Source organism: Zosterops lateralis (genome assembly GCF_965231275.1).
Source record: "Zosterops lateralis genome assembly, chromosome: 8".
In the NCBI taxonomy this organism is placed as follows: Eukaryota; Metazoa; Chordata; class Aves; order Passeriformes; family Zosteropidae; genus Zosterops; species Zosterops lateralis.
Window position 1 is genome coordinate 23,032,731 of NC_139768.1, and position 288,358 is coordinate 23,321,088.

The window sequence follows — 288,358 nt, forward strand, 5'->3', positions numbered from 1 at the left end:
TCGGAAGCTAACTGTGCATTTGGATTAGCCAACACATAAACAAAAGTTCAAGAGAAGCAGTGCAAAAAATGGAAGAGTAAATAATGAGAGAGTGGGAAACAGCCAGGCTACAGCTGCGAAGCTTGTAAATAGAGCAAGTAGCTAATACACTTTCCCAGCTTAAAATGCAATTTACTAACACTGCAGTGAATTAATCAAAAAATATATGAACACATGAAAAACTCTAAGTCAAAATGTGCTTTTCAGTGCTGACACATTCCCGGGACAATATGGAATGCTCATTGGGAATTGCCTTTCTCTACCAACCTTTGATTGCACAGGGCAGAAATAAATTCCCCTTGCTCTCAAGCTGGATGGGAGAGTGGCTGAACCCCAAAACCAACTCCCTGTTCCCAGTGCAGCTCTCCAAAATCACAATTAGGAAACTCTGAAATATCTGAGTGGGGCAAAAAAAACCCCAGCAGGGTGATTTTAGCAGGGAAAAAATCGAGTAAAACAAAACCAGATTTGGTTTGTTGGTCCTTTGCCAAAGCTCTGTTGCTGCACAGAGCAGGATTGTTCAGGAGACCTGGGAGTGAGCAGATGCCTCCTGATAGCAGCATCTGATGTCACACTGGTGTGAGGGACAAAGCCAAGCTTTGCTGAGATCAGTGTGCCCTGAGAGGGATATTTAATTATGTGTTGTCACATTTCCTAATGGCAGTTAGGAGTTCTGCAGAGATTCTGTCTCTTTTAGAGCCTTTGTTCCCAAGGGAATAGAGGTTATCCCATCCTCTGAAGAAGGTGATTGTCTAATGCAAAAAAAACCCCAAAAACACGGGGGGGGAGGAAATTTAGGAGATACAAACATGAAAATCATGACTAGGGAAGTGTTTTGATTCAGCAATAAAGGCAAAGCAAAACAGACATCATCACTCTGAAAAAACAAAATCACACAGGAAGAGATTGGATTCTACTGAGCTTAACCCTGAAAGATGCTGTCCCTTTATGATTAAATTTGCTATGAATGACTCACCCACAAGCTAATGTGAAATGTACTCCTCAACTGCTTCTCCCAGCAGTTCAGGATGGAAAAGCTAGTCCCAAATAAAAATTACAAGGTAAAAATAAAAACCCAACCACGCTATCTCCCATTTCTCATCACCAAGATGCCTCACAAAAGAAAATACAAGGATTGAAAGCATTTTAACTTGTGAAATATGAAAGGCAATTCATGCAATGGAGGAATACCTCAGCCTTTTAGCTGGGAAACAGTCCTTCCACGGGTGCTTGGTTAATAGCTATCATGCAAAAACAATTAGTCATTCAAGCAATTAAGAAGGTAAGTATCTCCTAAAAAGGTTTTGAGCTTTCCAAGCCCTAAATACAATTGCTATAAACCTAGACTGTTCCTGAGTGTAATTTCCTTCTTGTATTGCCTCTCCTGAAGTGATCCATTGTGTCTCATGTGTTGTAAATTCTTGATGCTCTTTTAGCTGCAGTCTGAGCCTCTGGTGAGTTCTCCTCTTGCTCCTCACTCTTCTTATGGTTTAGGAATATGTCTGACTTCAGGAAGCGGCTGTAGCTGTCATATTTCATGAGATTGAATATCTGGGAAGAGGGGGAAAAGAGTACAAAGCAAATGACCTCAGTAAAATGAGATTTTAAATGAGAAGGATGCATTAATTCCAATGTACTTTTCCTCTGCTTGTACCAGAGCATTACTACAGAGCAGGACATTAAAAAAAAACCACTTCCAACTCTCCAAGGGGCAGCAGGTAGAAAACAGTGCTGTGGGTTCCATGGTGACTGCTTGGCAATAACATCCACATTAGTTTAAAAATCAAATTACAGCTTTCACAATAGCCAACTAAAGTTGAGAGGTGCCATGCCTTGGTCAGTGAGGAGGATGATCAAATCCTCCTGGCAGGGTGTCTGCAAGGCATTCAGGGGGACAGAGCAGAGCTTTGAAAAGAGGTACCTTTTCTGCACCTTTCTGACTCTTGAATGCTGCAAAGTAACTCATGCAGAACACTGGATAACTAAGGAAAGCCTCTGAATAATTTCTGAAATAAAATATAATTTACACAAATACTGAAACAACTGGTTTAGCCAATTAAACCTATGCCAATGCTCCCATCCTTTTTAGACCAAATGCCAAGACTGGTCTCAGGCCAGATGAGAAATGTTGCAGTAACCTGCCACAAAGAACTGACCTGGTACAGATGTGTTTTGCCAGTTAAAGTGTGGGTTTAAACTGCTGGTGGATTAAATTTATGTAATTACACTTTTCACTAGGCCAAGAGCTCCTCATAGCCAGTATGGAAACATGAAGTACAGCTTTTTTCTCCCAGGGCTTGAGTTCAGGCTCATCCTTCAGCATAACTGCTGCTCTTCTATTTATATCCACTGCAGACAAAAAAAAAAAAAATCCAAAAACTACAACTCTTTTGGAGTTTTCTGAAAACAAAGGGTTGGGAGAGGAGCCTGGAATCTGTTCAGGTGTCAAGGTCAGGACTATATTTTGCTTGTTCTTGAAACGGAGGGGAAGGGAAAAAAGTAAACTTCAAAACTATAATTGAGACAAAACCAAAGCCTCACCCTCAGTCTATTATTTCACTGGTGGAGCCTCTCTGAGTCATGTTTCAGGACTGATTCTTTTCTATGATACTCAGAGTAACTGAATTTCCAGGACAAATTTCTGGATTCTGATCTGCAGATGTGGCCACTCCTTGTGTGGATAACTCATCTCTACCTTTACAGGCCTCACTTCTAACTGATAGTACAGTCAGGTAATACAACTCTTTCCTAGGAGGAAAAAAAACAATCTCAAACTTCTTTTTCATTTCACATCCTCGAGGAACTTGGACAGATACAGGGCAAACACCCAAAACTTGACTGTTCTTGTCTGTGCATTTGCTGAAACAGCTCCCTTACAAGTAAATTACATGGTGGATTTTACTAACCACTATTTGTTTACATATTTAAATATTTAAGCTCTAAAACTGTGGAAACATTATTCTTTAAGCTACATATTGGAAAATGAAAAAAAAAAAAAAAAAAACCAACCCAAAACACCCACTCTGTGCAGAGCCTGATCTTCAGGGTCTGGACTCTTCCTGCATTAGGCAAAGTCAATTTACACCTCCTGGCACTGGCTAACTACAATATAATTAAATTTATCCAACCAGCTCAAGGGAAAAAAGTTGTAAGGGAGACACTTCCTGTTAAAACACCACGCCTGTGTTAAAAACTTAGACCCCTCTTGTTCCTGGTATCACTTAAAGCATCTCCCAGAGAGGAAGAGCACTGAAGATCAAAATCTTCTGCAGTCTGGTCAGCCAAATACACAGAGCAGAGTTCATAATCATGTGCCAAAGCAGAACCCTCTTTTCCCCTCCCTCTTTCCCTCCCCCCACTGCCTTTGAGGAGCAGGAACATTTACCCCACAAGTATTCTGAAGCACATGGAATTCTCTGAACCACTCTGACACTTCATTCAGCACAAACAAATGGCTGGGGGCAGTCAGGGCCACCCCATGAGCACCAGCCCACACCCCACTGGAGCATTTAAGCTCCAGTCAGAGCAGGAGCTCTCTGGAGAACTGAAGCTCTTGTTCCCAGCCCTGCTGTACACCAGTGGCCTTCCAGCTCTGCCTTTTTTTCCTTCAGACCCACAGAGCCAGCAGTGGTTAACACTGCTCTTCAGAGAACAAATTACACCACTCCTCATAACTTTATAAGGATTGAAAACTGGAGAAGACCATAACTCTTCTGAGCCATTATCTAACAGCAATAAACAGTAGCTTCAAGCACTGGAAACTTGCAATGACCCATAAATGCTCTGCATTTGTTTTTAAAAGCTCACAGAATTTCTCCCCACATTAGTGGGATTCCTCTACCACTGGTCCAGTGTGGTTCCAGTTCAGGTATTACTAATTCTTGGCTCTCCATGTGCATGTAATTTATAAAATAGCAAATATTTTAACTCCAGTATTGTCTCCAGCTTCACTCTTATAGTCACTCACCCTGAACTGCAGCGCTCAGATCTATCAGAACATTCCCTTCCCCCAAGTCAGAACTTTTTCCATTAAGAAGTCTGTTTCTTCACATGGAAATTAGATTCCAGTTTAGACATTTCTACTGTCTTGGAATCTGTGTGAAGAACACAGAGCCTTTGCTCCTCAGACCCCTCCAAGTGACCCAGCCAGTGCCCAGCCAATGTATTCAATACCTGATGGAAGTGGGCTGAAAACACTGTTTAAATCACTGCGCTGTTTCTCCACAAAAGGAAAGAGCCAAATGGAAAATACAGGTAGTCCTCAGGATGGTACAGGAATTAAAAATAGTACTGCAAGTGCTGGAAAGCTGCAGATAAGAATGACTCACTTCATAACTTATGCTTTGAAATCAGCTAAATATCAAGAAAATTTACCACCTAAAGACATGCCTGCAAAATTTCTAATTTCTACCAGATCTCCCAAGTTCCTGAGGGAAAGGCAAAGCAGAGACCAACTCTTCCAAGTCTTACATGTTGCAGAAGAGGAGGGTTTTCAGAAAATTGGGTTATATTCATATCAACATAAATACCAAAGCAAAGTAAAATGAAGAAATTTGAGCTCTCAAGGAAACCAGTGGCAACTACAGAAACAAACATCAGCAATGACTCAGAACAAGTGAATACACAGGAAGACAAAGGGACTGAGTTAATCAGGGAGATTCTCAAGCTACCCACGCAGGAACCCAGGAGAAAACTCCATCCAGTTTTCCAGGAAAGTCCTGAGCTGGAATTGGAATGATTGTATTGAGTCTCTCTTAATTAATTGGTTGTAGTGAGCTGGAATATCTCAGAGCAGCTGCATTAATATCCCCAACATGGAAGCAACCCAGCTCTGTGCTTACCTGTTCAATCCATGCCACGGCTAGAAAGTAGAGTTCACTAAAACCAGACAAAAATGAATGAAACTGTGTTAGTGAAGTAAATAACATTACCTGGTCCTGGAGTTTCTGAAACATGAGAGGGTGCGGTGTCTCCAGGATGGTCTCACTCAAACGGGACTGGCCTTCGACATTGACTTGGGAGGAAGCTTTACTGGACAGGAAGGTCATGTAAATCTCTTTAGCTTTTTCCTGCATCTGCAAAAGAATGAAAGATTCTTTAAAGGATTATTTGCTGTGGGAATGTTCTCTGTATCAGGTTTATCTCACTTGTGTATGCTCATTTGTACTGGAGGAGGAACACCCCTGCAGGCCAAAAGCTGCACTGATATCAGTGAAAGCTGCCAGAACTCAGCTCGTAGGCTACAGCAGGTTGGGATGATTGAATCTCAGCAGTCAAACTGGATTTTTGAGCAGTAAGCAGGTTACAATCTCAGCAGCCAGTGCGAAACTGCTCAGCAGCAGCATCATCTACACCTTGTCTTTGCTTTAGAGACAAATGTTTTTCCTAACACATCATCAGCATGGGCAAAACACCGGAGGAAGAAAAGCTGGGAACTGACTACAAGGGAAAATTCAGTGAAGTTAGTGTATAACCCATGCTACTGCCAGATAACACTGTCACACCACACACTTTGTCTTCACCATTACCTCAGAGCAGCTCACCTGCAACACCCACTCCATGATTAAAGAAAACACCAACAGCTTGGCTAACTGGCAAAGAGAAGACTCTCAACAGCCTCTGAGAGTTGATAAGTAAGTGAACTGCATGAAGCTGATTGTTGGTATTTGCCCAGAATTCAGAGCTCTTCCCTTGTCAAACCAGTAACAGCAGTAACATCTTGACCCCACCAGCATCTTTAAGCTTCAAAGCAGTGAGTGGCCACAACCCCCTGAAGTTCAGTGAAAAGCCCTTTAGCCAGATGGTTGGATAAGAGGAAACCAGAGAGGGAGAAGAGAACCAAGCCAGGCAAGAGCCAAGCCCCCTGCTGCAATCTGAATTCTGCATGCTGGAAACATCCCAGCAGCAGCTGCTCTGGGCCATCCCCAGCCCTGGGCACTCACCAGTGTCCCCAGGGCACCTCTAATGAGCCACCACAGCTCCAGAGCAGCACCAGCTAAAGGGCTGTGCCTTTGATGGGAACAGGGCTTGAAGAAGGAAACATTTAAACCCTGCCCATGAAGGAGTCTCAGAATTGCTTCCATGTTTTACATCTGAGCTACATTTACATTTGGGGGTAATTAGAAGAAAAGAGCTGCATGTGTTTGAGCATTCAGGAGGCCTAAAGAGTTGGGGCTCCCTCACTGCTGAAGGGGACACCTATTCTCTAGGATTCCTTTTTAAAACTCATTATTCATCTGGTGGGTAGAACATTACGTGTCAAGTGCATCAGGTCACAATGAACTGTTTTTAACAATTTCCAACGTGTTTCACAGCTCAGGGAGGACTGGGTCAGCCACTTCTGTTCTAAATGAACAATTAATCCAAGGGATCAAAGGTGTGACTGCTGTAAGTGGCAAAGTTAATGTCCTAATGCAGGCACAGTAAAAGGGCCTTCAGCTATTATTGCACGAGCAATTCTATTTCCAGTCCCACCTAAATGACTTTTAAACCCACTGTCCAATTTCAACCATACTTCAGAAAGGGGCAAAGAACTGAGAAAAAAAATTACCCTCCTGCTGAGTCAATGGAAAATCAGCAAAAGAAAGGGAGAGGAAAAGCAGCACATGCACCAAGGGAAAAGCTGCAGTAAGTGCTCAGAAGTTATCTGCTCTACTTGAACTGCCAGAATGTTCTTTCTGCTGGCTAATGAAGGCAAATGTAGCTCCTCAGCAGCCCCAGCATGAGGTGCTGCTTGCCCAAGGACACAGGAGCAAGCTGGGCACTGCAGAGAAAGAGCAGAGGGAGGCTTGAGAGGGAACACAAAACTAGAAGTAACTGTGAGGAAGTTTAAAGAGCATGGAGAGGAACAACAGGACTGTGTGGGAGGCTAGTGAAACAGGGAGGCTCTTTGGATTTTGTGAGGAAGAATAACAAAGAAAGGAAGTGAAAGAGCTGTGGCAGGGAGAGGAGGCCATTGCAGAGACACAGAGGACCTGGCTTTATAGCAGTGGGGAAACGTGGAAATGCACAGCTGAATGTTACAGGTTCTGCTGCAAATAGAACTGTTCTGCTAGGTCTATGCTTCAGTAGTACAGCAGCTGATTAACTACAGCCTATAATTTGCTTTAAAAAGAAAGAACAGTTAAAGCTGCCAGTGTGCTCATACACCCCCCAAATGTCACTCAGGCAGAGCCAGGTTCAGGTGGAGGAGGCAGAGATTGTCCCTGTTCAATCAGTGGCATTCTCTGCTCTGCATCAGCCTGAAACTAAAGGCTCAGCACAGGGGACTCTGGAACTGAAACAGCTCTTACACTGGGATCTTGTTCACAGGTGGTTATTAAAGGATTTCTGGCAGTCCCCAGTCCCATCTGTGTGCTGTCCCCAGTGTCTGTGCCAGATTCCCATTTGGAGTACAAAGTGCTGTCTGCAGCAACCCCCCTCGCTATTTCAAGTGGATACAATATTCTTTCCCACTTCCTTTCCTAAGGTCAAACTCAGCTCCCAAGCATGTGTGGCTCCCAAATGAGGTGAATGGGAGCCCCAGATGCTCATCAGACCAAGCTCCCAGCACTCAGCAGCTGTGCAGGATTACCCAGCCCTGCTAAACCCTTGCTACATTCCACATGGAGAAGAAACTCCTGAATGTACAAGACTTTGTTCTGGAATCATTCACTACAAAACTTCAATGTGGACATTTTGGTGGGTTTTAGCAATAGCTGAAAATATTCCCTGCTGTTAGAAGCATTTATGACAATCTGTAATTTATTTTTGAAGCTCAGCTGCAAGAAGAGAAACATTTAAAGCCCAGGAAGCAGCACGACTGACATGTTGTTTATTTCATTAACAGTCACAAATGCAACAACATATGACTAACTCCAACAAAATATTTAAAGTTAAATTTTATTCCCCTATCTCCACCACTCCCATTTCAGTAATTAAATACATGCCCTAACACAAGGGTCACATGGGTGGCAGCAGAGCTCACTGCCACGAGTGGACTTGACCCAATTGCTTTCTCAATCTTCACTAAACATCAAATTCATATTTTAACTTCAATTTTAAAGGAATATCCTTACTTTTGTTGTTGTTTTTGAGCTAGAAAGATGTGTCTTGAGCTGAGGGGGAAGTTTGTACCTTCCTTCTAGAAGAAGATGGGCCAGTCCATCCAAACGCTGCCTAGACCAGCAATGCAGCCTTGCCTGCTGCCTCACTCTGCAGCTGCCAAAAATCTCCCCTGTTCCCTGAATCACCCACTCTGATGGAACAGCAGCCTGTACAAAACCAAACACTGCCCCAGCTGGCAGAGAAAGGATAACAATAAATATCCCAGGCACAATGGATGCTTAACCCACTGCTCATGTGGTGACCTTCAGGCAACTTTAAACTGACCAAGCAGAACCCCATGCCAGCACTCTCACGTCAAGTAATGAAAAGTTTTTCTCATCCTTTAGAAAGAGAGGGGAAAAAAGTCCCATTCATATAATCCTGGAATGGTTTGGGTTTGAAATTACTTTAAAGCTCAGCTACTTCCAACCCCCTGCAGGGACAGGGGACATCTTCAACTAGATGAGATTGGTCAGAGCCCCATCCAGCCCAGCATTGAATATTTCCAAGGATGGGGCACTGATCATCTCTCTGGGTTCCAGTGTGTCACCATCCCCATAGAAAAGAATTTATTCCTTATACCTAATCTAAACTTGCCCTATGTCAGTTTGAAGCCATTTCCCTTGTCCTGTCACTCCATTCCCTTGTTCTAAGTCCCTCTTCAGATCTCTTTGAGCCCCTTTAGGCACTGGGAAGTCTCCCTGGAGCCTTCTCTTCCCCAGGCTGAACACCCCCAGCTCTCCCAGCCTGGCTCCAGAGCAGAGCTACTTCAGCCCTTGGAGCATCTCCGTGGCCTCCTCTGGACTCACTCCAATCTGGGTTAAATTCATATCAGCTCCATCTGACCAAGAGTCTCCGTGTCTATGAGCTAATCTGTGTGGGAAACCAGTTTTAAGGAGAAGCCAATTATAAAACAAGTAAAAAAAACTGTTTCTAGAAGACTGTGCATACAAGAGAGAGATGCAAAAGGATTTCTGCAAGAGTCACTTTCAGAAGAAAAATCCATGCTTCACACTACCATAAACACTGGAAAGATTTCTATTTTTAGTGCTTTTCCTAGCTTTGTAAATTATCTAAACAAAGCCACCCATAAGCAGTAGCTACAAAAATTTACTGTAAGTCTGTGTCATTCTAAAGCACATTTATTCAGCCAGTTACAATAATTTGGGCAACACCAGACTCCAGGCTGAGCATACTGTGGAATAACTGGTATTGAATAATTAACCTAAATAAAACCTAGTTAAGTCTCTGTCCATTCATTTGACAATTCACTGGAGGATTCACCAAGCTCCTATCCCTGTACATCACTTCAACATTTTCTGTACTGGCATCCTAAATTAGCAATCCTAAATCAGCTAAAAAATATGGAAATTATTTAGCAAGGGAAAATATGATTATTATCCCACTGCAAGCATGGGACTTTTCTGCAAAGTTGACTGACTGGTTGTTCTTTCCTCAAGACTTTTTGTATTCGTGGGCCTTAATGAGGGAGGGAAGCAGCTGAATACACAAAACTGGAATTACTAAATGTTACAAAGTTCACAGTCAAATTGAACTTGCAAAAAATAGTATTGTTGTATTTTATGCATTTATCAATACCCAAAAAATACACATAGCTAAACCCAGCAAATTGTTTTGAGGGGAATTTTTTTTTCAGTGCAAAATTTGGGATATTTACAGAAAACAGATTCCCCTACCCAAAATACATTGTTTGGAAAGGCAGGGAAAATTTTGTTGTTTTTGCTGAAAATCTGCTGGGAAACTCTTTTAGCTGACAATATTTGACTGACCTTAGGAGAGAAACTCTGCAGTCTGGACACAGCCCTCTTACACCTGCACTTCATAACACGTCTCCTAGCCCAATTCTCCCATCTGAATCCTACTCCTTGGCATTTCTGATGTTCCTCCAAGCACATATAATCCCACAGCACACCCCTGGAAAAGCTGGCAGCCCATGGCTTGGACAGGAGCACTCTTTGCTGGGTTAAGACCTGGCTGCATGGCCCAGGGAGTGGTGGTGGAGGTTCTGCATCCAGCTGGTGGCCAGGCACCAGTGGTGTTCCTCAGGAGTCTGTGTTGGGGCCAGATCTGTTCAGTATTTTCAGTGATGACACGGATGAGGGTATTGAATCTTTCATTAGTAAATTTGTAGATGACACTAAGCTGGGAGCATGTGTTGATGTACTGGAAGAGAGGAGGGCTCTGCAAAGAGACCTGGAATAATTGGATGGATGCACAGAGTCCAGTAAGATGAAGTTTGATAAGTCCAAGTGCTGGGTCCTGCATTTTGGCCACAATAACCCCTGCAGTGCTCTAGGCTGGGGACGGTGTGGCTGGACAGTGCCCACGCAGAAAAGGACCTGGGGGTGCTGTGACAGCAGCTGGACAGGAGCCAGCAGTGTGCCCAGGTGGCCAAGAGGGCCAATGGATACTGGCCTGGACAAGGAATGGTGTGGCCAGCAGGAGCAGGGAGGTCATTCTTCCCCTGGACTCAGCACTGATGAGGCCACACCTTGAGTGCTGTGTCCAGTTCTGTCCCCTCAGTTTAGGAAAGACATTGAGTGCTGTGTCCAGCTCTGGCCCCTCAGTTTAGGAAGGACATTGTGTCACTTGAGCACATCCAGAGGAGGCAATGAGGCTGGTGAGGGGCTTGGAACACAAACCCTGTGAGGAACAACTGAGGGAGCTGGGGTTGTTTAGCCTGGAGAAAAGCAGACTCAGAGGTGACCTTGTCACTCTCTACAACTCCCTGAAAGGTGGTTGTGCTCAGGTGGGGTTGGTCTCTCTCCAGGCAGCAACTGACAGAATGAGAGGACAGAGTCTCCAGGTGCACCAAGGGAAATACAGGTTGGATATTAGGGAAAAGTTTTTTTACAGAAAGAGTGATAAAGTACTGGAATTGTCTGCTTGGGGAAGTGGTGGAGTTACCACCCCTGGATGTGTTTGAGAAAAGACTGGATGTGGCACTCGGTGCCATGGTTTAGTTGAGGTGTCAGGGCATGGGTTGGACTTGATGATCTTGAAGGTCTCTTCCAACCCAGTGATTCTGGGATTCAGTTGGAAGAGGTTTAAGTGGTATTTTCCCACTCTTCATGGTGCCAAAATGTGCCCTTTGACAACAAGAGCTGCATTCAGGTAAAAAGCATAAATGTGGGATTTCAAAAAAAATGAACTTTAGGAGTCTGACTCTCAAGGACAGGGACATTCACTTGGAGTTTTGAAACTACTTCATTTCATACTCACAGAATGAACTCTAAAATAGCAGATAAATTTGAAATTTCTCAAGAAAACTAGAAAACAAATAATCAAACAAAAAAGCAGACACAAAAACTTTTTGAGAAACAAGCAAACAAAACATGGTACATATTTGAGGCCTGGCTCTATGGGCTTCAAAGTCTAAATGTGAAAGTGGATCCTGTGTTCCTGGTGGATCTAAATGTAAGCCAAGATCCAAGCAGTGGAAAAAAAAAACTTATTGGAGGTGCCTGGTTGAAAAATTTTCCAACAGAATATTTCCTACTGGAAAGATAGAGCTGTCATCAAAATGAAAAGGCTCTGCAGGTATGCATCAATTTGGATAAATATTTAAGCAAAAAAGTTTAAACAGACCCCTTTTGTTCTGTAACTTGTAATTTGATAAGGCCAAATGTTTCATTTTGGTGCTGTAAAATATTTTTCTTTGGGCCATTTGTTATTTTTATGTTTCACTAAGATATCACAGTGGTGTAAATTTCCATGTAATAGCTGCTGTGCTCTAAAAAAGTTCTGAATGAAATATCTTTATATTTGCAAACAAGATGATGCAACATCGCTGAATTAATAGAACTTCTGCTACTCCCTAGAAACTACAAAAAATTCAGTTTTCAAAACACGGGAAACTTGACAATTTCAGCACTTTGTTTTGATTTGAAATAGACCCAGCTTTGTTTCCAAACAATTCCACCGGGATGATTTTAGTGCAACTTCTTCAAATATATTTATTTGCATTCACGCGAAGCACATTTTGCAACAGAGATGTTTTACCTTCAGCTCTGCTAAGTAAACTTTGTTGACAAGTACAATTTATTTAGGAAACATACCTGCTTTTTTCCCTGTGTTTTCTTAAATTCTTCACATGCTAACCAGAACAAAACATTTTCTTCACTAAATTCTTTCTTTAAAAATTCCTAGGAAAGGGAAAAACAAACACACAAAGGTTAGGATCCAATTTCTCAGTTGTTTTTTACTCTTCCTACTACAGCTGTTAGAACTAGAAGCTGCCTAAAATTAACTTTACCGTGAGTTTACCCAACCCAATGTCACAGAACCACTGCATTTGTGCATCTGCAGAACTGATACTGAACACTCTGATTTTCTGCACTTTGAAAGCACATTCCAGGAGGAGGATGGGCTACATCTAATCTCAGACCATATCAGTAACTAACAGGAATTGTTTCTTCAGTCTCCCTTAAATAACTCCAGCACTTTTACAGCCACTGCTCAAAGGGAAATCCAAAAATACATGAATTCATTACCAGGTGAGTAAAATGAACTATTTTAATGAGAGTCACAAAGCACTTGGGATTCTCACGTAGCACCTTTCTGACTTTTGTAATGAGTAAAATCTCTACAAATGAAAGTGTTTCTAAACGTGGTTATCAGTGGCAATAAATTCACTTAAACAAACTGAGGCAGAAGATGTAGCTGTGTCCTCTATGCTGTTTAAACACAGCACATTCCTCCAAAAGTGAGGCATGCTTTAAAAGCGGAAAAATTAAATTTATTTATGAAATATAATGACTGAAACTTTTATAGCTCTGAGATCATCAGTTTTCTCCTTCAAGTGTTAGAAAACAGAGACTAAGTAATGCCAGGAATTAAACAGCACCAAAATAACTTTTTCTTTCTTTTCTTTTTTAATAATTAAAATCAGCATTTTGTAATTCTTGTTTTTCTCACTTTTCAAACCAGTCTGGCAGGAAACCATTTTATCCCCGTGCATTTTATCAGTGTGGTGTGGCAAAAGCACTTTCAAGAAGGCAGTTCCTATTCTTACATCTAATATGGCAAGAAGGCCTTGAAACACCAACTCACCACCCTCACCTAATTAAACTTCAAGCCATTTTGAGCTGCACCAGCCCACACTTTGTAGTAAACTGAAAGGGAATATTTTCAGCAGAGCTGCTAAACACAGAGCAAGAGCCACAGAATCATCAGATTGCTCCTGGTAACTCACGGCTTAAGGACAACGAGTGAGAATGAGAGCCCGGGATCTCAGTGATAAATAATGCTTGGCAGGAAGGATCAGCAGCTCAGGAACTGAATTTATCCAACAGCAACTTGTTAATCCTTGCAAGACAGGATAGATCTCATCAGGAAGGTGCAGCCCAAAGCCTTCCCTGTGCCTTTTGAGCACAGGCTGCAGTGGCAGGGGGCAAAAGGGGCCACCTCAGAAGCTCTGCCAGTGGCTCAGCTGCAGCTCTGCCCAGGGCACATATCTAGAGGGATGTGTGCCTCTGTTGACAGTGCTGGCACTGCTGCACCCTTCATGCTGAGGCTCATTCTGCTTTAAAACCTGGATTTTGCTCAGTGTAAATATCCATATTTAATATATCGACCCTAAAGCGTTTCACTCCTTCCGGGTCCTCCAGGAGGCTCTCCAGGGACGTGGCCCATTTCGAGGTTCCTTTCAAGGGTTGGTGGCTGCTGCTTGGGTGGCCCTCACCATCATTTATCTCTGGGGAAAGAAAAAAAAGGGAAAAAACAGCATCTTCTTTAGAAAAGACAAGTATCAGCCACATGGGTGTCTCCCCCATTTCCTCCTGCACTCTTGATTTCAGCTGCTCTCTTTAAAGGAAACACCATAAAACTGAAAATAAGCACACACACACATACACACACATACAGACACTTGAAATCTGCTTTGCCTGTAAGGAGACAAAAATTCCTTACAGCCACATAATTCATGAACATGTAAGGAGACACTGTTTGTTTTATAGGAGTTCAAGCACCTCCTTGTTTTATAGGAGTTCAAGCCTGGGGAACACAATGACCACTGTCCATATTTTGCTCTGGCACTGTCAACAATGTTGGCTTCTCTAAAGGAACTTCTGGTCAACCACACAGGTGAAATTTATTTTTAAGAAGAGAATCATCACTGAGAGCTGGATGCTCGGTAAAAGCAGAGAGAGAAAGAAAAAGAATGGTTTGATTAGCAGGAGAACCAGTCCAAGATATTAACCCAGTCCAATGGGAGGAGAGACACCCAGCAGAAGAGTCTCCAGCTCTCTCCAGCTGAGTCAACCTGGTTTTGGGCAAGAGGGTCATTTTACTGTTTGTTTCCAAGTCCTGAAATTCTCCTTTTATGAGGTGTACTGGACTGTGCCCACATCTAACCTGCCAGCCAGCCTTCTCACAGACAGCAAAGATGGAATACAATTTCTATTTTCTCTATCCCAGGAACAAGTGCATTTCATTTGAGGCTGGTGATGGCAAAAAAACCCCATTTGCTGGCTACCCTTCAGAAAACCTATTACTTGAAAAAACTCCAGGAATGCTATTGCTCATCTGAAAAACTCTAACACAGGCATAAAGTGCTCAGCCTCCTCTCCTCTTAACACACAAAATGCCCTGGGAACACAGGAGGGAAGTCAGAAGGATAAGAGCTGCACTTCAGGTCACTGTGCACTGGAGGGATGCACAAAACTCTGACTGTAATCAGTAGAGCTTCTATTTATATAACTCCTTCATTTCTCCCTACCAACTTACTGGAAATCTGGATCTGGATAACTTCTGCTTAAGCTCTGCTTTTAAAAACCCTAAAACCCCTTCTTTCACCATGAAATTAATCCTCACTAAGTATCTCAAAAAACTCTCTATGCAGAAATACACACACACACACATATATATACATATATAAAAATACACACTAGCAGATGCCCTTTCCAGTTGGTGACTGGAAATAATGCTGAGGTTAAAGCCCCATAGAATACTGGCATGACAGCAGAGGCTCCTGAGCTTTGGCTGGTAGGGACCTGTGAAGTCTGTTTCACCAACTGTTCTAAATGAATGAACATCTCTTCTGCCTTGATAGGAGAGAGGATTTTGTTTTAGAAACTCTCAGCAAGTTTAAAGGTCAGGAGCCAGAACCAAAGGATTGTCTCCAAACCACAGCTGCAGCCTTCACATTTGACAAATGCACTGCGAGTTAACATCGCCTCACTTTGCCCTCCTTCGTGCAAAAGGATGTGGTTCTTGATTAGCAGTTGAAAAATTTATTTTAGAAACCTGACTCAAAGTATTTGGGCATCTAATCTCAGTAAAATCTGTGAGATTTGAGTGGGAATGGCCAAGTGTGTTTCAGCAGAACACAAAACCCTCTGTGGAGCTCGAAGGTGCTGTTATACTCACACTCACCTTGGAGAGGAATGGGAGCTCTGTGTCTGCAGCTGCTCGTGGCCTGCAGAACCAGGCCATTCCCTCACTGAGCATATGACTTAGCACACAACAGAAGGGGGGAACATTTGATTCCCAGTGTTTCTTTTCCAGTCAAATCTAAGTGGGCACTAATGATTGCTTTGAAAAGCACATGCTTCAATTAGCCAATGTAGACCTAGGCCCTTGAAAACCTTAAAAAAACCCCAATTACTGGTGAGTAAATACCAGAATAAGTCCTTCCACAAACCCAGGATACATCAATTTGCTTCTCTTCTACTGCTTTCACTGATCTTCCATTTTACTGCTGGCCATTCTCAACCCTCCCTGATCACCATTTTCCCCATCTTCCTCTCACTTCCAGCCCACCCAGCACAGCCCAACTCTACCCCTCCATTTATGTTCTGCCCCCTCTCCTCTTTGTCAGCCTCCAAACCCTGCTCCCTCTACTCCTCTTTTCCCTGCATTCTCCTCCTACAGCCTTAATAGAACAGAATTTGGGGTTTTTTTAAGGGAGGACCTACATGACATCTTCCTAGGTCCATTCTGCTGAGCCTCACACAGGACACAGTCACTCAGTTTGTTTCCTCACTTAACCCGCTCCCCACAACCCAAAAAATACTGTGATACAGAGACAAGGGTTGTCTGTCCATTGCAACACTTCCATTTACCCCTTGCCTCATCTATTCTATCGATTCCATTTATCCCTTGCCTCATTTATGTCCCCAGAGCAGAGGCTGTGGGATATCTCAGGTGCTGGGCAGCTCCAGGCGCCACCAGAGGTACAATCCCAGCTCAGCCCAGCCCACAGCTCCCAGCACCGCCCAGCCCAAGGCTGGGGACACCAGGCTGGGGACACCAGCCTGGGCACCATTAATCCCCATGTCCAGTGTTCCTCTGCAACCACTGGAAAACACAAACATTCCCCTTCAGCACAAACATAAATAGGCTGCACATGACAGTAGGAAACACCTCGAAATTTTATGAGACTATTAAAACTGCTGGGTATTTTTATTACATCCCATTAAATATGCCATCACCAACATTTATTCTAATACAAAAGTGACCTGACATCCCCCCAGTCAGGATCGTAACTTCCCGCTCTGCGCGCTGGTTTCATGTAGCAGATTTAATATGTGATTTTCAGATTTTTTTTAAGAGTTTGAAAGACAGGAAAGAGGTTTCCCCACAAATTACTCCAAATCTATCTCTATTACTAAATTACCTTAAAAATGCTACTTTCCCTGAAGTGCAAATTAATGAGTTTGAAACAATTCATCTGAGGAGGCAATACAGCAGTGTAGTTACATGAATGATCCTCCTGACACCTATTTATCTCTGATATTTATAAAAAAATAACTTTCTCCTGTTAAAACCATCTACTTACAAAGTTAAATAATATAGCCTTGGAAACAACAAGCTTGATACCATTGTTTAACAACAACCAAAATGTACATGTACAATCATTTAAATGAGGAAGGCAGACATTTGCTGTTACTAAAAACTGGGAGATAATTTTGTGCATCACAAAGGGCATTACAAAATGGCAGTTCTCCCAATATTTCTGCAAGAGTAACACACAGAATATGCATCAGATGATAAATAGGTTAACCACATTTCTTACATTACAGTACATATATTACACTACGACACGCTAATTAAATTTCAGAGCAGAGCTCGCTGTCTTTAACACGGGTTAGAAAAAGAGGCAGAGAAAGGCAGCAAGGCACGCACAGCAGAGCACAGTTGTAAGAGTTTCTGCTGAAGCAAACTTTCCACTGAGTTGGAAATCCGCTTCAGAGACACAACCGCTCGCACGATGTGCAGGGAGCAGCCAGCTGCTCCTACCAACGCAGCGAGTGATTAAGTGCTTCTTTTAACAGCACCATTCTTCAGAGCACTCCATGCTAAGCCAGCCAACAGGCAGTTGCATTATCTGGAGCATTATTTTAGAGGAAAACCTCGCAGGAGCTGCCTTCCCATCACACAATGGCACTGCAGCAGCAGGCTGCGGATAAAGGCTCTTTGTGCGCGGCAGAGCGGTGAGTGCAGCACTAATAACGCCGTGGGTATCAGCTGAAGAGTGCTATCAAAAATGCCAAATATTTGCATCATCCAAACGGGAACTTGGACTGAAATCCCAGGGAGTATCAATACCATCAATACATACAACTTTGCATGTCAGAACTCACAGTCCTGGCCCTTGTTTTTGACAAGCACGGAGAGGAAAAACCTGCGGGAGCCCATCAAACGGAGCGGTTCAGACACGGCTAATTGAGTTAGACATGCTGCTCACTCTGCCTTCCAGGAGCACTGCACACCACAACGGCTTCCCAAGCTGCTGCCACTCTCCAGCTGTTGATACCGCGGCCTTTGAGGCACCATATCGGGCAGCACAGGGTCACAGCCTGCACAGAATCCTGCTGAACACATCCCTGCCCAGTGGCCTGCTCTGCACATCTCCTGCCCGCACACCCCTTCTGCACAGCCCCTAACAGACAAGTGCCACACAAACATTACAGTGACAAAAGCACCATGCAAACAGCACATTCCTTACTCTATGTTTAAGCATTGATGTACAACAAGAAAAGCCACTTCCACTTCTTTTTGAAGAACTTCTGACCACTCCTCCCCTCGTCCACCTTAATCATGAATCTGCAAGCCATGAGCCTTTATTATTGCTTGAAAAGCACTCTGAATACCTTGTCGTGTCCTACAGTCACCAGAATGCCTACCCAGCAACAATCGCCAGCCTGGAATTAATAAATCCAAGGTATGAAGCAGTGGGAAACATCATAAGCAAGCAGCTGAAAAGGGAAAATTCCCTTACTTTCCATGTATCCAAGCATCAGGGGTTGAATCCTCGCATAACAATTCTTTCCTAGCAGCAGCTGAGTTATAGACCCTTTTGCTACAGCAGAGCCGTCCCTCGCACGCGTGGGGTGTTCAGAGCATGAGCCTCAACATCCTCTTTTGACTGTCTCTAGCAACAGATGGCTACTGGATTCCACTTTTAACTATAAGGAAGGAAACTAAAGGGACGTTCCTCTTTTGTAGCATCTCTGGAAGTGCTCACCAGACATATAGCCTTTAAAAAACCCCCTCCCTGCCCCCCCCCCCCCCAAAAAAAAAAACACAACACCAACCCAAAAAACCCCAGAAAACCCAAACAACTCCAGACAAAGATCTCACTTGGCTTTTCTTAGAAAGATTGCAACTTCTTCCTGCACATCATAAAACACAGTGTTATTTTCTAGGATTTGGAGATTGCAACAGTTTCCCCAAATGTCTCGGCAGTGGCAGATATCGGCCATCACCCCTCGGAGCCGACAGAGCAGCACGCTCGGGGGTACACAGCACGTAACCGCGTTCCAGCGCCCGTCTGGACAGGGATGGATCCGCGCTGTCCTGCCTTACTCCTCCTTGGGGATCTCCGCTCCAGCCAGAAACGCTCCCGCCAAAGGCAAACTCCTCAAAGTCAATTCAGAGTTGGAACAGGCTCGCAGTGACGCGCGGGGCTGTCGCCCGGGCCCCGCTAACAGCGGCAGTTCCGACCGAAACCCGGCACGGCGGCACCGGCCCGGGCAGGAGCCAGTTCCCCTTCCGCGCTCACGGGAAGCGCCGCGCGGCTCCCCCGGCGCGCCCACACCGCGCATCCCCCGGGCTCGCCCCGCAGCCCCGGGCCCGGCCCCGAGCCCGGCGGGCCCCGGGGACCTCCGTGAGCCCCGCGCTTCCCCCTGCGGGCGGCGGGCAGCGCAGCCCGGCCCGAGCGGAGCGGAGCGCGGCGCAGCCCGGCCCGGCGCGTCCTGGGCGGGAGCGGCCGCGGGCTCGCCCGGGGGTCGCCGCCCCGGTCCCCGTTACCTGAGGGCGGCCGCTTCCTGCTGAGCCGGCTCACGGCCCGGTTGAACATCCCGGGCGCCGCTCGGCCCCGCTGCCGAGCCCGAGGGCGGCCGCGCTGCCCGCCCCGCCCCGCCCCGCCCCGGGGAGCAGAGCCAGCCCCGCACCTGCCCGGAGAGCCCGGAGAGCCCGCGGAGCCCGGGCACAGGCACCGCCCGCGGCTCTGCCGGGGCTGCACCCCTCGCATCCTTCCCCTCCTGAGCCTGAGCCCCGCTTCCACAGCCCTGACACCCCCCCGCGCCCGTCCCGCTCATCCATCCCTCCTCTAACTCTTCCCGGCTCCAGCCCCCTGCTCCTCAGCGTGCTCCTGTCATCGCGGACACGGGACAGCAGCGTCCCTGCTCCTACCCCGCCACCAGCCACCTCCTGCCTTTGCTTTAGCCACCTTGCAGCAGGTGCAAGGACCAAAAACACTTCCCCGAGACGGCACCTTCATGAAATTGTGTTCTGTCTTACCAAAACAGACACACCAAGCTTTTTGTGTTGGAGTGACTCCTTTGCTCTTCCAACGTTTCCAAAGACAATTATTTCTGAACAGAAAAGTGTAGTTACAATTTTAGCAAAGCTACTTTCACTTTCAGAAATAATGTTTTTACCAATATATTTGTTCAAAAATCCAGCATGTGAGAAGTTTGTGTAATTCTGACAAAGCTGCAAGCCATCAGACAATTACCTCAGCAAAACAGTAGTGGGAGGCAATGGGAGCACTGAAATCCCACTGGAAATATCACCAATACACAAAAAATCACAGAAACAACTGCTAGCAGACAAGTCAACAGTTGTTTTATTTCCATCTCAGCCAAATCTCATTGCGAACACACAGTAATACATTGCTAAGAAGCTCCGTTCACAGAGAGAACTTGGATGAGCTCCCCATCTCACTGAAAATTATGGATATTTTCCACTTATATGCACAAGGCCAAGATCTCATTCCTAGGAATTGGTGACACCAGAAGACTGAACACAAGAATCAATTGCATCTGTGCTTCCAAAATAAACAACAGCACAATACCTTCCAGCTGAAGGGATTTGGCCTGCACCTCCTGGACCTCTGCCTTTGGCACCAGGGCCAAAAGCTGTTAACGGGTAAAGATTTCTTGGCTTTTGGGGTAGATTAAAAAAATATGAAAGTTTGTTGCTCTGCTGAGGGAACTGCTCAGCAGCTGCACGTGGTGTTTCCAGGCAGATGTGTGAGACAGACACAACATTTGGGACACAACTGGAAATTCCGTGCAAGCACCAGAAGAGCAGGGTGTAACACCCCGGCAGCAGCAGGGCCCGGGGGGCAGCTGGGAGAGAGAAAGCACGTAGAGGGACAGGGGAGAGGAGCAGGGGGCAGGGTGGGAGAAGACAGCTTGGACATGCACTTCCCAAAGCTTTTTTCAGTCCTATCCACTAGTGCCAGGTATTCCAGGCAGAACATTTACACTGAAGCAGTAGACAGCACCAGATTTTATTTTGCTTTCAGAATCAGGTCACAAAGCCCAAAGTTTCTATTTTAAGTCTTAGGAACATACTCCTAGGACAGCTACATCATCTTTGAGACAGCGTACTGACAAGAAGTTACCAGATTAGCTTTAAGACCTAGTGTCCAGGATTTGGGGCTGAGGGAGTACATAAGAACTGTGAGAACGTTTGGAGGTCGGATTGTGCTCATGGTGCCTGTGCTGCTGTGTCCAACAGACCCGAGAACCCAGTTCCTTGTCCACTCACATAACGGGAAACCGACCTAGAGATCTGCCACAAACTGACCTCTAGGATCAAAGACATTTTCAGTTCCTTTCCCCCCTTTGATACATGTTTTCAAGATTTGTTTCTGCCTTTTTCCTTGAAAATACTCCTGTAGAGCCAGAATCCCAGGTGGGCACACCAGCGCCTGCCCTCTCAGCGTCGTGTTCCCAAAGCTGCTCTGTGTGTTCTGTCTTGTGTTCCAGACCCAGCGCTTCATCAGACAAAACTTCAGGGAATTTTCCTTCCAGGTGAACTCAGTGGAGATTTTCAGGCATGGTTCATTTGCTGGTGTTTTTATCTTCTTTTTCCACAAATAAGCTGCAACACCCATAATACATAGCAAATTATGACTTAATTCAAACAGTGCCAGTGTCCACATGCCATCTCTACGTTTTTACATTGATCTTTAGACCTTGCATCACTATTTTTACCAGCTTATTTCACAAGGCAAAATTTCCCTGAAAAATGAACCCACACACACGTGTTTCGTAACCTCTGGCTGCAGGCCATGCAATACAGAGAGGATGGTGTGCTCTGAGTATTTACCACTCACACCTAAGGAATTAAAACACCTACCATTAAAACTGAAATCTGCTCAAAGAGTCAAGTGCCCTAAAAAGTGACCTTGAAAGCTTTTGTGAACCTCCTCCTGCTCCAATCTGCCCATGCACAACATGTTAGCACATGGTGTGAGAGCAAGCCTTGGGCTGATCCTCATCCCAAACCAGGGCAGCTTTGAATTTGGATAAAGTTCAGCAAATTTCCCACTGACACTGGCAGGAACAGGTGTGAGTGTGTGTAGGGGGAAAGAGAATGTGCAAGACACCCAAAAAGGCAGACACACGCTTGATAATGTGATTTCAGACAAAGATGCTATTTTAAAATTTGACTTGTATTCTGAAGAGTAATTGTACTTAAATTTAAATAGCTGGATTTGAAAAGAAATGAAAGGAGTTGTGCTTAGCTGTTGCCATTGCAAAAACTATTCTGGAACATGCTGAGCTATGAATAACACCACAGAAAATTCATAAAATGCACAGCTCATTTCAATGCCAAATTGCAGTTGGAAGACTCAAAATTAATCAACAGACTATGAGAACCCCAACTCATGATTTAAACCTGATTTCATTTACATCAACATAATGCAACTGATTTCAGTAGAGGTGGAACTTACTTAGGTATAAGAACTTAAAATTAGAAACATTAACAATGAGGAGAGGAGGCCGTCAAAGTAGGAAACTCTCTTTTCTCTGCAAAAAATCCCAGCCCTTTAAAATCAGGTTTTAGACTTTAAAAGTTTAAGAGAAGAAAATAAGACTAGACACTGTACTGCAAACTAAATGCTGGCCAGAAAATGAGGCATTTTCAACAAGAATTCATGCACAAAAATCAGACTGTTCAGAGTATCACAGGTTCAATAAAAGCAGGTTTCAAACTCCATCAGTGTTCATCTTGACGTCTCGATGTTCATGATGGGCTGGCAAACACGGCTTGAAAGCTTTTCTTTCCACATCAGCCAAGGCTGAAATGCACAGAGTATCATGAACCTGCAGGGACTCAGATTTATGGGGTTTTTACCTAAATGCTTCAGCACAGACGTTTTCAGTTGCACCACGAAGCAATGAGTGACTGGCTGCTAGAACAAAGCACAGTGCGGTTAACCCTGGTCCTTTCAGAGGAAACAATGAGACTGGATGCTAAGATCTGGAGTGGTTTTTCACAGTTCAAAGCCAAATATCACTTAGGACTTTTATTAACCTTAAACCAACAAACCATTTTGAGTTCCAAACCAAGGTTTGTAAGTCTTAGCTAAACGCAGTTACTGCCTGAAGATTCACAGATACAAGAGTAAAAGAGCAGATAATAGAAGGTTTTAATCTTTCAGTAAGATACACACAGAGTAAATTTAAACATAGCCTTCCTGCAAAGTACACAGCATAAAACAGCCTTGAGGAGAATTCTAGGAGAAAATTATATTCTATTTCAGGCTTGCCTAAATAAATCAGGGGAATTTGTCCAGCACTCCTCACTTTGAACTCACAGAAAGCTCAGACTCACTCCTTTGTAATACTTTATAGTATAAGGAGGTTCACAGGGTCAACTTTTATCCCTAATCTTGTGGAACATTCCTCAGTACCTCCAACTCCAGCAGCTCTATGCATGCCAAAATACAGACTGCAAAACTTTGGCAGCGAATTCAAACATGAAGAAACTGAGTTACAGGCTGAGTAACTCCAGTAGTGCTTCCACCTTACATTACTTACACCTATATCTCTTCATAAATTGCACTCAGAAAAAAACAAGACCAAGTGTTTCAAAGCTTGAAATTTAAGTGTGATTGTGATTTTTAGTTTTGTGCTTTTTGCATCTCACAGGGAAAAAATTGTTTCATTAGATTAATATTAAATGCATTTGTGTTTGTATTTGTCTGATAACAACCTTATTGCTAAACCACTTTCACTTTTCTTCAACTTTGTTCTACAAAGAAAAAATAATTGTATTTTCCTTTTATATTGCCTTTAAATTTCAAAGGCAAATGCCATTTTTTTAACCTACAGAACTTAAACCCAGCTTTCAGAAAATAAAGCAGCACCATGAATTAAATCTTGAGATGAAGAAATATTGCTTTCAATAAGCAATTTCACAGCAATAAAAATCTTGACTTGGTAAAATATTCACATATTCAACTAGAAAACATATAAGAAAACATATAAGAAAACATCACCAAAATCTTAAAAGCATTCTAAGCCCTTCTGGACTACACATAGGTAGGAGTGAATAGGGGGGTGCAGTAAAGAAAGCCCAACTTTTGTGAAATGTTCAGTCTAGTATGAACCTGAAGGAAAAAAAAAAAAAAAAAAGACACTTAACACATACTTTCAATACCCATTTATAAATATTAAAACAGGTACAGACAACACAAATCAAAGACTTTTGCATTATAGGGGAATATTAAAAATGATACCTGAGGTCAGTGTGTTTCTGCTAAGAACCAGATGCAAATACAAGAGACTTGTTTCCTGCTGCATGAAAAGCAAGTACAGCTCTGTTGACTGGAAACATAATTAAAGTGAGAAATAGAGCAAAATGGGGTGTGGAAAATGAGCAGTGCATGGCCCTGACAATAACTGCATCAGAACTCACAATTCAAATATCCATAGGCATTTTCTACAGTGAAAGTAATTACAAAGGAATGCCCGTTTCTACAGCCTCAGTAAACTCAGACATACCTGGATCCCTCTAACAAGTATCCTGCATCTTTTACTCAGGAGCAACAGACAGGAGAGACTCCAGAAATACCTTTCAATAAGGTTTTGCTGTGGAAGCATTTCAAGGAAACATCAACTTGTAAGTCATGCAGCTTGTCACACACTTGGCACTAGACACTGTGATCTTGGAACATGAATTCAAAGAAAAATGTCACATACCTTGGCAAATTTCTATGCATACATCCTGTAGGACAGTTTCTGTGTTCTTCCATAAAACCCACAGAACAAAAAGGTGCTGGAAGACTCTTTCAGAAGTCAATGGGAACACAGCATCGCCTTGTGTATTGGCCTTGTTTTCAAAATGCAGCACACATTCAGCAATATCCATTGGTCCTCTGACCCCAGGTACTGAGCATTTCAACATGTATCAGCAATACATATGAAGAGCTGTTACACCTCTGGAACAAGATCTTGTTATATGCATAATGTAAGTTTATATAGATTTTTCCCTTATGAAAATATCAATTATAAGTAATTTGAGAGATGTTTTTGGACCTTCATGTCCTGTTCCATAGAACAACATAAATCCAAGTAGGAGGCAACATTCACCTAGGAATAGTATCCTAGAAACACATTTTATTTTTCTTAGTCTGAAATCAGCCATGTTTCTAGATAATGTCACAAACACAAATTCCTCCTACAAAACCAGAGCATGTACCTGTAAATGAAAGAAGCTCCAATTCACACCAAGATAGCAAGAGTTCAGAAAACGTTGCACCTCAGCTTTCTCTGTGTATTTGCAAATATACAGAACAGATTTATTCTGTACAGAACACAAGCTTTGTAATTTACCAAAGCAAGGAGCAAGGCATAAATATTTGTAGCCTTTGACTGTACAATGAGATCTGGTGCAGCAGCTGTAGGATCGAACAGCAGCTCGAAGCAGTTGAGTCCAAGGTGTATTGGTGTAGACTCCTTGTGCTTTCTGGTGCAAGTGAAACTCAAGTAGAAATGGTTCTACAAAGGTATATTGCAAGATTAAATAGTCCTTTTAATAACTAAGAGGGTAATTCTCCCCCCAGTCAGTACCTGAGTTGGAAGATTTGAAATAAGTAATAAATTATCAATGTAAAGTATCAATCAGTCTTTCCCATCGGGCTTGACAACCCAGCATTAAAGGAAATAAATCATTTGTGGAGTGAAAAAGATCTGCCCCATTGAAAGGAACAAAAGACCCATCAAGAGCATTTTTCATGGAACAACAGTCCAGAAATAATTCCTCATTTATTAAGGTCAAAGTACTAGCTATTCAAATGGAGGACAGCAGCTTTTCATCATCTCCTGTGATATTTATACTTCTACAGAGTTGGCTCTAGTAAGTCAATTTCCATCCAGGAAATGTGAGCATTATCCATCGTTTCATGTGGTAGACCTACAATTCTTCTTTTCAGTTCTTATCCATCCCTGTTCCAGAAGCTGTCAGGCATGGAAAGATGTTCAACAAGCAGCTGTGCATATCTGAAACTACTTCAATTATACAAATAAAAAGGTGAATATAGACACACAACAGAATGCCAAGCTAAGAGGTCTACATTAAGCAAAAATCTACAAATTCAGATGCTTAATGTGATTTGCTCCTTTATTTGTTTAGTCACCTTCAATGTTCTAGGTTGGCTGATTAATATGCACCTATTCTCTGAGGAACCAAAGAGCTTATGTAGTTTCTACTTTTAGAAGTTTAAAGCCATGTTATCTTAAGCAAGCAGATAAAGCAAGTTCATGTCTGCATGGTCACAACCCTTGAGGTACTGCTGCAGTGTCTGTGTATACCTGCTGTGATCCTAAACATGTTTGACAGTCTGCCTTGGCACTGCTGCTGCACCAGGCACACAGGGCTCCACCACCTCTTCTCACCATCTTTCCCCTTCCTCCTCCTCCTCCCTTCCATGCCCACAACTGGGAAAGACAGCTGCTGAGAATCTGGGATCTGAGAGAACCAGGTTCATGCAAGGAATGGTAACTGAGCCACTGTTTTACCAGTGAAACATTCAAACACCATCACCCATCAGTACAGAAAAGTCAGTTTACATTGAATTCCCTGACAACTTCATTAAGTGTTTTTCTTCTAAACAAAAAACAGTCTGTGCAACTCTGATGCCATACTGACAGCTTCAACACTTAGATAGAAGGCAAAGCCATGTTTTTTCCACAGTGTATCAAGAACACTAATAACCAGTAAGATTCAGATCAGCTTTAATCAAAGCATAGGGAGCTGTGTATTTAAGCAAGAATAACTTGCATTCAAATAATCATTACTGATGTCAAATTAACGTTTTGAGTCATTACCCTTTAAATGTCAGTGAGCAGAGCATGTCATTCACACATCCATGATCTACATCAGCACACAGATTCAGAAGGACAACACAATCAGTGTTCACTTGTCAACATGAAGTCCTGTTTCTTTTTCAAGTAAAACATTCGGTAAACACTTCAGCATTTTCTTTGATTTGAAATTATAGTACAGCAGGATGGGATTTTATCCATGTGATACTGAAAAGCACAACAACTTTTAAGGTTTTTTTTAAACAATCAACTGGATTCATAGAAGTCAGCTGAAATGAAACACGAAAAAGACCTTCCCAGAAGCAAATGCCTTGCAGTTGCTTTTTTATGAACAGAAGCTCCATTACATAGTGAAACCCTTAAATTTATCAATGTGGGACAGGCACCACATGTGATCAGAACAAATGAATTCTCACTCACTTTCAAGAGAACTTTTGCTCTTACAGCCACAATCCAGATCCCAGATTGTATCTATATATGAAAATTCAAGCTGGAACAAGGCAGTTCTTCACAAACTCCATCCATTTTTTGGAAGTATACTGAACAAAAGATTGCCTGTATCTTGCAATGTAAGAACAGTGCAACAAAATCTTTTATTGCTGACCAGGAAACAGTTTCATGTGATTAAAACAAACACTTGTGCCCTTGTTCAAAAACAGTCAGATAATTAAGAAGTATCAGACACTAATCATGTCCATACATTTTAAGTCTGCTTCCTTGTGTACAAACACAAGAAAAACAAATCACTATATTTCTGCAAAACTAAGCCTTATTCACTGTGAGACTTTTTTGAGTGAAATGACGGCAATGGTTCTGGTACAGTGAATTACTTCTCATGAAGTTATCTTAGTAAGAAGAAGGTTCTGCAGGAAGAGTATGTCTAAAAACTGTTAGCAAATATACACAAGGAGGCAGGACTGATGAGAAGCTACACGTAACCTTAGATTTACAGCCTTGCTACTGCAACTCTGCAAAATACAAAATGATTTTGTACGAAAAATTTTTAAATAAAACATCTTTTACATGATTGCAAGTGCATAGTTTACAAGTTCAGCCTTGTCTGCCTGTTGTCAGTTTTACAGCAAAGAGGGACAATGCTTTGACAGATGACAAATACAGGATAAGCCCTTTATCATGTTCCACTTTTATTGAACATTTTCTGCAAATGCAGATTACAACCTTGGTTTAGGTTGCACGCATCAACTTAAGCCATAATAAATCAGTGTTTCTGAAATCCAAATTCTAGTGGTAAGGGTTAGGTAGTGGTTGATTTCTGTAGTTAGAGAAATTACAACAGTGTAAGTGTCACTCAAAAAAGCAGTATGGTGCAAGAGGCTCTTTGGTGCCAAAAAATTGTCAGTGATGCATTTATGAATGCTACTAAGTAAAAAGCAATCTAATTTACAACTCTTCCTCGCAGTGCTAGAGAAACATTAAAGGACACTGGAGACCCCCACACCTTGAGCAGTCTGCGAAGAAATATCACCGTTACAGAAAAGCTGTATAAAAATCAATGACAAAAGACTCAAATCAGAAGGTATATCCTATCTTTCATCCTGAAATACAGGTCAGGTATGGCCCAGCTCTACAGCAGGCATATTAAATAATCAGATTTAAAGTGATCTACACATTGAGACCTGAAAGATCACTGCCTTAATCTCACACCCATTTATATGGGCATTTATGCGGCAATGTACTTGCATCATCTAAATCTTCAGTAGCGCCTAAAGAACAAACTGCCTCCACACCAGCATGCACCCAGAACAGCCATATGGCAAACACCTAGAAGGATGTAGAAACCCCAGATTTCAAGTGAAGTCTAAGAAGTCCTAAAGGAACTCACAATTCGTATCTCTACTGACTCGTGACTTTTTAATCTGGCTGAGTGTAACAAAAACACAGACTTACTTGTGAGGTTTTTCCAAACTACAATGTATAGGCCGATCCTCGCGTAGATATACACATATGTACAAAATGTATAGAAAAACAAGAGTCCTGTAGACAAGAGTCCTATCTTGAGTGGAAAGACACTACATATACTGTAAAGGAGAAAAGGAGATAAAGGGCCAATTCTGCCAGCACAAGCACTCCTGGTTCCACACTAACTTCAGTCATTATTGCATGCATTAGATGCCCAGAGCCACAAGTAGCTCCGGTGCAGCTGAGCCAACTGACTAAACTGCTCTTCCAGTACATCTCACTTTCAACCTGATCTAAAAGTCAAGGTACTACTTCACACGTCAATAAAAGAGGAGGAAAGAAAACCCTCATGTGATTTGCTACAGCATTAAGTGTAGTTATTTGCACAGCCTGGCTGGGTTTAACACAACTGCAAATCTCCATTTCAAAACAGACTATTCTACCTCGCAACACCTGCATGGTCAGAAACAGAAAAGAGAAAATACACAGCTTCTCAGACACTCACTTAGAACTACCACCTCTAAAAACCAAGCTTTCTGTTTCCTTTAAAATGCAAGTTTGCTTCACTGAACTACCACTGCAAATCCTACTCTTTCCCTTCCAGCTGTGCCTGCCTCAGCATTCCAGATTACAGCTGAGGCATTTGCACCCTCTAGCTGTCACAGGGAGGACACATTACTTATATCTAACTTACATTCATTTTCAACTTCAAATTTATTGAGGCAGTTTATATCAAGGTATCCATAAAATAATTCAGAAATAACCCAAGTATACCATTTAAACATCTTCATGATTTATCCATTTACACACTCAGTACACAAACAACCCAGCCTCTGTACAAGTTCATCACATGCAAACCACCCATAAAGACAAAAACTTTAATTAAAAATAAGTCACAACTCAGTGTACTGTTTCAACTGCATCTCCATTTACCAAATGGCACATTGAATATTCTCTAAAATAAGATGTTTTTAACAATCTTGTTAAAAAATTCTTGGGCAAAATATTTCTAGACTTAAAAAACATCAAGATTTTTCAAAACACTCAAGATACTATACAACTTAGAATAACCTTGAAATAGGTTTACAAGGTTGTTAACCAAGGTATTTACATACCAAATAATGTAAAGCAAAAAATTTGTATTTCTAATGACAAAAAAGTGATGCATTAAAGATTTATGAAATTAAAATTAAGGCTCTTTGTTATAGTTCTTTATGTAACTTTACATAATAGCCAACTTTGGAAATGTCAGTCTTGCACATTCTTGTCAATCTACTGCATTTAAAGCAGTAGCGTATATTAAGTATTATTTTGAATAATTACATTGCTACTTCTATGTTTGAGCATGCTTTTGAAACACTGTAATTATGAAATATTTACAATGTGTAGCCTTCAAACTTTATGTAAAAGCCCAAGTATGACTGTCTGATTTGAATACAAACAATATACTTGTAAAAATGCTTTTACTTTTCAAAATTAAATGTAAACTACTACAGTTTTAACAAGCAAACCAGCTCTGAAAAGTTTCAACGTGTGCCTGAACGTGGACAGTAAAAGTTGTGTGAAATTTGTCAGACAGTACTGTTCTTCATCTCAGACTGAACTATTCGTTGTTTCAGCTGTTTTCTGTAAGCATGTAGAAAAATTAAATATTTTTTTAAAAAAATTATTCCAAGACCTACATATACTTGGAGCTGTGTCCATAGGTTTCTTGAAAACTCAATACTGTCTTGCAGGTTGTAGTGATTGGTCCACAGTTTATTTCAGGATGTGTGTTCAACTATTAAAAGCAACTCGCTGTTTTCCAATGTCATTTCTCTTAAAAGCACAATGATATAAAACACTGAAGACAAAACAAAACAAAATAAACAAAAAAATAAACAAAAAAAAAGGAATGGTAACCTAAAGATCAAATCCATTAGCCATTTCTCCTACTATATCAAAATTTGTAGTCAGAATTGTCTTTATTGACTTTATTTTTAATTTTTGTACACAAAGAAAAACATGTTCATATCCATCATGAACAAAAACTTAAAAAGGCAGAACTAGAAGACATTTGTGTCCTTCACCAAAGCAAAGCTGTGCTAAAGGTTCCAAACATTTCCATTTTTAAAATAAATATTTTCTTTTTTTTTTCATTGTCTACATTCCAGTCTTCAGAATGTCACTGGAAATTGCAGCCTATCATGAAATACACACTTTTAAACAGAGTCCCAGCTCACTGCGTTTGGTAGCTTGCCATACCATATCCAGCTTGGTTAGGTATTACAGGAGCACCTTGTCCCTGGGCAGGTTGAGCACCAAATCCACCCATCCAGGCAGCAGACGGAGATTGGCTTAAAAAGAAACAGGATGGTTAAAAAAAGCAGGGAAATGCAACTTAAAACAAGCAAACAAACAAAAAAAATCATAAAAACGTACTTCCTACACAGCTACTTGTATCAAAATAGAACAATTTCTTCTTCTTTTTAATGAGTAATTCAGGTTAAACTCTTCAACACGTGACTCCTGCAAGTACCATGAGCTTTTTAAGAACAAAGGAGAAAAAAACCCCACAAACCTCGTGTATCAGTTGGATGTGGCACCTGTCTCCAAAGGCATGAACACATACAGGTGGCTGGAACTGAATCAGTGATGCAGAAATGCAAGAAATACCCAACACCTCATGGGCATGAATGCCAGTGATGGGTTTATCAGGGCTTAATATGTTTAACTGGCACCAGATAATGAAGAACTAGGCAAACAGCTTATTTCAAAATTATATTAAAACAAAGAGTTCTTGTGAAGACTTCAGTCTTCAAGAGATCAATTATTAAAAGCCCACCCAAAATCTGAAACTGCACAAGTTAAAGCGTCTGTGTGTAGTTCCTTCTCTCCCAGCAGGCAAATATCTGGGCTCCTGGCTGAGACTCACCACTTCAAGTCAGAATCCAGAAGGTATTTAGACACCAGTGAAGACCACCACCCAAACCTTTATATCACCCTGGGTGGTCTTTGTGCCTCCATCACATATGGTATGTGCCATCAGGTACAAGCCAGAGTGACTCACCCCACCCCATCTGCTCACGGCGAGCACTGAACATAAACTTTAAACACACAGGAGTCCCCCAAAGTTTGAAACCTTGTGCAATCCACGACTCAAATAAGCCTGAAACTTAAGATACAGCATTCTTGGAATATTCTAAAAAAATTAAATATAATTACTCACTCTACTCCAAAACCCTGTTGATTCCATGCTTGGCCATACATTCCATATGATGGTACTTGCCACCCGTTAGCCATATATTGCCCATACTGTTGTGGATTTCCATATACTTGGCTCCATTGTCCCCACTGACTGTAATCCACCTGCAGAAAGAATAATCCATTGTACTTCAGGTTCTAGAGATGGTGGATATTGCATTTGTGCTGCTGAAGGCAAAGTTTTGGCTATATCAATCAGAGCTAAAACAAGCAATAATGAGATCTGAAAAATAAGATGTCACTATGACTTAATTAGATCCTTGTACTGAAAAATCTATTTGTGTGTGCTTGAAACCCCAAAAGACTATTTGGTTGGACAGCCACCTAATCTGCAGTTAGCAAAACAGCAAGAATTAAAATTACCTCAAAGTTTCTCCCTATCTTGGATCATATCCAGAAGACAGTAACAGATATTCCATCAAAATCACTAGCCCAATTTGATGAACTGGAACATAACTGAGACAGAACATGGAATTTCATAAGAACTCCACCACAAAATTTAGCCATTATAACTGGGAAGTCATTACAGGTATAAACACATTTGCTTTTGTAATACAAAGGAAAGATTAAGTACAGTTACCTGTTGGAAATTTTTAGTCATATCAGGGGATTCTTTACCCCAATAGCATTTAACAACGTGTCCTTCAATTGTGGTTCCATTAACTGAAACAATAGCATGTGCTGCACTATCATGGGTTGAAAACCTAAAAAATGTAAAAACAAACTAATGTTATGCTTTACAGTACGTCCTCCTGATTACTTAAAAAACAGTGACTCCATACATACAGGAAATCCAGAGATAAACATCCGCTTTCACAAACATTCATCTTCTCAGGTAAAAACGTTGGTGGCCCTTTTTACAAGTTTCAAATTATTTTATGAATATATGGTGACAGCTTTTACTGTATCAGGACAAGGTCAATCAAGTGAAATTACAGAGAGATGAAGCATTACCACATGCACAGATCCAGAGATTTTTCTTTCTCTGTCCATACCTGACAAATGAGTAACCTTTCTCTGGAAACACCCTTATTTCCATAATCTGTCCAAAGGGTGAAAAAGTCTGTCTCATAAGTTGATCTACAACATAAAATGTTTTTCAATTAGCAACCATCCTGGTGTCCAAAAAGTTTCAATAGTAAAAAATAAGAGAACACTTCATACCTGTTAGGCCCGAGGCAATTCCTCCACAGTACACAGTACAATTTTTTGGACTTGACTGATTTACTACATCTTCAAATCTCAACTGTTTTGTATTATCTATAAAGAGAGAAGGCTGGTTTTCAGCAGTGGGCTGACAGTAACCCAGACACTTACCTTACACAAGCATGAATTTCACATTTAACAAACACAATATTTTATGACAGATCAGTAGTGCCACCACTATGCTGATACAACATACCAAAAACATCTAATCAAGGTCTGGAAGGCAAGCTAATATGTGATTTAAGTGACATGATTTTGGCTTATGTTTTATTCCCCCAGTGAACAGTGAAAAGACAGCAAACACAACACAGCATGACATGAAGCTCTTACTTTCTTGTGTACTTTTGGGGGCTGGTGGTTTCCTTGTTGCCCAGTTAGTTCTGATCTGGCGGCCTCCCAACCATTGGCCTCCCATGTGTACAATAGCATTTTCTGCATCCTGAAGAGATTAAAACAGAGATTGTAGCGCTTTCAAACAAAAAAACATGTACAAATCTATCCCCAAGACTTGGTTATCAGTTAATGCCACTGACAAAACCAGTAGCAGTACTAAGAGTATGAAATTCTGAACAACCATAGCAAGCAGACAAACATTAATTAACATGAAGGCAACTGGTTACAGAGAAGGCCCTCAGAAGTCATTTGGTAAAAACACTAAAATAAAACAACTATCATTAAATGTTTCTTTCGCTTCCGGGAGGCATGCAACAGATGCTTTGTAAGTTCTCTGCATGTTACAGTCATTCTAAGAGCACACAGGAGAATCCATGGCCCACTTTTCATCTTGATCATGAAACTGAAGACAATCTTTGTGTTCAGTGTAAGCAGAAACATCTGGTAAGCAAAGGTAAGTTTGCTAACAGCTGCAAGAAGCAATTTGTCTCCCAATTGCTTTGGAAGAAGGCAGGCAAAGCAAACAGTGCACATTTGAAATGCTTTTCCAAGGGCACAAAGCTTAAGGAAAAAAGCTGCCAAGCACAAGGGACAAAGAAAATGTGGACATGTTAAAAGTGAGCTGCTCCCAGCCAGAATTCTCTTCTCGAACTCAGGACCTTGATCCTTCTAGGTTTTAATTATATTGAGCACTCATTTTGAGAACACAAATACAAAAATGGAATTACAAAAGATGACCAATAAGAAAAGAAAAACCCAACCTAAAAGACAAAATCAAAGCACCAGACAACGAAACACCCCAATTGATTCAAGCACCCTTGGCTCCTAAAGCATGGTGAACACACAATAAACTGACTAGAAAAGAAAACACTCTGATGAATCTTGCTGTTATCCGGCTTGACTATCACAGCTGAGACAAACATGGAACAGAGCCCAAGCCATAACTGAACCAGTCCAATGCAGGAATTCCATTTTCTCTCCTAACTGTGTTATGCATTAAGACCTCAGGCTGGAGTACCTGAAGTCTAGGAACATATTCTACTTTCCTAAATCCAGCAGAATATATCATTCTGAAAATCAGGCCTTAAAGTATCAGCTCAGAACAGTCACACCATAACCCTAGAGGGTGCAGATGCTGTGAGAATGAACAGCAATCGGGACATAAAATTTAGAGTATTTTTAATACTATGTTTAGAATTCATCCATTAATTTTGCAGAACGAATACAAATTTCAAATTGGTATTTTAATGGCTCAGTCTGAAAAGAATCCAGTAACTTTAATTCCATGACTGTTACAGTTCCTCTCTGGTCATAGGAATCAAACACAACTGCATGATAAAGGAAGAAGGGTACAAGGAAATACAGCTATTCCTTCTTTTTCAGCTGTAACACAGAACAAAGAAAGTGTAACTGGAAAAATACTCTAAATCAAGGCATTCAGTTGCAGTATCTTATGGCATTGACAGATCTGAAGAAATTACAACTTTTTCTCTGATTATGACAGCGGCAGATAACTGTTATAGAACATCAAAAGAGATCTGACATGTTGAACTTCTGACCATGCAAACAGGCTTTTATGCCTAAAATCCTGGAACTGTGTGTTTTTCCTATGCCAAATATTTAAGGAAAATGATTCACAGTTTCCCCATGTTGTCCTAAACATACATATATAGCTCCTGTACATGTTTCCCTGGGTGGTCTAATAAACAGCAAATACAAAAACAGGCAAAACTAAAAATGGAAAACGGGAACTATTTTAAACCTGCATTGTGATTACTCACCAGTTTGTTATAAAAAGATACAAAACCATAGCCTTTTGACTTTCCAGTTGCCATATCTTTAACTACCCGTGCATCCCTGTGAAAAGAAGCACAGCTATATGAGGGTAGTATTGATAACCTGCAAAATAAAAACTAAAAGGAACCACACACACTGTATTGTGAGCATAATTTTTTCTTATAAATTCAGTTAGCCCTAAAACTACAGTCATTCCTGAACTCTCCCTATTGCTTCTTTACCTGTTAGAAAAAAGCAGTAGGACAAAAAAAATAACATGTAATAAACATGCAACCTATGCACATAACCTATACTGGCTATAACTAGAATGTTCAAATTTGAAGTATAAGAGAAACAAAGTTTCCTTTTCTAATATTCTATTGGCTAGGGTCCTCTAAGGTTTACTGTTCTATAAATTACTGTAACAATTCTATCTAATTTACCATGCATTTTCTAAATAGTTAAATGTCTTCTGCCTAGTGATACAAAATATATGAAATATTAAAAAAATCGAAAAAGAGGAAAAAATAGGAATTAAAAGGCATACATGGCCTGTTAACAGATTTCTTTATTTTTCTTGGTCAATTCTCTACCATCATTTTGGAGTTTGGGTAGCTGTAAATTTTGAAAAATTGACATTTTCAGAAATTTAAGAAAGGAGAATAAAACTAACAACAATGCTAAGCACACCAGTACGAAAACAACAAATTTACACAGAAATTTTAGTGAGTAAGTTAAAATGATTGGAAATATAGAACTGCACTGAATATAGAATGTTAAAATGTAAATACTAAAATATGTATATATAAATAATGTATAATAAGAATAAATAGAAATGAGAAAAAATCTACAACTGAGTTCCAGTGTGCACAGTTCCTTGCAGTTAGCCTTCAAGATCCTGTCCATTCTTATGAGCAATTCTGCAAAATAACCAGAATGCTATTACTTTTAATTGTGACTTGGACTTTAGAAAAACTGCAGGTCTCAGGTATAAATATAGATTGAGAAACAGAAACCTGAATTATTCTTTTTAAATTGATTTTTAAAACAGTACTACTTACCACATTAAGAGACAAAAAGCAAAGTAAACAAAACAGCAAAGGTAAGAAATAAGATTTATGATTCATTTAAAAATATGCGTACAGAACAAAAGAAAAATAAGAATTTTGTTCTTAGAAATATATTCCTGTAAAGTAGTACAAAAACGTTCATGTGCAACTTTGATTTTTATAAAGATAAACTGATAAAAGATTACCAGACTTTTTATTGTAGCAGTACTCTTTAGGACATATATACTTTAGCACTCTCAAGGATTTTGTAATGTTAAATAGGTTCCAATTAGAACACCAGGTGATTTAACATCACCTGAATTCTTCATGAGAAGTTTAAAGAAACATTCTCTTAACTGGCAGAAATGTGCACATATTGTAAAGTCACCATTCTTTCATTTAAGATATTATAATTGTAATTCATCCCATTATCATTCAAAAAAACAGATTTCATTCTCATAAGTATTAGCTTTTTTCAAAACATTCTCAAGTTATTAAATAGCTGCTTTATAGAATTATATTACAATTGCCCAATTTTTCACACTGCCAATGAAATGCAGCAAAAATGCACATAAAACACACCCAGGATACAATATATACCAGTTGTCAAGTCACTACTCTGTACACATTCTCAACATCAAAAAATCACACTTAGAGCAGTAATTATATTTTAATAAGAAGTTGAATGACATTAGCATATAAATTAGGTTAAAAGCACATTGCTTTCAGCAAACCAAAGCACAATAACATTACTGTATTTACACTGTGAAACACATTGAGATACAACCCCTCTTTACTACCCACCCACCCACCACAAGGAAATGAACAGCAGAAAAATTATCTCAATAGATAAATATCATTTCAACTTAGAAACACATTTTCACTATCACATTTTCTGACTGATAATGGAAATGTTTATAATGATACTTACGATATTTTACCAAAAGGAGCAAATGCTGACTTGATGTCTTCTGTTGTTATTTCTGGACTTAAATCCCCAACGAACACATGGAAGTGATCTGAAAATAAATAATTTACTAATCAAATATTTAACTGCTATCTAAAGTTTCAACTCCTGAGAAAGTGATGCTCTGCACACAGCACTGGGAACCAGGAACGCTCAGGATTCCATGTGAAGAGCAGCAGCAATTTAATCTGTCCACTCCGGTTTCCCCAGTTGTAAAGCAGAAACAGAAGAATTAGTTTGCACAGTTCTATTAAACACTAAATGGGAAGGAGAGAAGTTACGTTTAAATGCATTTATGATCAATTTTTACCACTTTGTGAAGGATTTGTGTAGAAGTGATACTGTGGCATTACATTACTTACTGGATGTATCTTTTTTCTGGCTACTTGGTGTTGTTGCCCAGTTTACTTTGACCTCCTGAAAACAAGTATAAGATTTAGTATAAATTCACAAAGATCTTACATTTTATAAGTTCATTTAAGGGTGGGTTACAACTGTCAATGTTTATAAATCATCATTTAATATAAACAACATCACAAACAGAACATCACAAATAATACATTTCCTAAACAAGACTTACTATTTTAATATCACTACTTTTAAAATATTATTCTATCAATATTTAATCGTGGCAAAATATCTTCAATGGTCTTATTAATATTTTCACACAAATCTATATTCTTTAAATCTAAGATTACCATGTGAGCAACTTACCTTTCCCAAAATTTTTCTCCCATTCATAGCAGCTAATGCAGCAGCTGCATCTCTGTGTTCATAAAATTCCACAAAGCAATAAGGGTCATTGCTTGTATGCTGCAAAACAGAAAATCCAACAGAAGAGTTGACCCTTCTGCTATCGGGTTGCTGAGAAGAAAATCCAGGAAAATATATTACTTACAGCTAGAAACTTTCAGAATGATTTGCATCAGATTTATGAAATAGCCTTTGACATTACACTTAAATGCAAGAACTATTAAGATGGATTTTTTAATCAAAGGTCTAGCAGTTCCTGAAGGATAGCTTGCTTTGAATGAGGACTGAAGTTTACTGAACTAAAAATAACTGATCAGAAAAGTGATCTGCAAACTGGATGGAAAGGGAGGGAAAAAGGGGAAGAATGGAGAGAAGAACAAAACTACCTCATGCATGTAACTCAGAGCTAGAAAGGTTTACTCCCCAGACACATTTTCACCAATTTTCTCTTGCCCTACTTAACAAGTGTTTCCTTTCATTTGACTGAAAACCACCAGCGGGCAGCAACCTGGAAGCTGCACTGTGTCAGTCTCAAGTGAAAAATGCCATAGCAAACAACTGGGAAATAATCTTTAAAAGAACTCCAGTTTGACTGAGGGAAAAGGATATTAATCAATTGACTGTTAACTCTGTTAAACCTTGAGTACAACCTGTTTTTGTAGGATGGCCTATCAAGCCACCTTTAAAAATACTCACTGACAGAGGTCACTGAAGTGATAAATATACCAGAGTATAAAGTGCAAAGAACAGAAGAGTTTTCTGAAAAGCTGATCAAGTGGAAAGGATGTTGAGAATGCCAACTTGAACACTGGATTTGATCTACCTCCAAGATGTAATGAGTACAGAAACTCTAACCAAACCATTTCCATTAACTATTCAGCACGTGCACAGACCAAAAGATGATAAACACTAATATTACCCCAAACAAGTTATTTCTCACATGGACAGGGAAGGGTCTAGCACAGAGGAACTGCTCTGGCGTCAGTATTCTCACCTATCAACCTCTCCCAGCGCCAGGTAGAACACAGATGTAACACAAGTTAAGAGAAGCCTTTTCCAGCAGTCCTACTGAAGTTCTGAGAACCCATACACACTTACACTGATGAACAATTCTAATCCTTGCCCCTAAAACTGGATTGTACAGCTTCAACCATAGTCCTGTCTACTTCTGAAGCTGTTCAGATGCAACAGTTGAATGGATCACAAGGCCTTTATACACCTAAAATGGTCATGGAGTCTGAAGTCATCCTCCTGAAGTACTCAGAGCCTCTAACTGATGCACAATGAACAGATGAGAGAAAATGTACCTGGGATGATAAAAAAAGTTCCAGTCACAAAGTTCTCTACAAGCACACTCACCTCAGATGCCCCAAAAAAGAAAGCCTTAATTCACCCCTCCTCCCACACTACTTTGGGAAACCCATTTAAGGCTTCTTTAGAAAATTTAGTGTAGTTTATGCTTCAGCTGAAGTGCAGCCTTACTTTTAGACTTTAGGGAGGTCTTTAGCACTGAGAACTTGACTGAACACAAGAAGAATCTCTTTTTCAGACACTCAGACCTTTAAGTGTTCAAACTATCTACAAATATTGTGCCACCAGGCTGAATATTATAAACCCCCAAAAGAAACACTTGAGATTTTTCAACACTTGATATCACACACTCTACAAAAGAAAAAGGATGACCTGATACACGTGGCTAAAATGGAAAACCCCACAGGTTTTTAAAAGGTGATGGTGGTACTAACAATGGTAAGAAGCACCTAACCATGACTCCATTCCTAGGACAGGTTTATCACACGCTGTAGAAGGATAGACACCACGGACAGGGCAGTGCCAGCCTAGAATCCAACCTGCACTTCTGTGACTGCTTGTTGGCAGTGCTGAGGTCAGCCCAGTGCAGCCACCTCTGTGTGACTGTGTACAGCTGCCAGCAGGTTTTGTTTATCTGCTTGTTTCATAAAGATGTCTCTTTATAATCTTTATGGAAAGATTTTAAAACCACAAAGCCTCAACCAAGGTAAAGATGTTGGAATTTCTCATCTGATCCTCAAGAAACCAAAGTGATGCTAACAGCTCTCACCCAGCCAAAGGTGGGAGCAGCAGCACCTTATGTCTGTAGAGCACACGACAATCAAACTGTTTTTTCAGAGAAAAACCAGCAACTGTGATCTGTCAGCCTTCTGTTCTTTTTCTCCAATAAACGTAAAGCAAATGCAGCAGAGAAAAGTGTCACATGGGAAATTATTAGTCCAGACAAAGATGAGAGTGATTACACAAGCAGCAAGTTGATGATAAGCTAAAAACAAAGAAACAAACAAGCTGTGTGACACATTGAAAGGAGAAGCCCACAGGGGAGTTTGTGGAAGAATTCCTAAAGAAGTCTAGTCACAAGACTTGCCTTTTAATTCTTTCATTAACAATCGTGACATAAAACTAATGTAACTGTCCTCAAGAAATCTGTAATTACAAGTTAGTATGAAGCATAAAATGTAGTAAAAAGTATGAAGTGTATACAGAAACCAGAGAAGAAAGACCACAGTTTAAACCTGGCAGAAGCTCAGATTAGTCCCTGCCTGCTCAAAGCTTACCAGTTATAAACATAGAAGGAAGGAAAAATACCAGGGCAAGAGAAGTTTTGTAGGATGTGTCAAAAAGCTCACAGAAATGGCTGCCAACCATAAAGGTACCAGAGTATTTACAATGGAGTTAAGAATGCATTAATACTTACCAATACTCTGTGCAAAAGACTGTATCTGCAATACTATGGAAATTTTGTCACTTTGTTTCAAGGAAAAATTAATTTAAGAACAGACAGCTGCAGACAACAGCTATTTGTACTGGTGCAGACAAGAGCTATTTGAACTAGTGCAGAAAAAGCTGAGGAAGAGTCAAACTCATTTTGAAGGATTTCTTACTTTTCATCCATAGCAAAGACCATTTATTCAAGAGGGACAAGAATTACTGAGGCTCGTGTTCACAGAATGTGAAAAATGTAAAAAACAGCCATGAAAAACACTTGAAATTATAAGGTTTCTGATCATGAGAACAATGTGATTCTGCAAAGAGAGAGTTACAATCTTTTAAATAAAGTGGAATCTCATCACCAGCTGATAAAAGTTATATCAAGGCTACAGGCAATAGCACAGGATTGCACACACCAGGTCTCTCCTGCAAAGAGTTATCCCCAAAGCCAAAGACACCCACTGCCAGTAATGTCAAAAGAAGCCCTCGGTTTCATTTGTTTTGGACAACTTAGGATAAAGTTACATTACATTTGCTACCCCCCAGATGTGGAAGGCCTTACCTCTGTTATCATTTTACAGCTTTTGCATGGTCCAATCTGGCTGAATAACTGAAGTATGAGAACCTCAGTCACATCTCTGGAGAGGTTTCCTACATAGCTACACAAGGAAACAAAAAACCAAGATTTTAAACCAGGAATCGTCATCTTTTAAAACATAATTATGGCTTTAAAAACTTAAACAACTATAAAGAATCTCCCTTTAAAACATCTCAGGTATCTTAAAGGCAGTATTTACAAAATATTTCATATTTTTAATGCAGTACTCATGTGGTTTCTAAATTATAATGTTGGCCACACAGCTGAGGAGGGAAGCTCATTCAGACAACACTGGACACCACGACCCAGTGCCAATCACTTCCTTGGCACAGAGATGTCAAAAGCATGAGGAACGTTGCTCAAGAATGTTGTGCACAACAAGCAACCAACTGGGCAATGATATTTTAAGTTTCACTTCCCACTGAGTACCTCATCAAGAATCCTTCTGAATTTGGGTACAAACACACATCTAACTCCCATGAGCTCAGGAGCAGCTCTCGGACAAATTGTGCTGCGTTGCAATCAACCAACTCAACTTTTCTGTTTTCCTGAACATTTGGAAAGCCAGCCCACTCACCAACAGACAAGGCAATTGATGCAGCATTTTGCCATAGGAATGCACTGTACAGCATCTATCTCAACAGCTCCCACCTTTGTAAGAGCCCCCAAAATTCTGGCAGTGTTATTTTAATATCACCCAGACTTCTTGATTTTTGTTAGTTTGTAAATCTTGAGAAGTCATTCCAAGTTTTGTAATGCTTATCAAGTTTAGATAAGAGTCCTAGATTTACCGGGTCACAATAATGGCTGAGAAAGTCATGAATGCAAAACTAAATTCTTTTTAACAATCTGACTAACTTGTAATCAAATTGTAAACAACATGCTCAGTTAAGAAAAAGGCTTGTCACAGTAACAGATGTCAAAAGCCATCAGCAGAGGGACATTCATCATCTTTACAAATAAGTTTGTCAAGGCATAAAGAATTCAAGTGCAACCAATAAGACGAGCAGAACCTTCTGCGATTTAGAAGCTGAAACAATATACATCCTATTCATTTTACTCTGGTCGGTTACAGAACATCATAAAAATGCAAACTAAAGTCAGCCTGACCTGTTAATACAGTGGACATAGATGTGAACAAGCGTTTCTTATTGCTCACAGACAAATTTATTTTTAGTTAACTAAAGGTGTGCTCTGAAATTGCTCTGAGAGGCAACACTTGAAATTTTTGGAAAAGCAAATTCTGTGTCTGACAGCTGGACTTTCATCTGGATCAGCAAAATTAAAACAGACACTGTTTTCATCGGAACACCACACGATGTTATCAACAGATGTTTGTTTATGTTGTTCTCCTTTCAGCAACTGTGGGGCAATTCCACACCTTCTCAGCAGGACTCCAATGCTACAAGACCCAGAGTGAGGTTCTGAAGTATCACCTGAATACAGAACATCCACTAAAATCCTTCATGTACTCATTAGTTTCTTATTAAATACGTATGAATTAACACGAGTCATTAACAGAAGCCCGTATTGTTATGAAGCTTTTCAGCAGAGAAGTTAAAAACTGCACCACTCTAAGACCCCTTACAGGACAATTTGTCCATCTCACTGACTTTTCAGTTCTATCCTGAAAACTTAGTAGTTAAACATTTATCCATACCTTCTTTCTGAAATATTAACTAAATTTTTGTTAATCATTCACCAAGAATAAATTGTAAATCACTAATAGCTTTTAGTGGAAATATTAACCGTTGCAGACACTTCTAAAATCAGATGGAAAATGTATATTCCAGTAGGAACTGCAACACAAAGGGTCAGTGGTGCTGTGAACTTACTGCCAGTACTGGATTCCTGTGTATGCTGCAGAACAGTATTCATTAATACTGAGCCTTCACAGCATATATGAAATTAAATACAGTGAAGTTTTATTAACATCATTTCTAGTGCAAATCAGATACAGTAAGGAGTACAATTAACACTAACAAAAAAACCAAACTTCATCCTCTCCTGCATAATATTAACATGTATTTGGGAAACACAAGAAGTCTGAAAATCAAGCTGGAAAATTCCTCTTGGTTTGACAAGAATTAAAAAAAAAAAGGCCAGGGAAAGCCATTTTTCAGCAATCTATTCAACTAAGGTAAGAAAAGTTACACTAACTGATAGAAGATACAAGATACACTAGGTGGTTTTTTGATACCACATGTCTTCAGCAAGATAGTAGTGAGAGAATGTTGCATCATGTATGAAACAAGCTGCCTTTTCATAAAAATCAGGACCACCTTGACTGCTAGATTCAGATGGGATGTGAAATCCTACTGGGCCATTAATTCCCTAAATTTCTATGAGAAATTCTGCCTTGGTACATAATATCACCATTAGTCAGAGGCATTCCCACCCTTCCCAAGTTGCTAAAACTCAAACTTCAGCAATGCACACACTGAGAATATTGCACAGTAAAGGTTCATGTAGCAAAGACAACACCCAGAGAGACCCAAATCTCTCAAACTAAATGTAAAATATGGGAATACAAACATCTACAAATTTGAAACAATATGCTAAAAAGTACAACTTGATGGTTACTTTCATGTAACCATTTAAGCAGACTGCAGTAACATCACCTCCTTCAGTACAGTTAGAGACGACTTTAATAAAAACATACAAGCAAACATTTTCAGTGTGAATGTCTGAATACTACAGAACTCAGGAAATAAATACATTCAGCACATTAGGAACAGACACCTTACCTTTCTGGAAACACAAAACTTGGCTCAGCTGATGCTAATCACCCACCACCCATGGCCAGCCTTTCCCCTTTCTAGCTCTATTTACAGCAATGTAACAGAACAGCATCTTCTACTCTTGAAATCAAAATTATCAGAACCACACCTCAAGAAATCAGAAGACTCCTAACATGCTGTTGTATGCTATTTCAGTCTTTTTGGACTGATACTTTCTAGAGGATGTATTATGCAAACTTTTTAAAAATTACGAAACCCATCGGGGAGAAGCATTTACTAAACTTTTATAGGTGGTCTTGGATGATGTGACAGGGCAGCAAAAGCTGTAGCTTTTTGCACACAGGCAATAGTGTTTGCTCCCCTCTGCAAGCCTGAAGCACCCAAATACCAATTAATAAACAGCTACAAAAAACCCCCAACAACCTACAGACAGACAGATGTTGTGACAAACGCTTATCTATTACACTTCTGAACGCTGCTGACAACACAAAGAATAACAAGCTACTTGAAATCCAGAGATGTTGTAGAACTATCTAAAGCACACAAGAGGCACGTATCAGCCCAGAATGAATTCTGGAACTCCTTGGCTTAAGCAGAAAAACTCTCTTTTTGAAGGTAAACAGGTTTGTATTGCATCCTAGACAGGGAGGTAAGAATGGGACCTTTACAGCCACTACTTTTAGGTCCACAAAACTCCCTTACGTCCCTTTTTGAGAAAAGATAGTAAATCTGATTTCTCTCTCACACAGGCAACATGCAAGAAATGCCAGTTTCTATATTTAAAAAAGGAAATTATGACAAGCAATAAGGTAACTGATGTGCTCAAGAGCCCATGGAAATTCTTGCAGCTTTGCCTAGTGCTTGTGAGCTCCTGGAAATAAAATGATACCAAGAATAATCCACTCTGTAGCCTCCTCCAGGAGACAACATTCCTGTACAAGAGCTGAACTGAAAAGAAGTTCGAGAGAAGTGAATTGGGTGAAGCTTTACTCCTGCACCTTATCCACATTCCAGACTTGGAATACAGCACGGCAAGGCTGAGGAGATAACAGCTGTAGGTATGCAGTGACTTCAGAGCAGTCACTGAATACCCACAAACCACACAAAAAAATTCTAAAAGCTTTAACAAGAATACACAACTTTGGAATTTTTCTGGTTGTCTGCGAGAGCTGATAACATTAGCAACACATCAGGTTTCTGATAGTTTAGTTTTCACTTTAAAGCTGAAACAGGACTTTGATACAGCCTGTGAAATCTAACAGTACTCACAGAAAACAGAGCTTTCAACTCTTCTATTAAGATTAAAAAAAAAAAAAAAAAATCAGAAGCTCACAGCTCATTTTAGGACCAGCTGAAAAACTGCATGTGAGAAATCACACAAAAAGGCCCCCACCCCGGGAAAGTGTTTTGGCAGAAGTATCTAAGGCTATTCTTCACATTTCTATAAAGTTAAGAAACATAATAAATAAAAATGCAAGTGGTGTCAGTTCTCTATATTAAGCCTCAGAAAATATTCTGAATTCTTAGAGGTTCATGACTGACCTATCGTGAGTGGGAACAACAGAACAGCCCTGTAAGTTACTGCAAATTGAAACAGTCCTAATTCCTGAGCTGTTTGAGATGGGCATAAACGTGCAGTTAAAGTGGTGAGGTATATTTTGCTTTTTATAACTTAAAAAAATGGCTTGCAACTGTTAAAAAAGAAAATAGCTTCCCAATTTACAGATTTTTGGGTTTCATTTATTCCTGCAGGAGTGAAAACCTAAGACATTAATAAAGTACTGCTTACACGACCAATCAAGTGCTTTTGCACATGGTCAAATAGCTACTGAAACAATTTGTTCTTCACTTTCTCCCCCCTCCCCCTCCCAAATAAACCAAACAATGAAGACTTAGAAGTTCATCTAACAGTATTTTTATTTGTTGTTCTGGGGGGACAGTGAGTTTTATTTATGAGATCACAAGTGCTCTATAGGAAAAGCAGTGCTCAGGATAATAACCTTTAACACATGACTTGCTATTCTAAATTTAAAGACATTTCAGATAAAAAGTAGGGACAAGAAGGTAAAATGTAAAAAATGCTACAGAGAAATCTTTGTCTTCCATGCAAAAAGCCCACAAATAATTACAGGAAAGTAACCCTTTGTGATTGTGGTTACTAGAGAACTAATAGGAAATTAACGTGCATGCTGTTTATTAGTTTAACAAATGAAACAGTCACACGTGTGCAATAAACCATTTGGGGCAGCTGTAGAGATGCTATTTCAGACATCTTAGTAGAAATTTATTTATTCTCTTGTTAGTAACTAAGTGGGCTAAGTTAGGCCCTTGATGGACTGTGTTACTGGAAGGACCCACGGCCACAATGTGGTACCCGAACTTGTTGGCACTAAAAGAACATTTTAAAACTTAATGGGAATACAGCAGTTCTTAAAAAGAAAGAAAAGGAGTCAATAATAAAGAAAGAAGCCTTGAAAATAAAACTGAATAAAACACTGTGTGACTCTGCTCTTTTCCCTCCTCCTATTCTAAAACAACACTCAAACCTAGGTCTGCTCTGAGGACCAAGCGAACTCAGATCATCTGGGTAATAAACACAAAAAGTATTCCAGATATGCTTATTTACACTATGCATCACAGGGAGTGAGGACTAAGCACTTACATTACACTGTAAACGAGTTTAAAGAACTTTTGCAGATCCAGAAAGGAGAAAAAACACAAACTGCCTTGAGAAGCCCTAAATGCCAAGTCATCATTTTGGTGCTGAGAACAGAATTACGAGACATTTTACTGTTTCAGTAGTTTCTTTAAGAGTGCCTTTCAGCCCTGACTATCTTGGTGAGCTTCTCTGAAGGCTACTGTCCCGAAAGCTAAATAGACAAAGATTTCATTTGCACTGTCCGGAGCTGCGTTTGCCGTCTGAGCCTGCCTTTCTCCCAGGGACAGCCCGACCGCCGCACCGCTCACAGAGCCCCAAACACCCTCCGGCAGCTGCACTCAAACCTGGGAACTGCTTAAAATCAGCAGCAGCACAAAATCCCTGCTCTCGAGTGCCCAACCGCAAGTGCCAGCCTCCCTCGTTTAAGCCAACAGGACAAAGAAAATTCACCAAAACCACATCTGCAAAGCTGGAAAGAACTCAACAGCAACCCCAAAACGCTCAGATTTGTATTTCTGAACAGAAAACGGGTGACAGACACCAAGTGATTAAACAGCCCGGAGAGACACGGCCAACACACAGTTATTTCTTTCTGCTGGGCCCGATACCCTGTTATTGAACCGCACCGTGACACGCTGGAGGGAAAAGCGATCCCTCCCGGTTTCCCGGCGCTCCCATCCCACCCGCCGCCGGCAGAGCACAAAGAACTTTCCCGGCGGGCAGGGGAGGCCCGGGGCGGCCTGTGCCCCCCGGCCACGGGTCGGGACTGCCGCCTGCACCCCAAACCTCCGGGGACGGACCCGGTGGCTCTGAGAACGGCCCCCGTTACAGCCCGGTCCAGCCGCGGCTCGCCCGTGTTTTCCTTGGCTCGGTCGGCGCGATCCCGCGCTCCCCTCCCGCTGCTGCCCCTGCCCGGACCCCGCTCCCGGCCCTGCCGCACACGCTCCGGCCCCGCCGCTCCCCCGGCACCCCCGGCGGCCCCGGCCCCGCTGCCCGGAGCGCACCCTGCCCCCGCCCCGCTCCGCCCCGGGCCCGCCGCCCGCCCCGCCGCCCCCTCCCCACTCACAGGGTCCGGGGCTGCCCGTCGTCTTCCATGATGGTGGGCAAGCGCCGCTCTCCGCAGCCGCGCCCGGGGGCAGCGCCGGAGGGGCTCGGCGGCGCACGGAGGCAAAGGGAAGGTGAGGAGGGTGCGGGCGGCCCCGGCTGCCCCCGCTCCGCGTCGCCCCCGCGCCAGGTCCCGCGGCCGCAGAGCCCGAGCGGGAGAGGGAAGCGGCACCACAAAATGGCGGCCGCCACCAGACGCTCAGGAAGCCGCGCTCTGCGCAGGCGCCGCCCCGCGCGCTCCCGGACCCGCTTCTTCTTCCAGGCCCCGCGGGGCGCGATGGGGATCGTAGGCACTGCCGGGCACGGCGCGGCGGAGCCCCGCGGGCTGCTGGGAGCTGTAGTTCTTCTTGACGGGCACGGAACGGCTGCATCCCAGGAAGAGAACTACAACTCCCGGCATGCCCGGCTGCAGCGGAGCCTCGGAGGCGAGTTCGGACGGCCTCGATTGGCCGACGGCAGCCCGGGAAGATTCGTTTCGTCTCGATCCCGGACTCGGTCCGGGTCTCGGTCCCGGCCCTAATCCCAGTCCCGGCCCAGCCCCGGCTCCACGGAGCGGGACGGAGCTGCCAAGGCGGCTCTGGAGCGCGCTGTCACCGTGTGGGGAGGACAAACGCCGCGAGTCGCTGTGCCCCAGGCCCCTCCCGGCCATTCCACACGGCCTGCGCCGGGCGGAGCGGCTGCCTTACCCGGCATGTGTCGCCAGCGTCAGCCTCTGGAGAGGGATGGCCAGCCTGCATGGGGCCTGGAGCAAGCTGGCCGAGGAAAAGCTTCCCCTGTGCGTGGCAGGGGATTGGGACCAAATGGTTTTTCAAGGTCCTTTCCAGCCCAAACCTCTCTGATCCCCTGATTCCCAGAATTTCCGATTTCATGTGCCACACACGTGTGTATGTCCCACCACAGCCTGGCTGTGCATAGGCACCATCGGTTCATTGGGAAGATCCAGAGACGTGTGATGCTTAGGAAGCCCACCGAGTTAGGAATTGTCAGTGGGGAAATAGACCAGGATAGCTCTGCACAGGCAGAGGATGAGCATCCTCACATGCAGCTCCTGCAGAATAATCATTGCACTCTCACTCTGGAAAAAAATCAGTTTGTCCACATCTTCAACATTCAAGTACTTCTAAGTACCCCCTCTGCCCCTCTTCCAAAATAGTAATAGCACAGAGAAAACTGCTTAAGTAGTTATCAAAGTTGGTATTTTTGTGCCTGCTGCTCTCCCTTTAGTGTTTTCATTCTTTAAATTAAAAACACACAAAACTGTTGCCAGGCACACATTTCTGGTAGAAGTTGTTCTAGCACATGGATGCAGAGAGGTGGCTTAAGTAACTCTTAAAAACGTATTTAAAACAGCAGTTTGAATATGTAAGGAATTAGTGCGGTACTCTAAGCATGGATTTTAAACAGCCAGAGATCTGCAGGTAAGGAATCTTTGTGTCCAGCAGGGACAGCAGGATTTTTTGCTTATTTCACATGTTTGGTCTACAGGCAGTAAAGCCCAGGAATTCTCTGAGTTGTGACATTTCCCAGTGCCTGCAGCTGCAGGAGATGATGCAGCAGGACTGGTGAGGTGCTGTGGGACAGAATGGTGTTGTGGCACCCAGTACTGACCAGCAGCAGTATGTGCAGCAGCAGTATGTGCTGCCTGGACTGCCAAGTCCCTGGCAATGTGTTTTTGTCTAATGCAGCAATTAAAAAAACAAAAACAAAAATAAAACCAAAAAAACTGCAACCCTCCCCCCCCCCCAAAAAAACAAACAAAAACAAACAACAACAACAAAAAACCACCCAAAACAAAACAAACCACCAACCAACCAAAAAAAAACAAAACAAAACAAACAAACAAACAAAAAACACACAAAAACCAACAACAACAAAAATACAAACAAACAAACAAACAAAAAAAAACAACCCCTAAGGTTTGTTTCAATTTCAGAGATCTCAAGGTCCCTGCAAAACATGAGTATAAATTTAATTCCAGCAACATCCGAGGAGTGAAGCCCTTTATGAAGCAATTAGACACTGGCTGAGTCTTCTCCAAGTGTGTACTGAGAATAAAGTTTTTCTACTGGGTTTAACATTTGCAGTATTCAGAGTGTTGGATAGCACTGATCCCAGGAGAAATTCTCGGGGAAAAAACCCAAACCAACTCCACTATGCAACTATGTTTTCCCATTAACAAGTGGCTCTTTGGAGATTGGTTATGGGGGGATCAGACCCAGCCAACACGAGTTTAGGAAAAGGCAAAACCTCCTTGACCAACCTGATCTCTTTCAATGAGAGGGAGACCCACCTGGTGCATGAGGAAAGGCTGCAGATGTGTCTATCTGGACTTTAGGAAAGAGTTTAACACCATTTCCCACAGCATCTTCCTGGAGAAACTGGCTGTCCATGGCTTGGACAGGGGCTCTGTTGGGTGGGTAAAAATCTGGTTGGATGGCTGAGCCCAGAGAGTTGCCAGATGCTACAACAATATTACAGTTTTCACTGAGTATTGACTCTAGCAAAGGAATTGTTCTGGACTTCCCTCTTGATTTATCTCTTTGTCAGAGCAGCTTATCTACTGGAAATGGTTAGTTTGCATGCCTTATTCTTAATTCCAAGTCTGGCAGCTCTGCTGTGGCAGTGAAATCTTGCAGAGATAGCTTGGTCTTCACCTCAGCTCTAAAACCAAAGCACTTCTATTTTTTTTTCCCTACAGAACCCATCTTTTACAGATTTATGAAGAAAATCAAGACACAAGAAAGGTTTGAGATGTTAATCATTACCTCAGGATACTGTAGGTCCACAAGGTAGCACAAGTTGCCCTAGGAGGGCAACGTGGAAAAAGGAATAGGGATGTCCTGGGAGGGAGAAGCCGGTGCTGCCTCTGGCACTGCTGCTTTGCCAAAAGGGAGGAGGAAGGGGTGGGGCAGGAGGGGAGGAATCTGGGAGAGCATCTTTGTGGAGCTGCTCTCACCCAGCACGACACAGAGCAGCAGAGACGCTGTAAGATGTGGGACAGTGAGGTCAGAGCCCTGAGGGGAAGCAGGCAGAATGAAACTAGACTTAAATACAACCTTTTCTTGCTCTTCATCATCTTTACTTCAATAGCAAGAGGGTTAGTCCTGATATCCAGCCTCTTTTAAAGCTAATAACTTCGATTTTTTTTTTCTTTCTTTACAAATCAAGTTATCCTTCTGAAGAACAGCAGGTGTGGTGAGAGTTAAAATAACTCTGCAAATATAGACCCTTTCAGATGTGAAACAGAAATACCTGGGGCAAAATTTGGAGGTCTCCTCACAACTGCTACCCAGCTCTTGGTCAGATTGGTCAGATTCCTGTGAAGTAACTGGGAAGTAGCACAGAAATGTGGAATACAACCAGCCTGGACTTAAACCATGTCCTGAAAACATGTTTCCACTCCTGACCTTGATTTCTTTTGCTATTTATTTTATATCTTTATTTTCCCCCCAAACCTAATGCTTCATCTAAATGGAATGTATTTTGTTTTGCCTGACTTAGTTAGAAGGTTGGCATTTACAAGGAGACAGGGTTAATAGTCTGAGCTACTTGAATTTTGCAATACAGACACAGCCAAAGCTCTTCCCTCACAGCAAACAGGTAGGAAACCAGACCTAGGTCAGGATGGGAGTTGAGCAAAGTAAACTAATTAAATAACAATTCATAAATAAACAGAAAAAGAATTGTCAAATAACTTCTAAAAATGAGAAAACATGAAGAAGGGTCAATTTCCTGAGTCAAAACACTCTTTTATTTTGATATCAGTTACCTTTTACTAAGATAAAGAAATCTTACCTGTAAGTTAAAACCAGAAGAATCCTTTCTCTTTTTTCATAGTTCATCAAGCCCGTCAACTCTTCCAAAAATCTGGTGGTAATAACTGGCAGCAACCAAAAAAAAAAAAAAAAAAAAAAAAAAAAAAAAAAAAAAAAAAAAAAAGTCATTACAGCTTTATGTTTCAGGGGAACACCTTTTTTCTTAAAATTTCACCTATTTCCTGTAAGCTGAAAGTTTCTCATGTGGAAGTATAACTTAATCAAGAAGCATCTAGAGCCTTTACACATGGAAAGGTCATTCCACCAAAAATAAACATAAAGACGCTGCCAGTCTACTGGAAGTTTAGTTCAAATGCCATCCAGGATTTGTCATCTGTCAGCTTCCTTGTTTGCAGCAAGAAAAGACACATGTATTCTAAAATACAAGAAAACTTTCTGTTATGTCACACTGCTCCCATTTGATCAGAGTCTAAACTCTGAAAAAGCATTGGATGGGATCCCAGAGAGACAACAGCAGCAAAATGTGTCTGGCAAAATCAGGGAGTTAAATAAACAAACAAACTGATGCAGTGTTGCTTTCCTGAGATTCACAAAAAGAAACTTTGAAGGCTGTACCACCTCTGTCTTAACTGGAGCTGCTTCAAAAAGCCAGAAACTTCACAGCATCCTTATTTCTGTTGTGAGACTGAAGAAAAGTAATCCAAGAGAATGTGACCCCCTGAACATCCTAACAGGAGACATCTGCTTATCCCAATTACCCCAAACTTTGATTCTTGCAGCTCAAGGGTTTGCTATATCAAAACCATGAAGTAGAACCACATAAAACACATCTTTATTTGACTGCTCAGAAACAAAAGAGGTGTTATTCCAAACCTATTTGTTTTTAAAATGTACTTCTGTCCATTATGCATACTTCATAATCACTCAACATCTTTCTTTAATTATGCTAAATAATGATGAACAAGAACATTCTTATTGATTATACATTAAAACATATTTTACTGACACATATTACGAATGCACAACCTTGCACAACCTCTTAGAAAGGTTTTATTCCTAAGACTTGAGCCCTGGAACAAGCAAAAAGGGGAACCATGCACACAGATCAATGTGTATTGTAAAAATAGGGTGGGGGTTCTGTGCAAAAGTCACCTGGATATTCTTTGACTACTGAGGCTGTAAACCTGCAACTGGAAATTCTCTTCATGCATTTTCTTTTGGGAAACTTCTGGCTGTATTCACGTTAGAGAGAAAAGAAAGTTCTGTAGGAGATGGTTGTCTAGACACTGTTAGATCACAGCATCCCACACTGTGTGTTCAGTACAAGGGCTCAGTCATACAAGTCTTTCTTTTAATCTGTTTATTGCTCCGCTGAGCAATTGCTGCCTGCTTGATGTTGCTGCAGACTGCTCAGTCCCTCTCTTGCAAGTTCTTCCTTGGATGTTCAGACTTGGCATTGCTCCCAGTGAAGATGTGGAGCTAAAAACTCATGGTGAAACACAGAGAACTTCAGTCCCAGAACTGGGTTCTGCTCCTGTTGATTAAAGCAGTGGAGCGTAAACGCTTAAAACAGAATCCTCAAAGCAAAAATTTCCACCTAATGCAGGAATGGTTTCAGAAAACACAGATATGGAGCCAGTAAAATTCTCAGACAAAAGAGAAAAAACCAACATCTTTTGGTATAGAGCTGAACCAGGCTGCAAAAAATAAAGTTAAAGGCTCTGATCTGAGTAAGAGCCACAGGACTTGAACCACAATCCAGTGCCTGCCCTAATGGGATTATTCTGGGATGATATTTTAATTTTTCTACACACACACACACACACACATACACACACAAAAAAAAAAAAAAAAAAAAAAAAAAAAAAAAAAAAAAAAGCTTTCTCAGTGAAGATCAGTGACAATTAAGAAATCTCCAATGTTTTTTGTGGGATGGAAGAAGAAACCAGGGCAGCACTCTGCTGCTTTTCAAACTGCTCTGGCTCTCTCACCTTGCCAAGGCAGACTATTTTGGCAACTAAGGATGTGCTGAAGAGTGGAAGTGATCTGCTCCATTTAACTGCCAGGCCACATTCCCAGCACCAGGGAACACAAGGAGGGTTGTGCTGTCCCAAAGCTTAGCAAGGATCTTTCCATGCCAGTATAACCCTCTGGAAATCAGATCCACTGTTTTTGTCTTTAGCACCATCTGGGTTGGTTTTTTTTGTTGTTGTTGTTTGTTTTTTGGGGTTCTTTTTGTTTTTATTTTTCTAATAGAGTTGATATTTAAACCACAGAATAGATGATGTTCAGCCAAAAAAGAAGAAAATAAAACAAAATATGAGACTCTAGAAAGATATGAGAAAATTTGCAATATGCCCTAGAAACAAAAATCTAGTTTTCCAGTGCCCTGGACTGTTTAGAAACATAAACAGTGGGAAAGGAAAATAGCTTTGTTCAGGGTAAAAACAGCCAAAGATTGAAAAAAATCCTTTTAGCTACTACAGACCAAAATTGCAGTTCTGTAAACGCAGATAAGCATCACCTAATCTTCTGTTTCAGAAAATTGATTAAATTTGGAAAGTATTTCCCTCCAGCTGCTCTGAACTCCAGGTCTTATGCATTATCCAGGTCTGTCTCCCTCTGAATCTCTGGAGATGCAGTCACGACTCAGCCCCTAGAGCAAAGTGGAGTCCCCAGTTTCCTGCCCCTCTGCCCTATCAGGTGACCCTCAAGCAAGGATGGCAGAAGATAAAATGTGATCAGGAGCTGCAGATTACAGTTTTCAGTTCTAATTTAAGAAGGAAGTTAGTGGCAGTCCAGTTTGACCTGCAGGTTTTCCCTCTGTGGCCCTGCTGCAGGAACTCCTGAGCCATCCAATCCAACAAAAACCATCCCCTGAACACCAGTCAGAGACACTGCCAGAAATGGGATTTTTACTCAACTCTGTTAACAAGGAAATTGGAGGAAAATTATTATAATAAGTAGTCTTTTATAAATGCCTCCTCTGGCTGTTGTTTTGTTTTTATCAGGAGTATGCAGACTAAGATTTTCCATTTGGATTTCTGTGCTGCTGAAGACTGTATTAAAATTCACCATGGCAAAGCTCACTTTTGCAAGAGGATACCTGCAAACATGGTTTTGTTTATAACTCCATCTCCTGAAGGTTCTTGTGCAAGTGAAGATTTGTGCTGACTTCAGCTGGTTCAAATTTCAGCAGAGACACAGTGATACTCCCCATTAAAGGAACAAGTGGGTTCTGTGCCACCAAAGTGTTTTAGTTTCCAGGTTTTAGTTTGAGTTTTTAGTTTTTCTGACTCGTTTGCAGCATTGAGTGGATGTAAAAATGCCTCCATGGATCAGATAGCTGATCAAGTGAGGAGTAACACTGTCCAGGAACCCTCCCCTCACATCTGCCCATCCTCTGATCCAGCTGTCCTGTGTGATGGATTTCCGAGGTAGGCAAACAGTAATTATGGCACTGCAGCTGTGGGATATCTCTGGAGGGGGCCCGGGGTGAGAGCTCAGCAGGAAACAGCTCCAGGAGAAAGGAGGGGAGGCACTAATGCTTCTTCCAACCCTTGTCAACTGCTCTTATCAGCGAGCCAGCCTTGAGCAGCCAACTACACTCCTAAGAAGTGGAGGGGTTGCATTCCTGGCACGGGCCCAAAGAGCTCTTTGTATGGCTAGGAGATGCTAGCACTTCCAAAGCTGAATTCCCAGGCAGACGCTGCTCCGAGGAGAGCCAGAAGGAGCAGAGACTAAAGGACGTGCATTTGTTTCTTCCTTTTCAGTCTGTTGCCTCCTTTGAGACTCCACCGTGCCAGGGAGAGAGCCAGAGATGCTATCAGCTCTTCATCTGCTTCTTCGATTCAAGAGAATAAAAATATTTGGAAGAGATGACTAGGGACAGAGCACCAATATAATTAAATCAGCTGCAGTACCCACAGAAACTGGAGAAACACTTCTGCCTTCACATGTGCCACATTCTGCTCATAAAAGGACCGATTTGCTCATGAAAGAGGGTTTTTAAATTCCCCTTTCAGTTGTTTTTTCCAAACTCTGTGCTGTGTCTGCTATTGGGCACCCTCAGGTCTGGAAATGATTCTGCTTTGGACCACGATTTGCCAGTAAACTTTGGAAAAAAACCCTCAGACGTTCCAAAGCACATTTGGAGCACGGCAGCCCGGAGTACAGCAGGGCAGATTATCCACTAGGTGGGAGCCTCTCAACTCTAATGGGTGCTGGCCACTGTGGCAATTAAAGCACCGCCTCAGATTGATTCTCCTTCCTCCTGATTTCTAAGGAAGACCAAGTTCTGCCCCCGGGGTAGGCTCAGACACTCCTCAACCAAAGAGCTGCCTCCATAGGCTTCTGTCTGACCGGCAATGGAAGAACAGGGAATGAGCAGCCAATAATGCCTTTTTGGAAATATTCATCTTCCTTATATATGCCACTCATGATGTATTATGAGAGTGAGTAGCTCTAAACATTCAAGTTGTCTTCTGCTGCCTACGTTTGGAATTGAATTTTGCTTTTGCTGCATACAGGTCACAGAAATCAAAGCTGGTTTTGCTGTGTTCACGGCCAGATTTGCTCCCTGATTTATGACAAATAGCATTCCAGAGGGAAATAAAAAGGGAAAAGAAAGTAAAAATTGTGCTGGAATTGGCTCCTGCAATCTTTTTAAAAAAATCTGAAATTTTGAAATCTGAGTACGTACTTTGTGAATGCCCAGCTTTAGTGTAGTTGCAGTGTGATTGCAACATGTGCATTTAATAAACTTTTCTCCATTTAAACAGTAGAATTAGCACTCTAATTTCTTATTAATATTTTGAATTTTCTGTTAAGTTCATAGGAAATATATTTATCTATCAAATGACTTGCCAGTTACTGTGACTCCAATAAGCAGATGGCATGATCAAGCTCTAAGAGCCAAGCAATGTCTGCACCATGCAGCAATCAGAGTGAGATCAGACCATTTGTGGATGGCTTCATCCACCTACTTCTGCTCTCCACTTTGCCATCAGTTACACTAAATTGTGTACTAGACACTAGAAATCAAGTCTGAAGTGGTCTGTAGCATAAGTGGCGGATTAGTACAAGATTATCAATCACTTTGCATCTTTAATTTTCTTAAAGGCAGGCCCTAATTGTATCAGTGGCCCAACAGGCAGCTCCATGATTCTGAACAAAGCATGAAGCCAAACATCTGCACAGCTCTGGTTATTGTAGTTCATAGGTGAGACCTTCTTGCTTCTAGCTGAAATGGAGCAGGATATTCAAAATACAATCAGTGAAGACCTGGAAGATTCAGTGATACTCTGGATGAAACAGCAAGTGATGGAAATCATGCAGGTCATGATTTCCCAAATTCATCTTATCTCTTGAATCTGATGATTGAGAAAGTCTGTGCTTGTTGCATTTATTAAGAGAGTTCATATGACTCTAATGCATCCAGCAGAGAACTTGGACTGGAGCCTGCTCCAGAACACGACACTCGACACGTGCCAGACATGTCACTCATCCAGGTTCATCAATGACAGCTCTCTGCAATCCCTCATCCAGAACAAACATCTCAACTCCCAGGCCTGGTTAACAGAGCCTTCTCTGCTCAGGTGACCTGTGGAAGTGCTGCAGGTACTCAGGAGGCAGAAAGCCAATTTAGATCTCACTGCAAGACATGTTGTTTCCTGACACACCAGAGATATCTGCTTGATTAATACAGTGAATAACAATTCCGTTACAACAGTGCTGCACTGTACAACCTGAGCTAGAGCTGCTGTGCAGCTGGGAAGAAACTCTCTGCAGCCCATGTTCAAGTCAAAGAGACATGGGAGACCCCGGAGAGTACATCAGGTCTGAGTAACTACAATTGCACAGTTTCTATTTGTAGTGGAACACCCTGGAGCAAATGTTTATTTGGTACTCCTGGATGTGTGAAGCACTGTGCAGATAGGAAACTGGACAAGTCTAGAGTGCTTTGTTTGCACTTACATGAAGAACACAAAAAGTAGAAAATGCTTCTTGAGTGTTTTCCCTTCTGAAATATAGCATATAGACCTTGAGCCTGGAGTCTCATCTGAGATTAGCCAGACACTACAGAGACTCACTTATCTTAATAACAGATTTTCCTGAAGCCAAGATTTTTGCTTGGCAGTATTCCCTACACGAACATTTTCATAAGTCATTCTGATTTGAAGGATGGCTAATGACAATCTGAACCAGAAGCCACATTTCCTCAGGGTCACAGCTATGGCCCAGCAACACCTCAGCACCAGAGAGCAAACAGTGCACCCCTGTACAGATACCCTGTGTAACCTGCCTCGCCAGCAGTGCTTTCACCTGCACAGGAAACCAGGCTAAACCCTACCTGTCAGGAAAGACAATTTAATTAACAGAAAAAACACAATGTCTTGCCAACTAAATTCAATCACTAAAAGGCTTTTCCTTGTCAGCCCAGACTGTTCTCTTTCCAGCTGGATGCCTGTCGATCCTGCAGCAGTTCAAGTGAATCTTGAATCACTAGCCCATGGTAATTCCTGTGAAATGCAGCCCCCTCTGTTTCTTAGCAGGGTATGCCCCCACAAAAATGTCTAACTTAAGTTAGATAGCCCTTTGAAATTTTCTTTCATTAATTTTTCACCTCCTTGATGACCTTATTCATTAGCTCTGCTGAATATATGGTTGGCTGCCAGCTGCAACAAAATAAAAGACTCCTCCTTCTTCGTGCCTTTGTTTGCATTCTCTCAGCTACAAACCCCATCTGTATCACTTCCTCAACTTACAACAGTAATTTTCCTGCAGGACCCTTTTAACATCTGTGTCCCCTGTGTCTGAATCAGCTGTTTTTGTTGATTTGGAAGAGAGTCTGGCATATGCTACAGGGAACATATGGTCTAAGTGTGCCTTTCAGTTGCAAAGCTGAGAGTGAAATTCCTCTGCAGATTGGAAGCAGAATAAATCACTGATATTACGCCTTTTGAGGCTACTGCTGACATTGGTGAGGCCAAGCAGAGGCTTTATACCAGAGAGCATGAGAGGCAGCAGGGGTAGGAAACATGGCCAGGGACAGGCATCACAGTCCAGGACTGTGAAATAAGCAAAGTTTGGGATTCGTTGCTTAGAAAATAGGTGAGTCTGGAAAGGTGATGGCAATACAGATATCTGCAAGTAAATGCTCTGGGGAAAAAAATTGATCCATTTATAATACTTAGGAGTCAAAGGCACACAACAGTGGGGACAGAAAAATGGGTCTGTGATGGAGCAGTGTGGTTCTGACAGCACGGGACACGCGGGATGGAAGAACTGCAGGAATGAAGGAGCAAGTGCCAGTAATTATTTAGTTTGTCAGTATGATAAACAAAACCCCCTGTCAAAAGATGAATGGCCATCAGTGTCGAGATCAGGAGATCTTTGATCCTGCCTTCAGCAGGGGGGATCCTGGCTGTGCCCGGGGGTGTGAAGAGGCAGGGGTCTTTTTGAAAAAAGAGATACCTATCTCCGAGTGATTCATACTTCGAAATCTTCTAAGCAAATAGCTCTGCAGAAGGTAATTCTGCGTTTGAGGGACGCCGTGCATTCACTCTTCTACTCAGAGTAACTATCAGCAGGCATCTGCGGCTGCTCCTGTGACTGTCAGATGACTACGAGTGGTGTAATAGTGAAGCACAGTTACCTCCAACCAAACCCACCGAGTGCCTGACGTGCTCATAGAGCACCCATGAGAAAGCCACTCTTTTAAACCTCACAGACAACACTCTTTGCCTTCAGGTGTATTTCTAAGTGAAACTGAGGACTGCGACACGTATTTGCAAAGCGCTGAGAAAGTTCAAGCCAGGCGAATCTGAAGAACAACGCCTTGCCCGCACCCTCACTTGAGCAGCATTATTTTTGTTATTTATCAGCCACAATACCCTGGCATTATGGGTCACGGGGCAGGGCGTTTTGGGGAGGAGCTTTGATGATTCCCTGCAGGGGCAGCGGGTCGGGGGCCGGCTGGCAGAGCGCCCCAGGGCTGCCCGCTCCGGGACGGGCTCGGGGCGGCGGGGACCGGCCGGGCTGGTGCCTTCCCCCCGCGGTGCCGTGGGGAGCAGCCCTGCCCTGCCCTGCCCTGCCCTGCCTGCACACAGCTCCCTGCCCGCGGCTCCCCCGGCCGGCCCTTCCCGGTGCCCCGGGGGTCTGCCCGGCCGCGCTGGACACGGCCAGAAGTTTCCAGCCGGCGGCTCCTCGGCCGTCCCCCGCCCTCCTCCTCCTCCGCGTCCCGCCCCTGGTCCCTCCCCCGCCGCCGCCCCCCGCGCCGCCGTTTCCAGACAGTTCCAGCCCCGCGCCCCCGCCCCCGGCCCGCGGCGGATAAAGCGGCGGATAAAGCGGCCCGGCCCTGCCCTGCCCTGCCCCGCTGTGAGATGAGCGCTGCCGCGCACAGCCCGCCGCCGCCGCCGCAGATGGAGGGCAGCGCCGAGCCGCTGCCCCCCGGCTGGGAGATCAAGATCGACCCGCAGACCGGCTGGCCCTTCTTCGTGGATCACAACAGCCGCACCACCACCTGGAGCGACCCGCGGGTGCGGGCGGCGCCGCAGGTAGGACGGGCGGGCAGGGCAGGGCAGGGTGTCCGGCGGGGCAGGGGGCCCGGCCCGCTCCCCCCGCGGGGCCCGCCATGGGGGCAGAGCTGCCTCTTGTCTCTGACGCACTGCAGTCCCTTTTTTGTGCGTTCAACCATTCGATACCTCGGCCCTGTGATGTTTATTTAAAGTTGGTTAAGTCCGCCCGCCCGGCCTGCCGGGGGACAGGCGAACCTGATTTATTTTTCAGCTGTGAACTGCCCGATCTTTGGATGCCTTTAGAAAAGGAGGGATCCGGCTGGGACTCCGAGTTCTTTTTTTCTTTTCCCGTTTTCTTTCCCCTGGTCCCAAACTCTGCCGGCAGCCGCCGCTCCGGTTCCGTTCCGAGGCGCGCTCGGGGAGAAGCCGCATCCCAGTCCAAATATGTCCATGGAAGGAGCGGCGCGGCCGGGCTGCTGCCGGGGCCCTCGGGAGCGGCCCCTGCGGGTCAGGAGCCCGGCTTTTGGGGGAATACAGCCCCTTCTTTGGGAGAACACAGCCCTCTGACCCAGCAGCGCGGCGGCTGTGGGCAGAAAGTGCTGGAAACTTGAGCCGAGTAGGGTTTGCCGGGTGGGAAAGCGATTCCCCGGGGTCTCGGCGCGGAGCAGAGCTGAACCCCGGGCACTGGGCTGCCCGGCCCCCGAGGGCCCCTCCGGCCGGGGGCTCGGGCACGGAGCTCCCGGGGCTGGACTGGAGCCCGGGGCCGGGAGGGGCCGCGCCGGGGAGCGGCGGCTGCTGCGGGAGTCCTGCGGAACCGGGGGACAGAACCAGGGGAAGGCAGGGTCGGGGCTGCAAGAGCCCTGGGGGATCGGGACTGCGGGAGCCCCGGGAGACAGCAGGATCGGGACTTCGGGAGCCCGGGGAACCGGGGGACGGAGCCCTGGGGGACAGCAGGGTCGGGGCTGCAGGAGCCCTGGGGGACAGCAGGGTCGGGGCTGCAGGAGCCCTGGGGGACAGCAGGGTCGGGGCTGCAGGAGCCCTGGGGGACAGCAGGGTCGGGGCTGCAGGAGCCCTGGGGGACAGCAGGGTCGGGGCTGCAGGAGCCCTGGGGGACAGCAGGGTCGGGGCTGCAGGAGCCCCGGGAACCAGGAGACAGCAGGGTCGGGGCTGCGGGTCCCCGCAGCAGCGGGAAGCGGTCGCTGGTTGCGGGATGCGGCTGCCCCGGATCTCTGTTGGAAGTTTTTTTTTTCTCCCCTTGCCATACGTACAACGTGAGGAGAGAAGCGCTAAAGAAGTGTTAATTATTTTACGAACTTACCGTTTCTTAAAATAGCAATTGCCCGGTTTGCGGGCGCAGACCGTGACTGAAAGGTCGGTGTGAGAGCAGCTGGCCGGGAAAAGGAAGGGACGTTCTTCTCTGTCACAAATTAACCCCCTTTGCAGCTCTTTAAGGGCTACTTCGTTTGATCTATAAATAAATTCTAGTAGTAATACACAGAGGTCTTAGAAAATTAATTTAATAATAAGAGTATTGAGGCTAGCATAGGAAAAAGTGTTTTCTCTCCTTTTTGGAGGCACCTGCTAACGCTGGCTGTTATGGTAGTAAAAAATAAAAACAGTGTGGTTTTTATAAGCATAGAATGTACTTGAGAAGAAAAGTGTGCTGTTTACTCAAAGGCTTTTGTTCCAGGAATACCACTTGAGACTAACCCATTTAACAGAGCAGTCAAATTCAAGCTGCTTTCAATAATTGTGCGAAGAGAGTTGGAAGCTGTGCGATGGATCAGCCCTCTGCTTGAGTGGGTGCCTGAAACAAAACAAATTTTCACCCCTATCTTGCGTGAAATCTGTGGTGATACAAAGTGTCTCTGTGCCCCTTCTGCCGACTGCAAGGGCTGTCACAGGTACAGAGAGCTGCATCTGCTTTTGAATAGCTTTTGGGGGATACACTTTTTCCAGACAGGAAAATCTGTTACTCCTGGCTGTAAGCAGCAATGTGTGCTTTGGGTTTGTTCGCTGGGAGATAGAGAAATGCCTCTAGAGATGAACTGTTGACTTTTTGGAGATCCTAAGGTCCTCCAGTTTATGGTGGTAGAAGTTGTGTGTAACTGCTCTCACAGAGCCATTTATCAGAGCTTTGAGTTAAGTGTGTCTGCTGGAATTCGTGGACAGCTGCTGAAATCATCAGTTTATTGAGTACCAGTGTATTTCACAAGGACAGGCACTAGTTAGGAAAAGATTCAGGCCCAAGGAAAATATGTCTTTTCCTAAATATTCTCTTAGCTAGGCAATGGCAAGGAAGGCAAATTACCCACTGACATTGAAATTCAAATCCAGCAAGGATTTTTGAAGACACCAGACTTCTCTTTATCCCTAAACAGGTAGGAAGGACAAAACCACAGATGAAAGCAAAAAAAGATTTGATGGGGGGAGCTTTCTGATTTCCTTCATTCTCAGCCTAGCTCGAATGAGAACTTGGGGCTTTTAGAAGTGATCTGAGAATCACAAAAGCTGACTGCATGTGTCAGACTTTATGTACCTTTTCAAAGATGACTATACGAAGATCACACTTTTGCTGACTCAATCACTGCATTGCTTTCACTGACATCTGACAGTGAAATTAGCAAATTTTTTACAACCCTTGAGGTGGCCTTGCACTATATCCACCAATATTCTGTCTATGAATGTTTGTTCCCTTTCTGAAGAGATTAGGCAATGAAATGAGGTATTACACTGTCAGTGGACAATGGCTGGAGCACAGATCTAGGGCTAACTGAGATTTTCTAGTTAAGAATATAGCTGAGACAGTGTCATAATAAAGTCCTGTTGTTCCCAAGTGCTTGATCTTGGCTTCTCACTTACCCATGGCTTAACATCAGTGCAGCCATGCTGACTGCAGCAATCTGTGCCAGATACATAATCAGGTAAAAGTTGAAGTGGCTCTTCTGAAATTTTAACCCATGGCAAAGCCATTTTAAAGTAACAAAACCAGACCTTGATTTTGCACTTAACTCTGTGTTTTAGGTGCATTTGTGAATTCAGACGGCTCTCTGTTATTTTCTCATTCAGTCTGGCCCTTTTTATTTTTACCCACATGAAGGATGAGTGTTCTTCTGCATGTTTTTTTCTGTTACATGTAAGAAATCACTGCAGCATAAGGATGGATTGGGGAGCCCTTCATGAGAAACAGGAAAAGAAATCATGTTGTTGCAGTGAGAAATAAGGAATGACTTTGCAAATGACAGAAAAATACTTATTAATGGAGCTTCTTGGTAGACTAATGATTTTCTTTCAAGGATCTGATTACTTAACAGTAAGGTGCAATCAATACTGTGAAAATCTAGATACATCTAGTAAAAATGTGTTTACTAGCAGTGTCACTCTTCCTTTTTTTTTTTTTTTTTTTAATAGACTTACTCATTTCCTATGCTTATTTGATGTCGTTATTTTCTGTCCTAACTTAGGGTGTCACACCTCTGCATACTTCCTGCAGGATTGTCTTATGACATTAAATTGTTTACTTGGTGTTCCCCAAAGTGTCGATAAAAATAGATTGCATTTAAAGAAGAAAACAAAAGAAGGCTTGTATAGGTATTTATCGATGCCCCTTCTATGTGTTGTTTCCACATGCAATAAACCCCCTGGGAAATAATGCAGCTAAAAATATACCAAAGGAATTGACTGTGCTGAGCCTCACTAACGGATATTGGAGTGATCAATAGCTCAGTGCTGCCTTGGGTTTGAGATAAAAGCTGCAGCAGCCAGGCACAAGTCAGGGAGCAGCCATAAAAGTGATCTATGCTGAGTACTGGCTGCAGCAATGACTGCACAGGCCTAAACAAAGGAAGGAGAAGCCATCTCACCCTGCTGCTGATGCTTCGTGTGGGAACAACTGACTACACCTAAGTTTCCATCCTCTCCCTTCATGGCTCTTGCATCTCTTTTCTCTCTGCTTCCCCAAATAAGTCTGAAGTCACTCAATTCGCATCTCTTTAGCAGTGGGCTTATTTTTGAGCACTGACTTCTCATGGTCAAGTTGACTGAAAAATCCTTGGTAAACCAAATTAGAAATTGCATTGAGAGGTCAGAACAGCCTTTCTGAAGTTGTACCTCTGGCAGTGGTTCCCCTCAGGGGGAATGTGAGGTCAGCTTAGTAACAACTAAGGTCTCTTCCACCTGCAGTGTTTTTACATTCCTAATGCTGATGTGCATTCTGTCAGGCTAATAAGTTAGTTACTGGATTAAAAAATTACTGCACAGAAAAGGCTTAATAGGTAGCAGTGGTGAGGTTATCAGTAGGGGATTTTTTTGAAGGGTTGTGTCCTGGCTTTGCCCAGATTCCCTGCAGCTGCTTGGTGTAGTTATTTAAAGTCCCCTCTGGCAGAACATGGTGAGCAGGGAGTTAACTTATGGACATATCAATTAACCTGAAAACAAGGGGTGGCTCTAATCAGAAACAAGAGGCAGGAACAGGAATAAATGATACTGGAGATAATGCAAGAGGAAAAGCAGAGAAGGTGTTGCAGGGTTCTGTGTAACTCCTGGCACTGTGTGCCTCTTATCTCAAGGACAAAGGAAGAATACTTGTGCCAGGTGGCAGCATTCTTACCTGGGAACTGTATTTTTAACACTTGTACACACAGGCAGAACTTTTCCATGACAACATGGCAGAAGTAGAGCTGTTCCCACTTGAACCATGATAAGGCAGGTAACAATCCAATATGCTTTGGGGTGTGCAGACAGTATCACTCTCTAGGTAAGCTGTGGTCTCTCTTCGTGCCAAGGTAAAGCTAAATGTAAATGAGAAGAAATGGCTCGTTCACACAGATCACATTACTTAATTACAGGCAAAGAGAAATGCTGTATCTTAAATATGTTGCAGAAGCTGTTGGTTTGATTTTTTTTTATTTTTCCTTCTTGGTTTTACAGACAGGAAAATCAGGCATGGGGTGGGGAAGAGACTTGTCTGACATTACCCAGGTAGCACAAAAGTGTCTTTTTTATGGCTGATGGCAAAGCCTTATAATTAATAAATGGGATGCAATGTAGCAAGTGCTCTTATAGTGTTGGAAAATTGCTCTTTAAGGAAGTGTAGCCAGAAAACTGCTGTGTAGAAAATGAAATTTTAGATGAAATTGTTGAGCATGACTATAGACTGAAATTCACAGCCCACTCTTAATTATCTGCTTATTCTCCTTTTTTTTAATGAGGCATTGCTTTACTAATTCTTGAAGCTTGTGCTTTCTGATGTATTTCAGATTCCTGGCTCATAACTAATAGAAAGCAACAGTTTGACCACCTGCTTCTTAGGTAATGAGGCAGTGAACAGAAATAACTGAATAAAGTGTCATTCTCATCACTGTTGACAAGGATATTTCTGTTAGCACTCTAAAGGGCTTTTCTCTAACTTCCTCCACTAAAGCTGCTCTTTAAGAGCACTCTGCTCCTCGGAGCAGTCATTGTTTCTTTTTCAGACATGTTCAGTTTGGCCCATCGGGTGCTTTCAGTGCCAACTTCCACTCATGGGCACACAGGGCAGGTGTTGTCATGTCTGTGCCAAGGCATTTTAGCTTCAGAAAGAATTCTCCTGGTGATTAAAAGAGGACAGGTTTTGTTCCTGGAACAAGATTGAGCTGCAAGATAGCCAACATATTTGCTGCAGTAAGGCTCTCTGTTCTGAAAAGCTTAGGATTAGTTTTCTCCTTCAGTTTTTAATAGTGTTTATTTATTTCTAATGGCATCAGTTAGAGTGAATGTTAATGTAATACTTGTATAATACAACTTGGTAATTACAAGAGAGAACAAAAGGCCTGTTTGCCTACACATGTGTGTGTTGGGAAATAAAACTCAGCATTCAGCAGGTAGGAACATCAAAAGCAGCTTGGCCTGTAATTGGGTTACATGATGCCACCGACACCAAGTTCTACTGAGACAGCTCATGCAACTAAGCTTATTCATGGTTTCCTTCAGTCATTAGCTAATGATATCTTGCTCAAATGCCTATGTGCTCAGTCCATATATTTAAGCACAAATTGTGAGTAAAAGGGTGAGAATGCAAATGTCTGCAGCAGCTGAGGCAGGGCTGTAAGAAGTTTGGAGTCAGCACTGAGAGTAACTCATTGAGTACTTTCCAACTCATGTAGTTCTCTGGGAAGTGTTAGTAAAACCCAGCTCATGCTGATGTTGTGCTATTAATATGTTCAAACACAGCACTGCTGAGGAACTTCTTAGAAGTACTTGGGATATGTTGATTTCTGTTGGTAACAAAGGTAGGGTAGTACTTTTGTAGTTTATGCAACAGAGAAGGAGAGAAGGTCTGGCCAGAAGTAAAGTACAAGTGGTTGTGGAATCTAATTCCAATGGTTAAAATTTTGCTGTTCAATGACAAAAAATGGTATTTTCTTTAATAAATAGAATAGTTACTTCATTCTTAATTTGAATACTGGGTACCACTGCCTTTTTTTGTTATTCATGGCAATTTCTGATAAAATACAGGTTTGAGCAAGTGTGTGACAAAACTTGATTGTCGCTCATTTTGGTTATATTGCTGTATTTGATTGTGAAAGAACAGAATCATTCTATTCCCTTCTTCTTAAATATATACAATTTGCATTTGAAGTTGTGAAAGGTGTGTTCTAAAGTAAGATTTTGTCAGGTACTGGTGTTTTCTCAGTCATTTGAGCAACCAGAATAATTGTGTGCATGGTACTCTGCAGCTTATGAGTTCAGAACGATACTGCAGTCAGTGGACCATCTGTTTGCATACAGAAAAGTTGTTTAATCTCTTGGCAAATTTTGTTTTCCCCTTGCTATAGACTATTTACAAAGCAGGTACAATTTAAATACTTGCACTGCTGCTCTGCAAGAGCTACAGGGGTGCTACGTGAGTGAATAACCTGCTTTAGAGACTGAATTGACTGTACTGCAAATAACATCAGTACAGTTTAAGAAAAATGCAAGCGTGTGATGGCAGCAGAGGAGGCTTTTAGACTTTATTCTGTAGACCATTTTAGTATTTGAGGAATGACAAATGTATTATGTAAGGAGTCTCAAAAGGGAGATTCTGAATTTGATACAACTATTCAAATAATTTAACATGAATACAGATATTTTGACAAATTTAATTTGAACAGTAGAGCTGTCTGGAAAACTCCAGTGGCAATTTCCCGGCATCAGCACTGACTGAATTTGCAGGTTTCTGTGTTTGAGTCTGGAATAACATTTAAGCAGGCTCAGAGCACACTAGGAGTTATTCATTATCCACTCCAGGTAGTACAGCTGTACTGGGGATCCTGGTGCAACGTTGTGCTTTTGCTCTTGCTGTCGCTTTTTACATTCCAGTCTCGTGGCTTCAGAACTCACTTGAAATGGGAGCAAGTTGGAGGATTTTAGTGTCAGTCCTGATAGTGCCCTTCCCATGGGAAGCCAGCAGTGAGATGTGAGGGTATGAAGTGTTTTTTCCAGTTGCACAACTCGTGCTGGCTGCACCTTTATTTATCCTGGTGATGGCCTCACAACAGAAACGCTCGTCCCGAGAGGTGTGAGTGCTGTCCCTGCTCCTGAGTGGATCCTCAGGCTCAGCTCCACTGTCCCTCCTGCAGCTGGGCCAAACCTTCCTTTGCCTGGATGTGATGACTTACCTCAGCACCTCCTGAAGTGCTGCACTGGGTTTGAGTTCCTGCTGGTATTTCAGGTTACCTGAAATGTCCACTAGAACTGTTGTGAAAATTTCTGAGCTGCTTAAGGTAGTTTTTGCATTTTTGTGCTCCCTCTTTTTGAGGGACTCTGTCTCTTCAAGGTAAATGTGTGTGATCACAGTTGGGATTGCTGATAGTCAGTCCTGGTACATCTGAAAACTACTCAATACTCTGCTGCTTGTAGCTCCTCTCAATTTTAAGGAACTTCTTGTTTCCTTAGATGAGGGCAGGAGAAATTTGCTTCAATTTGTTTTAATGCAGAAACCTGAGTTGGGTTCCTGTTTTTTATACTTAAACCAGGAAGGATGATGGACTAAGACTTGTCATTCATTTGTTGGTCATTTCTCTTTGTGCAGATTGGAGTTAAATGTGAGCTTTTGAGGTAGGTTTGTTAATGTAACAAGCAAGAACTCTATTTAATAGAAGGCAAATAAAACCAAAAAATGGCTACTTTTTGGTGTGCTGGCTGTGTTGTGGAATTAAAGCATTAGGAAGGAATCTGTGAATTTCTTTAACATAGTCTTAAGGTGAGAGTTTTCCAGAGCTTGATTCCATTCCTCCCCATTGCCGCAGTGTCCCCAGGCACATCTGATCTTCTTCTGAAGTCTTCCAGAACCTGTTTGCCCAGGCTGGAAACACAGGCTCTCCTGCACAAAACAGAACTGCTTTGGCCAGAAGTCTGGAGACAGGGACATTGGGATCTGCACGCACTCGGTGCTGTGTCAGGTTCTCACTAAATACAGACCTGAACCACTGGCAGCATCTCCCTGAACCCAGGGCCTCCTTAGTGGGGTCATTCCCCAGTGCTGGGAGTCTCAGAACACCTGAATTGTCCATGTTTGTGGTTGTAGGTTGGTGAGAAGAAAAGAAACAGGGAAAAAAGGATGTTAAAGATGTGGTGATACGAACTGGCTAATGTAGGCAACTGTAGAGTTAAGTATTAATTAAGGGTTGAGTGGGACAATGTAGATCAGGAAGTGCAGTTGTGATGAGAGCACACCTTTCCTAAACCTGATCTGTGCCTCGGAGCCACTGATGGTGGGAAAAACAAGGACTCTGCATTTGTTCTTTGGCTGGGGGCTGTTCCAGTATGACTGCACAGTTGAGGCCTCTGTGGTTAGACCTGACTACAGAGGAAAAAAGCCTGCTACAAAGGACCAGTTTGAAATACTAACTTTCCATAGGAGCAGCACAGGTTGTCTGAAGCTGTAAGAATATGTGAGAAATCATGGGAGTATAGTCTATTAAAAAAAAAAAATAGAAAACAACAAAACAAACCCTCCCAAAAGTATTGACAGAAGCTTTACTTCATTTATAAACTGGATGCTTTGAAAAAGCAGTCCAACCTGATTTTTGTTTTGGGTTTGGGCTGCCTCTTTTGTATTTCCTAGCAGGGTTTAAGTTGCAGTGGCAGGTTTCTCAGATTGCTAAGAGGGTTCAAAACCAGGGCAGCCTCACGGGTCTGAACACGAAGACAAGCAGGGGAAGCCCAGGACTGGGCTCTCTGGGGGGGGGTTCATGGACGGTAGGGGGAGTGGGACATGTTGAATGATTTACTGTTGTGGGTTACTCCAGAAAACTAGAGGTCTTATCCTCGAATGGAGCCATTAAAGAGAGTGCAGACCCCAAAACAACTACTCCCACTGAGCAGTTCTGTGCACCCAGGTGGAGCAGAGCAGCTTTGTCTGACAACCTCATGCCAGAGCACCTGTAGGTGCTGCTGGCCCACCCAGCTCCTAAACCCTTCCCGCAGAGCCGCTGGAAGTGAGGGAATCTCCTTTTTATAGCGGTGGGAGCCTGTCTGTAGGTGGGGTGGCTCTCGGGTTACCGTGGCGGGGACACTGGCGAGCAGCTGGCGCCCGCAGAATGCCCGGAGTCAGCGCACACCAAGGTGCTGCTTCCCGCTGGGCATCGCCGCCTCCCCTCCTGCCCCAGCTCCCACACACGCCTGGCTACGGCACGGCCTCGCCTTGCTGTCGGCTGAGCACACCTCGGATTTATTTTCCTGCAAATGCCGTTTGCTGACATAAGGGCACGTCCCTCCGTGTCCCGGCAGAGCTGTGGGGCCGGGGCTGTGCTGGGGGAAGGTGGGAGGGCGAGTCCTGGCTGGTGTGGGGGGTTCTGAAAGCCCCCGGACAGTCTGTGTGCAGCACAGCAGTGTGGTTTCCTGGTAGGGTGGATTTGAAATGACTCATCCCTGGATCTCGGTGCAGACGTTGGCATGAGATCATCCCTGTTCTGCAGCTGGGAAAGCCAACTTCAGATTGCTTCTCTCTGCGAACTTTCTAGGCCTGGCTCTCCTCTATGCCTCTTCCAAAATTCTTCCTTTCTGGAGGATTTTTTTTTTTTAAGTGAGTAAAAGGAAATACAACAGTGGGGCTCAGACTTTGAACTTGCTCCTTTCTGTGTTTTTTGTCTTCATTAGTTTGCATAGATAACAGCCTCTATTCTCTGCAGTTTTATTGCTAAGAGGAATTCTCAGAATTCACTTTTTCAGGTGATACTGTTGTGTAGGACAAACACTGATAATCTGGTTGGTAAAAAAGTGAATTCCTGATGAATTAGTATGTTAATGTGTACAGGAGCAACATGAAATATTTTTGCAGCTTAAACACCTCTTTAAAAATAGGGTTTCCAACACTTGCACCATATGTCCCCTTATTAAATTCTCCTCTTACTGAATAATGACATTACCCTCTGAATGACAGAGGTGCTTGTTATATGATCTGACTTAGAGATACATCTGGAACTTGGCCCTCGCGGGGTCTCAAAATAGAATGACCGATGCAGGAAGAACTTACTAGAGGACTTGTGAGGGCTCTTAGTACAAACCACTTCCACCCTTGCCAGAGCTTTGACATTGGCCAGTGAGTGAACTCAGACAGCACAGGGATTTTTAAATCTCGCTTTTCAGTGTTTTCCTCTTTGTTAAGCTATCCTGTCTTCCCCTTCCCTCTCCCTCAATATTTAGTGAACCAGATCCTCCTTAGCTGGAAGCAAATGCATTTTCAGTGTGCAGTATCTCTTCAAATAGCCAGTGGGAAGAAGGATACAAAAAGAAATTTCTGCTTCTTGTTGGGATTAGTCTTGTTTGCAAGTGCCTTTTCATATGTAGCACAGATGTGTTCTGAGAGGTGCTGAGGAAATGTCTTTGGTCCCATTGGTACGTGTTTGAATTGGGTGAACTCCCTCTGAAGGGGGTGGGATGGTGGCTAAGTGCTTGTGATGCATGATAAATAATTCCAAGTGGAATTAGGCAGGTATTTCAAAGCACAAGTGAATGCTTACGAGAAGTGGAGGTGAAAGGCCCCCACATAAGCAGATTTGTTATCTTCCTCCCCTTCCCTGCAGTGTTGGCACCTGCTGTTGGCTGCCCTGCACAGGCCTCAGAGCCTCTGAGCTCCTCATACGCGGCCGATGCAGCTTTTGGGACAGACCTTTAGGGCAGCTTTCTCTTTACCGTGTTTACTGACCTACCAACAAGTGCTCTGTGCTGTTTTTCCCTTGCAGGAAGGCCAGTCCTCAGCCAATGGCCCATCCCGAGACAGCCCCAAGCAGCCGGCGGCCCGAGAGGGGCATGTGGGCTACCCCAAGCTGCGGGCGGGCTACATCCCCATCCCTGTCATCCACGAGGGCCTCGACGGCCGGCAGCAGCACCCCTGCTTCTCCTCCCCGCAGCCAGGCCTGCAGAGGTACAAGACAGAGGCCGTGCCGGCCCCGGGGCAGGCTCAGCCACCCCTCAGGGGGGCCTCCGGTGGCCCCGAGTCGCCGGCGAGGGCCCCGGCCGAGGTTGTGGCTGATAAACAATGTGGACAGACACCGGCAGCTGCGGCCGCGCCGGCCACGCACGGACCCGAGGTGAGCGTCAGCACGGCTGGGCTCTGCTTGCAGGGGGCTCTGCAGCCTTTGTGGCCTCAGTGTCACACGGGGAGCTCAGCCCTCGGCAAGACCGGCTCGCCACAGGGTTGTGTTGTCTCCAGACTTGCGGAGTGCTGAAAGTGCTCAGTCATGGCAGCATAAATATGTATGGGTTTTTTCTAGCGTCACCCGCTTCTGCTCTGGAATGATTCTGCAGAGATGAATGCAGAGCTGAGCAGGCCCTGTGGCAGGGGAGGGTTGTTTTAGGGTTTGTATGGGTTCCACAAGTGGAGGATGCAGACAAGCCTCTTGTGTTCTGCACCATGAGTCAAACTGGGAGAGACAAGTGTCCAGTCAGCTAACGACCCAGTCCACTTCAGAAGATCTTTGCTTCCTAATTGCAAATTTCAGTTGTATGACCTAAATTTACATATATACAGATTTAGAAGAGAACTGTAAAGTAATTTTGTCCTTCAGTGGCATGTGAAAATATTTTCAGACTATGAACTTCTTTGAAAAAAAGGTCAGTCACCCTGTTTGTGTTTCAGAAGGTGGGATTTTTAGCCTGCTCTCTGTAGAGAATTAGCAAATTGGTGTTCTTGTAATATATGGAAATATAAGCCTCATTTTTATTCTAAGTAGAGATGAGCAGGAAATTCAGCCTTCACCAAGCTGAAAACATATCAGGTCTGTAATTCAACAGTGGTGGCATCTTCTCTGAAACCCTTTTGGAGTTTGAAGAATGTAATTAAAATCCTGTTGGCAGGTTTCTCAGCTGTCTTGACTAACCATGCTTGTGCATGGACAAGAAGCTCAGCTTTTCATTCTCCCAACTCTGTACAGCTTTGCCTTGTCTGCAGAGTGGCTTTAGGAAAGTGCCTTCTGTGCCACTTACTTGGAGATAACCAGGGGGGACCTCAGCGCTTGCTGTTCCACACTCAGTGTGGGTGCCAAGTGGCAGTGCCTGTGTGGGGGACCCTACACTGCACATCAGTAGTGTAACTGATGGATGCTGGAATGCAAACCATCATTTATTTTATTCATTATTCCTGCTGTTCCATGGGCAGCTGAGCAGTTAATCAGCACCAAAAAAAGAGGTCTTGTTCCCCCTCTCTCCTGCCTTGCCTGCTCTCTCCTCTTGCAGCTCCAGGCCAGCCTTTCACAGGAGAGGAGGCAAAGGGAAAATAGCCATATCTGCAGTACCAAATTAATGACATGCTCTAAAAAACCCCAGCAAAACATACAAAATCTGTTTGTGTGGCCAGAATCAGAAGTCAGTGTTGTGTGCTCTTAGGGGTTTGGGTTTGGCTCCAGCACGTAATTTGATTGCTTAGCTTTAGTTTGCCTCAAATTTAACAGGTTTAGACAGGAACAGCCATGCAAAAGCAGCAAACATTCTGACTGAGCATCCACTCCCTGCTCATTTCAGGGCTGGGAATGCTGTAGCTCAGGTTCCTGCTTGTTAAAATGATGCTCTCACAACTTGTGGTTAGTCTAGTGAGGCTCCTGGCCAAAAAAAAACAGGGAAAGGGAGTCCTTGCCTGCCGGAAACACGAGTTCAGTTTCTATGATGACTGCCCCCTTTTCTCTTTGGAAATGAAAAGTATTGTGAGCGCACAATGGTTAACATTTAATAATGGATTTTTGTGTTCATGGCAGCCTCAACCTCCTGGAGCATCTGATCCTCCAACGGTTTCCCCTCAGACCTCTGGCAGACCCAACGCGGGGAGCCACCCGCTTCCTCGCGGTTATATTCCCATCCCCGTGATCCACGAAAATATGCCACGTCAGCCAGCACAAGCCTACCACCAGGCACAGAAGACCCACTACCCCGCACAGCAGAGCGAGTTCCAAGCCCACCAGCCGGTGTTCCACAAAATCCAACCGGAGGAGAGGGAGCCCAAGGCAGCACGGGCGCAGTCTCCGTTCAGAGTGGCTCAGAGGGGCTCCTCTAGTCGGGAGAGCTCCCCGGCCAGGGTGGGCACCCAGGTGCAGCCCCCAGCTCCCATCCGAGTGCAGACAGTAGTAGACAGACCCCAGGTATGTAGAATGGGGAAGTGATTCACCTGCCAGGGGCCTGAGCATGGCTAGAGCTGAAAAATGAGCTTGTACTAACACACATATGAAAGCACATAAAGCAATCTCCACTGCTAGGTTTAAACAGACTGGGAGATCCTGAGATAAACAGCAAGTTGCTTTTCCACCTGTCAGGACTGTGGTGGATCACTGAAATATGATTTAACACACGATTTAATCTTCTCTTGTCAGAGTATAATTTGGTGTAATTACACTGAGGTCACTGATGTTGCATTATGTTTATGAGAAGAAAACCAGGTCTGTGGGATTTGGGACATTTATGTAAATATACTTCACTGATGTCTCAGAACCATTTAGGGGATAGCATCAGATGCACAAAGTAATTTTTGCTATGAAGAAAGAGAATAAGCAAAATCCAGAGCTTTTTGTTCTTCTGACTTGAAGCATGTTCTTAGTCATAGAACCTGCTGCTCATTGAACATTTTTTCCATGTTAGAATTCTTAGTAAAACTGCAATTAAAAGGCTATTGGGAATTAGACAACTGTGAGTGTATGGAAGGGGGCATGTACAGAAATAAGCCTTGATTTCCTCTCTGGAGATTTTTCACAAGAAAAATGACAGGAGTAGAATTAGGTTAATAGTTTTGAAAACCCAGGCTACGACAAAACAAGGAAAACTCAAGATTTAATGGCATGTTCTAGGTCAGTCCTAATTTATCTTTGTGGGTGACAGTTTGCACTCCCTAATCGAATTATATGTTTAACAGGTAAAGCAATTACAGATTTTCAGTGCAGGCCATTTATGTACTTGTATTAAATAAAATACAAATGTTTTACTCCAGCCATTTAAATCTGTGAGAGCTGGATTTAGTATCTTTCAAAATCACTGTTTATGTGCCCAAATAAAAAAAGGGGGTGTAAGGGGGAGGAAAACACAGTTTTCATAAATTTCAGTTTTCTGCTAAGATTTCAAAACTAATCTCAATTTCAAGAGATTTCTGATTTGATGATTTGAAACTGGAGTAATCCCAAGGATAGTCTCTAATCGCTACAGTGTAATAAGATTGACACAGTAACCTCTGCATGTAAATAGGTTAAAGATTAAAAATAAGCACTAACAAAAAAAGGAATGTCCTGAAAACAGGAGTAGGATGAGAATAGCTCAGAATGTGATTAAAACTCAAAGTATGGGCTTTTCAAGAAGGATGAGCCCTTAATTAGTGATACAGGGGATGAAATCCTGACTGTGTTACAGTCACCTGCAAGAAATCCCACTGCTTAAAGTTAAATGAAGGCTTTGCTCAAAGGTCCTGTCTTTTAAACCTGCTTATGGGGCTGATTTTATTGAGCATGGGCAGGATTTGGTGGGTTGAAATTTAATATTTGAGATAGTTGATGGGTGACAATAATAGCTGTTCAGCACAGTGCTGTTTTTCAGTTTAAAACAGTAAAATTCAGCAACACTCAGGCAAGATTAATCATCTCGTGTGTGTGAAATTGCACTGCTAGAAGTACAGAAAATTGGATGTTAGTTTACTTGTTCTTTAGAGGGCAATAAGGAGCCTTGTGTCTCAACACAAAACTTGCCTTGCTCACCAGGTTTCTCAGCAGCAAGTCCCAGCTCAGGAGCCACCAAGACCAGCCCCTCCTCCTGAAATCAAGCCTGACAACAAGGCAGTCCCACCGCCCGAAACAGAGGCACCTTCCACATATATCCCAATTCAGGTCACCCACCAAGAACCAGATCCTAAAGTACCACCCCAGAAGCCTCCAGCCATGGCAGAGAAAGCTGATAAAAAGGCTCCTTCCCCAGCTAAGGCTGCTCCCCCCCAGGAAAGGCCTCCTCCTGAAGAAGCGGCGCCGCCGCCGAAGACGGTGGAAACAGGAGAACCTCAAAAGCATCCTGGTGTTTTGAAAGTGGAAGCAATTCTGGAGAAAGTACAAATGCTTGAGCAGGCAGTCAACTCCTTTGAAGGCAAGAAAACTGACAAAAAGTACTTGATGATTGAAGAGTATTTGACCAAAGAGTTGCTAGCCCTAGACTCAGTGGACCCTGAGGGTCGTGCGGATGTGCGCCAGGCCAGGAGAGATGGTGTAAGGAAGGTCCAGACCATTTTGGAAAAACTTGAACAGAAAGCAGAAGATGTCCCAGAACCTGTTCAAGTTGATGGACTTCAGCCAAATTTGCAGGAGCCTAAGCCACCACAGGAAATCATGGAGACTGAACCTGTGGTAGTCAAGAGCAAGGCGGATACCAGTAATAAAAATGCCAAAGAGGAAACCAAAATGGAAGGACATCAGCCTGAAACTAAGGAAGAAGTGTTTACCAATCTCGCCACCACGACAAACACATCCAATAACCCAACTGAACCATAGCCATGTGCTGAAATTAAAACCTCTCAGACTTTATAACTTAAAGTGTGTTTAAGTGAATTTTAAGTTGCATGCATTTCCGGAGCTCTTTTCAACTGGTTTTAATCAACATAGCAGCTTGGGACACAGTAAACACTTTGTAGGGAAAGGAGGGAGCTAGAAAGAAAGTGATGCATTTATCCTTTATTCTTACACTATGTAAAAGACATGTTTCAAAAATAAACCCTGTACGTTAATTGCTTTTAGATCAGCTGAATGGAAAAGAAAAATGACTTCAGGGTTAATATTGATGCGTGTTGTTTAAGGCGTATTCTTTTGCAGGTGATTTTTGTAAAATCAGTGGCCTGCATTGTCAGAATACCGGTCCTCCTACAAGTATAGCCACTCTTAACAGTAATGTTTTTACTTTTAACGTTCACAGTTGGGCACTTTAAGTAATGATGGATAGAAAGTGTGTAAGAAACTGTAGGGATATTTATATGTGTGCAGGACTTCAATGCTATATTTTAAGAGGGAAATAAAATAATATGGAAGCCTAATTTAGTCTTGTCATTTTATAAGCTGAACTGTAAAGGCAGTAATTGGTTTTAAATACACTCTTACAAACACAGAGGTTTGTTAATGCAGTATTATAGTTGAAGTCTGACAGCTGTTTTCTCATCAAGGCCAAAACATGCCTTTCTCTATTCATATCCTCCCTTCTGATGTTGTTACTGTGTCACATCTATGGATTGAGAAAGGAATTTGGCTGAGGATTTCTGCTCCCTCACTCTGGAAGTCACCATTTAACAGAAACGTTTTTAACATTGAGATCTGTGGTTGTCTTACAGAAATTTTCAGATCTGAACTTCTTCTGCAGAGTCATTATTCTTTTATTAACAATTATGGAATTTTGTATGCAGAAGTAATTTTTTTTTTTGTATTTAGAAATACAAATATTTAGAAATATTGTATTCATAGAGTCAGTAGGATTCCTCTCACTTTGTGAACAGTTTTAAGCAATGCTTTGTTTAAAGAGACTTGCAATTTGCACTTAAGTAAGAGAGAGAAACCATTTTTCAGCTACATCCATGAGAAATGAAAGCAGCAGAATCAGTGCAGAGGAGGAAGGGGTCCTAACTAAAACCTGGAAGTTACACTTTACTTGTTAGTTTTACAAATGCAAATTTTCTTCTACCTGATAGTTTTCAGCATAGAACCCCAAATTTATGAATACCAAAACAGATCTGCCCAAGGCAATAGATCACTTACTGAACTAAACTTAGAATCATGAGAGTGGATTGAAATAAAGTTTAAACCCATCTAAAAATCTCCTCTTTGTAAGAGGCAGGTTGAGAGTGGTCATTGAGAACTGTCACTCTCTATTTTAAAGTAACAATTTAGCCTGTAAATGATACTGCAATATGTGTAGCATATGGGCTGTGAGCTGTCTGCCTGGTTGTAGGTAGAAGGTTGGTGATTCTTTTAGTTTCATTTTCACAGTCAACAGCACCCTGTGAGAACACACAATGTCTTGTAACCTTTTGGCTGCTCCAGCTTTGAGAGCAGCATTCGGGGCATTCTAGAAGAAGAGGTGTGAAAGTTCAGCTGCCTGCATAATTCCTGCATGAACTCACTTCAGTGGCACATTGCTCATGCAGGGTTACATTTCAGCTGAGGACGCATATCTGACATCATGTAACAAAAATACTTAATTTGAGGAAAATCAGCTGTGGATTTTTAGAACGAGGTTCTCTAAGCAAAGTCTGTGGGAGGTAATAAGGCCCTATCTCTTAATGGTTTCTCTTAGTAGACCACTAAAATAATCCAGATCAAAACCACCTCATTAACTGAGGTGGCACAGTGGAGATAAGGATTGTAGTCTTAAAATTGTAGTATTTACAGGAAGGTAAACATGTGCTAAGTTTTTAATACATGTCATCTGCTGTTAATGGAGCCTGATTCATGTTACACTATTCAGTGTTGGTCAGAGTAGGTGGAGTCAAATTCAGTTACCACTGATGGGGTTCTTTTATGAAGCAAAGCTGGAGGTAGAGCTGTACTCTGCCAAGTGCTGCTTTAGAAGTTGATTCTTAAAGTCGGTGCTACTCCTGCAGAATTAGGTACAACTGAAAACAAAGTGATGTTTCATGGTGTGGCCTAATAAGGGAAAGTGCATTTGGCTGCCCTGGAGCTGCCTAGCTGGAGACTGGTCATAGTCTCTCTGAGTCATAGTCCCTCTTTGTTTCCTCTGTTGCTCAAGACTAAACTGCGCCCAGTCCAGCTTATATGTCTTGACACATCAGCATAGCTACAAATCCTGCATATGGGCTGGGAAAAGGGAGTGGCTAAGGAGGAAGCAGCTGAAGATTCCCACCCATTCCCTGTGAGCTCCTGACCTGCTCTGTGCCGAGCCTGTTTGCTGCCTCGAGTTGGTACCAGTGATGTGTGGAGGTGGCAGAGGAGGGGAAGGGGATTCCTCCTTCGCTTGCCTTTCTGCGGGATGGTGCTACCTGCTCTGTGCTTTGACCCTGGGTAATAACTGGAAACTTGGCTTTGAAACTCAGGTAGAAAGTAATTAGGAGCTTAAAACTGTAAAAATAATTATGTTACATTGCTTCTCAAATGCAGCCACACACAACAAACAGCAGCTGTGCTGTTGAACACAAGGTTTTCAAATATACTGTGCGTTTGCAGTAGCCATTTCAAAAAATTGAATAAATGTCAAGCAATGCAATTTATTCAAAAGCAAACGATCCTCTGTCAGTGAAAGGCATTGCTTCAGCTCATTTGAAAGTAGCAGGAGGGATATGAAAAGCCTGTACACAGAACCACAGTAAAAGCTTAGGCTATTTTCTGATTGCACTATCTTGTCCAACCAGTGCTATTTTAAATGCCACTAGTGGCCTGTTCTCTATATTTAAACCCTCACAGCAGCAAGGCATTGTGTTTCCTGTAAATATAGCATTTTGCCTATTTATTTACAGACTGTCAAACCATGCCATGCCGTGAGGAAGGGGCAGCAGTTACATTGCCCCCAGGAGCAGGGTGAGACAGGCCTGGTGTCTGATTCCCCTCCAGAGGGAGGGACAAACCCTTTATCTGGGATATGTTTTGCTTTCAGCGTTGTGTTGGCTCAGCTGTGTTTGCAGGCAAGGTGGGAAAGGAGAGGGACACAAATCACACTCCACCCAGAAGGCAGGAAAGCAGCACAGCAGTTTGTAGAGGCAGGTTCTATACCTGCACCTCAGGTCAAGGTAAGTTGAGGAAACCCTGATCCAGTGTCCTTAGTGAGGGTATCTCTTTAAAAGATATATATAAAATTAAAAAATAGCTTCTGGTGGCTGGCACACAGCTGCTGAAGAGGACAAAGCTCAGTCAAGGTATGCTTATGAGATGGTTTTAATTTGCTACGTTTTCAGTCTCCCTTCTTAAATGTGCATGTACTGATCTTTTTAAATACTCAGGTAACCAAATAGAAGGCACTATATAATGGATTTAAATAAGACATACACAAACATAGGGAAAAATTTGTTTTATTACTGAAGATTGAGTAATAGGCAATAATTTCTGTGCTTTTGGTCCTATTGTGTCCAAGAAATAAAATGCAGCTGTCCTAGAAACAAATGTTAGTGCTGTAAAAGTTGAATATCATAAAATTTTGAGTTTATTAAAAAGTCAACAGTAAAACAGTTTTTCTGACAGAAACAAATCCAGCCTTTCTGGGCCACTTGGGTAAAGGAGGCCTTCAGGAAAAACTTTCTGAGCTCAACACTAACTGTGGAGTAGAGATTAAAGCCAGAAGTTGACTGTACAAAATACCATTTCCTGGAGCCTTAGTGTAAATATTAAAATTCCAAAGCCAAACTTCTCTGGGTAGATATAGTACTCTCATTAATGAAATATGAACACAATCATTTTAGCATTTAGCAAACTGGTTTTATTGGCACTTTCACCTATTTATGTGCAATGGTACAGGAGAGCCAAATGAACAAGTGTGTTTAAACTTTTTTTCTTAACATAAATGGGTGACACTGAGATACACTGGCCTGGTTGCACAAGGAAAAAGCCTTTAAGACTGGATAGTTTGGGTTCCTGAGCTCTACCCAAAGAACACATCCATAGGATTGTGGATGGGATCAGTCCCTGTGCCAGTGAACAGCTAAGGGACCGTGGATGGTCTGTAACACTAGAGACCAATGTAACTGAATGCCAGCCTCTGTAATCCAGAGCAAGAGTTATTTTAAGATGGGCAAGAGGCTGGTTACAAAGCAAGGGAACACACCAATTCATAGTCAAACAGCTTTCCAGGATCTATAAATAAGCAACTTTAAAAGAATAAAGAGGCTAGTTCAATTGTTTCTGCTAGAATTTCCACTCCAGAAGCTGGACAACTGCATGAAGGAAGGAACTTTATAATGAAAACTAAAAGGTCCTTTAGCTTCCATATGTCCCTGCACCAGCAAATTGCAGGGCAAGCAGAAGTGGAGGATCTTGCATTAAATTTCAGACTGTAAGAAGAAAAGCACGCTTGCCACACATACTTCAGAAAATAATTCCAAAGGGCATTGATCTGTAAGGAGCAGACTTCATGTTTCAGAATGAAAAATGTAATCTGGAGTTCTTCATCCCTGGTTCTTTATACATTTGACATCTATTCAATGTGCAATGTTCTCTGACGTGTTCCACAACAAACAGAAACTGATAGGGTTTGCACTAAAGGATAACATTGCTGGAAGTCTTGGTAAAAAGTCTGGAGATAGAACAGAGGTGAAAATAATTAACTCTTTCTAATGAAATATAGTGCTTATTTAGGAATGAGGTGAGCAGGGAAGAAAATGTAACAAAGTTTGAAATATTAGTACTTATATCTACTCAGTGGATAGATGATCTGCCTACTATTCATATGACAAATATAAACCAATTTTTAAAAATGGAGTGTTACATGAGTTTTTGAAAGAGTAAAAGAAATACACTGAATTTAGCAACAAAGGGGTTATGGAACTTAGCCTGTTTTTTACTGCATTTCTACAGCTCCTGACAGTGAACAGATGAGATTTGCAAAATCATCCATATGAGTTACTTGAAGCCCTGATTTATTACTTTTCATCATTTTGTGAATTTTGAGTTCTCATCCATTTCTGACTTGTCAGGAAAGTTCCTCTCCTTCCATTTGCAGAAATGAGCAGCGTCTGGAATAATTCCCTTGCGCGTTTCCCACAGGGTTGGCAGGCAGATAATGTGTTTTTTTTCTGCAGCCCATACTGATCCATGGCAAAGAATAGGAGTTGTCAGCACTCTTGTCTTGCCACTCCAAGCGCACAGCTCAGATTGTAAAATCTGTTAGTAAGAGCCATAATGTTTACCCCAGTGTGAGCTTTCCTATTTTATTTAAATTGAGATGAGATAAAAGCAAGGAAAACCTAAAGCAGTTTTGCCCAGCAGTCACACATACAGCAATTTTTACTTCCAAAAGACTGATGAAGTGATAATACACATCCCTAGTTGGGCATTTCAGTAGGTGTTAGTGAGAACTTGGTCCCCAGGACCTTCCCTCGTGTCACAATTGATGATGAGCTTCTGTCTCATCTCCATTCCTGCTGTCCCCAGCTGCCTTTCCAACAACCATGAAATATTTCTTTCCCTTGGCTTGTTACCACTTAGAAAAAAGATCAAGATAGAGCATGTGAAGATTTCTCTTAAAAATTTAGAGAGTTTGGTCAAAAAAAGTGCTGGGAGTTCAACTCTAACCTCTTCTTAATTAAAGGTGATTTTGACCCTGAGCCAATAAACTGAAATGTTTATCAAAGTTTCTGCATGACTGTATACCTGGTATAAAGCCAGCTCTTAAGATGGAACATGCCTGGAAACATGAAAACAAGGATCAAGGTAACTGTAAATAATTCAAATTGGGCTTCTCTCCACCCAAAGGAGTGAAATAATACAATTTACTTTAAAACTTTGGAAATTTGCACTATGGCAAGGTGTAAGCATCTGCTGGTGCTGAAAGAGCACTGAAGAACTACTTAATTTTAAATGGCCTTGTTTGTTTCATTTAGTTCCTGAGATTGTTTACTAGCACCCTGACAAAAAAATAAATCTTGTACATCAGAGGCACCTTTTCATTCTGAAGAGCAGTTACTTCAATATGCTACTCTGTGACAAACAAAAGTATCAGGACTGAAGTTTAGCTGTATGGATATATTAGATTACACTGAATAAAGGATATAAGGTAGGGTTGGATAACAATATCATAAACAAATATTGCTGCCTAGAAACAGCAGGCACAGACACATTAAAATATTTAAGGTACCTTTAATATTAACTACCTGGCAACAAGTCCCTGATTACTTCAAGGAAAATAGGCACTACTGGAGAAGGCAGGAATCATAGCAATTATTATTTTAACACCTTTTCTTTCCCCTCAGTAACAATTAGACACATAACTCTTGTTATATAACATACAATTACCTGCGTAGGGAATCCCTGCCTTAAATAGTTTGAGCTTGACTACGCTAAGAAACAGAAAGGTTGTGAAAGTAGAGGACGTGGATCTGACAGAGCTGAGAAACAGCATCGCTGAGTTCTGGTTCCTGACGTGCCTCGAATTGACGGTGTAACCCCAGCAGCACATCCCTGTTTTAGGATGGCGATCGGAGCTGTGGCACGGCCCAGCAAAGGAACCCGAGGCACTTTCCAGGATGTCATTTGACGAGAGAACCGGGGCAGGGCTCGGGTCTCGCCTTCCCGGACGCTGCTGGTGTCACCTCACCTACCCGAGTGTCCCCCGAGGGGTCCCACTGCCACCTCCCGCAGCCCCACTGAGCCTTCCCAGCCACAATTCCTCCTGCCCTGCTGGCAAAGCAGGAGCACCCCCATGGAAAATGGTTTTCTGTAGTACTTTCTCGCCTTGAATGTGCCCACCGTGTTGGCAGGATGCTCCCAGGGGATATGGGAAGGCTCTGGAGGATGCCACCATCCCTAGGATTTCTTTTCAAAGCTTATAAAAGGTGTCAGGTTTGCATTGGAGGCCTTGGATTCCTGCAGTTCCAGTTATTACATACAATATTGACATATCCACCATTTTAACAGGAGATAGTTCCACATTTGGCTTCCAAGCTGGGTTTTGTAGAACCCTGCTTGCACATGGGACTCTTGATCTTCACATAAACCCAATAAACATTTCCAGTCTGGGATCTACATGAAGATAATTATCCCCAACACAGGCATTAGGGTTTGTTTCAGTTTATAAACCCAAAAGAAAGCCATTGGCTCATTTCTGCACCTCTTTATTCCATAACCACAACTTTAATCCTCATTCCAAATCTCAAAATCACCAACAATCCTAAACCATCAATCTCGAAAGAAATACAAACCTGAAGATTCAGAAAAAACAAACACGGAATTTTCCCAGCAGCTCTTAATTTCCTGCAGACTTGAAACTGAGCACAACCTAACTGAGGGAAAAGATGGTAAATTGAAGTGGAAAAAACACTGGAGGAAGGTGTGGTTTCAAATACCTTGCTCTCAGCGACATCTACTTTTGAGATTAGTGAGCACTGGTGTGATGGGCCTGGCTTTTCTACCGGAGAGAATGAATCAGCCAGGCTCTGTATCAATGCTCACCCAGAAAAAGTTTGCAAATTTTACTCACTCACCTGAATTTGTAGTTTTTATCAAATAAGGAATGTAGAATTGAGACATACCTTTATTAATTGTGAGTGTGTATTGTACTTTCCTCTGATAAATCTGGCTATTTCTTTACCATAAGGGATGCTGTGTTGGTTTAATTACATTAAAATTAAATGTGTTCTCAAATTTTTACAGAGAGGCTTAAAGCATTTATCTTTATAATTGATTCATATTTTGGACCATCCAAGCTATGTCACCAAGAGGGTGAAATTCTCTCAGTGTCACATTGTGATTTTTACTTTTTGTCCCTCAGTTTTCCATTGGGAGCTCTGCATGAGTCTCCAGTTGATGAAGCCTGATCCATCGGTGTAATCCCCTCCTGCTGCTTCTTTTCCCGTAATTCTCCTCTCAGGAGCAGGAGATTTAAGGAGCTTCTTGTGTTTATAATTTTCCCCGTCCTCCCTGGTGGATTTTCTGTCTCAAGGACTGGACAGCCAAAGCTTCCTCTGCTTCCAGAAGCTGGAACAGAGCCTCAGTGTATTTATGTAAATGGAAGAGCAAGAAAAGACTCAATTTTTGTATTAGCTCAAATGGGCATTTCCAGTCTGACTCAAGCAGGTCACGTACAGAAGGCGCATCTTGGCAAAACAAAATCCAGAGAACCTGTCAAATTTAAAATCTAAACTCCTGAATTTCACTGGACTTGAGCTGAGGAACTTGTTCCTAACTAACATTTTTTTTTTTGTTACATAATGGTCTGATGAAGGCAAAATCCACTAAATGGAAGAACCTAACAGTGCTACTAAATGGTAATTTAGCATTCATCATACAGCTCTTGAGATGGGGACATTCAGATTAGATATCAGAAGAGAATTTTTTCACTCTCTGGGTTCTCAGGCACTGGGAATTGGTTGACCATGGAGATGGTGGAATCACCATCCCTGGAAGTGTTTGAGAGGTGCTGGGTGATGTGGTTTGTGGTTTAGGGGTGACAACTGCACTGGATGAGCTTGAAGGTCTGTTTTCCAAGCTTGACAGTTCTGTGAGTCGGTGACTCCACACAGTTACTTCAGCAGTAGTACTAAAGCCAGAACCTGGTGACAAACCTGCCTTCCTGAGGACACCGGAGGCAGCCGTGCCCTGTCAGGGACAGACAGACCCGGCCGTGCCCTGTCAGGTACAGACAGACCCAGCCGTGCTCTGTCAGGGACAGACAGACCCGGCCGCACTGTGTCAGGTACAGACAGACCCGGCCGTGCTCTGTCAGGGACAGACAGACCCGGCCCGCCCGTCCCGGCCGCGGGCAGCGCCCCGCAGCTCGGGTGTGACGTCAGAGCCCTGTGACGCAGCGCGGGCGGCGGCCGGCAGGGGGCAGCAGCGCCCCGCGGATGGCGGCCAAAACCTATAGCGGCGATTTTCCCCAAAACCAGCGATGTGACGTCATAGCCCCACCTGAGAGCGGCACAAGGGGGCTGGCACTGAGCTCCGCACGGCTGGCCAGAGAAGGCAATGCTGGCATCGGTCTTGTGGCACATACGCATCAGTTTTGGCTCAGGTGTTGCTCTTCACCTTCAAACACTCAAAACTACGAAATAAAAGCAGGATTTAAATAGTTCCAGTGCTTTGTATCAGTTATTTTTCCTTATACAGACTGGGAAGATGTACTCTGAGGAGAAGCAAAATATAATTTCAGCCCTGCTTTTAAATAAAGTGCTGTCTCAAGTGGAAGGTTAGGCTAACAATCTGCAGAGGTCCCTTCTGACCAGCATTGGTATAGCTACACTCTGACTTCTGAAAAATCCATTTTGAAAGGGAAGACATTAAAATCACACTCAATGTATTCAGTACATATTTCATTTGTTGAGGGTGCTCTTGGTCAAAGCCAGGCCGGGTCAGAATTCATATAAGCCACTTTTTTCCCGGTGAGGAAGTGAGACTACATATCACTTCAGAGTAACTTATGTCACCAATAAAAGCTGCCAGACAAATGTCTGACTCTAAGGATTGCTCCAATCTTTATGATTTGATAGCTGTTCCCTTGAACAAATTGGATTGCAAGAAGAGGATATGTAAAGCATAGAACAAAATTCGGTCTTTGCATGATGGAGTAGTGTCCACATAAATTAATCCTATTATAACAATTGTTGGGGATTATTTTTCACCTAATTTCCATCTCAGTGAACTTTGCATGCTCTTGTGTGTACTTACGTAGTTTTTAATTACCTAATTCCAAAGTGCTTTGCAGTCATGAAATCCTCCATGGGCATAGGACATGTGCCCATTACTCCGGTTTACAAGTAGCACAGTGAATTATCTGCAGTGTCAGTTATATAACCCAGTGGTGTTGATTCCCAGTGCTCCCCAAATCCTTTCTCCACAGACATTATTATAAATGTCTGTAGCAGGAGATAAATTTTTCATTTTATCTCTCTTAAACTGAATCAACTGTATTAAACAAAACTGATATTTAAAGTTACATACTCTAAATTGAGAATCACACCTGTGACCACGGTTTGTTTTGTTAGTATTAAACTGTGTTTGCTTTTGGATACTGTGTTTGACTGAGAGTAGGGCAGGAGCTCCTATTTTTAAGATTGTTAGCAAATTTAACTGGAGTTTGTGTTTATTTTTTTCACTGTAATTAACATTGCAGCTCGAGGCAAATCAAATCAGCCAAACAGAACAATTGCTTGTGTGATGCACCATCTGGTCTCAGAAACCTTGTTTCAAACTGGTTTAGTTGAGCAGAAAAGTTATTTGGGGACTTGCTCATGTTTGCTTTCTCATTTTTTGGGGTGGGTTTTCTGGCATATCCAAGGTTGCTTCTTCTGTAAAGATGTAAATATGTCTAAGGGGGATAAATGGAATATCAGCCTTTTTTCTCTTTTTTTCCCCCTTTTTCCTTCCACAGCTTACAACAGCTGCCTAGGAAAAAAAATAAAAAAGTATTGATAAATGTCACAGAAAGAAAGAAAACTCTTATGAAGGAGGCTTTTTTTTTCTTAATTAAAACAATAAATTGAGAAGCTGTGGCCCAAACCTTCTGGTGAAGTGCTTAGGGAAGTGCTGGAATCCACTGGCCTGAAATGTGACAATCCTACCATTTCTCAGGTGGCTCTGGATGCCTAAGTTCAATTTGCACAATATTTATAAGGAGGCAGTGGCCTCACAGGAGCTGCACACAGGACATGACACTCAGACCATTGTTCAGAAGGCTCAGAACCCAGGCGAAAGAGGCACAGAAAGCAAAGAGGGTTGAGTAGGATGAATGTTGCAATTTCTTGCCGCTGGCAAGTCTTTACAGTTCTGTGGTGCTGCTACACCTTGGCAGAAACTTCTATTCCTGCTGGACAGATACATGGATGAGACACAAAAGACCAGGAATGGGTGAAAAGAAGGTTAGAGAATTGTGGAAATGGGCAAAGAGACTGAAATTCATAAAAATTAGAGCGAGCAAATCCCTGTAGGTTGTGAATAGGAAGAGATCATATTACCTTGTTCCTGCCTTGCCTAACATGTTATTAAACAACACCATAGTGTGGGTGGACAGTGCCCAGGTAATGTCACTGAGCAGCCTATTCCCAGGCCGGTTCAACAAAATGCTTGTTTCTAACTCATTCTTTGTTTGTCTAACTCATTCTTCCTCTGATTATACTCAGTACTTGTATTTTCTGGAATAAGACTTGGGCTTGTTTAGCCTCAAAATGAAAAGACTCAGGGGGGAACCTTTTCAGTGTGTGTAAATGCCTGATGGGAGGAAGAAAAGAAGATGGGGCTAGACTCTTGTCATGGATATCCTGTGAACGGATGAGAGGAAACGACTGCAAACTGAAATACAGGAAATTTCATTTAGAGTTAAGAATTTTTATTTTTCTGTGAAGGTGGTCAAATATTGGCACAGATTCCCCAGAGTAGGGGTGGAGTCATTGTCTTTGGAGATACCCAAACCCCACTAGACATGAACCTGGACAGCCTTCTCTAGCTGATCCTGCTGTGAGTAGAGGGCTTGAACCACAGGTACTTTTCAGTCTTCACGATTCTATGGTTCAGCAATACTGGGCAAAGAAACCAGTTTTTCTTGTCCTCTTTCCAGCAATTCTTGTGTGTTTCAAGACTGTTTTCCTGTTTCCAATGAGAAACTAGTAAAAAAAAAAATAAATCCCTGTTCTTCAAATAATAATTCTCAGCTTTTAAAGTTCAGATTACTTGATTTCCTTTGGCCTGTTTTCTATAGATAATTCTTAAAATGGTTGTATCAAACTGAATATAGAATTCCCACTGAAGTCTGACTCAGTAGAATAAAAGGATTACTGCATAGGTCTTACGCATAATGCTCCTGTGTGTTCATTGTAGTATAAATGGATTTATTTCCCACGTCTTTGTTACTGGTTCCTTCATCAGTTTATGGTCTAGGATTACCCCAGAACTCCTGATTAATCAACTGCTCCTGAGCTTGTATTTATACAGATGATTATTAATCTTGAATTTTTTTTCTTTTGCCAGGCATTTCATTCATTTCAGGTAATTTATTCAGCTTGCCACAATAACGTCATGATGGAATTCTGATACACAGAGGGCTTTCTGACCCTTCTAGCCCGATGAGTTTGTTAAGTACACTTGTTATTCCATTATTTGGGCCATTGGAGAAGGTACAGGATAGCACCAAACTAGAGCGTGAACCATTAGTAACCACTCTCCAGGAGAAAAGTCCCAAATATTAGGAATTAGGGTGGAGGTGCCAGAAGTGGGCCATATTTCCTTGGGTAGTTATAGGGAAATCACATGGAACAGGATCAAAGGTCATATTAAGTGCAGACACAACTATTGCCCAGGACTGCTAGACTAGCATAAGAAGAAAGGATGTTGATTCAATCACGTTTATTATCTTAACTGGTCACACTTTTTTGTCTTGCAGGTACTTGAAAGTACATACTTTGATTTTTATTTTTTTTTTCCATTCAAGAAAAGGGCCTGACTGATCTAAAATTCTGTGACTCTTCCAACTTTCCCTTTGTTAAGGTCAGAATGGTGGCAGAGATTCCTCAATATATAGGAAATTATAACCACCCAGTGGTTTCACAGACATTGGAAAACAATAGAAAACTACAAACTCGAATACTTTTCCTACTTTCTGGGGCCTCATCCTCTGTCAGTTTTCAAAGATCAGCACTTACATCTCCAAGCTGATCACGTCTCCACCTGGCCCTACCAGACTGATGACCTAGTGTAACTCCTGCAACAACAACACATGCTTGTAATTTTCCCTTCAGTAATTACTCAGGGACAGCTCTCCTACATCCTACATTTCCTCCTACATCCTATATGGTGTAATGATGCATATGGCCTTAATAAATGCAAGGGTGACTTGCAATTCTTCATGTGTCTCTTCCCCCAAAGAGGCAATTGACCATTTATATGCAGTTTCTAGAATATTTCAGAATGTTGTTTAGGAATCTCAGGAATTTATCTCAGAAGCATCATGTAAAGCTGAGTCATTTGTGTAGCTCCGTACCTGTCAAAGTGTTATAGCCCTCTCATTTATCACACATAGCCATAGAGCCAGGGTAACAGCCTATTTTAGAAATGCAGAATAGAAATTGTTCAGATAGATAGATGCTGTAATAGAATTAAAATATCAAAATGAAAAGCACATTGCCAAGTGTTCCATGTGGTTCTTATTCCACTTTGCTCCACTCCAATCTTGCTTCTACTGGCAGTCCCCCCACAAAGGCAGAACCTGACTGATCCAAAAAAATTACAGAATTTCCCTGATTTGTTTGAGGTATGACTATACATAAATTCTGTTTTATAATTATTACCATAAAAGATAGACCTTGCTTTCATTTCTCTGCATATAACATGAATGTAAACTGTTCTCGTGGCAGTTTAAAACATTTTACACATATCAATACAGTCAGGCAATAACACTTTTGTATAGTAGGGAACAAATGCTACCTTTAGTCATAAAAGTAAAAGTGTGGTGCAAAGAACCTGCTATGTGTTCAAGGACAAGGACTCACACTTTCTGATTTTCAATCTTCTTTTTCAGTCTCATGTCTATCTTCTTTCCCTAGGTTTGACAATGACCTACATAACATTGCACAAGAAAAGCAAAGCCAGCAAGAAACACTTTTAGCCTGTATATAGCAATGATCCTCTCTCCCAGTCACTCAAGTATAGAACATATAATCTCACAGGAAAATAAAGTTCTTTTAATCTTCTGGTTTAGCCCTTGAGAGTCATAAGAATTCTAATTACCGGCACAGTACTTAACTGAGCATCAAGAGCTTGAGGATTGCAAGATCTGTACAGGACTTTTTTATCCACGTGTCACAGATGAAGGAAAAGCTGATAAGTATTTTTTGACCTAAACTGTTGCCTGGCACCTAGAGATTCTGTTCTTGGGAGGAGAGGGTTGAACTTCTTCGAACTTCACACATCCCTACTCCTCTTAAATACTGAGGTGTATCTGCAGTGTAAATGCAGCATTATGTAGAGGCTGAGGTTCTGTAACTCTGAGTTCTCCTGGAGACCTGTGGGTATGTGTGTCAGTGAGGTTTTTTTATGGCTCCCAATTTCTGTCAGAGTAATTTCACTTACAGTGTTAGAAACAATCACCTCATCTGTGTGTCGGTGAATTAGTCTGAAGTACAGCAAGGCTTCAAGGAGACCACTCTTACTGTTCCACCTCATGACATTTGGGAAAGGTGATGGATGGATGAAAAAACTCCTTTGGATGACACTCTCAGAGGCTCCTCCCAGGGCTCTGCTGTTCTATATATGAGACCACATGGATTAGGTTCCTTAAGAGTTGCAACAGAAAACAGGAGATGTACTTCAGAACTGCCTCTGACAGGCTCCAGTGCTAAGGGGTCTGTAGGACAAAACTAGATCTAATCTTAAATAAAGCCCCTGGAGTGTGCATAATGCAGAAGCTGGATCCTCAGCACCAACTGTTGAGCTCTCCAAATCTTTTCCAATTCTATGGCACTGCTTCCTACTGTAGGCACAGTTGGCATTAATGTGTCCACACCGTAGACATGATCTGATTCTGCTCAGTGTGACACTGAGTGACACTAAGTTAGTCCTGACCCCAAAAAATTAGTCTCCTTCTGCTCAGTAAGGCCAGGTAAGTTTGTTCTAGCTTCAGTTACTGCCATTTGGAGCCCAGCTTCATAAATAGTACTTAATAGGTTATTGTGCATCTGCAAATCCAGTTGACAATATGCTGCACAAATGCTTGTGGCTATCCAGTGCAGGCATGGGACAGGAATAGAAACACACAGCTGGGAAGGAGGAAAGGATTATTTAAGCTGGCTTTAGCAGCATTCAGTATTGTTGCTGAATGTCACAGCATGTCAGACCTTACTCTGCAAAGTTCCCTCTGGAACAACTTCTGGGGTGAGGAAAGGAGAGTTTGACCCCGAGTTCATTTGTTGCACATGCTCTTGCTGCAGCTGTACAAGTACATGTGCTATTTTGAAAGCATTTTATTCCCAATCTAGAGAATGGAGTCCACTAGAGTGATACAAATATTTAGTGCTAAAACTTTATTAATTGAATGGAGTACTAAAGTATGTTTTCTATCACAACTCACTAACGCTTAAATCCTGGAATGCTGATACCACTGGCTTCCAAGCTGATGAAAAATGCCTCATCATCTTGTGTTCATCCCTTAAACATCTCGTTCTGTTATTGCCCTTGCCTTTTGTAATGGTTCTGTATCCCTGGAATCTGAGCAGACACTGCTGCCTGTGCACAGCACCTCGCACAGTGGGGGTCCTTGTCCAGAGCTGGAGCTCCTGGGCATGACACGAATGTAAACAATGTATAAGGATTCATAAATATTGGATAAATAATGAGTGCCAGGAGAACAGGGAGCAAGAGGAATGTGATTCAACCTTTCCCCCCGCCCCACACTTTTCCTGCATTTATTTCCATCACATATGACTGACAGATTTTTGCACTGAATAGCTAATCCATTTCCTTTTCCAAGGACAGCCAAACCCAGGGAAAAGTGACAAAAAGACATGTATAACACTTCAGCACTTGGCAACAACTGCTGTTCTTCAGGTGTCATTTGATGCTTGGCCTCCACAGTATTCACAGCACATAAAGTCAGTTATGCAAAAATGGAATATGCATATTTTGTTACTTTTGCTGTTTTACTGTCTAATCTGCTGATACATCTTGAGGAAAAAGCTAGATTCAGTGGATAACAGCCACATTACAAACATTATGATGTTTTTTGTTTCTATAATATTAAAGTAGAAAAAAAAGACCCTAGGGAAATTAAAGCAACTTTCAAGAAAGCTAATTGCAAAATCAATTGAAATTGGCTAAATGGTATCAGAAAAAAAAAATCTTTAAAAAATCTTCTTTTTCTAAAGGACATATTCCAGTGATCCCGAAATTTTACTTTTTATCATTTCTAAAGGCAGAATTTTTCTTTTTGTAATGTGAGCTATTTTGCTCTTTAGAAAAAACCCAGCCCAAATTAAAAGTAAAGAAATGGAGATAAGTTCTTCCAAAGGGTAATAAAACCATTAACTTTTTCAGACTGAGGAAAAACAAGTAGAATCTGTTTTAAATGAGATGCAATTTTATTACAATGGTTATGAAGAACAGCCTGCCGTTTACTTTGGAGAAATTATGAATTAAATGTGGCCTTGGTATAGTAAAAACTGTATTTTAACTGAGGAAGGCAGGTCAACAACACAGTAAGGAATCCTTTTATGTGCACCAGCTTGGTAGTCTTCAAGTGCAATTTGCAATTCCAGAATAAAAGAACTGTAGGAAGTCAAAACATTCTAATTTGATTTTGAAAATGGTCTCATTGATTTGCTCTTAACAGCCAGTGCAAGAGAAGGAAATCAATACCTTATCCATAAGCCATAGTGTATATTGTAGATAATAACCACAAACACGTTGCTTTGAAGGGAAAAGGTTGTTCTTTTCCTTGTGGTCACTGAAATAGAAATATTCTCATAGAAAGTAAGAGAATTTCATGGGGAAGGAGGCAATACCAAAGTTCCTCTTCCTTTAGAGGTAACTACAGCTGCCACAAAAGGTTACTTCAGTTAAAAGAAAGCTAAAAATAAATTCAGGCAAAAATTCTTATGCAGAACCGCTTTCCCTGGGTTTTGTGAGTTTTCATTTTCTTGCCAAAAAGCTGATGTTCATTCCAGTAGTTTTGCATTTTTCTGTTATAAAACACAACACACAACATTTTTAGGCACTTCAGAAAATGTTCTAGTCCCACATAAATCTCTTTGATCCACTGTACTGCCTGTCAGGAGACCCTCTTGTGTTACTCTTCTTCTGAGGAGGTTCCTTCTCCAAGCAGGAGAAGGACCCTCCTCTTCAGTCTCTGTTCAATGCATAACAGACCCTCTCCAAAAAGCACACAAAAGCCTTCTCCAAGACATATTTCAGAAGAGGAAAGTAACCTCACTGTATAGGAAAACAGAAGCACATGGAAGTGGGTAGGGAATGCCAAGGAGGAATACAGAGAGATTGCCTTGGACAAAAGGGATGAAAATAGAAAGGACAAAGCACAGCTGGATTAAAAACTAGCAAGGAGTATGAAGGGTAACAAGAAAAGCTTCTCCAGTTACTTTGGCATCAAAAGAGATGAGCCAAGATTTTTCTAATGTTCCTCTGGAAGCTGCCAGGAGCATTGAAGCCAAACAAACAAACAAAATTATTTCATGACTTTCTGCTGACCAATATTTAGAAATAAGGTTCCTCACACTATCTACAGTGCCATTTCCAAATCTAGTTCCCTTCACCTCAGGAAGAGTGGTGTACTTGTTCCATCTATCCAGCCAATTGTACTTCCAAGTGTGGAGTGTTACTAAATCACATCCCTTTCCGTTAATCAACATTTTAACTTGAAATCAAGCTGCTGGCAATCAGGTAATACTGAGAGAGAGCATGACTAATTGTCAGCCTACGCATTTCCTTAACATTAGCCAGTGACAATGAATTGCAAAAATGCAAAATTAATATTTCATTTTTCCCCCCATGCTAACTAGAGCTGACAGGCTCATAAAAACTGCACCCAGCTGTGAATCTGTGGAAAACACACTGAATGCAAACAGAAAACTACCCACGGGGGAAAGAAAAAGCTTTGATCAAAGCATGAAAACGGGCAAAACAAAAGTCTGTCCTTGAAATCCCTGCAAGCATTTTTGATGGCGACCCTATGCATTGTGCTACAACACTGAACTATTTGGGAAACGCAGGCAGAATAGAGATGATATTGCAAGTGAAAAATATTTAGTGAATGAGAGTGCAGACTAAAGACATGGGAGCAAAAGTAATGTTTTGACCCACTGAGAAGTTCAGTTCCTAGTCCCAAACCAGAGAAGTTCTGAAGTACATGCTTATCTTAGAATATGGTAATGGTCAATTAAACCAATTTAAATTATACATCTAAAGTCACGCCTGCACTTAAATGTTTATCTAGACTGGCTGCTCAGTACCTCCCAAAATCAAGCTCTTCCCTGGCTCTTGAATGTTCACATTTGATAATGAGATTTCTCATTTCTTAATGTCCTTTAGTCACTTAGTGTTTCGTAGCATCACTTATATCAATGGAGAAAAATAGTATGAGACAAACTGATCTTTTCAAAGAGTGGTTTGAAAGTAGTGTTTTTCTCCTACTGTAGGTGATTTAGCAATAACTGGTAAATCTTTAAATTTGCAAATTGAAGCAGCCAGCAGCCCTTCAGTGGGACTACCTGTGTGCAGGACAGGATGCTTTTTGTCTGTGTCTATCTCTTCCTCAGTTTCACAAGGAGTGGGGCTTCAGCTTCCGTAATCAAACAAAAGCTCTGGAAGCCTGTGGATAACCCCTCAGTAAGGCTGGGAAGGGTCTGTAGCAGTGAGTGTTGCCTGCAGAAGAGAAAGAGGGCATGACTTGCCCATCAGGAGGTGCTGCCTTATGGGTCAATATTTAAAATAACGATGAGCCCTGTGCTATGGTCCTGAGATTGCCTTTCACCACGAGTTATGCCGTCTATCACCTTCTGAGGGCTGAGGAGAGCGGAACAGAAGGGAGAGGGGTGAGAGGATCCGGCCTGAGGGGAGCGGGGATGAGGGAAAGGGGCTGAGGGAATGAAGGGAAAGGGGCTGAGGGGAGCCGATCTGAGGGGAGCCGGGCTGAGGGGAAAAGGCTGAGGGGAGCCAGGCTGAGGGGAAGGGAAGGGGCTGAGGGGAAAGGGCTGAGGGGAGCCGATCTGAGTGGAAGGGAAGAGGCAGAGGGGAAGGGGCTGAGGGACCATCCGCGGCCGTGGGGCGGGGTCGGGAAGGCAGCCCCGCCCCTCACAGGCCCCGCCCCCGGCCCCCCCGCCCCCTCAGGCCCCGCCCCCTGCGCGGCCCCTTTAAGCGCTCCTGGGGCGGGGCCGCGTGCTGTCACGTGCGGCGGCGGGAGCGGAACCCGAGCTCGCGCCCGCTCCGCCTGCTCGCGCTCCGGCTCCGAGGCAGCGCCCGCGAGCGCGCCCCCGCGCGCGGCTGCTCGGGAGCGCGCGCCCCCCCGTGCCTGTGCCCGTGCCCGTGCCGGCCATTCCCCCTTCCGCCCCGGGGCCGCGCGCGGCGGCGGGAGCGCCGGGAGCGCCCCTTCCCTTCCCTTCCACCCTCCGTCCCTCTCTCCCCGCGGCTCCCGGCGTGCCAGCATGGAGCTGTTCCAAGCCAAGGACCACTACATCCTGCAGAGCGGGGAGCGGGCGCTGTGGTGCAGCCGGAGGGACGGCAGCCTGCAGCTGCGAGCCGGTGAGACCCCGCGGCCGTGCCCGCCGTGTGCGGGGAGGGAGGGAGGGAGGGGCTGCCTGCCTGCGACCCACCCGGGCGGGCGGGGGGCGGCGGGGCCGGGCGCGGTGTCCCCGGCGGGGCCGCGGGGGTCGGTTCCGCCGGGGTTCGGTACCCGTGCCCGTCACCCGCGGTCCCCGGGGCCGCCGGACGTCACGGTGTCCCGGTCCCGGCCGGCAGCCGCGTTCCCTCTCCCCGTGCGGTGTTCCCCGCGGATAAAGCGGCGCTGCCCCCGCCCGGGGTGCCCCCGGTGGTGCCGCTGTCCGGAGGCGCCCGGCCACCCCCGGGGAGCATCGCCGGGGCTCGGGGCCGTGCGGGGCCGGGGCCGGCCTTACCTTACATAAGGGATGCTCCGGGGATGGGTGCTGTGTCTGTGGGCAGATGTGTCCCCTGGTCGCCCCTGCCAGGAGAAATTGAACAGGTGGCACACTGGGGAGGGACGGCTGATCTGTAAGGTCCATTCCAGCCCTTTGACGTTCCGTGATTCTGGGGCTTCTAAAGTGCTTCTGAATTTTTCAGTGATTACAGGCTGTGTGAGTGGCAATTACACGGAGCTCCGCTGTGTGTTAATGTAGGACTGAAGGGAAGGCAGTGCAGAACAAAAATTGAGATGGAGTTGTGTAAAAGGGAATTTTGAAACAATGGTAATTATCCTGTCCTGCCTAGGAGGTTACTCGGTGAAGGTGTCTAAAATAAAATGCCACCCGTGGAAATTATGTCACTTTGTGTCATATGGGCTCCCTACCCATGGCAGGGGGTTGGAACAAAATGATCTTTAAGGTCCCTACCAAGCCAAACCATTCTGTGAATTTTCATCCTTCTTTGTGATTCTAATATGTAGCTTTCATTTAAAGGACCATGCTGACCCTGCTTAGATGCTAAAGAAACTCTGAATAGCTGGGTGTTTCACCAAACATGTGGCAGGCTGCACAGATGTTACTTACAGCTTTCTAAAATTGGGATCTGTGTTACGCTAAAAAAGTATGTACATGACCAGGTTGGCTATCTGAGTACAGTAGACCTTTTTGAGCTTCTGTGAAAAGCTGGACAAACTTAAAACACAAATGTCAAATACCGTTGTTATCTGTGTTTTTCCAAAGAACTGTTTTTCATACTGCACTTTCCTGGGTTATATTTTCATCCTTGAGTTGTGTCTTCTCAGCGCAGTTTGTTTGTGTCTCTCAGATAAAATTGCAATCTGTGCCGAGTTAGCATGACTAATTCTTGTCCATCAATTTTGCTAATCCAGCAATACTTCGGTATGCAAGTGATCTTACAAAATAATTGGTGTTATGCTAGCAGACAGTACTGCCAGTCAGTGAAATGTGTGCTTTCACAGGGGGGAAACCTCTCAGGTTTGAGTTTGTGATGGTTACAGCCTTCTGTATATGGGCTGAAAGCTCCTCCTTGACCCACACTAATTAAAACACAAACTGGTGATCTGTAGTCCTGGAGATTAGCCTTTGATAACTTTACTTTTTAAAAACATCAGTGCCTTGCTTTCACACAGCCACTGCTGTATTTTATTTTTCCTTGGTGTTCCTTAACTTTGATGGAGGCTTTCCCAGTGCCCAGCAGTTTGTCTGCCTGCTGCTCCAGCAGCGTTTTGTCCTTCCTGCCTCTGCATTTTCAGGCAGTTTCCATGTGATCCCTATTGTGTGTGACCTGCAGATTAACGAAAGGTAATGTGATATTGACCTCCCCTGGCCTGCTTGAAACTCTCAATTGTTAGCAATGCTTTGCCATTTCCATGTGTTTGCAGCTTTGTTTTTCCAGCCCTGTCTGTGGATCATCTTCTTGACAGTGGACTCCAGGTCTGTGAGATGAAATACCTTAGCAGGTTGAAAGGAAGCCCGAGAAAGGAACAGTTCTCTCACAGGAAGTGTTTCTTGGATCAATAGCTCTTTCTTGTATTAAGACAAAACTGCATATCCTCAAGTTTGCAATTTTATTACATTTGACCATTTATTATTGAGGCCACTGCCCAGAAATGAGTAAATGGATTTCTGCCTGATGAGTCACTGCCGTGTTAAAAGAAACAACTAAGTCATAACTTGTGTTCATTGACATGTTTAATAATCTGTCAAAAGGCTGTGATCTAGCTGTGTGTCTCTGCTTGGTTTTGGAGGCCTTGGTTTTAAAATTCTGTCTCACAGAGGCTGCTCTGAATTAATCCTTGGACATTCATGGGTTGAAATAGATAATACTGGTAGGGCTTGCAAATCGTTACTTGAGAGGGTGGGTCTGAATCTAAAGAGCTGATGCTAAGCTTTAAAGCACTCTCCTCCCTCAGCTATAAAGGCATGTTCAGAAATTTGCTAATGTTGAGAGCTGTATTTCTGACCTCTTTGAATCATGGAGATAACAGCTTGAATTAAAAAAAAAAAGGCAAATAATCTTGGTAAATATTTGCCATAAGCAAAGTCTGAGGTTGGCCCTCATTTGAAGGATGTCAGCCTATGTTTACAAGACGTTTCTGTTTTTTTTTTTATTTTCTAAAGTGAAAGCACTAATGAGTCACCTGCAGGAAATCCATGAATCACTTTGGCATCATAATTTTTTTTTTTTTTTTTTTTTAAGAATTTTGCTGTCAAGAGTGTACTTTTTTTCAGTATAGTGAAAAAACATGCACTGTTCAACCATGCCTTAAATGCTTTAGATCAGGTCTTGGTCAGGATTTCACTCTTGGATTACTCTGTTTATGCTCTGTGTGGCTGTTCCTGACTGGTAGTTCTACACAGATTACAAATATTTTTTATTGATGACGCTTGTATAAATTATGTGGTTATATTTGCATATGTACACATATATATGTGTGTGTAAAGGATAAGAAGTGTTGAAGACACCAAATTCTCCTCACTGCTTTTTTTAGCAGTGGAAGAAGGAATGAGACTGTTATGGTGTGAAAGCTTCTATTATCATTGTGCTGGCCTTGATCATACCCCAGGCACTAATGTCAAATAAGATTAGGAACAGTTGCTAGTAAAACTTTTCCTTGTAATTATGGTGTTTCTCACTGCTCTGGAGAAAAAAAAAAAAGCAAAAAACTTTACCAAATATTTTGAGGAGTACAGAGATTGGAATTAATCTAACACAGCTTTTGGGGATGTCATGCTGTGTTGTCTCTGCCTGAAAGAGTAAGATGGGTTAAGCTGTGTTTTACCTCTGGAACTGAAAACTAGAGGCAGATGAGCATTTGTTTGTTTCAAACAAACACTTTAGGAATTTATTGTTACAGTATTCATTTTCATCTGTTGAAAATGGTTGTGAGTCAGCAACTGAAGCAATGCACTTTAAATACTTCTAATGAGGGATGTGTTACCAAGCGGTGTTTTCAGAGTAGCAGGGGACTCATTTCAGGTTAGGTGTCAGTCTGATAGTGTGAAATCATCTCTGAATCACAAATCATAGGGTCATCTAATATTCCAGCTGTGTGCTTGCCTTGCTCCTCAAAGACATTGCAGGAGTCATGCAGAAATGACTTGTCAGAATTCCTGAGCTCTTCTTCATGGCTGTAGACTGGACGAGGAGCAGTTCCCTTGTGGGAAGACTGGAAGTGCTCAGGTGAAGGCCTGGAGCTAATGGATGGTGTAAGGAGTGATGCCACTGCTTCCCAGACGTGTTTAAGTCTCAGTTTAAGTCTACAGAGCATCCTAGACATGGCTCTGAGAGGTGACAGCCTGACTGTGAAGTCATGCTATTGAACTGTTTCATAGGAAATTGCCTCCCTGAGTTTCAGTCTTGGAAACTGCCTATCTATTCTGGGAAACGAATTCCACAGGAGGCTGGAGCTTTACAAAAAATTATCTCTGTATTTCAAGTTACTTCCTAAGGAACCTCAAGCTGTTTTTTGACACCTTTTTAGCTGCAGTGGGTACTGCACTGCCTCTCACCCTTGCTTGCTCATTCTGTTCCCTCTTTTCCCTACTCTTTTCTTGGTTGTCAGCACCACGTACTTGTGGCGTATGTGACAAACCAGATGTCAGAACTGATCTGCACTAGCTGCAACCCAGCGAGAATGTAGGCTGAAAAAATCTTCAGCACTTGGGTCCCTGTTGCTGCTTTTTCCTTCCTGTGAAAGAGAACAGAGCAGAATGGGCTGGGCTGATTAAATATTGCATATATTCTATATCCTTTATCTGATTAAGTGTTGCATATATTAGTCACTGTTGTAGCTTCTGACTCTGAAGTGAGATCTTCCTATATATTTATCAGAGGGAAATTATTTTCTACTTTTTATAACTAAGATCTACTTTGTAATTCCATACATGGTTCTTTTTATAGAGCATAGTAAACCTAAAACTGAGACTTAAGTGGGCTGGTAGTGTGCTAAAGCCTAGCCTGGTGAGAGTTAAATAAACCTTGAGTTGAGGTGTTTACTTTCCTGTTCAATCTTAGCAGGTGATGAGTTGAGTATGATAAGGGTGTTCCTCTCTCTTTTTTTTTTTTTTTTTTTCTTTTTGCCTTTTCCTTCTATGAGGAGTTCTGAAAATGCCAAACTTTTCCCAACTCAGACACGTAGATGTCTTTGAATTCCTGCCATGAAACATGCTGAAATGACCTGAGGTTTTAAATACATGAAAAACTCCTAATGCTTCATGTCTTGATATTCTTTTTTTTTTTTTTTTTTTTTTTTTTTTCCTCTTCCTCCAGAATGAAAATTAATCTAATTTAAGTGGATTTCTGTGGCCTGTATTTTGCTGGCAGAGGTGACTCATCTTTGATCTCATGAGTTAGTATTAACTAAATATCAAATAGGAAATTGCAGACTAACTGCAGCTAAAATATTTAGAACAGAGGACACTGATTTCAATTAAGAAAGGTCTGCATCTGTACTAAGGGTTGTGGGTTTTTTGTCTGAGAACACTGTTCTTCTTGTTGGGTTGTTTCACAGTTTAATGGTGTGGGTGATATTTCAGCTGTATGTGTAAGGAAACATTAAAACTTGTGATTTGAAGTTTTAAACTCTGAACTGCAGGACAAGGACTTGTTTGATATGCTGCTTGTGTTCTTTCAAAACAACTGTTGTAGACTGGAATGGGATAGAAAAAGTAATGGGAGTGGAATATCAAGAAGAGGTTGTATGTCTAGAAGAAGGATTTGGAAATAGTGCAGAAACTGTTTCTTATTAAAGCTTGGCTTTACTAAACAGGAATATTAATATTTAATCCTCAGTGGTATTTTCTTACTCCAAAAGTCTTCCCCAATAAGAACCGGGAGAGGATTGTTTCCCTGAAAAGCTGAACCCAAATGAATGAAATAGCACTTGAACACTGAGCTTTTCCTTTTAAGGCAGAAATCTTACTTGAATAGAGCCCTGGAGCAGTGTTTGCTGAGTCTCTGAAAAACTGAGAACAAGGCCCTTGAACATGCTTTGAACTGGAAAACAGAATTCTGAGCAAAATTTAAAAGTAAACGACCTTGCCCAAGAGGTAGTTGCAAGATGTAAATGGCAAATATGCTGGTCTGTCATTAATTGTTATCTTTCAGGTTTGTTTTCCTTGTCTGTTTCTCAGTTAAGGAAAAACAGCAACTTTTGCACATAAAGTGATGGTTAAGTTTTTCACTATACGTGCCTTCCTGTAACATTTAAATAATATGCTGCTGCTTCTTTTCTGAGTAGTCAAATTGTCCCCAATAGTTTAAAAAAAAAAAAAAAAAAAAGGGGGAGGAATATGGGGGGTGGGGAGTGGCTAGAAATCCTGTCTGTTCCTAAAGCACATGCCAAATTTTTGGCATTTAAAGGACTCTAACTCCCTTATTTAGTGTTATAAATGGTTGTTTCCAATCCATAACTCTTTCTGTGCTTTGAGACTGATTAGTTGGGCCATCAGAGAGGAAAGTTAATGACGGTATCAGAAGAACAGGTGATAGTGAGGGAAAACTTTACCTTTCTTAGACTTGGCTCACACTGTAATTGTCTCATGGCTCTTAAGAAGCATTAGCATAAATCAGCTCAGTGATTAGTAAAACAAACTAATTTCCATAATTGTGAAATCCTTCTGCTCGGTAAATGTTTATATTTTAAATTTTTGAGCATAGAATATCTTCCTTGTGTTCTTCTTTCAGTATAGCTGTAGCTGAGCAAACTTTTAATAGACAATCTTTAGAATGAGTGAACATAGTGTTTAAGCTGTCAGTTTTGTAAGTAGGTTTGAATAAAATCTTTCCCCTGCCTGATTGATAGTTTCCTTCTTACAGAGTAAACAGGATTAAAAAATCCAGACAACCTACTGCTTTCTTAGCTTTAAGGGTATATCCTCAAACAACTTGAGCTTTGTTGAAATACCAGCTAAAAATGGGAATGAATGTGTGTTGGTGTGGAATAATATTAATTAGTGCAGAGTTGGTGCTTTTGGAAGGATAAAATATATTTTTCCTTTTCTGTTTTACTTCTGAGAAAATATGTTTGCTAACGGAGTTCAGCAATGTGAAGAATAAAAGGAAGCTCTAAAGTTAAAAAAAAAGCCAAACCAACTAACCAAAAAACCAACCCTCTGAGCTCCAGTGGCTTGGCACTTATTTGCATTTTAAGAGTCCCTGCTGGGCGGTTTTCTGAATGGTATTTACAGGTTTGTGGAAGGAATATGAGGAGCTGATTCTTGTTTCAAATGGTTGAAATGCACGTTTCTGGCATGTATTTAACTACCTGCACCAGTGGTGTCTAAAGTGGGGTGCACACACCTTGTGGGTGCTCAAAGCAGTCCTTTAGAGGTGTTGGAAGAAAATATTTTTGTACCATTAATCAAGAGAAATGCTGTTTTAAAATAGTGTCTATTTATCCATTAAGAATGCTTATCTTTTGTATGCTTTATAATGCATGCAATATAAATTATTTACATGTTCTACTGGACTAATAAATAAATATACGTATTTGGGCTATGTGCTAATTTTGTTTTTCTTGGTGTGGCGTTTGACAGAAAAGTTTGGAGGCCAGTGATGCACAGGGCCAGACTCTGTTTGGAGCAAACACTGGTAACAGCAGTTTGTTTCCACTTCTAGTACAGGGCTTCCTTGTGCAGTTCCATGTAACATTGGACACTCTCCAGACAACTGAACATTTTCCGTATGTTTTCCAGTTTCCCAAGCAATGCCTGGTGACTCAAGAGATTTTCTGACTGCACCAGAATACAAAGAAGTATTTCTTTATCAAGATGAGTAGCAGGGATTCATTTTTGTTAGGTGCTTTCTCTGGGACTTGCATCCTGCTTTGGCAGCAGCAATACAAATGTCGTGTACAAATGCTCCCGTCCTCAGTGCTTTAAATCTGTCACTGAATTGTGTTTGACCTGTTTGTGTTCATCTCTTTTAATGCTGAGGTATTGAGGGGAAGTGTCCCAATAAAACAGGTGATCAGCTGAAGGGACAACTTGTTTCAAGTTCCGAGGAGAACATTCAAGTAAATAAAGTTAACACTTCACAACAATTAAGAGCTTGTAGTACTGAATGTCTTAATGCTCCATCTTTCTGCAAGTAGCTTAAATACAGTTTTAAAATCTGTGTTGAAAGGAAAACTCAAGTAGCCTAAGTTTTATTTGCATAAATAGTATTTTATTTCCTCCAAGAGAAAGAAGTTCAACTTTACATTTTTAAGTCTTCCCAGTTAATTGGTAATCTCTTAATCCTGTCTAAAATTCGAGAACACTATTCAAAGACGAACTGAAGCTTGGAAGCAGACTTTCTTTTGAAAAGCCACAGGAGGTCATAAAGGTCAAATAATGCTAATAATAAAGTCTTGTGGTTGTTTTTGATCTAAAGCAGACACAATTTAAAGAAAAAAAGAAAAACAACCCTGAAATCCATTTTAAAATAGTATTGACGCTTCTTCCTGAAAATTAACACTTCTGGTGTTAAAATTTACATTAGCAGAGCTGCGTGATATATTTTGGCTATACATAGTCAAATGACATGAATCATTCTGCTTTTATTTTTTCTATATAAGTATCTATGGCTTGTGTTGAATGGTGAAAATGATGGAGAATTAGTGCTCTGCCAGACTCCAGGAAGACTTTTTGAGAATTGGCACATCAATGCCCATGCTTATAGACTTAGGCGTAACCAGAAGGAAATTTGGTGATGATTTATATGATTTATTCAGTGTATGTTTTATATTACACTGTCAGAAAACACTTTCTAGCTGAGGTTCATTCCCAAATGCCAACAAGGAGGGAGATAAGAAGTGTGTGTGTTTATGCCCTCTGAACTACAGCAAGATTGGAAGAGAAGTAATTACAGCTTCTCAATGGACTGAACCAGGCAGCAGCTCAGTAGTATGGCTGGATTCAAATGATAACAAATTAAGTCTTTTTTTTTCTTCCTGCCTTCTCCAGAGGAAGCTGCCAGCCTGCCTCTCCAGACTCTCCAGACTTGCCTCCAGCCATTCTGTGTTGAGCAAGTGGTTTATCCCAAAGCAGTGGTTTGTTTTCTTATCAGAGCTCGTGCCTGACCTTGGAACAACTCAGCTGGTGGTAGGCAGCAGAAAGAGCCAGAAAGCAGTTTTGGGTTTTGATGCTCTTCCAGGTTGCTTTTGTATCACCTTTATCAGGGTTCTGTTTGTGTAAACACAAAGAATTAAAGAGACTTTATCTGGCGTTGCAGGGCTCTGCATCGCTGCTGGTGAGCTCTGGGGGTGGTGGTGGTGGAAGTCAATCACATCAAGGCTGGTTTTGTTCTGAATTTGTGACAGAAGTTGTGTTGTGCTGCAACTGAATGCTGATACAATCACTGTGAATGGTAAATGCAGTGCAGTGGTCATTAGTCTCTGACAGGAATCCGCAGAAAACCCCAACATTTGTTTCAGTAGCTTGAATTTATTTAGTAGGGTAAGGGAAGGAATGAGCAATTTTGTACTTCAGGATGGAAACTTGGTGAGCAAGTGTATACATCAGAGTGTTAAGGCCTGTCAAACACTGGCAGTTCTCTCAAATTTAAACACATTGAGGACAGCAGAGAATTCCTCAAGCCAGGGAAGATCTTCCATGGGACTCATCTCACTGCTCATAGTGATTCTTTCTGGACACAGTTTCTGACTTTCTGCAGTGACTGAGCAGACGCTGCTCTTTTATCATCAGCACAATAGTGTAAGAAGTTTGTTTCAAAGTCATTGTGTTGCAGTTTAAAGTTGATAAATCTTTATTCCTGGCTCTGTGAGGTTCAAAAGAGGACTAGTATGAAATTTATAGGAAGTTGAGTTTGTGTGGGGAAATAAGATAAATTGTATTTCACATTATATCTCAAAACATTGTTTTGTCTGTAAGGAAAGTTCAGAATTTGCTTTGATAGAGCCTTGTGGTGGTTAATTCTCACCGATAGGCATTTCTTTAAAAAAGAAAAAAGAATCAAGTTTGTCATGAGTTCTTTCAGCTTTCAGGAGTCAGAAATGTGGCCAGGTCTCATATATGCTACCTGAAAACTTTCAGCTGAGGATTTTCAGTTTTGTTTTGTATGGTTATTTTCTTTTTATGGCTTCAAAGGGATGTGGATACTTTCTGTAGCACATATCACTGTCTACCATCTTCGGCTGCCTCTTAAATTCTGTAAAATATAATACAGTTAAATACATCCTGCAGGCTTGCAGTCAACATTCTTGGATCTCTGAATCTTTGCTTATGTAATGATTTTAAATATAGAATGGCTGTATTTTTCAAAGATACAAGATAGTGACTGGAGGTTGCTGCTACCAGTTTTACCAAATGGCAGCAAGGGAACAGTCTTGATCAAATTTTAGTGTTAGACAAAAGTTGGAGACAGCTTCTTCCTGTACAGAATACATAGGAGTGCATGAAAGCCCATCTTTGGGGATGGGTGGGGAAATTATATTTAAACCTTTATTTTGTTTGGTTCATCCATCTCTTATTTCCAGGGTGTATTCACCAGGAACAAGAGGTTCATATTGGTATTTACTGTAGTGACATTTATTCGGCATAAATTGGGTGTTTGGTCTGAGTGAGATATGGCTGTCACTTAGGAAACTGAATTCTAACCAGTAACAAAGTTCTAATCAGGTTGGAACCAGATATGTTTTATTTAGTTTAAAAAACTGGCTTGCTTCTGTGCTGTCACATATACTTTCCTATGGAAAATTCTCTAGAAATACTATAAGAAAAAATTTTGTGGTGCTGTCACTAAAACGAAATCAATGTGATTCCACAATTGGTGTTTTTTCACAGCCTACAAGCATTTCTCCTGTAAGGCTTCTTTGCATCTAGGTTTTCTTGCACATTGAAAAAAAACATGGTAATCCCCTTATATATTGCTAAATATGGTGGGTTGTTTTTTTTTTTTTTTTCCTATGCCCTGCCTTTCCCATGGAAAATTCTTTTCAAGCAGTCAGCCTTTACCATTAGTAGTTTGATAATCACACTTACCTCAGAGCCAGTGCTGCCCAGCTGGTGGATCCGTATTTGCTGCCTTTAAACTCTGGAAGTGGAATATACATTTGATTCCAAATACATTCTCTTCTTTTCCAAAGGTTGTCTGTACTTAAAATTTAGAGCCATTTCTCATTGTGTCTCTGCTGTTGGGGTAGTAGGATTCCTGTAGAATTCCTGTCAGAGGAACAGAGTAATAGAACATCTGTATAAGATCCACTTGTCTGTGCAGTCCCCAACACCAGTTTTCTTATGTCCTTTTACAGGCAGGTCTAAAATGTTGTTTCCTTATCCATCTAATTAGAACAAAATCTTGTTTCTTCATTCTTTAATCTCTTTGTAAACTCCTAGAGGAAAGCTCTGGATAGCAAGTGAGGTTTTCTTGCTAATATCTTGTCACAGCAGGAAATCAGAGTTTTAGAACGACATCTAGAATGTGTTCTAGATTACTGGGCTTATGGTAGCCATGGTAAACCTTTACTGATTTGGTTCTTTAAATTCCTCCTATTCCTGGCTTTGTTTGATATCTCTGGCTGGCTTTTAGTTATCATGGTGGAAATATGAATTTAATGCTGATGACAAAGATGGCATGAAGTAGATGAAGTGTGAGACAATGCAGCTCTAGAAGAGCCCCAGGGTGAAGACAAAACTGGGATTGTGTGGGTGAACTGGGAAAGAAGGTGGAAGCTTTGGGAGTGAGGAAGGCTGCCTGCATTCCTCTTTGCTGGTAGTGCAGATTTCCCACTCTGCACAGAGATACCCCTGTGTGTTATTTGGAGTGAAACTGAGCTCAGGCTGTTCTAGAACGTGTTTTGTATGAGCACAAATCTGTCAGGAGGATACAAGATGTGTTCAGGAACTTCAGCAGGGGTTGAGGGCACATCAAACCCTTCAGTCTCTCATAGCCCCCATCACTGATTTCCTGATGCTCAGCTGTGTTAGTCTCTTTAGTAATTTCATTTTATTCTGGCATGATTCACACAAGGTTCTGTGCAGCTCAAGTCACTGTCTGGAGAAAGACAGAAACAGGAATTTGGCCCAGTGTGCTTACACACATTGATTGCAACCCTGCATGCTGCTGCAAACATTGCTTTAAATTCTGCTGCTGTGGGCTTTTAGTTGTTGCTTGTCTGTGTCCAGGCACCTGTGATCCATCCCATTTAATGAGCTCATTCCAGATCCACCCTGACTGCAGCTGTTTCTATTGCAGCTCATGGAAATGCTTGTATTTAATGAGGAAATTAGCTGAAGCTAGTACTATTAGATGTTATGCTGGAAGCTGGGAAAGCAGTGTATGTTCTTGGAATATCAAGGCCTCAAATACAAATGCTTCAAGGAGGGTTGAGTGTTTTAGAACAAGTGTGTAAAAAATAAAATCATACTATTGGTTGTTGCCTGCAGACCTCAGATTTATAAGAAGAAACCAAAGTATTGTAGGTAAAGTGTTTATATAGATGATTTGTACTCTTTTGTGAGTTTCTTCTTTCAAATGTTCATCTGTTTACACCAATAGATAAGATATTAAATTCGTCTGGATGTTAAAACTGGAGAAACTCTTTTACCTTGGAGCAAGTGTGTTTTGGTAAATAATAACAAGCTTGTCCTTCATGGTATAGGAAAAACCTCCTTTTTATCTCCTACACGGATATTTGCTTTTAAGCATTTGTTTTCACTTTAGAGATTTGAAACAGGAATTTCATTCTTTCCCCCACTCTCAAATCCTTGAACAGGTACTGCACCACAGTTAAAACCTCATTTTCTTCCTGCTTTCTCTTCTACTTCCTGTGTGGTTCACTGGAATTTAATAAGAGTAGGAGAACTAGAAACCAACCTAAACCTTAACTATGTGTGCTTTGATATTCCATGTACTTGTGGAGAGTGTTTTAACAAAAGAGGAAGTGTCTCTGTGTGCATGTTTATAGAAAGAGGATGTGAAAGTAATAGTAATTGGATACAAATGGGAGAGAGCTGGGGGTGAAAGGCAGCATCTGCTGGGTTTTGAAGCTGTGCTGTTTACTCAGTGACCTCTATTCAGTTTCACTACAGCCATGTCAAATTTTGCTTACCTTAAAAATTCCAGTGGATATGAGAAGAATTAAGCCTCCATTTAATTCAATTACTGCCTCCTAAAGCTACTTTTTCTCCCTCAAAAGTATCTGTGATAGGGCTTTATGTTGGTAACTTAGTCTTTTTTTCATAGCTACTTGGTAGCAAGCAAAAATGGACATGTGCATCATCTTATTATTGCTGGAATTATTGTATATTTTCTACCTTCTAAAGTGGGGAAAGTGGAGAGGGTGACTATCACTGGATTAATTGTCCTGTTTGGTTTACTGTTTAAAAACAGGAGCTTTGTTCTTTTTTGCAGCCACTGATCTTCTTTTGGCTTGGAACCCCATTTGTCTGGGCCTGGTAGAGGGAGTCATTGGTAAAGTCCAGCTGCATACAGGTATGTATGTACAGCTTTGTTCTCTTCTGGTGGGTTTTTTCTTTATTTACTGCTGCAGTTCTGTGATATTACAAATAATACTGCATAGCTCAATGGAGCAATGTGGTATTCTTTGCTGTGGAGGATCACTCCCCAAATGGAATTGTCAAGGTGATTGTTATAGCTGCACATGCAAATTCACTCTGCTCTCCAGTGATGTGTGTGTTCTGATTTGGCACTGTCTTGTAAAAATAGACAATTGCATTCACAAATAGTAGAAACTTGTGTTTGAAGTTCTATTCGAATCTCTTGTGTGAGATTTATAAAATTCTTAAAGCTTTTGGAATAATGCTTTCAAGGATATTCCTGTTGTTCTCCTATGGTACAGTGCAAAAACTAACAAAGGAAGCTTTCACAGAGGTATAAGACCTGAATTCTCAATGCTGAAGAATAATTGCTGCCTTGGTAGCGGAATATTTGGAAGCAAAAGGAACACTTAAACTTGTTTGCAGTTAAGTGACAGAGCTATAAAATTCAAGCAGGTGTAGAAATCATTGTTATTTTAATGATAAGCTTGTCACTAACTGATAGTAGTAATGTTTCCCTGTAAAATAAACTCAGTACTTCTTTTGCTTTATCAGCTGCAAATCCCTGTAGCCGTAATAAGTATTTATTTTGATATATACCAGCTTTGTCCAGGAAGATACCTCTGCCAGTAGATCTCTGTCTGTCTGTTTACTGGCAGGTAGGGGAGGTAGCCATAAACCCTTGCTGTGTGCCATTCTTTTTGAAACACCCTGCATTTAAAGTAGTGCCTGGCAATATGATCAATACAGGTAAAGTTTCAAGTGTGTTCCAGGAGGGCAGGATGGATTAAGTGCTGAAATGGATCAGATGTTTTGTGGTCCCTTGAATAGAAACAGATTGCTCAGCGTGGCAATAATGGGATGGAGAACAGGGGCTGGGACACTCTAGCATGAGTGTAGGGCAGATAAATCCTAGGAATTATTGTGGCTCCATAGGTACTGTGACCCCAGTCCTGTTTCTGGGAGTAATAGTTCAGAGCTCAACTCTCCATTAAGTTCATCATCATGTCCTCCTTCTAGTTCATCACTTCATTTTCTTTGACTTCACCTGGTATTTTTGTCTGTGCTCATTCTCCAGATCTATTCAGCCATCCTTTTTCAGGTCTGGTGATATGGAGTGGTTCACACTCTGCCATTTCACTTTCTCTTATCTTCATCCAGGTTGTCTGTGCTGGTCGGCATGTGCTGTCCATGATGAATGATGGCTAAACTCCAGTAATGACATTTTTGTGCTGTGGGAAAATGCTCAGTGACTGGTTTTGACACATGTTTTTTGTCTTTGTGAGGGGTGTGGTGTTTTGTTTTAAAACCAAGTCCTTAGGTACACAAAAGCCTTCCCCCTTCTCTCTAGGGAGTCTAGTTATAAAAGCCTTTGAAAAGGGAAACCTCAGATGCTTTCTGGAAGGTTTTTTAGTATGTTGTGGCAACTGAAGATCTTTGCATGTGTGTTTATTGTGAGCTGCTTCCTCTGCTTATGAAATCCGAGTTGAAACTTTCCCCAGAGTGTGACACTTCAACAGGTGTCAGCTTGCTGTTGTCAGGTAAATTAAGATTATCAGGTAATAAGCCTGATATCTCTTCTTTCCATGTGTCCTATAGAGCTCCTGAATCAATTAAGCTCATCCAGGCATTCCACTCAGTTGCTGCTTAGGTCAGTGGAAGTGTTTCCTTTTGTCTCTGCCTTGTTCAGATGACACCATCACAAACTCTCCATCCTTTATTTTTGTTGTAGATATTCTGGTATTTATTGATCCACCTGTCCTATAAATGGTGTTTTGTTTTCTACTATTAAATGTCTGAAGAAAGAAAGCCTCCAGCTGTTTATCCTTACTTTTCTTCTGAGAACTCCTTGAATTTGCTGCCATTTCCTGATGAGTGTCATCCATCAGGCTGCAGTCACAACGAGAGGTGTCTTGCATAGGTCTGCTCAAACCTGCTATTTTCAATGAACTCCTACTTGATCATATTCAAGTGTAGCTTGATGTTATCCTCAGGCTGAATCATCTAGCAGTCTGTAACAGTAACCTGTCTTCATTACTTATTCTTGTATCAATCTTTGTCACCTGGAAACTTTATCAGCAGAAGTTGTATAAATATTTAACATTGCTGGACCGTTCTGTCCAGGCTCAGTAGGAGGACTGTGCTGCAGGAGCTGGGTGAAATGCCTGACCTGCAGCAGGAGGACTTGCTGCTCTGATTTCTTCTCCTCTGCCCCCAGGGTATGAGGATCAGAAAACTTAATTTGAAGCTTATTTGGTGAATTTGTCCTGCTCAGAGCCTTGTTACCAGCTATTGTGGAAAAGACATTTTAAAAATCCTTAGCACACACAACTGCTGGGAACTTTAAATGCCCTTTTAAGTATTAGAACTGCTACCAGTGAGCTCCAGAGCTGTCACAAAACCTGTATGGACTTGAATGTCTCGGACATAGATCCTCATATATTCTTCAAAGCTTTGCTTATTGCAGGAATGTTGGAATTGTCTAAGATGACCTTGAAATGTCCCTGTAATCAGTCATGGGCTGTCTGTAATTTAGCATTGGAATGCCCTTGCCAGTGAGCTGTGACTAGGGATGGGTTTTAATTTACTCTTAATCTTGCTGGTTTTATTGCTTGCCTCATACAGGAGAATTTGTAGGAAAGCTGCTGTGACAGGGAAGCTGTCTCACAGAAACCAGCCAGCCAATATTACATGATTTATTTTCTAATTCTTCAAGGAATTTTTGACATGAGAGGGCCAGTTGTACCTCTGAACATAACAGTACACTCATATTTGAGATTCAAATCTATTTAAAGCAATATTTTGTTCCTCTCCAAGGTGAATTTTCTTAAATATTCAGATACTTTTTTTTTGTGTGTGTGTATGTGTAGGGAACTCAAACCCAAACAATAAAACCTTAGTTGAATATCAGAATGTAAGAATATAATTACTTACCATTTTCTGGCCCATCCCAAAACAACTTGTAAGAAAATGCAGAGTAACAATGGGAATGAAAGGAAAAGGGTTTTAGGATGTGTTGTGGAGATGTTACTGTGACAGATCATTGCGCATTTTCTTGGTAAGATGCACAATTAAAATTGTCTTTGCATATTCTTCCCATATAGAGGCAACACATCCCTTGCATAAAGTATCTCCTTTATAGAATTTAATTTTCTTGTCCAGTGTATCTGACTATAACCAAAACTGGATTTCTGAACCAGTTCCAGCAACTGCCATTTAACACAATCATTTCTGCCACAGGTTCTTCTGTTCCTTGGTCAAAGCACACCCCTGTAACTCCAAATGGATTCATTTAGAGTGTTCTTCCAGTGCTGATTAATTAAGACCCAGGTTAAATGCTGCTGGCAAGAGTTCACAGACTCTAAACAGGAGGGAAATGGGAGTTCTTCTTTCCTTATCCCCAGCTTTTTTTTGTTAGCATGCCTCTGAATCTTGATAGAAACCACAGGCTGCTCAGCATCTGAAATCTCTTAATTGAGATGTAACTGAATTTCATACAGTCAACATCTCAAAGCATTCTTTTTGCATGCAGCCAATTTTTAAATTGTTCAAATAACAAAAAGTATGAAATTGGTTGCATAGAATTTCTTGGCTGAAATCAAAATACTTGCATAAAGCAGCATTTGCAGTAAACTCATGTACGGTTTATGAAAAGTTACTGCAAAACCATTTGGAGGAGAGTAAATGCTAGATTGTTGGGGAAGTGTTAGGGAAAAACAGCACTGTTGTGCTGACAGTGTTGAAACAACAGAGGGGTAAATTTCCATCTAAGTGAGGAGTGAGAGGTAATAGCTTCCTTTGGATGCAATACTTCAAACTAGTTGCCATCTGCTCTGCCATAGTTCATAAAACTCTAAAAATGAACATTATATCCTGAGAGATGACTTGGGACGTGCACTTTTCTGGAGTGGCAGGCACGCAGCTGTCCTGCTCTGCAGTGCACATCACACCTCACACTCTGAGCAGGCAATAACTAATCTTTGGAACTGCTTTTTTCCTTCTGACTGCAGAAGCACATTCTCTGTATTTAGGGATTCAGTTATTTAGATATTGCTGCCTGTTATAATATACTGCTTTTATGGCTATTGTTGAAGCTTTTACTTCAGGGCATACTTTATCTGCATAATTGCTTCCTGACTCTTTGCTTTTGATCTGCTGGGGAATTCCTGTTTTCCTTCAATGTTCTGTGGCTCTGGCTTTAATACAAAGAGTTTTGCAATCTACGCCAAGATGACATTTCAGTGCATTTTTAAACATGACAAAAGGATACTCAATTCACTTATCTGTATTAAGCTCTTAAATTCTTGTTTACAGCTACCAGGGTTTGTTAATATAGATAGGGGGAAGACTGGGCAGAGATTTTTCCTTTTGCAGTTTTTAACTATGGCATATTTGCTCAGACATGCCTTTACCTTACACTAATCTCCAATAGAACCCTACTGATTAATTCACTGGAGCTCTAGATGGTTGCCTTTCTTAGAAGAGTGTCTTTTTTTGTTGCCATACATTGGTGATCTCTTAGGAGTAAATTGTGTGGCCAACCTTCTGCAGGTGGGAATAGATGAGGTTATAGCACTGCCCAGCAGGAATATCTGCCTGGGTGCCCTGTTGCAAAAGCTTGGATGGCCTTGGCTTTTCAGAGACTGCTGGGTTTGCCTGCTAGAAATCAGCATAGAAAGGGCAGACCTTTTCAAATGAGCTGATAGGCATCTTTGTGTTGCTGGTGGGTTTGGCAGCATTTCAATTTCTCCTTTGTAAAAGGACTTTTTTAACCTGTTCATTGGTCTTTTGGTTGTTGCATAGAATCTGTTGTTTTCCTTTTCCCCCTGGCTGCTGGTGGGGTGCTGGGGACAAGGGCAGGAGTTCTCCAGGGCCTGTTCCAGACACCTGCACAGAAGGGCTGCTCCAGCACCTGCTGCTCAGTGAGGATCACTAAGTGGCTTTTGCTGTCACTTCTCTCCTGATTTAGTATCCTTGGAGCAGTTTTAGGAGATTTGTGCTTGTGTGACAGCTTGGAGTAACCTGCTCCAGCCTCAGGGCTGACCCTGCTGGATCAGGGTGACACCCTGAGATCCCTCCTGACCTGAGGTGTCTCTGATCCTGCAGAGATCAGGATTCTGCTGCAGTGTTCAGGACTCCCTTTACAGGACCATGAATATGAAAGAAGGGGTGCATGGCTTCATTCTCCTTCCCCTCCTGCCTCTCTGCCTTTCACAGCAGCTCTGAAGTTATGAGGATCTAAAATTTTTAAAGGCTTCTTAATACCAAACATAAATATATCTCTTTTTTTAAAGGCAGTAATGCAGGATCAAAGGGAGGAGTGGAGTGTCACAGCACACAGTTGTCTGTTGGCAATGATTATTTCTGTTTTTTAGATAAAAGAAATGCTGGGGGTTTCTATGTTTTTCTTAAGCATTCAGAGGATAAAATACTGTTTGGAATTTACTGAGCAAGGAGAACAGAGTTTGTATTTGCTATAGGGCTGCTAACTAGGCTTTTCAAAGGCTGTGTATGGTATTCAGAGGCATAATACATGACACATTCTGCCATCACAAGTGTGGGAGAATATTTAAGTCTATCACAGCAGGCTTTTTATGTCTTTATATCACCTTTTCAGCTGAACTCAGTTGGCTGCTTCTCAGCTGGGAGAAGCAGTGAGTGTGTGTGTCTCTGGGACTTTCTCTGCCTTTTCTGTCTCCCTTAACAAAATTTTTGCTTTTGACTCCTAAAAAGCCCAGCAGACAATTTCTGCTCTAGCCAAGGGATTGAAATCTGGGAATGTCCAGGCACTCTTCAGCAGTCAGTGGGAGTGTTTGCTCTGTTTCTCTGTCTCATTAAAGTGTGGCTGCTATAGCTGCAAGTGCTGTAGGCTGGATGTGTGCATGGAATGCACCTGTCACCAACATCTTCATTAATTTTATGAATTTCTCCACCGCTTTATGCTCTTCAGGAGTGATGCCACGAGCCTTTAAACGTGTGAACTGCTTTATGGTGCCGCCCATGTTTGCTCATCAGATTTCTTCACTCAGGAATCTTGTAATCAGGTGTTACCTGTGTCTGTCTTGTTGGCTGTTTGATACATGGCAGGAGGTACAAAGGGAAATTCTTAACTTGCTGTCTGAGCTCCAGCTGTTCTCAAACAGTGGGAATGTGCATCATCCTAGAGATTGTTAATTGCTATAGGTAAAGCAGGGATAACTTAAATGTAAACCTGTGAAATAGTTAATCTCCTTATTATATTAGAGACTGAATAAATATTTTAAGGTTTTTTTTTTTCTTAGTTTTATTTTTTTGCAATGCATAATAAAAACCCACAACAATAACAAGTCATCATTCACTGGATTCTTCTGGTCAAATAGTTTCTGGATCACTAATCAAAATAAATTCCTGACAGGACAAATGAAAGCATCTACTAATCTCTTTTTTTCCCCAGATTTACCCTGGTGGCTGCTTTTAATTCGTCAGAAAGCATTGATTGGCAAACTGCCAGGAGATCACGAGGTCTGCAAGATAACAAAGATTGCAGTGATCCCACTCTCTGAGACAGAACCCCAGGATCTGGAACTGGAGGTATGGCCATCCTCAGGGAACTCTGCCTGTCCCCCTCCTGCTTCAGTGAAATAAAACTCAAATGCCTCTCATCTCTTTGTCCTGGGATAAGCAAACATCTTGAATATATTGTGCTTTTTTGAATATTGTTTTTTGATAAGAAGTGTTTTTTAAACAGAAATCACAGGTTCTACTGGGGAGGGAAATTGCAACAAAATAATACCTAAATTTTATAAAGATCATTGGGAATACCACACAAGAATAAGATTTACTGAACCAGGAGAAAGTATATTTTTTAATGGATTCTCTTGCTTTCATCCCATTTTGGACTCTTAATTCTGTAACTTGGCTTGAAGGGAAATCTATACTTAAAATGTTGCAATTTTTTTCCCCAGAAGAGAATAGATAAAGAAACAAAGAGAAAAATGATAGTGCTAATTTAATTTGGGTGGAAGTTGGGGTGGCTCTGGGTATTCAAGTCATGTCTAATTGAGGCAGAGATTCTCACAATCACAGGAGAAAATGCCTTTCATAGAAGAGAGAGAATTAGGCTATAGATGGAAACCTGCATGTTCCCCCTCCATTTCAGTGTCTCCCCGTGGCCTGTGGACATCAAAATCTTGCTTTTGTAGGCTTTGTTTTCTTTGAACTTTTAAAAGAGTTGGTTTTAACTCAATGTCATTATTTTAGCTTTGTAAAAAGCACCATTTTGGGATAAACAAGCCAGAGAAGATAACACAATCCCCAGATGACACAAAATTCCTGCTGAAGACTCTTACTCAAATTAAATCTAACGTGTCTGCTCCAAATAAAAAGAAGGTAAAGTTTTCTACTCTTTCCTTTTTTTCCTTCCAAAATGTTGAGTTTATAATTAAAAGGTTTTGATGGATGATCACATGGAATACAAAGACTATAAAAAACTGTAGAATGTGGAACTACTGTCTTGATGGCCAGTTTAATTTTTTGATTATTTAGCTACAGCGTTTCTCTGATTTTTTTTCATTTTGTAATTATATAATTTTGGCAGAATTGCTAATAGAGTTCTTTTTTACCAAGATTAGCTTCTAGTGAGGTTTTAAACTTCCAGAAATTGCTTTGCATAAGTATCTCTTATAATATAGAATTGGACTCAAAATTTGGTGCCTGCTTCCTCAGAGGACGCCATCCAATCTCATCTTACTGCCTTTAACACAATCATGGCTTGGATTAGGAAGTCAAAACAATAGTTATTAAAATGAGAATTATGTTTCTGTGGCTGCTGTCTCTTGTGTTTATCTCTGCTGGGAATTTTAAGGTCCTGCTCATCACTGGGAAAGTGTTTGTCCTCCAAGCTTAGAGATGGAAAATATGACTGGAGTCTTTTTTTACACACGAAGATATGAGAGCCATTTTTTTTTTTCTCTCAGATTAGAGAAAGCAAAGAGAAAGAGAGACTGGAGAAGAGATTATTGGAGGAGCTGTTCAAGATGTTCATGGATTCAGACTCCTTTTACTACAGCCTGAGCTATGACTTGACAAATTCTGTGCAGAGGCAGAGCGCGTGTGAGAAAACCAACCTCCCCCTGTGGAGAAAAGTGAGTGGTTTGTGTTTGTTTCTTCCACAAGGAAGGGAATCCATCTTCTTGGGGTCAGCTGTCCAGTAATGGTTGTGGTCCAAACCTGCCTAGTCACATTTTACAGCAGCTGAGCACCTTGTCCTGTAACCAGCTCAGGTGCAAGGAAACAAAAGTGTGCAGCAGCATGACCTGAACTGAAGTGTTGCGTTAAAGGCAGGTGTAGTGAATAAACTGTTGGACACTGGTGTGTCTTCCCACAGATATTGCCAAACCTAACTTGTAATACTGCAAAACCTGCCCTTTTGTCTTCCAAACAGGTGGATGACAGATTCTTTTGGAACAAGCACATGATTGAAGATCTCATCAGCATTGATGTGAGTCTTATTTCTAACGTGTATTGTGAGTCTTATTTCTAACATGCATTCCTTAGTTCTTTTTAGTTGAAATGTTTGCTTAAGGCCTTGTGGGTGTTTGATTACAAACCTGCTTGGCAGACAGGTCAGGATCAGGGCTGTGCCTTCTGTAGCTGAGCAGCTGGCACTGCCTTCTCCCCCCAGCCAGCCTGTGACCATTGCTAAGGAGTGAACTGCAGCTGAATTAAAACATTTACTGCAATAAAGCAATGTAGAATAACCTGGTGTGATGTGTTTGTGCTGATTTCTGAAGGTAAATTTGAGTTGTATTTTTTATGTGAAATGGATTATTCCTGAACAGAGCTGAACTTGATAATAGGGATGAGTCAGAAAAGAAATAACCTCTGAATTCCGAAGTTTCCCTGAGATAAGATTTTGGTCCTCCATAGTGGAGGTCAGTGTTTTATCTCCTTGAGCACAGTAGCTGGTCAGTGTAAAAGCCGTGGAGAACAAGTTGTTCTGAACATTTGTTCAAAGTAAATAAAACATCTTCCTGGCTAATGAGCACATAAAGAAGCAGCAAGCCACCACTCTTTCTTCTTTATATGACCTTCCATCATTTTAAATTAACCTCATAGATCAAGGACTAAGTTGATAACTTTTGTATGCCAGTTTAGGCCAGGTCTAATTTTCTTTAGGGATGACAGCAGACATTTTGCCTTATGCCCTGCTGCTCTTTCATGGATAATTATACATGAACAAATGGTTATGGAGTCACGACAGGGTTAACCTATGTCCTCTGTGAAAAGTTGTGTGTAATGCAGGAATTTAATGAGTTGTATTTTTCATGTTGTAAGATATAAATGGATGACCTTGAGTTAGTGGGGAATTTGGATCTTGGTTCTGTTTAAAAAAATCAATGTTTTAAGTGCAGAGCCATGAACCAGTTGTCTTGAGGACTAAATTAGCCCATATGAAGCTTTATACTGTTATGTGTTGCTGAAAACAAGCTAACATCTACCTTCCTGTATAAATGTGATACAGTATGTGTCCACACAGAGGTTTTAAAACTGCCTTAAAGCAGAATCTAGGTAAAAAAGTTGCTTTCTTTCTTCCTCCTGATTTAAAAGCTGTGACTGATGGAGGAAAAATGCTGGAATCTCTTACAGAAAAAAGGATGTGGCTAAAATAAAAGCATGAAAAGCATGTGAAGCATCTGTTTTATAAACATGAGAAATGGCAGAAATAATTGTAGGTAATGTTGGACCAACAAGAAAGTAAATGTTTTTTGTAACCTCCAGAATGCCGAAGTGGACTTCTGGATTATCCCCATCATTCAAGGATTTGTGCAAATTGAAGAACTTGTAGTAAACTATAATGAATCTTCTGATGATGATAAGAGCAGTCCCGAGACTCCTCCCCAGGAATCGTCCTGTGTGGATGACATTCACCCCACGTTCCTGGTGGCCCTGATCTCCCGCCGGAGCCGGCACAGAGCTGGTAGGTGCAGTGCTTTGAAAGCAAAAAGTGACACACTCCAAGTCAGAAATACAATTTAACAGGAAGAAAAAAAAAAAAAAAAGGTAAAATAAAATAAATGCAATAATACAATAGAGCACTGACAGAGTCAGAATATTACCTGACACGCTGTTGGTCAGGGTGTTGGAAACAGTCCAAAGTCAGCCCTCCTGGAGTGGCAGATGTGGGCCTGTTGGAAGTAGAGATGGTCTTGTAGAGAAAAGGGTCCAGAGATGGGTCTGGTCTTCCTTTGGGAGTCCTGTGGGAGCACTGGATGTCTGGTGACACTTGTGGCTCTTTTTTATCTAGGTGGAAATGGTTTGGCTTCTCCTCCCTGGGTAGAGCATCTCACAATGGGATGATGTAATGTGTCATGTCATTGATGCACTTTAATGGCCCATTAACAGAAGATAATCCCCTGGGAGGGTGAACAGACATAAGAAACAATGCCCCAGCTGTCTTAACAGCTGGCTTGTTATCAGAAAGGCAGCCACCCCTCCCTCCCGGAGATAGATACAGAAACGACATCTCCCCAACCAGGTTTCAACAGATGGAATAGGATAAACATTTTTTTTGTTTACATTACTCAAGACAGTAGGAAGCACAGTCCAGGGTGTGCTGGGGATGGTTCTGAGCACTGCAGATTGGTAAAAATGGACAGTGCTAAGCTGCTCAGCAGATGGCCAGCCCCTGTCAGTCTGCACTGCATCCTTCCCTGCTGGGAGGAGGGACAGGAGAGGCTGCAGTGCCTACAGTGCTGTACAGCTGTCATTTGGAGTGGATTCTTGTTGGAATCCTAGAAACTTGGAATTTAGGGTTTTATTGTATAGTAATACATATGAGTCAAGATGAAGGATTTTGGGTGTTGTCATTGTCCTTACTCTTTGCCTTCTTCTTCCTTCTTCTCATGGGTTTGGGTGGTTTTCTCTAATTTGGGTGAAGAAGGTCCACACTGGGGGCCTTGGGTGGTCATTATTGGATCAAAAAGAGATGTCACCTTGGTATTGAGTAGTTATCACTTAAAAGACCTCAGAAAGAGTTAGAAGCTCTCCATTTCACCTTGTTTCCCCATCTTGCTAGTTAAACTCACAGCTCACGAGCCTGTAAATAGATGAGATAAAATAAACATTCCAAGTTCAAACTCAACATCTTTGTTTCCCGTGTCTTTCAACCTGACCTTGGCTGAGATCAAGAGTCCAAAACCCTTACAGCTGCTGAGGGAGCTTCTCTGGTCTGCTCAGGAGCACTCAGTGCATCCTTGGAGGTCACATTCCTGAGGCAGAGTTCCATTTTTGCAGAGATTTCCCTGATTAGGACCTTGCTTGTAACTCTGTGCTGATAGATTTCAGTAGGCTTGGATGGGAGTTAAATTTTCAAAGTCTTTGATGGCTTTGGCAGCAGCTGAAGAGGCTTGAAAAGCCATGTGTGTGCATGCCTGTGTCCCAGGAGATGTTTATGAGGGGCAAGGTGTTAAATGTGACCATGCTTTGGTCTTGTATCTTATTTGACTTAGAGTAGCAAAGCAAACAGAAATTATTCCCTGCTCTTGGGATCTCAGAAAGATTGAATTACTTTACAGCTTAATAAATCCTGTTCAACTCCACGCTTTTCAGTCTATCTGATTTTTATGAAGGCACTCTCCAATGTCTCCAACTCCTTTCTTACACAGTTGGGTTTTTAACATGTTAAACCCAGAAAAAAACCTGTTGAGCTTCCCCTGCTCTAGGACTGTACCTTTGTACCAGAGCTCACTTGGATGCGTTTAATTCAGTTCCAAGGAAAATGGTTTGTCAGAATAACTTGGAGTTCTGACACTTGAGGGTTTCAGAGTAGTACCTAGTTTGCAGTCTGCCTTTTTCACACTAAATTGTTACAGCAGCTGAATTCTAGAGGGAAATTTTCTTATTGATTCCTTCTTACTATTAATGTCACTTTGCTTGTCTGATTTCTAGTCCAGGGGATAAACTGTAGAATTTTCTCCTTATCTGATTAAAGGCCGTAATGCTGCTCTGACAATTTTTCTACAAAGCTCCTTATCATAGGTATTTTACATTCCTTTCCCTTTCCTACTTTTGTCCTCTTCCCTTCTGTGCTGTCAAGGTTCAGCTCAGAAGTTTGGTTCAGTGCTACTTCAGGACTTGCAACTGAATTTCCATGACCTTGAATCTTTTTTTCCAGCTCTTACTCCTTCCCTTTCCTTTGCTACCACCTGCATCCTTTCAGAAATAATGATGTACTCTCATTTGAGTCACGGATATGCAAACACATTTCTGTTTAATGAGCAGTTCAGAGCTGGGTAGGCATAAAACTGTAGTCAGAGGAGCATTATCTCTTCTTAATGTGCAGAGTTAGTTACACAATTTAAAACAAGGAGGGGAAGGCTTCTGTTTTGTGGAACATGCAAATCCTCTAGGGCTGCTTGTGGGATCACTGTGAGAAGTGGAGCCTCTGTCAGTAAAAGTGGCTTTTAGGTTCATGGAAAACACTCAGCACTGAAGTAAAACTTTGTGCTAAATGTGACAGAACAGGAGGAAATGTATCTTTTAAGATGGACCAGAGGCATTTGTGACTTTAAACTGCCCTGTGCTGTCAGTTTACATTCTGCTGCTCATAATGTATCAGTAAATAAATGTTATCCATATAATCAAAATAACACTGGAGTAATAAACTACGATAGGAGTGACTTGTACCATTGATCATGGGTTTGGGCTAGAACTGTTGTCTTGGGTTAACATTGTCAAAAACAGCAACATAATTATTAATATTTAAGGCAAAATACTTAAATATGACTTCACCATTCTCACTCCCCCTAGGAATGAGGTATAAGCGAAGAGGTGTTGATAAAAATGGAAACGTGGCAAATTATGTTGAGACAGAGCAACTGATCCATGTCCATAATCACACCCTTTCCTATATCCAAACACGAGGCTCTGTGCCTGTTTTCTGGAGCCAGGTTGGATACAGATATAATCCACGGCCCCGGCTGGACAAGAGTGAGTATTTGGATGAAAAACCTGAAAATCAGGGTCCCCTGGAACTCTTCTTTTGGAAGGGATTTATGTGGGTGTGGTGCATATGTAGAAGGATGAAGCAGGCTTATTAGAAGTTAAATTTTTATCATATTCTCTGCACAAAAAGCAAAACGCAGCAAAATTCAAGAACGTGTTTGCTGTATGCCAGACTGTAACAGTAATGTCGAAGCTGAGCAAATTAATGAAAGACCTATAAAAGTAATTTTGTACAAAGTTACTCTCTTTAAGCTAAGGTATCTTGGTTTTTTACAGTACAAATTTGGGTATGATTTAGTACATCAAACAGGATGATTGCTGAACAGGCTGTTTCTGTCTAACACTGCTATGCCTTGTAGGTGAAAATGAAACTGTGCCCTGTTTTCGTGCACACTTTGAAGAACAGCTGAAAAATTACAAAAAGCAGGTGAGTGCTACATGACAGAACTGTAATCTCATGAAAATGCAGGGGCTGAAGGCTAATGTTTTTAGGTTGTTTTTCTTGGTAATGTGTTGTGGGCTTTTTTAGAAGCTTGTTGACAATTGGAAGGTTGGTACATAAATAGAATTTTACTTTAGGTTTTTCAATTATCCTTGTGAGTAACCAGTAAAATCCAGGAATAACTTATGGAAATGTGTAAACCCTATTTCTGTGTCCTATGCATTCAGAGCTCCTCTGTATTTAAATTTGTGTAGGCAGGGAACTGTTGGAGCTTATTTGTCTTAGGTACAATCTATCAAAGATTGTAACTTCAGCAAGATTGCTACAAATCTTTAACTCTTGAGCTATTTGTTATTGCATGGTGTAAATCTAAGCAAGTTGTGTAGGAGATGATGAGTGTTAAATAATTAAACTTTTGAACAGGTTATTATTAACTTGGTGGATCAGACAGGCAGAGAGAAGATTATTGGAGATGCTTACCTTAAACAAGTTCTTCTCTACAACAATCCAAATCTGACTTATGTTTCATTTGACTTCCATGAGCACTGGTAAGAAACCTTTTAAAAATGTCACTTTGCATCTTTTTTATTGGCATGAAAGGCGAGTATAAAGGAGAAAACTCATTATTTCTACTTCTGCATGAAACACTGTTCTTTTAAACAAGAATACAGTTTTTAAACTAAAACACTGTGAAACTTATTTTGGGTAACCAAGCACTGCTGTTTGTGATGTTCTGTCCCTGACCTGTGAAATATGCAGTTACTTATTGGGCAAAGCTTAATTGTCACGTATTTTAAGAGTTTCCTTAAACATGCCATGTAAAGCTGTGGCTGACCTGCTTTTTCAAGCTATGTAGCATTTTGCTTTTAATTCTCTCCTTCTGTTTCTCTTGCTTGTTTGTATAAAAACATGATGGGTTCTTTCAGGACCCTGATGCTGTTATTTCAATATAAAATACACGGATTTTATCTTAATCCAGTGTGAGTAGTTGCTGTTTTCATGACTGCCCTCTGATGCTGCCATGCTCTAGAGCCCAAGCATGTCATCTGTCACAGCTATGTACTTCTCCTGCTCCCCTCAGGGAGGCTGCATTTGTGTGGGGTCTAAACTGGTTTAATCTTCACTTCCAAACTTAATCTAGGGATTGCAGCTGGCCTAGGAGAGCATTACTGGCTGAGTATGGCATTAGTAGATCTTGTCAGAGGGGGTGGTGGGAAGGGAAACCCTTCTCAAAACACTGTTGGCACCCTGGATGGATTTGGTAATTGATCTTTTGTTTAGAGGAATTCCCATTTTGTTTTATTCACTTTTCTCTTATGAGCAGCTGTAGTGAGCAGGGCTGTTTCTGCACTGTGAGCAGGAGTGAATTGAGAATAATCCTGAAAAATAACCAGGTGGGGTAGAGGCAGGAGGGCATGATGTGTCTACAGCTGGTTTTCAAGTTACTTTTCTTGAGACTAAAATGAAAACAGAATGTTGCACATGCCTGAATAGTTGCACATTTGTTCTTCCTAATGGAAACAGCATTAAAAATGCGAGGTCTTGAGAATTTAATGATCTTTTAACCTCTTGCCTTGGATTTGGATGCTGAACCGGACTGCAAAATAGTTCTGAATATTGGCTGCTGTTTAAAGCTCGTTGCAGGAGGGAATGCTCATCTCTCTCATTTAGCCAAAACACCATCTTGGTTAACATTACAAATAAGATAAAGTTGTTAAGCAAAGTCACTGCTCTAGTTCAAACTAACTTTTGTGAAATTGTGTGTTTCAGCCGAGGAATGAAGTTTGAAAATGTTCAAACACTGACTGATGCCATTCATGATATTATTCTTGACATGAAGTGGTGCTGGTAGGTACTTAAGTGTTTTTAGATTAGTAGGGCATATTTGTAGAGAAAAACACCAACGAAGAGTAGATATTCAGAGGCCTTAATTTTCTCCAAACCAATATGTTTTATCTTTCTCTTTTGGTGTCCAGCTTGTTTGTCAGTCTTTGTCTTCTGAAGTGTCGATGTTCTCTCCACAAAATTTTGTAACAGCAAAATTCTGAGGTGCTGTTTCCTGCCCCAGGTTTCCTGCATTTCACACTTTCAGGGTCACTCACGTTTAGTGTGAAACACTCTGTATTTGACCCACAAACCCTAGAATGGCAGCCTTGCTGTTGACATGTTTGACCTTTAGTTTGAACTGATTAAAGTTCATACATTTGGGTAACAAGTGTGGCTGCAGCCTCAGTCAATTGCTCTGTATTGTTCTGTGTTGCTGTCATTATCATTGGCTCCTCTGTTCTTGAAATTAAATGCCTTTGCTCTTGAGAGCTTGTATTATGTATGCATGACTTGAATTCAGCATCTGATTGCATCTCAAGTTTGTGGCCTCTGTAGGATTTATGTCTGATATCCAGCCTAGATTAAAGAGGAGGATAAGTCGGAACAAGAGGAGTTAATTCAGTGTGGGGTGTGGCTGGGGCGTGAGTGCAACCATAAATAGTGCTCCATGTGTGAAATGTCCTACTGTTTATAGAAGCTGATGAATTCCACTGGATTTGAAATATCTCAGTGTGCTTTTGTTCTCTTCCTGTTGCAAGGGTTGACCAAGCTGGAGTGATCTGTAAGCAGGAGGGAATTTTCCGGGTGAACTGCATGGACTGCCTGGATCGGACCAACGTTGTGCAGGCTGCCATTGCCAGAGTGGTCATGGAGCAGCAGGCATGTAAAACTGAGGGGCTCTGTCAACTACTGAGTGCCTCAAACCTCAATTGTTGTTCACAGAGAAATCGGTGTGTTTGAAAAATGCTAAACTGATCTCTGTGAAAAAAAATCCTTGCAATATGCTTGAAGAGCCATGAAGCAGAGAGGAATAATATGTACAAATGCAAAACTTGAAATCATTATAGAACAGTGATGCCTCTTTCTGTCCTCCTTCAGAAGGGACTGACTGTCCACAGCTTGGAGAGGATTTGCCTTGTTTGGATTTAGTAATTTCAGTTTAAGTTACACAGGAAAACAGAGTTTAGAAACAAGATCCCTTCCACCCCAGGTCCCTCATTGAAATGATGTTAAAGGACCAAAATCTAACAAGCTAGATGCTATTTTAGATGCTTTGAAGTGAAATGCTGTGATGCAGCAAGTAGGGAGATTAGTTGTCCCTTCTGTGTGTAGAGGAGTAATTAACTCATGATGTAAATAGCCTTGATGGCTGTGACTGTTGTGCTGTAGAATAGTTCTCCCTGTACAGAGGAGACATTTCCAAGCAGACTGAGAGTACTTTCCTTTAGTTTTCCTCTTTGCTCTGACCCTTGCTTTCCAGAAGCTCAGTGGTGACTCTGCACTTGTGAAGACTTCACTGCCACAGTACTGCTACAGACCTAGTGCAGACTTGATGTGCTGTAACTGAAACATCAAAGCCCCAGTCACAGCCTAAAATGAGCAAACTTGATTATGGTTCAAGTGCAGGAGAAAGGATGAAGTGGGTCCTTCATTAGGGGGAAAAGTGAATGGATCTGGCCATTGTGCCTGGCAGTTCCTCTGTTATTATGAACTCCTGACATAGGAGTACTGAGAACCAGGGGAGGGATCAGCAATCCCACAGTCACTATTTTAGAATAGGGTTTCTATCCAGGGTAGCTCTTGAGTTTCAAGGCAATTCTTTCAAAACCAAGAGTGTTCCAGATTGTTGTGCAGAGGGTTCACTAATCATTGCTGGAATGTAACCCTGTGATGTGCTGCATCATTCTCCTCCTGGAGCTGAAGTACTTGGGAATCAGTTAATGACTGAGAAATGCCCTGAGCATTGCAGGGTCAGTGGCATGGAGTGAAGGGCTGAGGGTTACATGTACCTCACACTTCTTGGAACCACTGGATCTGCTTTCTCTCATCTGGAAACTTGATAGGGCTTTCAAAGTTAATGAGCAGCTTTGTGTTAATTTTCATCTAACTTGCAAAGAGTTGCTTGAGCATTTGGTTTCAGTTGTAAATTGAAGTTTTCCTGTGATTTATTCCAAGTTATCCCTATCAATTAGTGACTGCATTGCAGTTATGTATGTCTACCCATTCAGTGTGTGTACAAAGCCTGACATTGGTACTGTACCCAAGGCTTATCTGGGGAAAACTGAAGGACTGGGTGTTCTAAGAGGGAGATGTCTTATTCTGGTATCAGTGACAAACAGTAACTGTCCAAAATGTGCAAGCACTAATAATAAACCAACAGAAGTTATTTTTCTTTGTTTTCAGACCCTTGAGGTCATGAATGCCTTTGCAATAGAAGACATATTAACTTGTTTATTTTAAAATTGTGATGTCTTTTTTTTGATGGTTCTCTATTGAAATATTTCCAGTATCTTGAGAATCTACAGTAACTTGTTTGCCTTCAGCTAGTTTTTTTGATGATTGACTTAACATCCATAATTAATGTCACTGCTGCCTCCAGTGATATGATGTTTAGCAATAAACCACCAGTTCATTAATTTAATCTGACAAATCATGACAATGGCTTCCTTTCCCCCATCATACAAAATCTACCAATTAAATGCTTGGCAAGCGCTTCCATTTACTTCACCAAGCTGTGATACTGAGAATGACTTTTACTTTGGGCACTGAATGAATGCATATGTCAAATTCCAGCTGAAAAAACTGGGTGTGATGCCACCAGAGCAGCCTCTGCCAGTGAAATGCAACAGGATCTACCAGATCATGTGGGCCAACAACGGCGATGCCATCAGCCGGCAGTACGCAGGCACCGCAGCCCTCAAGGTATGGGGAGAGAGAGCCTCACCTGCCCTCAGGAATGGCTGGTGTGCTTTGGAAAACCCTGGGAAATTTAAAAGTTTATCAGCTATTCTGTGTGGTTTTGTTCTGGAGAGATGAGGCGTTGCAGTGGAGGAATGTTTTGTCACCCTCGGGGTGAGTGGGAGAAGAGCTGAGTGCTCCCTGCACTTCACCTGCATTCTGTTCCCTTCCTGTCTGGGGACAAAGCACAGCAGAGCTGAGAGTTTGACAGATATATTAATTATTACATCCATTTATATTTTATCATGGGTATAGTACTTCTAAGCACTTACAATACTTAAAAATACTCAAGTTCTGGAGATAGGGCTGTGTAGGTAGTAGGGTGATATTAATTTGCTGTATTTTCTAAAGACTATTCTTAATTAGCTGTAATGCGCTCTGTCTACCAAGATCAAGCATGAAACTCCTTGCTCTGTGCTTCTACTGCTTTGAAAAGTCATAGAATTTGAGGTATTTGTTGTGTGTAACAAATTTTGGTAGTTGCATTTGGCATAAGAAAAATGATGATAATGGAAACGCTTAACACTTAAATCTCTCTTTAAATATCTCTACTGAGCTTTGATTAGTTGATTGCACTAATATTTTTTAAAAATATAAAAAACAGCCTGACATGCTTGTCTTCATTGAGTATATTAAACTTTAAATCTGAAGTGCAGACCTCAATTTATGGATCTAAATTTTCAGGCCTTCTGCTGGAAGATTTCTCCACTCACTATTGAGGTTTATGGATCAAATTCATAAATTTTAATTGTGGTATTTCTTTTAATTTGAAAGTGAAACGCACTTGAAATATTCTTCACAGGAGTTGATGTGGCTTTTAGAAATGCTCTGTGCCAGTGTACAGAGTGTCTCTGAAAATAGTTCTAATGAAGTAACTACCAAAACAGCTTTTTATTCAAATTCTAAGCCTTCCATGGCCTAGAAACTTTCTTTTGTTTCCGAAGTTGTGAGGATATGTGCTGCTTTCCCCCAGTAAGATATATTAGTCTTGTTTTGGTAGCAAAAGCAGTGAGATGAAAACCATTTTTCAGTAAGCTTCAGTCTTCTATTGTTCCAGTAGTGTTCCTTTTACATTAAAGGCCAAAAAATAAAGAGATTTTTTTCTTTTGGAGGTATTGAAGCATCACAGTGATTGATGTATTGAAAGTCCTGCTTCAATGGTAGCTGGCTTATATGTCCAGATTTGTTTTCTATTGGAATTTCCTACTGAAACTGTCAGTCTGTCACAAACACAGGATTCTTTGCAGAGTCAATGCCAGAAGATGCTCTTTGAAAAAAAATCAATATTTTCAACTTCAATATGAAACCATTACTTGAAGATAATTCCTGAGTTTGCTCTATTCAGTTTTGAGTTTCAGAGTGCCAAATCCTTTGAGCTGAGCCTGCTGCTCCAAAGTTTGATGTGTGTATGATTTGCATGTTGTGTGTGACAGGGTGACTTCACAAGGACTGGAGAGAGGAAGCTGGCAGGGGTGATGAAGGATGGAGTGAACTCTGCAAACAGATACTACCTGAATCGTTTCAGAGATGCTTACAGGCAAGCAGTCATAGGTAAGAGCACAATTTCAACCAAGCTGAGCTGTGGTATTTACAAAAGATTATTAAATCATATTGGTTTCATCTTTCTGACTGACTGTTTTTTCCTGTTGCTTAAAAGCACCATGAGTGGGTAGATGTCTGTACTGGACGCTATAAGGAACAGTCTCACTCACTTTGGAATTTACATGAATTTACACAACATTCAGTTCAGAGGGATGGATGCAGTGTGACTCATTGGAGACTTTGTCTCAACTTCATTTTAGCATTAAATGCCTTGTAGCATCTATCTTATTTTCTTTTTTTTTTAAGACAAAGTTAAATTTATGTAGCAATTATCTCTTAAAATCATGAGGAACTCTGGTTTTTCACTGAAAGTAGGGTTATACCTTCTGAGTTTGCAGTTACAGGCAACATTGTCTTCAGAAAGACTACCAAGAGCATCATTAAAATGCAGCATTTGGAAGGAATTTATAAACTCTTGCTGTGGATCACTTTTAACTGTTTCTTGCTTGATATTTTCTGGGGTTTATTTAGATTTGATGCAGGGTATCCCTGTGACAGAGGACCTCTACTCCATATTTACAAAAGAGAAGGAGCACGAAGCCCTGCACAAGGAGAACCTGAGGAGCCACCAGGAGTTGATCAGCCAGCTGCTGCAGAGCTACATGAAACTGCTCCTGCCAGATGATGAGAAATTCCATGGAGGTTGGGCACTCATTGACTGTGATCCAAGGTTTGTTGAACAAAGTTAAAATTGATCAGCTGCTGCTCTGACACCTCTGTTAATTACTACTGATGTTAAAAGGTTTTGATAGCTGATGCATGAATAGAAATCAATCTGGAGAAGGACAGGAGTGCTTGAAGGGTTTGAATACTTGTAGTTGTAAAGGGAAAAGTCCTATCAACATGGGCCTTTCCCAAAGTGGCATAAAAATGGTGCATGCTGGAATTACCTCTGGAAATGGATGCATTTGGTTAATATTGCCAAAATGTGGCAGGCACCATGAAGAGAACTTGTAGAGCTAAGAGTGGTTAAAAGAGAGTGCTTCAGGAGCTGTTGTTCCTTATTGCTTTACAGGGAAAGTGTAACTTGACTGATCAGGTTGAATCCTTGGGGAATGAGTCAGCATTTGGACAGTCTGGATTTCTGTTCATGGAAAGTAATGGGCATAAACTCTGAACTTCACTCCTTATCAAGGTCAGAGTTCAGGAGCTTGCAAGAGACAAACAGTGGTTAGATCTCTCCTGCAGGTTAAACTTCAGCATCTAAAAATAGCAGAGCAGGTTGTTATGACAGCTATTCAGGGCACAGACTCATCACCCTCACCGAGTCTGAGGTATTTTTCCATTTCTCTGGTAGCATTTTTAATAGCTTGTGGGTTTTCTGTTTATTTTTGGACCTTCTGCTGACGTATTTGAGCTGTTAGGTAACTTCAGGTTTGAGAGAGTGTTGCTTACATGGATCCATTTGATAACACACTGTGATTGAAACTTCTTGTAACTTGTGTCCAGCTCTTAAAGAGTCCCCAGAACACTCTGGGTATGAGTTACAGCTCTGCAAATAAAACCTTCTACCCTGTATGTATTTTTCTTCCCTTCAGTCTCATCGATGCCACTCATAGGGATGTGGATGTGCTGCTTTTACTTTCAAATTCTGCCTACTACGTGGCCTAGTAAGTTACTACTTTCCCTTACTATGTGTAGTTTATTTTAGTAGCTTTGCTTTAGGTTAGTAGGAAGCACTAAACTCTGTTTCTTTATTTCTAGTTACGATGATGAAATCGACAAAGTGAATCAGTACCAAAGGTTAAGTCTTGAAGCTCTGGAAAAAATAGAAATAGGTAAGAAAACAGTCACTCTGGGCCTTTTTTTTGAACGGCTTGAGCACTTACCAAAGCATCCTACAAATGTATTGAAGCAGCAGCCCTTGAAGTGTGACACAAACCCTGGCAGCCCACCTAGAAATGGCCCTTCTGGCTGATAACAGGTGCCAGGCTCTTTTCCTACTGGAAATGGGAGCTTTGATCACTGGAAGGGTTCTAAAGTTTTCCCTCTTTCAAACTCCTGAAAGAACCACAGAGTCACCAAATAAATTTCATTATTTATCAAATGGCAGTAACAGTTTTGTCAACTTCTGGAATGAGTCATGGGTTTGTGCATTCAGGGCTCTTTTCCTTTGATCTAAACACAGCAAGTGGCTGGGAATTGTATTTTAGATCTGTTTCATAGCTTTGTAAAACTCCTCTCTCAAGGGCTGATAACAAATATTCTATTACAAAAGCACCTTGTTGTGCTGATTTAACTTATTTGCCATAGAATGTAACATCTGCAGGCTAAATCCAGCATTTTCTGCTGTAAGCATTAAAGATGTGATGTCTTTAAAGCATGAAAAAAGTGATCTGTTGGAGGGGAGTGTGTGGCCTCCTGGTGGAGTTTAATCCCCCATTACACAACACAGTGATTTCATCATCTCCTGACTGTAACTTTCACTGTGTCTGTACAATTTCTCAGAGTTCAGGGGAAAGGCCTCCCTCACTTGTGTATTGTGGAGAGTTGTATCCTGAGGTACAGAACAGAGTGAAACATTTACATCCACACCTCATTTAATGCTATAGATTATGCAGTGCACTGAAGAGTTGAAGTACTTAGTCTAAATCTTGAAATTTCAATTACACCCTCCTGATAAAAATATTAGCTTTCCCTTTAATCCTTGCCAGGAGCATTCCCTAAAAAACCTTTACAGGATGTAAAAAGTGTAAAACTTTTTTTTCTTCCTTCTGTTTGAAAGGGTGATCTGCAATAAACCATCAGGGTGGAATGTAATAGACATAGAAAGAGTCTAATTGCTTTTTGTGAGTTATTGATTGTTTAGTTAATGTGAAAATCTTTCATTTAAAGTGATGTCCTGCTCTAATGAAAACATGAAGCCTTTTAGGCTGGAAGAGACTGTCAGCACTTACATACCCTTAGGTGCAGGCTCTGCAGTGTCTCATTCAGGGTTTGGTTAAAGATTTCTCAAGATTTCTCCTGGTTTCTCTCTCAGGGCCTGAGCCTACTCTCTTTGGCAAACCCAAGTTCTCCTGCATGAGGCTGCATTACAAATACAAAGAAATGAGTGGATATTTTCACACTCTCAGGGCTGTGGTTCGCAGCCCAGAAGAAGATGGAAAAGGTTTGTATCCTGTGTAAAAGTTTTAGACATAGAAGTGTATTCAGTTTCTCTAAAAAACACTTGTTCCACTGCTCTTAAAATTTATCCTTCTTCAGAAATCACTCCTATAAAATCCAGTTGTGTGAAGTGGGAAAGCAATTAAAAAAACCACTCAGATGTTACTGTTTTAGTAGAAAGAAAAAATAAGTTTCAGATACAGTTTTAAAGCAAAATATTTCTCTAGAACTAGAATAATTTCCCTGTCCAGGTCTTTACTGCTCCAAAAACTTGGAAAATGAAATTAAATGTAGCTCCTAAAGAGGTAAAGAAGTTGATTTCTGTAATGAAATCAATGTCTGGAAATATTCTTGCTTGTTGTTTAACGGGATTAAATGAACACTAACAAGGGAAAAAATACCACTTCATACCTGGAACACTGAGTTTTGTCAACAAGAATTAGAATAAATAAAATTGCTTCTCTTCCTTCCCCAAATGAGGCAGTGTGGCAGTGATTTGCTTAATGCTGAGTATTTAGGGCTGAAGGAGAGTTTATTCTTTAGGTTTGTTTTGTAACAAAACAAAAAGCAATTAGTTGTAGGGCACAACTGCTCTGTGGGGTGACAGAGAAAAAAACAAGGCAATACAATTGAACAAACTTAATTATGTTAAAATTAGACCTGTTTCTCTGTAGATTGTAGAATATGGGCTTTTAAGGGTGTTTTTAAGGGTCTGACAGGCTGCTGCTTGGATTTCAGACACTCTTCAGTGCATTGCAGAAATGCTGAGAATCACCAAGCAAGCAATGGGAATGGATGTGCCCATTATTGAGAAGAAACTGGAGAGGTGAGTCCCTAAATGATGTGAACCTTCTGTATCCCACATTTGCCCTCAACTCAGCTGCTTCTCCCAGCTGAGTATAAAGTGTAGCAAAAAACCCTTGGCTCTTTTTAACCAATATTGCAGACTGAGTAAATCTGGCTATTGAGTACAGCATACACAAAGTCAGGGTTAAAAAAATGGAGAATTCAAATCCTTTAGCATCAAAAACTAAAGTGCCTGCAGAAACTGCCTGTTCCCCTTGTTTGGCTACTGTTCTGTATCCACCCTCCTTTGTTTTGTTGGTTTGATCTTGATTAGCGTATATGGCACAATATTATTATGTTAAAAAAGGATTAAACTTATTATTTATGTAAGGAAAGGGTAACTTGGGAACTAAAATGTCCATCTCTGTTACAGAAATAGACTGGAAGACAGTAAATACTTGGTGCTTTGATTGTACATTAAAGATCTTTTTCCTCTTCTAGGAGGAGCAGCAAACCTCATGAAGACATCATTGGCATTCGTTCTCAGAACAGAGGGTCCCTGGCCCAAGGCAAGAATTATTTACTGAGCAAGTTCTCCTCCCTCAATCAAAAGGTGAAACAAACCAAATCCAATGTGAATATCAGCAACTTGCGGAAGCTGGGCAGCTTTGCCAAACCTGAAGTGAAGGTCAATTTTTTAAAGCCAAATTTGAAGGTGAACCTTTGGAAGTCAGACAGCAGCCTTGAAACTCTGGACAATCCTGGGGTAGATCCCAAAGCCCCGAGTGAATCTGACACGGAAGGCTCAGACAATGACTCGTTCCACTCTGACGACTTCCTGACCAATTCCAAGTCGGATGAGGACGTGGGGATGACGGATTCCCTGGAGAACATTGGCCCCACAGACTATGTGCTGCCCAGCTGCGGCATCATTGCCTCGGCGCCGCGCCTGGGCAGCCGCTCGCAGTCTATCGGCAGCGCGGACATGAGCATCAGCATTCCTGTGCCTGCCCAGGGCCAGGACAGTCCCATGCCTTCTGCTGACACTGCAGAGCTGCAGTTTGCTAAGCCCGTGGATGTGTACTGCCAGAGGTTCGTGCAGGATGCCCAGAGCAAGGAGTGTGACGTTGTGGAGCCTGAGGCTGGTTCTCAAGAGCCCCATCACACCCTGACCCAAAGCAGCAGGAGCGCGGCCAAGAAGGCAGAACCTAAGGCTGATGCTGTTGCAGACATTCCTTCCAGGCCATCGAAGCTGGATGTTCAGTCTTCTGAGCCAAATCCTCAGCTCTTGGCTGTCGGTGGGCCTGACTCCAGTAAATCCCACAGGAGCCCGGGATCTGTGTCTGGGAACCACGAGCCAGGACTCCACACCACTCCTTCCCCCGCCGACGGCAGCAGCAGCAGGGCTGTGTCTCCCTTTGCGAAAATCCGCAGCTCCATGGTCCAGGTTGCCAACATCACCCAGGCAGGATTGACTCAAGGGATTAATTTTGCTGTGGCAAAGGTCCAAAAGAGCCCTGCGGAACCAGAAGCTTTAAATGAAATCAAACAAAAAGAACTGAGAGAAATGTTTACGCAATGCCAGACACGAATAATTCAGATCTAGTTACTCATTCGGGAAGTGTTGTTCCAGCTGTGGCTTCTAATAAAATAACACAATGACATCAGGACTATTGTGGCATGAACTGCTACTGGATACTGGGGTTGATAACAGGTAACTTGTTTACAAGCAATGAGAGATGCAAATGAATTTGGTTCTGACCAAGCTTCAGAATTCCCTCAGGCAGGTGAGACAGAACCTATATAAACCATATTTAAACAGGTAGCTTAGACACTGGGATTCCATAAGCATGCTGTCTTAGATGTGTTGCACAGTTATTTTTTTGAGACTAATTTTGTAGCTCTTCTGAATTATGTAGAAAGTATTTATACTCAAAAGATGATACTGCACTTCTCTGACCTTACTTACCTTGCACTACACCAGCAAAATAAAGTACCGGTAAATTACATTTTATTTATTTTTGGACTAGTATTTTTACTTGTTTTCATTGAAGTTCTAGATGCAGCTCTCTATGAATTGTGCCTCTACAATGGGAACCGATGTGTTTTTGTTGAATTTAAGTATGTTAACCAGCAAGATTTCTTTGCTATCCTTTTCTTTCCAGACATCCTGGGACACTTTCATTATAGATAAAGTTTAAAGACCCAATCTGAAAACCCACAATCCTGCAGTGCAGGTTTCTTCTGAAGATTGGTGTTTTTCCTCACTTGTTTTGAGGTGAGGGGAAATGAAGCAAATGTCTTTAAATTGTCTTGCCCACGTTAAAGCAATCCCTTTATTTTAAATTCCAACTCTGCCACTTTGCTCTAATTTTTTGTCTCTGTAAAGCAAGATGAGCTAGATACCTGCCCATCAGGCACTGTCCCTCTGTGCTAGGCTTCTCTTTACGTGTGAAACGTGATGCAAAATCCCAACCAACATCTAAAGCAGGAGGCCAGTGCACTGCTTTGTAAGATCAGGGTTGCATTAGAGCATAGCTGTCAGCATCTGCTCAAGACCAAATTTGTGACCAACTCCAGCTTTGCACCTCGCAGGGTAAAGCATCTGCTCATGCTGGGAACTGGGTAACAAATCCCCTTCTCTCTGTGTGTCAAAGGATTACATCTATTAAATCCTCCTTCCCAGGAATGCCTTGCCATGCCATTCTAGTCTAGGACCTTGTCCAGAAGCTGCTGTGAAGCAGGACCTTCCTGTGCTGTGGTTTGTGACTGCAAGCACCCTGACAGCCCCAGTGCCTCTGTCCTCGTCCCTGTACTGTAGATAGGCTGCACGTGGTGTCCCCACAACGTCGTGTCCTGGCCTAGGGTAGCTCTGTGTCTTAGGACTTGTACTGTGTCTGAAATCATTTATCACCTGAAACTTTGATAAACAAATTTGGTTTATTTATTAAAGTGATGTGGGTTTGGTTTCTTGGTTTTCTTTTTGAGTTGTCTATACTTGTGGCTATATTTAAAATTAAACTACTGCTGTATTTTAATGTGAGCAATATACATGAGATATTTTAATAAAAAAAGTGGAATCAGAAGATGGGTTTGGTATGTGATGTTAAGGGATGAGGGACTGCAGGGCTCTGGGGGTTTCTTTCAAAGTTACAGACACAATCCCCTGGTAGTCAGGGGATACAGCCATAACTTCAGTTCTTTATCCTCTTAGAATGCTGCTGCTTTTCTAGACAACTTGTGCCAGGGCCTCACCACTCTCATGGGGAAGAATTTATTTATATTTTATCTAAATCTACCCTCTGTTTGAAGGCATCACCCCTTGTCCTGTCCCTCTCCAGCTCAATGTCCTTCCAGCTTGGGAACTATGAAATACTGGAGATGGACAAGTGCACAAAACCAGCCCCTGAGGCAATCTTAGAACCAAACCCTGCATTCCAGCCCAGCTGCCTGTTGAAGAGACTTCATTTCCTTCCCCCTTTGTTCAGTTGCTTCACTTCACAGTAATGCAGCACAAGTCAGATGAAACCATGAATATTCATTTGTAGTGTTGAAAAAAAAAAAAAAGTTCTAAATGATTTGAAACAGCACCAAACTTGGCTCAAGTTTAGGATACACAGAAAATGTTTCTCATAGTAATTACTCATTATTTAGTGTGAAGAGACAAAATCTCCAGATTGGCTGTACAGCAAACCCCCTCATGTTTAGAACAAGAAAATGCTGTAAAAAAGGGGATTCCTGTCCCTGTGATTTCAATCAGCAGAAAGCACTAAGTAAAGGGGGTCCTGAGCTTAATGAAAACTTGGCAGGAGCCTTTTATCTTGTTCTGAACAGGATTAATTAAAGCAAGAAGTGGAAATGGTTCCATCACAGGTTCCTGCAGGCTGTTTCCACACCTCCAGCCTCCCAGCATTTCACTCTTTAAACCACCCTTGGTAAACAAGTTCTGCAAGTAGGGGCAGCACATCCTCGGAGGGAGGACCAGCTCAAACTGCACAGCAGCAGAGATGGAGAGACCATTCCTAATGCCTCAATGACATTATCCAAACCATATAAACATGCTGCAGTACTACCAAGGTAGAAAGTAAAGTTTAGTTTTGTATGAGCACAGGAGTATCACCAGGCACTGTGGGTTTTTTAAGAAGCTGAACAAGGATAAAACTCTTTGGAGAAATTTGAGAAGTCATGGTCTGCTCTAAGCACAAGGCAAATATATTTCATACCTGAGCTGGTCATGGGTAAGATCAAATCACTGCTTGGTACCACACTGTGATACCATTACAATGAAGCTGCTGCTGCTCTGAGTGTAATGTGCCTCAGCTCACAGAACAGCACAGAGAGTTAAGTCAGCACCTCCTCCAGCTGCAGCTGCTGGCCAGCTGAGAGCTCTGATCCTCACAATTCAGCCAGGCAGAAATTAGAGCACAAATGTAATCCAGAACAGAGCCTACCACTGCTATGTATGAAGGGCTCTGGCTTAAATTTTCTTCTTATTAAAGGAAATAAGTTTATACAACCTCAGTATTAAAGTTTAATATCAAACAATTTGCTCAATGTTACCAATTTTCAATTACAAAACAGGGTCCAAAAAAATTCCATGAAATATGTTTAGGTGACTGAACAGAGTTAAGTGTGTTCAGGCCACAAGGGTAAATATCTGTAACTTTTTGGTATAAATTATCTACAAAAACTGGTATAAACAATATTCCAATCTTAGTATGGGTTCCACCTAGGATTAGAGAAATTTTCAGGGTGACATCCAGCAGGTGTTAAAGTTCATTGCCATTGACACTTTGCTGTTGCTGCAGCCTGGCCTTCCTCAGGGCCTCAAGTTGCTTTGCTCTCAGCCACCTCTCCCTGGACAGCGTCGTCTGCCCCGCACTGAGCGACAGGAACCTGGGGGAGCACAAAGAGCCAGTCAGGAACAGCTGCTGAGAACCCAGCACAGCTCAAACACAGCTGTCCTGCAGTATCCCAGGAACAAAAAAGCATAGGATGAAAGCAGGAAGGGAATACTTTGCCTAACTAAGAGGAACAAGGCAGAGGAGATTGTATCTGGCTAGTCTGGCACAACTCAGTTAAGCTGCAGAGCGAGTGCTGGCTCAGTTTGCAGCTTGCTGGGCAGCCCTGAGTGGTGACAGGAGCACCACACCCACCTGGCCACCAGCAGCATTTTGTGCAGGTCATCGGCTGTGACGCTCTCGGGGTTGTTCTTGCGCATTTCAACAAAGTCTTCTTCTACTGCCTGGAACAACACAGTGTGCAATTATGGAGCAAAGTCATCTCCACCCTGAGACAAGCTTCTGAGGAGCTCAACACCTTTAGATTGAAATGTTTCAACTCATTGCTGTCCAGAAGTGAGCCTGAGCAAAACCTGGCTATTTCTTATCTTTGAAAAGAGCCCATTTTCAAAATGAGTGTTAGAAAGCAGGCTCCATACTTTGTTTCTTATCTGTAATGAATTCAGTATATACTTTAGAAATCCTTGAAGGCACAGTCAGGATGTGAAAATTCTTCTGTTTGGGTTTTGTAAAACTTACAGGAGAATCACTGACAGAAAAAGTACAGTAACTGCCTACTGGGGTGCTTTCTATCCAAACACACCATTGAAAACATATTAGGAAGTGTCCATACCTTAGTGACCTCATCAGATATACTGTAGTCCAGCAGCCTCAGTAAACTCAGGTAAATTCGGAATTTGTTCAGCACAGAGGGCAGCACTGCAGTGAGGAGGCTGCTCATGTACTCTTCCATGTTCGGGGGAATTATCTGTGGTTGTAAGTGGACTTGGCAATCTGACTGAAAGAGAAATTTACATTTCATCTCTTTCCACATCCCACTGTTTTTTATTCCAAGACTAATTTACTCTCAAAAGCAGCAGAAGTCACTATTTCCCAGCTTCAATTCTTGAAACATTCTCCAGCTCGTATTTTGAACGGCTCCTGATTCAAGCAGAAGAGCAAAGGCTCAGCTGGAAAATGTCAGAGAGCAGATGTTTGCAAGCTCAGACTACTGCAGGGGCAATGCCACATCTGTGCCCATCACCTCAGAACACACCATGCCAGAGAGAGCTTTGAGAGTGGCACATCTCTGCAGCTTTACCCACCCCTGGGTAAAAGGGATGGGTCCCATCTCACCATCCCTGTTCAGGAGGAGGAGGGAAGCTCCATCTCAGTGTTTTCCCATGAACAGGTTTCCGGCCACGAGGGAGAAGGCAGCAGCTACTGCCAGTGTCACACCCTCCCTGGTCACAAGACACATTTCCTGTCCCCACTTGTCCCTGGCAGGGCCTGCTCTGAGCAGCAGCTGCCAGCTGCAGTTCCCCAGCAGATCCTGGAAGCCCTTCCCATACCGGCAGGAGCGAGCGGCCCTCGGAAGTGATGAGGACATTAATGTTGCATGGGAATTCCATCCGGTGGTAATTGAAGTCATAATCCACCTTCTGCCAAGTGATCAGGTTACCCAGGGCTGTCACATTACGGACACCTGCAAGAGCAACAACAAATTCCCTGAGCACTGGACCGAAACAAATGTCAGCCCTGATTTTTGTTTCTCATCTGTCTTTAAGGAGCAGCCAGCAGAAGGATTCCTGCAATCATCCCATTCCTTCTTGTGTTTGAGGTGTCTTCTAGAGACAACCACTTCTTAATGTGAATTAAAATCCACAGTTCTTGATTTCAGGCCTAATCTTTGTCTGGCTTAGTACATGAGTTTATAGCTCATGTTTTCATTGGCCCTACAAAGCCAGGTATCTATTTACAGAGAAACACCAAAAAAAGAAATCTCTCCTCAAAAGCAGAAAACACTACCAATTTAATTTTGCCAGATTTTTTTATAGTACTCACTTGCCTTAGCTAGAATTAAGTTATTTAAAATATAAATGTTAAAACTGACAAATTAACTAATTGACTCTTGGAATTCTCTCTTTGAGCTACCGCCATATACCTGACAAACTGAATTCCTCTTCAGCAGTGGCTGCGTCAAGTGACAAAACTACTGTTATGGTTTTGCCTTTAAATATTTATTAATAATTTAGTATATTGTAAATAAAGGCAAAGTTAGCAAATAAAGGCAAATTTAATATTAGGGTTGACTTCTGGAACACTTTTCCATTTGAAATTTCTAAGCTGTAACTTCCAAGAGTTCCAAACCAACTACTACATCTGAAGACACTCTTCTCTAGGACTACATCTTATTCCCAGTGTTGCTGTAAGAAATGAAAAAAATTTACTTTACTCTAAACTCAATAGAAAGCAATATCACATCAGCAAAAATGAAATAAAATTAACAAGCCTTTTTTATCTGCAACTTTAAATACTTAAAATATTATTTTTTCACTAAATGCTAAGGATTTTTAGACATTACAGACAAACACTTTAGAAAACCTATAAACCAGCACAACAAGAGTACTCTCTAAATGCGAGTTTATCATATTTTAACTATTTTTTTGGAAACAGACAATGCAGAGCTTGTTACTGTAAAATTTTGTAGCTTTACTAAAGCTGAGTAACAAAAAATACTGAAAACTCATAAGCAATCGAATAATTTCAATTAGCAACTTTTAAGAGCAGCAATTAAAAAAACCAAAGCAGCTTCTTAAGACAGCATTTTTATTTTAAACTTAAGTTCACTTGCAGTGATTTTCTGTTGTTGTTTCATAGAATCTCCTGAGCTGGAAAGAACCCACCAGGATCATTGGGCTCCAACTACTGGCCCTGCACAGGACCAATAACACCTGCACTGTGCATTCTCCAGGTAATGAGCTTTTAATATGCAACTCAACTCTTTTATGTGAGTTATAATTAAATTAAATTAATTTCTGAAGCTCTGCTGAAAGCTGGCTACACAGAGCTACATCAGCTTGTAAGATAGAATCCCCACTATTTTTAACACAGTAAGAGCAGTCTTTTTTCTCCAGTTTTTAGCATTCTCAGGGATGGTTTCCAGATATACAGTAAAAGTGTAGAGCATAAGGCATCAGCATATGCTTTGCCCACTTCATGCACTATCACAGGAAACTGAAAGGCCACTCTAATGAATCAGAGTTATTTTGGTAATAAAGAGTACTCCCAATTTGTCTTAAGTTGGCTGGGAAGGCTGCAGGAAGCTGCTTCAAAGCAATGAAATAAAATGTAGAAACCACAAACAGTTTTGCAGGAGACCCCTTATCAGCGGGACACAAATATCACCACTGCCCTAAAACACAGCAGCTTTTAACTTCCCAAATGAGATTACAGGCACCAAAAGCTGTGTACCTGCTGTGTCCAGCTGCCCCTGCTCCAGTTGTGTCTCATCTATGACCAGGGAGGTGTTGCTGGCCAGCTGCAGCAGCCCACTGACCAGGCGATTGGCCGTGTAGTCCTTGTGCGGGATGAAGCGCGACTGGTTCATGCTCTCGATGCTCATCCGGAGGTGGTAGGACTGCAAGGAGAAACAACCCATCAGCACCTCTGCTGTCCTGCAGCTGCCCCAGGGAATGCTGCTTCCTGGACCTACAGCTGGCCTGGGAACCTGCTTAGTAAAACAAAACTTGGTGCTGCAGCACTTTATCCCAAATATCCAAATGCTGTATCCTTAAAAATGTCCCAAAGGAAAACGTTGCTGTTGGGAGTTGCTATCACCTGTTCTGCACATCTCAGATGAGCTCAATAATGAATGATTTATTGCAGCAATACTGCTGGTGTGACCCCAAACTGAATTACTGTGGCTTTTCTGCAGAGCAGTATCCACAAACTTGAGTAAACCCTAATGACACCATAATTAAATGACCCAAATGTCTAAACACATCAATCCAGAAAGACCAAGTAAAGCATGCAGCATCTGTCAGTTCAATACCTCTGAGGAGAGGACTTCATTCCATATTCATCCTAGATAATGAGGTACAGACTTCACCACACAAACCAGCTACGTCTTTATTGTTACCCGCTCTCAATGGGGAGCAGGAGAGCACTTCACCAGCCTGCCTTGAGCTGGTTGAAGGTGTGAGACACATCCCCCAGCCCCTGCCCTGTGCTTACAGCTGGCACCAGGTGCTGGATGAGGCGGTACAGGTGCTCCGTGAAGGCGCTGCTCCGGGGACAGCCGCTCAGGTTGACGGTGAATTTTCCCAGAGGAAGCACATCCCGTCTGGCATAACTGCACCAAAAGCAGCACAGGTTAGGCAAACCCCTGGCCAACACTGGATGCAGGTGTCATTCAGCTTGAACATTGTGTGATGTCTCTGACAGGGAGCAGGATTTCAGAACACACACACCAACACTGGCCAACTCTGCTTCCTTCCTCCTGCAGTGCCAAAGGAGCTGAGCCAGGCTGGAGCTGCTGCTCAGGGCTTTGCAGCACCACACAAAAGCAGAAATTTACAGTGCCTGGCATCCTGCAATGGCCTCCAGATGTTCTGTTCCCCTTGTACTCTGCTGAACACACTTCATTCTTTTCCTTTCTAGTGCCCAATCTCAACTTCCCTCCTTAACACACTTGTTCATCTCCTTTACCTGCCCTCAGCTTTCCTCTCCCTCTTCTCACTGTGTATCTTCTCCCCATTCTTGACAACTCTCAACCTTTTTGTGATACCAGCTAAGAGAGAAAATACATTCTAGTCTAAGTGTTGGAATATTCAGAGTCCCACTAAAAAGAATGAAAACAGAACTCATTTTGATTTTGAAGACTAAAATGACTAAATTTGGGGCTGACAACTATAATATCTGAAGTTTCATGCTTAAAATTTTAATGAGTCAAACGATGCTGCTCTTTCACCTAGAGATAATGTAAATCAACATAAGAATAATTTCTATCACATGCTAAATAGGTCACTTGAACTTACTTATTAAACAGGTTTACATTTAATTAAACAAATTGCCAGAATGTACCTTTCAGTACCTTGTAGGATCTAAGCAATAATTCCTGCAGTCAGGAAATGCTGTTTTTGGCAAGTCAGTGGCATGTCCTACTCATTAGAAGAAGTCAGAGGCAGAAAGATATTTTCATACCTCTGTTTAAAAGTGTCTTGGAGATTTTGTCAGCTCTCAAAGTGGCACTGAAAATATACACTGCCATAAAGCTGGTCTTTTATCAATATTTACTGTTATTTCAGACACTGAAATCTGCCTTTGTATGCATTGTGACAAGACAACTCTACCTGGACAAAGGTAAAGGTTACTACTGAAATAACTATTATTTCAGTTAATTCTGCCATTTATTTGCAGACTGGTGAAGAACCCCACAGAAGGAGATTTATTTTAAACGATAAGTACATGAATTCTCAGCACATATGCAAATACTTACACTGTAGAAATGAGATGCAATATCAGATATTCAGCAGCCAAACTGTCTCCCAACAGGGCATGGGTGAGGAACCCCAGCAACTCTGCTCTCACTGGTGACAGCTCAGACATGAAATTAGAAACAACTGGCAAAAGAGCAGAAGACGAATGTCAGAAGATGCTCTTGTTTCTCACCCTCTTTTCTCTATATAAATTGGACTTTCTGTCACAGTTTGATAAAGAAAAATGTTTATTCCAAAGCAGTCTAGGAAAAATAAACAAACATTCACTGTTTTTTCCAACTAGCCTTGGATAACCTGAATCGCAACACTTCCTTGGAAATGATTTTTTTAAAAAAATTAGATATTTGTGTAAAGTGTAATGCATTTGCAGCAGGCTGTAAAATGTAGAGCCAAATTTCTAAAATCCATAGCTGTTCCATTTTATATTAAAGGCAGAAAAAATCTCTTACATATTGCTCAGAACAAGCAATACAAGGCAGTCAAGAAAGAAAGTTATAAATATCAGAGGTTTGCAAGCAATAATTCAATGAAAAAAAGTAACAGTCAAACAAGGAATAGCACAGTTGCTTAAAAGCAGAATTGCCTTATTTTGTGCACAGTATTATGAGTCTCTATATTATCTGTATGTTTCTTATTTCCAGTATCCCACTAAATTGGAAATCTAATTTTCCAGCAATTCAAAACTCTGTTTGAAAACAAATCAAATCTTATGGCTGAACAACTTGGTAAAATCCTTAGGTATATAGAATGCAAAACCAAATTCCACATAAATCACATTTATTTCAGCCAAATAAAAATGTAAGCATCACATAAACACAAACATCTGCATCCTGTGCAGCATTGCATGGTCCTTCCATCTAACAAGATTTAAATTCAAACCCTGCTGTTGAGGCATTTGCCTCTGAGCAAAGCAGCATTTGTCCAGATGTCCTGGAAAGAGACACTCACAGGTTTTACTCTCCTCCTCGTTAAGGCAGGCAGGCAGCAAGGGGTTAATGTGTTGCAATTTCTGTGCCAAAATGACGTGGATCCGGGGCACTAATGAGGCCGGGGGGCTGTGCACTCTCTGCTCCTCAGCTGTGTCCATGCACTCCATAGGATCAAGGGTTGAGCTGTCCCTGGGGAGAGGACACAGCACAGAAACATTCCAGGGGAATTGCTCTGCCTCTGACCCGGAGCTGCTGGAACCAGGCCAAGAACAGAGCAACAAACAACATCCCTCCCAGCTCCTGGTGACTCCTCCCACACTCAAACTACCTTCTTTAGGATCTTTATAAGCACCATAAATACTTAGTCACAACTGCATAATGACATATTAACACCAAAGCAGGCTTAACCCAAAATATCTTGATTCTATTATTTTCAGAAAACAATCAAGTCATATTTTTCTGAAGGAAAAAAACAAACAATCCAACAAAAAACCCCATAAAACCAAGTCCCACAAACAAAACCACATTTATTATTTGCTGCACCATTTAATAGATTGTACCTTCAAGTAAAATATTACACACTGTTCTGTCCAGCCTGTACTGAATGAAATCTAAACAGAGGCTTAAAAAAAAAAGGTCATTTATTACATTTGTCTCTGTATACACATGTGGGATTGTCACATCCTACCAGGCTCTGGAGCCTGACAAGATCTTCTAGACAGTCACAGCTCTACCACTGCCTGAGTAAATGAACTGTGAATAAATAAATCCTAATATACCTCTGCTGGAACCTGGAGGTATTACCTCTTAATTTAAGTGTTCAGATACACAAGTTTTGCTCTCCCTAAATATGTCTTACAAAATTTCTTACAGGTGGTTGTTAATTTTCATTTTTAGAAAGTAAAAATCCCTAAAGTGACTCTACCAGATGACAGTAAAGTTTATCACAAATTTCATCTTCTTGTACTGGTTTTAGAACCTGTCAGGCTTTATAACTTCAAAGCCACTTCAGCAGTTCACCCACACACTATCCACTCTTTCCATGAAAGGAGATTTCTTTTGTTTGCATTCAAAATGTTGCTAAATGCCACCATTTTGTCTTCTCATTATAGAATGACACAGGGAAAAAACCCACAAGCACCTGTGACAGAGCAACTGAGCTGTCAGTCTGGGATTAGCTGTCACACAGATGATAACAAAAAGCAGCTGACCAGGCTGAGTTAATTTTTAAGAAGTTGGCACTATAAAGGATTTACACTGCACTCTGGGTATTGTACTTGCCAGACAGATAAACAAACTCACCAACAGAAATGATTCAGAGTGCAATGTTCAAGAAATCAGCAGGAATTATTCTAGATTTTTGTCAAGAGTTTTATTTTGAAAATTGACTTCTTGCATCCTAAATTATTTTGTGTTTTTTCAGGCAAGGAACTGCAGAATAGCAGGTGAAATGGGAAGTCTCTATCAGTGGATTAAGAAGATGAGATACCTTAATTAATGAAAAATCAACCCATTTTTTACTCATTTTGGTAACTATAACTCTCCATACAGACATGCAAACTTTTTAAAAAATATTCTTCAGAAATGCTTACATTTCTGGTAACAACCTTCATGGCCTTAGAAATTATTTCAAAAGGACATTCTATAATTTTAACATTTCCTTGAAATTTTTTGTTCACTATTCACCTATTCACTGAAAGTTTAGTACACATGAAAGAGTATAAAACATTTAGCCATAAAGCATTTTCTGCTTTACAGACTGTACAACCACCTAAAAAAAGATGCACTGGGTATCCAAGGATATGGATGTACCAGAGCACACTGGGCTTCGGTTTCCAGGATGCTGGATTTAACACTTTTCTCATCAAGCTATTTTAAAGCAACAAAATTCACTTCTTAAGCATAATTATCATGTATTTACACATTTCCTTGTCTGCTCACTGCAATAAAAACCTGTATTTCAGGGGAGTCTTACCTCTCTTCACTGTTCACTATGCTCAGCACGGGGTCCACAGACAGAACACCAAACACCTCCAGCACATCATTGACTTTGAAGCTCTCCCAATTCTCATAAACCTGCCCCAAACAGAAAATAAAATGCAGAGGCAGATGGGCCACATGCAGGACAGCAGAAAAACACAAAGGAAACTCAGGAGACTCAACTGTGGACTGAGAACAGCCTGAGTGAAGAGGTCTCCCCTTGCCCTCAGTGTCAGTAAGCTTACCCTGGAAAAGGGAGTTTCTCTGATTCCATGCTTTTTCTATTTGCATTCTTTGCCACACAAGTGTGAACAATTGTATTCTACTCTGATTCATCAAGATTTGCTGAATAAGAGAGAAGTCAATACAGCAACAGCAGGGAAATTCTGTGTTAAAGTTTCATGGTAACATAGCATAGCAGTGAATCAAGGACTATTTCAAATTCAATACACAAATGTGTAGTTTATTGGTTTTCCAGCGTGGTTTTTCACAGTTGTTTTTCAATTAGAGGAGATATCCTAAAGAAAAAGCAGGGCTCAATATCAGCTACACTCTCAAGCATCTAATAGTGGAATCTTTTTTTTTAAACTAAGAGGGGGGAGAAGGTGCAAGCTCTAATAAATGCGGCTGAAGGATCCCAGCAATTCAAAGGCAGCACTCAAGAAGAGAAACATTGTGTTAGCAAAGAGAAAAAATGTAATTATCTCCTAGAAACAAAATTGTGGACTCGAGACACAATTTCTGTGCCTACAAACCACTGCAAGGCTGATTCTGTCTGCCTCACTGAGAGCACAGCCCTGCTCATCACTCTCTGGCTCTTACCTTCACAAGACACGCTGGTCCCTTCTCTCCTGGCAAGGGGAAATTCAGGTCAAGTGGAGGGGAGCAGTTGGGAGAAATGACATGATGACCTGCAGAAGCTTCTGTTTCTAATCTCTTTGGCTCCACACATCCATGGATATCACTTCCACTGCCTGAAAAACACATGATTTGTAGGATTTTTAAACAGAAATCCAGAACTGAACAACTTTCTTCAGTGAGCAACACAGAATAAAACTAATTTAACAAGACATCTGAGACAAGAATATTTAATAATGCAATATACTTAACAGAATATAGTCTTAATATGAGAAGTCTCACAAGTGCATATTTTATGTAATCAAGTTAAGTGTACTAGCAAAGATCTATATGCCTTGGAAACCCTAACATGGCAGGAAATCTGATTTTCAAAATGCAGTGTTTAAATCAGGGTTCAAACACTGATTTTTTTTCCTATAGTCCATAGGACTGCAAAGGCAATTTTTTTCTACACTTCATGTTTAAAAAAACAGGTCAGAATATGCATAAAAACCAGTTTATATTAAGAACCTCTGTAGATTGTCAGCAAGTCACACAACACACATATAACACTGTAGGCTCTCCCACACTCCTTCAAATCAAACCATTGACTTCAACAAAGCCTCCGAATCACAAAGGCTGCAACAACACTAATAATTAAAACAGCTGCAAATATTTCAGCTTTTAGCACTGATTTTTCTGCCAAATCCTGGAAAGACATCAGAACAACTATTCATCAACAGCAGCTCTTACCCATGTGCTGCTCCTTCTGTTTGGAGGGGTGCAGATCCATGTCCTCATCCTCCTCGTAGCTCCTCTTGTGGCGACTGGGGGTGTAGGAGGTGGAGGGGCTGACTCGGGCTTGGCTGGCGCTGACGTACGCCTGCGACTGCGGGTCAAGGAGCCCACACACTGACCAGGAAACTCAGCCACACTCAGGTTTAGTAGGTTTAGTTGTAAACAAAATCCTAATCTTAACACGCTCAGCTACAGCTGTTTTATAGGACACAGGTGTTTTATAGGAGAGTCTCACTGTGTAACTGTCCTGCTGTAGAAAATGTCAATGGCTCAGCTGAAGTTTCTCTTTTCCTGAGCATTTGCAACTAGGCATTAACAGAAATTTTCAAGACTCTCCCAAGCAAAAATGTCTACTAAATCAAAACAAATGCTCCTAAATTCATTTGCATCCTCTTTGTGCATATTACACACCATCAACTTTCTTTTTTTCCTCTTTCTACACTTATCAGCTCTCCAGATCCGCTAAAAAAAACCCAACAAATTTTAAATGAACTTATCTCCTTAAATCTAATTAATTAGTTGGGGACCACTGACTGTAGACTGCATAACAAAACACCGGCTCAGTCAAAAAAGATATTTCTTTCACCCATGCTGATTCACCAGGCACTGGAACACAGTAGAAAGTCTGTCTCTCCGAGGTGACTGTTTGTGAGGAGTTCAAATCAATTTCCTGCTGAGGCTGGAATACCAAGAGAAATTTGTTTAAAATCTGATTACTGTTTGTTTTCTTTTTTTAAGCTAAACCCACAGATTCAGTTACTCAGCCAGAAGTTACAATTAACATGCAAGACTACACAACTCAAGAAAAAGAGAATATATAATGTTTTGACTCAAATTGCACTGCGCTACCAAAAGTAACTATTTTCCATAACAGACAGTTTCAAGGTCATGGGCACTCTCCCCTCCACTCAACCAAAACAAATTTTAAATACAACAGAAACAGCTGGAAGCCTGCTGAAATCAGAATGACAGTGAGCAGTTATGAATACTCTGCTTTCCAAACTGAAGATTAATTTCGCATTTAAAGCAGTATCTTCAGGAATCCATTACCAAGTACCAAAGAAACTCTGTCACACTTATAAAACTGCAAATTTCCATCCAATATTTATTCTCTAAGTTCATATAATTTATATAACTTACCCCACATTCTGCCACATCTCTGTATTTACCAAAATGCAAAACCTGTCAAGAGGGAAAAGGCAATGCAGTCATTGTGTTTCTGACAGCATCCTGAACACAAATCCCACCAAAATCACCGCAGTCCAAAGTCCCTCACAGACATCATTTTCTATTCCAATAGAAATGTAACAGGCTCTGTTTTACTGATGCCACTGGAGCTGAACACTGTTACTATCAGTGTCCAGACTCCATAGATTTAACTCACAAACCAGAGAAATACAAAGACCAGAATGAGTAAAGTGACAAATCAGTATTTCACTTACACGTGCATTTGTGTTTGGGTCAACTGTTTCATACACTGCCATGTAGAACTCAGGATCAAACATATCTTGGACCATGCAGCGAAATTTCACTAAGCTGTTGGGTTTTAGGTAATGTACAGGAACATCATTCAGTGATGGAACCTGTGAAAAGAGACATTGCTCTATACAATTGGCATATATTGAGCAGTGCTCTGAATTAAGCCAAAAGCAGCACAAAAACTGAATTCTCTGAACAACCAGTACATCCTCCTCCTCAAACCCCTATATATATAGCACACTTAATATTTTCTGAGTGCATCTCCCATCCTAATCTAAGCAGTAACAAAGTGTAGCTATCCCAACAACTTTCTGCAATGGCTGTTAAAGATAATTGTTACAATTACCAGGCACTTAACAGTTCCCAAATTCTTCCAGTCCCAAAACCACCAGTCCCAATATTGGACTGTGAAAGAAGTGGTTATAGGTCACTGGAACTGTATGAAAACTGTACAACATTTGAAACCAACTTTTAACTTTTACGACTATTGCAGCTGCAGGATTAAACAGAATTTATCACTTAACTTATTTCTACTTAACAACATTTCCACCATGTGCTATGTACCAGCAGCACTAGAGCAATTTGCATGCACAACTTGTTATAACAAAAGGTCCTGGAAAACCTGTATGTTAATTTCCAAGTCCACATCGGGGAAGTCTTTTTCACACAGTTTTACATGACAATGGGAAAACAGAAAGACAAAAAAATCAATGCCTAAGCACGTGGTATAACTTGAAAGAAGGAGACTTGCAATATGAATAGTTTTCTAAATTTGAAAATAAAGTCTTTGTTGAAAAAGCCCACATCCAACATTAAAATACAACAAAACCCAAAAGTGGCCCTATAGAAAGTGGCATTTTAACAAAAGTATATCCTCTCATGGTTGTTTTGAGTATGAAAATGTGATTTCAATTCCTTCTGATGTTATAAATTTTACTCAATTTTGCCATTTATGCTTTAAGCTACCATTTAATATTAAGTACAGAATACTTTCACTGACTGAAAAAGAAAACAATTCATTTTCACCTGTTTTTAGGCATAAGTAGAATAGATTTGATATCAAAGTTTCTAATCCCCTTATCAGTTCCATTTTATCATTGCTGCTACAGCCTTTTAGGAAAGTACCAGCTTTTGAACTCAACTGTGCAGATTTTATTTTTAAAGTCTAAAGCACATCTTCCCTGCTAACTGCACAAACCAGGCCTGACCCAGCCTAATAAAGCACAGTTTTAGTAGGAAAAGCATTTTTTTTCCTTAAAACCTGAAGGTCCAGGCAACTATTTATTCAACCCAGACAAGTTTCCAGCATGGTGATAAAAGCTCCTTAGAAGGGGTTTATAACCAGCAGCCGAGAAGCTCGTGGTGCACGCCAAGGACTCACACTTCCCCAAAAATGACAATATTTGTCATCTCCTGCCATCTACTGACTGTGCTACGGAGTGGCAGCACCAGCAGCGGTGGCCTGGGGGAAGGAGGGTGCCGAAGGGGATGGATGGGCTGGGATTTCACAGCCTGGCTCTGCACTCAGGTTAAAGCAGCCGAGGTGTGAATTCCACTCCCAAAGCCCGGGCCTGAAATGCAGCTGAGCCCTTACCGTGAAAAGGCAAGACTTATCAAAAACGAGACATCGCAATAAAATGTAAATTATAATGAAGCTTAAGAAAAGAAAGTGTAACTCGAAAAGAATAAAACGCTCTTACCCAGTTAGTAGCATTATTTTCTTTTAATTTCTCCTTGAAGTATTCGGTTACCTTCTTCTCCCAATCAGAATTTGGAACATTTTGGGCTACAAAACCAAACACATTTATGTGCCTATTAGCACCACATAAAAGAGTTTTTATCCAGCATTCTCCCAGCATATCAAACAAACCCAACTTTTACTTTTTTCTTAGGGAAGTGCATCTTAGACTAATTTATTCCCCCTGCAATTCACTGACTTCCCATTTCAGAGCCTTCCAGGCCAGCCAAGCAGCCCGGAGCCATTCCTGGAGGAGAGGGAAAGCCCCGCAAAGCCCCAGTGGGAAAGGGCAGGTGCCGAGGCACCGCTTTCCACGCTGTGTCGGCTGCAGAAATTGTTAATTCGGTATTGTTTTAGTTCAGATGAAGCCCGGCAGGCACTAGCGGGGCTGGTAGCGGCGGTGACCCCGCGCCGCCCTCAGCGCGCAGACAGCACAGCCCGCCTTGTCGCCGGAACAGGGACACGCGAGATACGCGGAACGCACGCTGGACACGGGGTATATAAGATATAGGGCAGATACATAAGACACGCAGCCGGCCCCTCCGCTGCCCCGCCACCACCCCGCGAGGGAAGGCGCCGTCCTGTTCCGGGCGCTCTCCCTCGGGGCGCCCCCGCTCCGCCCGGGCCGCGGGCCCGCCTCACCGAAGATGCCCTGCACGATGCTCAGGGGGCTGTTCAGCCAGTCGCCCACGCACGGCATGGCGGGGCTGCCGGCACCCTGCGCCCGCCGAGTCCCGCTCGCCAGCCCAGCGCGGGGCCCGCCACCGCTTCCTCCGCTTCCTCCTCCTCCCGCTGCGCGCCCTCCTCCTCCTCTTCCTGCGGGAATGGCGGCCGGGCCCGCCCCTCGCCCCGCACGGCTGCGCGCCGCCGCCGCCGCCATCTTGGGTGAGGGCGGAAGGGGCCGGGGCACGGACGTGGCCGGGGCGCGGCCATGGCGGCGGCGAAGCCCGGGGGAGGCACCGGCACCAACCTGCTCTTCGCCTCCTCCGCCACCGAGTTCAGCTTCAACGTGCCCTTCATCCCCGTCAGCCAGGCTCCGGCCGCGCCGCCCGGCCCCGCGCTGCTGCCCGCCGGTACGGAGACAGGGAAGGAGGGAGCGCAGGGGATGTGCGGGCTGCCGTCACCGCCGGGAAGGGCCGGGGGAGCCGGGCCGGGGCTCCGGTGGGGCTGCGGGCCTGGGGCCCGGTACGTGCGGGCCCCCCCCGGCGCTGGGGCTCCCCAGCCCGGTACGTGCGGGCTCCCCCCGGCGCTGGGGCTCCCCAGCCCGGTGTCTCTGCTGGTGCCTCGGGAGAGACGCTGCTCGGGATTACATTTTCCGCTTTCCGGCACTAAATTTTTTCTACTTCCCCTACTTATTGCTTGTGTGTGTGATTTTTAGCGCTGTGTCTAAGGACGGGCGCTGATCATCGCTCTTCCAGCTCACCGACGCGTCAGTGCTTCCATTCACCGTGTACTTAATGTTTTCGCGTTTTTTAAGCCTCTCTCTCATGTTATCTTCTCTTTTCCCGGTTTGGAAATAGCCCGTTAAGCAGTCACCTTAAATACCCTTGCTAATTTAATCCGGGTTCTAATGTCCTTTTCTCCTGGAGCTTTAATGGTGTTCCCAACACTTGGGCGTGCAACTTAAAATCTGATGCTCAGGCAGTTTCAGATAAAGGAATGGATTTTTCTGGGAATGTGTTCAGTCAGAGATTTAAGCTTGAAACACTAGAAATGCGTCTAGAAACGAGGTATATTAGATTTTATTGTATTGTACACGTTGGGATTGGACTAATGACCTTTGAAGGTCCCTTTTAACTCAAACTATTCTATGCTGAGTGTTCAAGGCTTCATTTCAACACTGTTGTGTCCTGGCTAAAATAAGTATTAATATAGCTGGAAATCAGTGTGGTAGTTCTCTGCAGATTTAATAAAATATTTGCCAAGTATGACTTTGGAATAGTTTTTTAGATCAGCTACATTTTTCTGGGTAGGGGGGATAAAAGTACTAAATTTTTACTCCTACTTACTTGTGGTATCTAGATAATTGGTATGTTTATTGATTCCACTGTGCAATCTTCATAGCTTTTCTTTCATGCAAATATACATTAGTTTTTCATTAAGAAAATAAAGTAATTTTAAAGTGATCTGGCTAATAGCTTTACATAAATGACTGTCCTGGCAATTGCCTGAACATTTTGGAGCCAGCCAGGGAGAAAATCTGATGGGATTTGATTAATGTGGTGAATCTTATGTTCTCCATGTGACTTAAAATTTGATCAGGTGAGGATTCATGTTTTTGCAGCTGGAGTGACTTTCAGTGTCAAAGGTTGTGCCACATTCTATGTCAGTCCAAGTAAGGCCCATGTCCTGTCAAATGTTCACCATCTGTCCAGCCAGGTGTTGTTGTGATTTTCTTGCTGCATGGAATATTGGAATCATAATTTTAAATTGTGTAAAATGTAATAATCAATCCAGGGATTTGTTTGATGCCCAACAGCCAGCATTTGGGAGCTGTGTGCAGTCATTCATTTGTTTATCTGTCTCCAAGAGTCAGTAGTTAGTGGTGTGAGCTTTGTAGTTTGACAATAAGATGCATTTTCTGGCTCAGGTGTGGGTGATGTAGCCAATACATTTACTGTAGGCAGGGAGGAGTGTTCCCAGTGAGGGCGTGGACTGATGTCACTTGTGGTTGTCTGGTGACAGTCTGTGAATGACAAAGTTCTGCCTCGTGTAGGGAGGGAAGTACAGGGGGTTGGCACAGTCACAGGTGAAGAAAGACTGTTCTGTGCATGGGGAGAACACACACCAAAGCTGTACACTCATTTTTTTACATTTGTATGATATACTTGTTTTTCCAACATAGTTTTTGCAAAATTAGAAAAAGTCAAGATAAACAGTAATGTTTTGTGTTGGAAGCTGCATGTGGGTACATATATACCCACATATATACCTATGGGGTTGTTTTTTGGCAGAACTTCTGTCAACCTCACTTTGCAAGGAAAGCTGCACTTGGGCTAAATCTCCAAAACCTCTTTGAAACTGAAGAACAGTAGGTGTTTTGTGAATGTTCATTTGCTAGAGGCCCTGAGAACTCTTGAGCACACTGCTGCATGTTTATGGTGGCCTGACACGGTGAGGTGAAGGGCCTGCTCTGCTGCCAGTTGTTTGGGAAAGCTGAGAGTTGACAGTGTGGTTGGCAGTGTGCATCTCTGTCCCACACTATTTATGAAATGTGAAAGGAAGGTGGTTTCTCAGAAACTGAGACCTTTTATTTAGCATAAATGGCTACTTCTTGAAACTGGGAGATGATCCCCAGGCCTGATTTCAGGGTGGTCATTGGATCTAGGTGGTTTCAGCTTTCTCCACACAGTGGCTCACGGAGAGATTTTGGCTTTGTTCCTCAAATTGGGATCAAGTGCTGTAGGTGAAAGCAAGAGGAATTGATAAATCCAGGTGATGCCTCAAATTGACACTGTCTGCATAGACTAAATAAAAGATGGTTAAAATAGTTCTTTTTAATCTTGGCAGCTAAGTCTGTTATGATTAATTAATTAGAACAGCAGCTTCCTAGGGAGACTTCTCTGTGGATTCCCTTGTACTCCCTTGATGTTCCCTATTAGAGTTGTGTTGGCTGTGGATAAAGGCATTTGTTGTTGGCTGCAGAGACTCTGCCTGGGGACTGAGCAGCAGAGATGCTCTGTGGTGTCTTCCCCACAGAGATCCCACCTTGGAGTCATTTGATTGCCAGGCAGGTGAAACTGCTGGTTTCTGCAGGTGGCCCTGACTCCTTGCAAGGTGCTGTTCCCTCAGCAGACAGGCACTGCTGCTTGTGCCGTCACAGCCTTAGGTGTGCTTACTGTGAGACCTCAAATCATGACAAACCTCCTGTCTTCCGGCTTGTTCCTAGATCACTGCAAAGTAGAAAACTGTGATTGAGCAGGACCTCTTTTATTTATTTTCTCCATGGAAAAGGGCATTTTGGCCTTGCATCTTTTTAAATCCTCTCCTGCAATTATGCATGATGGGGGCTGATTTTTCTGCATCAGAGATGTGGCTTTTATGCAAGTCTAGAGTAGGATTTTTAGGGAAAACTGGAGTAAGTCCTGCTTCTTAAGTGGCTTGAGATCATGAGTTATGGCCACCTTGCAAGTCAGATGGGAAACCTTGAGAGGGCTCTGCTGAAGGAGCAGGCAAGAATGGATGGTTTAACCAAGTTTAGGTAAGTTTAGGTTATTTAGGAATGTTTTTAAGCTCTAACCTAAAACTGGAGCATAAAGTCCTATGCTTAGTAGCTGTTTTTGTGGTGGAAGGATATGAACCAAGGTTGTTCTTGCATTTGGAGGGATAAGTAAAGTTGGGAGGGATTTTAGTGCTTGGCAGATTGCCCTGTAAAGGTCCCGACTCCAGTTGTATTTTGGTTTCTTATTTAATATTTGTTACTTTTTCTGTGTACACTGAGTGACTTTCACAGTCCATTTTAAGTGTTCTTGAAGACTTGGTATCTTCTGTTTCATTTTATGATGTGCTGAATCAAGGATGTGCAAACTTTATGGGTACCAACCGTTATGGCCATAGCTGATGGTATTACAGAACATTTTGATCCTATACAGTGATTTGAAGCTCTCACAAGATCTCTGGTGATCCTTTTGTTTTTGCAGATGATTCTGCAGATGTTGGGGAAGAGGACAGCTTCTTGGGTCAGACATCAGCCAGCCCCAACCCACCACAGACTTTCAGCTACTTCTCTCAAGTTCCCAGCAGCAGTGATCCCTTTGGAAGTATTGGGCAGCCCCCCTTAACAACTGTTTCCACACCAGTGGGAGCACCAGCCTTCTCCAGACCTCCCACTTCACTTCCCCTCGGGTCACAAGATGGCCAAAATGCCTTTCCACCACATATTCCCAAATCCCAGAATTACAGTGCACCACCCACTTCCCAGGTGGGAATGGCACCTTACCAGCCCCCTCAGCAGAGCTGTCCCCCACCTGCCAGCACTGCGGGGACCCCGCAGCAGCAGGGCTACAACCCCTACAGGCACACCACCCTGAGCAGCAGGGCCAACCCCTACCTCACCCCGCCCCAGCTGCAGCAGGGCCACCCCCCTGCCACAGCGTCCCCTGTGCCACCCGTGCAGATGTACCAGACACCCCCGGGGCCGCTGACACAGGTATGTGGCTCCTTCAGTCGCTTTCCTCTTTCAACTGTCTATTTGAGCTTTTGAATACTTTTCTTCTCTGCAAAAAAAAAAACCAGGAGAAGTCTTGAACCGTTTATAACAGCAAAAGCTTTTCACTAGAAGGAGCTTGGAACTGTTGTTCCAGGAAAACTTCCTGATCTTTGAAGTGAGTGTACGCTGAGGCTGTAGCTCTGGGAGCCTCTGGGCATCAGGAATAAAGCCAGGTTGTGAAGTTCTGTTGCTCTTTTCTGTGGGTTTCTGAGTTTGCTGAGTTTCAGCTGTGCTGCTGCATTTTTTGTGCCTCAGCTTTGAATCAGGTCATTCAGCCATTTCAAAGATATGGGCTAAAATCTCTTTTTAAGCTGGTTTTGTTGGTGAAGCCAGAACTTTTTGAAACTAAGTCACATAAAATTGTCAGCAAACTCTTTGAAACACATTGTTGAGGATTTTGTGTGATATAAAGCAGTAATCTTCATTCTTTTTTACCTGCACAGAAACATTATTAAAACAATGCCAATGGGTTAATAAAACCTGGCACATTTGCCTTGAAAACAGCAAAACCTGTTTTTATTTTTGCCTGAGCTATTGCTGTATTTCTCTTATAACGAATAAGAAATGTGAAGGTTATATCATGACAAAGCATAGCAAAGGCAGTAGAACCTAAACAGTCTGGAGTTTTAGATTATATAAGTACAGAACTTCTGTTTGTTGGATTTTATATATTATACAATATTCTGGCACCCTTTTTTTCCCCTCTTTAAATGTGTCATCGACCAAGGCAGTTCCTACTGCTGACATCTGTTGCTTTTAGTTGGGCTGACTGGGATTTTGTACAATTTGTATGAAATCACCTCTATGTAGGTTGTAGACCCTTTCAAAATCAATTACTTTTCTTGTGCCACTGATGTTGCATTTGAGTTTGAAATCTTCCTGTTCTGGTCATTTTTCAGGAAGAGAGCTATCGCTGAAGTAGCCGCTTGTTAAAATCAGGAGTCTTTATGCAAAAGCATAATTATATGTAAATGAAATTATATAATTATGTGTAAATGAAAAATGAGAAGAATGTGTTCTTATTTTTGTATCAAATTTTGTGGCTGTAAGAAACAAGTTCAGCTCAAGTTTTGAAAATTTAAGAGAATATTTCAAATCTCACTGATTTTAGGTAATCATGATGCTAAACCATGGCAATTTTTAACAGTGGTAAAGTGGACAATATTTTTAGAATGGAAGGTCATGTTCTTGGGGAGGAAAATGCGTTAGAAATAAAGTTTTAGAGTTTTCCCTATAGCAAAGTATAGAAGAGTTCTGTAAGGACCCTGTGAGACTGAGGTGCTGAGCCCATCTCTTTTCAGTTTCCACAGTCCCAGTCCCAGCTCCAGCCTGCCAGGCCTGCAGGGCCCCTGGTCCCAGCCCCTCCTGTGCTGCTGCAGAACCAATATGAGCCAGTTCAGCCCCACTGGTTCTACTGTAAGGAGGTGGAGGACAAGCAAATCTGGATGCCATTCAGCATTCTGGACTCTGCAAAACTAGAGGAGATCTATAATTCTGGTAAGTCCTGTCTTATCCAGAGGTGAGCAGAAGGACTAAAGGAAAATAGAGGGGTATTGCCACTCGTGTGTGTGTCAGTCATAAGTAAGGTTTTAAAGATGTATTTTGTGCCACTTAATTTATTTCACTGACATCCTCACTACTTGATGCTGTCAGTGTTGAGATGTACTATCCCAAATAGGTATCAGATTTTAATATAGAATTCTATATATCTATATATTTATATATATAGATATATACATATATACACATACATATTCTATATATATATATAATTCTGTATATAGTAATTTGTGTCTTGAGTTGCCTTTGTGTTAAACTGCCAATTATGGAATAAGTATTTGTATTTGGGAGTTTCTCCAAGCTTTTTGTTGTGTTCAGAGCCTATAGAAGCATTATAGAAGCATCAGGGCATTACAATGCGTCTCTGCCATGGTGTGACTGTCACTCTAATGCCCCAGGAGTGTCTGGGGCTGTGCTGAGGGGGCAGAGCTGTGTCGGTGTGGTGGTAACCAGGTGTGTCTGTGTGTCCAGTCCAGCCTGACCCCGAGAGCGTGGTGCTGAGCACGGACGGCGGCCGCTACGACGTGTTCCTGTACGAGCGCCTGAGGAAAGCCGTGTACTGGGACGAGGAGCCCTCGGAGGTGCGGCGCTGCCTCTGGTTCTACAAGGGGGACAAGGACAGCCGCTTCATCCCCTACACTGAGGACTTCAGTGACAAACTGGAGGTCAGTGAGGCACAGGCACCTTGGTAGTTCCTTGTGTTAATCGCCTTAGAAACTCTCCTTTCTGTTCCATGGAAATGATTTTCAGAAAGCACTTTCTGGAACATAAGCAAATCCCAGAAAGAGGAGTGTCTAGAAGGCCACATTGCTCCTGCATCAGTCCTGCACTGCTCTGACCTCAAATCTGCTTGTGTGACGTTTTTATATAAAGCAATTTATGTAAATTTGAACTGTAGCGTTACATGAGGCCACAAAACACTGAGAAGGTTGCCATGCTGATTTTGTGTAACTTGTTTACTGTTTCAGGCAGAATATAAAAGGGCTGTAACTACAAATCAATGGCATCGACGACTTGAATTTCCAAACGGGGAGACAATTGTTATGCATAATCCCAAGGTAATTGATTTTGGCAGTTGTATCTTGCGGGATTCATTAAGGGGGAGCGAGCAAATGGATGGAAGCATGAATTGGATGTGGTCTTAATCTTGCATGAAACGTACCAGTTGGTTGTTCTGGGTGTGTGTGCATTAAAGATGATCAAGTTTGCAGAACACTGAACTTGTGCTTGCGTCAATGTGCTGTCCTGTGGTTAAAACACAATGCTTTCTGAAACCTGAAGAGAATAAGGGTTTGCATAGTAAATATTTTGGCTAAGCTTAACTGGCAGCAAATGGTAAGCAATTTGAATTAGTTTAACCTCAGTCTGTCCCAAATGAAAGAAAATTAAAATGAAGAGCTTTCATGTGGAGAAGAGCATTAATCTAGCTAAAAAGTAAATCGTTTCTTTAGGGCCTGAGAAGGTTTCTGCTTATTTTCAGGCCATAAGAAAGTATAGAAAGACAAGCTTTAGAAGTTACCCTACTGTGAACAGTCTCATATGATTAAAATATGGACTTCAGCCTTATTGATCAATGCTGTTAACTGTTCACTTATCACAGATGCAGTAATTAATACACAAAACTATCCAAGGGCCAGAAAAGAGCATGGTTGCTCCTACTTGAAGTGTTTAATAATACTGATTAGGGAATTCTGTCCAGTAAAAATCTAGAGACGGGGCATTTAAACCACTTGGTGTCATAAATATGAGTTCAGACTCTAAGTCCTATAAACAACTGTACTTCTAAATTCCTCACTTTTTACAGTTTCTGGACTACTTCAGATGCTGTCCTTCCCTGAAAAGCACTGCGCTTTTTTTTTTTTTTTTCCCATTTTTTCCTTGTGATAGTTATTGTAAATCAGGTGGCATTCAATTTCCTCACATTAGCAGTAATCTGCTAAGGAACAGTGGATACTGGACACTAGGAAGGAGGAGCTTGACTAATGCTTGGCCCAGGAGTTAAAATGGTTCAGAATCACTGAGCAGACCCAGCTTCTTCACCTTGTGGTTACTTTGAGTCATCTGTTTGCTTTTCACACTAATGAGGCTTTTGTGGAATCAAATATTTGATTTTCAGATGCAGGATAAAACAATCAAAAAATATGTACAGCCATGCAGTGCTTTCAGACTAACAGTATGAGTCATGAGGGTTTTCTGTGGTTGGAATTGGACACTGTATTTGTTGCAGGTCATAGTTCAGTTCCAGCCTTCTGCCACACCAGATGAATGGGGCACCACTCAAGATGGGCAGGCAAGGCCAAGGGTAGTGAAACGTGGAATTGATGATGACCATGATGAGATTCCTGATGGTAGGTGATGAGATTCCTGGTGTGCTTGGGTCTGCACTGGGAGCAGTCAGTTTGGATCTGTGCAGAAGCTGGACAATAGTGGGTGGGGTGCCTGTGTGCTGGTTCTGCCTGGAGTCTAAGGATTGAAGTTATTCCTTCATCTCAGCTGCTTGATGAGGTTATCTGGTTTTGGGGTATTTCAATCAAAGGAGTCCTGTGGGCTCTGTTATGTCCTGAACCATGTTATGTACTAGGCTTTCTAAAACAAGTGTGTATTACACTTCCTACACTCTGAACTTCACTCCTGCAGTACATACTGGTACTCTGAATGTTTTCCTTTTTTTTGCTCTACAGGAGAAATGTCCCAAATTGACCATCTGGTATTTATGGTTCATGGCATAGGTCCTGTATGTGACTTGAGGTTTAGAAGCATTGTTGAATGTGGTAAGTTTGGGCTTGTATAATGAGAAGTTGTATTCTTACTATTTAAATGGGGCTCTCCTTAGCTCATATTCACATAAGCATGTTTTTATTTTTTTTTTTAAGAGAAGTCTCTGACGTTAAGAAGTTCAATTTTTTTCATTATTATATTCCAAAGGCAGAATCTGTGTTCTGTCAAACTTGAAGCTTTAGCTGTTATTATTAGTGCTCTATGTCACACTTGCAGGGTGATTTGAGTTTTGGATGTGTGGTGAGGGGTTTTTTGGTTGATTTTTGTTTTTTACTTTTTGTGGTGTGAGTGAGTGTGTTTGCTTTGTGTGGTGTGGTTTTGTGTTTGCTTTTTTTTTTTTTTTTTTTTTTTTTTTTTTAAATAAATACACTCCAGTACAACTGAGTAAATTAAGAAAGCCCTGTCTGATTATGGTGTGAACTGTCAGGCATTGTGAGATAAATAGGAGCTTGCTAGAAAATCCACTCTAATAAAATTTGTACTTTCTTATTTTTTAAAGATTGAAAAGATTTTTCCAGATTTTTCCATCATTTGTATTCTGACTATCTTGTGAAATTAAGGGGAAGAGGGGACTATTCATGTGTTACTTGAGTATTGCAGCAATCAGATTTTCATTATTCTTTTTCTTCCTAGTTGATGATTTTAGGACTGTTTCTCTGAAGTTGTTGCAGACTCACTTTAAGAAATGTTTGGAAGAACGCAAAGTGAGCAGGGTGGAATTCCTTCCAGTTCATTGGCATAGTTCTCTGCATGGAGATGCAACAGGTGTAGACAGGTGAGGGCATTTTTAATGTTGAAAACATCTCAAAAGCTGCTTTTTAACAGGTTATGGAAAGTGGAGAAAAAGAGCAGTTCATATGCTCTGCAGGCTGCATGAGTAAATGTATGACTGGATTAGAGAATTGCAGATTTTTTTTTTAAATTAACATTTTGATGAGGGGTATTTGGAAAGCTGGAAAGGCATGAGGAATATTTCTCTGGTTTATTTTCATGCACACAACTTTTCAGTACTGGATTTGCATCAGAGTGCATGATACTTGATGATGAGTGAGTGTGTAGAGATTATGATCACAAGGATGAGGTGGTGAGCCTGGAGATGTTTTGTCCATGAGGTGTGGACAATTTAGAGTAGAGAGTTTTCTGTTCTTTACTTTCCTGCAGTCTGATTGAGTTTGACCCTAGGAGTTACTTCTGAGGAAGGCATTGAGCCCTCTGTCCAGTCCTAGAGGAATGCCTGAACTATGATTAGGCACTTGAGCTAGGGGTTTTTTGTTTTTTTTGAAGCAAAGTATCTATTTTTGGGTAAGAGTGTTACAGCGTTTAAAAATCTGTTTTAAAATCCTTCTCTGTGCCTACCCCTTTGCTGTGACTTCACATTTCAAGCTGTTTCCCTTGCTCAAAACTGGGCAAGTAAAAATTGTGAGGGTGGCAACCTGTGCCACTTAAATCGATGCTGATGTTCTCCAGACTGTTCTAGCTCAGTCAAATCACACTGCTTTCCTCCAGCTTTGGTGTTTTATTTGCACTTGAGCACTACATGAGGAGGGATCCTTATTCTGTTCATCAAACCAGGCAGTCTCAAGTCTATAGCAATTCCACTGCAGCTGTCTTGACTCCAGGCAGGCAGATGGTGAGCCAAGCTTTTTCTTCAAAAAAGAGAGCATTTACCACTCTATGATTCTAATTTTACATGTTAGTTCCTTTTTCTTTTCCACTTCAATCTGCTCGCCCAACTTCCCTGTTACTTTATGAGAGCAGTGTTGGAATAGAGAAGAGGTTATTTCAGGCATCCCTTCAGCCTGGAGAGAGAAAAAAAAAGGAGCTGTATCTTTGTCAAATATTACAACCAGCAGGTAGCATTAATGTGTGAATATGCAACAAGGCCTGAAGGCTGTATGGGTTTTTAAAATCTCTGTAGCATTTACATTAGCATTAATTTCAAAAGCTAACAAAGCTCTCACGAGTGTTTCTTTAAAGCCTTTCATGCTTTTAACGATTCTGTGTTACCAGGAACATTAAGAAAATCACTTTGCCGAGCATTGGTCGCCTGAGGCACTTCACCAACGAGACGCTGCTCGACATCCTGTTCTACAACAGCCCCACCTACTGCCAGACCATCGTGGACAAAGTGGGCATGGAGATGAACCGCCTCTACGCGCTCTTCATGAGCCGCAACCCCGACTTCCGAGGGGGAGTCTCTGTGGCCGGCCACAGCTTAGGTGACTGCCTGAGGAACGCTGCTTTCATCCCCAGTCACTTCCTCCTTAAGGGAAAATGGCCCCTTTGTAATGTATAAAACTCAAATTAGCTGGTAGGGCATGGTCTTCTTTCAGAAAAGAGCTGACAGACTCCTCTCAGCAGCTGAGTTTATCAGACTTTGAGAGAAAGTTAGTACTTTCCTACATGAAAACTTAGTGTCTAGTCTGTGTTTAAAAGTCAACAGGTTGTCTGGTGTCTTGTTAGGTGGGTGATGTCTGCGTCTCAGAATCCCCACTTAGTAGAAGTATAATCATTTTTTGGAAGATAGAATAAGTGTTAGGGCAGCATAATGACGTACTGGTTTGGACTAGAACTTTTCCTCCAGTTCATCAAGCAGTCTCAGGTGTTTAAGGAAAAATAGTTCAGTCATGTCAACTACATAAAGCATGAACAGGGAAGAAAAGGGGTTGCTTTTAGCTGAGAATGATTGTGTTCAGCCATCTCTTTTGATCAAACCATACCATGACATTACTATTGCATCTAAATCTTGCTCTTGATTTAGGGACAGGAAAACCTGATATTTTTCCCAAATCAACTCTAATTCCTGTTTGCAGGTTCCTTAATTCTATTTGACATACTGTCTAATCAGAAGGACTTGGCTTCATCAGTAAATTCTGGACCATTCTCTGGTGTTAATGGGAGTGTGAAGGACGTGGCTGTTCATGATAAACAGGTAATTTATGTGCTGGTATTTCCAGGCCAATGGATCTGATATTTTCAGTCATTTTTTCTTAAAACTGAACCAAGTTTGTGGGTTTTGATAGTACATTTAAACATGTTAATGGAATGATGATGTTTTGTAAATATTGTCATTTCTCAGGACAAATTAATTACATTTCTCTTAAGTTCCAAGTAGGCCAGTAATGAGATTTGATGGTGAACGTCAGCTTTGACCCTTGTGAACATGTAACTTGGTCTAACAGTATTTAAGTGGTGGGGAACATGTATAAAAGGGAAAGAATCTGTGTTTAGACTAGAAATGGTGACCAGTTGTTTGAGGAATAGAAAGAAGCATTTTTGAGTGTTTTCTCTCTCATAGTAATTTTTGAATGTTCATTTTGCAGGTGTATTTTATTGGAAAATCTGTATCATGTTTCACTAAAAATGGATATATATTCACAGAGCTTGCTTGATAATGTTTTTAAGAGGAAGTAGTTAAGCTTCGGTTTGCTTGCTGCTTACTGGTTTTTCCGCTGTTAGAGGATGTGATTCTGTTTCTGTGCTGTTTTGTTGAGATGACTGAAGACACCAGTTCCCTGGGCTCCTCCATTGCTACTTCTGCTGATGACCTTTGTGAGCCTGAAGCAGAGGAGGATGTTCCTACTCTGCAGAAGACTCTGGAGATGCTCAGTTTGTCAGAGTACGTGAGCACCTTCGAAAAGGAGCGGATCGACATGGAGTCTCTGGTACAGAAATGTTCACTTGGCTTGTAGGGGTTTCTCAGGGTATGGAGGTTTATGTTTGGGTTTTCTTGTTTTGTTTTTCCTTTCAGTTCTATGGCCATGAGAGCAGTTGCATAGATTAGATAATCAGTGCATGACTTGAAGACTGAATGTTCTGCCGCTCTTGTTTTTTCTTGCTGTGGTGCATCCTCCCAGTTATGTCAAGGCACTTTGTGTCATGTCTTTTTAATTTCTTGTATTTTCTGTAGCTCTATAAATGGACTTAACAAATTAAGAGGTAATTGCCAGTAAGAAATTCTTCATTTTACTAGAAAAGTTGTAAGTACTTTTTCTACTAGAAAAATATATTTTGATGTGTAATTTGGTGTTTGTTTCTTTAGCTCATGTGTACAGTTGATGACCTGAAGGAGATGGGGATACCTCTTGGACCAAGAAAGAAAATAGCTAATTTTGTAAAAGACAGAGCAGCCAAGCAGGTATATACATATTTCAGGATTGAAATTAAAAGTTGTTAGCAAATGTTACTGACTTCCTTGCTGTGGTGTAGCTTCTATTCTTGAACACTCTTGTTAACATTCTGGATATATTAAAGCAATTTTGACTATTGTGAAATCAACTTTTTTTCTCTCTAACTTTAAAAATTTTCTCAAAAGGAACAGAAGAAAGCAGTAGCAGAAAAGAAAGCAGTGCTGGCTGCCACACTCCAGACTCAAGAAGACACCCAGAAAACAAAAGAGGCAGTTTCTTCTGTCTCACCTTCAGAGTCTGGTCAGATGCACTCAAAGAGGAAGCTCCCAGTTGGTGCATCTGTGTCTTCTGTGAACATTGACTATGAGTATTTTGAAGTTGGAACTGGCCAGGTGAGACTACATAGATCTAAATGATTTGAACAATTTGAAGGATTTGATCAATCCTCTCTTTTCACTATATATTTTTTTAATGTTGATGACCTTTTGCTACTTCCTTTGAAGCTGACAGTTCTGAGAGCTGATGTGTGTGGTTTCTGTCTGGTAGGTTTCTGTGGTTTACAGTGCACTGGACTTTGAACCAGATATTTTCTTTGCTCTTGGTTCCCCTATTGGTGTGTTCCTGACTGTGAGGGGTGTGGAGAAGATTGATGAAAACTACAGGCTCCCTACCTGCAAGGGGTTCTTCAATATCTATCACCCAGTGAGTAGCAGTGCTTTTGAGATTTGATTTTAGTTTATTTAGATGACAAAAATGGCAGAATAGTAAGTTTTACATTCGGAGCATTACACCTCTTGTTCTCCTATGTACATTTCCAGGCATAGGTTGTTTTGATAATATTTGCCTTATTTCTTTTCAGAATTAAGGTTTGTTTGTTTGTTTGTTTTGGGGGGTTGTTGTTTGGGGTTTTTTCATTAATTTGTAGATTTTAATGGAATATTTGTATTTTTACATGCAATGTACATCCTCCTTTGTCTCATTTTGTTTAACAATTCAACAGTGACACGTTGATAGAGATTGAGTGCAAGGAAATCTTGCTGTTGTGTTTCCTCATTAGAATCTCCTTCTGTAGGAGAACAAGACTAAAGTAGTCCATGAATCTGCTTAGTATGTCATGAACTGAATTTCTGTAAATTCAAGTAGTGCAGAATTCAAAAACAGTTGTCTATAAATCATAAATAGGGATTTTTTTCACTGAAATGTGATAATTAGAATAATTTTAAAGATAACTAAATGTCCATGTGTTGTCTTTTAACAGCTTGATCCAGTAGCTTACAGGTTAGAACCAATGATCATTGAAGACATGGATTTAAAACCAGTTCTCATTCCACATCATAAAGGCAGAAAAAGACTTCATTTGGGTAAAAAACAAACTTATTTCATATGGATTCTATTCATTATTTACTCATTTGATGCATTAGAATATTGTAAGACTTTAACAGATATCGAGATATCTGACTCCATATTTTTCCTAAACATCAGAGGGGATTCTACCCAGCTCCATAAATTGGTCATTCACAATTTTATTCAAAAGTAACAATCATATTTCCTCCAGATTTAACCTTGTCATTACCAAACTTCCATTTAAAAATTGCTGTACATTGCTTGATCACCTTCATTTCCAAGAAGCTGGGAAACAGAAACTAAATTTATTAGTGTCCCTAATCCCCACCATGATGTGTTTAACCAGAGTCTGTTCAGTGTTGGAAACCCTGAGGGAAAAGGAGCTTCTGTAGCCATGGGAGGGCAGGGAGTGGTTTTGTTGCTCCTAGGTGCACATCAGACCCAGGAGCAACAAAATTAAATTTTGCACGTGTAATAAGGAAAGTTAGTTTTGTTGTGCAAGTTCGTAGAACCCTCCTGAAAGCCTCTCTTCAGGCACTTGGAGAGATTCTGCAGCATCTGTCCTTTGGAATTGTCCATTAGAAGGAGTCTGCTTTGCTAGACTACACAAGATACTTGTTTCAGGTTACAACTCTCTAAAAGTGTGTATAGTAAAGGAGAAAAATATGGCTTGTTGGTTTTTAGTGTTTTTACTTTGATGTAGGTGAATTCATTGACCCATTCAGTAGAAAGTCAATTCTGTATTAATTATGTTTCACCTGATCTTTTAAAATGGCATAGAGAAGCAAGAAACACACATTTATGATTTAGCAGGCCTGTTTCTCCTGGTAATTGGGATGTTTATTGACCAGAATTTCATAATTCTGGTTTTAGTTGGTAATTTTAAATCCTTCTGAATTCAGTTTTTTGTTTGTTTTCTTTCTTTCTCAGAGCTGAAGGACTCTCTGTCTCGTATGGGCTCTGATCTGAAGCAGGGCTTTATCAGCTCTTTGAAGAGTGCGTGGCAGACCCTGAATGAATTTGCACGTGCTCATACATCTTCAACCCAGCTGCAAGCAGAACTGGAGAAAGTAGCTAACCAAATTAAAGAGGAGGAAGAAAAGCAGGTGGTGGAAGGTACATGGACACATTATTTGTTTTCTTGTAACTTACTTATCTCAAATAAGTTGACGCTTGAGTATCCCAGTGACTGTTTAATGCACATTGCAACAACTCTTGGCTATTGATTTTCCTGAGCCTGTTAAGGAGGTCTCTGCTAGGTTCCCACCAAAGCTGCTCTGTCACTCTCCCCCTCAGCTGGGTGTGGGAGAGAAATTACAATGAAAGCTTTGTGGGTTGGGGTGAGTTCAGGGAGAGATCACTCAGCAGTTACTTTTTAAGAAAAGTGTTTAAAGGAAGTAAGCCTATACTTCACTAACCTTTCTGAACCATGCTGACCAGTTCAGGTTGTTATTATTGTCTTATCACAAACACTTGGAAATGACAGCAGGAAAAATAGGTAATATTTCTTAATTATAGTGCTCAATTATGTGCTTGAAAATAGTTTAAATCTGAAACTCTTTGATTTTAGCTGAGAAGATCACTGAAAGCCCAGACCCTCCAAAAGATGAAGATGTTTCAGTGAAGGTTGGGATGCTGAATGGAGGGCGTCGCATTGATTATGTTCTGCAGGAGAAACCAATAGAGAGCTTCAATGAGTACCTGTTTGCTTTGCAGAGTCACCTGTGCTACTGGTAAGGGAAATATCTGTGGTTCCAGAAATAGTGCTTAGGGTGCACAGTATGTGTGATTGTCCAGGAGTGTCAGGCTCAGGCTATGGTGCTTGGGTGTCACTATTTGATAATCCAATTTCAAAATAAAATCCTGTGTTAACACACAGCGAACAAATTTTTTGCAATAAAGACTTTGAACACTGTTCTCTTGACCTTTGACATTCCAAACACAAAGTTTTTTAAGTACTGTCATTTTCAAAACAAGGAGAGCTCTGGAAGCATTTTGGCAGCTGTAGCTTTTCAAATAAAACTGTTCACGAAGGGTTTTTATGAGACTACAATAAACAGTAAAACTTCATTCCTTCTGGCAGAGCAAAGGATGTGTGAACTATATTTAACAACAGCCCTTGGTATGTAATAGCCAACCTTGGGTGTCAGCTGTGAGCTGTGCAAAGTGGTGTTGGTGAGGGAGGAGTGACTGGTCTCTCATTTGGAGTTCAGCAGGTGCTGGACAAAGAGTGCTCCATGTTCTTTCTGAAGGTTTTGATTTTCTGTAGGTAATTTGAGCAGCAGGTATTTTTTCCAGAGGCTATAATACAGCTCTGAAGGCGTTACCTGAAGGGTCTCATTAGAGCCATCAACACTTCCATGTGGAAGCTCAGCACCTGCCAGGGGAGGGATTCCCGGGGCTGCTGTGAGCCCTGAGGTGACCCGGTGGTGGCAGTGCCGTTCCACAGGCAGGGCCGAAGGGATGGGAATTCTTTCCACAGGGTGGCAGCCGATCACAGGATTTAAAAAACTTGGTACCTGGAGCTGTATTTTGTCATTTGAGTAAGGAAGATAAGCACAGTGATGAATGACCCAAATAGGAGAGCATTTTTTCCTAAGGAATGGTGGGGAAAGCTTTAAATGAAATGCTCTGAGTATTCAAGAGATTGGAGCTCCTGTGTTGAACCTTCTGCTTGCTTGTTTGCTGCTCATTTAATGCAGAGTTCATCAAGGAATGTCTGTGCTGAATTGTGGAAAGTACGTGTAGTCCCTTAGCTTGCATGTTGAATCCTGTACTAGTGTTCTGCAAATAATGTTCCTCACATTTGGAGGATCACAGTTCTGACCATCTAAATCTCCTTTACTGGCTCCCTATATCCTTTATTTTAAAAAGCACAGGAAGCTGCCCTCATCTAACAACTGCAGCTCTGGAACTTTGTTAAAATTTGCCTGTTTAACATTATTTTTTATGTTGGTATTGTTTGTTAATGTTTAAATAGCATTTTATAGATGAAGAAGAAAACAAAGTCTATTCATGTTAACTTTAAATTCAGATAGCCCAAAGCTTTGATTTTTGAAAAGAGGAAGGAAAACAGCCACTTGGAAACATGACACTTGAATAATATTAAATCTTTAAATTATTTGAGAGCTATCGAACATTTTAATGGTAAGGAAGAGGGGAAGACTATGGGTATTTAACATAGTTTGTTTACAATTAAGAGCCTGCCAGTTAGAGAAGAATTAAAATATTGGTGCTAGAACTGGGCTAATTAATGGAGTGGGACAAAATGAGTAGAATGAAGGATGGAATATATCCAGGACAAAAAGTGATACATTATTTGAGGAGATTAAGACAAGGAAGTAACATCAAAGAGGTGGATAGAGGAGGGGGTGTAGAGTTGCATCATAAGATGTTAAGGGAGGATGGGAGGAGGAGATGCACTAGAGTGAAAAAAAAAGGTAAATGCATAGGCCAGGGTTGATAGCAGAACTAATTCCAAACTTGTGTAGAATTATAGATTGAAGGAAGCTGATAGAAGTAAGGCAATATTCATGACAAATTCATGACAAACTTCAGGCCAAGAAGTTGTGCAAACTTTTTAGAGACCTGAAATAGGATGAAGTGTGACTTAGGAGAATAAGAAGACGGACCATACTGAACTAACTTTTTTTTTTAATTTTATTTTTATTTTTGTTTTTTGTTTTATTTATTTCATTCTTCATAGGGGATCTGAAGACACTGCCTTGCTGTTTCTCAAAGAGATATACAGGACCATGAATATCAATCCTGAGCAGCCACAGCATTGATGTATAAAAACATGAATTTGTAAGTTTGCTCTAATGTAACTTCTGTGCTCATATCAAATTCAGCTGCAGCTTAGATGTCTTTGCTTTCCCTTTCTCCTATGAAGTTTAAATTATGAAGCAGACAGGCATAAAATGTCATTTTGATTGCAAAAACAATTTCTGAACTTGAATGCAAAGAAAGTCTTTGAGTTCTTCCTTTCATTCTCAGAAGATATCTGATGTTAGTGCTTTTGGTACTGGATAATAATTGCCACTACAAATACAACAAAAGTATGATTTCTCTATTATGCTTCTCCCTCAGTTCAGTCAGTGAATGCTCAAGAATAGGAAAATTTGATGAAATTGGATATGATGAAACTTCATTTACAGTGCAGTAGATTAAAGGAACCCAACAGTGTTTCACCATTGCAGTGTCCATATTGGATTGATTGATCACTGGTGCACATTTGCCAGCAAAAAGCTGTTTGTCTCCTAGGAAGGTGTTAAACATTGCTATTGATAAAACCCTTATATAGGTCAGTATTTTATTATCTTTGTATAGATTAAGAATTTCAATAGAACAAGTGAAATGACACAGCATGGAAGTTTGCTTTGAAAAGAAATTAAATATACATTATAATTGAGTATCTTAGATCTGAAATTGAATTGCAGCTATTTTTATTTTAAGATGTAGGTTTCCAAGCTGAGCATCTATATTGTACCAGTTTGCATCACTGGATGTTACAGAAAAGAAAAAATTATCTTTTGAGAGGCAAGGAAGAAATAATATGCACCTTGCCTTTTTGGAATCATACAAGATAGTTTCTGATGTATTTCTCCATTTTCAGAAGAACTGATAATGTCAAGGTACATAAATACCCAGCATGAAGAGAAATGTTTGACATTTCAGAGGAGTATTTTAGGTATCTTTCATTGCTCCCATACAGTTTTAGTACTCTTTTGTAACAGAATGCTTGTGATGGTCAGTTGATAGCAGCTTTTTTTAAAATAAAATGTCAAGGCTGATCAAATGCATTTCTTTAAAGCGTGGAGAAGTAGAAGGGAAAAGGCACCAGCTGGCTGCACAGCCCTGACAGGGCTGTATCAGTCATCACAATGGCTTATGCACAGTCTTAAGTCACAGTTGCAGAATTTTTTCTCTGCTTCTATTTCTTTATGATGGTGCTGGTTGGAATCAGAGGAAACTCATTGCAAAGGAAATGCCTTTAAGCCTCATTTAAGCAGGGAGGAGTGGGATGTGATGATTTATCAGTGCAAAGCTCAGAGGAGTTTGTTGCTCAGCTGCAGCAGACACTGGGGTAGTTGTGGTTTTATCATTGAGAACTGCATGGTTGGGGGACAGTTTAGCAGGATGTCACACAGCAAAGCACAGTCAGGGAAGTGTCTAATTCCACTAGAATGGCTCAGAATGTCCCTCAGCACTGGCTTGACTGGACAGTTTCAGGCTGGGCTTAAGTGGGAGGGCAGAAAGCGATGAAGTGGTGTCTTGGGAAGGCTGCACACCACCAGGGTCTTTTCCACATGACAAGAAATGTCTTTACATGTGCTGTGTAAAATACTTTCACATCACAAGGAGTCTGGAAGAAGTGGAAAATTCTCCCCCAGTGCTAGCAGTCATGTGTGTTTTTCCCTTTTTTCCTGTTCTTTTAAGACCTTCAAACGTGAAGGGTGGTGGTGTGAAAGTAATGGATTATCCAGTGGTGCCTCTGACAGCAACATCCATTTTATTTTGTAGGAGTGACTTGATTTAGCTCTTCTAGACTATCTTGGAGCTGCTCTTTGTAAAACAGTAGTATAAGGTTTCTTGTAAACAATGGAAAGAAGTGCACCAGCAGATTAAACCTTGGACATATAAACTATCACCATCCTCAGTAGGATCATTTATTACTAATGAATCTAACAGCTGGTTAAAATGTATAATGAATGACACCAGTTGTTGTGAGCTTTTGCTGTTTGCAGTTGTAATTGCCAATCTGTGTCCACAGAAAGTACATTTCAGAGGCTTACTGTATGAAAAGTTTGATTAAAAATGTGTATGGATTTTTAGATCTTTTTGTGTCCTCTAGAAATCAAATGGTGGCATATTTAATTTGATTAGTAACTACTGCAGGAATAGAAAACCTGATAGATTTCCTATTTCCAATATGTCCATGCTCTGTTCTCTCTGCACAGCCCTACCCATTGCTCCAGCAGACCTGCTGAAAAACCCTCTGAAGAACATCTGGTATTTTCGTAGCTGCACATGACAGGAGAAGCATCAGAAGTTTTTTTTTTTTCCTGCCAATCCAGAACTTTCTTGGATTCCACCTTCTTGTGTCACTTCAAGCAAACTTAAGTTATGAGATGATCAGCACTGTCATTCAGGAGATGGATGGAATGGCACAGTTTTGATCTTAAATCAGTTCAGTTGTATCTTTGCCAAATATAAGGTGATTGAAGAAGGTTTTTTTGGCATGCAAATCATAACTTCTCTCCTTCAGCTCTCCTGTCTCAGCTGGCTGCCAGACATGCTTTGCCTACCAAGGCAGTGTGTCCTTAGTAAAAAGGACTTGATGAGAAACAGCAATAATCTACTTTTCTTGACATATTTGTTCATCCACCTTTAAGAAATGAAATGTGAACTGTAGTTATAACCATCTTTAATACAGATTACACAAACCAGTTCATATTTACTAAAAACTAGCAACCAGAATCATTTTCTTACTATTGTAAGTGTGATGGAGATTATTTTATAAAGACCTTTTTAAGCCTCTGTTAAGAGTTTTATTGTGGCTTTTTTTTAAGTAAAAATGAACCTTTGACTTTGAAAATATTAGTAGTTTGTTACAGCTAGTTCAGTGTTCACATATCCTGAAATGAGGAATGATTTAAAATGACATTTTGATCTGGTAATTATAGAATCACAGACTATTCTAAGTTAATTAAGGCAATTTTAGTGAAACTAAGCTGCAGTTGTGAGAGCTAAAACACCTACCTTGACCTTGCAGTTTAACATCTCAGAACAGTTACTGTAAATAGGAACCTGAAGCTTATGGGTGCTAGATAATAGTCTAGATCCAGCCCTGCAATCCAGACTCCATTTTCATGTGATGAGGTTGAGGTGAGTTAGGTATTGTGAAATCTATGGAATTCATGTCTCTGAATACTGAGCTTCTGTAGCTTTCCTCTGGCTTCACTTTACACACACATTGTGGCTTTCCTCAATATTAGTGGCTTAATTCCTGACTATTTGCCTCTGTTATTGCAGTAAACAAATTTTGAAATGCAGTATGGGGTTTTTTTCCTTGATATATGTAAAATACACATTATTGTGTATATAAATTGATTGCTGTAATTAAAATTACCTTACTTCCAGTGGGCCTTTACAATAAGGTTTTGTATTTAATGACAAAAAATAGCTTGGATGGTTGCTTAGTCCAACTTCCCTGCCTAGGGCCTGGTTCAAGGCTGGAGATCCTTTGCCTGTCTGGCTCTGTTGTACTGTTTGACTACTGGGATTGCAGGTTTTTTTCTAATACACAGTTGAAATTTTCTGGGTGGAGCTTTTATCTGTGGCCTTTTGCCCTTTCTCTGCATCTTCAGGAATGACATCTCTGTCTTCTCTTATACTCTCACATTTGATAGTTGAGGACAACAATGAGATTTTCCTGTTTGGCTTCTCAAGACCCAACACTTCCCTTGGCATCTCCTTGCTTGCCATGGGCTGTGACCCTCCAGTGATTCTTGGGGCTTCCCACTGAACTGGATTTCCAAAATCCTTCTTGCTCTCGAGAGCAAGTTTACCAAAGGAAACTTTTTATCCAAAACAGACAAAAGTCTTTGTATCTTTATAAATTAACCTGTCAGACAGAAACTTTTAACCTTTATAATGTTCTTTGTTTGTTAGAATACAATTAAAAATATATATATACACAACACAAACCCCATGATCACTGGCCTCATTTTCATGTTAAATATCAGAGTGGAGGGTTATATCCACTTGTATTTATCAACTCTGTGCCACACTGAGCAATCTGATGAATTTGCTTAAATAAATAACATTTTTAAGAAGGTGCTGGGCTGTGCCACATCCCCTTGGGAGGGGACAGCAGCTCCAAGGAACAGATTTTATGGGTGTGTGAGAGGAGTTGCTGCAGGGGACCCTGGCTGGCAAGGAGCTGCCTTTGCAATGGAAGAGGGAACAAGAGGATGCTACAGGAATGAGGAGCAGCTGGAGTGCAGAAATTGGTTTGGGAATATGGCATAAAAATCAGTTATAGAAACAAAAAATAGGCTGCAGCCACAGTAACAAGCCATTCTTACATCTTAAAGTCAAATGGAAGTTTGGAGATGAAGGAGAAATGACTGTAACCTATAGTTATATAAAACAAAGGAAAAAAATAAAGAGAGCTTAGAGAGTGATTTTAAATCTGCTACAACTGAGTACTTTGCTTCTTCTGCAGAAATCTTCCTTGTGTGCTGCAACACACACCATACACAGCATAGCTTCCAGTATATCCAGTAAATTTTTATTTATTTTTGTATGTATTGTAATGCATAATTAAACAGATAAGGCTCATTGCACTTTAATTAGACAATTCATATACAAAAATGTAAAGTTCTCCCTGCTATATTTTCATCTGTGCTGAAGTGATAGTAAGCATTAAAAAAGAAAAAAAAATTGTGCAGAATATTTTTTTTTTAATAAAACTGTCTATGGAACAGGGCATAGCAGGACAGGAAAGGAGGTGGAAATTTTAATTAATTAATTGCAAACAAAAAAATCAAAGCCTTTCTAAGAAATCCAGTACCTTCCCCCAAAAATCTCATTTGGACAGGAGTAATTTTTCATTGAAATTTTCTTCTTTTGGAAAACTTTTTACCCACTGCTTCTGTCTCTCTGTTCCCTCCCTGCTTCTGCCAGCAGGAATGTTCCTGTCCTTTGGGAACACCTCCTCACACAGCTGTTCGTAAAAGTAGCACAGTCAAATAATTCTCCTTGTGCTGGGAGATGCCTTGCATAGCACAGAAAATTTCCAGTAGCTGTGCTCCTTTCCCAATGAATGTTAAATTAATATTTATAACTTTGTGTCTGCAATATGACAAATGTTTTACAAGCTCTGTCTAAAATGCTGTTTCCATAATAATATTCTCTCTGATTCCTCCCTGCATGTGATTTTTATTTTTTAACATGATGAATAATAAAATCTAGCATTTCATATTTCCTATAGTGATCAGTGCCAAGGTGCTGCTGATGGAGACTGGATGTTCAAATAGGAGCAGGGATTGAACTGTATTAATGGACTATTATTTTAATCATCCCTTTGAATTAGGGTCTGTTCCCCAGAGTTGAAATAAAAATCCCATTAATTTCTGTTTAATAATGGGAAATATTATTTCACATGCCTGTTCCCATTTCAGTACCTGTGCTTAATCCAAATGGTGAATCACTGGCAACTACTTGGATTTAATAGGAGCAGTCTGGGGGTTTTTTTTCCACACTGTTCTAACAGCAACTCTTGAACTCTGAGCTTGGCTCTAGACCTGATTTTCATAACTGCAAATCAGGATTAACTTCCCAAGGGCTGATGGAACCACTCCAGTGTAAATATGATTACAGGCAGCCTGCAGGGCATTTCCACAGAACCTCTGAGGAATTGTTCATTTGCTTCAGGTGCTGATTTAGGAGGGATATCCTAGTAAAAGAATTCCTATTTTCCCATGGTGACAGGAATGGGGTGAAGGGAAGCAGAAGATGGGCTCTGGGTGCCACACAGCACTGAGCTGGGATCTGGTGCATCCAAATGGGGTCCTTGGAGCACCTTTGGCCCTGTGTGTGGGGTTTGACTAGAAAACATGGGAACACCTGAACATCGTGTTCTGCTGTGTGATGCCAACAGGGGTAAAAAAAGCAGGAGTGTAGGGTTAACCCACAATCACCAGGACTGTCCCTGCAGAGCTGCTTTCCTGCTGGACAGCCCCCGTTTCTCCAGCCTGCTGAGGTCTCCCTGACCAGCACTTCCTTTTAGGGTTTATTCCTACCTGCAAAGTGACCTATGGAAAGAAAAACATAAATTGCTCTGCCCTCTGTTGCAGATCCCAAAGACCAAATTATTTGTCTTTTTTCCACAATGGAAATTTTCAGTCACCTGAGCAGAGGTGGCCACAAATTCAGGGTTTGCTCAGCTGAGCTGTCTGAGGAGCAGAGAACCCCACCTAAGGCATCCCCCTGCAGGTAAAATGCAGTTCCCCCAAGGTGCAGGAGGAGTGGTGCTTTCAGCCTGATGCCTCTTAAAACACAGGACTCTCAGGCTTCCTTTACATACGGAGGCTGGAAAAAAAACATCTTTTATATGTCTATAACCCAGCTTCAGATCCATATAAATCCAGGCAATCGAAAGTGAAGTGTGTCTATTTAAGGGATGGTTATAGAGAACAAAGGCCTGAGAGGAGAGCAAATCAAACAGTTCACCTTGTAGCTCACTTTCTGCCAAAAAACATTTCAAATAACTTTTAATGTAATCCTGTAAAAATGGCCTCATGAATACAACAATGTTTATACTCTGAGATTAGAGACTGCTCTGAATGCATGAGTAGGACAGGGTTTATTCAGAAACCAGGAGTTCACTTGAGTGAGTGAGAAGCCAAGTTTTCCTAAGCTGAGGTTTGTTATTTGTTGTGAAACATTTGGTTATTCATCTGTTGGTAGCTTAGGGGATTCACGGTGTTCTCTGCATTGCAGGATGTTCAGGTATGATTGTTCTGTCCCCACTTTTCTGTCTGCACAAAGGACTAAGAAAATACAGCTCTGAATATCGAAATAATCAGCTCTAGCTCCAGCAGCCACCTGGGAGGGTCTGAAGTGGTATGGAAGGGAGCTGGAGAAGGGATCTGAGGGAGAAACAGGTCTCAGATTTCTGCCCATATAAAGTAGCCAGGAAAAGGGGAGCTCAGCTTTGTCATGTAAATACTTCCTCTGGTTTTCCCCCTTTGCTTCTCAGTGGAAGCTCCATGAGGAGAAAATACTGACAGCGAAAATCAGGAGTTGTAGCTGGAGAGCAGAAATAAATCACCTCCTTCATGGAGATGGCAGCATTTCTGCAAAATATCTTGGCTAAATGATTTGTTAAGGGACCATTCTTTCTCAGAGCTGAGCTCTGTCAATAAACAAGATTAGTTTGGCTTTTCAGGCAATCCTTTGTACAAATATATGTGGTTTCAGCCACTGGAAGCCCCTTTGTTAACAGGGTCATGATACAAGTTTATTGATTGAGATGTGGTGACATCTCATATTGAATGATTTGTGAAATCATCTCAGAAAATAACCCACCTAGAAAACAGTGGTTCCTGACAGCAGCAACAACTATTAACAGAAACTACAAACTGAGATAGAATTAACAATTAGGAATAAATGCATATGTATTTATTATGTGTTTCTGTAATGAGGCACCTGTTTGAAAAGTCCTGAGGACAGAAGAGGGATTTCTCCTGGAACATCAGTGCTTGATTTGAAAGGTTCTTTGATTTGCAAAGCACCTCTGCTCTGCAAAGAATCACTGAAGCAGGAGCTCACTGCAGCCTCAGTGCCTGGGCACAGAGAACTGCCCGAGCAGGAGCTGCAATAAACTGGGTTTGTCTCCCAAGTCCTGAGCTCAGCCATCTGTGCAAAACTGCCACGTGCACCCAGGTGTCTCATGACTCATAAACTGGGAGAGGAAATAAAGAAGTGCCAAATACTTGTGGGCAGATTCTTCAGCCTTTTGTCCTTTGTTTTGATAATGGATCCCAGGCCTAACCCTTTCTCCAGGAGAAATGATACAAGTTATAAACCCTCAAAGATGTATTGAACTGAATTACACTTGAGTTATTTTAATGTGTCCCCAATATATTTTTTAATATGACCTTGACTTGTTGCCTTTCTTTTAAATGGCATTAAGTTCAAAATGCCGGCTTGTGGCAGACCACTGACACAGCAGATTCAATGTAGGGTGGAAATGTGTCTGTGCTGAGTTCAAAGGGCTTGTGTCAGGCTCCTTTTACTCTAATGTGAACTTAGCAATTAATTCTACAATCACTCAGGTGCTGTTTTGACATATTTGGAGTAGTAACATGACTCTACAAGGCTCTTTCCCTGTTTTGATCACTCAGCTGCCTGCTTGGATGTGTCTGTGTAGCTGTGAAGCCGCCTGGGGACCTGGACTCAGGTTAAAAGTAGTTCAGAATTTTAAAAAAGGCTTTTTCCTCTGGATCAGCTCCTGGTTCTGGTGAAGCAAACAACTTCCCAGCCACAGCAGAGGCGACAGCTTGGGCCTGTGGAACTTAGGCCAGCAACACTGCTGGAAGCAAATGCTTGTCAAGCTGTTCCTTGGGAGGTTGATGTGGCAACAACTATTTTTTTTTATTATTTGAGGTGAAAATATATAACAGACTTACTGTCTACAACAACAGCTCCTCAGGTGTCATTTGGTATCTGTGCAGGCTGGACTACTTAACAAATATCTTCTGAATTCTTTAATCTGAGTCATTGTTATGATGTATAAAGGACTTTTGTTCACTCATGTCCATGGGAGGTTTTTAGCCAGACAGTCTCCTGTTGACTACAAACAAATATCCTTAGCAAAAAAATCTCAAATACCGTTAACACAGGAGTAAAAACCCTTTGGACAGTCTGTGTGTGCTGAACTCACAGTGTGCCTAATTTGCTGATAAATGTACCTTGTTAGGGATCATTTTCTCCAGATATGCATTGACCTTTCCTTGGATTTCAGCAGGAGGTCCATAGTTAAAGTACAAGATAATTAATGGCCTAGCTAATCAGATCAGATGTTGTACTGAAGCACTGAGGGTAAAGCAATTAGGGATTAGTTCAGTAGAAGTTAAAATAAACTGTAGGCTAAAAACATTGTGGGTTTGGGCTCGGCCAGCAGGGAAACTTTGAAAGTTTGTAGGAAGGACAAACTCAAAACAGGCATAAATTCAATGAGCTTAACACTGGTGCTTTATCAGCCACAGCCCTGAGGAAAGCTTGAGGCAATCCTGTGCTTTCACTAGCAGGGGTCAGGATTTTGAAGTTCACCAAATTTATTTAAAATTGAAGCTGATGGTAGGACGAGGAAGGAAAGGAAGAGTTTGTACAACCTTAATTGCTGGAAATTGTTAAGAAGCACAGTGTGAAGAATGAATTTGGGAGCAAGGTAGAAAAACCTTTTTGCAGAGAACTTTTCTGTGCTGGCAGTTGGACCCTCCTGTGGCTGAGCAGATCCCAGATTTTACCTGGCACAGTGCCTGGGATGCCCCTGATGGGAGTGTAACTGAGCCTCTGCTGGGCTTCTTATCCCCTTATCCTGCCCAAGGAAAATTCCAAAAACCCTTCCTTGCCTGCTGCATCGAGTCCAAGCTCATTTCTTCTTCTCACAGAGTCAGCTGTGAGGGCTCAGAGCCTGCAGGAGGACTCAGCTCTGCCCACACAATGTGTCTGCAGAGAAATGAAATAATATTTACCTTTTACTGCTCTTCATTCCAGGTGTCTGTGTATGTAACTCTCCAATGCACCCTTACATTGGAGGTAATCAAAGTAATATTCAGCAACATTGGCTTTTTTTACACTGCCCACATTTATTATAATAGAATATCCACTGGGAGAGGGCAGTCAGTGCAGCAGAATTTACAGAATTACTGTTAATAATTCTGGATCTGGATGAAACAAGCAGGAGCCCAGAACATGGATTTGGTGATGTGATAATATACCATATTAAATGCAAATAACAGAGCAGTAACCTGCAAGACATCAGTGCCAGAAGAAGAAAATCCTACCAGCAATGGGCAATGCAAAAATATTCACTGCCTGGCTTAAACTGGATTTGATCATTACAAACCTACAATTTACAGCCCAAATTAGGCTTCTGACTTGAAAACATTATTTCTATCTTAACTTATGGATGTGGAAGCAGAGAAAACACCAGAAGTAGGGACAGATGGCTTGTCATCTTTGTAAGCAGTTCCCTTAAGAATGTACCAACTTTCAAACACAGTGAATATATGCCACTTGCCAAGATTTGTTACAGAGCTCCACAATCCTTTGACTCCAGAGCTGCACAGAAAAGGTCTATGTGAAGAGCACAGCTCTCTGGATGAATTGTGGTTTTAGGTACCTAAGAGAGTGATCAGAAAATCCCACTGGAATATAGAGGGAAAAGAGTCTGTTCTAGATGCCTGATAAACCACAGGAGTCATGCACAGCACATCTGAGGGCAAACAAGAATAGTGCAATTCCTTTTGTGCAGTGTTTTGGTGGTGTGTCTGACCATGTCTGGCTCCAAAATATGCTGCCAGTGCTTTAACAAGGCTTTGCTCCAGATAAAAATGTTCCTGCCCAACCTTGCCCATTATCCAGTGGTAAACTTCATGTGCCAGTGGCAACCTGCAATGCAAAGGTAATAAACGGCTCATTTCTTGCTCTCTTGAGGGCACTTTAAAACAACAATGAACTCCACAATCTTTACCTTTCCATGCTGAGTTTCAAGAAAGAACTCCCTCAGGAAGGAAAGGAATTTCTTAAATTCTCTTTAGTAAGGGAATTTCAGCACAGAATAATAAGGACTTCACCTTCAGCACAGTGAGTTAAGGACTTGGGGCTGAGCTTTGTGCTGATATATTTTGCAGAACTCCAGCTCTAACAAAGGAGCTCCAGCAATGCCTGCCAGCAATAAAAGCAAACCTTGAGTTTATCTTGGCAACACTCTCACTTGCATTCTATCCAAAACTATAAAATACTACTATCAGCCCTGAATCCCATTGCTTCTGAGCAATGAGCTTCAGGATTCAATTAGTGTATCATTATTAATATACACCAGATAATGACTCTAAGTGCCTTTCTTAGAGATAATGACAATGCCTTTACTCAGGCAGGGATGGTGCCCATGAGATAACCTGTGCTGCAAAACAGAGACCTTGGCACTCCATGTCCGTGGTATTTTAATGCCCTGCAAAAATAGCAATTGGTTTAAACACAACCTGGTATGTATTCTGCTCAAACACAGCCCAGGTGCTGCCCTGCACTGTGGCAGAGAAGCCCTGACATGTCCCTCTGCAGGGGAATGATGGCTTTTAGGAGCTCTGTTAGTATTGACCTATACATACACATATATCTATCTATCTATATATATATACACTGCAGAATTTGTTTTAATTTTATCTTTTTGAGAGTGCTTGAGCAGAATTAGCTGTTTTTCATGCCCAGTACCAAATGTGGGAAGTACTATATAAAATGAGGATTAATCATATCAGAAATGGAAAGCCAGTTGAAAGAGAATGGGAGTTTGTTGATGCTTCAGTGGGATTTAGGTCTGGCTTGACATGTTTTTGGAGAGCAAGCCCTGCTGACAACCTCTTGCCCTCCTCTCCTTGGGCAGTTCAGTCCACACCTCTGCAAAGGCAGTTTACAAAAACGTGCAGCAAAACCAAAAGTCCTATTTGAATGTGAAAATACCCCTGATGGTCCCTTCCTTTTAAGATCGAAGATGTAAAAGGGAATATAAGTGTTTATTTGCATTAAATAGTCAGATACAGGAGTAGAGGAGGTCAAATAAAATGTATTACCTTTATCTTGCTCTGAGACAATAATTTGTCTTGCAGTATAAATTGATTATGCTCACACACTTTTCCTGGGAAGACATGTTTCAGAGGGGGTCTTCATTCATATTTTTATTTAGGAACAGAGAAACAGAGCCATGGAAATTAATTAAAATTTCTTCTTTGATATGGGAAGGAAAGACCAATAGCAAGAATTTTTCCAGAGAAAAATGAATAGGTGTGAGAGACTCCTGCTTGAGCCAGTCCCCCACAGCCAGCAGCATCTCCCTGTCCAGAAAGATTCCTTCACAGGGAAATTTCACCTGGCCTAAGTTGTTTTTTTGGGAAGCAAAACTTCCCAATGGATCTATCCTGCTTTTCCTGCACTGAATTTTCTGCTTTTTCCCCAAGAAGCAGAGAAATAAGAGAAGCAAAGGAAGGAGCCATGTCAAAATTCAATCCATTCACCCTTCTTGTCATCCCTGTGCAATCAAGCTCTCTCATATTTCCAGAGGAGACACAAGGGCCATTTAATCTCTTGGAAGGAAGAGTTGATGAGGCAGAAAATGAATGAATTTTCAGCAAGTGCAGACAATCCATGGGAGAACAGGGCACGAAATGTTGACCTTGTGTAAGAGAATTTGTGTGCAAGACATGAAACCAAATGCTGACAATTTTTTTTTCCTTTAGTTCTAACTCTAAGCAGTAAGGAAAGAATTACAGGCTGAATTCTACCAACCTGGATGGCCTGTGTTAATTATTCTGTCATGCTGGACCTGAAAACCAAATTTCAGAAGTTTTCTCTCTCAGGCACTTCAGTTGTATCTATTAATGTTGTCAGATAACTTGTGTTTTGTGAGAAGGCAAAATTCATTCTGTAGGATCAAATATTGATTTAATTATTTTCTCATATTTTCATTTTGTTGAAATGAAAGGAATGGTTTTACCTACAAACCTCTCTGAGCACTTCACTTGTTACAAGCCCCTGTCAAAACATGGCAATCCAGAAAGCAAAATAATGACAGATGTTTTTATTGCCCAAGACATCTAATGTGTGAGTGGTAAATTACTGAAGAGAAAATCAGATTTTAAAAAGTTCTTTCAGATTTAATAACATGGAATACCATCAGCAGCACACATTGGGCTTTGTTTTAATAAGATTTTTTTTATTTAAAAAATCCCCCAAATCAATACTTTATAGGCAGGACAGCTGCCACAAAATATGATGCCAAGAAAAACAAAGCCCTGTTTAACATAAGAATGGTTTCCCATTTTCTTCATTTCTGTGCTTAGCAGCGCTTAATTCCTGGAACTATTCTGGTCCTGATTACAATTTACAACTAATCACAAAATCACTCCCTTTGGAAACTCTGTCTTTTGGCATGTTGTGTATCTAACATTATTCATGGGGATCCTAGCTCAGTTATATGCCCATCAATCACAGCGTCATTTGGATTTTTATTTTTAATGTTTTTAACCTTCTTTCTTATCTTGGTTTATTGGTTTCTTGTCAGAAATGGAATATTGCATGACAGCTCCATTTATCTAGTACAGAACATGAAATTATGACATCTAATACAGAACATGAAATTATGACATTTCTACTATCTCATAAGAAGTAATGGTTGCAATGTGTTCTTGCAGAAAGTATAAACCTACAACCAAAACATTTATATAAAATAGATGGAAGTGATCCAATTAACAGAGCAAAGTCAACATATATTAAAATTGAACTTCATTCAAAATGCCTCATTAAAATATAACAAACTAATTAGAATAAAATCCTTAAACAGTTTAGAAAAAAAATCTTGCCCACATACATTTACACTGATGAGACAAGTACAGCTCCTACTATTACCAATCAACATAGGACGTTTTCTCTCCAGTTCAGCTGAATCATAGAACTATAAACTCATCTATACATGTGTCAGAACGGGCAATCTAAACTGTTAAAGGCAATCTTTGTACATAAGAAAGAATAAGGTTATTTTACAGCTCCTTCAGGATCCTTTATAAATAAAGTCTGGAAGGAAGTTCAGCCAAAACTTATTTTTGAGTTTCACTGGTTCTGCAGGAGCAACAACTGTGCTTTCAAACAGCAACGTGGCACTTCCAGCCCAGGGCAGGATGAACCCAGTTACTCCTGGTGATCTGATCTGCAGAAGGAGTTCTCTAAAAGTACCTGTGTCTGTGGGTGGGATTGTGCGAGCAGCCACCATCCTCTTTCATGACATCACTCTGCTCAAATTTGGGCTATTCTAGTGTAGAATAGGATCCATTTTCCTGCAAGCTCAGTAGTCAAAGAAGACAGTAAATAAAATTGCTGCAGGTGGTCTTTGCAAAATCATTAACTATGACTTTGCTACCAGCACCATTGTTTTTTTTTTTTTTTTTAATTTTATTTTTTTTTTAATTTTTCTTTGCTATTAACACCATGAAGAACCAATGGGCAGAAAATGATGCCCAGGAAGTTCCACCTGAAAATGAGGAAGAACTTCTTTGCTGTGCAGTGACTGAGCACTGGAGCAGAGACCAGAGATGTGTGGAGTCTCCCTCACTGGAGATGTTCCAGAAGGCTCTGGACAGAATCCTGTGCCCTGTGCTCTGGGATGGCCCTGCCTGAGCAGGGAGGTGGGGTCAGGTGAGCCACTGTGCTCCCTAAAATCCTGTGATTCTGTGAAAATCATGCAGCACTCTACTGTATTTCATCATGCTATGATATTTTTAGAGCTAACAAAGATTTGTTCTTAACCAATCTTAAGAGGTAAGAAAGGGATTTCCATTCTCCTTTTCCTGGCACTGTTTATCAGCATTTTCCCATATCATGAACCATTAGCAAAGATACCATGGGGCTTCAGGGGGAACTGAATCTTATATGGGACCTTTAGAAGCTGCAGCTGTGACTCTCTGACCTGAAAACAGAAAGATCAAAAAATATAACCCAGATCAGCTTCACTTCTCTCTTTTGATTGCTCCTGCCCTTTCTGTAACTGGTGAGTGCATTCCTGACCCCCAGCAGTACTCTCTGACACCTGCAGACACTTTGCTGGGGACAAGCTGAGCCTGTCTCAGCCCCTTCTCCCTTCCCTCTGCCTTTCACCTCCTGCAAAGGACAGATGGAGGCAATGGAGGGTAATTAAAAATGCTGAAGCTTGAATCTCTCCTAAACAATTCTGGAGCTGGTTTGTACCACCCAAGGGCCTGGAACAATTCTGTCACTGCTCTGAGGGCACTAAAAGGCCTCAGTGACACCAAACTGATTCCTTGGGAAAGCTGACCTGAAACAGAGACTGGGCAGAGCCAGAGAATAAAGTAGGGATTTATTAAAAGGTCTCCAGGATTTATTTTGGGTAGGACAGGGCCTGACCAGGGCTGCACCCAAGCTGGACTAAGAATGGTCACAAAAATGGCTGATGGGTCACAAGATCTCACTTTTAAAGTTTTGGTCCATTTGCATATTGGGGTTTAATTGTCCAATTCCAGCTGCAGGTTGTGAGGTCCCATCCTTCCTGTTCCTCCCTTCAGCCACCCTTGTTTGTGCTTTTGGGCCTGAAAGTTGTCCTTGGTGTGCAGCAGGAAAAGGATTTGTTTTGTGTCCCTGCTCTGTGCAGAGCTGAGTGACACTGACTGTGAGCTCAGAACTGCACCCCTGGGCAGCACAGAACCTGAAATACATGAAAACTAAAACTTAAAGCATCAAAACATCCTCACCTGAGACCTCTGTCCCCAGCCCTGGGCTCGGAGATTCTATTTGAGCTCAGCTTAGGTGTAAAGAATGAGGTTACTGTGAATGAAACATGAGAATTCCTCATTCAGGAACAATTTGGGGCAGCTCTCTTATCCCACTGAGCTATGTCAGTTAAATTTTAAGTACTGAAGAAAACACTGTATTGCCCCAAAGCATCAGAAAATGGGACCCTACCCCAAAGCCCAGACAACCTCACAAAAAATATTAAAATGAAGCAGTGGCAGCAAAGTATCCTGAATACTAAGTCTTCAAAGCTTGTGGGGAGGCGCTTAGGGAGCTGGTGGATTGCTGAAATGAATGTTTGTGACACTGGGAGCAAGGCACTTGCCACTTGTGATAGCTCATTTTAGTTCCCTCCCTGAAATCCTCTCTACACTCATCACATACTGCATGTTCTGCTGCTGACATTCCAGGCAGAGCAGTGTTCCAATGAACCCAGGAGTGGGGAGAAGCTTGCAGCAGTGGATTCACAGGTGCTGTGGATTTAGGACATGGAATAAATGCCCTGCTGCTTCTCCAGCCTGCACTCACAGGTGACTTTGGCACTTTGCAGAGCAGCAGCGAGTGCTTGGGGTTCAGCTGGAGAATTATGGAGTGCTGGCTCCTTTCCAAAACCAATTTTTGTTGCTTCTCTCTGCTGCCTGCTTTGCTGGAATTGCAGAGGTTATTATGGGAACAGCACTCGATTAAAGCAGGCAGAGCCAGTGTCCCACCAGGAATCTGCCTTCAGCTTGTCCACACCAGCTCCTCTTTCATAAAAGAAGAAAAATGAACTCAAAAATCTGTCTAATTAGCCCTTAGCATAATTCAGATAAAAATATGTTCTAGAAAACTGGTTTAATACTATTTTCTTTGAGCTAGGGCTCAATCTGTTATGTAATATTTCCCAGGGTTCAGTGTCTTTTGTTAACATCAGTAGAACTCCACTGTGCTAAATTCTGATATGTTTGTTGTGTATCTTTGGTCTCAGTCTGATGTAACTCAGTGGGAATGATTGCCTCCCTCTTGATGCACTTTGGGATGAAGCAAAGGGATCACTCTCCCCTTTTTTGTTCTAAATAGAGACCATATCAGTATAATTTTTGCAAATTCTGTCTTCTGAATGCACACAGAGAAGAGATTCCTCCAGGAAAAGAACCTGATGAATAGTTCCTGTGAGGCTTTGTTGAAATTAAAAATAGTGCCAAATACAGAGATTAGAGCCCCATCACTCGCTTTATTTTTTTCTCCTAAGTGTTTTGCTTGAACACTGTTTTCCTTGTACCAGCTAATGATAATAAATGGGCTGCCAGGAGCAATTCCACCACCTGTTGAGTTTTATTTCTCAAACCCTCCCACCAACAGCACAAACAGATCCACACAGCCACAGCAAGCAGCTGGGGGAATGAAAGGAAGAAAGGGAAGCAAAGCTGCCTTGCCTGTGTTCAGCCCTGCTGTGACTGAAACCAGAACCCAGGAGCATCAGGGAGCTCTGCACCTCATCCAACCACAGACCCAGACTAGTCAGGCAACAAGTGACCTTGAAATGCAACTCAGTTGAACGTTTCTGAGCAGAGCAGGTATGTGGGACAGCACTCAGCTCTTTGATGGCAGCTTTTCATTCCAAACATCAGCATTTCCCTGCAAACCTTCAGAAAAGCAGAGAATTCACTTCACCAAAGCATCAAAGTGTTCACCAGGCTACTGCAGCTGGGCTTTACATGTCACCCAGGAGTAATGGTCTCTGTTCTCAGAATGGAAAATGCCCATCTGGAGTATTTAGCTGTTAAAAGGAGAAATTGTTATTTTGTCTGAAGCCAGTTACTACAATTTGATTTATTTTTAAATGGAAGGTACATTTTGTTCACAGGAATTCCTGGTCACTGCTTTTCTAGGACAGATGATTCAGGGTTAAAACCCACAAATATGTATAAATTCACTTTCCTGTATCTGTATATAAAATCTACTCTCTAAGATGGTGCACTATACATAGCTTATGGAAAAAAGAGATAAAAGTGGAACAAACTGAAGCAATGATAAATATCACTGTGGCATTACTATAGCAATAAAGGTTAGATGTTCAAGTCCTAAATACTGTCTTTAATGAGTTCACCTTGAAAAATACAGCATTTTCTTTTCTGTTTCCCTCTAAAGGATAAAAAGCCTGCATTTGTACATAAAATTTTATATAAATGCATAGTTCCAAAGCTGTATACTGTTATATTTCCAAGCAGTCAAGTTTTTTTTTTAGGGAAATCAGTCAAAAATCCAATTTCTTCTGTTATTTTCAAATGGCACATGAAGAGCTGCAGCTTTATTATTGCTGCTATGATGTGAGACTGTTTTAAGGCCAGAATATGAACATATTGGAATATGGGAGTTACTGTAGGCATTGGGAGGCTCCACATGGTGGTGAGTGTCTGGATCTGATCACAGTGCAATCTTTCTTTTTTGTAAGTCAATGTCTTCATCCAAAACCTGCTGCCATTTCCCTATCAAGACAATGAACCAAAATGAGCAGATAATCTGCTTTTAGAGTATGTTTAGATGGGATTCTGGGCTGGAATTGTTCCCTGTGAGGGTGGGGAGGCCCTGGCCCAGAGAAGCTGTGGCTGCCCCTGGATCCCTGGCAGTGCCCAAGGCCAGGCTGGACAGGGTTCCCTGGGGTAGTAGAAGGTGTCCCTGCCCATGGCAGGAGGTGAAACTGGATGGTCTTTAAAGACCCTTCTTCTTGGCTCTTTGCCTTGAACCTTTTCAGTTTCTGACAACATCCAGTTCTCATCAGTGCTGGGAAAAGTTGTTCGGTTTTGAGAACTTCTTTAAGGTCTGCAGGATTTGGAAGGGAAGAAGAGAGAGATTGTTATTGTATAGCACTTAATTCAGAGCCAATAAAGAATTCAGGAGTAAAAATATTCACCTGAGGGAACACAGACAGTGATTAAACTTAAGCAGAACTTTCCTGAGAAGTTAATAGATAATACAGGGATTAAACCCAGAGGATCCTTACTATGGCTCAGCAATGTGACTTGTACTTATTAAGGAAAAGCAGAGCCAAACTGCAGTCCCTTCTCTTGAACCTGGCTGCTTCTTCTGGGATTTCTTCCATCATATGGAAGAGATTCAGGGCCCAATAAAAGACCCTGGAATTAAGAATTTGTGCTTCAGGTAGAGTTTGCTTCAAAGTCCTAAATCTGACACTGACTTTCAAAAGAGGAGTGAATTCTGTCCTTCTGGTTGATACTGTCCTCTGTAAATGTCTGACCACTGAGGGGAGGACAGGTATGGCCTCTCTATGGAAAAAGCTGAAAGTTCCTACTTGGTTAGAATTGGATGACTGATATTGAATGGTTCCAAGCTGCCTATTAACTGTGAAAACCATCTGTTCTTTGAAATACTTTGAACAGAGACCTAATTAAAGTTCTAAAGGAGGGTGATGCTCACAGAAGCTTTGTTTGCTTTAAAAAAGCCCTTTAATAGCCTGGGCTTTTGTAATTCCTGTTTTTTCATCCCTTCCTGTTTGCTGACATCCTTTAAGACACAGATTCAAGTGGCCTGGAAGTTGTTTTGAAAACTGTAAGATAATCTTTCATACTTCTGAATGAAGTATGTGCACTGATAAGTATCACTGAGCACTGATAAATGAGGGAAGAAGACGAAAAGAATAGATTTCCTTCCAATCTACACATTGACTGTTTTATGCTGTACCTTTTTGCATTGGCAGCTTGCAATGCAAATACTTGTTAGTGCAGTAGCTGGACAAAAGCTAGAATTAATTTATACCAAGTGTAGCACTAATCATAGAAACAGTGCAGCCCTGAAAAAATAACAAAGAGTAAAATTCCAACACATTCTTTCTGGAATGGAAACCACTCTTTTTTTTTTTTTTTTTTTTTTTTTTTTTTTTTGCATGTAACTGGGTTTTATTGGATTCTTCCATCACAGGGTACACCACAGCCTTCTAACTTTTTCCCAACTACTGGACTAGGAGGGACAAGAAAGAAAAAACTCACAGACTGAGAAAAGAAAAACAATTATGAGAACCCTGAAGGCTGGTGAAGCATCAGCTCACTGTGATAGAGCCCAGGAATGGTCAGCTGGACCAAGAAAAGAAAAGAGAAAAAAACTTTTTGAAAGAGATAAAAACTCTGCTCATTGCAGCCTTCTGCAGCCACTGACTTTTCAGAGCTGAGGATGACCCAGAGTTAGGGGCAGCCTGTGTAAAAGTGGTTTGTCTCCTAGATTCCAGCTTTTTCTGTTGCCATGGCAATATTTCACTTCCCCCCCCTTACTGGGAGGCTGTGAATATTACTTTAGGATTTTATGGAGTGATGTTCCCTTTACAGCAACAGCAGCTCTGAACTACCTGGTTGGGTAAGATAGAGAAATGGGATCATCAATTTTCAGTTTTCTGTGACAGCAATTTCTTTGAAGTCAAACAGTTCCTAAAAGCTGATGTTATCTTTTTGAGTGTCCTCGGAGCTTTAGAGGCCACTTCTATGATCAAAAACATTTTCTTCAACTTGTTTTATCTTTTGCTGAGCTAGTGTTGGACTCCTCTTCTGGCTTGGAAACTCCAGAGTGGAAGTTGCTTAGTATTTATGGCACGGATGAGCTTAAATTATTAAAGCTTATTTCACAATCTAACTTTGAAGAAGCACTTCCATATTCTTGTGTCACTTTTCTTCCAAAATAATCAGAAATGAGTATTTTGAGCTCCACAGAAATCATTTGACACACCCTGTCAAACTCTACTAACTCCATGTCAGGTTTTTAGAAGCCATCCAGTGCTATCACACCAGCTTCAAATTCACTTTAGTGACCTTCTGCACAAGAAAGAAACTCAGAATTTTCTTTCAGCTGCTCGAGACTTCAAGGTTTTAATTGCTTCTGCAGTACTTGTCACTGAACTCAGCAGTGGCCCCATCAGGATTGTTCTCAAGCCTTTTGGGTCTGCAAAAACATGCAAGTAGGAAAACTGAATGGGCTGAAAAGGATCTCTTGAAAGGCCTTGTGTATGAAAAATTGCAAGTATTTTTTAAAAATTCTTTTAGGATCAAAAAAAATTATGGTGTGAATCCACCCAGAGAGTTTGATGAACATCAGGACAGGCTGTTGTCTCCTAGGCACTTTCTGACACAGTAAACACAAACTAATGAGCTGTAATTAAAAATCACATTGTTTACTATGTATTACTTGGCAGAGGTAATTTCTGCTTTCAAGTTAAAGTATGGTTCTGTTCTGGAAAGTCACTCTGAGAGTGGCACTGGGAAATGGTACATTTATTTGTCATGTTAGTCTTCCCAGGTGAATTTGCTCATTTCATAAGCAAAAAAACAAAAAAAACCCAAAAAACCCAAAAAAACCCCAAAAAAACAACAACAACAACAAAAAAACACACCACAAAAAAACCCAACAACAACAACAACAAAAAAAACCCACAAAAAAAAAAAAAAAAAAAAACAACCCACGCCAAAAAACCCACCAAAAAACATTTCTTCTGCCTTATTGCTTGCCCTATAAATGACATTTTGAAAGGGAATTTCAGCCATGTCCTTCACTGCTTATGATTCATCATCACTGAGCATGATAAAGCCCAGAGAGATCAGAGCTGATATAAAAAATGCAAATGAAGGATACCTGTTGTAACCCTGAATTAAAGATACATCAGTGATTTGGAATACAGATTTCTACATTGACTCCAATTACTTTTCCATCTGGTGTTTGGAAGCTAATTCTGAAAGTGTTTATACAGCTACTTAATCCTCATGCTGAAAAAAAAATTCACTGTCAGCAAGTGGAAGCCCCGTCTAGTCTGATTATGCCAACTTTTCCATTTTCCACTGACTGTAAACTTTAGCTGTAGAACTGATGTTGGTGGGGGCGGGGGGGAAATAAGAAAGAAAAATAAAAGAAAAACAGAGGCACCTCACTGTTATCCCTGCCCTTAGAGGGGCAACACATTGTGACGTGGGTGGAGCCTCACAGAGGACAGCAGGCAGCAGCACGGTGAAACATGGAAGGCTCTTTTATTATCTGACTCTAAAAGCTTATATGCATTTTGTACAGAGGGCCAAGATTGGCCCAAGGAGGTTACAACCTCCTGACTCCATTGGTCACTATGACCATCAGTCAAATTCTCTCTCAGAGAACAAGAATGCAAAACATACTGATAAATTTTGAGAATACAATATTGTTTATGTGAAGCAGCATGAGAAAGCTGCTGCAAAGACTCAAACACTTGAAAGTAAGAAATGCAGGGGTGACACCGCACAGCTTCCCTGCACTGCTGGAAGTGCTGTTGTGCCTCAGTGTCCTGCAAGGCAAAGGGGAAGAAGGAAGGAGCTGGAAATGAAGAAATAAACACCTGGCTTGTGAGAAATTCTTGAGTCTGGTTACAACAACCTGTGTATCTATTTTGTGAATGATTACTCTGCAGCACAAGTCTGTCTGTTGGATGTGGGCATGTTACAGTGATGGCTCTGGGGAAAGTACCTATTTTTGGACATAAATCAGATTTTTGTTTGAGTTCTGTCCCAACCAGATTTTATTTGTGTGGTGGAATGCTGCACTCCATTTTGCAGGGAGCAGGTGTACCTCTTTAAAACTCCCATTTCCCTTCTCTGAGACAAGAAAGCAAAGCAACCCCTTGGAATGGCAGCAGAGTGCTTGGGGAAGGGCTGGAGATATCTGCGAGGCATCATCTGTTCACTGGCAATGGAAATAGGAAAAGAGCATGAGAAAAAGCAACTCTTCAGTCATATTTCCTAATCTGGAGGGACAAGTGGGTGTGGGAAGTAATGACAGCCTGCAATAGCCTTGGCTGGCCATCTGGTAGGGGCTTTATTTGCTCTGTAAAATAGAGTGAATTTAATACTCAGTTTAGGAAAAAAAATTGCTGTCTGAAAATTCAGTCAGCAAAACAGACTTCCAGGAAGAGGGAGAATTTCTCTCACCCTAAAAACATTTGTAGGCATGGGGCTTCTGTAAATACATACATACATACATACATATATATATATATATATATATATATATAATATGGATACACACATATATATGTAAATTCTTCAGAAAACTATCAAAGACCTCTAGAGTATGCTTGGTTAGGTTGTTTGGCTCTAGTGGGTTAAAGAACTAGTCACAGCAAAATAGGAAAACTTTGAATTTTACACACTAAATAAATTGAAAGACATCAGCAGGAGCCTAAACACAGACTTCAGTCAACAGCTTTAAAATAACACTTGAAGAGCTGTGAAATCAAACATTCAAAGTTTCAGAGATGGCGAAGCAGCAAAATTGGCATTTCTAACACAGTCCAAGTTGGTTCATCTGCACCTTTGGATGTGTTTCCTTGAAGGCTGAGCTGCAGGAGGTTCATTCCTTCAGCAATACTTATTTGTTGAGCAACAAGTAAGTTACTAACCTGCACTAACCTGCAGTCCTTTTATCTCAAAGCTAGAATTAACTTCTTTAGGGAATCTTCATGGAGCTGCTTTCACTGGGAAGTGAAATATCCAGCCTGTTGTGACCCTGTGATTTGTTGAGCAAAGCAACAACCCAAGGCCTGCCAGCTCTCTCATCATATTTCATGATGTAATCTTCGAGCGAGGACTGAAAAACAGATCCTGGTGTGTCAGAGTGAGGGTAGATTAGTGAGACAGTTAATTCATAATTGTAGAATGATTTGGGTTGGAAAGGGCCCTAAAGATCATCTCATTCCAAGCCTCTGCTGTGGATACAGGTCAGTTTTATCCTCGAAGCTTGAGCAAAACCTCTGGTAGCAGTCACATTTATAAAGGTGAAACATTAAAAAAAAAAAAAAAACAAAACAAAAAACCCCATCCGAGAGATTAAGGTAGTGCTCAGGTTTCAGAGCAATTCAGTATTTACTGTCCTGATTGCAAAGCTAACCTCTGACTGTAGGAAATTTATTATTTGAAAGAAAAAATCCTCATATGAAGAGCAGGCATAGCACAATTTCCACATGCACTGCAAATCATCTTGGCATGGTGACTGAACTAAAATATTAACTTGAGCTCAGTGAGAATCTTGGGTGTTGACTTAGCTTGAGGTACTGAATGCCTCCAGAAACACAAAATACTCAAGGATATAGAAACAGGATTCTCATTTAGCCTGCAGGAAGCACCCACATTCCTTAATTCAGGGTTCTCATATCTCAGTGTAAATACTTTGCCAAAATATTTTCTCATTGTATTTGGGGTTTTAAACCCATTTTTGTCAGTAATTTCTAGAAACTCAAAACAACTTTTTATTTATCACTGTACTGCCTAAATAGTTTTCTTTATCCAAATTGAAAAGGACTAGAAAAAAACATTTCTGTTTGATCTCCTTTGAATAAAAGCCAGCAGGTGACCATTCCAAATGCAGAAAAATTACTTACAAATTTCATTTTTATATCAAATGAGTTCTCAGTGTGTGCACAAGGAGCATCCAAGTTGCTTAATAGGAGATACAATTTTCAAGACATTTTTTAATCATTTAAAACATCAATGCTAATGTTGGTCCTTATTTTTTGTTCTGGTAACATGGGTATTATACTAGAATCCATCTTTCTGCTCATTAACACTCCAACAGAGTAAATAAAAACATGCATCAAGCAACAAATGTGCCTTCTAAGTTTTGATGTTTATGGCACAGAACCTCATAATCTCAGCCTTAAAGTGTTTTGTCAGTGTTAGACACTATAAAGATTTGGCTTTTATACTTTATTTCACAGCCTATCATTTGCCCACTACAGGCTTGTTTTTACTGAATTCCCACTGCATTTCGTTTCTTTTTGAAAACATTTTCTTATATACTCATCTGAAATGTCTTTATGTCTGCATGCTGGGAACATCCCTATCTCAGCTCTCTTTGATGATGTTCTCTCTGTTTAATTCGGGTGCTTTTCATATTTGGTGCACTAATTGGCTTTTCACAATCTGGCTTTTCATCTCTGCATGGCAGATCTTAGTGCATTAAACCCATTTTTACCTTTGTTTCCTCTCCCATTCTCTAGCTTTTCCCCCCTACTTTTATTAGTTCTGCACCATTGTCTTTCCTGTCAGCAATGCGTAATCACATAGATCAAAATTGCTTCAAATTAACTTTTTGCCCAACTCTTTCCTTACTCTGGGAAAGGTTATTTAAGGCAGACTGACTGAAGCAATGGGATAAAATCTAGAGTCTGGACAGGACGTGTGGAGTCAACCTATATATATATATATATATATATATATATATAACTATTTGTCCCAAACAAAAACAGCCTTCCTGCATGACATTTGCTTGCAAAGGGAGAATTCCCTTTCCTCTGTATTGCTCTTCACATCAAATGTCTTATTTAAAATAAAAGCTTTATAACCGCCCCCCCCAAACACTAAAACACACCCTAAAATGTTTAATCCCTCACCCAAAAAGGGCTAAATTCCCCCCGCCCCCCCCCCCCCCCCCCAAAAAAAAAAAAATCATATTTACATTAACCTTTTATCAGCATTAAGGTTGAAATCTGCTATGGAAAAATGTCATATATATCATATATAAGTTCAGGGAAGTGAAATGGAATGATGGAAAACTGAAATAAATCGTTCCACTCACCCCCAAAGGAGTGTCAGGAGAGTATCACTCCTTCCCTAAGGGGTGCCAAACCCAAAAAACTTCAATATTTTTCCTCACTTTTAAAAATTGTTCCAACTTATGATGGTGGCTGAGAGCAAAGCAGGGACTCATTAGGGATTGTGGATGGGACAGGAAAGAGGGAAAGGAAATCCCCTTGTCCAGAGCTCACTGTTCCTTACCTGGGAATTTAGATAGTTCTGAGGCAATGCAGCAATGACATCAATTCATGGCAAAATTACCTATATGCTCATAAAATGAGGCACTGGTGGAAATGAAATGTTCACAATCCTATGGCTAAACTGGAATATATTTAATGTGTCAATATGAATGCTTATTTCTGTCCAGTGCCTTACTCTGTTTTTTTCAGCCTGCTAAAATTATTTCCAATACAAGCAGCAGAGCCTGGATTTTACAGAGGAGGAAGAACACTTGGCAGCCTGTATCTGTTTCCTTACAAAACACTTTGTGAAGTTCATAGAGTGAATTAATTAAGAAATAGAACAGAGAAATACAAAGCTTTGCTCTTCATTAGACTTACTAGACAAACTAATTAGTATTGCTAGGTACCATATCAGGTTTGGTGACTAAGTGGCCAAATCCAGCTGGGATTGGGAAAAAAGCAAAGCAACAAAGCCTAAATCACCCTAGTAGGGTGAGGAGCCTGCTGCACTGAAATGGAAAAACTGAAGAGTATTGGGTCATGGCATTGAATTTAATGTGTGAATATCCCTATCAGCTCTGGAAGGGTTCCTCATGCCCTGGGCAGAGGAAGAGCCAAATGCAGGCTCTGGATTTGGCACCAGCCCTTCCTCCACAGTCCTGTTTTTTTTCAACACCATCTTGGAAGCTTCATTTTTAGATTAGAAGACAAAAATAGGCAGCAGAAAGAAAAATTATTTGCAAAGTGGAGAGGATTGGTTTTATACCTCATTTAAAAACCTGGGAAGCCTGTGGAGAAAGAACAAAGAGCTTGTTGCTGCCCTGTGAATCATCTGGAGAAAGGATGAATAATGATGAGAAATGATGCTCAGAGGGCTGAGGCACCTCTCCTGTGGGCAGAGGCTGGGGGTGTTCACCTGGAGAGGCTCCAGGCAGACCTTAGAGACCCTCCCAGGGACTAAAGGAGCTCCAGGAGATCTGAAGAGGGACTTGGGACAAGGGCATGGAGTGATGGGACAAAGGGGGAATGGGTTCAAGCTGAAGGAGGGCAGATTTAGATTGGGTATTAGGAAGGAATTGTTCCCTGGGAGGGTGGGCAGGCCCTGGCACAGGGTGCCCAGAGCAGCTGTGGCTGTCCCTGGATCCCTGGAAGTGCCCAAGGCCAGGCTGGACAGGGCTTGGAGCACTCTGGAGTAGTGGGAGTTGTCCCTGCCCATGGCAGGGGGTGGAAGGAGGTCTTAAGGCCCCTTCCAACCCATTCCCTGTTTCTGTGATCTTTCTCAGGTACCCTCACAGCTTCTCCACACCAAGCACTGCCCTCAGCTCCCTGCCTGGACCCACCTCTCCCAAACCTGCATCCTCCTGGTCCCAAATCCTTCCTGACCCCCTGCCCAGGGCACTCTTCAGAGCACTCCTGCTGCTTTCAGGTGCTGGTGGCCAGCACATTCTGGGGAAAGACTTTTATTTTTAGCTGCTGTTCCTGACAACAGAGTTTGCAGATGAGGGAGAGGCCTTGGGAAGCTCTGGTGCTTTGTGTGTCAGTAATTAAACCCCAGCAATCCTCAGGCTGAGTGCCATCACCAGTGGAGCTGCTCACTTAGCTCTGGCTGGTTCCACAGGGTGCAGACTCCAGGCTGCTCTTTCAGCAGGGATGAAATGGGATTAGAGACAACTTTCCCCATTGGAGTAAACAGAAATGACAGACTGAATAATTCGTAGCTTTCAAAGTTACATAGGTGGTTCAGCAGACAGAAATTTTGCCCTGTCTGTGTCTCAAGTCAGAATATTTTCCACTTCAATTAAAATAACTGCTGATTTATGCAATCAAGGCAAAAGTTGGAACAAGTTACATGGTCTTTTAAGGTAATCACTTAAAAATGCCTAACATAAGTGGAACTGCTTGCTTAAAATAGACAAAAAACATTTATTCAGAAAAATAACTCCTTCAGATATAACCATCAGTATTCAAGCTGTGCTTTCCATCCTCATCCATTTGTTCAAAATGCAATATGAGATATGAAACACTTTTAGGAATTTTTTTTTCCACAACCTTTATTTGGTTTTCTGTTATTTATTTATATAGTACAATTGTTGGAGATTCTTGGACACATTTACCCTTTGCATTATTTGATATTTTATTCCAATACTGGAAGCAAAGGGATCTGAATGACAAATATAAGCATTCAGAATGAGTTGGGAAACTTGTCTTTAAGACTTGGATTCTGCCAGGCACTGTGCCCAGCCAAGAAAACACTCAACACATCCCTGTCTGAAAGTGTCATAATTTTACACAGGGAAACATCTGTGTGCCAAATGTATCACCAAATAATTGAAACACAAAACTGCCAGAATTTTCTTTTCAGTGATGACAAGAAATTAAGTAATTGATAAATATGAATTCTAGAAAAAGCCCTTGAGTCTCTTTCTCACATTGTATGAACAGGGTCACAATGTTACAGGGTTGCAGTAATGATTTTGTAAGTTTGAATTTCAAACTAAAATAAGTAAAAAAAAAAAAATCATACAAACTTTCTGGAGTCAAGGCTGGTGGTTTTGTGGGTTTTGGGTTTTTGGGTTTTTTTTATTTTTAATGTGTTATTCTAATGAATTTTGTACAGAAAAATTATTTTCACAGGTCATCTCACATGAAGTAGTTTTAATTATTTTTCTTCTGCTTTTCAACAAAATTGCTAAAGGTTATTTCTAAACAAGACAAAAATTATAAAGCTGTTTAATGCCAAAAAGTCCAGTTCAAAAAGTAATTTTCTGTAGCAAGAAGCAGGAAATGGGATCCACTTTGATTCACTGAATAAAAACGCAGAGCCTACTGGAAGACTTCAGCTTTTTTATTGTGGTTTTTTTTTTTTTTTTTTTTTTTTTTTTTTTTTTTTTTTTTGTTTTGGTTTGGTTTGGTTTGGTTTGGTTTGGTTTGGTTTTTTGTTTTTCTTTTTTTTTTTTTTTTCCATTACTTTTGAAGCAGAAGTGCCTCAAAAGCCATAATGAACCTTTTAACTCCAAATAATTTCACCCAAGAGTCTGTTTGTTTCAGAACAGACTCTGCCCTCTCCTGCACCTTGGCGAGGGTGCTCTGGGCTTGCAGTGAAATTGTTCCCACTGATTCCAGTTCCCAGTGATTGACTCTTGGAGAGGCTCACAGCTGATAGTGTGACATATGAAATTGAAACCTAAATACCAGCTTTGTTAGAAGTTTTGATTCAAGAGGGCACCATCCATTTTATGCCTGCTTCATTCTTTAACAGACTTGTTTGTGTGGTTGTCAAAACCAAATTAAAGGCACAGTGTGGCTGCCATGCCAAATACAGAAATTCATTTGAAACTTGCTTTTCCATTAATGATGCTATTCTTTGTCTTTTTTTTTTCTTTTTTTTTTTTTTTTTTTTAGGAAATGGCTGTTTTAGAAGGCAATGATGTGTGTTAGCAACAACTTTGTGAATAGTTATTATTTTAAGCAACAGTCCTCTATTTATTGGTCAAAATAGAGAAAAAACATTAGAATTTCATGAAGTGAAAAAGTGGTGCTGCTGCCTCAGAGCAGTGCAGAGATCCTTCAGTTCATGGCATCAGAGTTTAGGAGTTTCTTTCCTACTGTAAAGGCCAGTATTTCTGAGAGGAAACGGCAGAGTAAATTTAATAAACTTGATTCAAACATATAGAACAATTACAGGCTGGGTGGCTGTGCTTGGGCTTGTGACTCTGCACAATTAAATTGTATATGAATATTTTACACTTAAATTTGCTGCTTGCTCAGGAAAGTGGGAATAACTCTGCAGGTTACAAACCCTGGGCTGCTGCTGGGCTCTTTCTTCATAGCCAGGCAGGGTTGTGTTTGCAGTGGAAATGCAGGTGTGGTTTAGATCTCCATGGATTTTGCTGTGCCATTTTCCCCACAGTTTCTTTGCTTTCTTCTCACTCTGAGGGACTGAGCTGATTTAGAGAATGCAGTCTCACCATTTGTGAGGGTTTTGAGACACAATAAACAAATTAAAAACTGAAACAAAAGGATTTTTCTCTATTTGTGGCCGGGGCAATAAACCAAGGCAGAGTGGCTGGGGTGGCACCGTGTGCCTCAGCTGCCTCAGTGTGTCACAGGTGAAGGGAGGGAGGGAGTAGCTCTGCAAGAGATGCCTGATGCCTTTGTAGAAGCCTGTAATCATCTCAGAGCCGCTGGTTTTTCTGCCCTTTGTTCTGTTCCTTACACTGTGCTGTCCTTAGGGGCAGCTGGGCTCCCCCTCTGTGGAAGGTGTTTGTGCAGCAGGGCACAGCCTGCTCCGGGTGGATCCCAAACTGGAGGATTCCAGCTGCTCCAGCTTCTGCTCCCAGCACAGGCATCTCCCACCTTGCTGCTGCTCTGCCTTTGCACCTGGGCTACACCCTGGCAGTAAAATGTTGGATGTTTGGTGAATTGCATAGTCTATGAGAAATGTTACCTGCTTCCCAGGCTGGCAGGGCTTGGAGGGAAACCTTTGTCAGAGCAATTCCTTGTTCAATTCCTTGTTTGCTCTGCTTTCCTTGCTCTTCCTTATGCATTGCATTAAGGTAAAAAGGTGGCATGAGGTGGGAGGGTGATGAATTTCTTTAATTGTGGGGCTCTCTGATGACTTCCCCAGGGGCTGTCTCACACACCAGGGCTGCTTTTGAACACATCTCCTCCAGGATTCCATCACCAGCACTTTTCCTAGCAATGAAACCTCTCATGTGAAGCTCTGCTGATGCTTTGTGAGCATCCTTTACGTGTCTCAATGCTCAAGAGAACAGAATGACTGTGTCTTACCTGGTTATAACTTGTGCAAATGGAGCTAAGGCACAGATGTGTAAGGGCAAGGTGACACTGCCACACGTGTGGGTGGCACTGGGGCTGTGCAGCCACTGCTGTCACAAAACCAGCTCAGATACCATCTCTTTCCTCCCACTGCTGCCCATTCCTCCCCTGTTACAGAATCACAGAATGGTTTGTGTTGGAAGGGACCTTAAAGGTCACATAGTCCTCGCTCAGTGCCATGAGGTTGATAAGAAAAATCTCATTCTAGGCCCTTTTCTTTGGATGTAGTAAACACTGGTCTTTTAATGAGCTGTTCATCCTTAGACTGCACTCTTTAATTTGGTGTGCTCATAGTTTGAAGCATATTGCTCATCCCAGTGCAGCTTCCTAGTACTCAGCACCAGCAAGCCAAGAGAAAATTGAGATGTTATTTTCACATTGTGGACAGAAATAAGTTAATTGTATAACACCTCATGGTAGTGGGTGAAAAGAGGAACCTGGTACATCTGGCTTGCCCTTTTCCTGGAGCTTTTGAGAAGCTGTTGGCTGTTTTTTTATTTTTTTTTTTTTTTTTCTGTGTTTTCTGTGTGGCTGCTGCACCACAGAGCAGTGGCATCAATATCAATCTCTGCAGCCCCGTGTGGTTCCAAGGACTCTCAAGTGCAGCTGGTTCAGCCCTGCCTGTGCTCACAGCAGAGGTTAGTGAGCTCAGTGCTGCTGTAACTCCTGGGATGCTGCACTGGGGGTGTAGAGGATGACTGAGAGAGGCTTGGAAATGAGTGAATGGGGTCTGACATTTTGCCACAATGAATAAATATGATCAAGGATTAAAAAAAAATGATGGAAGAGGATGTCTAATGCTGATGGAATCAGTCTAACGTAATGCAAACAATGTTGGGATGTGCTTTGGCTGTGGCTCAATGATATATTCCATGTTTGTGGTGGAAATGGGGTGGCTCTAAGGGAACTGGGAAGAATTCTGTGCTCTGCAGCAGCAGATTTGACATAAACTGGCAGCTCCCCTGCACCATGGAGCACTGCAAGACAAATCTGCCTGGTCTGGTACAGCTGCAACAACACTTATGGCACCTCTGAACTAGTATTTTTTCTATTTCTGAAGAACTGCTTCCATCTCTACTCACCTTTCCTTAGTTTGGCCTAAAAATACCCCAACCAACCCCAAACAAAACTACAGTTGTGATTTCTGGAGCCTAAACTACTTATAAGTTGATGATGAAGAGTGATTGTGCTGTAATCACCGTGTTTTAGTGTCTGTGACTGTAATGTTGTGTGATTATATCTGTAGGAAGTGAAAGATAAAAGTAACTTATCAGAATTCCTGCAAGTTTAATCCTGTTCTTCTGGAATTCTTGGAAATATTGCCTCTGATTCAGCCTTCCACAAGACTGTGGCTTTCAGGAGTGTTCTTTTGGGTGTTCTGGTTTTCCACAAAAGTCTGGATGGTGAGCCATGTATTCATTTTTTCTTTTCCAACCACCTGTGTGTATTTAGGCATATTTCATAGTGTTAAGATGAAATAAAACTAGCCTTGCTAGTATTTAGGTCTTAGTGTATTTCCTCAAAAAGGCCCATAAAACCCCATGAATAAGTCCAAACTCTGAATTAGATTTGAGGGCAGAAATATGTAGATTAGAAGTGTCTTTTTTAGACAGCCTCACAAAGGGTTGGGAGAGTTTTCTTCATTTAATTCAATGAGGAAAAACAAACAATAGCCTGAAAACATCCTTTTTCCTACCCAAATAGCTCTTCTATCTTTGCAAGGTAATGTGCTTGTGGTTTTAGGGACAATTAAGCCTGGAATTCTGCTAGGATCTAAACATTTCACTGCGGTCTCCTATATTAAAAAAACAGATCTTATTATTTTTACTTACAGATGTTCTTCCTCCCTACAGGAGGCACTGCAAGGTAAATTGTGTAATTAGTTGATTCTTCTAATTCTCACACCTATCCACTATGAAAAGACTTTTTATTAGATGCTTTTGAAACATGTTTAGTAATGTTATCTCAATTCTTGTAGCTTACCAGCAAAGAATATAAGGCAGTTCCCAATAAAATTCTATTTTTCCTCAAGCTCTATCAATATGAAAAGAATTTAATAAGGGACTGGTCTTGGGATGTTTGCTGTAATGAGCAAGTTTAGTTTCATTAAGAGGAAATTAAAATTTAATGGCAGAATACATGACCTAAATTCTTTAGAGGATGGGTAGTGATACACTTCTGTGCAGGCAGCTTGACTGGATCTAGTCCTAAATTTTATGGCAACCAATTGCTAATTAATTGTCCACAATTAATTGTATTTTAGGATTGAATAGCTATTGGTAAACACATTTCTGGAGGTTTGAAACTAAATTTTTCAGAGGAATATCAGCTTCCATGAGAGTGCCAACTGGCCAAGTAAGAAAGAAACAGGCCAGTTTGGACACTGCTTCAGGCAGGGTTTGGTGGTAGAAGCTGGGGTGCAGTTTGAAATGATCAAATGTTCACACACAGATTCCTCAATTCCCCTGCAGAGTCTGGTGAATTTGCTGAACTTGGTTTAGTCCCTGGAAAACAGCAGTGAGAGGAGCTGCTTATGTAAGTCAGATTAGCATCTGTGCTTATGTTACTTAGAAAAAATTAGGAAGGTTATCAATGCTTCAAATCACTGACTGAAATTAAAAGGAAAAAAAAATAGCCCATAATGGCACATCCATGCTGTGGTGTAATTATGTGCATCACTCTTTCTCTGATTAAATGCAATTTGAGCTTCTGATAAAAAGAACTAAAGAAAAAAAAAAATTATACAACAATTACAAACCTCCCTAAACCCCCTACACCTGCTTCTGGTTTATCAACTGCTCCAACCACAATCCTACAGACCTTTGGGGCAAACTGCAGCCCCAAATACGCAATATCTCCATGCTTTATTTGGGGTACTGGTAATTGCAGCATTAAATCCACAGGTATTAGATGGGTTTCAAGGCCTCTGCAGCTCTGTGATTTCATTGTGCTTCTGGAAATGGGAGCAGCAGGTTCAGGGGTTCTGTATCCTCTCTATCTACAGAGCTTGTGTGACTTATCAATGATGGGGTGGCAGTTTTGCTCTTCTCTGGACCTTACTTTGTGCCCAGATTTTCTGCATTCCAATCCTTCCTCGTGTGGACAAATCTGTATCACCTCCTTTCTCTAGAGCAAACACAGCAACCAGAAATTTTACGCTCTTGTTCAGTGGGTGGTGTGTTTTTGGTGTTTAAGTTAATAGCCTTGCATTTTTATATCAATATACTTGATATAATTATTACTTTGTAGTCTCTCAAGTTGCCACTAAATTGAGGAATGACAATTTTCTGAATAGGGGACAAATCTACTTTATCTCTTAAATTAATTATCAGGAGACTGTATAAACACTAGAAATAATTTAATAAAGGAGAGGCTCCAGATGGCTGAAGGTAGACTCAGGCATTCAGGGCATTCCACATCCTAATTGCAATACCATGCACAGCCATACGTCCTGATGCTTTGGGGAATTTACAGATGAGCTGCACTGCAATCTGCTGGGAGGCAGAATAGTCACAGGGCTTTATTGTCACAGAAAAAAACATAATGTCTATTGAAGAAAACTAATTGCTGACAGTTTCTGAGCTGGCTTCGGTGCACGATACATTTGTTCTGCCCCGTAGATTCTTGTTTCAAAAATAAAGTACACACGTGCAAATAGAAACATACTGCTCCAATCTCCATGGCATTTCTGTACAATTTCCCTCCAATGACTCCAAGCTCCCTTTGTCTGTACAGGTGTTTAGTTGGCAGAGGGATTTTTCCAAGGGTTCTCTTTCAGTGCAGCTCTGGTGAGAGACCCTGCATTGCACAGCCCAGGTCCTGAATAACAAACTAAAGCGGGAGGCTTTAAATTACGTGCTTCAGCACATCCTTCTCTCTTTTTCAGGAGGCAGCAAGAGAACAGAGTGGTCCAGTTTCTCCTTGGGGGTGTTCTGGGATGCTGCTCTCATCTGAGAGCAAAGGAAGAGCTGTAATTCAGGACTGTGACCCAGAAACACCTGCAGAAGAGAAGGGAATCCCCCAAACATCTGTGTTTCTTATCTCCACTGGTCGCTGCAACATGCTTTTGTTCACAGTGCTTTTCTCCTTCTTTTGTCCTTCTGCTGAGGAAAATCCAGCAGGCAGCGTCAATGTCACCTTCAAGACTTCAAATACCCACTCCTATCTGACTTAAAACAAAGCCAAATTACAGCCTGGCTGCAGAGGGCTCAGCTGTGTATTTAAAATGAGTGGGGTTTATGCCACAAACTGGTTTTCAGAATTAATTGAGGCACCCTCATGCAGGGATATGCAGAGTTGCTGATAACTCAATATTAGCAGTGATAAGTCACAGGTGCAGAAAATTTGTACTGAAGTTCAGTGGATTCTCCAGGAAGTCTGGAGCTTCCTGTAGCTTCTGTGAGGTGCTTTTGGGGCTGTGCTTTAATTTCCTTTTCCCCTGTGAACCCTCATTATTCATTCTCTGCCCAGTAGAAAACTATTTATCAGTTTTTCAATGCCAATCTTGGAGCAATGGAGAATTCCTGCTGAAGGAAGGGCACCTCGTGTGTCCCAAGGTCATCAGTCTTGGAAGGGTTGTGCATGGACATTGAGGTTGTATGAGGGAATTCAGCAGCCAAAGAGGAAATGTGTTTGTAGTGATTAATTAGCTGTGCCTGTTGTTGGGTTTTGCTGATGAAATGTGCTCCTCTGATTTGATTGCCTTGGCTTGGGTCCTCAAGGAAACTGAGGTTACCACTGGGATACCTTTGTCAGTGTGGACAAAGACTGAACACGCAATTTATATCTGAAATAGAAGCAGTTGTGCATGGACTGATGGAAATGGAGCACAGGGAGTGCCTCCTGGGATCTGCAGTCATGTCTGGGCTCAGGAGAATAAATTTGGGCCCAACAGGGTTGTGAAAAGGTGAGGGCATTCCAAGCTGGGAGACCACAGGTGGGAGATGACCAGAGGTATCAGGAGTGTCTCCAGCTCAGTCAGTTAGAATCATAAAATCATAAAAAATTATGAAATCATAAAACCCCTTTGGCTAAAAGGGACCTTTAGAGGTCACCTCATCCAGCCCCCTTGCAATGAGCATCCTCAACTAGACCAGGTTCCTCAGGGTCCTGTCTGACCTGACCTGGGACACTTCAGGGCATCCACCACCTCTCTGGGCATCCTGTGCCAGAGGTTCATGAAGTAATCCTGACAGAGCAACAGTTTATACCTTCTCCTCTAAGTAAAATAAAGCAAAAATTGCAACAACAAGAAGTTTGGACTTTGGAGAAATGATTTCTTTGCAATATTAATGTAGAGGCCTGATAATGTACCAGGGGAGCACTGCCAACACAAATTTGGACAAAAGAATGAGTGTGGATTATAGGAATAAAACTATTCAACCTCCTCTTGGCACCTGCTATAATCCATCAGACCTCTGGGAAATTCAAATGTATAAGCAACTCCTGGAACAAAACAATCCCTATTGCTTTCCTATTTTAAAATTTCATGTGCCTAGTCATGAGGGGAAAAAAACAAAAGATCTGAAAATGGTTACAGATTTATCCACTGCCTTATTTAGGCAGCTCACATCTGGGATGCAAGCGTTTTAGTGCTGAAAATTGATTTCTGGACAAAACGGGGATCAAAGAGGTAAAAATTGGAACTCAAAGCATGTTTTCATCATCAGCCAGACTTCAGACAGCTGCATGGTGGGAAGGCTTAGCAGCAGGCTGAGCTGTGGCTTGATGATATGATAAACCTGGCTTTGCAATCCGTGATGGAGGATCAGAAATGCTGGGACTGCCTGACACAAAGCCCTGATCAGAGAAAACTTGCTTGGGAGGTTGAACTTTTGTTTAAAGGAATGTTTATGGATTAACTTTGGAATAGGAAGGTTTTGGGCCATGCCTGGAGCTGTCAGTGGGCATAAATTTGACAGAAAGGAGCATGAAATTCAGGCTGTGCTCTCTGACTAACTAGAAATGCATAGTTTGTACAGTTGGTGATTCAGGAGTATTTTCATTTTTTATTTCTTATTTCTAAAAATACAGATATTTGCTATTTTTTAAAAGGAGGATGCTTAGTTTTAGGGGGATGTTTTTCCAAACACTTATCTGAAAGCTGGAGCTGTCCAGAGAAGGGTGAGGAAGCTGGGGAAGGGTCTAGAAAACACATCTTATGAGGAGAAGCTGAGAGTGTTTAGTCTCTATTAAATGATACAGGAATTTCAGTGAGATTACACATGAACCTCGTGAAAATTTCCCAATTTATTCCATAGAATCTATGACATGATTTTCAAACAAGTTAATTTTATAACAGAAATCAGTGCAAGCAATATATATATATATTTATGGACATATATTTATGGACATTGACTGTACTCCTACATCTACAAGTTTTCAAGATCTAGGGACATGGTCCAGTAATAGGAGCAGTATTATCCAATGATAATAGTATTCAAAGTTCCCAAAGCAACAAGCTACATTTTTTTTCTGTAGAAAAACACACTGGTTAGAGAAGAAAATGAAATACTGATAGACTGAAGATTCCTAATCTCAGTTATTTAATAAATACCTTATTCACCTGATCAGAATACTTACTGTAAGAATAGTGAGATGCATTTTTTTTATTGATTCCAGGATATGTAGTTATTTAAGTAGATGAATGAAATCTGTGGGTGGTGAAATATAACCCCATACAGAAGGAGTAGCAGGTGTGGTGTCATTTATTTCTCTCTGTCTCCTGTAAATCAAGAAGTCTATGTCAAATGAATCAAGTTCTGGCAAAAACACTCCCAAAATGACAGAACTTTTCCTCTCTAGTTCTTCCAGCGGAGGGAATGTTTCTCCCATATTCTTTGTTAAAACAGCCCTTATTGATCCTCAACATCATGAATTCCTTTGCTCACTTTTATTTTGTCTGCATCCAGTTCCTGTTTTCTCAAATGACAGCATTAAAACAAAATGTTAATTGCAAGGAGGCTGACCTCAGATAAATTTGCATGCCTTTAATTTCCTCTATCCTGTTTATGAGCTCTTCCTTACAAAATGTCTGGAAAAATAAAAAAAATCTGGAGTCTGGGCAAATGCTCCAGAGATGGCAGGATGCCTTCTCAGAGGGAGTGGTGTCCTCCAGAGCCTCTGGGTTCCCAAGAGCTCTGCTCTGGCTGTGATTGCACAGCTCCAGAGGCTGCCCCTTGGAGAAGTTGGAAGCATTTAGAGCTCAGCTCATTGCCAACTGCAGTTTTGGGGAATTTCCCACAGCCTGAAGTGTTTGAGGATCTGTCTCTTAAGCCAAGCCCTAAAAATCACTGTCAAATAAACACAGCAGAGCATCAGGCTGTGGCCGCCTATCCCCAGACCTTGGATGCATGGAGACACCAGTGCCACCACAAAATTAACTCTGCTGGCACCAGAATTCCTGATTTTCCTCTGACCCTTTCTGCTTTTATCCCCCTCAGGTTCTGCTTGTGCCTCTGGGCCTTGCCCCATACACAGGGGTGATGCCTGGGAGAGAAAATTGACACCTTTTAAGAACTGAATGAGCAAACAAGGAGCTGGAGCAAAGTTTAATGCTGTCAAGATGGAACCCCTGAGGCCACCAAGTAACCTCTATTGCTCAGTATTCTTGCCCTCACTTTTTATACACTTAAAAGAATATCACCTTTGGGAAGTGGGGGGGAAAGAGATGTGCTTCTGAGTTACTCACTGGAGCTATGGGAGAACAAGAAAAATACCAGCAGCCACAGCTGGGCTTGCTGAGCCCTTCTGGTGCTTTTTTTGAGAATCTTGCAATTTATTTGAAAAAATTTGCAATTTATTCCTTGCCCTGTGACCTTGAAAGAATTTTAACATTGTGTGTGTGTGTGAAATTTATCTGTTGGTGAATTGTCTTGTTCAAAGCATGGAGGATTGTTGTACGAGGCACCGATTGTTTGTTGAGTGAAGCTGACAGATCATAGCGTGTCTGGTTACAGCTTAAAATGGGAATATGTTGTTAGAAACTGAAGATAAATTTCAGTGGGGTAAAAGAAATATTTCTGCCTTTATGGAGAGGTTAATTTCTCTGCTATCCCCTTGATTAAATTAGAGCTGGCAAAGATGTGATGAGGCTCTTGGGGGCAGAAAAACAGTTCCTGTAAGAAATACTTTTAAAGAAAAGTTATTAAAAGGATTTTGAGCTTAAAAGTAATTTAACTATGGTAAAAGTGGTACGAACTAAAGGCTCAACTAGTTGTCTTCTGAAACAACATGAACCACAAGTTGTGTCTCAGTTTTTTTGCTGTGGTTTTGCACAAATAGATGTAAATAACCAAATAACTGGGTGAGAAGGTATTTGCCACACTTTGGTGCTGAGGTATCAAGGGGGTATTTCAGCTCCCACTGTGGGACTTGAGGAGCCCAAAGAGATGAGAAGACTAGTTACATGTTTTCTTGGGGAATTTACAGCAAAACAGTTGGTTACTCTATCCCTGACTAGTTTATCAATATCTTTTTACATTGTTGATCCAGCCAGATGATTCCCAGGCTCAGCACTTGTCTCTTCTCACTGCTGCACCCAGCATCTTATGGAGAAACGGTAGAAATACTTTCCTTATCTAGGGAATCCTTATAAATAAAGCACATTTAGGAAATAATTTTTGCCTTCAAACAGTCTGCTGTGCCCAACCACCACTTGTGCCTTGTTCTGATAAATGTGATGATCAATTTACCTGCTGTTCCTGCTTGGTGTTGGAAAGGCACTGCCTTTTACATCCACTGTGGAAAGCCCATGTCACCTGGTGATAAATACCCAAAAAAATTCCAGGGGACTGGGATTTACATCACATGCAATTTACCAGTACCACTCTGGGCCAAGAAGTTACAAATGCAATTTAAAAAAATGAAATTTAGTTATCATGAAGCACTACTTGCAGTGCTATTTTTTTCACTTGTCAGCCTAGTCTTGTTGTTGTTCCTGGATTTATAGCAATGGCAATTTTACTCTGTATTTTGATTTGCAAAGGTGAGCAGAAATATTGTTCCTTGTTATTGCAAACTTTGTAGTAGAGAAACTAGAGGTGGATCACCTGATTTCACCTAAAGATATCTCCAAGCAGTTAAGAGAAAATGATCTATTTCTGCCAAGCTATTAAGGGAATACTTTGTTAAAAAGTTGCCCTTGCCTAAGTCTTGTTTTTATGGAGCCATTATAATTAGTTAGGGCTGCTGTGAGTGTCAGCCAGGAGTCAGGGTGCTTCAGGGAAATAAGTCCAACAAGTTTATTGCTTCCCAGTTTGGAGTGATGGCCTGCCTCAGCAATGTGCAGCATGCCAAATAGTTTCTGATGGGATGAAAACTCAAATTTTATTACTTCTGAAGGTCACAGCATATTAAATGTATCACAAATATACATAAACAGCTGTAAAATGCAGATCCTCTTCCTCTGTCAAGCAAAATTTCCTGTAATATATTCCTAGTTGGTTTCTTTTACTTGGCTTCTGCTGAAATCAGGTCTGTAAGACTTATTTATGGAGTGGCTGAGTTAGTGTCCATTGTTTTTTTATATTTTTTTAATTTATTTTTTTTAAGAGCTCAGTTTACACTACTGAGCTTCCCAGTCCCATATTTATTTATATCAGTTGTAGTAGTTTCATGTTCACTAATTCTTTTCCTACTGTGAGGTAGGATTAGGAGAAAAGCAAAGCAGGCTCAGACTGAGAGGGTATAAAGATAGATTTATTAACACACACTAAAAGAAGAATGAGAATAAAATAAAACATTGTGGGTTTTTTTTTTCCTTTTAGTGAGGAATAATATCTTTTTAACACAGCCTTTGTTTTTTTTTTGATTGAAATCTACTTTGTCATGAGGGGTGGTTAAATATTAAATTATTGCAGCAGCATAATAGGAGGTGCTGTTTTCATTCCTAGATTAGAGGTTCAGATGTGCCTGTGACAAAGAGAAAAGATGCTCCAATGTATTGGCGGTGCCTCTATTAGTAAGGACTGATGGCCCTTAATGCACCAGAAGGACCCAGTCCAGGATACCTTTTTTCCACAAGAGTATTTTGTCTTTCACATTTGTTGACTTAAAGCTTCAGGAGTGCTCCCTCAAGAGATTACCTATGACCTTAGTGGTGTTTTCTTACTGACAATAAAATCTATTTTTCTCTTCCAAAAAACTTGGTGCTTTCTCGACATATTTTTCTCTCTTTCACTGAAAGAAAGAAGTCTGAAAATAAGAGTTGCAGAGATCCTTGGAGAGAAAAAATTGTGCAGTCATAACTTCTGGCTGACTTTTTTTTTGTCTGAAGATGTGTGATGTGTTTTATGAGTATTTTATCTTTCAATAAAATGATTTTCAGCTGCCTGAATTCACAAGAAAAGGCAGTAAAATAATTTTTTTTGTTTGATACTTAAATTTTTGAATACTTCTGGTTGACAGGATAATTCATGAAGGCCCTTGGAAGCTTTTCTGAGGCTGTCTTTTGGTTGGTTTTGCCATTTTCTCTAGGGTAAATTAGAATTAAAAACATCAGAGTTTGAGTTTGCCTTCAAACAATTTGTGTTCAATTTTATTTTATGCTGGAGTTTGCTTTGGCTTGTTATAAAAATATCAATTTGTCTTTATCCTTTGTTTTTGAAATAACCCCCACAACCTGCAAACAGAACTGGAAACTCCAACAAGAATCTTATTGTCTGTCTAAACCATGATTTATGACTATTTCTTCATTTTTTATAAGTCCTGAACTTGGTGCTGAAATTTATAATCTTTTCTTTCTCTTCCATGAATGAAAGAAGGCTGTGAAGTTTTGGGTTTGTGTTTGAAGACGAGCAGAGAAATTTGGGCATTTAGAGCAGTTTGCTACATTGCACATCTCCCAGTCTCTAAAAAAATTGTGCAGGCAATCTTGTGCAATAGTTAATGATTGTGAATTTATAAAAAGCCAAGGTTTCTGTTCAGACCCAAGATTTCTGTTGGAGAAAGAGATGTTTCAGCTCAGTGGAGCAGAGGAGAGGAGGGCACGTCAGCTCTATTGCTTTATAAATGCTGAGGAGGTGAATGGTTGTGTTTAAGTACTGTAGTGTGCATTCCATAAAGGTATTTTATCCATTTAAGACTTAAATAAAGTTTGGATGATGCTTTTCTGTCTGAAACATCAATTCTAAAATCAGGTTTTAATGTAAGGCATCTCTACAGTCAGTGGAGAAGGACTGACCCTTGCAAGTCAGCTGACCAGGAGTAAGGAGGGGGAAACTCCATCTGGTTGTGTCTCTCCCTCTGGATTATTTTTTGGGGGGATATGGAAGGAAGGAGGTGACAGAAAAGCACTGGGGTTTACTGTCTTCAGGCAGTGAAACTAAGAACAAGAACAATTCAGCCCTGAATAAGCAGTTGCAGCTCGACGACTTCAGTGCAGTTTCTGCTGTGCCCATCGCTCATGAGCCTGAAGTGCAGGTCAGATCTGATGCGAAATATGTAGTGACTGGCATGATAATGTTTGTTCCCGGTTTTCTACTGCAGCTGTTATCAAATTACTGAATTTCCTACCTCTGTGTCTGACTGCAGTGATTGATGGTGGCTTTTCCCATCACTGCTGCCTTCTGATTTCATTTTCCAGGCATATCTACATCAAATTTTATTATGAAAGATTCCTGCTTTGTAATCTTATTATACAGAGAGAAGGAAGAATTAAAAGCATGAACACTTCTGTAAAAAAGCAATATGTAGATCCCCAGATTCATGTTCTGAAACGCTCAGTGACTTAAAGAAAAACATGGTGCTTGAGGCAGAAAAAGACAGCCCTGGAATTATGAGTTTAGGCTCTGGAGAATCCAGCTGAGGCCTCTGCCAGTGCAAACAGGCAATCTGAAAAATATCTGCCCCAAAGGGCTTCAGATTTATAGACAACACAGACAAACTGTGCATTAGGAAAAAGCACAGGAAAAAGTCTGAGGGGGTGTGACATGGAAGTGACAGAGCCAGAAAATGGCACTTGAATCTTCCTACACATTTTGGTGGCCTGGCCCCAGGTCCAGGTGTCCCAAAGGCTCTGCTTCTCCCAGGTAAAGTGCTTTTGTTGTGGGAAATAAATGAACAGCCTGGAGCAACAGGACAGGGGCTGTGACATCCTTGTCCCCTGTGAACTCACCCACGGCACCCACCCGAGCACGGAGGGAGCACTGATGAACCGTGTGCTGTGTTGTGCTCTTATCAGGTATGACCACAATCACATATTTAGTTCTCCAAACTGCCTCCCTTGGTGTAGGAACCCTCCAGACCCTGCCCAGCCCCTGGGGTTCACCAGCTTTGCCCACTCACCCCCCTGAGCTTCACTCCATGGAGCTTTGCCTTAAGCCCCCTGCAGCTGGATCAGAAATTTCAGGAAAAGATGGACTCGAGCAACAGAAAATGGGGCAGAGTTGTGGGAACAAAGTCAAATGACATATAGCCTGGGATTTCTAAGGAGATTTGAAGTATAAACTTGGCCAGCTTCCCATGAAATGTGAGATTTAGAGCTTCAGCTCCTTAAAGTTGTTTTTTTGATAGTTGTAAGTTAAGAGAAAAGAACAAAAAACTTTTGAAACCAAGTGGTAAGAGTCATGTGGCCCAATGCAGAACTGGAAAATCTGACCCTGCTCAGGATCTCTGGCCTCTTCTAGGGAGTGTAGAAGAGCTGGGGCTCATTATATTCACTCTGCCTTGTGATAAACAGTGAACCCAGAGCAGGGCCAGGGGTGTGTCAATGCCATGCTGCACCCAACACTTTGGATTCTGACTTCTATCATGTACCCAGTTCTGAACTGAGAATTATAACAGTCCAGGAATTAATTTTGGTGGGGGATTTTTTTCTTCTACCTTTTTTTTTTCCCTCTACCAATACAAAACAGTATTGATGAGTTGGACATCTGCACTACAAACGTGTTAGTCGCAGTTCATTTGCTGTCAGTAAATTGCCTCCTCGTTAAAGAAGAATGATCATGACTCAAATTATAGTTGATGTTGCATTGCAAATAACCAATAAATATCATAGAGGAGCTCTGGCTATGATGGTGAACGTTCTTTCTCTGAAGTTTTAAGTGTAATCACTAAATGATGGTGAGGTGTCAATGAGGCAAGGGGAATTTTTTTGATGGTACAAAGAAATAAGCTACGAGCACAGATCAGTTATAATATAGGAGGGATGAGTTATTTTACCTATGAAACTGCCTCAGACTTTCTGAGTACCTCAGCTAAGCTGCCTTTTTGTATGGTGTGGGATAACAATTTTGCTAACCTGAGCCAAACTACTTATTTATGCAGTTCAATATATATTTCTTGTGTTTATTACTTTTTATTATTTTTTGCTGTGTTAAAACCCCCAATCTTTTCCTACCTAGCCAAATCTTTTACTTTATTTTCTCTTTACACTTTTATGAGTATAATAACTTGACTTTACCCAGTTCTTTATGATGGTTGACCATCAGGAACAGCTGGGATAGGATCACTGCACTTATACTTTAAGAAGTCTCTTGTACCAAACTGCATGGAACAGCCTTATGCCAATAGGTAAAAACCCCCAAACTTTAAAGCCAAATAAGTGAGTATTATGTCTATAAATCCCATGCTTCTTAGTGATGCTGAGAGGTGCCAGAGGGCTCACAGGAGGGTAAGAAGAGTGTTTATCTATGATCCTGGAAGATGATTTAATCTTGTAAAGGAGCACAGCCTCTCAAAAAAAAAGCTGTTCTTGAGAGTTCCCAAGACTAAAATATTCATTCCTTGAACAAAATGAAGATTCTAACAGAGCAATCTGGTTTGAGTAGCTGAGGATTTTAATAAATAAATAAATTTGTTCCTTAGTCTTGTGATGCAGCTGTCATGGCATTTGGAAATGGGCCTTTAATGACACATTGTGTCTCAACACTCCTAAATATTGAGTGAGAAGGGCATCAATCCACTGATCTGACTGTCAGACACCTCTGACTAAATGCATCCTCAAATTAGGTGACCTCATACATTAGCAAGGTTTATTTCTGCAGCTGAATTCACAGCTCATTTGCTTACCACTCAAAGAAAAAGGAGGAAAAATACAAAAATCTAGCTTTTCTTCTTTTTTTCTTTTAAAGGAATCCTGGCTTGTTGACCAAGTTGTGTGTGTGTGTTTTGCCAGATACCAGTATTTAGTAACTGAGGTGGGACTGACAGAATAATAGAATAAATCCAAGTGGTTTATTCAGATGAACACTATTTTATGGTGATAAAATACCCATATTCATTTCCTTGTTTTCAATTTGTATGAAATAATGTCTCTTTTCCAATGCCAATCAGCAAAGCATGCAAATAAATAATGATATCAGTGCATGGAATTAGCCCTGACCAAGAGAAACAGTGTGTAGTCTGTTGTACAAATAGTCAGACTGATTCCTTCCTTCCTATTTTTTTCCCAGCCCCCTTTAAGATGAAATTCTGTGGAGTATTAAACACACAGGGCTTATTCACTTGTTTGTGTTGGGTGAGTGAATTCAGGGCTTGTGGGAGATGCCAGATGGGCTCTGGCAGAGACAGAAGGTCTCTGTGTCTCCACCAAGCAGCAGCAGTGTGTGTTTCCCAAATTGTGCTGCCAAGTGCCTCAAACCTGACCCACAGGTAAGAGGCTAATTTTGATACCCCTTCCATCCATATTTAATGGATGAATATTAATGTCCTGAGTACTTCTGGCATGCTACTGCTTAGCATGGAAATTTAGATGCTGCTCTTCTTCAACCATCCTTTGAGGCAAACATACCCTGCTCTCCAAGAGAGATACAGCAATGATCACACTGCTAAAAAATATCCCCAAACAAAAACATAACCAGAAGGAAAAAGCCCCATAATTAATTTCCTTTTCAATCTTGAGTGGTTGAAAACAACATGCATAAAACTTAGAGTTTCTGATGGCTTTTCCTGTTTCATATTGCTGTTGTTGGTAAGTAAAGAGATTAAATTCATAAATTTATTTTGTTGTAGTCTGGTGCAGTGGGAAAACAAAAGTCTGTGTTAATCAAAGACTGAAATTTCTTCTTGGATTATTAAAAGCTTTCCAAATTTCTTCCTGGGTAAAAAAAAACTTTCCACAATATTCTTAACTAGAAAGTTCTTTGAGGACTATACAGGGATTTCTGTTTAAGCCATATTTTAGTTTAATTTGTTCTCCAGTTGTCATCAGTTGAAAACGTTTAATGAATGTAGGTGAAATTGAGAGCTAGACTGCATTTTCCTGAAGAATACATGTATAAATATTTGCAGTGATTCTGGTTTGTTGCTGCATATTTTGTGCAGCCCATTTCACAAAGCTTAGGAGAGTGGATTTGGTTTTCACATTGTGACTTGCTAAATTTATCTTGAGAATGAAATGCTAGCAGGAAAATTTCTCGGGTTCCGCTTTTTGCTGATTTTCATAATGTTTTTAAGTTTGAAGGAAGATGATTAATTTGGATATTTGGGCAGAAAACAAAAGCTGCAAGGGAAACAAATTGGATTATATCAGGGGGGTTGGAGGGGAGCTTTATTTCAGACAGAAGAAAAACTGTAATTATATATTTTATCTATTTTATGGCATAGGACTTCCTGAATAATCACAGCAGGTCATCAGTCAGGGCAGGTATTACAATCCAAACCAAACTTAGCAGTTTTCTTTCTGGAACACACCTTCTTAGTCAGATAATCCTTATAAAAACCAACTGTAGGATGCCTATTAGAATTCCAAAAGGATTGGTACGTGAGTGTGTGTAGGAAATCAGCTGAGTTTGCAGCAAATTCTTCAGTTAAAACAGATTTATTTTTTTTTAATATAGTTGGTCATAAAATGTCAGTGTTCTTCATGGGAACACTTGAGGTAAATCAGACTCAGAAAATGGTTTGGGTTTGAAGGAGCTTTAAAGATCCTTAAAGTTCTAACCCTCTTGTCCTGAATTTGGAAGGGGTTAATCCTTTACAGCCCACTGTGAGTGTTTCAGGCTTTTTTTTTTTTTTTGTTATTTTTTGTCTTCAGTGCACAAGCTCATATGAAATTATAGAAGCAAAGCAATATATTGACTTCCCTCTGAGTACAGAGCTTTGAAATAAGCTGTTACACCCAGGTGGCTCAGCCAGCAGAATTCAAACAATAGAGACATCTTGGGCTGTTAGATCAATGTCTCATACTAATGAAGTCTCTGTTTGAAAAACTGTGAGGGTGAATCCTAAAAATCAATCTGTTTGTCTTCAGGCTAGAAAAAGGTAGTGTTAAACATCCATCTTTCCTGCCTCTTACCTTGGTGTTTAGTCCTTTGTTAATTAGAGTTTATCAGTCTTGTTAATTATTATTTCAGTCTTACAAGGTCTTGAAGCTGCTGTTGGTTTGGTTGCACAGTGTAAAAGAAGAGAGGGAAAGAATCAGTCCTGAGATGTTCTTTCCCTGTTGTCCCCAGAGCAGAAAAAAAATTGAAGAATTAAAGGGTGTGGAGGGATGAAAATGAATCAGGAGGAAAGGAGAAATGAGGGAGCACTGTCTGTGTCGTGAGGGAACCTGCTCAGAATTCTGACAAAGCCAAATTTCAGCCCCAAATGCCTGTTTGAATTTGAAATGCTTTTGTTTTGAGGCATTGTGATCTCAAACAAAGCTTCAAATCCAGGGCAGGACTCTGCTTTCCGGACAAAAGTCTTGACAGACCTTGGGGAGAGGCTTGGTGCTTATCTCATTATCTCATCCTGGGGATCCGGAGGGGGTTTTGGCTAACAGAATACATTGAGTCTGCCTGAGAGAGAATTAATTTTCCCCTCTGCAGCCCTCACAGTGCTGTGCTAGGAGCTGGGAAGGAGCTGAGAACATTCCAGTGTTTGGAGCACAGTGTCAAGGCTCTCTCCAACATTCCTCACTTGAGGGTGGACAAAATCCTGGGAGGGGTCACAGGCAGGACAGCTGACCCCAAGTGACCAAAGGGATCTGCCTTATCACAGGATATCTGCTCAGTAGTGGAAACTAAGAGAAGGGGAGTGTGTGTGTGTGTGTTCATTATTACAACATTTGTCTTCTGGAGCGATTGCTACAGGTACTGCAGCCCTCCTTCCCGGGAATTGGCCAGACATTGCCTGCTGCTGGGGAGCAGGGAATAAATCTTTTGTTTTCCTTTCCTCCTCTGCACTAGTTTTTGCTTTATTAAACTGTCTTTTTCTTGACTCATGAGGGGTTTTTTGGGATTTTTTTTCCCATCTTATTTTCTGTCTTGCTGAGAAGGGGAGTGATAGAGCAGCTTGATGGGCAACCAGCAGCCAGCCAAGGTCAACCCACCACACAGAGAAGCTGAAAAGAAGGGAAGAAAATAACCATTCAAACTTGTGTTGTAATGAGACTTTAAACCCCTTGAAACCTCAAATTAGAGGCAAGCCTGCTCCTCCTGCCTGACCTTGTCACCTTAAAGCCTACATCATTAGTGCTGTGCTCTCAAAGTGCAAATCCAATGCCCTGGAAAAGAAGGTTTAAGGAATGTGCTTCTGACAGAGCTGGTGTGACACGTTGTACTCACAGTGTTGAGTGTGCACCTCACCTGACCTGTCTCCATCAGCTGGAGAGAGCAGCTGAAGCTGTGCCAGGGCGTGGGCACTCAGTTTTGGAGCCACACATTTCCCTGAGGAACTTGCCAAACCTTTGTTTCACAGCTTGCCCAAGGACACACACATAAATGATCCTGGTAAAAACAGGAGCAGGGGTCAAGGACTTGCTGCTTCAAAAGGAGCAGAGGCAATACCCTACAGCCTGTTATGGGTACAGAGCTGTGGAGGTTGATGTGGTATGAACTCTGATCCCAAATTGGGGACTAGTATTCCTGCTGGCACTGACTGTGCCTGAAGAGAAAACCATTAAAAAACCCCAGATCCACTGTTAAGGTTCTGACTTCTTTCTTTTCCTTGCTAAGGTTGGGATTAATACACGGGAAATGAAGGTTTTGAGTTTGGACTTGGATGTTTATTATTTCTTATCCATTTACTGACTCATGAGCCATGAACTCTAACTAGCAAGTTGGAGAAACAAGGTAAAATAGAGACATTCTCTATCTCTACCAGGTCTTTTTAAAGACAATCTTCTTAATTATGAAATGCCACATGAATTATTTTTATTTTAAACCCAGTAACTAACAATTTGAAGTCTGTGGACTTCATCAACCAATTACAGAAAACCACCCAAACCCATGAAGAAGGAAGAAGGTGAAGAAGGGCCCAGACAATGCCCAAAGCCCTCCATCTTGACTTACATGTATTACTATACAGTAAAACCCCAAAATCTAAGTCTCCAGAATTCCAACAACCCACCTCCTTATGTTTTCCAGGCAGCCCATGCCCATACAGACCACATGTAATCCACCTGCAGGTCAATTCCCATGGATTCTGATGGTTGTGGTGGGAAGCTGCAGCTCAGCTGCACCTCGGGGCTGCTCATGGCAGGCTCTGTGTGCCTGTGGCTCACAGCTCTGCTTGGTGCATTTGGTTCAGAGACAAATGTTCCATCTTCTCCCTCTCTGCCAGCCTGAGCCTGGAGCAATGACAATAAAACACTGGCTCAGGGGCTCTCTCAGAGGTGGAGACGTAACTCTTCCCTCATCTGGCTTGTACAGCATCCTTGCTCCTGTTGGTGCAGATTTATGGGCTGTGTGAGGCAGTTTTCCCTGGCAATAGGACATGAGAACAGCAGAATCAGCACCTGGGGAGGAAATGTTTCCTCTGGTGCAGCCTGTGGAGTGTGCTGGGAAGGGGCTGTGCCATAGGGTGGGACAAGAGGGGGATTATGACTGTGGGATGGCATTGTAGCCTGACACCTCAGGTGAAAATGGAGCCAGCATTGAGTCAACCAGCAGGTTGTGGAAAAAAATCCCTGCATTTCTTTGGGATGGAGTGATGGCTGGAATGAAGTTTGCTCACAGGAGCTCTGCAAGCATTGACTGCTTTAATGTGCATGGAGGGCTTTGGAGATGGAAATGTCTGCGTAAATCCTGGGGTTGTTGATGGTGACAATACTGATTTAGAACCTGGGTGGAATTAGGGACCTTTTTCTTGGCATAATGGACTAATTTTGCTTTATTGCTGTGTCAAGCTTTACCCCTGAGCGTTGCTGTGTTGTATCTCGTAACTAGAATTACAACATCCACAGCAATAATTATTATTTCCTCAGTTCCCACTGGATAAAGTCTGTGTAATGGCCTCTGAGGATAATGTTTCTCCCAAAACCTGTGTGTTACCAGTTTACACAAAATTTGGTCTGAACACTGTGGGGTTTTCAGATCGTTGAAACACAAATCCTTTTGAACACAATGAGATGGGAATTGAATGGCAGAAAACGTCAACATTTCAGCTTTTTATGCAGTATTAGTTGTCTTAGCTGGGGCAATGCCAAACCTATCTATATGTATTTAAAACAGCCTGTTACCATTTAATTGCTCTTGCCACACCTTAAACACATCCTAGTTTGAAATCCTGCCATGTCTCCAAAATCTGTAAGTCAGGTATAGGGAAGATGAAACAGGATGTCAAAAATCTCTTTTCACTGCAAAAAATGAGTTGAAAGGAAAGGAGCAGGGTGAGAAGAAAATGTTAACTGTTGTTAATTAGTGATGACAAGGCAAAGCCACGGGCTGTGTGTGTGGGAGCTGAGTGCTGTGTTCCTGGGTGCTCTGAAGTGCTGCTGGCAGGGGAGCAGAGCTTGAGGGCAGCACCTGGAGCAAACAAATGTGTGAGCAAGTTGTGTATCTCTTACTGCATTCCTAGGGGAGAAAAGGATTTTGCTTCCTTTTGGAGTTTACTTCCCTTGAAAGGCAACACAAAACTTTGAGCTATTCTTTTGAATAAGCTGCTAAACCTCACAGGGGCCCTTTTGACTTCCACAAATGCTGTGGACAGCATGAAACCAGTTGGGGTTTGGGTTATTTTTTTAGTCATGTTGGTGTTGTTTGTTTGTTAAACATCCCTGTGACTTTAGACAATATATACCACCATATGTATTTCCCCTCCTTGATCTTTCTCATTAGGACACAGAAACTTTAGTGAGTACTTGATGCTGTGCCAATGAAATCATATCTCCTCATGTTACTTTAACTGGACTTTTTTTGCTCCAAAAGTTAATGCAAAACCAATTAAAGGATGCTATTGCTATTTAGAAATCCTACTAAATACCCCATCATTATGTAAAGTAGATACAAAAATTTCTTTCTACTTCACCAGAATTCTTCATGTTTTAATTTACTGGAAGATTGCAACAAATATAGTTGTTCTTAGATTCTGAGGAATCAGATAAATACTCAGACCTCCACACTTCAACACACATCACTCAATTCAACTTCCAGTGACAGCTGCCCGTTTCTGTATTGGAAAATATATTTTGAGCATTTGAGGAATAGCTTGCAGAATTTTTTTTAAAGCCATGCATGCATGTTATATATCTTTTTCTTTGTCTCAACAAAATTCCAGGTTTTCTAGCAGGGCATATTGGTTTGACAGTGACTAACAGTGTACCTAAATTTATTTCTGTCTCTATTTCACACAGATTTGCCAGGGGGATCTGTCACCTGCCTTACTTTCTAGGATTCAATTTTGCCTTCTCTTTTCCCTCTCTTGGGTCTCCAGTTGTCTCTGCTGATCAAGAGGGGTTGTGTCTGGGTCTGAACACTCTCCAGGCTTAGGGAAATATGAACTTTGATCTTGGTATTTCACAGACCCTGGTGAAACCCAAACCCTTTCCAGAGTCTATGTTCTGGCCAGGATCTTCTTTCCTCTGTTTGCTCCCCTTTAGACATTGATATTCTCAGATAGACCATCCCTGACCCACTGCTATTAACAGATTTCCATTTTCTTGTGCCTCCTCTGGGCTTTTGACATTCTCAAACTATGCAACAGAAAAGAAGGTGAGAGTTGTAGCACTCAGGATACTTGTTCCAGGCAATTGCCATGCAACGGTGTTTATGGAGCTTGAATGTCAAGCATTTTAATAATCTCAGCTTGGCTGAACAAGATTTAATTATTAATAAGAAGAACAATGTTCCACAACTGTAAGCCCACCATGTGCATTAAAATATTGCTGTTTTTATTCATTATTAGCTCTGTTTAGCATTCCAGGGTTTAAAGGCCAATGTAGAGTGTGATCCCATTATTTCTATAATAAAATTTTGAGGAAATAAATATTCCCTGTCATGTAGTCAAAGGGAAGGTGCCATGTTCTCAGTTGTTGTTACACATAACCAAAATAGTGATGTCTGTGTTACTGCAATGCCAAATGTGATATATTTGTTAATATATCTCAGAGGTGTTTGTCTGGTATATAATAATGCTAAGTTGGTTGGATAGGGGTTTTTAACAGCTCTGGGGTTGTTCATGTAAACCAGCAGACCACCAGGCTGAGGACACCTCTACCCAGGACATGCAGAGATGGTGATCAGGATCCATGATCCAGCCTAAATCCATTTATTTACAGATTCTCTTGTAACTGTGACCATGCCAGAACAGCAACATTCACCAAAGCAAGGACATCCTCGAAGAGAAGTTTTGCTGAGATCAGTGGGAGGAAAGGTATTCCATGGATTACATCAAGCAACAAGACTTGCTTTGGATTATGCAGAAGTGTCTCAGTTGTTCCCAGTACCAGCTCCACGTGAATAGTTTTCCACACAAGACCAGGGTAATGCAGCTCCTAAGAAGAAACCTCTTCCAACTTCTTTTCGCATTTAATAAATGTGGAAATACAGGAACGAGATGGTTGATACAGAAAGAACAGAGTGTGCCACAATATTATAAATGTATAAAATTTCTACAGAGTACTTCATGGTGACACATTTATTAGTGTTGTTTTCCAGAGGCTGCCCATAGTTAAAATCGTATATCTTGGGGACAAAGCTTTGCACATTGCCAACAACATATGGCTCACTGTGGAAACAAACAGCAACCGAGTTCAAAAAGGCATTTTTTCCTGCAGCCACTGATGCCTCAAACCATGGAAGTATAATATATTTTCAGTAATTACTCTCTGCAGTTCATAATTAGCCAACATATGCAGAGTGGTGGGAGTTTCTTTGCAGAGCTCTGGAGAGTTTCCAGCAGAAGCAACTCCACTGTTAAGCACCAACAGGAGAGATGAAAACCAGACATGACCCCTTCCTCATGATATTGGCCTGCTCTGTGCTAGACTCTCACTTGAACTCAAAATTTTGGGACTCCAGGAATCATAAATCCACAGGAACTACATAATGCATCTAAGGGAAAAAAAGTTTTAAAATCATTATCACCCTGTGCCCCCCACCAGAACAGAGAATACAACTTTAAAATTAGTTTGTGTAATAGAACACAGTCAGAGTACCTGCTCAAGAGCCACTGATCATCTCAATTACTCATCTCCTGCTACCCTTGGGCTTAAAAGAGACAGAATTGTTTTTCCCTGTGGTTTATGACACACAGGTTTTACCAAATCTCTTGTGCCCAATGCTCAAATCTAAAGAAAACCTAATATTTGAGTGGAGGGAAGAGTGAAAGAGGGATAACGCTGCTTAAAACTACCTTAACAATACATTTGCTACTCATGGGCTCTTCAGCCACCCTGAGATATTTGCATCTGCTTCTTCACCCATATCTTACTTTGGTATCTAAATATTTTGTATAAAAAGTGAAATATTGTGTCAAATCAATGGGAGATCATTGCCCCTAGTGGGATTCTCAGCACATGTTCAGGGCTGGGTACCACCAGGGACCCTTTTGCTTTGCCCAAGAGCATTTCCCCTCTTCTACTGCCCCTCCATGTGAGGAATTGGTTCCTCTTTTCTCTATTTTCACCTCCTGGTAAATACAACACCCTTGGCTTGGCTCTTCCAAGATGTCATGGAGTCAGGGAATCATTTAGCTCGGAGAAGACCTGCAGGATGTGTCTCCTCCTCTTGCCAACATTGTTTTTCCATGGGGACAATGCTGGTCTGAGAAGTTCCCCACCTTAGAGGCAGCTCAAAAAACAGAAGGTGGGGTTTTGTACCATGGTATTGCACTGTGTTTTGAAGTCACTACATAAAATCCAGGTAATGCCTGAAGAGATAGGTGATGAGATAATAAAATAAATTTTCATACACACCCAAGGTAGTACTAAACAGGATGTGAATTCCCCTACAGAAAGAAGAACAGGAAAGACAAAAAAAAATCACTTTTTTAACCAGTTAAAGTGGCTGAAGGCATGCATGTCTGGGTAAAACCTATTTAAAGTGTTTTTCCTTCAGTAGCACGTTAGGTTCTCTCTCCAGGCTCAATCAGTTTCAGCCTCAATCATCTGCATTTTACAAGCTCAGACAAATATCTTTATGCATTTTTCCCAAGGTTTCATAATTTTCAGTGACCTTGGAAATGTCTTCACTTACTTTATTGTGGTTTTTAGAACCTCTCTCTAAATCTCTTCTTTGTTGTATTATCCTTTTTTTTTTTTTTTTTTTTTTTTTTAAATAAACTCATGGAGTTTAGCTTTGAGGCTGATAGGCAGTGAAATAGAAATGGCACCAAATGGCACAGCTGCTGACTGCTTTCCTAGGACTTGCCCTACTTTTGCTTGTAAAAATTCTAAAGTTTCTCTCCCAGTGACAATTTTTATTAGAGAAGTGACTAGATTCAGAATGTATCTATTGAAAACAGAATTATAACACAATTTATTTGGGATTTTTTCATATGTCTTTAGATTTTTTTTTCTTTTCACTTTTCAATTGATCTTCAGGTTAACTATTTTATTTTAATCAAAATGATCTAATGGTTGATGGTTCTTAGTGGAGTTACTTTTTTAGTAAAAAAACTTTTTGAGGCCCTCAAATGCTGTGAACCAGGGAAGCTGTGATAGTGAGAAACTTAAATGTGAGATGTCATTCACTTTCCCTCTAAAGATAGAAGTTCAACAACAAACATAACCCAGAATTATTCCCGTTTTAGTTGACTACTTATTTTCTGTTTACATAAAGAATTTTTCAATACGTTCATTAATTTTGTCATTGTGAAACAAAGTGTACAGCACATACAATAAATCCCCTGTAGCAGGTGGGGAGATCAGTGAATAAACAAAAGGACAAAATCACCTTGCAGAAAGAGGCAAAATCTCCAAAATAGTATTTTTTCCCTATTCTTTCTTTATTTTTTATTTAATATTTTATTATCTGCAAAACAAGTTCAGGGTTGACCATACCAATCCTTTAAATGTTCCATAGTATCATAGTATAGATATTAGTATAGAATATATTTAAGCTCAATGTAGTTAATTAGCATTAAGCATTTTCTGGGATGTCTAGGAGAAGAATATTTTCTGCCCAAACTGGGGAAAGCTCTGAGCTCAGAAGTCCTGTGCTCCTGCAGAATGGAAGGTGGTGCCAGTGTAGATGGTTTTGTATTATATATATATATATATAATATTTATATATATTATTATTTATATTGCTTGAAACTTGAGGGGTTTTTTTTGTTGTTGTTGTTCCAGCTGTGGCTCTTTGTATCTCTTTTCATGGCTGTGCATATCTAGTCTGCCTTAGGGCAGCAATTTTCTGGGCTTCAGAGAACTCTTGTGTAAGTGGAAAGGGAGGATAAATAAACATACTGGTTAGCCAGCCAAAAAAAAGTGTAGGTCTGCTCTTGCATAACATCTAGCTCTCTGTATTTATAAAAATAAAGAAGAACCATTTCAAGTTGCTTTAGGTTCCCCAGAGGAAGAAGAGAGGAATTTCTTTGGGGGAGAGGTAAATGCTTCAAGAGAAAAATATCCTTTTCTTACCATTATCTAGATCATAGTTTCCAGTGGGAGCTCTAAGTAAAAAATTGCAAGTGTTTACTCTAAGGAGTTCTGTACACAGAATACTTTGATAAAGACATGACAAGAGTCATTGGGATTGTTGTTCTTGTCAGAATTTGGGATGAAGTCTTCAAAAGTAGTCAGCCTCCTTGTTCTGCTCTATTTCAGTGCAAATTAGGATAAAAGCTGAATATCCAGATACATCTGAGTGCTTTAAAAGCCTGTCTGCCAAACAGCAGGGAAATAGGCTGGCCACACAGTGCTGTTCATCATCTCCCCAGTGTGCAGGGCAGAGAACAGAGATATTCAAGTGGGGCCTCAGGCAGGATGGCTCTGCCTCTGCCAGGAGGGTATTCCTTGGAGGACAGGCTCGCTCCCCCTGTGGGAAATGGATTTGTTGAGGATTCTCAAAGCCTGACAGAAGGCTCACATAGTATGTGTATCTGTATGCAAACATCGAGATAGCAAAGGTTGAGTTAGAAAGGCCATGGAATAGGACAGACGTTGTTGAGAGTGAAATGGAACCAGAAACAAGTTTCAAATGATGGTCTTGCAAATAAGACAAGATACTTTGGAGAAATAGAACTGTGAAAGGTGCATTGTAGTGGGACCCACAAGGGGTGATTTTAGATGATTTGCTTTAAGACATTAACAGTATTGTGTGGTAAAAGCTGATAGGCCAAAAAACAGTTACAATGTATTGTAATTAATAAATAGTTTAGCTTCTAATTGTGATAGCATGAATTATAACATCTGTATTGTCTCACCCTTCACATGAGACTAACAATGGAATAGAAGTTTTTAAAATGCCTCTCAGTTGCCCCATATCTGGGTCAGAAAAAGGGAAAATCCAGCATCCCCCCAGTCCAAGTGGCTTCAGGCTCTGAGGCAGCCCCCAAAACCCCCCAGCAGATATTTGTGTGTGTTTAGTAATCCTCAGCCAGTCCTCATCTGTTTCTTGATGTGCAATTTGTAGTATGAACAATGGGTTTAATGACCAGCTGCTTCTTTTTACTTCTTGTGAACCTTAATTTGGTGTCCCCAGTTCTTATACTGAAGAGACTGAGCACAAACAGCCCTGTTCTCTTTGGAATTCCAGGTTTTGCCTCCTTTTTTCCATTCCTTTGCTGTATCTCCCCTGAGCATCTCTACCCCAGGGTGAAAATTCCAAGCCTGCTTAGACTGGCTACATCTAAGCCAAGGCATTCCAGACCTCAGCTGATAATTTTCCCTCTCCTTTTTGACCTTTTACATTTCCCTTTATTAATAGGGAGGTGTAGAAAGATGGAGACATTTTTCTGAGATTAACAAATAAGGCAATTTCTTTTTCTGGAGGATCTTCCTCCTTTTGCTCATTCTTAAAGGCTCCTGCTACATTTTATGCTGTCAGATACTTGTCAGGCTTATGTTTGCACCTCCCTGCTAATTACTGGGTATGATTTATCCAAATATTAACTACCACAGCCTTCTTGTCTGATTTCAATGGCTTTATAGACACTTGTCAGTAATCTGTTTTATGGATGACTCTTCATTAGGATGTGGCTAGAGATACCACTGTAGGGCACTCTGTAGTGCTGGATTTCCAAAAATAAAACGGAACCATTTCAAGCAGTGTCAGGACTTGGGGGTGTGTGTGAAAATCTTTGGAAAAGCAGAAAGCCATTTTAAAAACGGAAAGTATTTTTAGTACTTTAGCAAAGTATTTATCACATTTCAGGTGTGGGTAGGAGGTAAATGTATAGGGTGTAGTCTTCTCAGCTAAAAACTACTAGTTACAGATCAATGGAACCCTTTAAATTGTATTTTCATTAACAGAAGTGAAAAGCTGCTAGTATTTTTTCATAGAATTTGTGAAAGAGCTGTTTACTTGTAAATTTTTGAATTTTTGGAACAGATATATTAATTTTGCTTTGAGTGTATTTTTTTTTAAATTGCATTCTTCTTCCCTTTTTAGTTTTGCTACTGGGGAAAAAAAAAGCTCCCTGAAATGAGAAGAGAGCAGGGGAAATGTGACATCACATAATTTTTTTTACCTCTTTTTTTTTTTTCTTTGGAAGAAGAAATTATTGTGATTTTTTTTAAAGCAAACTGCTTTTCAGTGAGGTGTTATTTTGTTTATCTTTAATAGAGAACTTAAAATTATTGCAATCAGCCTTTAAATGTCCAGGTTGACCAGGCACGGTGATTTTGGGGGTCTCAGGGGGGCTGAAGGATGTGCCTGAGAGGGAACACTTGAGCTGTGTCTAATTCCAGCCCTTCTGGAGGACTCTCCAAGGAGCTGCAGTGCATTTTCTGGCACTCTTTTCATGTGGTTCTCAGCAATTGTTCCTGATAATGCTCACAGGGAGCCTAAGGAATGATTTGAGCAGTGGGGTGTCCTGGGGACCTGCTGTGGGGCAGATGCTGGATTTTAGCCCCTGGCTCTGCCAACAATCAGTCCCTTTCACTGTCCCTTACTTTGAAATGTCAGGCAGGGCACTGGAGGTTGAATTGTACACTTTGTGCTTCTGAAATGCATAAATGTGCTTTTTCACCTTTCCATTTTTTTATGTCCTTTAGGATTTAGTTGTAAAAGAGTGGACAGGTTAAGGCCAGTTTCTAGCACTGAAACCACTCCTTTTAGGGTGTTCAGTTCAAAATTAACTAATTAGGACCACTGGTTCTTCTCAGTGAAAAGGTTTTACAGAAATGGCTAATGGCTAAACTCTGGATAAAGGTATCCCATGTCTAGAACAATCAGATTTTGGATATGTCCACAGCAATAAATGTATTTACATTTACCAGGAAAGCAAAGGGAGGATCTCCTTAGTTTCTTGCATCTTCTACTGAACTTGAATAGGTTAATTCTGAAGGGAATTGGAGCTGTGAGAAGTAGAAATTTGATAAGATCGTAGAACCATGGGATAGTTTGGGGTGGGAGGAACCTTTAAGATCATTTCCCTCCAAGCTCCTGCCATGGGCAGGGACACCTTCCACTATCCCCAGTTCCTCCAAGGCCAGTCCAACCTGGCATATTTAATCATAAAGTAGAGGAAGAAGCGGATTTTCATGGAGCAGGCTTGCTGCCAGGCAGTTTCTAGCTCAGGATAAATTTAACCCTTTCTTTGCTGAACACTTTAGTGGATTGTGCAGTGAGTAGGCAGGTGCTGGGCTTTTGGAACACTTCTTTTACACAGAACTCTTCTTTTTCTGTTGTGGTCTGGGTAAGAGCCCAGCTCCCACATTTAATAAATGAGTGACCAGTTACCAGACACAAGAAAAGGACTGATGCCCTTTTCTTGAGACACATTACCTGATGTTATGTGGGTTGACTGCTGCTCCCACTTCCTGTCCTGGAAGATTTAAACCCTGTTTGCCAGACTGTAAACCCCAAGGGTAAGCAAACATGAGGGATGAATTGAGAGAGCTAAAATCACCTTGAATAATGGTGCTCCATTGCAATCACAGCTGGCTTTGCTCTTATGGTAATAGAGTTGCTTGCAGGGGTTGGACTGCAGTGACGTTTTGTGCTGCAGACCAGGGAAGCTGATGTAATCAGATTGATGGAACAAAATCAGATAGTCAAGGGAGAGGCAATTAATCCTTCATTTAAAGACACTCAGATCAGCAAGACTTCTCCTGTTAAGGACATAAATAAGTCTTTAATGTGGACTTCATGATAGGTAACTCCTGCAGAGGCATCTATCAGCTGAGTATAATGGTTATTTGCAACTCCCTGAGGTGTTTGAGACAACAGCTGACAATTTCTCAAGGTTTTTTTTGCTGCTAGCATTCACAGCAGGGTTAGCCTCTTTCTCAAGAAGTGGGCCTGGCCCTTTAGAAGATTGGTATCACTCTAATTTTCTACTATTCTGAAGAAGATAAAAAGTTGGCTTGAAGAAAGTAGAAAGTTGGCTCTAAGAAATGATACATCAGAAAACTCCAAGATTACGAAAAATTCTACATCAAGCTCATGGTTCAACTGTGCAAATAAAAAATAGGGCCGGTCTGTCATTAGAGTTGCTTAATCAGAATAAGAGCACTGCTCATTAGGACCTCATTCAGAATATTCATACTTTGAGACAGATCTTAAAAAATAATTGCTTGACAAACACCGTTTCTTGTAATATGTTTCCCTGTTGAAAGCTGTGTGAGTAGTTTTATTCTTTTGTGGATGTTCTCTACTATTTTTTTCTTAGTTTTACTGAAGTTGGAATCTGTCATGTCCTTACCAATTTAACCATTCATTACAAAGCTTTTTTAGCTAAAGAAATAAAAATCAGTATTTTTGAAGACCAAACTGCCACCAGCTGGCTCAGTCTGGTGTTTGCAAAGTCCATCTTGATGCCTCCAAGGCTGTGCCCAGGGAAAAGTGAATTTGGCACAGTCCACACAATTATACAGTTCTCATTGTCTCTTAGGCAGCCTGTGTGAATCAAAGATTTCTTAATTTACTTTTTCTTGAGATTTCTTTATTTTCTTCCTTGCTCTTTCTGTGCCATCACAGTGGTTTGGCTAGTTACTAGCCAAGAAGTAGTAGATTCCCTTACAAGCAGCCTCACTGGTAAAATATGAAAAGATAAAAAGCAAAAGTGAGTTTTAGTTGACATGTTGCAAGTGTGTAAGAACAGGCATTCTGAAGAACCTGTGCCAGGAATTTCCAAGGAGCCCTGGAGGGGTCAGGGCACAGTGTTACCCTCAGAGGGGAGAAGCTGAGCTGGAGCAGCTCCACAGAGCAGCCTCATGCTGGGGTTTTATAGTCACTGGAGCAGCTCCATCACTGAATGCAGAAGGTTTTTCTGCTCTCCCAGAGGTGAATGAATGTGTTGGGTTTGGCTCCTTTTCTTCTCTTCCAAGGTCAGGATGAAAGACATGGGAAATGAAGATGTCGAGTTTGGGCTTGGAATGTTTATTATATCTCATCTATTTACAGTATTTACAGGCTCATGAGCTGGGAGCTTAACTAGCAAGCTGGGGAAATGAGGTGAAATAGAGAGCTACTAACTCTTTCTGAGGTCTTTTAAGTGATAATTACCCAATACCAATGTGACACCCATATTATTTATGGTTTTGACCCAATAATGGCCACCCAAGGCCCTCAATGTGGACCTTCTTCACCCAAACCCATGAAGAAGAAGGCAAAGGACAAAGACAACACTCAAAATCCTCCATCTTGACTCATATGTATTACTATACACTAACCCCCCCGATTCTAAGTTTCTAGGAATGAAATGAATAAAGCCTGAAAATAGACATGCTCATCCCAGCCCTTTCTTCATATAAATTAAAAGTATAAGTGAGGTCAGAAGGGGAACTTTGCCAACAGTGTGTTACTAAATCAAGCCTTTGTAATGAGTAAAATTAAACATTTGACATAACTGTTTTATTTATCATTACATAGACCATTATAACTACTGATGTTGGTTAATTTTTATAGATGTGCAGTCTCTCCCTGACTTTATTATCCAATCAGATCAAAGCCATGCATCTAACTTCCTTACAAAAATCAGTTCATGTATTCTACAGAAAAACAAAACTTCTGGGTGGGAGTAAAAGTGATACCTCATGCAAGAGGGGAAAAAAGGGGAAAAAATCTTACTGTAGAACAATATTTTTCTCTTTCCAGTTTTCCTATGCAGTGAGAGCTCCTGCTTTTGTTGGTAGCTCTCCATATTCATGAAAGATGGAGACAATCAATGAAGAGAAGTGTTTACCTCTTTGATGGACTAGGCATGCTCTGTGCTAATGTTATTCTTTTAAAAAAACTAACAGAAAAAAAGTTGCCTGTGCTTTCAACAGAAATGCTTGTTCATTATAAATATGGGGAGTAAATTGCCCTGGTTTTCTTTACAGTGTGATTTAAAACAGTCAAGAACTTTATGATGTCTCTCTTTGCCTTTTCATCTCAAGAATAAACAGCCACACTTCCTGAATTATTTGTTTTCACTGCAAAGGGATTTGCAATAAGTATATTGTATAATGATAGTCACAGAATGGTATCCTAGAAATATATCCTTATATTTGAGAGACTCTCAGATATGACAGAGCATATGAATAAGAAAATAAGCATTAAATGGAACAGGAGAAGTACTAAAAATTATAGAGAAGGGTATGAAATAGAATATTTACCAATACTGATTAGAAAAAACAGTACAAAACCACAAAAAAGAGGGAGCTGCTCACAGCTGTGTCCCACCAGCTGCAAAAGAATGGACTTGTGATGTTCAGGAAGGTTGAGATGTTTCCACACACATCCCAATTGCCAAAGGATGACCCACAGGTTTATAGGATGTCTGTCAGAGAGACAATTGCCTTGAAGATAAAGACAATTCAGTGTTGAAGAAACTGAGAATATAAAGAATATAAACACTAAATTGCTGGAATTAGGGAAAATCCTGACTCCTTGGAGAGCAGAAGTTGATTAACAGCAACTCTGCCAAAAAAAAAAAAAAAAAAAAAAAAAAAAAAAAAAAAAAAAAAAAGAAAAAAAAAAAAAAAAGTTAAATGGAAAGTAACAGTGATCTAATGACAGGAGCTGGCATGGAATTTGGAAATAAACCCAGACTCTAGGAGGAAAAAATTCTGGAGGAGGAAAGATGGATTAGAGTTCCTCCCTGGAAGGAACTCCTGAATGTTCTTTTCTGCTAAATGAACATTTTCAGTTGAAGAACCATGGAGTGCTTTGCTCTGATTTGCTCCTGTGGCAGTTTTTGGAGTCCTGCAGATGTATAGATAGGAAGGTGTTCATTCTGTATGGGTGAAAAAGTGTGAGACTGCTCTGGTAGCTGATTAAAAGCAGGGATGTAATGATGATTCTGTAGTTTTGTCTTAACCCAGTGAAGAGGGAAAATGGGCTGAGTGAATGTGGGCCCAAAAGGAACCCAAACAATCAAGTGATAATGTAAGTTAAACCCAGTGTAGTCCCCTAAAAAAATAATTAATTTCCTACTAATTTTGATAATTTCCCTATAAACCCCAGTTCTTTTTCAACAAATTATAAGCTGATGAAAAACCAAGAAACTACAATTGCTTCTGCTTGTTATTAAGAAAAGATTTTGATTTCCTAGGGAACAGATAAGCCAAGCATCAAAGTATAGCAGCATGACATTTCTTTTTATTTTTAATTTTTCATGTGACATTTTCATTGGACACATCAGAGAAAGCAGCAGGCAGGCTGTTTTGCCTTTAAAGTTTGAGAAATAGAAGAAATAGATAATTCAGATTGAAGCAGATGTAAGATCAATATAAAAGATGCTGTTTTGGGGAAGCCAGTGACATTAGGTAATCAAGAAACCCCACATTTCTGTCTTAATGCTTTTCTTTGCTGGATCTCTTGAGGCTGCCAGCAGCAATCCCTTTGTTAACCAGAAAACAAAATGGTAATTGGAAATTCGCTTAAAAATGCAACCTTCTGAATAAATCCAGGTCCAGAGCAAGAAATTATGCAAACCTAATGGATTATGTTAAAATGAAAGAGCTGGAGGGTGAGATTAATCACAGTGAAAAGTGCTGAAGGAGTTTCATTGAATGTTTAGGGATGAAGAATGTGAATTATTAGCAATGAAATCCACAAACCAAAAGCAAAATAAACCTGAAACTGGAGCAGAAACCTGAGAGCTTTAAAATGGAAAGAAATGGAGCAAAGTCCTGTCTTGATGCTGAGACCCATAAATCTGGAATTGCTCATCTCTGATGCTGGGCAGAGGCAGAAGAGGCGAAGGAGAAAAGCTAAACCCATAACACCCTCCCCATACCTGTCTCTATTGTATTTCTGCCCTTGAGAAATCAGTGTAAATGATTAAGCACACAGGTATTTAACCCAGACCAAAATGAAAGCCTGAGCTTCCAGCAGCACTGCTGCCATCAGAAGTGTTCCATCAATGCTTCTTTCGCTTGGAGTTGTCTTTGAAGCCGAATCTTTTCATGTGGAGTCTCAAAGCCTTGTTTTTCCTCATGTTTAGCCTTTGGAAAAGAGAAGTCACACCTGATCTGTGAGGACTCCAGGCTTTAGAGCCTTTCCCAGCAACTGAGTGAGGCAATGTGCAGGGCAGAGGGAGGCGGGAGTGCTGTGGTTACACTCATGTGTAACTGTGAGCACACGACAGCCAGGCTGGGCTCTTGAAAGAAAATTTGTTTCAGAAAATATGGAAAAAACCTGTATTTCTAGTTTTCTAACAAGGAAGGAGAATCTTACAGATATAATCAAGTGTGGAGACAGGATATGCTGGCTTTGTGCTGTCCTAAAAGTGGCTAGTGTTTCAAATTATTGTCAAGGTGGAAAAATTCTCCAAATCTTTACATAACCTAATTCTTTGTTTTATTTTTAAGAGTTAATTCTGAATTTAGGTCCCTAGTTGAGTTCTCTAGGACACATACAAGACTCCCTATATCTGTTGTGTTAAGGAAGATGAAAACCTCTTGCTTTGCACACTGAATTAGAGCAGGATATTGTGGATGTTGTCCATCTCCCCAAGACTTAGTCCTAAAGTGGATTTAGCTCCATTTTCCACCTGAAATTTTAATGTGATGTACTCTAAATTGATTCTCCTTATCCTTTGGGCTCATCTGTGTGTTGGCTTGAGGGGCAAAGGGCTGAAGGGTCAATATTGCAGGGCTGGAGCAGGTGATTCACACAGCAGGATCATTTTGCTTTCCTTCCTTCAGATGTCTGGTTTGATCCAGACATATTCTGCCACAGAGAGCCCCTGGTTCCTGAGAACCTCTCCTAACAGATTTATAGTCCAAAATATGAAAGGATAATCCATCCATTTAGCTGTGATGTTGGCAGAGTCCCCAAGAAGTAAATCCCCCTGCCACACTCTCAAAGTCTGAATGCTGAGTAACTCATCCAGTCTTCAGAGTAGATTTTAATTCTGTTCATTAATTTGTAAAGCAATTACATACCCATGTAAAGTCAGCATGCTTCAAAGAAACAGCTGAAAAGCCAAAAGGATTGAGAAATAGCTACAAGGCATGAGTGTGTTAAGTTTCCAGTTTTTAAAACTAACCTTACAAATGCACAAATGTTCTGTTAAATCACACAAATCATAAAATAAAATACATACGTTAAACTGATCATCCTTGTTTCTTTGCAGAGTTTACATGAAGTAAATTAATTTACTATTTCTATGAAAGGAAAGTGGCTTTTTTAATATAGATTAGTGGACTTGATTCTTTGTTCACACTGCATTTACTGTTCTAAATCTGTCAATGGCAGCCTTATTACCCCTGATTTATCTGTGACATTGTGCTCTGCCGTGTAGGAGCTGAGCTGGGTTTGGAATGGGTCAATAGTGAATCAATCCTGATTAACTCTGAACATTCTTCTCATGGATCTGCTGCTACTCGAGGTGTCCCTCTTGCTGTGCAGCAGGACAGGGTGGTGTCACTGGCACAAAATCAGCCTCTTCACTCTCCTCTCTTATTCCTGTATGGGATCAGAATATATGGGAACACTTGCAGCACAAGGTTGAGACATTTTAGTTCCTTTAAGGATTAACTGCATTTGCTGCTTGTAAATCAGGATATGGCTTCCATTTAATTGTAATACATATATACATACATACATATATATGTATACACATATATATATATATATATACACCTTTTTATGTTATTAAAGAGTAAAAATTACAAAATCACAAAATCACAAAATCATTTAGGTTGGAGAAAATCTCTAAGAACACTGAGTCCAACCTTTAACTGATCACCACCTTGTCAACTCAGATTAAGATTTGCTCTGTGGTGTGTTCATGGGAGCAGTTTCATGGCCTTTGATAGAATTATCCATATGAAGAAAGAAACAGAATATAATGTGTGGGAATTGAGGTCTGCCTGCACATTCTCAAAGGGAATGCTTGTTTGTTTAAATCTAGTCTTCACTGGGATTGAAAATGGAGAAAGTAAGTTCCACAAACATTATGAAGCCATTTCTTCAGTCTTACCAGTATAAAAGCTTATTTCTGAAATTGTATCATCTACTTTAGACATAATTAGAATAAAGCACTGCTGTTTTCTGGATGTGGCAGGCTTGGCCTTTGCAAGCCCTTGTGCAGAAGGCATTTTGTGCTTCAGTAATTTAAATTCATTTTTCCATTTAGGAAAATTACCAGATAATTATGTTTAGTGCATTGCAGATGTAGAAAATCAACTTGTTGCAGGGGCAACCAGGCTGTGTTACAGGCAGCTCTGGCTGCCTGAGCTGTGCAATTTGCAGTTATCCCTGCATTGGGGCGTGAGGGAGCAGCTCTGATGGGCCTCCTTAATTTCAGTGTATATGTGATGTATGGGTAGGATGTTAATATGGTTGAAGCAGATTTTCCTGCGCAGCTTTTGCCTTTCCAGCTTGGAAAGAATATCTGCCTCTGATCTGGAAGCCATAGGGCACCAAACATGCACTTGCTTACATGTGTCCATATAGACTTTACTTCAGTTTGCCCCTCTCTCACCAGTGTCTGGTTTCCTGCAGGTGAATTAATTGTTGGCATGTTCTGCATATTCATCTCCTTTGGGGATCTGCATGTTGAGGATGTGAAGGTCAATTTGCCACTCAGTTGTTAGGCCCTGGAGACTTGGGAGTGATGCCTTAAGTTTTAGCTTTCATATTTTCAGATTCTGTGCTGCCCAGGGGTGCAGTTCTGAGCTCACATTAAGTGTCAGTCAGCTCTTCACAGAGCAGGGAGACAAAACAAATCCTTTTCCTGCTGGACACCAAGGACAATTTTCAGGCCCAAAAGCACAAACAAGGGTGGCTGAAGGGAGGAACAAGAAGGATGGGACCTCACAACCTGCAGCTGTAATGGGACAATTCAACCCCAATATGCAAATGGACCAAAAATTATAAAAGTGTGAGATCTTGTGACCAGCTGAACATTTTGTGACCATTTTGGGTCCACCTTGGGTGTAGCCCTGGTCAGGCCCTGTCCTGCCCAAGGTGGATCCTGGAGGCTTTTGAATAAATCCCTACTTTATTCTCTGGCTCTGTCCAGTCTCTGTTTCAGGTCAGCCTTCCCCAGACATCAGGAGAATTCTTTGGCAATGCCCCTGAGCCCAGCTGCTTCTCTCTCAGGAAGGTCAAAATTTAATGCTTGAATGAGTGACGTTTTCTGTCTTTTTCTACAAACCTTGTGGCAGATGTTAAAGGCACTGCTCAAGGAGGTGAACACCCTTGGGAATTCAAACTGAAGCTTTTCTCTTCGGTCTTCCTGAAAGCTCAGAGAAATTCTTGCCTTCTTTTCCTGCCAATAATTCTGATTCTGGCAGCGTGCTCCAAAGGTGGTGTAGAAAACACAGCAGCTTTGTCTGTTACCTGAAGAGAAATAGAAATATGTCAAAAAAATACATATCTGTAGATGGAAGTGAGTGATTTGTGGTAATTTTTAAGTGATTCAGAGCCTTTTGCATATTTACTTTCTACTCAAGGAGGACATGCAGGTGGAGCAAGCACAGCTCAGCTCAAGCTCTTCCAGTACACTTGTCATGGACTTCCTCAGTTTCTCATCCCAGCTGATTCATGGACCCAGGACAGCTTTTTTTGGTGTATTATTTATCTTAGTCATTTCTATTACTTTAAGGTGTGAGGGAAATACATAGTTTTAAGCCCCACTACAGAGTGGGGAATTAATTGTTTTTCCATTTCCCCCTCCTTTTAGTATAATGGTCATCATAAAAAAAAAGCATGAAGTTAATAATTCAAAAGTTTGACAATGGGGATTGCTCTTGCTGTTAAGGACTGTTTCAAAGTAGAAACTGAACTCTTGATCCTCAGATGACAGGAAAAGAAAACTCCATGAAAAGCTGCACTCCTGATATGTGGATATGAAGATTGGTGCAATACTTCCTCAATGCCAAATCAGTGCAAAGATTTGAAAGGACTGGAATTTTAATTATTTACAGAAAATTACTTAATGTGCCATTGATTCAAATTCTTTTTCTGGTTATGGCTCTGACGTGGTATTTTAAATTTTACAGCATTCAAAGCAATTATTTTTGTGTTGGATATTTCTTGAAAGGTAATTTTCATCCAGTTTGCTTTTTATAAGAAGAGGTTATCTTAAAATATAAACATTGACAAATGGCTCTGACAACACAACAGACTGCCCAATATTTTTCTCCTGAAATTCCAGTTTCAATGGATTTAGGATTTATCTGTTCTCAAGAACATCTTTGATTAAATGAAATTAAATATTTGACTTCTTAAAGGTCAGCAGGTTATATACAGCTAAGATTGTAAAATATTCAGAATGCTAAAGAATTGAACTAAGAAACAGTTTCACCTTATTGATGCAAAAAGTGTAGTCATGGGAACTGAATCTGTAAATGAGCAAAATACTCAAATGAATCAAGCTGAGAATGTGAACTTAGACACAAATTAATTTGTATCTGTGTCATGCAGCACCATTAAAATTCTTTCCACAAATAAAAGTGAATGGGGTTTGAATTCACTTTAAATATAGTGTTAGACATCAGTAAATAGTTTAAATTTGAGAAATCTCTCCTATTCAAAAGTGCTACATTTGGTGTGTAAGGCTGTACATAGAAGGAATAGGTTATTATGATCTCTGAGAAAAAGTGTTTAATGAACTACAATTAGATTTTCCAGCCAGGTGAGATGTGAGAAGTTCCATGCTTACAATTAATCTGAATTTCTTTGTTAGAAAAGGAATGAGGAGGAGGAGGAGTGCCCAAGTTGTCTTCAATTTGTTCTCTAATTTGGGCTGTAACTTTTCTTTGCAGAAATATCTGGAGCATGATGGGCAGGATGAGTGTGGAGTGAATGAGGTTGGTTTATGTCCTTCAAAACTGTGGAAAACTTCAGAGATTTCCATTTTCCTGTTTCCAAAAGGAAAAGGTTTAGACCTCAGTGCAATATTGCACGAGAATGATTTTATGTTCAGCATTATGATGATGCAAGCCACAGCAATGTGGAATGCTGCAATAGACAGATGTAGATGATTATTTAAAATGTTTTTGTAATTAAGTTGCCCAATTCCATTAGCTTATAAGTGTCTACTACTCAGCATAACTAATAGGAATTTTATGGGGAATCAATTAGGGTGGGAAAGCAGATTCTCTGGCTCTTATGATCTGGAAAGATAAGAATTCAGGAACAGAAATAAAGTTTCTCATTTCTCTCAGAATTCAAACAAATTATACATCTGGCTCAGGGAGCAGTTACAAATCGTGGCTATTATAGAAAAAGCTGTTTGGAAAAAAAACCCTCATACTAAAGCCAAAAACTTAAATCAGTGAAAGTACCTATTAAATAGAATGGAACAGCTTGGGTAACATGACCAAAAGAAATGAAATTCATAATTAGAATATTGGAGGGCTTGTAGCAATGGCTGGGAACAAGCAAATTGTTCATGGAAAGCTTCTCAGAGCTGGGATTAGAGTAATGGATGCCTTGAATTAGACTGATTTAGGTACTTAGGGTAGAGATGCAAGCTCCTAAATACACTTAGAAGAACAGGGTGTAGTTATGTGGAATGACATAATTGCTCTTTCATTGCTAAGCTGGTTTTTTTAAGTGTGAGAGAGAAATGTAAGAGGATTTATAACTGTGAATTGGGAGCTGGGATCCTGTCACAGCCAAGGCTCTGTATGCAAATTGGTGGTGATGTCAGGGAAAATCTGGCCAAAAGCAGGAAAACCATTCTGTGTGATTTGGGTTATCTCCCCTTGTCCCTCCAAGTGAATTCTGTGGGAGGTTACCAAGGTGGAAAATTCAAGCACAGGCTGTTAGATTAATGATTTCTGAGGATCTGAACTGAGTTTGAGCTCAGACTCTGGACAAAAGACATTATTCTGAAATTAATTAATTTTACATCCACTGGGACTGGCCTTTCTCAGCATAAGGGAATATTGTACAGACAGGATCTCCATATCACAATTTTTCTAGTTATATTTGTTGTGGTTATTTTCTTTCATTTAAGATGTGCTGCTGCAAAAGGTTTTCTTTCTTTCTTTCTTTCTTTGATTTTGCACTGTAGATACCCATAATGTTGATTGGCCAAGTTCTGACTTCCTGCTGCGAGGCAGAATGAACAAAAATTAGAAAATATTTCATTGGTACGGTTAATCTACTGGTGCCACAAGTTAAACTTTAAATGATCTGACATTGAATATGGCTGGTGGTATTGACTGATGGGTTAGCAGTACTAAATGCTATTTCTACTACAAAAAAAGCCATGTGGAAAAAATTATATTTTGTTTCAACTATGTTTGAGCTTTGTAATGGCAGCAATAATAAAAAGAACACTAATAATAGCAATAATAAAAAAGCCCAAATATTTCTTGGTGAATATCTTATTTTATTTTCTGCAGTAGCTTTAGTTTCCCCACAGTCCAGAAACTTTTGCTTGCTTCCTTTTTATTTCCTTATATATTATTATCTGAAAAATGCTGAAAAGAAGTAAAGTAACAATGACCTTTTAACACCTTATAATTGAGTAACTCAAAATAAATGAACATCTCTCTTACCTGTTCTTCATACACAATATATGTGCAGTCCTGAAGGAAAAAAAAAAAAAACCAAACATTTCTGGGTTGCTGATAAAGCCAGCAAGAAATCTCCTAAAAAGTTTGGAATTTTTTTAAAGATTCTTCAGAATGCCACTAGCAGCAACCCAGGGATGTATAGTTGAAGTTTTGTGTTTGCTTTTAATTCCTGGAGGACTTTAAGAGAAAGGATCACCATTGCTTCTATTAAAAAAAAAAAAAAATTGAGTGAGTGAAGAAGTTTAGATACAAAATTGTTCTCCCTGAAGTTTGTTATGGGTAGAAATAAAGCCCTTTTCATTTATTTCAATATAAAACTCTTGTTACTGCTCATTTTATACAGCAGTGGATGAGTTTCCTATTCATGTGGTTGTTCCAAAGATGACTTTTTCACACCTCCACAGATGCTCTGACCTGGAAAGCAGCCAGAGCCAGTCCCAGGATGTCTCGAATTTCACCTGATCCTGATGTGCCTCTGAGTCCTGTCAAACCTCAAAGTCTGCCCAAGAGCACTGTCAGTGCCCCCTCCTCCAGTGCTGCCCACTCTGAATTCACAGGGATGACCTTGAGCTTTTCTGGAATCCAGAGAACACGTTCAATTCTCACAGACCATGTAACAAATTCACCAGGAGAGACTTTAGCTCTGCTCTTCATTTTTGCACTACAACCCCAAAAACAGGTTTAGATCCCATAGCCACTGAAATTCCTATATAAATATGTACTGCAAATTGTACTATTTGTCTCCTTCTGCCCTAAGGAGTACTTTGTCCACTGAAGGGGTCATGGTACTGTGCTGGGGCAGAATTAAACTTCCTGGATCTGCTTTGTTTCCACTAGTTTTAGTATTTTCTATTCATTCTCTTAAATGAGAACTGTAAATGGGGACCAGATCCTCTAAGCTAATTCCCTGTGAAGCATTCTTGAAGTTTTGGGAGTAGAATTAAAGTTTTTTTGTCATTTAATATCAATGTTAATCACTCAATCTAGATATGCAGATCATTAAATTTAAAGTCTTGGAAAACATGAATATATCTGTAAGCTGCTGTGGTACAGTTTGTGATGTTCATTATCACTTTGCCATTCTGTTAAATCACTTGAAACTTTCTTCTAGAGATTTTAAGGCTTTCTTAATTATGATTAAGGAATAATTAAGCCATTTTCTACAGGGCTTTGTTTGATCAGCTGTAATTTGATGCACATGTTGGTAAGAATTGAGGATGCTCATTGATAGTGACAGACATGCAAGTTTAACATGCAAGGTGTGCAGTGGCTCATTGCTCTGCAAGAGTTGTTCACTATTTATTCCTTACAAAGCTAAAAGAAATAATTCAATTTTCTAGGCTTCGTTTTAGTCTCCTGAAGCAGCAGGTGTCAACTACTATTACCATTCTTCTTCTTCTTCTTCTTCTTATTATTATTATTATTATTATTATTATTTTATGTTTGTTCAACTGCTTTTCTGGCTGGTGGCTCCATCAGGGCTGCCCAGGCCATTCCCTGCAGAGCTCCTTTCCAGCCAGGGTGTCCCAGTCTGGACTGTGATTCCTTCCCAACTGTAATAGGGACAGTGGGACAACAACACATACAAATGCAGAACTCAGAGTTTAAAAACATTTTACCTATAAAACCTCTGTTTCAGCCCCTCTGTTCTATTCCATGCCAATGCTTAGCCCAAACATGTCTGAGTTTTCACATTTTCCCCAGCAAAGGCCATTTTTTGTGTGTTTTTCTGTTTTCCATTTCACACAGGAGCACCTGGCACTGTCCGCTCCCCAGACCCCCCAGAATGAAATGTGATTGCTTGTTGTTCTCTGCCAGGCAAAAATATCAAAGATATTATTGCTTTTCCCCCCTTTACTTCTCTGCCCTTTAAAGTTTCCAGGTTGCTATCAATTTCTGTATTCCCTGTTCCATGTTTTCTGGCAACTCCTACAATTAATTTGGGGTTTGTGCTAAGGAGAACCCCCACATTCCTTAGTCCCAAACATCCCCTTTTCCAAAAGATTTACTTCTCTACCTTGCCTGAATTATTTTTTGATGCTGCACATAAGGATTTTGTTCTGGAGCTGGGAGGGAAGCTGAGGTGGTTTCAATGCAGCATGAAGGAGCCAAGCTTTGGATGGGGTTTGATTTGAGAAAGCAGAGAGAGGACTGACAAGAAGGTTGATAGAATTTGTATTCCATTAAATCCACACTGAATTTCTGCACTTAGAATCGGACATTTAAAAAAAAAATGAGTTGTGAAGTAGCAGATCTTCAGAGCTTTCTCTTTCCAAACCTTGGATAGGAACAGCTGTTCCCTAAAGCCTGTGGGACTGTGAATGTCCAGCCAGGCAGCTGCTCTGGGACAGAACCACTTCCCCAGCCTCTGAATCTTTTGACCTCCCTTAAGCAGAGAAATACAAGTCAGCAGCTTGAGATGAAAATTTTAATTAATTACTGCAAGGTAATTAACGAGCAAAAAATTTCTACCTGTGCCATGGGTCTGTTTTGCAAGTGTGTGCACCTGCAGGTCACAGGCACAAGCTGAAGTCAGCAGGACATTTTCAGTGCAGATATTTGGATTAATTATTTGGATTAATGCTCTTGCTTTTTTTTTTTTTTTTTTTTTTTTTTTTTTTTTTTTTTTTTTTTTTGTGATTGCTTGTGAGTTTGCTTGTTTGATTTTTGGTCTTTCCGATTTTAGAATAAAAAGATAGAAGAGTATTTCAAAACACATGAAACATTTAGTGGGAACTCGCAAGCTGATTCTTTCTATTTCCATTTCCTTGGGAGCAGTATAGGGACAGTGCAGCAGACCTGGCTGTGTAGGGAAAACCCTAAAAATGCAGGAAATAACCTGCTTTTTGAGATTTCTGGAAGTGCCCAAGGCTGGACAAGGCTTTGAGCAACCTGGTCTGGATGAAGATGTCCTTGCCCATGTCAGGGGCTGGACTAGAAGACTTTACTGGTCTCTTCAAACCCAAACTATTCTCTGATTCTATGGAGAGCTAATCACTCATTTCCTTAAGTGTTGTTAAAACTGAGAGGGAAAAACCACCCAAATTTTGAAAAATTAGAGCAGATCCATTTGCCTGGAATGCTTAATGTGGGAATGAAGAGACACAGGCCCCAGCAAGAGGAGGGTTGAGGGAGGAGGTGCAGGATGTGCTGAGGATGGTGAGCAGGAATTGTCCTGTGCAGGCTCTCCCTGGCAGAGAGACATTAAATTGGTTAATATCAACATATTAATATTGTGTTTTCCCCCCGATTTTAACAACACTTAAGGAAATGAGTGATTAGCTGTCCACAGAATCAAAGAATAGTTTGGGTTTGAAGAGACCTGTGAAGTCTTCTAGTCCAATCCCTGACATGGGCAGGGACATCTTCAACCAGAACAGGTTGTTTCAAGCCCTGCCCAACCTTGGACACTCCCAGGAATCTCTGAGCTGTAAACACAGGATAATCCATATTCCTCCTTTAGCTCAATGTACTTGTGTTTGGTGCATGTTTACGAGGCTCTGTGGAGGTGACAGCTCTTATGGAGGTGATGAGTTTCCTAATCAAGAAACAATTAATCAATTGCCATGATTAATTGCAGAGCTCAGTGGTGTTCCTGGCTCCTTTTAGGAACACAGGGTGGCTGCTGCTGTAACAATGAGGGTGATGAACCTTGTCAGAGCCAATTACTGCCTGTCCAGTGCTGGGAAAAGGCAAGTGGGAATTGCTGATCCATCACACAATTGCTATTGGTCCAGTTTATTTATCAAGGAAGAGATCCTAGAATTCACCCAGCAGATAGTTCAGTCTTCTAACAGGTTTAATTAATATGATTTTACTTGTGTTAGGCTGAGTTATACCAACTGATCTCCATGTGTTATTATCACAGAAAATTCTTGCCTGTCCCTCTATTTACCCTTTATCGAAAAAAAAAATTTAATAATTGTTTCTCTCATCTCACTTATCTATTTCATTGGAAGGAATATTCAGCATAAAATCTGTGGGGTTGATTTGGCAAGAGCCTAAGAGCAGTTGCAGTAGTGGGGTTAATGCACGGCATTTGCTGCTCCATTTTGTGTTTCCAAACTCATGCACAGCACTCACAGATGAATCAACTTATTTTGCAGAGTGAAGCTCTATAAGAGCAGATATGGAAACGACTTCATGCAATTAATTTTGAGGTGAATTAATGAATGGCACGATTGAGTGATGTTTGAGCTGCAGGGTTCTCATTAACATAAAGGCAGGCTGAGTTAATTAGAGTCCATTTTAAATGTTAAAACTGTGTTTTCCTTTTTCTCTTGAAATGCAAAGAGTGTCCCAGTTCAGTAGGTGATCCTCAGCTCGGTGTGTAGAAAGGACAAGTCAGGGTGCACCATTAAAAAACCTTGTTTTTAATTAGGTTGGCACTGAAGGAGCGTGTACTTACCTGAGAGAAGGTCTGCACCAAGTGACATTGCTCTTTATTTCCCCTGCAAAATCAGCATTCAGTGATTTTTTTTTAAAATCAGCATTTATTACAGTCAGATAAGAAGTGAAAAGAACACCACTTTACAACTTAAGAATTTCTAAGTCATTTTAGAGCTACCTTTTACTGTGAAGAACATTCTTTAAAAAATGTAATTAGATTGAGTGATTGTTCTCCATCTTGAATGTGGGAGAAGATGAGCTGAAGAAGATTTGACTTCCTGATTATTTAATGTTTTACAAGCTGAGTACATCCAGAAACAAAATAAAAAACCACAAAAAGTGTGTTACTGAACTTCACTTCTTGAGTGAATTTCACAGTGTAACTTCAAATAGAAAGTTACTGAAATTTTATTCAATAAAGCCCCCCTTTAAGCATGTAAAAAAAAAAATATTTAGAAGAGTTTTGCTGAAGTTGTGCCCATTCCTGGATTGGGTCCCTTGTCAGTGAAATACTGCTGAGAATATAAATATGTCACTGGGATATTTTAATCATTTCCTTCAAAATTAACGATTGTTGCTAGCACAGATTTCATGATTTGTTTGGGTTTTTGTGGTAATCATCTCCTTCTCCATTGGTCAGAAGCAGTTTATTCAGCTGAGGAGTTCATGGCAGTGACACTAATGAACTGTCCTGTAAAAAAAAAAGTGGAAATATTTAACATTCCTTATTTTTTGCAGTAGAGGTTTCTCTTGGTTTTGACATTCATTTTGTTTGAGATATTGAGTGAGCTCAGTGCTAAACCAGAGCAGAGACTGAGGGAGGTGGGACCTGGATACAGAGAAAAAGGATGGACAGGACATGGGTACAGAGAAATAGGGTGGCTGGACCAAAACTGGAAAAAGGAGTGAAAGGGGTTTTATAACGTTGTGCAATTAATGATATCTGGCAATTTCAACCAGAAGGGTGCTTTATTTTAACTTGGGATTGACTGAACCTGGTTTTGGCACTTGAAAATTTGATTGTTACTATTTTTCAAAATCTGTTAATTGTAATAAATACGAGTCCAGTTTCCTTAAAGACTTTCAGAAGCAGATTGTAGATTTTTCTTCAGCTAACACAGCATTGAGCATGACTGAGTATTTTTGCTTGTTTCTTAATTCCTCATACCACCTTCCAATTCTTGCATTTCCTACTACTTTGTTATGTTTAATGCACACTATTTATTTTTAGAAGTGGATTGAAGCTACTTGTATGGCTGGTTATGATGTTATATTTATTTTCTAGGTTAGCTCATGATTTCTCCTGTGATGAAAGGTACAGGTAGGCTTCTTTCAAGATTTGAAAGGAACCTTGTCAGCTGGTCCTTATCAGCAGCTTCTTGCTGTCCCTGCAGCACTGCCCTTGGGATGCTGCTGGGAGACAGAAAAATCCCTTTTCTTGCAGTTATATCCTGATATAATTGTGCATTTTGTAAAGGCGCTTCCCAGCTGGAAGATTTTGACATTCATTTCAGTCTTCCTGCTTTCACTTCAAATATGCACTCCTCAGAAGGAGTCAGAATGCCCCCAAAGATTAATAGCACATTATTCAGCTGAAGGAATGTGATCAATAGGGATACAGGAAGCCACAGTGTGAACGTGTGGGTGAAAAAACCCACATTGATCTGACATAATGAGATTTTGGGACCTTCGGTGCTTGTGTCGTGCCACTTGTTTTCAGCAGAGAATGCAGTCCTTGCCCAGACCAGTAAATTTAAGCCTGGTTTAAAAGTGAGTAGGTTTTGTTGCACTTTGGGCCCTGTGTGAAATGAGGGAATGGTTCTCAGTAGAAATCTTCAGTCTAGAGGAGCAGCAGTGCTAAAATGAGATTAATTTCCTTGCTTTATTTTAGGTTTCATGGCATTATTTTCTGACTTGATGGCTCAGATTCTATTTGTTATCTACCTGCATGTGAGAAATGTGCTTAATCTCTTTTGAATTCCTGCATTAAACCTTACTGGCTTTATCACTTAAATTCATGTTTGTTTGCTAGGGCAAGAGAATTGGTATTAACTATATAAATAGTTTATAGGGTTTCTAGATTAGTTTTTTTGTTCTTTCCTAGTAAAAAGTGTGAAATGGTATTTTTAGAGATCATTTGCCCTTCAGGGTTTTCTCTTTTTTCTTAGTGATCTTTATTACTTCAGCAGAACTGCTGCAAAGCCTCAATTCTGTTTTGAGTCTCATAGTCCTATTCACTGAACACCTATTTTGCATGAAATTGCATTAGCATTATTTCTTTGAGAGCTAAAAAAGTAATAATTGCCCTTTAAGTTTTAATCAGACTTTTCAATATGGCACAAATTGCTAAATTAATTGACTTCTTTTTTTAAGATGCTGGACAAACCAATGAAGGTGACAATTGCCAAGTGTGATTGTTTTACAAAGCCTTCCCACAAAGTTTCTTTGATTGAATTTTTTTTTTTTTTTTTTTTTTTTTTTTTTTTTTTTTTTTATGAGCACACTGCATTATTTGTGTGCTCTCTTGCAGTCCTCATGGAGCAGAAAGGCAGTTTTCAGTCATGGCAGTTGTGTGGTGATGGAGATCCCTTCTGGGTAGCACAGAGAGCAGGAGGGATGAAGATGTAGCAGCAATTAATAGTTGTTTTATCTTGGCAGAGTACTTGGACAACCAGTGAAGTCTCTCTGATTTCCTGCAGTTAAAACAGGGCTAGAGAGCTCAGCTCAAGGAGGGTGAAGCACAGTTGGCTTAGGGACAAGCTGGGTCTTCTTTTCCACTTCACCCTTTATCTCCAAGTCACCTCATCTAAAATATTGCAATGTTGCTTCCTGCAAGTCTAGATCCTGACAGAAGAAAAGGCAGACTGGGAATAGTGGGAAATATATATATATATAAATATATTTCTTTAAACTGAAATGCTTTAAAATTAATTAATGTAAACCTTCTTAAATCTACTTTCTGTGTATCTTCTGCAGCCCTACCTGCATGCCTAATTGATGAAGAAAAATCAGTGTTGTCTTATCGTGCCTTTAGAAGGAGTAGGTCATCCAGGAAGTTTTCCTTGTTTCTGTGAGTCAGGGAAATTAGACCTTCAAAGATGATCAAGGAAAATACTATTGTAACACAGAACTGGCTTTATTTCTGATGTAAAAAGCACTGGCAAATGATTTTTATTAGGGAAGGAGGCAGTGATTTCAGTTCACATTCCCTTCTACTCCTTATTAATCAGCTGCGTGTCAAAGGATAATTATTAAGAGAACATACAGAGAATATTGATTTCTGTCAGGTTGTTTTAAGTTGCACAAAAAAGGGAGATTTGACAGATGTTAAATACCTCTTGATTTTTTTTTCTTTGAGAAATCACTCTGGGCACATTTGGAAATTCCACTGCTTCTCATTACTGCAGAAAGGCCAAGAGGCGATTATTCAGTCCATTAGAAAACGCTACAATTCTTCCCTAACAGCATCACCAAAGTGAGTGAAAATGCACATAATAATTTTGTTTCAGCAAGTGGCCACCTGCACGTATGACAAGAAAATGTCACAATTGCAGAGAGGCACTGCAGGCCCGTGGAAGCTCTCCTGACAACCATCAGGAAAGAAAAAGACGCTGAAAAACAGAGATTTAGGGAGGCCTGGAGGTCTGTAAAATAGAGCAATTATTGATAGTGGTCTGCCACAGACAAATAAAAGCTGATGTTTACAGCCATTCCTGAATAACACCCATTTTATATAATTGCTGTTTTGTTCCTTACAGATGTGCTGTACAGTGGGGTTCTTGTTGGGATTGTGATTGAACTGCAGATTGCAGCTCCTGTATTTTCCTACCTTACACTTGTATGGCAATTTTAGGATATTGCAGCACCACTCTGCCAAATAAAAATCCTGCGGACCACAACATATAATCAAATTTTATCTTTTTATCTTATTTTATTAAAATTAAATTTATTTTATTTAAATAAATAATTTTATTTAATTTAAATCAAATTTATTTTTTATTCACATTTGATATTACACATTACACCCTGCACTTGTAGAATATCTGGAAGAATCTGGTCAGAAAGTTTTGAATTCTGGCAGCTTGGAAGAACTACAGCTCCAGTCTTAATAGCTTATATGCAAAGTCTTGGGCTCTATGATTTTAAGAGTCTTTTCCAATCAAAATGATTCTATGAGTTCCATGTTACCTGTTAAGATGGGCACATTTTTTAATGCTCTGTTCCTAAGTTAAATTTACTTCTCCTTGCTACTTTAACAGTTAATAAATCCCAGCCAAAAAAGCACATGCGTCAGTGAAGTTGTATTGTGCATTTGAATTCCATAAAGACTGGCATAGTTTTAAATATATATAGACATGTAGAAATATATTTTATAGACATGTATATTATTGGCATGTTGCATATCTGAAAATTTATCTATTAACAGTTGCACTGGTAATAAATTATTGGCTAATGCCTTATTTGGGCCCCAGTACAAAATTCAAGGGAATGAAAAGGTTTTGTAAAATGTTACCCACCTAGAGAGACCTTTTAGTAGAACTTGATCCAGCACTGTGGAAAAATATCACCTCCTTTTATACGAGGTCTGGATAAATGTTCTGGTGCTCACACAGAAACAAACTGCCTGGATTTGTTCTTGCCTGGAGGACAAGAAGTTAATTAGATTGGGACAACTGGGAGTTCCTGCAGCCCTCTCCCTGTGTGCCTCTAGATGTGACAAAAATGTCGAGGGCTTTTAGCTTTGCATCAGGAGCACTTTGTTAGAAGATCTTTTGTCCAGAGATACAAAAATGACAACTGCACAGAGCAGGTATTTTGCTTCCAAGCCTGTGATCCCAGTGATGTTCTGTGCCTGCATCTCTGCATGTTGGTCAAGCCCTGATAATTTGGCAGAGCAGTGTGATGAAATCCTGCTCAGTCTGTGAAGCTGGAGCTGGCACTGGGAGCTGACTCCTTTGTGGTGCTTGGAGAAGTTGTTTATAAACAAAGAGACTGATTAAAACTGATCTGACATTTTAAATTATTGTTGTTAAATCCTCATGGATCTGCATGCTTGTGGTTTTTGTTGAAAGACAAGAGCAGAATAACCTTTCTGATGTTAACAGTGTTTCTAAGTCATCCCTAGAAATTCTGAGATGTGATTTTGCTATTTTACTAATTTTCATTGTCACGACCACGTTGTTAAACACAACACAGCACAGGGGATTTGAATAAGGTAATAATTTTTCCTTAAAACTCAGTGACATAATGTAAAAGATGGGAAATATTTTCAAACCATATTTTTCAGAAAAAAAAAATAAATGTTGGAACGAGCTGGTTGATTCTCCCTATAAAGAAGGAGAACTATAACAACATGCTGATTGCACGTTGTGCCTGGCAAGTTTGGCAACAAAAAGGTGGTGATGTTGTTCTGGCCAGACCACAGGGATCTTTGCAAAAAAAGCTGAAAAGCCATATGGACCTAATAGGAGATTTCAGGTCCTTGTGTTGTAGTTTTTGGTCATGTGTTAGAATCGTTAATGAATGTCATTATTAAAAGCAGCTACAGTAGAAATTCCATGTGCCTCCCAGCCATCAAATCCTGCTTTGGATTTGTTTTTTACTCACAGGAATTGCCAGCTGAGATTTCACCGTGAAGGTACTTAGACACCATGGCAAAATTATTCTTGATTTCTGCTGGTGCAAGTGACCCAAATGTTCCACCCTGCAGTAGAGCCATTAGTTTTTATAGCTGTCAGTAGAGAGCACAACCAGAAATCAAGCTTTGAACATATTTGATGGAATCACACATGCTAAAAAGAGAAATGTGTGGGTTCAGCTCCGTTATGTTCCAAAACATAACCATGTGTTGCAGCTATTGACTAACTCGAGGGCACAATATTGTTTATGCACTGGATTTGGCATTTTTACACTTCCACCATGTTGGACTGAATTGATTACATAAGAAACATAAAAAGAAATTCTAAATACTTTGAGGGCAGTGATATTAATAGCAAATATTTACTTCATTCCATGTGATTTTGAAATTGTAATTCTGCTGTGTGCATGGTGTTGACATGAAAACAAGGTAATATAGATAATTGTGTATTCGTTGCCATATATCCCCAATCTGCTGCTCATAAGGGAACATTTGACTTAAATATAATACTTTTAACTGAATACAAATATCCATTTTGAAAATAAAAATTGGCTACCAAAATTGTATTGTATTTTAAATCTGTTACAACTCTTGTCACATAATAAAAATGAGTCAATTAGAGCATTTGTTTTATTTTGGTGGAAAACCCAGAAAGGCTGGTGGAAATTGAGTCAATTATGCAGGCTATTGCTCATTCCCTTGTGATTTTTTAAAAAATATATTCAACAGTTGGTGTACCTGTTTTGTCTTTTCTCTGTCATTGCAGGCCAATATAAAACCCTGGCTTGTGACATTTTTTCTGGAATGTAGCTGAATTTCAGATTGTTAGCTATTGTATTCAGATTGTCAGATGCTGTAGTCATCTGAATGCAGATAAACAGGTTGTGAATTTTGACCATGTAGAGTCTGTCTAATTTTCATATATGTGAACTTTCAAATGAGTGAATGTGAGGTTTTTGGCACGAATACACTTGTGACACTGCATTCTGTGATACCTAGAGTGGACAAACCCCAAATTCTGTATTCAGCCTCAGCAGGTATTTCAAAACTCAGCCCTTTTAAAGCCAGAACTCCTGACCTTGGAGCTGTCTGAACTCTGCCAGGTTTGTTTTGAACACCAGAGCACCACAGCACGCAGACATGACTCAGTCTCATCTCTTGGAGAGTTGCTCCCAGGTCTGTGCACGCAGCAAGGAACAAAAGCCCCCAGCTGCCAAGGAGCCCTGCAGGACAGGAGCTGGCTCTGCCTCTGCTCTCAAGGACAGGGTCTGGCTGCACACTGTGCTGAGCTGCTCTCCACTCTTTGAAGCAACTTGAGCACAAGGTTGCCATAAAAGTGATAATTTATTTGGAAGAGGGGCGACCTTTGCCTCCTTGGGCAGATGAAAGAAAGCAGAATGAGGGCTCTCAGCTGGCTTCCCTCTGGAAAGCGTTTGTAGAAGGGCGAGTGTGACACACAGGCAGGGAGGCTTTGACTTTCTGGGACTGACACTGAGGCACTGTAGCTCTTTTATTTTGTAAAATGTCGATTCCCAAGTGCTTGGGAACATCTGCATGAGAGTTGTGGTGAAGTGATCTTGTTCTGAGGAGCAAAAACTCATCTTGGCTCAAGGGAGGAATCCCAGCGAAATGGAGTTTCCCTGTCCTTAGCCATCAACAGGAGTGATCCAAGGTAGAAACATCACTAACGTGAGAATGTTGCCAAAAAAATAAAGATTTGTGGTGGTTTTCTGTGGCTGGTTCAGTAACAGGGCATTTCTGCCCTTCTCTCCTTGCTTTGCCTGCTATTTTTCTGAAGAATGTGCCAGTCTGTGATTGCATGCTGCCCATACAAACAACTCCATATTTCACACAAGTTCAAACTCACTTTCCCAGACCACCCCAATGATAATGAACATTTTATGGTCCATGGACAATCTCAGCAGCTGCAATTTCCAGTTCCCTATGCATCCCTGCAGTCCTAACAACTAAATTCAGCCTCAGCTGATCTTCACAACTCTATAAGCAATTAATTGGTCTTTTAAATACCTTTTCAACCTCTTTCAACACTCTGTAAAGCTCTTTCTCCACATTACACTGCTTAGCAGCACCTAAGCATTTTCAGTGGTTAAAATAAAGGAACCACAATAATTAACTCTTCCTTTTCCTTGCTACTTCCAAGAGTGGCACAAAAGCGGTGGGTTTTACGTGCCTGTGAGCAAAATTATAAGGAAACGGTTTTGCTACAAATAAACAAAGGATTGATTTTGTTACTGAAACCCCTTTGTGGAAGGGAGGTTTCAGGAGAGGGGACCTGGAGGATGCTCTCTGCATAAGGCCAGACAGCCCTCTCCACTTCTCTCAGTAATTAGTCACTTTAGAAGCTTTTTGTTTTTGACCATATGGCACAGGAAAACAACTTGAATGATGAACAACTCGGGGCAACCTCATTCCACCAGGAGGTTCTGTTGTTTTCCTGATGGCTTTGGGTTTTTGTGCAAAACTTCTCCTCAGTGCCTAATGAGGGTCTTGCTGCTTCTGATGTCACTGCTCTTTTTGTGGGTGTCAAAGCACCTCCTGCAAATGAAGTGCTTTTCTAATCATTGTTGCCATGTTATTTCTGTCTTCTCTGATTTTTTTCTTTATTTTCATGGCTTGGCATTAAGATAATTGGACTGTTGATAAGTGTCTGCTATAAAAAAAAGGGGCTGAAATGAATACTGTCAGATACCCGCATACTACAGGGAAATAGCTCCTGCATTTATTACCAAGGTGTGCCTCCCGTTATTAGTTGGAGACTTGAGTCAACAAGAGGTGGCAGGAGACACACTTCTTGAATCTTGGGGGTTTTGGCCTGGGATCTGCTCTAGCTGAAACTTTTCAAATCCATCCTTCCTTCAGCTGTGAGTGAGGATAGAACACACATCACGTTCAAGGTTCTGAAAATGCTTCTTGGTCTGAAGAGGCTGTTGCAGAAACTGTTAATTTTGGGGGTATCCAGGGATTATGATGTAAATTTGTGTCCTAGGACTCAAGGGTTTATTGCCTTATCCTTTGAGGTTGGGGCAGAGCTCATAATTCATTGCTTTTGCTTTTAATTGTTCTTTTAAGTGTTTTTACACGTCCTAAATGCTTTGGGGGTTCCCAAGCTGAGAAAACCTCTCTGTTACTAGAAAATTTGACTTTAATGCAATGAGCAGCAATTCATTAGAAGCTAAAAGACCAGAGAGGAGGAGACCAGGAGCTGATCCTTTGTGCCTTAGATGGAGCCCGGGGGAGCTGGGCTGGTTTCAAAGTGAGGATGGGGAAGATCCGGTGCTGGCAGCAAAGCTGAGGAGTTTGGAAGGTGCAGTCATGTAACACACTGTGGGTGGAAGAGAAGCTTGTTTCAGCTAAAGGAGTGGTTTACTTGTCATCACAACCTGGGCCAGGAATCACACACCTTCAAACGTGATTGCTTTTGTAAGATTTTTGTATTTTTAGAGTGCTAAAATATTTTTGTATAAATACAAAGCCATCATCGAAGCCACTGAATAATGAAGTCCTCAGAATGTTAGTTGTGAGGGAAAAGAACACTAAATCTGAGGCAAATAAAATTCCTCTCTAAACCAAAGAGTGATTCAAAAAAAATCTAAACCATTTCAATTAGTAGACTACAAGAAATGCACCAGCTGAACAGAAAAAATATATTGAAATGTAGCCTTGCCTTTATTTTGGCAGGTAGACAGGATGTGTTGATAGATATGTAAATATTTCATGAGTTTGCAGATAAATGAGAGATAAAATATCAGTTCATTTGTTTTAAACTGAAAAGAAAGTGGACACTGAGGAGTTTAATGTATTATGAATGTACATTCATCAGAAGGTGAATGCTTCAGAAAAACTATAAAGACTTTTTTAAAAAAAATAAATGGAAAGCTTTTCCACAGAATTTGCCACAAACTGACACTGCTCTTCTCACAGTGTGATTTTTGTAATTATCTCTGTGCAGAATAATCATCAATTGCTCAAGGAAAGAACATCCAAAAGAATTAAACCTGCAAAAATCTTTGCAGAGTGACTTTGTTTCGCCATACTTAAGATTTCCTTGATGTGCTGTGCTGAGCTTTTATTGCAATATGGGTAATTACTGTCATTCTGCCCAGAGATGTTGCTCTTAATACATCACTTCAGTGGCTAAATTAACAAGTAACATTGCAATTGGCATTTCTTTTTGAAAAATAATTAGAACTCAGCCCAAGATTTAATGAGCCACGTGCTAGAACTGCCCATTATTCCTTTTTCCACCCTGCACATGCTAAGGAAATTGTATTTTAAAAAAAGTAATTGTGTAACATTTAGCATTATTTAGTGTTGTGAAATAGTCTTGTAATCCTCTGTGTTTCTTGGAGCCTAATTGGTCTTTCAAACCAGGTTATTGAAATACCTGGTGTAAACTCCTCACATCTTTATCCGTGTCTGTTCTTTGCTTTTTATTGGGGGAGCCTGTGCTGGTACAGTCCTGGAGCTCCTGCAAAGGATGTGTTTAAAGAAAAGAGAGTTAGGAGGAGCTCTGGGTATCAGTGCACAGAGATCTGTGTGATACCAGGCAGTGCACTGAACTCCCAGTGCCTCCCAGGGCATCATTAAAGCGAAAACACATCCCTTTATTTCCTCCTTTCTGCTGTCTCTACATCTGATTTTAAGCCCTTTGGAGCAAAGGCACACTGTGGGTTGCCTAGAAAAGCTGGAAAACACTGGCTATGATCTCCTGTGCAGTTTGAAGGTTTTACCATCATTCTAACAGATAAATAATATTATTAAAACACTTTATGGTATTTCCTGAGTTATTTTTTCCCAAGTATTGCCTTGAAGCGTGGCTTTTCAGGATGGTTGATGCCTCTTGTTTTCGTGGGCTTTGGGTTTTCAAGATATCAAAGTCCTTATCTTTGAGTTACTGCTTATGGATAGAGCCTGCAGTACAGCTACAACCTCAGGAAGAATTTGGAGTCAGCTCACAGATGAGGATTTTTTTTTGGTTTTGTTGTTTAGTATATTTTTTTTTTTTTTTTTTTTTATTTCTGATGAAATATTTTAGTAGTGTTCTGCTGAAAGAACACAAAGTACAACAACAGCCCAAAACCCCATTGGGTTCTCTAAAAACCCCTCCCAAATACAGGTTTTTATTGCCTTTATAGAGAACAGACCCATAACCTCAAACCATGCTAAAGCCTTCAGATGTCCTGCTAAAATAACTTGACTTAATTATACTACATCTGACTAGTCTATCGTCATATAAAGCATATTTTATATATATCTTGAGATTTATAACTGAGGGATTTTTTGTTTTATTTAACAATGTATGTGCAACACTTATTTAAGCTGCCTTGGATTCTGAGATGCAATTACAACCTCAAAAAATGGCACATAACAATTTTAAATTTAGAAGGGGTTAATTGTGCATTTACTGGTATTCTAATCAACATATTAATGAAAGGGTGTTTTTTATATACATCTTTTTCTGACATCATGCTGCTCCCACTTTAGTGAGAAAATATGACTCTTTGGCAAATATAACTCCTTGAAAAAAACCCCCAAACTCTTTGGGAAAAAATCCAAACAAACCCAAACTGACCCCAAATCACTTCTGCTCTATAATTGCAGTGAGCGATTTTGTCCCAAGCACTTTGAGAGCTGGGAAGGTGCATTTTGGCTCCTGAGCCTTTGTGCTGATGCTCAGAATGTTGGTTATATTCTAAACCTCCCTTGTGTATCAGAAGCTTTGATATCTCGAGCTCCTTTGATCTCTAGAAAGCCTCTAACTTGAGGATAACTCGTGGAGTTGTTTACAAACGTTACAAGATAGATTCTCATGTTCTATTATCTTCTTAATGAGCCCAACCTTCTTCCCCAGGCAGTGATCAGGACTGGGATGTGCTTGGTACTGTAGAATGCATCTTAAAGCTTCTGCTATGACATTTTTAGCTTCGTAAATTGCTAAAATCTACAGAGAGGAACATTATAGGTATAATTTATGGTTTGCAGTGGCTCACAAAGTTTTCAGTCTATTCAATTTCATCAAGTATAAATGTGTTTTCCTAAAGAAGTTGCTCACAGTGCTGAAATTGTTACTGCTCTAGTCTTAGACTGGGCTGGCCTGGCCCCATCTGTTTAAACAGAGTTAATGGAAAAGGTGAATTTTTTACTTTGTTTTTCGGGTTGTATAGTAATTCTACCTGTAATTTAGTTCTACTAAGCTGTGCAGGTATCTTTGTGAGACATTTCCCTCACGAATTTTCAAGGGTATATTCAACAAGTGTCTGTACTTTGATAGTTTATTTGGCCTAAACCCCAAATCTAATCCTCACCTAATTGTTATTCAGCCAATGGAAAGCACAAGAACAATTTGTGGTGAGAAACAACCAATGTTCTGCATAAATCTGAATTATCCACATGACCCATGTAGAATCCACCCAACTGGCACAAGCTGCCATCAGATTCCAAAAGCTGGGAGCTGTTTTGCTTCCAAGTCAAACCTAGAGGGAAAAAAAAAGAAAAAAAAGAAAGAAATTAAAAAGCTTTGTGCTATTCTCTCCTGGTTTTATGGATTTTATGGTGGATTTTATACTTTTGGCCTTCTCAACGAGCCATAGTGTGAAAGTACTGAGAAATGCAGACCTTCAGGAGAGGCTGAAGTGTAGCTTTTAACTGCTGTAAGAGTCAGCCTTCTAAATGTGGAGAGTGATTTGGTGGCCTCAAAGCACAACACCTCTCAAAATGGAATTAAATTTAAATGTACTCAAGAATGACTCCTGCAATGTACTTCTCAGCCCCCTCCTCTCCATCTGTAGCTGGTGGGAGTTGAGCTTACTCAGAAATTTGCTGAGGATACTTAACACCTTGCAGATGTTTAAATTTGAATGCCATTTGTAATAGGATATAAATAAAATAATACTGGCTGGCTGTAAAACGTAATATCTTGGAAAGCAAAGTTGAAAAGTCGTATGAGACAAAATGGGGAATTTTTTTTTAAATTTCAGCTACTTTTAACCTTCTTTTTTAGATGGAATTTCAAAATTTGCACAGTTTCCCGCAAGTTGGTTCTTTTTAAAATAGATTGGGTGCAAAGTAACCCTTTGTTTTTAATTGAGTAAAGAATTGTTAACTGTTTTAGGTGAGCAGATCCTGAGGCAGGACGAAGTTGGATGGAGCTGCCAAGAGATGGATGTGTCTGCACAGGTGAGAATCTGCTGTATCATTCTCTGTATCCCCACCCAAATAACAGAGAATTTCCAGGCTCCCCATCTTTGTGTAGCCCACCACTGGACCCACTCCAGGGGTGAGTATCCCAGGAGAATCCTTTTATTTTGCTATTTTCACAGTGACAGCAGCAACAGCTTGAGGGATGCTGAATACAAACACTTGATTTGCAAGGGAAGGTTTATATAAATGGTGATTTGATTGCGTGCGGTGGCAACAGTAAATACATCACTAATGGGAATGAATCCTCCTAGGAAAATAATTTTACAGCTCTTTTCCACAGTGCAACCAAAATGCTGTAAAGCTTTGCCCTAAGTTAATAATTGGGAATATTGCTGAAGAATAGTGAGAGCATTTTTAAGGAAGATGGATGTTTGCTGTAAACCTGACATCATTTTATAGCCTGTAGACATGGGTAGTCCCTGAAGTATCTGCCTTGCAAATATGAACATGGGTCAAGAGGAAAGAAATGAGAGAGACTGCAGCAAGTGCTGTGTATAAGACTATTGCCCCTGGCATGAAATATTTATTGTTATTATGAGCTATAGTCAAACCAAATGAGAATGCAAGACCTTTTACTTGTCTGAAGTTGGGAATAAATTTGTTTTGTGGTTTGGGTTTTTTCCCCTTCTATTTTTTTCTTTACTTCTTTTCTTTTGTCTGCTGCTGTAGGTTTGTAAATGCTTTGATGTATGCACTGCACTAAGATTTTAAGTTCATGGTGTGGTAAGGTTGTGTCACATCTGCCAAGATGAACCAGTGATTAACGTTCCCCACCCATAATCTGTCAAAGCAAATGAAAATGATGCTGTTGCCTCCATTGGGCTCTGTTTATTTAAACCCTCTAAAGGGGAGAATGGATACCCAGCTCCTGTGCTTTATTTCTAAAGTTTTAAACCAATCTCTTTCTAATATCCCTAAAAGTCACCTTGTTCCATTAAGGAGGGTGAGTTACTGGCAAATAGAACCACGACTAAGAAAAAAGAGGATTTACAAATGGCCTAGAGGAGAATGATAAAAAGCTGATGTTCACAGATCACTCACAGGACCAGCCAGAGCAGGCAGCTCAGAGCAGCTCATTATGTCACTGGAAATGTCCCTAACAGCGCTTGCAGCCTATAATGAACCTGATTGAACCTATTTCCACACCTTCAGTTTTCTAAACAGACCTTGAAACAACTGCATTGGATCAAAAGTGAATTGAAACTGGGAAAATTATGTGAATTTCACAGTCCCTGGAAGTCCCAAGCTCTCAATTCAAGCTCCAGGGACCTGGATCTGCTGCATCCCCCAAGCCCTGATGATGTGATAAGAAACAGAGCAGCAAAGGTGCTGCAGGACTAATTAAAAACAAGAGTTAATGAGCTCTTGTTACAGAGAAAGGAAAGGGCAAGAGCTCTGCTTGACCCACGGAGGGATTGTTTTCAGCTTGCCTTTTCCAAAGTCAGTGTAATTCCCTGGGCTCTCCCCCAGCATTTTGACCATAAAATCCACATTTGTTTTATGATAACTCCCTTTTTTCTTATTTTGAGAAAAAGATGTAAAGTACTGCAGAAGCAAAAGCTATAGAAAAGCATAATAAGGTCTTATGAAAAGTTTGTTGAAAAATTATTTTATTTGACCCAGGGTCTAAAATTATTAGGAGTGGTGAAAAGCAATTACCACTGTAGTGCTTTTAATTTGATTTACAAAATGTGGAGGCACGGCTTCATGGTAATAAAGAAATCAATGTATGGTTTCTGCAAACCATGACATTTTCAAAAGTAATTCTATTTTCTCAAAGTGAGATAATATTATTTCATTCTCTTCAAATCATCACCCAGCACTGTGTCAGGTATGTGGGAGTCGAGATCACTGTTCTCTATTGAGTGTGAGAGATGAAAATACATCTTGGAAATCTTTTTCCACTGTCATTTCTGAGAGTGGCAATGACCAGTGTCTGTGGGCTGTGTCTCATCATGCTGCCTCAATTCAATGTCATGCTATTGAATGTCACAATGTCACAGTGTTCTCCTCCTTAACACCTACTCCTGTTTCGGGACTATATTTAATAGAGGGAAGCTATTCTTCTCTTTATTCAAAGAGATTTGAGTCTCTTTTCTCTGCTGAGAGACACCAGCTACAGAGGCCCTTTTGTTAATCATGAAGGACATTGAAGGAAAGGTTGTGCAAAAAACAGAATAGCTCTCAATCCCACGTGAGCTGAAGCTGGGACCTGCAACATTTCAAAATTTCCACCTTTTCCCCAGTTTCCCTATAGTTTCCCCCCATATCACTGCAATATTACCTTTTCCAAGTGCTATTTGATTAGACTGTGGAAATTATCAATTTTATGGCCCAAATTACAATTAACTATCAAAGGTCTGTTTAATGATGCTAATCTTAGGATGTGATGTTACTATATAATAATAAACAATTTGAATGTTTCTATGCCTAAAGGTGTAGAAATAAAAGCTAAAAAGGAAAGATTTGTGCACACCTTCCTGCTTGTATTGCCTCTAGTGGGACCAGCGGTGCTTTCATTTCCCACTTTAGAGAGTGACTACATTTGAAATGTGATTCCAACATTTGCTCTCTGTTATTCACCTTTAACATCATCCTTCTGTTCCCAGGTAGCAATTTCACTGACAGGGCTGCCACAATATTCCACACGTTTGTGAAGTCATTTTGTCTTAACACAGCTGAGATCTCTGAAACGAAAATGATGGTTTGTGACACTGAGTATGAGACTAAAATGCAAGAGAGAAAACACAGTGATGTGTAACTACTGCTGCAGGAGGAAACTTCCATGGAGCCAAATTTTGACTGCTGATCTTGACTGGTCTTGATTTGATGGTCAAAATGGCCTTGATTTCTTGTAAAACACTATTTTTAATGAACACAATGAAAAACCTAAAAATATTTTAGGAGATTTAATGCTTGATGCTTCAATAATTTTTTTCATCCAACCAACATGAAAATATAGTTTAAAATATCACTCAAAGTCCTTATTCTATGTTCTGAATTTTTGCCATTCTAATGCTATTTTTTTTCCAACAAGCTAAAGGTTAAAGCTCTTATCAAAACCAAATTCTGTAACAGGACTTTAATCTTAGTGCTGCTACTTTGATGCTGCAATATAAATAATCACCACTGTGACAAATTTCACATTGCTGCTCAGTGAGTGTTGCAGTTACTTATTCCTGCTAACTTGCTCTTATTACATCCTGCTGGCTTGTTATTGTCATAATCTGGTGTTATCCAGGCAAAGTCTCATCACTCTTGCTGTATTTCACAGGGATATCCTAAATGCCATATAAATCTTTCTTTTTAATATATTAAACCAGAGTTAGGTCGCCTCCAGCATGTATATTTTTTTGATCTATTGGAAACCACAAATCTCCTTAAAGGTGATGCACCTACTGGATGTCTGTCACTTACTTGAAAGTAATGAACAATTAAATGGGTCTTAGAGAGAGATGAAAAAGGCCAAGGGATTGTCATCATGTGAATGCTAGGATTGGAATTTATTCGTTTTGCAATCTTCTTTTGCCTTCCCACCCCTCACCTCCATCACTCTGTGGAAGAGGTGTCAGTGGTTAGAGGAGAAAAACCAGGGAAGCAAAAAGAGCAACCAGGGGAATAATAAGAAACTCAACTTATGTCATGGCCTTGGGAGAAAATCTACAGATGGAATTTAATTTTTAAGGAATTTTTGGATGAAAAGTGTGGTTGGAATCACAAACAAGAAAGCTCTCATGTTTCCTAAACTTCCTGAATTCAGCAAAGTAATGTCTCTATTCATAGATTTTCAGTCAACTGAAAGAGATCAGATAAATATAATTTGCTTTAAAAAAATATTTTCCAAATAGAACTAACTCACACACTATTTATGATTAGCTAAGCCCTTGAGATGAGATGTGGTCTCTCAGTGTGAAATCCCAGGTTCACTGAAACAAACCCATCTTTATCAACTTTTAAAAATCTTGGTTTATTTTTTCAGTTGAACTGTTGTCTCTCTGTGGACAGGCTTTACTGGGATTATTGTGTAAAATACAAATTTCAACTATTAATGATGTTAAAAAATGAAAAAAAAGTACTTTATTGCTTTGTACTTGTATTCCATAAATAGTTCATTTAGGGTTGGGAACCTTATTCTTATGACTAATATATTACTCTGTGATCTTTTTAATCTCTTAAAACAGGAGAAAACACTTTCTAAAATTTCTGTTTGCAAGAATTGTGCTCATTGCTTTGGGCTAGTTTATCTCTAGGTTCATTTATTATGATTATCCCCAGCCAGACTTTTCACAGGAAAAAAAGGAGTAAAATCTGATGCTCAAGGAGTTTGACTCCCATAGTCTTTGTATGTTTATATGGACAACCTGAGGGCCAAAGATTTTGTCTCTGCCCTCATTTCCATGTGCTTTAATTAGTGCCATGATATTACAGATTGTTTTATTTCTTAGAAACTGCAGCTGGATAATTTTGATAAAAAGACTCTCAGTTTTCAGAAAACTGATTGATGGGTACTAACTTTTACTTGGTTCTGTGAACAGCAAGCTGTCATGTTTGCCCTAAAGGGGACATAATTTTGGCTTTAGATTTACTACAGTATCAAAAAAAAAGACATGACTTTCAATATTAATAAGAGATAATGAAGGAAAAAAGCTGCACCTAATATTTCCTGATTTTGAAGGGAAAAGGATAGCAGAAATAATGAGGGAATTATAGCAATAATAATAGAGAAATTTAATGGGCAGTAGATTTATGTGTTTGAAATTGTGTTTCCTTCTTTCTGTTCGTGTTCACTCCACCTGGGGTCAGTTTTATATGTAGAGAGCAATAATATAATGATTATTGCTGTAAACAGAATCCAAAGAATATCAAAAAGGAGAAGACAACAGACATATTGAGGTCAACAGGTCAAAAGGAGATTTGGGTATTTTCTAAATTAAAAATTATTGTCAAGGGCTAAGCAGCACCTTCCAGTCCCAGCATTTACATAATAAAGTGCAGGGCAATGTTACTGAGTTTTATTTTTTTTTTGACCCTGGTTCCTTAACTTAAATTGGAAAGATTGGTTTCAGCCAAACTGAGTTATGCCATGTTACCTTTCCAAACACAAAGGAGGATGAGTCTGTTTTACATCACATTTGCCAGTGCTGATTATGGCTACTTGATCAGTTGAGTTTGGCTTCCTCAGGAAAAGGGATTTCACTTTTTTTTTGTGTCCTTTTAAGCAGTTAACAAGAGATCACCAGGTCAGGTACACTGAATTAACGGAGCAGTTAGAATGTGTGAATTCTGTAACCTACTTTTCCCTGAATAATCAGCTATCTTGGCATTACACATAATTCATCTTTCTGGCTGTTATTTCAGGTATTTTTACAATACAGTTTAGTGGTGCTCATTCTTTGCAATGATGAACAGATCAAAGCAAGGACAAGGCTTCTATTGGAGAAGAAAACAGACAAAAACTTGTCTCTTTTAAAGCAGATTTGCCCTTATTTCTATTGGAAAAGAGAAATTTAAGGCTTTTGTGCCTCAGAAACCTTTTTTCTGTTTGTTCCTAGGGGATGACTCTGGCTTTGCTCATGTTACTCAGCACAGCTCTGTGGTACTGACAATGATTTGATTAATTTATGTTGTTGTTTCCATGTCTTGCTCTTCCATATCATTGTTCTTTCAGTGATGGTTCAGGGTGCCAGAAAATGGACATTTGATTCCTGAGCCAGCTCAGTAGGAATGTGGCTGATAATTGGTATTACAGGGGTTTTCAGAGACATTATTTGGAACAAAATAAAAATACTGCCAGTCTGGGATAACTGGAGGAAAAAAAGTAATTCTGCTTATGTTTTGGTATAGTTTCACCATTGTCTTTTCCTTTCAAAGTGTGGAAATGAATGAATTGATTTGAACCCTTTTCCTCCTGGACATGGCAGTTTTAAGCACTCAGGTGCAGGTGGTGTCTGACATCAGCTGGGGCTCAGCCTGGAAAATAATCCTGGTACAAGGGGGAGTTCAAAGGCTCCTTTTGAAGGACATTTTCTCATGGAGGTTCTTTGAAATTCTGAGGAATTAAAATGATGAAAGGTGGCTCTAGTCTGTGAGAGGAGGCAGATGATTGCTTCAAGTGTGCTCCTCTTTGTGATCTGTGGATCTTTCAGCTGATGCATTGACTAGGTATTGCCATAAAATGCATTTATTAAAAATGCAATACAAAGAAAATCAGTTCTTTTAAGCTATAAAATGCTGCTAAAACCTATTAAAGATCAGAAGAATAACACCTTTCTGATCTAAGTGTATCTTGTGGGCGATGGGCTTGTGTTCCAGTCAGAACTTTGTTAGTGGAATGTGGTTGTTTCCTGCAGGAAGAAAAGTCTGAAGCAACAGATTCATTAAACCACCTTTTGACATTCCAGTGAAAATTTGACTATAGTGCAGACTATTTCTTATGAGTAGATAATGAGGGAGAGCAGGACTTATTCACTACTAATTATAATCAATATCTCCCATTTTTCATTCAAAGTGGTGTTTATCCAAAACACTCAGCAAGGTGTTTATTTTCTAAAATATGCTATGGAATTTTTTTTTTCTTTGCAACTTGTTCTGATAAGAAATTCTATCTTGGATCAGAAAAATCCTCCTGAGCAAAAAACCTGTGGTGGGCCCAGCATATGTATGACACTCATGCTGCAGAAGAAGAAAAGATATTTTGGTGAGAAAATCACTGACTGGAAAAGTTTCTGTCAGCTCTAGAAAAAATTATAAGTTCTAAAATGTTTGTGAGGTGAATGATGGCTGTTCTGCACAAAGGTCATAGCTGAAGACCCAGAAAAAAAATCCACCTTTCCTCTTTGACATGGGTCAAATCCAACATGTCTCCCTGACCCTGCTGAGCACTGTTCTTATGACCCATTAAAAATAACTTCAAATTTATTTCACTGTTTCTTTTGAAAATTCTGTTGATAATTTCTCCTTGGAGCTTTATTCCAATTTGTTTGGTTTTGATCAGCCCAAGTCCTTTAATGTGACTTCAAATTTTCTCAGGTTTCAGAGCAAGTTGTTTGTAAAAATTCTGTTGGATTCTTCATCCAGCACTGTCTGTACTGATGCATTGCAGATATTTATAAAAATCAGAAAGCCATCATATTTCATCTTCACTTGCTTGTTTTTTTGACTCCTCACGCCTCTTCAGTGTTTTTCTTTGAGCTGTACCTCCTGTAAACACATAAGTGTATGTGCTCTGTATTTTAAAATCTTCTGCTGTTTATTTGATTTTATGGATGTTTTTGTGGTGCCTATTTTTTCTCCATTGAAAATCTGTTGCTAATCTCCCATTTTTCTCAAAGATCCTTCACAGTGTTGTGCTGCATTGAATACGCAATATATATCTGGTGTCTTGCAAATCCATCTGAATTTAGGAAACCAAGCTGTGCTTAAATGACAAACATTTCTACATGATTTAAAATAACTTTTAACATCCTTTGAAGCAGCCATGATGGTTTCATTACTGAAAATTCCTTCCCTGTATGATGCAGCTGCTCTTTACAAAGACAACATCTTGCAGCGTGGCCAGTTCCATCCTATGAATTTTCATAATTCTTTAGCTCTGGGCTACTGTGAGTGTTGTTTTTTTTTAATCTCGAGCCAATCACTTATTTCTCAATATTTTATCCAAGTTGGCCTCTGATATTGCCAGTGTTCTGAAGGTTTCTGTCCTTAGCCCTGAGTTATTTTCTGTCTCGGTGCTTCCAGACTCATTATTAGTCTCATCTTGCTTTCTGTAGGTGGCAGCAAGTATATTGTTCTGCTGATGCTCTTTCATCTCTCAAAGTGTTTGTTCCAGACCTAACCCAAGGAATGTGCAAATAACTGTTTTACTGCAGAGTAAACACTCAGCAAACACACTGGGGTCTGGCCATGACAGGAACATGGGATTGTTCTGAAATCCATATTCAGAGAACAGAATTGCAATAGATCCTTTGCCTGAGAGGAATTGCTGCATTAGTTGAGTGGTTGGGATGAAGGAGAGCTCTTTGTGGCAAGAGAGATGCATCCTATTCCAAAATTCTCACCTGAAACTCCCAGCACATCAGGGCCCTGGGGCATCCTTTGCCTCTGTAGTGGCTCCTGCCAGACCCCTGCACAATCCCCAGGACAGCAAAGAGAAGAGGAGAGAGGATGAGGAATAGAAAGGGAGGAACGAAGTGCAGAACAGGTACCAGTGGATAAGGAATACCAGGCACTTGGGAGCTCTTTGCTGATAAAATAACTCTGCAGCAGCTGCTATAACTTAGCACATTTCATAGCAGCCCTAAAGCAGCTCTAAATTTCAAGTGACCCAAGTTATTCCCTAGGTTCAGCCATGTTCTGTATATTCAGAGAATTTAAGCAGCAAGAAATTCCCTTTTCTCCTCTCTGAAGGTACAAAGTTGTCTCCTGAGGAAGGAGATGAGAGGTTTGTGTGCTGAGCAGCTCTACCCCATTTCCCTTCCCACCACCAGCCAAACAGGCCCTGGTGTTTTTTACAACATATTTCTCCTCAAATGCCCTCCACTGGAAATTTTGTCCTACTCAGAGGATCTTCTTATTCCGTCACATTCCTTTGTGAAAAATATCAGGCTGGTCACCTTTCCTGAACAAATTTCCACCTGTTCCCTGGTTTTGCACTCAGGGTTGGGATATCCAGAGACAGAACCAAGACAGGTGGAATGCAGATCTGCTGGAGGGCAGGAAGGCTCTGCAGGGGGACTTGGACAGGCTGGATTGATGGGTTGAGGCCAATTTTTTAGTCTCAAGGATTAAATGCAAAACTGGATGGTGAAGTGTCTTCAAACTGGTAACATCACTTTGGGAACACTGCTCATGTAGGCTCACAAAAAGTTACCCAGACATCAGCTGAAACAGGAATTTTAACAGGTTTTCAAAGAGAAAGCAGGATTTCAGTTTCAGAAGTCATCAAACCTGAAATGTTTCAAATCTGAAATGTTTCAATTCTGACCTAAAAATCCCCCAAAACTGAGATGATCCTACTGAGTCCTGGTAACATTTCACAGCAAGTGTGGATGTGACTGGTGGATGCTGCTCAGGAGGGGCTGAGTCGTTGGCCTGAGAACAAATGACAGACAAGTCCCAGCTCAGTCTCACCCCAGGCTCTCCCTCAGGCACTACAGAACAGCACCAGTGCTGCTGACTGAAGCAGGGAGGTTTTCTTGCCTCTGTTCCCTCTCTTCTCCCAGCAGCAGCTCTGTGGTGTGCTGGGCAGGGAGGGCTCTGAGTCACAATTGTATCCATGTCCAAGGCAGGAAAGTCCACTGAGGGGGAAAGTGGAGTAAAATAAGATTATTTTTTTTTTTAAAGATTCTACCTCATGTCAAGAAAGATGAGATTTTGTTCTCAGCTGCAGGGAATGCCTTGGGGAAGCAGAGCACTCAAGCTTTTAATTTACTTTCCCCTTTGCAGTGGGGGCAGACTCCAGAGCCCAGCTGCTGGGCTGCCTCAGAATGGGGTGTGTGTGCAGGAATGGAGCTTTCCTGCTCCCTGCAGTGTGCTGTTGTCTGCTGTCTGCCATCCTCGGGAATAAATGAGCAGGAGCAAGTGGAACATCACCCTCATTTTCATCATGTGTGAAATCTACCTGAGCTCTTCATACATTAATTAACTGAAGCCTTACCTCACAGCCTGTGAGTAAGCAATTCCCTGGTTTATTTGGCCATGGAAAGAGAGGAAATGCAGCAACAGAGGACTAACAGTGTTGTGAAAAGTGGCAGAAAATGGCCAGCTTCTACCCACTGAAAAGACAAATGCTTCTCTCTATCCCCAGTGCCAAATACTCATCCCAGAGCACACTTGCAGTGAAGTGTGCCAACAGGAGCAGCTGTTTCTTCTGTCTACCATTGCTTTACTATCAGAATAATTTAAACACTTTCTGTCACTGAAAGAGATACTGAAAGAGAGAATTGCTGCAGAGGTACACTCCCAAACAGAGTTTTTAATCCTAGTTTGCTCCATAGTATCTAGACCCCTAGCCACAGATTTTTTTTTTTTTTTTTTCAGAGGTGGAAAAAACCCCAATAGCTTCTTTTCTTTCAGAGAAGCTCTAGGTTTACAGGGGAGGGAATAAAGCTGCCTCTGTCAAAAACCAGTTTGAACCCTCACACTGGCCTGTTGCATATTCTGGTGGTGCACATATCTGAGTTCCAAACCAGCCTGGATTTTGTAGCTTTTGGTTTCCAAGTTTAGGTTTGCACATTTTTTTTTCTTTATGATATACTTTTACTTCTTCAATTCTACACGCTGCTTTATAAGTATATGTGTGTCTAACTGTTCAGGGCTGATGGATAAGGGCTAGTCCAATTCTATGTGCTTCCTTTACTCCTTGAAGCTACTTCTGGGACTTGGATGCAGAATTCCAGAAGATTTTTGTGAAAGGTTGCACCTTCCCTGAGCAGAAAAGTCAGGGAGGTCACTGTGAAATAAATCCTAAATGGCAGTGGTATTCCTTTTTATACTGGGAGTGCAGGCAGGTTTCAAAGAAGAGCAAATGGGCCCGAGGAAAATTCATATGGCAAAAACAAAACAAAACAAAACAAAACAGTATGTGTGAAACTTTTCTTCCTTAAGGCAAAATTTTAGCAAAACTGATTGAAAAGACAAAATTTTCCTGGTAGGATTGTATGTTCCTGTGCAGGAACATACATAGGCCTAGGTATGTTTCAGTGTTGAAATTTGGCCATGTCAGCTTTATGTACCTCTGCATTCCCATATTATACAATATGCTATGTAATATTCACACATCTATCATGGAATTACTGTTGGAATGGACCTTAAATTCCTCTATTTCCAATCCTTCTGCCATGGGCAAAGAAAACTTCCTCTGGACCAGGCTGCTCAAATCCCACTCATATATAAGCCTTACACAACAAAATACAGACACATGGATGTATAAATTTGTTTTTAAACAGTTTAGAGGGAGAGATGAGAACTGAAGCAAATTAAACACAGAACAACTGTATATTCAAAGAGGAATCCCTTGTAAATAAACAGAAGGCTGGGAGGCAGCCCTGAGCATCCTGGCAAATGCTGTGGTTCTATCAGCCAGAAAATCTTGAGGGGACCTCTCAAGCTCTGCCTGTGAGAAGATTTGTGTTGCAATGAAACTTGGAGTTTTTGGAGCCAGGAAGATGAAACAAAAGCTGTGCTGGCAGAGCAGTAAACAGTGTTTCAATAGCAGATCACATCTGAATCTTTGGAGTCAGAGAAAAACAGTCATTAACAAAGACGATCATTGTATTTTTCCTGTTAAAATAATATTTGTTGGAGTCTCTGAGAATATTTTGTATTTGAGCCATTGCCAGTAATGTTAAGCCAGGAAATGAAAGAAAAACTGTTTATCATGAGATATAGAATTGTGTGCTGAATGTGATCCAGGGTTCTGCTGATAGTGTCAGGCTTGTGAGCACCTCCTGTTCTCTGCTGGGCTTGGAGCATTTGTCACACCTAAATGTAAAATGTACCTGGAGAGCCTGTTGTTTGTGAGCTTGTGTACAGCACAGGTCCTGGCTGTGCACTGACAGCAATCACACAGTCCGTCATATTTTGGGACACTCAGGCACTGAACAATCCCTGTCAGCTCTGCAATCAGGGAAAAAGCACAGTGAGCAACAACTAAACCGCAGAGATTATAATGTGCTGAAATCTTCTAGGGACAAATTCCTGGAGTGCAGGCATGTAAAGTACCTGGAAAATGACAAGGACCTTAAACTGGATGAGAGAAATAAAGAATTAGATGGGATATTGGGCAGGAATTCCTCCCTGTGAGGGCAGTGAGGCCCTGGCTCAGGGTGCCCAGAGAAGCTGTGGCTGCCCCTGGATCCCTGGGAGTGTCCAAGGCCAGGTTGGACACTGGGGCTTGGAGCAGCCTGGGATAGTGGAAGGTGTCCCTGCCCATGGCAGTGGAGGGAATGAGATGGGCTTTAACTTTTCTTACAACCTAAACCATTCTGTGATGATTCTGTTATTTATTGCCTGAAAAGGTGGTAATGAATTTGAACCTTTAGTGGGTAGCAACAATAGAGAATTGTGACCAAGATCCAGAGGAGGTTAGGCAGTGAGTCTTTTCAGTATTCATTTTAATGAGACAAGGACAAAGCAGAAATAGAATCATTACAGCACCTTTTGACAGCAGAAAGCCACTGAACTTGTGGCAGTATAGTCAAAATAATGTTCCTGCAGTTTGTGGGTTTGTTACTCTTCTGTAGTGCCAACATGCTCTTTAAAATCTTTTTTCGGTTCTATTTTGAACTGCTACAATTACTTTGTACTTTGAGAGAAATTTGGGTCCTATTTTTAAAGGCAGAGAGCCTTTGGAAGGAGCACATTTTAAGGTAAAGCACATTTTTGCTGTGCTCTTGTAGTTGTTCATCCAGGCACATCTACCAGCTCATTTCAGATCTGCCCTGCCATGGACATTCTCTAATGATCCAGCTAAAAGATGTACCCTTGTCCCATAAACAAGTTACTTCTTTTTTATTCCCTTTACCCCTAAAGAGTACTGAGTTTTATCCAATAGTGTTTCCAGGTTTTTATCCAACAGTGTATCCTGTTTCTGCAAGGGTTTTAAGCAGTTTTCTGATGTCTGTTATTTTACTTCTGACCTCTTGGCCAGATGTAGTTTGGTTTTATCATTACACCCATTGAGAATAAAAAGTACAGTAATCGTTTATATTCTCTTGGTTATTTATGTAGTTATTATTGCCATTCCCTAAAAACAAGCTCTTGAAACATCCTTAACTTTTCAGCTTGAAAATCATGACTTTTTCTAGTATGTGGACTATTAATCTTGGTAGCACATTTTCCATGTATTTTCTGCAAATTTCTTTTGCAAATTAATCTCCCAAGTCATTTTACACTGCTATTAATACTGCTGTGTGCCTAGGAGCTCAGAGGCTTTAATAAAACATACCTGTACTTGGCCTACTTCTTTCATAGTGACATTCATTAAAAACAACTCCACTGAACTCTGTAGCATTTCTCTGGTCTAAACCAAGAAATCAAATCAGGCCAATGCATTTGCTGCATCCCTTCATGTACTTTTCTTTTTCAAAGTAATGGGCAAAGCCCACCAGTTTGAATAAATATGGGAATGCTGAGAAAAAGATGGCTATGTGTGAGGTTATCTATTTTATTTTATTTTAATACAGAGATAGGATTTTGTATGGGATTTCTCGCCCAAGCAGATTTTATTTGGAGCCACACTGGAAGGGTGTTGTCTGCAACATGTAATTATATGTCGTTTGGGAAGATTGGGCTCTGGTGAGAAATCCAGGGGAGTGTTTTGAATAGAAATCAATAGCTAAAGCACCACTTCAGCTCTGCAGAGCTAAAATGCTGCTTTTTTGCATTTAGCACAGTGGAAAACACGTATGTCAGCAGCAAAGATTCCTGTCAATACCTGTTTTGTTGTTCTATGGAACTGTGAATAAAGAATTGAGAGAATTTCCAACACTATAGTAGAAAACTATTGAAGATGAGCAGGGAGAGGGCCTAAAATGGGTGTAAGTGCTCGATTTAGCAAATTCTCTGAAACTTGACTGCACCATGCCTGAAAACTCGAAGGAGAAGCAGCATCAAAAGCTGCCAAACACCTTGGCACGGAGATGAGTGACTTTTAGCAGCAGGTATTGGTGCCCAGTCTGTTCATGCTCAGAACAAAACCAGAACAAATCCTGATGGGGTGGGACGTGTGTGAGACACAGAAATGTGTCCGAGCATTGCTGAGTCCTTTGTGGAAGGGTTTAATCCCTTGTATGGAAGGGTTTAATCCCCCACCTGCAGGAGGAGAGAGGGCCAGGTAAGACAAAGATGTTTGGACAGGGCTCACGCACGTGGACAGACACAGCCTTTGCAGGTGTGAAAATCACAAGGAAATTTAGCTCTGAGAGGGAGTTTGGCTGGTGACTCACCTTCTAAATTGGTGCATGTGAAGGAAACTTTCCAAAGGGAATGAAGAATGGCTCAAGCTCTCCCAATATTTCATCAGGAGTTTAGGATTGGGCCTTGTGAGGCAGAAAATATTCCCAAATCCTGCATATTTCCTGCATGAAAAGACTTTTTTGAAGTTGAAGTGGATTTTTTTTTCCATTTAAATGAGATTAATGTCAGAAAGTATTTGACAGTGTGAGTTTCGAGTGGCTTTCAAGTAGCTATTTTGCAAACATCTTCAGAATGTCAGCTTTACAAAGCTGCAGATGAAAAATGAAAATTCTCAAGTAAAACTCCTTGGAATAAAAAAATGTACAATCCTTTGGGATAAAAATCATAGATATTGCCTTAAATGCACTTCTCTATCAGTTTAAGAAAGTGAAATATGGGTGTGGGGTAGTGGAGCATTTCTGAATTGCTCAACATCTGATGCCCAGCTGCAATGGGGGTTTATGGTGAAGATGCTGATCCTTAGATTGGAACATTGATGGATTTTGGGATTAAGAACCTCAGTTCATCTTTTCCTGGTGTTTCTTTGCACTTCCTTTATTGGCACAGTAAATTTGCTGCAGAATGTAGGATTTGGGCAATGGCTGTATCAGGGTCCTGGGTGCCACTAAGCCTGGGACACACCAGTGACCAAATAACTTTTGGAGTTTGAGTCCCTAAACCTGTCTATTGGCAGCCCACAAAGTACTGCCCATGCAGGCTGGAAATGCAGAACATCCTGGGGGTGTTCCAGGCCTGGAACACTGAAGGCATTCCCAAACATCCCCAGGGGAAATAAAACTCAGTGCTTAGGAAACACTGTGAATTCCTGCTTTGTCTGGTCACTGAATCTCTAAATAAATCTGGATAATGCCCTTTTGAGTGTGTGTGAGTGTGTGTTTTGGAAACATTTGTCATTTATTAATATTCTACCTTTCAGCAGAAACTACGACAGATGGAACGGCAGTTGTAACAGGACTCGCTCTGATATTTAAATATTCTGATATATGCTAAAATCTCTATGAGACAGCCTGCATTTGGGGACATACTGGAATTTGATTTAAGAATTTGAAATTAGAAAATAATTCATTTCAGCAACATTCAGTTTAGATGGTTTATTATGGTGAGCACCATTGCATTCATTATGCGTCACAGAGGAACATCATTTACTTAGGACAGGTGCTTTTTTAACCAACTGAAATACTCAAAATCTTTTACTAGGATCTAAAATGCCTTGAAAGAAGCCAGGTTTGTTTCTGAAGAAGAAATTAGGCAAGTTAAGTTCTAATTAGTTCGCTGTGCTGAGTAAACACATCAATCTGGTTAAGATCTGGGTACAGATTGTGCCTGGAAGCTGATCCCAGGTGCTTTATTAATCAGCTCATTGTAAGGATGGGGGAGTCAACATTAAAAAAGCCTCATTAAGTACCTTGATGGATTTGAGCCAACTATAAGACTTCATCTTTGTTCCTCCATTTTCTAGAACTTTTTCCTGTTGGAGAAATGGACTTTACTACTTATGCCCATAGGAAGTAAGGTCAGGACAGAAAGTGACTGTTGGATGGAGCTTAGCATTACTCATAATTACTGCTTCCATGTCTTTTGTCTGGCTGTTTTGGAAGTTTTAAATAATTTCTGGGAGGCAGAAATGTCAAAGCTCCATTTTTGCCTGTTCCATGTGCTCTGTGTGTTTTTCTGTGTTCAACTCTAAGGGACACAACTTCATTTGTTGTCTGCCTGGTGAGCTGCATGGAAGGAGGGATGCTCTGCCTCAGATTCTCATGGGACAGATGCAGAAGAAATCATCATAGTTCTGTCATCCTCCAAGTTTTTGAATATCAATGAGCTGGAAAGATCAAAGCAGATTATAACCACGCAGTCTGGCACAGCTGTGTCATGGACTGGGGGCATGTCCTCAGGGCTACACTGCCCCAAGGTGACACATCAGTGACAAAAAAATGGTGAATGATGCCTGATTCCCTTCATGTTCCATAAAAGTGCCAGGAAGGTATCTGATTCCCTTCAGGTTCCACAAAAATGCCAGAGAGGTGTCTGATTCCATTCTAATTCTGTGTCATGAGCCATCCACTGGTGTTTCCCTCAGCACTTCTCCCCTTGGCCTTGCTGACCCATTTGTAGGCTTGGAGCAAATTTCCTCCTTGCCTGTGAGAGGGTGGGTTGAATGTAGGAGGCTTAAAACCCCTCCCTGAACACTTTGGTTCTCCTGGTTCATCAGCATTATGGAAATAAAGATGATCTTCAACATTGTCATTCTGTATAAACACACAGCTGAGTTGCAGCCTCCTTATCTCTCGAGTAGAACAGGATATATAAAAGTGTCATGGAAAGGAACAGTCACTGTAACCATGAATATCTGAAAGATGGATGGCATTAATAATACAGGAGATGTTGTGCAAAAAGTGTTGGAGGCTTTTAAAAGCTGGAATGGCCTGCACAGCCAGGGCTGAGTTTCAAGGTTTTAATTTTTTTCTGGAAGGACTCAAACACAGATCCGGCAATGACAGAAAAAAATAAAGTGTTTTTTACCCAGGAAAGCACAAAGTGTTTCCCAGCAGCTCAGTGTGTTCTAGGTTCTCTCCAGATACAACAAATTTCCCATGATTTGAGTCTTTAAATGTCTGTGTCTCAGAGCCCAGGCATGGGGAAATGAGTGACACAGGCTCCATTAATAATTTTTGAAAACTGGAGCCAAATCACCATATTGAATTTACCCAGACTTGGTTATCTATTGTTTAAAACAAAACCAAAACAAATTGGGTTTCTTTTCCTCCCAAAATTGTTCTAGAAATCTAAATTCAGTCTAAAGGTTACAATTTTTCTTCAGATGGTTTCTGCTGACATTCACAAGATTAGATATTCATTATTCCTGACCCAATGGTCCTGTGTATCAGCTCCTTCCTGAGCAGAGCCCAAGTCCTTACAGAGGTAAGTGGGGAATCCACTGAAAAGTGGAAGTCCCTCTTTATTGAAAAAGAAGTTAACATCTGAAGCTGGTGAAGCAAGGAACAATTTGCATGAAATGCATTAGTCAAAATTCCTGAAGGAGAAGGTTTCAAGTTTAAAACCAATTAATGCTGGAGTTTAGTCCCCCAGAGCTGTGTAAATGCAGCCTGTAAATATAACTGAGCTCTGGAAATTGCTGAAAAACCCCAAAGCAGTGTGTGTTGGAGATTATTAAAGAACAGCAGCAAACATTCAATACCTAGAAATTGAGAAAATATAAGGGATCACTGTGAACTTTTTAAAAGGTGAAGCTGTAATCATCCTATTCCCTGCATCCAATTTATACTTTTGCCAGGAGCAACCTGAGTGCTGTTAGCTGGCAGTGATTTTATGTTCCTCTGGGAATTCTGCTGGTGGTGATTTTCTTACTAGATTATGATCATATAATGACCGTACCCATGTGGGGGAAAATTATTCAAAAGTTACAGTGTTACACAGTGTTACTGGCTTTGTAGTCATTGTTAATTACTTTAAAGTAGCTTTTTAACAGATTTCAGTTAACACACTAACATTTTCAACTGCTTTTCCTCCTCTTCATTGTACCTCACCCCTTTATGATCACTCAATTTCATGAACAGTGATTCATTTCACGTTTCCATGGGCCCATAAATGTATCATGCAGCCCACCCTTTTTCTCACCTTGCTCTCTATTCTCTCTCTGAAATAATTTTATTCTTCATCTCTTAGTGACTCAAAACATGAAGATTCAAAACATTTAAGAAAAAAATGTGTGGAGAAGAGGCAAGCCAGAGGAAAATGATACAACAACAGGCAGTTATGGAGTAAGGTTTGGGGAATCCTTCAAATTTGCTTTTTTGAAAGGTTAAAATTAAGGAAGCACAGGGAAAAGTTCTTAAGGCTTTGCTGTTTGTGGATGTGGTTTTGAGCCTGCTCTTTGTAACTCTGCCAGTTTGCTGCTTCCTAATGTCCAAGTGAATCCCAGCCCATCAGGCTGCAGAAATCATCATCACAACATTTGGCACCCAGGCATTCCAACCCAGACAGAAATTCGCCTTTTGCCAGCAGTTCTTACAATAAGCAGGAGCTTGGAAGCAAATTTTCCCCACCTCCCAGAAGTTCAAACACCAAGATCCTTCCCCCCACTTTCCTGCAGCAGTGTCCTGAATGGGAAATTTGGTATTTGAGGCACCACAGTCCTGGTGGTTCCTGAGGGAAAAGCTTTGTGTCTACCAGCACTTCCCCTCCAAATTCTCCAGGATGAATTACTTCTGTCAGCAGCTAGGGGCTCAGGAGTTTTTGATTCATGCTGGGATGGCAGAAAAGCTGTTACCTGTGTCTGATTCATTTCACAGCTCAGTGGGGCCAGAGGTGCCCATCCTGAGGGTTGTTATTCAAATCGCACCCCAGACCAGATTGGATGTCAGGGATGCTTATTAAGGAAGAGAAACCTTCCCAGAGAGGAGCTCAGATGAAGCTGTAGCAGAGGTGTGGGAAAGCACAAGGAAAACAGCATGAATTGCCAGTTACAGCCTTATGGATCTCTTTCCTCTAAACCTGAAAATACTAAATTAATTTCAAGTTGAAGCTTAAATTAATTTCTTTAGTCCTGATATAAGCTCAGTGAACAGAAATGATGGAAATTTCAGCAAATGTTTTTCTCTCTGTAAAGAAAAGAGCTTCACCTGCGAGGAAGGAGTGCCAGATATCCATTAGGATGGGCCAGGAGTTCATAACTAAGGCTGAAGTCTGGGGGCAAAAGTGCTTTATTTTCTCAGTGTCTCTGGGGAGATGAGGGGCGTGATTTGTTCCTTTCATTTCCACAGACCATCAGCTGTGGAGGCAATTACATGTCCTTGTCTACTTGTATTTGATATTGAGTAAAATTTGTGGAAGTTTTGCTGTTGTTTACAAAGAATTTCAAATAGACACTAAATGGCAGTGGAACCTTTAGGTTTTAAAGCACTTTTAGCTGTTTTCCTTGAAAACAGCTGGTGTAGTCTTTTTGATCTGTTTTCCTGAGTTAAACTTTTTCATCTGTTTTTTATTTTTTTATGTAATATTTTTGCCTGTTTTTCTCACAGTGTAGTAAATCATGGGTGTCCTTGAAGTTGCTTTTGTTCCAAAGAAGTAAACACCTTTTTGTAGAAATAATTCAAAACCAAATATATAGTTTTGTTGACTGACTCACTGAATTTTGAGCAGACATGCTGGATACAAGCTGGATTTGGCATATATATTAATATATATATATTTATCTCTCAAATGCTGATAACAGGCAATCACCACATGCAAAACTGCAGCTGATTTAGGAACAGAATAGAGACCCTACTAATTGAAACTAAACCAGATTCAGTTTTTAAAGTGGCTTGACATTTGAACAGTTCATCATCGTCATGGTGAGTATGAATTGCATCTGAATTAGGGCTGTACGTTATATTAAAACAATTCAAAGTGAAAGGAACAATAAATTTCCAATAGAATCAAATCAACCTCATGGATGCCTCTGGTCTTGGAGAAGCAGCAATTTTGAAAAATGTGATGCAAAGACGATTTATATTTCTGAGGTTCATCATCAGAACCTTCTCGGGTTCTCTGCACATTCAGTGCTTTTTTTTTTTGTTTCATTTGTTTGTTTAGGTTGCTTTTGATTTTTGCTTTCTTGGTTTTTAGTTCAAATAAGCTAGAAACAGTTTTACATAAAATCTAAACCCTTCATATGACTGCATTCCAAAGAATACTCTTCATAATGTTTATGCCCCACCCCATTTCTAAGAATATCTGAGCTAAGGAAATGTGGCACAGAGCTGTGCAGGCTCTTTGGTTTCAACTCCATGTTTGCCTTGGGATTCTTTTGTGGACTCAGATGTTCTACTGTTCAAAGGAAGTCTAAGGGATTAACTTCAAGAGCAAACTGTAGAATCAGGAGAGAGAAATTGAATTATTTTATTATATTGAATTGGAAAAACTTGAAGAAGAGACACCAATTCATATTTGAGGCAGGGTGAAGCATATGTTCGTGATTAAAAAAGTTTTCTTATGAACTTCATAAAGGCAGACAAGCCAGAATGCCCAGAGCTGGATACTGAAATAGTCCAGTCCATGCTATAAAATGTGTGTGTGGGGATATGATGATGTTTATAGACAGGTAGTGACCAATACAGAAAATATAAGAGCAGCACAAATGGGAAGTTAAAGAGCTTTTCAAATAAAATCTTATACTTCAGCTGGAAAAGCAGTGTTACACAATGCCTTGGTTTAGGTGTCCAAGAAAGTTAAAATCATATGAAATCCAAGTTAATAACAAGCCCATCTACTAATTAGGGCCACTGTGGCAACACCATTTGGGAGAGCAGAATGAGACAAACCTGGGCTTTGCTCACGAGGGAGCAGCAGAGCTGAAATGCAGGAGGGTGTCCCAGATGGAGCTTTGTTCTCTCCCCGTGAGCTGCATCTGCTGCAGCACAAAGTGTAGAGAATTCAACCCAAGCCAAGTTTGTCTGGCAGCCTGCAGGATCTGATTGCAAAGACTGATTAGGGATTAAATCCTTCTGACAACTGAACCACTTAATAACAGAGGTTTCACGAGGTGGAAGGCTCCAGGCAATTGGGCTGTGGAGCAATTAGTTTTTGTTGTGGTAAAAAAAAATAAACCAGCCCAAAATAAAAAAAAGCACTGAAAAGTCTCAATGTACTCATAGCAGCTAGTTTATTTTCCTTTTGCTTATTTGGAAGCTTACCTTGAAGAATTAAGCATTGACTTAAAGGCTATGGCGGGGGGGGGCGGGGGGGAAGAAGAAAGCAGGTGGGCAGCCAAGAGGGGCTTCATTGAGTTTTAACTGGCTTCAAAATGTGATGGAAATACTTTCACTGAGGAAAGTTTTGCCACTTCTTAGCCATTGTTGGAAGCAGCTCAGAGGTGGATTTTGCAATAGTTGATTCTTAGAAAAAGTTGACATCTGCTGAACTCTGATGTGCAGAGCAGAGAGGGAAGCTGGAATAGGTCTCTAGAACTGAAAAAGCAGCCTGGGTTCAGATTCATAGCCAGACCCTCTTTTCAGGTTTGAACTAAATGTGGCAGCTCACAACAATTTCTCATATTTTAAGGATTCCTTGAATTCCTTACTCTTCCTCTCAGAATGATGGGCACAGGAAGTCAGGAGAAATGGCAGAAAATTGCTTTTTCCATGTGAAAGCATCAGCGGTCGTGGAAGTCAATCTATAGAATTATTAGCAAATTCCTGCGACTCCTCAGTCTCAATCACGCTTGTTTGTCAGTGTGTTCTCAGTTTATTTTTCCCCAAGGTACGATTAAGTCTGAGCTAATGAATCCAGAATTACGCCTGCATTACCAAAATAAAGAGATTGTTTAGCATAACAAAGTGATAATTAGTATAACAGCAGAGATAATGTTGGTATCAGCAGCAGTGGGATGTATGGCCAAATTGGGACTACCTGGAGACACCTCCCTCCAACAGAGTTATTTTGATGGGTTCTGTTACCTTGGAGCTCTTCTGGCGTTGACTTAAAAAACCCCAAGTTATTCAGACTGAAATGTGGCTTGCCCTTGGTTAATTGTTTGCTGTTTGCCAAGACATGCAGTGTGATTTAATAACAAATTTAATAATGAAAATTGCCAGCAGGATCTCATGCAATTAATTATTTACTGGTATAAATATTTTCTGTGCAAATGAGAGATGTAAAAATATAGTTCCTCTGACCCACATATCTGGTTAGAGCACTTGAGGGACTGCTGTAAACAAACTCTGCCTTAGCAGCTTAAGGCTGGCATCATCTTCATCTCTTGCTCTAAGATTTCTCGGATCTCACATCCCACAGGGGAAGTGAAAACCCTTTTGTAGTTTCTCTGTCACATCTGAACACTGATAGAGATTAGGAAGGTTTTCCATGTCTAAGGCAAGGGAAATTCAGCAACAGATTGCCAAGAGAATTGTGACTTTCTGGTAGCTGAGGTGCATGGAAGTTAGAGAAACTTGTGAATTCTCTGTTCAGTTCAAATGATCTGGCATTATACACAATTTCAGCATCTGAAACACTGTGGTAACACCATCAGTTGGCATAAATCTGGGGGACTCCATTATGTCCTCAGAATTTCAGACAGGCTGTTCTTACAAGTAATTTAACTTTCTATTTGCTGCAGTTATTTTCACATCTCTTAGTCCATCCACAGCTCTTAAGTTTAACAGTGAACAGTTATGGATAAGGGAAACAGATTTTTGGTAATTCATGGCTGTGAAGTTAAACTGGTAAAGAAGCAGAGTGGTGTGGTAGAGATTGTGGGTTTGGGAAGAGCAGCATTTGGTTGCCAGAGGACAAAAATGAGAATCAGACAATCTCTTTCTTACTCAGTAGAGTTCCTTAACTTGCTGCATGATGCTGGACAAATAATTTTAATGCTTTTACACCGTTCCTACTCCCACTTTTTAGCTGTTTGTTTACAGTGCTTCCTGGGACTGTTTTTCCTTGTCCCTACAGAGCTTTGCACAGCACAAGCCTTAGCCTGTGGCTGGAATTCCTCAGTTTCACTGGGAATGATATTTATTGCAGTGAGGTTGATCTCCTGCCGTGCAAGGGCACAGAGCCAAGCAAAGGCACTCCATTAGGTTGAACACTGCTTAAATTTAATGCCAATAATTAACCATCCCACTTCAAAAAAAGAGAAGATATTCCCCAGGGAATACATCCAATCAATGTCCCTGCCATGGTTTTTGCATATGTGCAAAATAATATCACTTGCTGCAGCTGAACTTCCCAGCACGTGGTGTGTTCTTTTATACATTCCTTTAAATAAAAAGGGTGTTTTCTCTTTAACTTACATTTAGCTAAAGCTCACAAAAATCACTTGTTTCTACTTTATAAGTACTGCAGGAATAACGTGCTGGTTTTCCCTGCAGCTATTACATTATTGATATTTCTAGGGCAGGTTGTGCCACCCAGCAAAATTTACTTACAACACACTCAAACTCACCCAATAACATCAAACAAAACCTCAAAAATGAGCTGACAACATCAAACAGAAGCTCAGAAACAACCCAAAAAGAACCAGCTTTAAAGTTTCAGTCAATAGCAGAACTGGGTCGTTATCCAGTTCTTTCTAGATGGAGGCTTGTGGACATGGCTTTAAAATCAGTAACTTTGGTAGATATGGGAAGAAATGTACTTTATAAAAGACAGGATGGGTGCACAGACTTGAAAAGAGTTTCAAAATATGGCACAGTATTTAACATTCTGTCTTTCAGTTTGATTACAGAAATTTTTCATTGTAAATGAAAAGGTCTCTAAGAAATTGCAAATCTGGAGGATTTTTTTGTTCCTGAAACTTCAACGCCTTAAAAATGAGTTATTGGTCCATTTTTTTTGCCATCTCTCTTTCCATTAGCACTGAAATACTGTGCTCAGCTGTTCAAATTTAATTCTTCAATTGTAAAATTCAAGCATAAACTGATAAGCACTGTCAGATTCCAAGAAGTTGGGCATTTGGGGTATATTGGCCAGCAAACCAATTGAGAATAGCACAAGAGCCCCTTAAACTGTGCCATGGCTAAACAGACACCAAATGATGTAAAATAAACTACACAAGCAGATGGGGATACATTACTGTGAAAAAGCCCCATCCTTAGAGCTGCATAAATGTTCTTTTTGTCCTGGAAAAAATTTCCTTGCAACAAAGAAAACATCTGATTCCCCAGGAAAGAGAATTTAAAAAAATAATCTTTCATTAAATATTTCATGTTTATTGGTTTTCACACAGAAGGGAAAAAAAAATTAGGGAAAATTTTGTGAGTTCTGAGACAACTGTGAACACCCCAGGGAACAGAACCCCCAAGGCAAAGCAGCAGTGAACCAAATTCTTGTTGATGATACACTGAGAAATGATTAGCACCAGTGAGTGTAGTGCCAGTGTTCAGCACAGCAATCTGGAAGCTCTGGCACACATTTTAGCAGCCAAACTCTGCAGTGATCATGGTTTGTCTTCCTCAGACTCTGATTCACAGCTCTCACACTGCATTTCTGGAGCTGCTGCTTCCCAGTTGTCAGATCCTTTAGGATGTGACCCAGCCTGGCCTCAAAAACAACAGATAAATTATTATTTTAATTATTTAATTTATAAATATCTAATTATTAATATTTCCAGAAAAGTGCATTTAAATATCGAGCACGTTGTGTGCGTGCAGGAGCGAGGTGAGGACAATAACAATCACTCCAAGGTAATTAGTGAAGTGATCAGCAGATGGGTTTTTTTCTCTTAATTCCCTCAGACTGTGGTGCCAAGGTCAAAGCTTTGACCTTTTGTGGGGTCCCCCCTGACTGCACAGCCCAGGCTGAGTGACAACCACTGCCAAGCAAGCGCCGTGACAGGCAGGATGGTGAAGACCAGGGGATTGAGAAATGCACTTTTCCAGTTACACTGTGCTTGTTCTCAGAGCTAATCACCTTCCTGAGGGCCAGCAAATGAGACAAAAATATTCTGTGGTGGACTCCTACAGCTCCCCATGAATTGTAGGCAGCTCCTGTGATTTTAATGGTGTCTCTTGGCATGCATAAAATGGAAAGCTCCATCCTTGAAAGGTGATTTAAACTGAGTGCTGGATGTGGCAAATGGGATTGTTCAGACACACATTTTTCATTCCTAAATTAAATTAAAACAATTAAGGTATTTATTCTGGAAACAAAATAAAGCCAACAAAACCCACCCCATGATTCTTTCCTGAAGAAGTGGCATTATAGGACAAGTGGTACCAGGATATTTTCAGTCCAGTGAAACTCCCCACCCTTGTTAGTATCAGTGAGATTTTATGATGATTGCTCTGTGACTTTCTCTGGCTTAGCTGCCATAAAGCCTTTCTGCCAACAAAGCAGATGGAAACAAATACATTTAACCTTGCATTAAATGAGTTGGGTTCAGAATAATGCTTCCTCTGGTTAATCCCCTTCACAAGCATCCAAAAAAATGTCGTGTATATGAAACATTCCTATATATCATTAAATCCATAGTCAACACTGGAGGCTATGAGAGAAGAAGAGAATATTTTTTTCAAAAACCAGGATTTATTTGGGTATTGTATGGGATAATTTTCAGTTTAGATTTTTGGGCCATACATGGATGTGTCAGGGGGCAAAAAGCTTAGCAAGATTGGTGACTCTGTGAGGTTTTAATGGCATTGAGCACATGGGCAGAGAGATGACAAGTGATGGGGAGAAGGAAATAATCAGAAAATATCCTGGAAAAACAAAATATTAAGAACTCACTCCAATCAGATTTGAGTATAGTCCCCTAATCACAAATTAAGGAAGATCCTAGCTCATTCTGATTTTATACATATTGATATATTTTATAGATAGCAATATTTTTAATAGATATTGATATGTATAAGAGATAGATATTTATATAGAGGAGTGAAAACATATAAACTACAGATGGATTAATAGGTTTTAGTTCAACATCTCACTGACCTGTCCTCACACAAATAGAGGGAGATCCCTGCAACTTGCACTGTGGATTTTCAATATTCATCCTGCTAACAAGAACACACACTTTCTTTTAATTTTTAGACTTTTTTCTAAGTTATAATAATATTAACACAGTTAACTACAGTTGTTATGGTAGAGGGAATAAGGTAAAAATAGTTTCTTTTTACTAAAAAGTCATGAAATTCAGTCTGTGATGATTCATCTCATGCTGGCAGTATCAATCACATCTTCATTTGATGTCATGAAACTATTTACAGTATTCCATCAAAAATAATAAAGTGTTTGATCAAGTAGAAGATTCAAAAGGAAGAAGAAATAGGATGCAAGATGTTGATTTAAAGGCAATTGAGAGTATATAAACAAAATTGTATCACTTTGGCTACCCTCAGGCTCTAGAAATTTCTGTTTACTTGCAGAGAAGTGGGAGTTCTGGATATTTTCCATCCTAATATTCTGAAATCAGGAGCCTGGAGCAGGACTTTGCATTAAGAAGAGGAAATGTTTCATTACTCTCCTTTATTATGCTTAGGAATGCATATTGAAACAGAAAGCTTAAAAAACCAAACACAATCCATACATTATTAAAGAAATTGAGGGAGAATTGATTAGACCCAAACCAATCATTTAGTTTGAATTAGATGGAAGAAGAATATTTGGAAACAGATCTGTAGAAGCGAAATGGCTCAAGTATAGATGTAAAATGGGAGAGAGAGAAAGATGTTATATAAGGCTGCAAAAAGTCAGTGGTTGGAATACTCATTTTTTATTTGATATCAATGTTGAATATAAAAAAATAAGGAATTGTAGTGAATGGATATTTAATTTTTTTTTGCTGTAGTAGTTGATGCAGTTATCATTTGTGAAATTGTCCTGTAACTCGTGTACAATAGGATGTAGTACAAACTTTATAAAGTGTTAAGTGGCTGTGAGGAACCAGGAACAGGCAATGTTGGAAAGACAAGGACTGAACTAGATGACCAGTTTATTTCCTCAAGAAATGTTTTTAGCCTTCTTGCAAAAGAGATGGAAATAGGCTGATAAATTCCTCATTGGCCTCTGAAAAAAGATGAAACAGGTGAAGAAATACAAGTCCAGGTTACTGGAAAGGAACATCCCATTTAGATGGAAGAAATTTCAAATAATCCAACTAGTCCAGCATTGTGGGAGAAAGATGAAAGATGTTGGGACTTCACACAGAAATGTCTTCACAAGCCAGAGAATAAATGTCCTTTTCCAGCACTGAGAATGTGTTTGCCTGGCAGTGATTGCACACTCACAAAATCTTGTGATGGCACTGAAAGTCAAGGGTCAAGTTCTCTCAGCTGTGTAGTCTGCAAAGTTATTTCTTTGGATTGTTTTTCCATCAGTTGCCATAACCATCATTACAGTTTGTGTTGATCTGGCATTTTATAAACAGGAGTAACTCCAAGAATTACTCCTGTTATTCTTTTTTATTAATAACTCCTGTTATTATTTTTATAATAAATTCTTAATTTTAAGAACAGGAGTAACAACCAGAATTTTCTGATCTTGTCTCCAAGACAATCTAGATTTTTAAAAAAGGAATTTGAACTTTCTTGAGTGAATGTTTTGAGTGACCCAAACAAGAGGTGTTCAGTCCAACATCTCCAGTGACACATTTGCAGATATATAATCAATGGTTTATTAGAACCTCAGTGGGTCACGGGATTTCCAACACTTTTTGTGTTGATATACCATTGAAGTGGGGTTTGCTTGGCTTCACTTAATTGCAGTGAAGTTGACTAATAAAACAATATACAGTATGAAAAGGCAAGGCAGAATTCTGTGCTAGGACTGCAGTCTTTACCCAGCAGATCTATTAGCAGGTCAGGATAACAAGTACGTTGTGATTAATAACCTGAAAAGAAGCTTCTGGGGATTAGGCACTTCACAAATAATTCCAAATAGCTCCATGCAGCAGGTTTCACGTTAATACTGTTTTGATCTACAGCTGCAGGAGACATAACCAGCTTCAGTTCATTGCCTTCTGTGAAATAACCCTGATTTATACTAGCTGAGAATATTCCTTTGCATGGTCAGGACTGTTCCTACATTGTTTCATTGCACAATGACAAAAAAAAAAAGAAATAGGTAGCCATGTCTTATCTGGAATTAAAGATGTGTTAGAGATGTAGCAGTGCAGTAATGCAATTTGTTTTGAGATGAACTCAGCTGCTCACATCCAGTTTGCAGATGAGGCAGCATTTTGGGGTTGGTCATGTTTAGCAGAGACCCAGCTGCAGGAAATTAATCCCATGGTTTCTAGAAAAATTCTGTTTCTCATTCTGGCTGTTCATCAGGGCTTGATTTTCCTGAAGGGAAAAGGAAAACATATGTAGAATAATGAGGAAATGGGTCACTTTTTATTTCAGAGCTTTAGAGGCCTGCCAGAAGAAAGTGGCAACACTTTCTTGGCCTCTGTTAGTGTCACCACCCTTTCCAGGATGGACTTGATGCATTAAACTCCTCCAGTCTGAAATGATCCCGTGGTTATCCATAAAAATGGACATCTGTGTCCAGAATTCCTACTGGTTACCTCCCTGTAAAGCTGGGTCAGTCAGCCTCCTGCAAAGCCCCAAACTCAGCTGTGTGTGCAGTGTAATGTGTGTTTGAGAGAACACAATTGGCTAAAACTGGCTGTCATGGTTTGAAAGCAAAATGAGTGAGAGGCTCCAAGTCAGAAATACAATTTAATAAGAAGAAAGGTAAAAAGGTAAAAATAAAATAAATGCAATAACACAACGGACCACTGACAGAGTCAGAATACAACCTGAGCAGAATGGTGGAAGCAGTCCAGGTGAGGTGCTCTTCTTGAAGCAGTGATCCTGTAGAAAGGTCTGGTAGCTTTGGTCCTCTGGGAATCCAGTGGGTAAGGGTTCCTTGCATTGTCCCAAATCCCAGATTATATCCAGGTGAGAATGCTTGGCTCCTCCCCCTGGGCAGAGCACCTCACAATGGGATGATGAGTTGTGAAGTGGGTCCTTGATGGCCCATTAAACAGAGATAACCCCTGGAGGGAGTTACCTGTGAGTCATGGGTAAGGCGTTGATGGGCCATTAACAGAAGACACCCCAAAAGGCAGGGGCTTGGGAAAACACTGCCCCACCTGGTTTCAACAGTTCATGAAGATGGTGATAGAATAAATACTTTGTGCACATCCTACACTGCAACCCAGGACACTGGCACAGGTTACTGCCCCAAGCTGATGGAGTGACCATACAGATATAATCCTGCTACACCTCCTCACTTTGTTATAGAACTCCCCAAACCCACTAAAATGTTAATAAAATTAGCAAGAGTGACAAAGCACTCACAACATTTACAGATTTACACCCTTCCTTATTTTTTTCCCCTAATTTAGCATCTGGGTAGGTATTAAACTCACTGGTCTGGAGGACTGTTCCCAGGGTTTTGTCTCTCCCATCCTACTGTTGCTGCTTCTCACACAATCACAGTCTTCAGCCACAGCAAAACCTCTGGATGTCTCAGGGGCTGAACTTCCCTTGGTGTTCTCAGGCATTAAAAGAAGATCCATATGAGTGATACAGGACTAAAATACTCCAAAACTGCTCCCCTCAGTTGATTTGCCAGTATTTAGGCATTCTTTGGATATTTAACATTTTCTGACTCCTGCACTTGCTTCTCCTGCACTGGCCTCTCCTGCACTGGCCTCTGCTATTGTGTCTCCAGGAGACATTGAGGGATGGGTTCTACTTTAATTTTTTTTCCACTGGCACAGCAATGTCTTATTCATGGAAAAATGGTCTGTAAATGTCACATGGATGTGTTCTCAGTATAAAACATAGTCATATTTTAAGGTATTTGATTTAACACATTCCAAGACATGAACTTTAGCAGGCAAACTCAATGAATGCAATTATAGACAAAGTGAAAAACCAGGCAGCTTAAGGCATTTACCAAGTATTAGTAAAATCTTGTAAATGTAGTTAAATCAAAACTAATAGACTTTAAGAACTTCTTTAGAGACCTGATATATGTGAAATGGCACATCTCAGTTTTTCTTTTAACTCACAACTCATATTTGACACTGCAGTAGAAATTTGAAATTTCTTTTTTGGGTTGTATGATCTTTGTCTGGTCCTTGTGTATTACATTATGTGGCTCTTTCATAATTATAAAGATTTATCTACTCTCAGAATCCTTCCAAAACAGCTCTTCAGGCATAATTCCAGCATAGGTTATACTAAATAGGAAAAAGACATTTTAAATCTCAATTAGAGAGCGTAGCCTGGTAATTATTCTTGACTAGATATTTTGGTAAACTTCCAAATGCAGCCAGATCCTAAGAGTTCAATTAAATACAACCCCTGAATACGTTTATTGAAGTAGCTCCATTATAGGAAAGACTGAAGACTTTTTTCTTTTCTTTTTCTTTCTTTTTTTTTTTTTTTTTTTTAATGTTCCATTAAAGTAATCATGGCTGTTACTTTTCAGGATGGTATCTGTCTTGCTTTATTTCTTACCTGTCAGCCAGACTTCACTCTGAATTACCCTGGCCCTTCAGTGTGGAAGGCAAAGCTGCTGTAGGGCCTTCTGCAAGGGGGATGAGATTTACCCTGTTTCAAAACAGGCATTGTTGTGGCACAGCAATTACTGGCTGTGTGGAGAAATAAAACGGTTTTTTTGTGAAATCTGGGGTCTGGCAGCTCCATTGCCTCAGCTCCGTCACTGCTTTTCCTTTTTCACCCTGATGTCTGTTCCCTGAGGACTCTCGTTCATGTCCTCCCAAAGGTGAATTGCCCTGGAGTCCTTGTGCAGTGTGTGAGGTGGACACAAATGCACAAGTCTGTACAGGGTCAGTTAAACCTACAGGAAACCTATTAAAAACAGAGAGAGGTTATTACAACTGAGGGAAACAATCTGCCATCACACAGCTGGCTTTACAGACATACAGAAACCACACTCACAGAAAGAAGATGGAACAAGAGACAGTGGAGGATGGTTGCAAAAGACTTTTGTGGTGTCTTAGACATCTCCCAGAATCCTGAAGTGTACCCTGATAATTCTGGGTCAGGACTGCATTTATATCACTAGTGGAATCACCAGTCTGGGGATAGCAGTTCCCCTTTGAAACAGCAAGAAATAGATTTTAAACTAAATAGGCACATTTTGGCTCTTTTTTTTTTATCAGTTTCTAAACTATAACATAGGCCTTAAACTGAAAATGAAATTGATTCACCTAGAAAACACTGAAACAGAGATCTTATATTTTTTAGGTTTGATTACAATTTAAATTAATTATACGAAGAAAAGGAAAAGTATTCCCTGAAAATTTATCATCACTTTTAATTATGCAGTATCTATCTACCTTTTGTACTAAAAGAATTTTAACAAAATGTTCTGGAGCTGTCACTTCAGTGCTGTCACTGCCTGGGCTTTTGTTATGCCTACAGGCTGGGAACAGAGAGGGAACCTTGACTCAGCTGTGATCATGCTGGCAGATGTGACTCGGCTTCTGACTGCAAGACAATTCCCTCTGTAGCTGTGACGAGGGTAAAAGATGTGCAGAGGGCAGAACCTGTGTTGCTCTATGCTTAGGAAGTCACAGCTAGAAAAACACAGTGTTTTTCCAAAAAACATATGCAGAAAAACACTCTCTAGATTTATGGGTGAATCTAAAGCAGGAGGAATAATTGCCAAATGGCTGGGAGGCAACTCAGAGGGGTCTTGAGGACTGGGATGTAGCCCAGGTTCCATGCCTGAGGTGTTTTGGTTTTCTGAAATTCTTTTCCCAGGGAATTTTCTGTAAACAGGAGCGATGCTTTTGTAACTGTAACTTAGTTATCCATTCCTTTTGTTAGGAGGGATTTCTTCTTGATGTCCCTCTGGTCTTACCAATGTGATTGAACAGGTTTGTCTTTGTTTCACCAATCCAATTGGTCTGTGTAGAATAGTATAAAAGGGAGAAACATCCTAGAAACAGAGGAGTCATTTTCAGCCTTCTGAATCTCGGAGTCTGTGTTGTTGTGGTGTAAAAGAGCATCACTGGGACAATGATGACCTTGTGGAGATGAACCAAAACTGTTCTGCATGTAGGGTGAGGAAGGTTTTGCATTAATACAGCCCTGCTGGAAAACAGGGAGGATGCAACTGATGAGGGATAAGGGCTGGTCAGGGACCTCGACCAAGCACTGAGCCTGAAGAGGGCATTTTGTGAGCTGAGAAAAACCTTCAGATGTTTGACATGAAAGTGCCAAAGGCAGTGGAGCCAAACTCTTCTGTGGTGGTTGAACAGCACAGGGAACAGCCCTGAACTGCAGTTTGGAAGGCTCAGAATGGACATTTTGGGAAAATCTTTTCACTAGTGAGAGGTTGCCATACCAAATCAGAATTTTCTAAGAATGTTGTGGAATCTCCCATCCATGGAGACTTTTAAGATGTGGATTAACAAAGCCACGGTGGACACCACCTGTTCTTTGCAAGAAACCCATTCCTACTGGAAGATTGGAGAAGATTATCTTCAGGGATCCTTCCTAATCCATATTTTGCTTATCAGTGCATTTCATTCCACTGAAGCCTTCCCCAGAGAGCTGCTCTCTGCCAGGATTTTCGTTATACTGGCTGATCATGAGGTTTCTCCGCCACCTCCATTTATTCAGACACTGTTTAGTTTACTAATTTTATTTTAATGTCAGTATATTACTTAACTGGTAATGGACTAATTAGCATTAGTGTGTTAATATATAGCCAGCCTTCAGAATTCAAAATCTCAGTGCCAGCTCTATTGCTATCACAGCTGCATTTCAATTACAGCCATCTCTCTTTCCATTGATTTAAATTTTCAGGTTTTCACAGGTTTATTTAAAGACCCACAGATCTTAAAAGGTTCTGAGAAGATACAGCTCGTTTCAATAAAAGTTTTTCCAGTAAAAATGCCACTAAGAACATGAAAGGATCTGCCTTAGAAAGAAGACCAAGTTCTGCTTTCCAATAACAAAACAAAGTGATTTTGGAAATGTGGCTGTCAAAGTAGGGGTGTGCTCCCACTACTGCAGGATGCTGCAAAACTGTGGGAAACAGCTAAAATATCATGTGAGGAATGTACTGGCTTCTTTTAAAGATGAGGGAATCCCTTTGGGAGGCTTTCTTTATGAAACTCTTGATTGAAATAAGAGCTTGCTAAATTTCATCCCTCTTTGCACGGCAAAACAACAACAAAAGGTAGAAAGATCTATATATTGTTTTACTCTTGTGGGAACTATATGCTTGAAGCAACAGCACCTTTAAAACTTTTTAAGCCAGCTGCAATAAAAGCTCTCCAAAATGGCCAGAGAATGTGTTCCTTTAACTGGTGGCACAAATGAAACAGAGCAAATGCATCAAAATTTCTTCCACCTACTCCAGCTGAAGAAATAAACCACAGCAAACCTATTTTCCCAGGAAGAATTGAAGAGAATCCACTGACTTTCAAGGGCAGAAATTGCAGCTAAATCAAGTAGCAGAGTTCTGTAAATGTGAAATGACACAAATGGCAAAATGGCTTTTGGTTTGGAACGTGGCAGAGTAAGTTCCTTAAGGTGTACAATAAAACAGAGC

At 40.9% G+C, this 288,358-nt stretch overlaps 6 protein-coding genes across 14 annotated transcripts; 3 read left to right on the forward strand and 3 right to left on the reverse strand.

Annotated features, from left to right (window-relative positions):
- Window positions 1–826: 826 nt before the first annotated feature.
- RGS10 (regulator of G protein signaling 10) lies at window positions 827–19,477 on the reverse strand. 2 transcript variants are annotated; one of them, XM_083866881.1, is made up of 5 exons: window positions 19,399–19,477; window positions 13,722–13,840; window positions 12,204–12,290; window positions 4,971–5,114; window positions 827–1,590 (listed from the first exon to the last, which is right to left on the reverse strand). In XM_083866881.1, the coding sequence occupies exons 1-5, from the start codon at window positions 19,445–19,447 to the stop codon at window positions 1,444–1,446; spliced, it is 546 nt and encodes a 181-aa protein (XP_083723007.1). In that variant the 5' UTR covers window positions 19,448–19,477; the 3' UTR covers window positions 827–1,443. The 2 variants fall into 2 exon arrangements, with proteins under 2 accessions (XP_083723007.1, XP_083723008.1); XM_083866882.1 differs by lacking the exon at window positions 19,399–19,477 and adding an exon at window positions 18,368–18,397.
- An 11,123-nt stretch (window positions 19,478–30,600) lies between these two features.
- Window positions 30,601–47,973, reverse strand: TIAL1 (TIA1 cytotoxic granule associated RNA binding protein like 1). 5 transcript variants are annotated; one of them, XM_083866877.1, is made up of 12 exons: window positions 47,831–47,973; window positions 41,329–41,425; window positions 37,986–38,084; window positions 37,634–37,688; window positions 37,236–37,323; window positions 35,261–35,336; window positions 33,417–33,525; window positions 33,045–33,140; window positions 32,876–32,960; window positions 32,461–32,584; window positions 31,846–31,985; window positions 30,601–30,973 (listed from the first exon to the last, which is right to left on the reverse strand). In XM_083866877.1, the coding sequence occupies exons 1-12, from the start codon at window positions 47,857–47,859 to the stop codon at window positions 30,856–30,858; spliced, it is 1,116 nt and encodes a 371-aa protein (XP_083723003.1). In that variant the 5' UTR covers window positions 47,860–47,973; the 3' UTR covers window positions 30,601–30,855. The 5 variants fall into 5 exon arrangements, with proteins under 5 accessions (XP_083723003.1, XP_083723002.1, XP_083723004.1 ...); XM_083866876.1 differs by having other exon boundaries at window positions 37,986–38,135; XM_083866878.1 differs by lacking the exons at window positions 41,329–41,425; window positions 47,831–47,973 and adding an exon at window positions 38,411–38,650 and having other exon boundaries at window positions 37,986–38,135.
- A 12,044-nt stretch (window positions 47,974–60,017) lies between these two features.
- Window positions 60,018–77,046, forward strand: BAG3 (BAG cochaperone 3). Its single transcript, XM_083866031.1, has 4 exons — window positions 60,018–60,202; window positions 71,371–71,718; window positions 73,378–73,758; window positions 75,355–77,046. Exons 1-4 carry the CDS (start codon window positions 60,029–60,031, stop codon window positions 76,129–76,131), a joined length of 1,680 nt encoding a protein of 559 aa, XP_083722157.1. The 5' UTR covers window positions 60,018–60,028; the 3' UTR covers window positions 76,132–77,046.
- An 18,303-nt stretch (window positions 77,047–95,349) lies between these two features.
- On the forward strand, window positions 95,350–135,224 carry INPP5F (inositol polyphosphate-5-phosphatase F). The gene is made up of 20 exons (XM_083866344.1): window positions 95,350–95,514; window positions 108,289–108,369; window positions 114,868–115,004; window positions 115,674–115,802; window positions 116,390–116,557; window positions 116,857–116,913; window positions 118,194–118,392; window positions 121,224–121,403; window positions 121,778–121,845; window positions 122,284–122,408; window positions 123,631–123,708; window positions 124,446–124,566; window positions 126,481–126,609; window positions 128,079–128,196; window positions 128,719–128,917; window positions 129,786–129,857; window positions 129,952–130,025; window positions 131,228–131,356; window positions 132,091–132,178; window positions 132,640–135,224. The coding sequence occupies exons 1-20, from the start codon at window positions 95,418–95,420 to the stop codon at window positions 133,742–133,744; spliced, it is 3,354 nt and encodes a 1,117-aa protein (XP_083722470.1). The 5' UTR covers window positions 95,350–95,417; the 3' UTR covers window positions 133,745–135,224.
- Window positions 135,225–135,337: 113 nt separating this feature from the next.
- MCMBP (minichromosome maintenance complex binding protein) lies at window positions 135,338–151,182 on the reverse strand. 4 transcript variants are annotated; one of them, XM_083866349.1, is made up of 16 exons: window positions 151,152–151,182; window positions 150,144–150,229; window positions 148,407–148,547; window positions 148,105–148,146; window positions 147,542–147,643; window positions 146,920–147,049; window positions 146,152–146,303; window positions 145,325–145,425; window positions 143,369–143,538; window positions 142,420–142,543; window positions 141,156–141,273; window positions 140,394–140,559; window positions 138,491–138,624; window positions 137,773–137,937; window positions 137,295–137,383; window positions 135,338–137,034 (listed from the first exon to the last, which is right to left on the reverse strand). In XM_083866349.1, exons 3-16 carry the CDS (start codon window positions 148,479–148,481, stop codon window positions 136,908–136,910), a joined length of 1,695 nt encoding a protein of 564 aa, XP_083722475.1. In that variant the 5' UTR covers window positions 148,482–148,547; window positions 150,144–150,229; window positions 151,152–151,182; the 3' UTR covers window positions 135,338–136,907. The 4 variants fall into 4 exon arrangements, with proteins under 4 accessions (XP_083722475.1, XP_083722474.1, XP_083722473.1 ...); XM_083866348.1 differs by lacking the exon at window positions 151,152–151,182 and adding an exon at window positions 150,824–150,930; XM_083866347.1 differs by lacking the exon at window positions 151,152–151,182 and having other exon boundaries at window positions 146,920–147,043; window positions 150,144–150,365.
- SEC23IP (SEC23 interacting protein) lies at window positions 151,101–171,743 on the forward strand. The gene is made up of 19 exons (XM_083866345.1): window positions 151,101–151,254; window positions 154,822–155,330; window positions 156,692–156,887; window positions 157,422–157,615; window positions 157,919–158,008; window positions 159,178–159,298; window positions 159,632–159,721; window positions 160,362–160,503; window positions 161,739–161,947; window positions 162,542–162,660; window positions 163,223–163,393; window positions 163,771–163,866; window positions 164,044–164,250; window positions 164,405–164,560; window positions 165,117–165,219; window positions 166,133–166,318; window positions 166,773–166,935; window positions 168,909–169,009; window positions 171,163–171,743. The coding sequence occupies exons 1-18, from the start codon at window positions 151,113–151,115 to the stop codon at window positions 168,988–168,990; spliced, it is 2,976 nt and encodes a 991-aa protein (XP_083722471.1). The 5' UTR covers window positions 151,101–151,112; the 3' UTR covers window positions 168,991–169,009; window positions 171,163–171,743.
- The last annotated feature ends 116,615 nt before the right edge of the window (window positions 171,744–288,358 follow it).

What these genes read in the sequence shown, in the direction of transcription:
- MCMBP (XM_083866346.1), bottom strand. Translation starts at nt 150,302, where the DNA reads ATGCTGGGAGAATGCTGGATAAAAACTCTTTTATGTGGTGCTAATAGG. An exon ending in AGGGCCGCTCGCTCCTGCCG is followed by an intron (nt 137,938 to 138,490) that starts GTATGGGAAGGG and finishes TTTCTCTTTCAG; the next exon opens with TCAGATTGCCAAGTCCACTT. An exon ending in AAAATGCTGCTGGTGGCCAG is followed by an intron (nt 137,035 to 137,294) that starts GTGGGTGTGGTG and finishes GTGCTCCCCCAG; the next exon opens with GTTCCTGTCGCTCAGTGCGG.
- INPP5F (XM_083866344.1), top strand. Translation starts at nt 95,418, where the DNA reads ATGGAGCTGTTCCAAGCCAAGGACCACTACATCCTGCAGAGCGGGGAG. An exon ending in CAGCCTGCAGCTGCGAGCCG is followed by an intron (nt 95,515 to 108,288) that starts GTGAGACCCCGC and finishes TCTTTTTTGCAG; the next exon opens with CCACTGATCTTCTTTTGGCT. An exon ending in TAAAGTCCAGCTGCATACAG is followed by an intron (nt 108,370 to 114,867) that starts GTATGTATGTAC and finishes TTTTTTCCCCAG; the next exon opens with ATTTACCCTGGTGGCTGCTT.
- TIAL1 (XM_083866876.1), bottom strand. Translation starts at nt 47,859, where the DNA reads ATGGAAGACGACGGGCAGCCCCGGACCCT. An exon ending in GCTCCTTTTGGTAAAATATC is followed by an intron (nt 35,337 to 37,235) that starts GTAAGTATCATT and finishes TTCTTTTCACAG; the next exon opens with GGATGCACGGGTAGTTAAAG. An exon ending in TGACTAAAAATTTCCAACAG is followed by an intron (nt 31,986 to 32,460) that starts GTAACTGTACTT and finishes TTCTTTCTGCAG; the next exon opens with GTGGATTACAGTCAGTGGGG.
- SEC23IP (XM_083866345.1), top strand. Translation starts at nt 151,113, where the DNA reads ATGGCGGCGGCGAAGCCCGGGGGAGGCACCGGCACCAACCTGCTCTTC. An exon ending in TCTTCAATATCTATCACCCA is followed by an intron (nt 164,561 to 165,116) that starts GTGAGTAGCAGT and finishes GTCTTTTAACAG; the next exon opens with CTTGATCCAGTAGCTTACAG. An exon ending in CAGAAAAAGACTTCATTTGG is followed by an intron (nt 165,220 to 166,132) that starts GTAAAAAACAAA and finishes TTTCTTTCTCAG; the next exon opens with AGCTGAAGGACTCTCTGTCT.
- BAG3 (XM_083866031.1), top strand. Translation starts at nt 60,029, where the DNA reads ATGAGCGCTGCCGCGCACAGCCCGCCGCCGCCGCCGCAGATGGAGGGC. An exon ending in CGGCCACGCACGGACCCGAG is followed by an intron (nt 71,719 to 73,377) that starts GTGAGCGTCAGC and finishes TGTTCATGGCAG; the next exon opens with CCTCAACCTCCTGGAGCATC. An exon ending in CAGTAGTAGACAGACCCCAG is followed by an intron (nt 73,759 to 75,354) that starts GTATGTAGAATG and finishes CTTGCTCACCAG; the next exon opens with GTTTCTCAGCAGCAAGTCCC.
- RGS10 (XM_083866881.1), bottom strand. Translation starts at nt 19,447, where the DNA reads ATGTTCAACCGGGCCGTGAGCCGGCTCAGCAGGAAGCGGCCGCCCTCA. An exon ending in AAGGAGTGAAACGCTTTAGG is followed by an intron (nt 12,291 to 13,721) that starts GTCGATATATTA and finishes TCCCTTTCCTAG; the next exon opens with GAATTTTTAAAGAAAGAATT. An exon ending in AAACACAGGGAAAAAAGCAG is followed by an intron (nt 5,115 to 12,203) that starts GTATGTTTCCTA and finishes ATTCTTTTGCAG; the next exon opens with ATGCAGGAAAAAGCTAAAGA.